The sequence below is a fragment of the Hemicordylus capensis genome, chromosome 11 (genome assembly GCF_027244095.1).
Source record: "Hemicordylus capensis ecotype Gifberg chromosome 11, rHemCap1.1.pri, whole genome shotgun sequence".
NCBI lineage: Eukaryota > Metazoa > Chordata > Lepidosauria > Squamata > Cordylidae > Hemicordylus > Hemicordylus capensis.
The window spans coordinates 28,937,497-29,177,083 of record NC_069667.1 but is presented as its reverse complement, the minus strand read 5'-3'; the positions used below and the strand labels follow the sequence as shown (position 1 = coordinate 29,177,083).

Here is a 239,587-nt window from a genome sequence, read left to right as displayed (position 1 = left end):
AGGTTGGCTCCCTGATCCCAAAAGGCTCACACTCTAAAAAGAAGCACAAGACAGATGCCAGCAACAGCCACTGGAGGGATGCTGTGCTGGGGATGGAGAGGGCCAGTTGCTCTCCCCTACAAAATAAAGAGGACCATTGCTTTAAAAAGGCCCCCCTTTGCTCAGTTAGCAGGGGACCTTGATATGCTATCCAGCAAAGCTGTGCTACAGCTATGGCATTACTGATTTCTTTGCTCTAGCTATAGATTTTATTTTATTTTTCCCAATGTGCAACAATAATTGAAGCAGAACCATTTGGGCAGTATATATTTTGGGCAAGTGCCTGCCCACCCAACCCCCAAATGTTATAATGCTATTAATTATATATATTACATGAAAAGGGCAAACACTGCTCTCTCTCTCTCTCTCTCTCTCTCTCTCTCGTTTAGGCAGAGGATCAAATATTTGTCCGTATCACCAACTCCAATGAACATCACAAGACGGGATTTACTACTCCCACCCACGCTCCGTAATACAGCATATTACAGGGGAGACCTATTTGGTTGTCTGTAGAGGGAGGGTCCAGGGCTGGCCATGCAAGGAAACAAGACCCTCGGCCTGCAGACTGGCTAGTGTGCAAATGGGAGGGGGGCAAAATGGCCCCGTGGCTGCTGCTACGTTTAGGGACAGCAGCCGCCAGACAGCAACCTCGCCTCTTTGTTGCCATGACAACTTCCGTTCCCAGGATCCTGAGACTGCTTGTTGCCATAGGGATGGGCACTGCCCAGCCTCCTCCCTCAGGCCCCAGCCAGGAATTGAGGGGGCTGCTGTGGTTGGTGGGGGGGCGCTTCACACTGCAGAACAGCTGGAGGTGGGGGGAGGGAGGGAGGAACCAACCATGGCTCATTTCCACTTCCAGAGGTTCCCAAATGTGCATGCCCAGATGGACTACAAGTCCCATCACCTTCAACCATTGATGGGAGTTGTAGTCCAGCAGTTGGGGACAGGAGGCTGGGCACCCCGACCTTCATGGACACATATATTGGTTTCCAAACATCACCGATTATATTTTTAAAATGCACGTTTTTAAAATTTACATTTAAAACGTTGGTCTTTAAGCAACATAGATGGAAAAAGTGGGCAACAGCAGAGGCTGCTGGGGATGAGACTTCCCTGCGTGCTTAAGACGTGAGAGACTTTGGAGTGAGAGTGCGTGCGTGTGTGCGCGCGTGTGTGCAGAGGGTGGTCGGCTGTGTCCCAGCGCTCAAGGAATGCCCCCCACCCCCGAGTGGGGAGGGCTCGGCAGCACCCTCACATCTCCCCCACCGACCCACCCACCCGTGCCAGAAAGGGCTGGCTGAGGCCCCCCCCCCGCCCGCCATCCTCTGGGCTCACACACCTTTCCCAGTGAAGGCAGCTGCAAGCAAGGGCTCCTCCTCGCAAAGGGGATGCCAGAACGCCAGGACTCGCCTGGGCAGAAGAGGCCCTTCCAGTCAGTCCCTAGCCAGCCTGCTTCTCCTCGGAGCCCACAAAGCAAGGAGCCCTTCCTCGGGGGCCATGCCTGCCTCTGCCTCCCAGGTCGCAGCAGAGGCTCAGGGGGGAAGGTCGCCCCCCGCCCCGCCCCCTCCTTTCCTGGGGGTCTGGAGGACCAGAGCAAGCAATGGCAGGCAGCGTCTCCCAGCAGAGGCAGACTGAAGGAGGCTTCTCCGCAGAGCTTCTCCTGGCCGCCACGAGGCCTGCCCGGGCCCCAGGAGGTGGTGGTGGTGGTGCTGCTGCTCTCTCCCCAGCTTCACACTCCTAAAGGCATCGACAGGGACTCTGCTGGGGAGGGGAGCCAGACCCCAAGGGGCACTGAAGAGCCCAGGGAGGCAGGGCTGGGCGGCAGAGCGTCTGCTGGGCAGGCCGGAGGAGCTCCCAGGCCCAGGCCCTCCCCGGCAGCTGCAGCGGCATCCCAGGAAGCGGCAGAGCTGCTGCCAGCCAGTGTGGAGCAGGCATCAGCACCCTTTTCCGAGCAGAGGCCACTCGGGCCCCAAGCCTCCCGCGGGAGGGCCCCTTCTGGCTGCACTGGCCTCCGTGCAGCAGTGCAGGGCTCTGGCAGCACAGTGGGAGGCAGGTCCCTTGAGGGGGGGGAGGCTCTGGGAGGAGAACCCTGGGAAGGGCTGCCCCCCCCCAGCACTCGATGCTCGCTTCCCAAGATGGCGCCGCCGGCTCAAGCGGGCTCTTCCTCCGTTGCCCTTCAAGCAGCCACCCTCGCCCCTGGCACTGGGCAAAGCGCAGACCTGCATGCAGTTGTCTCCACCTAGACACAGAGTAGCCCGCTCAGCCTGACGCTCCCTAGAGGCCCCATTCACCATTTGTCAGGGAGGGAGACACACTCAGGGCTGGCGGCTGGGGCTTGCCACTGGCCCCCACCAGTCCTTGCAATGGTGAAGCGCGCTGGTGCGGACCATTCTGAGCTGGACGGACCAATGGTCTGACTCGGTCTCAAGCCGCTTCCTGTGTCCCTCTGTTCCCCTGGCCCCTGGGAATTCTCACCGCTTGAGGCCAATGGCACTTGCCCTCCCGCTTTGCACTTCCGACTGCTAACACCCAGCGCCTCCATCACAGCAGGGCAGTGTGTGTCACCAGCACCCTGCAAAGGGGCCCAGAACCCTCCAGAAAGCTTGGCCAATCCCCAGAGTAAGTCTGGTGCAACTGGAGCCCCACCTAGTGGCAGGAGAAAAGCACTGCACCAGGCTGCTAGGCAGGCATTCAGAGAGACAAAGGGAGGGTTCCTCTTGTTCCGGCCCTCAGGGCGGCTGGATCTATAACGGAGTGGATCTGGGTCCAAAGGGCCTGGGGGCCCCAGCTCCTGAGGGCCCCCAGCTCCACCCCTCCCTTTTTCTTCATCATCTCCCTCATCTGAGAGGGGGAAATGGGCCCCTTCTCCCCTAGCGACACCCCTGCAGGGCCGGTTATGTGGTGTGGCCCCTTCTCGGCATTGACGGGAACACTCCTGGCCTTCGGCATCTTTCCTTTGCTGCCCTTAGAAACCGCTCCTAGCATCAGCAAAGGACAGGCTCTGGAGGCAGGGCCAGCTGCTCAGCGGGAGACCCCTGATTTGCAAGCAGAAGGGCCCAGGGCTATCCCTGGCCGTGGCAGCATCTCCACTTAGGGCTGGGGAAGAAGCTCGTCTGGAAAGCCCCTGCCAGTCAGTGCAGACAGTGGTCAGCTAGTTGGGCCAAAGCTGGACTCAGTGACTGAGGAAGCCTTATATCTGTGGTCCCTGATTGATTGATCCGATAGCACCTTATGGGAAATCTGGAAATCTGCAAAACAGGTGAAGTGGCAGCTTTAATTAGATCAGTCACTTATTGGGTAAAAATGCAAGCCTCCAAGGTTACACAGAACCCTTTGTCAGGCAGCTTTCACACACTATCCAAACAGCTCCAGACGCCTTGCTGCTGCTGCTAGGCATGTTTATTTATATACTGCTTTCCAACCAAAGTTTTCAAAGCAGTTTACGCAGAAAAATAAGCAACATTTGGAAACCAGTCCCCTGTCCCCAAAGGGCTCACAATCTCAAAAGCAAGCAAAATAAAGTAGACACCAGCAGCAGACACGAGGGAGGGGGTGGGGGCGTGCTGGGGCAGGGAGGGCCCCTCCACTCAGAACTCACCCCTTCACCTGCTACCCCTTTTGCTTTTGCATGACAATCGGGCATCCTTCTCTTAGCTCCATGCTTGGCTGCAGTGGGCCATGCCCCCAGCCCAGCCCCCTGCCCTTTCCAGTGGAATAGCAGCCTGGGTGGACCTGGTAGCAGAGTCCTGCCAAAGGAGGCTTGGATATCCAGGCACAGGCAGCCCTCCTCCTCCTCCTCCTCCTCCTCCTGGCCTTTCCAAGTGATCTCTGCAGCCCCTTCCATTTCTGTCCTGGGATGCTCTTTGGTCTCAATTGATTGCTGAACACATTTCCAGGAACAGCAGATGTTTGGCGGTGGCTCAGTCCTGCTGCCCTGCCCACATCTTCTGCCTTCCAAGGAAGACAAACGCACACATGAGGAGGAGGAGGAGGAGGACCCCCGTTCCATCTGCAAGCAAGCTGCTTCTCCCCTCTGGCCAGAGGCAGCAGCCATTGGAGCAGCCTGTTCCCAGGGGGAGGGGGACCTTGTCTTCTTGCAGCAGCAGCAGCAGCAGCAGGGACCTCGGAGGCCATTCCTAAGAGGAGGGTGCCAAGGAGTGCCAACTGCAGCTGGACTTGTCCCTCTCTGTCAGCTTTGGCTCCTCAGCTTGCAAGCAGGTGGTCCAATGTCAGGCCCAAGGAAAGAGCCGGAGGGGGACGCCCTTGAGGGTCCTGGAGGGCGGCAGCCCAACCCCGCTGGGAATCAGACCCTGCTCCAATCAGCTGGGGCTGTGACTCACGGATGGGAGCAGCATTGATGATGCCAGCTTTACATCTAAGCCATACAAAGCGCCTGGGCTCTCTGGGTCAAGCCGCCGCAGGCGCTGCCCCACACGAGGACTGCCAACTTTCCAAAAGCTGCTGTAGCTGCGCATTTAACAGCAGTTTAACTGTGCAGGTTTTATTCCTAATATTTCTGTATTGCTTTTCAACAAAAACGTTCTCAAAGCATGTTGCATAGAATAAGGACCCTGTAGGTCCCCGTCCCCCAGAGGGTCCACCATCTAAAAAGGAACACAAAGTAGCCCCCCGCTGTGGGGGCACTGTGCTGGGGCCGGAGAGGGCCAGTTGCTCTCCCCCTGCTGCTCAATACAAGAGAATCACCACTTTGAAAAATGCCTCTTTGCCCAGTTAGCATTTTAGCCAGTGATGATGTTGGCCTCCATGCTGGGAAAAGCTTTCCCTGAAGGTTTCTGCAGATCATGTGGCTGTTAAAAGCACAGCAGCAACTTGTGCCTGTTTTTCCAGGTCAGTTGGCAATGGAGCCACAGTGGAGGCAAAGGTGGCAAGGAGCCCAGGGCCGGGTCTGAGGGGTGCCTCCAGGGGCATGTCGTGTGACTGTCTTGCTGGCCAGGCTCTGGATGGGTCACCAGAGATGTCACCTGAAGTCCCATCATGTCAGAGGAAATGTGAGCAAGAAATGCCATAAATGAAAGAAGAAGCCTCCCAAGGAGCTGCTGCCCCAAGCCCGCGAGTGCTACAGGCTGGCTGGCTTCTCTGCACTGGCAGCCAAGACGGAGGCTTCCTCGGAAAACCGTAAGGCCAGGGATCAGTTTCCCTTGGAATCCGTCTCTGACTGAGTGGATGTTCTGGAGGATCTGGGAAGGTCAGCCGTGGGGGGTGGGGGGTGGGGAGTCATGGCACAGACAGTGACAGCACACTGGTCATTAGAGACCCTCACACTGGTACTCTCTTGACCACACGATAGCCACATCGAGGTGATTACCTAGGGCAGCATTTCATAAGGCGTGGCAGCAGCAGCCTGCTGATGGAGCTTCAGACATGCTAGACACCTTTATACACAATTCTTCTGTTGCTCAGAAATGGCTGGAGGGAGGCGGGGGGGGGGGCAAGAAATAGGACCTGAAGAGCTAAACGATGAGGCAGGGAGTCAAACCGGATCTGCATTAAAACCGAAAAACCAGTGGCTTCAGAGAGCATGGGATGCATTGAACTTGGTTGGTGGTTATGTTGCCATTGTGGAAAAAGAGTCTCTCTGGAAAAGATGGATGCTTGGGGATGTTCAAGTCAGTGAGATGTGCAGGAAAGCCTCTTTGTAAAAGACGTCTTTTAAGACCAGCACATCCCAATTGTGGTCAGTGTCCATCCTCAGTTTCTGAATATAGGGACATAGGAACATAGGAAGCTGCCATATACTGAGTCAGACCAATGGTCTATCTAGCTCAGCATTGTCTACACAGACTGGCAGCAGCTTCTCCAAGGTTGCAGAGAGGAGTCTCTCTCAGCCCTATCTTGGAGATGCTGCCAGGGAGGGAACTTGGAACCTAGATGCTCAGAGTGGCTCCATCCCTTAAGGGGAATATCTTACAGGGCTTACACATTGAGTCTCCCATTCATATGCAACCAGGGTGGACCCTGCTTAGCTAAGGGGACCAGTCATGCTGGCTACCACCAGACCAGCTCTCCTCTCTAGGAGAGGACTAGGACTATCACTGAGCAATAAGAGAAAACTACCCAATTGTAATCACCATGGACATCTTTCTAAAGCAAGGCTGCTCAACTTTGGCCCTCCTGCAGATGTTGGCCTACAACTCCCATAATCCTTGGCTATTGGCCACTGTGCCCGGGGATTCTGGGAGTTGTACTCCAAAAAAACAGCTGGAGGGCCCAAGCTGAGCAGGCCTGCTCTAAAGCAATCCGCAAACCACCTGGGAGTTATTTACACAGGGCTTTATGCTGCGGGGTATCCGAGGAGCAAATCTACTTCGCAGAAGATCCGAGGCAGTTTAATTCGGGGGATGAGATGGACAGTTCACATAGCCGTGGGCTGCTTCCCTCACTCCCTGAGATCTTTCTCCTGTGTGTGTTCCCACTGCTTTCCCCACATATCAGATCAAACAGAACCACTGCAGGTCCGGTCATGTGATCTACCTGACTGAGAGCAAACGGCCAGAATGCAAGATCCAGTCGGTGGTGGGCCAGAGAATGAAGGGCTCTGCCTGCATGGACAGTCAGGTCTGCAACTGGAATGAAGACATCGGAAGACCCCCGTAGCTAAACATTTTGGCACTGCTGAGCACAAACGAGCCCACTTTCCATCCCTGCCCTAGAGATGCCATCGGATGCAGCAAAATGGGGGGCAAGAGAGAACTTTGGGATCCTTGCCCTCTGGATGAGACCAGCCTGAGCCTCAGGTGGTCTCAGCCTTGGGGACAGCCCCCCCCCCCAGCATCTCGGCAGAAGCTGGCCTTGGACTGCCGCTGGACGCTCCGTCACGGGGATTTCAAGATGCCCCTCTGTCTACTCTTCATGTTTGCGAACTGCGTCCTTCTGGAGATAGTACTAGTGGGGAGTTCTGCTGGCAGCTTTAAGAATCATCTTCTGTCTGTCTCTCTACATACAAGCTGATATGGCGGCGACGCAGTGCACATCACAACTCCTCAGTTCCCAACAAAAAGACCCTTTATTGCACAAAAAGAAAAACTAGACATTGGTGTGAAACGGTGTAACACTCCATCCTCACTTAAGCAAACAAATGAGCAGAGATGAAAACCTCCTCGGTTCCTCAGCCGTTACATTCTTTAGACGGGATAACACTCTGTCCCTTGACTGGCAGAGAGCAAGGCAAAGGGTGGGGCGATCACCTGATCCTTCTCAGAGGCTAATCACCCTTACGGCCTCGGCCAGGGCCTACTGAGCATTCATGTCAGGTCTCAATTTCTCTATAAATAATGCTGCCTTTATTCTCCTCCTTGGTAGGTGAGGAGAAGGGCTGGCTGGCATGACCACTGAAACGAGGCCAGGTAGGAGAGACCACTCTCTTCAGAAGCCCGGGCATCAAGGGAAGCAGGGCAAAGGACGTGCCAACGTTTCACCGGAGAGTTTCCCAACAACGTTGATAACTGAGCTTGGGTTTCTACTCCCTTTCACTTTGGAAGGAATGTCACGGGTACATCAGCAGCAAGGCTAGGCTGCTGGGTGCTACTCACAGTTCCCTAGAAAACCAGTGACCTATGCATGACCCAAAGGCCATATAACCGAAGATCCTGAAATGCCAGTCTTGAAAGTGGCAAGAGCTGAGAGCAGAAACTATCAAGCAGCTGTTCGTTTCCCCCCTGTGGAGCTCTTTCTGCATTGCACAAGCAGTGAAGGCAAAAGGAAAAGGAAAGTGGCAGATGCTCTTTGGGCAGCAAACCCTGGCTCCAAGCAGGGAGTGGCTGGCAGGAGCGCTTCCTCCAGGAATGTGTGCATGCATTACTGCACGTTAGCAAAGTCGCGAGAGGGAGCGGGAGTGTGGGGACCACGCCTCTCTGGCTGGCTAGCTAGCACCCCAAGTGGAGACGGCTGTGCCTGGGAGGCAGGCACCCACCAGCTGCTTGGCCTTGCCCTCGGAAAGGAGAGCAGCTGAGAGACTCCTGCTCACAGCCAGCTCCACAGTAATTGGATGAGGCTTTATGACACTTACATAACCGAGGCGGGCCTTGGAGCTCTCTGTCAGCTGCCTTCTTGAACAGCAGAGTCAGAGCAAAGGGGGCCCTGATGGGCAGTGGAAACTCCTGCGATGGAAAGTCATAGGAGCAGAGGAAGCTGCCATCTGCTGAGTCAGACCCTTGGTTTATTTAGCTCAGCATTGTCTTCACAGACTGGCAGCGGCTTCTCCAAGGTTGCAGGCAGGAATCTCTCTCAGCCCTCTCTTGGAGATGCTGCTGCCAGGGAGGAGGGAACTGGGAACCTTCTGCTCTTCCCAGAGCGGCCTCATTATCTCCTGAGGGGAATCTCTTCCAGGGCTCACACATCAAGTCTCCCATTCAGATGCAACCAGGGCAGACCCTGCTTAGCTAAGGGGACAAGTCATGCTTGCTACCACCAGACCAGCTCTCCTCTCTTAACTGCGTTTGGCTTAACTTAAGTCAAACTGTGAAGGGCTGGCTGACGGGGGGGGGGGGCGGGGGAACGGGACAGAAAAAGCAGCACTCTCTGCTGCCGTTCAAGAGGAGGAGGAGGAGTCATGGTCAGAGCAAGCTGTACCAGCTACAGGAGCCAATAGCAGGCGGCCAGTGCTGTCCCCATGGCAACAGCATCTCTGAGGATGCTCTGAGCGGCAGGAAGGCTGTTCCGAGTTTTCACCCAGGATGGACATGCAAGTTGCTGTCCTGGCACGATGGTCAGTGCTGGGCTCTTTCTGCTGGGCCTGCTGTTTGGGTCGAGTGGCGCCTTGAACACTGCGCAGAGGCCCTGCTTGATGGATTGCAGCACCGCCTTTATCACTACGAAGCCCTCACAAAACTGGCAAGGCCCAGCTAAGAGGAGGGCCTCAGTAGCCCACAGGCTCCTCTGCTAGCGGCACCAGAGAACGCCACGGTTTTCCTGAAAGAAAAGCAGGCCCCCTGGGATCGAGCCCCTCGCTCTTACACTGCGCCTTCCCCATCTCGTAACAGGACCCTGGATCTCTGGCCTTTGGCTGCGTATTCCCTGCTTGCTTTCCTCCTCCTTCCAGCATTATCTATTTATTTATCTATCTGTCTATTTACTACGTTTGTATATCGCCCCATACAAAAAAAAATCCCTGGGCATTCACAGTACTATCCCTCCGAAATCCACTGTTTGTCTTTGCTAGGGCTGCTCATTTACGTTTGGTCCAAGTAACAGAGCGGGCAGGGAAGTCTGGCGGCAGCCCAGGAAAAGGGGAGGAGACCCCACGTGCTGGAGCGGCTGCTGCCGCCACCCGCCACCCCCCGCGCCCCCTTCCCAGTCAAAAGCCTCTGCTCATCCCAACTCAAAGTGCATCTTTCCCTTCAGCCTCCAACTCCCTCCCAAGAGCCTAATCGGGCTCTTCTCTGTCAGTCAAGGGTGGGTCACCTGTTCCATTTTAAAAACCACCTTGACTCTTTGTTTTTTAGCAAACATTTTAATGGAGATACACACACATATATCTCACATGCACACATATACACTGTAAATGATTGTCCATTTGCCACAGCCCTCTTCCAGAGGTGGGCTACCTAGCAACTGCTACTGCTACTACAACCAATATTTAGCTACCACTTTCCAACAAAAGTTCACATCACGCAGTTTACATAGAAAAATAGATAAGTGAAAAAGATGGTTCTCCCATCCCGAAGCTGCGTACGAGCTTTTACCATATTCAGTTACTCCAGCACAGGAAACCTGACACTGAACGATGACAACAACGGCAAATATTTATATACTGCTTTTCAACAAAAATGTTCCCAAAGCTGTTTACATAGAAACAAGTTAAGAAATATGAAATAAATAAAGATGGCTCCCTGCCCCAAAGGGCTCACAATTTAAAAAAACAAAACATAGGGGAGACCCCAGCAAGACCCACTGAGGAGGGGGCTGTGCTGCTGGGCGCTACCCAGGTGGCACCAGCGACCACCATATCATGACAGATCCCTTCCGTGGGCTTCTGCACTGCCTGTGCTGCCAGGACCACTTTATTTTTAGTTTTTGTACAGCACTTCACAAGTTTCTGTGCTTCATAAATGCATGCATGCATACTATGTAGAGCATCATAACACAGAGCCTGGGAGGGAGGCTGTGATCAGGCCGTCCTCTTCCCTGGGAAGTCCATCCGGGTCTTCATATCCTTCTTCATGACAAAGTCTGCACTGGAATTGCCTGTCACAAATTGCAATAATTGCAAATTGTCACAAAAATACAGTGGGATTGCAAGGTCACAAAGCTTTGCGCTCTGTTCATTCACTTCATCTGGAATGACATTGCATGTGTGGTTTTCCTCAGCCATGGTTGTCTACTCCATGGCAAGTCATTGCTTCTTTCCCCCTTTCCCCAATTCAGGCTGATTTCTGGAAAGAAACGCCTCATGGACCCCACCTCCACCACCCCCACCCCGAACTTCCTCTTTCTCATTTGAGCTGCATGCATCAGAGGCCAACTTCCTGTGTTTATTATCTTCAGCTCCTTCCAAGTGACGGAAACTTTGCTCTCCCCAACCTGTCAGCCGAATCTGCAGATCAGTTGAGCCGGAGGTCATTGACTCGGAGAGGACACAACCTTTTGCAGCCCACGTACTTTGACTGCGGGTGGGGCTATCCACTACGATGCGAAGAAGCCCCGAAGTAGGGCCCCAACCAGTGTCTCCTTCTTTGGTCTGGGGGCAACTTGCAAGAGGCATCATCTTGCTACCAAAGAAGCCCCCCCCCCCCGGCACTCTTGTCTTCTGTTTCTCTCTCTCTAGCTGACCTCAGAGGCTGGAAATCAGCCGAGTGAGTGGAGAGGGTGTGAAACAGCGGAGGGCGTGGAGACTGCAAGGGTGACTCTGTCGCCAGGGGAGAAAGGAAGCACCCTCCCTCCTGCCTGGAAACTCCCCTACAAATGTCCCATTCCACATTCACAGTACCACAACACAGGGGTGCAGGTAGCTGTCCATTGGAGAACCCATGTTTTCCTTGGGTTCTCTGAGGGGTTTGGGCCAGCCGATAAACAATAAAGCTGGCATTTACAGACAGAATAACCAACCCCTAAAAGAAATTCCAAAAGACAACCGATTTTCTGCTGCCTTATGGCTGGACTTTGTATCTCCATCACGTGCCCTGTTATCTGTTTGCTGCGTCTGGTGTAGAGAACCTGATCTCTGAAGCACAGAGGGCAACCGGATTGCCAATACTGCTCCACCACCTTTCAAAAGATCCAGACGTAGGCAGGGGCAAAGTCTCTGGCCCTGGCAGATTTTTTAATATCGCCTCAAACACTTAGGACTCCAGCCTGAAGCAGACATGGCCTATTTCCCCTGCATTTTGGGAATCTGGATTTTTCTACATCACGGTGCGTATGCTGGTGATTTATGAGCATGAACCCTGAGTGGGTGGGTTCCAGCTTCTCTTGCATGTGCCTTCCTCGTGTGCTTTGATGGCCCGGCTGGGTGGTCTCTGCAGACAGAGTCATGGCACTGGGTGCAGGGCCTACTTGGTGGTGGTGCCGAATGTGTGGTATGCCCTTCCATTAGAGGGGTGTGTGTGTGAATCCACCCCTTGGGAAGCCTTAACTTACCAAATGCACTTGCCTCTGTGCTGGATCGGGGCTCTCAGGTTTTCCCCAAATCCACTGCCAACAGCAGATCTACACCCATGTTTTACTAAGCACCTCTGAGTTAGGAAAATGTGTTTCCCCCAAAACCAGTGCCGTAGAGATGGGGGGTACCTGCAGAGGCCTGAAGCCCCTCTCTCCATCTAATAGTTCTGAGGTATTAGAGGCTCCTCTGTGGCTTTTCACCTTCCTTCCTTCCTTCCTTTTTTTAACAAGCCTTCCGCTCCTTTAGTAATTTAAATACAGGGGGAAATGTGCAGCCTCTACTGCCCCAAGAGAACCAGTATAGTGTAGTTGTCAGAGTGTTGGACTAGGACCGAGGAGACCCGAGTCGAAATCCCCCTTCATCCATGAAACTCACAGGGTCACTTCTCTCTCGGTCTAACCTACCTCACAGGGCTGTTGTGTGGATAAATGTACCCATGTGCACCACTCTGGGCTGCTTGGAGGGAGAGTGCGATAGAAATGCAAAAACAAACAAATAAAATAAAATAAAAATAAACTGGCAGGAGGAAACCAACCTGCTCCCCTGCATTCAGAGTTTTGGCAAATGAGTGTTACGGAAGAGGAATAGCTAACCAGCGCTTGACTGGCCCCAGCTGGCCTTTCTCCTCTTCTCCATCCCCAGTCCAAGCAAGTTTGCATGCATAAGGAGTCCTTCTCCTTCTCCTTCTCAGGCTGTGTCACAGGTTATCCCAAGCAAACTCCTTCTGGATCAGAAGACACCAGGATCTGCACATCTGTTCCTCCGGTGAGTAACTGAACATCACTGCAAGAAAACGTTGTATAAATGCGTCTGTTGGCTATGCCAGGAATGTGGGAAGGTTTCTGAGCCATGGCAGCCCATCTCCATGGTGGTTGGAGTGGCCGGTGGGGATCAAGGAGACCCGAGTTCAAATCTCCGTTCAGCCATGAAGCTCACTGGGGTGTCTTGGGGACAGCCAGTCACTTCTCTCTCAGCCTAGCCTACCTCACAGGGTTGTGTCTGGAAACTACCGGAACACAGGGAGATAAGCAGCTGCCTTCTTCTGCTGAGCCAGACCTTTGGTCCATCTCGCTCAGGCGTCTCTACTGTGACGGGCAGCAGCTTCTTCCAGGGTCCGGGCAGGAGTCTCGCCCCCTCCCCAGCCCTACCGAGGGAGGGGGGCTGCTGCTGAGCCTCTGCCGCGGAGCTTCCGTCCCCTCCTCAGGGGCGTGTGCCGGGCGGCCCACTGACACGCCCTGCTCCCCCCTGCTCCCCCCCCATGGCCCAAGGGTGAATGCGTGGAGCTTCCGAAGGGCCCCTCCCTTGTCCAGCTTCCCAATCGCGACGCAGAGATCCACGTGAAATCCTGGCCGCTGCCGATCGGCCTGGTTTGCCTCAAGCGCCCACCACAGTTTGTGTTGTGTATAAGAAGGTGCGGTGGGGCCGCTCCTTGGGCGCCTCCCTTGGAGGCCAGGTAGCCACGCGGTCAGGGGCGCCAGGCGGCCGGTGTGCCGTTGCAGCGGCCAGCCCCAGGGCCAGTGGGGCGCTGGCTGAGCCCACCCTGCCTGCCTGCCTGCCGGCCTGCGTCCAGGGGAAGAGGGGGCTCCTCCTCGGCGGCCCCCCTCCCCGCCCCTCCCGCTGCCTCTGAGCATGTGCCGCTGCTGCTGCTGCTTCTCCCCCCCGCCAGCACCTGCCTCCCACGGCGACCAACACCAGCGAGCGGCTGAGCTCCCTGCGGCTCCACATGCGGACCCACAACCTCTCGGCCTACGTCATCCCCAGCACCGATGCACACATGGTAAGGGGGCGGGGGCGGCAGGGAGCCAGGGCAGCCCAGGTGTGTCCCCCCCTCCCAGCTGAGCCGGCCCCCTCCCTCCCTCCCTCCCTCTCGGCAAAAGAAATCTTCTCCTCCCTTTGCGGGAGGTTTTCCAGTCCCGGCATTCCATTGTTGTTGATGTTATGATTTTTAATTGTTTAAAGACATCACTTCCCAACAAAAACATTCTCATCCTAGTTTACTTAGCAAGCTTATAGGAAAACAGTTCCTTGTCACGAAAGGAGGCACAGTTCAAAAAGGAACAGACAAACCGCTACTGGAAGAATGCTGTGCTGGGCTTACTAGGAATTACTGGGATTGTTCTCCTGCTCACGGAGCCAAGAGACACCTGCTCAAGTGGTGGCTCGCTTATACCGAGCAGGGGGAGAGCAACTGGCCCTCTCCGTCCCCTGCACAGCAGTGGCAGTTGTTGCTGGTGTCTCTCTTCTGTTTCCTTTTTGGATTGTGAGCTCTTTGGGGTCAGGGAGCCCTCTTATTTATTTATTGTTATTTCTCTGTGTAAACCACTTTGGGGACTTTGGCTGAAAAGGGCAAAGGGCTCAGGACCAGCAAAGGAACTCGTGAGGTTCCCTTCCCTTCCTTGCCATCTCCGTGGTCTCAGTGCGCTGCTTTCTGGCTTAGTCATCTTCTATTAATTCATGATGAGGCCTGAAATCAAAGCGTGGCTGTAGCCAAAGACAGCTAGTCACCGCTGAGGCCACTGAAATGGCACGACTGGAGCAGGTCACGACGAATTGATCTCACGGCTCTCAGCGGTGCTAGGTGAGCATGCGGATTTAAAAAACCAAAGTCCACACAGGCCTCCTGTCCAGACTGGGAGGCCTCCTGCAGTGTGTGCCGGAAAGCTGCCTCGGAGGATGAGCATGGCTCTCAGAACTCTTTCTGCTTCCAGAGCGAGTACCTTGCGGAGCGGGACAAAAGGCTCTCCTGGATGACGGGCTTCACGGGGTCAGCAGGTGAGGCCACTTCCCGGCTCTGTGGTGTGTTCCTGCCTCGTCTGCCTTGGCCAGCTCATCAAGCCACACGGGGCACTTCCCGGCAAGAGGTCTCGCTCCGTGTTCCCCCGTTCACTCACTCGCCATGCACCTACTGAGGCGGGAAACCGGACACCGAGCACAAAACAGCGGCACAGCAGTATCTTGACTGCATTTGTGCGGACTACTGTTCAGAGCCAGCCTGAGCACTAGGCAGGCCGAGGCAGTCACCCAGGGCGCCTGTTCTTGAGGGGTGCACAAACAGTGCCAGGACAGAGCCCTGCCTATTATCCTCCCTCTCCCTGAAGTACCCCTGAAGCACTGCCCGGTGGTGTAAGAAGGCAAGGTGTCATCCTGCACCCAGCGGGCATCCTGCACATTCTGCCCTGCAGACTGGCTTTCCAAATGAGCAGCTGCATCTTTTCATCTCTGAAGCACTGAGATGATTTTGCCCCATCATAGCCTGGGAACTCTCTCCCACTGGATCGTCCAGTCAGTGCGGGGCGGGGGCGGACTAGCCATTTGCCGGCCATCTGCACGAGCTGCCTGGTCACTCATAAACAGCCTGCACCACTCAGGTTAAAGCTGGGGGCTGGCACTTCTAGGCCAGGGAGGCACCCAGCTCAGACTGCCCCCGGGGCAAAAACCCTAGGGCCAGCCCTACGGCTGCTGCCATCTTGATCTGAGAGGCACAGGGGAAGGGGGCAGCCGATGACGACCCCGGCTCTGCTCTGCTCTGCGCTGCCTGCTTGTGGGAATGCCCCAGAAATGCCCTCCTCACTGGCAGCAGCAGCGTGGCGGCACTCCGGGATGGGCTGCTGGGGGGGGGGCCTTGCTGGTGCTTGTCCCCGACGGGCGCTCTGCCTCGGTGCTGTGGTGGCCACACTTGTAGACTGTGTGGACAGAGCCTCCCTCTTTCCGGTCTCCTGGGGATAGACAAGGTTTTCCATCTCTGGGGGCCCTTCAGAAGGCCTTAAAAACACATTTCGTGTTTGTAATTGTTTTCAATTGTCTTTGTTGGGTTTAAAATTCCTGGAGATGTCACGATTTGGCAGTATACAAATGTAATAAATAAACACGCCATCACAGCAGCAAGGGCTCTTTAATGCGAGCAGCCTGGCAGATATCTCAGCCATAGGAGAATGGGAACAAAAACTTGCTTTAATGTGCTACAACAGCACAATTAATTATGTGCACACAAAGGAAAGGAGATAGAAAACAAATGCATTTGAGACAAATTGGACCCTAGTAACAACAATGGTGGTACAACAGATGCATGGAACGTGTTCAGGATGTTGGAACGTGTCAGACTGAAGCGATTGTGTGGATGCTTCACACAAGTAAGCAAGGAGGCTGGGACCATGTCGGGCAAATGTGGGGCCGGAGGCTGGGCTCCAAGCGAGGGGAACCTGCCCAAGTCTGGTTCCTGTGCCGGATCCCCAAGATCTACCCAACGTTCTCCAGTAATCCTCCGCCTGACTTCAGATGTTGATTGCAAGTGGGTGGAGGATCTCCGGAGAATGCTGCAGGGATCTTGGGAATCCGGCACAGGAACGGAACTTGAGCGGGTTCAGACGGCGAGCCTGCTGGGGACACCTGCTCCCGGCTCTCCGCATTGATTCGGCCTGCTGCTCCCGGCTTGTGCACTTGCTGCTGGTTGTGTGGAGCAGTCCTGTGTGGCCTTTGAAGAAATGGAAAAGTGGCACCAAGCCTGGCCCCCTCTTGCTGGGATTTGGGTATGAAGCCCACGTGGGCTTAAGTGCGTTCTTGGTCTGAACACCACTTCCATCCATGCTGTTCCTTGGTACCAGCCTCCTCCTCAGGCGGCGCATTCCAGACTAAAAAGCATCCGTGGCATCCATTGTGAAGTATATTGAGCCTTCATCTGACTCGGGACTCCCCCAGACTTAGCCCAGCCAGAGCCGCTGCCTCTGGAAACATCCAGTTACAGTCTCTGGGACCAGACATGCTCCAGAGTCAGACTGAAGGGAAGCCAAAGGGAGCCTCCGAGTCCCACCCCAGAAGCCGTTTTAGAGAAGTGCCTCAGATAGTTTCTCCACATCCCGGGCTGCAAAGGCGCAGCTGGGATTAGGCTGCCAGCCTGGACTGCCACTCCCTCTCAAGGCCACCGTGGCTGGGGGAGAGGGAAGCAGGCGGGCCCCCAGCAGCCACCTCAGGGCCCCAAGGCTGGGCGAGGGAACAGGAGCACGCCCCGGTCGGAAGGGCACGATGGCTTTCCCGGGCACGGCCTCTGCCTTGGCCCTCGCCGGCTGGCCCTTCTGGAAAGGAAGCACGGCTGCCTTGCTCTCCCCGCTTCTCCCAGGGACCGGAGTGGTGACTCTGCAGAAGGCAGCCCTCTTCACCGACAGCCGCTATTGGCTCCAAGCGGAGCGCCAGATAGACTGCAACTGGGAGCTTCAGAAATCAGGTCGGTCCTCTGCGCCTCCCTTTGGTCCCAGGGCTACAGGCGGGGGCGGCCCCTTCATGAGATGGCGGAAGCAGGCATCGGACTACTGGAGCCCCCGCCACCCCCCCAGAGCAGTTCTTCGGGGCCCAGCTGGCCCTTGCAGGCCTCCCTCCCTTCTCCTTGCCACGCAGAGCCGGTCTTGCCGGAGCGGCCAGCATGGTCCCCTTTGCTAAGCAGGCCCTGCCCTGGTGTGCACTTGGGTGGGTGACGACCTGTGAGCGCTGCCCGCTGTCAGAGATTCCCCTTCAGGGATGGGGCCGTCGTAGCTGGGTGGCAGAAGGTTCCAGACTCCGCCTCTCCAGGGCTGGGCAACGGGGAAAGCCTCCTGCCTGGAACCTTGGAGAGCTGCTGCCAGGCAGTGTGGACCATCCTAGAGCTCGAGGGCCGAGGGTCTGACTCAGCGCAAGGCAGCTGCCCGTGTGTTCCCGTGTTCCACAAGGAGAGACGAGGCTGTGGCAACCTTCCCTCTTTCTCGTCCTGCACGGCGTCTCCAAAATGGGCAAGGGCCAGTCGTCAAGGGGGCTGGAGGACCCCTGCCACCCTGTGGGGCATTTGGCGCCCTGGGCTGCCTCTGCTGGAGGGCAGATGCCGTGAGCCTTGCAGTGCCCCCCCCCCGCCGCTGTGGCCCAGGTAGCCGCCAGGTGCAAGAGGGGAGGGCTCCTTGCTTCAGCCCAACGGGCGGGCGGTCCAAGGAGGTCTCTCTCTGGCCACCTCGCCAGTCTGCCCTTTCTCTTGTAGTCTGGGTTGATTTCATTTCGGAGTGGATCCTTCACGAGGTCCCTGCAGGGGAGAGAATCGGACTGGACCCTTTCCTCTTCTCAGTCGGTATGTCAGAGGGAGCGGGGCAGTGCTGAGGCCGGGGCCGGGCAGGAGGAGTCCAGCAGCAAAGGGTCGGCGTCCCCCTGAGTGGACAGCTGGCCTTGCCTCTCCAGATGCCTCCTGCAGGGAGACCTGTGGGGCTGTCCGCAGAGCTGCTCGCCATCTTCCTCCAGCCCATCATAACCCCTGGGGGGGGGCGGGGGGCGGCACAGCCCAGCTGCTTGGCTGGACTCGTGGGCAGCCCTGGTCGTGCCCCTCCCCGCCTGAGCCCCTCCGGCCTCCTCTTCCCTCAGTGGAGTGGCGGAGCTACAGCCAGGCCTTGGAAGATGTGGAGAGGATCCTTGTTCCCCTAGAGGACAACCTGGTGGACCGGGTGTGGGGCACCCAGCGGCCTCCGCCCCCTGCCAGCGAGATCTACCACCTCTCAGACAACTTCACCGGTAAGGCCTTGGTGGCTTCATCCCCACCACCCATTTCCTGGACCAGACTCACGACAGGGAGGGACGCCCCCCAGGGAAAGGCACCAGACCCTGGCCTGGCCAGCTGGGCAGGGCTCTCTCTTTTGACCTTTGCTTATGTTACCCTGGGACGTGGAGGGTGTGCTGCTGGCCCCAGGTGAATCAAGATGTGTGACATATTGCAAGGTCCTCAAAGGGCCACTTCCAGTGTGGCAAGATGCCGACACTGAAATCCTTTTGGGTAATGAAGTTGTTTCGTTTTCATGTATTTATTGAGCACATTTTAATACCGCCCCATGTGTCAAGCTCGGGGCGGTTCACAATGATCATGTAGATTCCATTGGACGTATATCGGTATGGCACCGAGGGCACATCCAGCCAAGCTCCCAGGTGGCTTCCCAGGGCATGTTCACAGCACATCGGGCACACAGTCGGCCGGGGGCCACTCTTCATGGGGAGAGACTCTGCCTGCCTGCAGAAGGTCCCTGGTTCCCTCCCTGCCGGGTATCTGAAGAGTGAATCTGCTTCCCTTCGAGGCCTTTGAATTCAAGGGCTTAGATGGACCATTTGCATAGCCATCGGCACCTCCATCCACAAAGCCCGGTCTGTCCTGGTCCCTGAGAGCCTGCAGGGAGATTGGCTTAAATTCAGCCAATATGTCAGGAGTGGATTGTGGGGCGGGGGGAGCCCTGCCTGCCTGCAAAACCTCCAGGTAGGCCTGGGAAAGACTCCTGAGTCTGACACCCCAAAGAGGCCCTGCCAGTCAGAGCAGAGCAGACGGAACTGGCTGGGCCGAGGGTCTGACTCAGGAGGAGGCCGCTTCCCGTGTTCCTAGGAGAGTCCTGGTTTACCTGGTCCTGGGGAGAATGTTGTCACCTTTGAAGGAGTCCTAATCCGCTTGTGGGACGAAGCATCACCATTAAACTGCTGTTTAAATGTGTGGGTTTTTAAAATGGTTATTTTCAGGGATGATGTACATCTTTCTGGCCGTTGTCATGCAGTTTTCCTAATATCCCATTATCATCACTACTTTCAGAACTGTCTATGAGACCAGAATGGTCATCTACAAACACTGCTGATATTTTAAGCTGTTCCAAAAGCAACAAAGAAGCTTGTAGCACCTTAAAGCGTAACTCACTAATTTCAGCATAAGCCTCTGTGGGCTGCAGTCTGCTTCCTCAGATGCATCGTGATGTGACATCCTCTAGAGGTTTTAAGGAACTTGTAACTTTGTTTGCTGTAAACATACATGTGGAACTTTGCTACCTTTCTGTTCAAGAGACCTGTGCAACTCAAAAGCTTGTGGTCTTTTACACCATTATTATCACTGTGCTTGTACAGTATTGTCCTTAGGAGTCGACATGGAAGCCACCAGCCGGGCAATCCACCCACTGGGCAGGAGTCGAGTCCCCGTTCCAGGAGCTGGAGGCGCCGCCATTTTGCAGTCGTGGGGCCAGAGAGGAAGGGCGCGGTTAGGGTTCTCCCCGGCTGGGGCGGCTCCACACGCTCCCTGCCTCTGGCCTTGCTTAAAACGGGGGCAAGCCCAGCTCCCGGACCTGGCGAGGGCTCCTCCTCCTCCTCCTCCTCCTCCTCCTCCTCGCCTGCTCCATTGGTGCCCTCCTGCCTCTGGGGAGGAAGAAACCCGCCCGCCACTTCCCCTGCCTCTCTCCTCCTCCTTTCAGGGCGTCCCTGGCAGGAGAAGGTTTCTGCTCTGCGGAGCCAGATGGAGCATCACAGCCGCAGCCCCACGGCCCTCTTCCTGTCTGGTCTGGAGGAAACCGCCTGTGAGTGCTCCACGGAAGCCGGCCGGCCGGCCCCCCAGACCCAGGGCATCCCTGAGGCGTGCCTCACCCCACCATCACGGCAGCGCCCCTTGCTCTGCCCTCTGGGCTGGGGGTGTGAGTGTGTGTGTGTGTGCGTGTGCCGATGCCAGACTGCACAGGCAGACGTTTGCCGAAAGAGCCCCATTCCGGCTCCTCCTCCGCAGGGCCATCCTGCCTCACTTTGCATGGAGCGCCCGAGAAGAGGAGAGGCATGCCATGATGGCATTAGAGGCATGCCCTGGTGGTCCCACATCCAGCATGTGGCGCACCCCTCACTGGCAGGGGATGAGTTGGGGGCACGGAAGGCCTACCACCCACATGCCGGCGGCTGATGTGCTTGGGAGTCCCCCACTGCCGGAGGGCTGGGCTGGGGGCGTTCTGGATTGGAGCCATGCTGGGTACAAAGGGCGGAAGCTCCCTCTTTCCATGCAGTGGTCCCAGTTCGAATCCCTTCGCTGCAGCCCCCAATTAGGGGCCCAGAGACGTAGGGCAGCCACAGCACAAGGTATGGCGCTTAGCCTGGGGATCGCGGCAGGCTTTTGCCTTCTACTTGCAAGCCTGTCTTTGGGCGCGTTAAGGGCGAGAATAGCATCTGAGCTTCCGGGCATACTCAAGCACTGACTCTGCCACGGGCCTCTCCTTGACCTGGGCCAGCCCACCGGCTGCTGCCCCCGCCCCGGAGGAAGGATCTCTCTGCCCCCCCCCCCCGCTGCCGCCCCTTGTCTCTCCTGGTCTTGCCATCACTCCCTCTTCCATCTAAGGGCAGTTCTAGCCCCACAGGAAAGTCACGCGATGCCCCTGTCTTTCCCTTCCCTAGGGCTCTTCAACCTTCGAGGAGATGACATCCCTTTCACACCAGTCTTCTACGCGTACGCACTCCTCACCAAGACAGATATCAGGTACTTGGCCCCCAAGTCACCTCAAACGAGGGTCTCTTTCACATTGTGAAGCAAGAAAGGAAGATGTTCTCTGCACATGCTCAGGAGCACGCTGGTGCCTCCAGGACTCCACCACTGCACTGCAAACAAGCTGAACCTCGCTCAAATTAAACCTTGTCTCCATAGGATAAAGGTTCCCCCCCCACACACACACAAATACTGCTAATTTTAAAACGCCCCCCGCCGAGCTTGTCAAAAATCGCCCCCCCCCGTCCCGTGAGCCTCCAGGGACCCCTCCTCCAGAGGCAGCGGGGCGGCCCCCCTGGGCACTGCTCCGTGCACGGAGAAGTGAGTTTTGATGGCGCTCTGGAGGCCCCATTCCGGATGCAGGCGCTGCACACTGCCGTGGGGCTGCTGCTCAGATCCCAGTGCCTGCTGCGCCTGGCGGGAGAAGTGGCAGCTCCCGTCCTCCCCTCCTCTGCCCTCAGCCTGTTCGTGCACGAGGGCCGGCTGAGCCCGGAGGCCTCCCAGTCGCTGACGGCTCAGTGCCCAGGGCCCCTCTGCGTGCAGATGCCGGCGTACGGGCAGGCGAGGGCCGGGCTGCGCGGCTACGCCCAGCAGGCTGGGGTCCGGGTCTGGATCGGAGCCGAGCACACGACGCAGGGCTTCTACGGAGCCATCCCCCCGGTAAGGAAGGCGGCCAAGGGGGCGGGGGGCGGCAAGGGAGCCCCGCCTTCTCCTGGCCGCAGGGAAGGGCCGCGGGGGGGACGCCGTGGCTGGCGTGGCCAGAAGCAGCCCGCCCGAGGCCGCCTCGCTCCTTGGCCCGTGGTCTCCTCGGGTAGGCAGTCGCTCTCCAGGCTTCCAGGCAGGGGGGCCCTTGCTCAGACCTGCCCGGAGAGGGGCGGATGTGCGGCGGAGCTGAGCGCAGGGGGCCGCACGAGGAGGGTTGCCTCAAGGCTCCGCACAGCAGGCCACAGCGGAGGCCTGTTCCAGGGCAGCCCCCCCTGCGCCCCCCCCCCAGGCGCATCCCTCTGGAGGCCCGGGGAAGCCTGGCTGACCGCGGCTCTCCCCTTCTCCGGCTTCTTGCTCTCCCGCAGGAAAAACTCCTGGAAGAGGACTACTCCCCTGCCATGCTCACCAAAGCCGTCAAGAACTCCCGGGAGCAGGAGCTGCTCCGGGCTGCCCACGTACGTACCCTGGCCCCACCTGAGTGAGTGCACAAGCAGGTAACCCTTGCAGCCGGCGTGGATCCGGAAGCAGCAACAGGCAGCCTGTGCAGCAGCGAAGCAAGACATAAGCAAGCTTCGGGGTTCATCAGAACGCTTCATCAGCTGGCGGTTAACGCCCCAAAGGGAGGAAGAGGCGGCGGCGAGAGGCGAGGAGAAGAGACGAGGGTGCTGCCAGCCTGGGTGCTGCATTCAGCACCATAGTTACAGAGGAGAAGCCACTGGCCAATGTATGAGGGCTATTAAAATATTGATATGCCACTTTGAAAACAAAAGGGCGCACACAGCATCCACTGGGCAGGGGGGAGGGGGCTGCCCTGCGGAGGAGGGACCGTTGCTCACACACACACACACACACACACAGAGAGAGAGTGTCAAAGCCTCTTTTAAGAGGATGGGGGCTGCAGGCTAGTCTTGCAGGCAATCATAGTCACTGCATTTACTGGCTGCCCCGTCACCTTTGTTCTCTGGGCGGCTCACAGACAAAAGAACAAGGGGATAACGCATCTAATTAAAAGCACGTGCAAAGCCAAAGGCTACGCTGGACGACAAAGACACGGTTCGTGCCACTGCTGGCCACCCCTTGCCTCTCCCGGCTGCTTTGGCCTCTGCCAGATGCTTTGCAGGGCAGTCAGTCGCTCACAGGGGAGGAAGCTCGGCCCTCCGCACTTCACAGGGGCTCTGGGACGAGGCCGTCTTGGCTCCGAGTCCGCCCTGACTCCCAGCCGCCACAACCGGCAGGCCTCACACCAGAGCCTGGACTTTGGGCCCAGCGGAGGGATCCAGCTGGCCTTTCCCCCGCCACCCAGGCCCAGGCACGGCTCCGACCGAGTTCATCTCCACTTTCTCTGCTTTGGGGTCTCCACAGGTGCGAGACGCTGTGGCCGTGATCCGCTACTTAGTCTGGCTGGAAAAGAACGTCCCCTCCGGCTCCGTGGATGAAGTCTCTGGGGCACAGTATGTGGACCAGTTGCGAAGGTCAGTCTCCGCAGGGCGATCTCAAGGGGTCTTCGATGACAGGGAAGACGGGCCCATTGCCAGCAGCAGCCGTGACTGATGAGACTGGCTTACAGTCTTACATGTGAGCAAGTCGGGTGTAATGGCTGAGGGAGGACGTGGACTGGAATGCCTCCCGTCAAATCTGCCACGAACTCTCGAGGTGTGAGTTGGTCTGTCTGTCTGTCTATTATATTTGTGTAGCCTCCGGGCGGTTCACAGCAAAACAAAGCAAATTAAAACAATTTAAAACCACAAGTCTAGTTTAAAAGCTTGGTTGGAAAAAATGTGTCTTGAGAGACTTTTAAAAAGCGGTCCGAGATGGGGAGGCTCTTATCCACACAAACCTTTGCAGGCTAGTTAATAAGACTGTCCTGCCTTGCAGGACTGTTGTAAGCAGAGTGCAGAAGGAACCATTGCAGATTTGTATTCAGTTTTGTTCAGGTTCATAATAAATGCTGATGAACTCTACGGTTCAGACATGACGTTTAAAAAATGGTTCCGTAAACAGCTCAGACACTTTGAACCCATTTAGGAACATTTCATGCAGAATAATATCAAGTTTTTTGGCTTGCAATATAACTGTAAAACAGATCCAATGATAACCATATAACTTGAGAACAATCTTATTTTTAAATTGTTTATTTTGAACTTTAAGGGGTGGGGTGGGGGTGTCACAAATAAAAAAACATACAACCGGGGGAAACAGAAAAAGGAAATGGCCGTAGCATTGAAAGCCGGAGGCCTGATTCCAGGGCGCCTTGCTTTGAACTGGTTGCCACTTTTGTGTTTGGAGTTTAGCTCCAGTTCTGGTGAAAGGCGAGCAAGAGAGGTTCGGTTTCGGATTCAGTTCTGGCTCACTGGGGAAAAGCCTCTTTCTGGACCAGATTCTGGGGCTCTTCAGGTCTGGTCCGACTGCCTGGCTGTCAGGAGCACCCAGCAGATCGACGGGCAGCTTCTCACCGGCCAGGCTCCAAGCCCTCCCCAAGCAAAGGCCTTAGGACTGGGGGGGGGGTGGTAGCAGCTTCTAGCCCTGATCTGTGAAGCCCCCTCCGTGCAGGGGGCGGGGCTGGCTGCCGCCCTCCTTCTGGCTTCCTTATGAACCCCACCGCCTATTGAGATCTTCAGGGGAGCTTCGTCTGAGGGTGCAGCCGGCGTGCCTGCCCTGGAGCTGCAGGCCCTGGGACTCCGGAAGGCATTCCCCGCTGAGATGAGAGCCGCTTAGGGAACCACTGGAGACACATCTTCAGCCAAGCTTTTTCGCTATCTAGTGGGTTTTAGCTATTTTAATTTGAACTGTGATCTGTTTTAAATTGTTTTGAAAGTTTCTTGGTTTGTTTTAAAGTTGTAAATTGCCCACAGTCTGCAGTAGTGGGCAGAATACAACTGTGCTAGATCCATACAATAAATAATACATAAATGGACAAGAGTTGCGCAGGCACTCCACCCCAGAGGGGCTGCCCCATTGTTGATCGGTTGCAGCAGACACTGCGCCATTCTTGGGGCACCTTAACGGCCCGCACCTGGAGGGGTGGCCTCAGTGTTCCTGGTCAAGCCCAGAGGCCGCCTTGCCAGGTGCACAAAGCCATGGCCTGCATGAGCCGCGAGGTTTCCTCTGGTGCAGAGAGGAGCGAAACAGAGAAGCAAACAGATGCTTTGACAGCCTCCATGGGGCCCAGCAAGACATGGCAAGAGTCTTGGGTGCTGCCTGAGGCAAATCGCAGCCAGTTAGGGTTAGGGCTGACCCTGACCCTGACCCTGACCCTGACCCTTCCCTCCACAGGCAAGAGTTGTACTGCCACGGGCCCAGCTTTGAGACCATCTCTGCCAGCGGCCTGAATGCAGCTCTGGCCCACTACAGGTACTAAATTCAAAGGTGAAAAGGAGGAACAGAGGAAGCTGCCATAGACTGAGTCAGACCCTTGGTCCATCTAGCTCAGCATTGTCTACACAGACTGGCAGCGGCTTCTCCAAGGTTGCAGGCAGGAATCTCTCTCCTCTGTCTTGGAGATGCTGCCAGGGAGGAGGGAACTTGGGACCTCCTGCTCTCTGGAAGATGCCTCTGCTTGGTGCCAAGGGAAGAAATGGCGGCACACTGCTGCTGCCTTGGGATATGGAGGCTCCATTTTGCAATGTGAGCTAAATGGAGCTGCCAAGTCTTGGAGGGCCCACATGGGTCATGATGAGAGAAATCCTGTGGATGAAGGAGGCCAAAGGGCCTCGCTGTGGTAGCATCGCTGCTGCTCAGAGTTCAGGAGGGAAGGAGGGTTCATGCACGGCCTCATTGTCCCGAGCTGCCTTGTCCGTTTGGCCATTCACAGGATGAGACTGCCACCCTGGCCTTCACGAAAACCTCGTGACTGGGCCCGTGTGTGTCTTGCGTTCCGGCTCCGTGCATCTTTCTTGACTTTTAGGATGGAAATGGCAATTAGAAGAGAGAGAGCCCAAGGAGGAAGAGTGGGCTTCCCTAGGCTTCCGTGTTGAATTGGGGGGCAGGTGACTCCGGCTATTCTTGGGTTTTTGATTTATTCCCCCCCATGTCCCCCACAGCAGCAAACTCCTGGCAACCCGGCATGACCTGGGAGAGGCGCCTCCTCCCTAAGCCTAAGCCGAACCCCATCCCCAGTGGGTGGCTCAGGGCCCTGAATCTCGTCAGCTGCCTCTTTCTCCCCTGGGGGTGGGTGGGTGGGGTGGGCTCAAAAGGGAGCCCTACTGGGGAGAAAACAGATGCGGGAGCCCCCAGTACAGCCCTTGTCTGTCTCCTTTGGGGAGGAGTCAGTGTGTGTGTGTGGGGGGGGTCGTGACTGAATCTAACTGCCCAAAGGGGAGCTGTGAGGCCAGGCCCTGCCCAGGTCTTTGCCCAGCTCGGCCCCTGCCTGGCCGGGGTGGGGGTGGGGGGGCAGGTTGGCTTTCTTGCATCTGGGTTTCCCTGGATGCCCAGGTAGAATTGTTGGGGGCAGGAGGGGCAGGGATGGGGCACTGGCGCTTCTTGGCTTCTCTGGCAGGCCAGGGGCGTGGCAGGCGGGGGACGTGTTTGCCCCCCTCCCCAGAGTCCCCTGGCTGGGAGTGAGGGCGATACTGAAGAAGATAGGGAGGCGGCGTGGAGCTGGGGGCCGCGTTCTTCTTGGAACCCCTCCGCTCCATTATAGCGAGCGACCCCCGGGCATGGCCATCCTGGGGGGCGCAGGAGGGGGGGAGGCTGCTGCTGCCGCCATGGAGAGCGAGCGCATCAGTGGGGCAGCAGTCCTGGCGCCGCCCCCCCGCGCCCTCCGGCTTCCCGGCCGCTCCTTTTCTCTTGCAGCCCGTCCAATGAGACCAGCCGCAGGCTGTCCGGGGCTGAGATGTACCTGCTGGATTCCGGAGGCCAGTACAAGTGCGTAGGGGCGCAGGGCGGGCGGGGGGGCCGGTTAGGGCTCTCGGCGACCCCCTTCTCCTCTGCTGCCGCCGCCGCCTCCTGCTGCTGCTGCTGCTGCCCTTGAGCTGGCTCGGGTTGGGCCGCGCAGCCGTCGGGGTCTGCAGCTTCTGTCTGTCCCGGCGGCGCCACCCCGGAGGGCGGCCTGGCTTGGGCGGGCCCTGCAGCTCTGTCCTCCCCGCCCCCGAAAGCCCCTCACCACACTCGAGCAGGCAAAGGGCCGCCCCGCGGCATCTCCAGGCAGCCTTGCAGACTCCGAGACGAGGCCGGCCACAAGAGGATCAAACGGGGGCAGCGGCAGCAGGCGAGAAGCCGCCCGCGACCCTCCGCCAGGCAGCAGCTGGCGAGCAGGGGAGGTCTTGGCCAAGCCCTCCGAGGCGGCCCTTGGCCTCCTGGCACTGCCCTTGCGCGGCCTGGCAAATGCTCGCCGCACCCTCGGCCGTGAGGCCGCAGAACCAGAACTCTGTGTGCTCCGGAGGCGCCCTGCGCTCACTCCCGAACTTCTGTCTTCTCTCTGCGCAGAGATGGGACGACGGACATCACGCGGACTCTCCACTGGGGGGAGCCCTCGCCTCTGCAGAAGGTCAGCCTTTCTCGGCCGCGCGCCGCCTCCGCTGCCCCCGGGCCTGCCTGCTGCCTTGGCGGGGGCTCGGACAGGGGACGGCGAGGGAGGCGGCCGACCCCCCCCCCCCGCTCTTGGCCAGCGCCGCCCGCCGCCTCCTCCTCGCCGCCGCGACCCCTTCCTCGCCCGCAACTGGCCCTGCCTGGCTGCCCCCCCCACCCCTAGCACGAGGCGGGCCCCTTTGCCTTGGTTTCGGGGCGGGCTTGGCGCACAGTTCGCGGGAGGGGCCGGCGGAGCCTCTGCGCTCGGGCTGCCGGGGTCCTTCCAGCCGGGCGTCTTCTTAGTCCTGCCGCGCTGCACGTGCGCCGTCACCCCCGAATCGCGGTGTTTTCCCGTCGCGGGTGGGGTCAGGGTTGCCGGTCCCCAAACGATCCTGCCAAGCCGAAGCACTTTCCTGCTGAGCAGCCGGTCCTCTGGGAAACGCGCTGGCCGGAGAAGCCGCTGCCAGTCAGTGTGTAGAGAATACTGAGCGAGGTTGGCCAGTCGCCTGACTCAGTCGGTGGCCGGGCTTGCTAGGCTCCTGCGTGAAAGCCAAGTGCCTCGTCAGTGGCTGCAAGGGCTGAGGAGGCGGGTCACCCCCCAACATCCTGCCAGGTTTGGCAACAGCTAGAACAATATTGACCTTCTGGGAAGAAGGCAGGAGAGAACTCCGCCGGATGAGCTGCTGGCAGAGGAGGAGGAGGTCTTGGGAAAGCCACTGCCTGGCCCTCGCCGCCGCTAAATCGGTCTCCCTTCAACCGCTGGCCTGCGTGTGTGGTTTGGCTGGCTGGCTGGCTGGCTTGCGCGACTTGTCAGAGGCTCTGACTCAGGAAGCCACTTGGGCCAGCCCCAGGCGGAGATTGTGCTCTTGCTTCGCTCGGCTGGTAGCCATGATGGGACTGGCCAAGGAGAGCCCTCCTGGCGGGATGATGGGGCGGGCAGCCTCAGCCGGGGGCGGCTCTCCTCCAGGGCTTCTCGGAGCTCTCACCTGCTGCAGGAGGGAGCCTGCGTGGTCTCCAGCTCAAAAGAGCGCCAGGGTCTGGTTCACACACAGCCCTTCAGATCTAGGCTGAATGTGGGCTGCCGACATCGCTGTGACTGTGTGGACCCAGACCAGGGTGGCTGGCCGGCCGATCGAGGGATCGTTCTGTTTATAGGCCGCGTTTCATCCAAATAATCTCAGAGCGGTTTACGCTGGAAGGGTCCCCTTACTATGACCCCAGGGGAGTCTGAGATCCCCGCCTTGGCGTGGATTCTCACAGCCCTGTTCATGTCGGCAACCCACATTCAGCCTCGATTCCAATGGCTGTGCGGACCAGGCCCACAGGTAGCGGCGCTGGGAAGGACCCCCCCACCCCGAGACCCGCAGTGCTACTGCCTGCCACTGCTGGGCGAAACTCATCAGTTGGCTACCTCTGGGGTTCCAGGCGGTGTTGGACTACAAGGCCTCTCATCCCCAGCCACAATGGCCAAGGGGATGATGGGGGCTGTAGTCCAACAACATCTGGGGACTCACGGCTGGGAACCTCCGGCCTGTGTCAATGCAGGGCGGCTGACTCTGCTGCCGCGGCCGCAGGAGAGGCCAGCTGCTTGCGCGCGTGTCGCACTCCTTGCGCTCCCCCGAGTGCAGCTTCCTCCTTTCTGCTCTTTGCTCCCCGTCTTAGGAAGCCTACACGCGGGTGCTGATGGGCAACATTGACCTGGCCAGACTGGTCTTTCCACCCCAAACTTCAGGTGAGGACCCAGACCCACTGGACTCTCCCGGGAGAGCACAGCTGGGACCCGGAAGGAACACCCCCCCCAACAAAAAAACCCCAACCCCTCAGCTCTAAGTGGCCCCCATTTGAGCGGGGGGGTGTCTACCGGCTGCAGCCCTTTCTGCCCCCCTCCCCCTGGAAAGTAAGCAGCGGTTGCTGCCGGGGCCCTCCTCGCTCACCGCACTGAGCCCAGCGGCCTCCTCCTCCTCCGGGGCTTCTCTTCTGCCCTCCGGGGCACGGGAGAGAGCGCCTCCTCCTCTGCCACGAGCCCTGGCCCTGCTGCCTGTTCGGCTCATCGGGAGAGGAGGCCTGGGGTTGCGGCTGCCAATCAGCCCCTGGCAAAGGGCGGCGCCTTGTTGGTCTCTGGCTGGAGGCTGCCTTTTCCAAACCCCCAACTCGCCCCCCACCCCAAACTGAGTTACGAGCGAGGTCATTCTTCCGGAGCCCCAGAGAGGGTCTGGCGCAGCACCAGTGCTCCAGTGCCGTAGAGTTGGGAAAGCGCCATCTGCCGAGTAACACTGTCCCCCTCTCCTGGCTTTTGTGTTCCAGGTCGAACAGTGGAGGCCTTTGCCCGCCGAGCCTTATGGGAAGTGGGACTCAACTACGGCCATGGCACCGGGCACGGCATCGGCAACTTCTTGTCTGTCCATGAATGTAAGGAGCAGCCGGGGGGGCGGGGGGGGCTGTGCTTCTCTTCCATGGGGGGGAGGGGGACTGACGGACCCATGCAAATCTGTGCCCCGGGGGCCGGCCTCTGTCCCCCCAGGGGGGCCTTCCTGTGCCAGTCTTGAGGACGAGTGCCCGTTGGCTCATTCTGCACGTTCTCTAGGAACCTCTTGCCTTGTCACAGGAGAGGCGGGTGGGGCGAGGAGGCCCGTGAGCTCTGCTCCGGTCACGTGACGTGGGTGCTTGGGGTGGGGCAGACCTTCCGGGCGGTGGTGGTGGCGGCGGCTGCTGCTCTCAGCAGGCCCTTCTCCTCTTGCCTGCAGGGCCGGTGGGCTTCCAGTCCAACAACGTGCCCTTGGGGGACGGCATGTTCACTTCCATTGGTAGGTGCCACTTGGCCGTCTCCTCCGCCGCCACCTCCACGTTGGGACCCCCCTCAGCCCTCTGCAGAGGCTGCCCTGCCGTCTCTGGGGAGGAAGCCAGAGCGCCCTTCGCCCCCTGCGGAGTGGGGAGGGGCCCTGCCCTGGCAGGAGAGAGCATGCACGGCCCCCTGGACGACTGCGTGTGCTGGGAGAGGTTCCCCTCCGGGGCTGGGGGGGGGGCGGCGAGCACCTCTTTGGCAGGCAGAAGGTCTCGGCCCAGTCCTGACTGAGAAGCAGAGGGACAGAAGGAGCTGCCTTATACTGAGTCAGACCCTTGGTCCACCTAACTCAGGGCTGTCTACACTGACTGGCAGCGGGCCCTCTCCAGGGTTTCAGGCCAGCGTCCCTCTCAGCCTTCCCTGGAGATGCTGCTGCTGCCGCCAGGGATGGAATCCTGGACCAGCTGCCGGCAAGCAGGCAGATGCTCTTCCCAGAGCAGCCCCATCCCCTGAGGGGGATATCTTGCAGCACTCTCAGATGTGGTCTCCCACCCAGAGGCAAACCAAGGTGGACCCTGCTGAGCAAAGCGGAGAATTGCGACCAGAAGGCCAGCTCTCCTCCCCCTCCCCAGGCCTGAAATCTTGGAGAGCAGCTGCCAGTCCGTGCCGAGGAGGCCGCTGTGCTCGATGGAGCCGGGAGGGTCTGGCTTGGCAGAGGGGGGCTTCCTCTGTGCCCCCCCTCTTCACCCTTCCTTCATCTCCACCGCCTGTGCGCAGTGCCGTTCGGAGGCGAGCCAGAGACGCGGGTGGTCCCTGCAGCCCCCACAGCCTTCCCACGTGTGAGAGACGGACAAGAGGGGAAAGGGAGCCGGGTGGGAGACGAGCCAGGAAAGCAGGCAGGCAGGCAGCCCCTGAGAGCCACAGGGGGGGCAGCCTGGGCCCATCTTCGGGGGGGGGGCTCGCTTATGCTCCGTGGGCAGACAGTGGCCCTGAGCGCTTTGCTTCCCACTCCTGCGTCTGCCCAGAGCCCGGTTATTACAAGGACGGAGAATTTGGGATCCGCCTGGAGGACGTTGCGCTCGTGATCTACGCAGAGACAAAGGTGATGCTCCCCCCTCCCCCCCACGGTGGATGGGTCCGTCCACGGACCGTGAGCCTTGCAGAGGCCGCTGGGCAGGGCTGGTGGGCTGCAGGCCGTGAGCCGGTCGAGAGGGTGCCCCACACGGTCTTGGGGGACTTGCAGTGTCTCCCTGCGGCAGCACCTCCCTCCCCCCCAAGTGAGCCCCTTCTCCGCCTGCTGCTGCAGCACCCGGTGCCCGGAGAGCCCTACCTGACCTTCGAGGTGGTGTCGCTGGTGCCCTACGAGAGGAACCTCATCGACGCCACGCTCCTGTCGCGGGAGCAGGTGCGTGGCCACGGGGGGGGGGCGGGGAGAGCGGGGGAGCGAGGGGGTTGCTGTGCCTCAAAGACCTCAAAGAGGCAAGGTGACTCAGCTTCGCTTCGTTCCCTTCGTAATTAATATCAAAGAAGAATATGATTATGAATGACTACATTTGCCCGGCGTAAAGTTTGCTTGCCACTTCCAAACTTGTTCGCCATACTGGCCCTTCCCTCTGAGAAAACACGCTCTTGGGGGGGTGGGCCAGACCTCCCCGCCTGACCGGCTGAACTCTGCCCCGGCCCCTGCCCCCCCGCCCCCCGCCTCCGCCCCTCGCCTCCCACTCAGAGCAGCTCCTGGCCAGGAAGGAAGCCAGGCCTGGCTCCTGGGAGGCTGGAGGAGCCGCCCGTTTCACTGCCTGCCCTGGTTTCTGCATCGTGTTCTGGGGTAGAGGAATGAGGCTTCTGGAGGCAATGGAGGCCTTTGGAAACAAGTAATTCAAGCCCAAGGGCCCAATGTTCTTTGACTGGCCTGGCACTTTGCCGTCATGCTGCCTCTGGTGGACGGGGGAGCGATATTGGGGGGGGGAGCGCCCGCGACCCCATGGCGTCCTCCCTGCGGGTGGGGCAAGAGGGCAGGGCAGAGGGAGAAGCCACCACTGCTCACAGCTGCTGCCCTCTCTCGGCAGATCGAATACATCGACAGGTACCACATGGCCGTCCGCAAGCGCATTGGACCCGAACTGCAGGAGCGTCAGCTGGACGAGGAATACCAGTGGCTGCTCCAGAAGACGCAGCCCCTTTCCCACACCTCTCTGCTGGCCACCTCCCTCGGCACGCTGGCCATGGGCACCCTGACCTCCACTCTTCTGCCTGGGGCCTAGGCGGAGGGGCGCCACCCCGCCCCAGAGCTCCCTGCCCTCTTGCCTGCCCCAGTGGCTGATCCAGCTCCAGCCCCAGTCCGTGCCACACCCTCTCTGGCTTGGCTGGCCATCTTGCCGGCCCGTGGCTGGGAGCCCCACTCAGACCTGGCCATGGCCTCCTGCACCTCCCTGGCCCTCCGCCCTCCTGCCCCCTCGGTTTTTGCTAGCACTGGAAGGAGAATCGGGGGCTGCCACAGCTGGGGCGGATGCCCGCCCTGCTGCCAGAGCCCCCTGGGGCTACTGCCCTCTCCGTCCCAACGCCCTGCCTTGGGCCCAGCAGCACAGGCCTGAGCCTGCAGGGAAGGCGCTGCCACAGCTCAGTGGCTGAGCAGGTGCCACACAGGCAGGAGGCCCCCCTCCCGGGGAGGCGGGGAAGACCCTGCGGGAGCCCTGGAGAACCACACAAGACTGAGCGAGAGAGACTCACGGGCGGGCAGGCAGCGTCCTCTGGGGAGACCGGAGCTGTATCTCTCCCCCTCCCACCCTTTTTCATTATGTAGTGCTTAATTAGCTGCTGCAATTACGAGATCATCAAGCTTGCAAGCTCATGTGGAAAAATCCTTAGTCCTGTTTTAGAGGCATTGATGTGTTCCCAGGACACCGTTTCTGCGTTCTTGGTTTTTGCAGTCTGGCTTTGCATGAGGCTGGATTTAAAATGGCGCACACCCACACACCCCCACGAGGTTCCTTCTCTGTATGCTGAGTTTGTGGCCCATCTCCATCCCCGCATGCCTGAATCCTCTCTGGCAACCTCCAGTTGTCTCCAGTTTCCCTTCCGTCTCTGTCCAGCCTTAGACTGTGCTGAGATTCCCCTTCTGCCCCAGCCCCACCGCCCAGCACTTTGGGTTTTATTTGTTATTGTGTTGGGCCATCATGGATCAGCATCAAAGCATCTGCTTGGCATGCAAAAAGGCCCCGGTTTGATCCCTGGCAGCATCTCCAGGAAAGCCTCTGAGCCTGAAACCCTGGAGAGCAGCTGCCGGTCAGAGCAGACCAGGGTGGGAAGTGCTCTGGTCCCCAGCAGTGTTCCCTGTAAGGAGGATTCCCTCCCAGATGTTGCTGACTGCAACTCCCATAATCCCCAGCCAAAGGCCATTGCGGCTTGGGATTATGGGCGTTGTAGTCAACAACATCTGGGAGTCCCTCTTTCAGGGAACCAGATGGCCAACCACACCTGGGGGCCCGAGGTTGAGCACCCGTAGCATAGACAATCCCGCGAGCTGGAGGGACCCATGAGCTGCCTAAGTAGGAGGCCGCTGCTGCTGCTGCTGCTGCTTCCTGGGCGCCAATGTTTGTTCACTCTGCGCTTACTATCGTCAAGGTCATAGTAATCTGTAGGCAGAATTACGTTGCGGTGGCCGCGGCAGAGGACAGGCGCACCCTCAGAACCCAACAGCAGCACCGTTTATGCTCCATGGTGCTGGTTAAGAGAAGCATGCAGGAGTCGGAGTAGCCACACTGGGTAGGGCAGCCCCTGGATTCTGCCGAAAATAGCCCTGCCGTTGGCATCTGGGTCAACACCATAAGGGACTCCCTCCCTTCGATGTGAAGCCACGTCCTGAAATCTGCTGCACATTCCCCCAGACAGAGAGTTTGCTGGTGTGTTCTCTGACCATCAGGCACAAGAATGAGTCAAGTCGCAACCCAGTGCAGGGCTGGGTGGTTTCACGGGGCTCGAGAATGGGAGGTATTGACTGTGTAAGCAGCTTTAAGCCTACTAAGCCCATGATGCAGCATGACTGTAAGGAAAATGCAAAACCCATATTGGAGCAAGATGACTGCAAGCAAAAGCCAGGGCCTAAAACGGAAGCAACTTACAGAAGACACCAGCTCAAACAGGACAAGCTGGAAGGGAAGATGGGTTTGCTTTGGAAATTCAGCACTCTGGGCTGGGGATGGGCTTCTGAGACGGGATGCCTCGTGAGGCTGTCGTCATGATCCTTCTTCCAGATGTGTTAAGGCTGACTTCTGCTTAGGCTTGTCCAAGACCTCCTGGCCACAGGAACCAACGGAGGAGGCAGGCTAGACCGGACTTAGAGCTCATGCTTTGCACAGCCATGCCTAGAAAACCCGGGCTAGTTGACCCCCCTTCAGTAGCTGAGCTGGTTTATCTTCATGGGTCCTGCTGAGCTGCAGAACTTTCTGGGCAATGCACTGACTGCAGCTGAAGCAAATCTGGGGTGCAACTATCAAGCCAGTTCTCATAACTTGCTTGCAAAAGCTAAGTAATGTATAGTGGCCTAGTTGGGTTTGTAGTTTTACCATATTGCTAATTATGGGCCCTGTTAACTTTGGATTTTAAGAGAAAACCCACAAGGTGAAAAATGAACCTATTTGCTTTAAGCAGCTCTATCAAGATTCGGGTTCGTTGAATGAGTTCTTCAGAATTAGATGGCAGAAATAAGATTAGGACGTTTCACATTTTCAGATGCAGATTTCACCAAATGTTCAATTATTGTCAAAATAAAACAAAACAACAACAACAAAATACAAAGATCTACAAACTGAAATTGAAAGGCTGTGGCAGAAAAAGACCCAAACAATCCCAGTGGTCATTGGCGCCCTGGGTGCAGTCCCAAAAGACCTTGAAGAGCACCCCAGCACCATCGGGGCCACAGAAATCACCACCAGCCAATGACAAAAAGCAGCTTTACTGGGAACAGCCTATATTCTGCCTATATATCTATAACAACAGCAACAGCATTGACAATAAAATCCAGTCATCCCAGGTCCTTGGGAAGGACTCGATGTCTGGATAAAACAAACCAGTCCATACCACCTGCCTGACTCTGTAAACAAGGAATAATAAAGGATATTGGGCAACATCCAGAGTAGTTAATCGTGAGTCGTGTTGAGACGAGTTGGTCCTGATTAACTCACACCCCACCCATTGCAAGGGGACTTTATCCCCATGCCTCCTACTTGGCCTGGTGCCCGGTAGGTCTACTTTCTACAGAAGTCTGTTTGCTGGAACGGAGGAACACCCCAGCTCCTCCTCCTCGCCTCTTCTGGAAAGTATTCAAATCTGTGTCTCCAGCGTGATTAGTTCACTGATCAGCACAAGAGATCTGTGCGGGGAGAGACAGCAAGGGGAGATCTGGCCCTGGCAGGGGTCGCTGGTTTATTCTTCATCAGCCCCCTTCACCCCTCCATGCGGCCCCCTGACCCACTGCTTACTGGGCTGGTGTGAAGTTCTGGCGGGAACAGAGCGCTCTCCCCAGACCCCTGGCGCCACGCGGAGGAGGACGGAGACGCTCGCTGTGCTGTGCTGTGCAGTGCCCAGTGGCTGGAGGGGTGGCTCCGTGGAGGGAAACGGAGCCCCCTTGGGCCCCTGCTGCCCCATCTTGGGGGGCTGGGAAGTGCTTGCCTCCGGGCTCCATCCGCTGTGCTCTCTGGAGGTCGGCACACTGGGTGGGGATTGGGAAAGGGCTGTCATCACACAGAGGAGGCGTGGCCCCCGTGGCCCCTACTTGGGAAAGGGGGAAGCAACTCCCAGACTGGTGGCATTTAGGCCGCCCCTTTCTCCCGGGCAACCTCCTCGAGACATGATGGCCAACAAGGTGGCCCCATCCTCTGCCTGCAGACCGTGGCCTCCCGCCCCCAAGGCCCTCCTGCCAGAGTCCCACTCCCTCCCAGGAGGCCCATCTTCCTGTGTGCTTCTCCTGGGAAGGAGACCCCTCCTCCCTGCCGCCTGGCCTGTCAGGCTCAGGCAGGCCTCCCTCCTGGGGCCCTCAGAAGCCACCACCAGCCCCACGTTGCCACTTCCTTCCTGTGCAGGTCAGCTAGCCCAGGGCTGGGCCCCCACTGCTGCTGCTGCTGCTGCGGCTTCTCCTCGCTGAGCCTCACTTGCTGGAAATGCAGCCCCACGTGACGCAGCCGCGGTTTCCTGTGCCTTTCCTGGCCTCTGGGGCCAGCAAGCAGACGTCAGCGGCCCACCTTCAGTCTCGGGCACCGCTCAGCTGCATCGGCGGATTGGGTGGCTCCGTGGCAGAACCATGTTGCGCCGCAAGCCGTCCAACGCTGGCGAGAAGGATCCAGCCCAAAAGAAGAAGGTGAGAGTCAGAGGAGGGGCAGGCGAGGGCCCCGCCTGAAGCGCAGCTGAGCACCACCCTTCCGCCGGGCTCTGGTGCCAGGAGGGCCTCTTCCCTCGGCCACAGCTTGAGCCACGGTTCCAAGAAGGCTGCCGGGCTGGGTGGGTGTGATGGGGCTCAAGTGGGGCGAGTGAGGCTTCTGGGTTTCGTGGAGACCCCACTTCCCCCCCGCCTTGAGTATTGTCTGGCACCCGGAGGCCTCGCTCCTGCCTTCTGCCTCCTTTGGACGGGCCACGGGGGCAGAGCCCGGGCCAGGCAGGGCGGGCACCACAGCACAGGCACCTCTCCAGGCCTCAGCCTTGGTCTGGCCCCCCAGGGAAGCAAGCGCGGTGCGGCCTGAGAGGCTTCTGTCCCAGGCAGGCCTCTTGCCCGGCTGCAGAGGTAGCCAAGCCCTTGGGGGGTCCGCAAAAGCTCTCGGGCAGCTGGAAGACAACCGCTGGCTTGATGGGGTCTGCTCTGGTGGCGACAGGAAAAGCCCCACGGAGGGATGCCCAGGCTCTTGCTTCTTGGGGGTATGCGTGTGTGGGGGGGGGCGTGCATTTCTCCTCCTCCTCCTCCTCCTCCTCCTCCTAGTGGCCTTCTGTAGCAGACATTCAACAGGGACATGTTGCACCGCTGAATTTCTGACCGGCAGGCAGGCGGGCTGGGGAAAAGGAGCGACTTGGATCCCAGAGCCCTGGCGCTGGAAGGAGAAGCCAGCAGCCGAGGTGGCCATGCCACGCTCTGGCCGCAGCCAGTAGAGAGGCCACCACCATCAGGCCCACACCTCCCGTGCTGGGGGATGGGGCCGCTCTGCAGGCAGCGCTGCCCAAGGTCAGTCCCTGGGGGCGGCCGCAGCATCTCCGGGCAGGCTGGGTGGGACGCCTGCCCCAAACCTGGGAGAGCTGCTGCCAGTCACTGGAGACAAGACTGACCTAGAGGGCCCAGCGGCCTGCCTTGGCATAAGGCAGCTCCCCATGTTCCTGACCCAGCCACAATGGCCCAAGGATGATGGGAGTTGTAGTCCCACAACCCAAGCTGGAGAACCCCGCTGGCCGGGCTGCTGTTCCCCCTCCGTTGCCTGGAGTCGCCCTGTCCTCCCTTCTGTGCCCCTCCAGGGGCCACCCAGTACTCCGCAGCCCATCCCAGAGGAGCCACACACCCCACGGAGCCGTCCCTGCTTGCTTGTGGCCCGCCCTTGGCTGGGCAACAGCCGCCTTTTGCTGCTGGCTCTCTGAGCACTTCATGCCTCGGAGGAAGCTGGCTGTTGCTGCACAACCTCGCGCCACGTCCAGCCACTGAAGGGGGCTGAGTGCAAGCAGCCTTCCCAGAGGAGCCTTGCCCTCCTCCTCCTCCTCCTCCTCCTCCGCTGCTGCTGGGCAACTTCTCTGGCGCCTGACCTGCTGAAGGCCTTGGATCCATCCCTCTTGCCGGCTGCCATCAGGGTGGCTTTGAGCGGCGGCGGCCCCCTGAAAAAGCGGACACCGGCTTCCGGCAGTGTGGCCAAGGCTGCCGCGAGAGAGGAGTGTCCCTTGGGGCGGTGGGGTGATGGGCTGGGGGTCTGGGCGCCACCGAGGAGGAGCGAGGAGGGCCAGGCTTTGTGCTCCCTGAGCTGCTGCAATGCTCGGCTTTTGCAGTGGTGCGAACCGAAAGCAGCCTGGTCTCGGGGGGGGCTGCAGATTTCGCGTGGGAAGCCTGCCTAGCTGAACGCACTGAGGTGTGCACTCTGGTTTGCATGTCGCCCTGTGCACAGCGGCTTGCACATGATGTGCCTGGAGGCCTTTGCCGCTCCTTGGCTGGAAAGCGAGTGAAATGGGCGGCAGGGGGGGAGGGAGCAGCCCGGAAGCTTCCCCGCATCTGCCGCTCTCCCAGGTGTTTGAGCTCCAAGGGGTGCCGTTGCGTGGGGCGAACCCACTTCCTCTGCTGCCTGCTGATTACGCCCTGCTTCGGAGCACCGCAGAAAAGGAGGGCCCAGCGGGGCAGGGGAGGCAGGTGGGCTTCATGAGACTCTGAGCCGCCCCTCCTGCATGGAGGCTCTGCCCGGCCTGAGGGTGCCTTCCCAGGCGTCCTTGGAGGCATCTGCTGCCTGGGATGTGCTGATGGCCCCCAACCCGGAGCGCCTTGAAGAGGGACTGGAGCGGGGAGAGGGCTAGCGGAGCCCCCGCCTTGCCCCTTCCCCCTCTCGGCCTCCCGGAGTCTGGTTCAAGGGGGTGCTTCCATCAGGCTGAGCCGGGGCCCTTTCGGAGAATTGTGCCCTTCTGCTGCTGATGGTGGTGGTGGGGTTGGTTTCAAAGGGTTTCACTGCCGCCTCTCTTTATGCTGCGGGGAGCATGTTGGGGGACAACAGTCAAAAGCCAGACTCAGCCAACACAGCCCAGCCTCCTCAGAGTCCTGCCTCTGGCCGTGCTCCCCAGAAGGGACACTCTCTCAAGCAGCCGCTTGCCCGATCCGGAGTGCTCTCTACTGAGCATCCCTTCGCTGGACAACTCCAGAGGCTAGCCTACGATCCCTGTAACACCCCCCAGCCATTGGCCACTGCAGCTGGGGGTGATGGGAGTTGTAGTCCAGCCTCCGCAGGAGGGTCCAAATTGTGCGGCCCTGAGACAGAGGAAGCTGCAAGGCTTTGCGTGGCGCTGCGGGAGGCACTCCAGCCCTTTGGCCCTCTCCCACTGTAGGCAGCATTAGGGTCTGGCGGGAAGAGGCCAGGCGGGGACGAGGCGGAGCCTCCTTCCTCCTCTGTGGCGAGGGAGACCCGTTTCTCCAGGAGTCCAGGCGGTCCGAGGCGGGAGCCCCACCCGGCCCCCGCCCAGGGCACCGTCGGCTGAGCACCTCCTCGCTGCACCCCGCACTGAAGGGCGTCTGTGCGCAGGCGTGCTTTCAAGCGGACCCAGGGGAGTCCCACACCTCTGCGTGCATCAAGGCTGGCTACCGCCCAGGGCAGCCCTGCTTTTCGCCCAGCCTCATTCACCGGTGATGCCTGCAATTTCCACCATTGGCTCCAGCCCCCCCTAGCGTAGTAGACGACGCAGGGCCCGACCGGGTAGGGGGCAGCAGCTCCTCTCTGTGGGCCTCTGGCCTTCCAAGGGGACAGGACTCCTTCCGAGGAGGACGGGGGGCCTCTCCACTGCTGGGCAGGCAACCCCTGGAGGGCGGCCTGAAGCCGGAGCCCAAAGGGCGGGCTGGGAGTCGGAGGCCGCCCCCCCCCCCTCACCACTGGCTCTTCCCTCCAGCTCTCTCTGCAGCGCTCCAGCAGCTTCAAGGACTTCGCCAAGTCCAAGCCCAGCTCCCCACTCCCGACGGAAAAGGAATTCCACCTGGAGGAAGAGGTGGGTGTCCTGCGGGCCTCACGGGCAGCAGCAGCTGCTGCGTGGCCTTCTCTCCCTCTCCTCCTCCAGCAGCCAGAGCTCTTGCCCGCTGGGGTGGTGGGCTTCATCGCCTTCCCAGGCTTGGAGCCCCAGCTGGGGATGGAGCTCCCATGATCCCCAGCCACAAGAGGGATGATGGGCAGCGTAGTTCGGCAAGAGCCAAGGGCTGGGCCTGCGTGATCCTGTCTCAGTCCTTGCAGCAGCCTGCTTAGGGAAGTGCGCAGTGGAGGCATTCCCATCTTGCAGCAGAGGCCTGCCCGAAGGAAGGGACTTGCCCAAGGCCTCTGCGTGAGTCGATGGCAGAGGCCAGCTTCAACCCAGGGAAAGCCCGACTTGCAGCGGGCCGGCTGAGCCACTCCTCTGCTGCTGCTGCTGCTGCTGCTGCTGCTGGGTCATCTGCTGGGGTCTCGCCGGGTGCTCAAAAGAGCTGGGGTGCCGACCAGCCCACAGAGCCACCCAATAGATTTTGATGGCCAGGAGGAGCAGCGGCCCTTTCCATGCTCTCGCCAGGAATCCAGCGGGGGCTGCCCCTCGCCGGGGCGGCAGCTGAGCACCCACGAATGGCGCGGGCAGCCCGGCCCAACCCCGTAATCCTCACCAGGGCAGTTCACGCAACGAGGAATGGGCCGGCAGCAGCAGGAGGTTGGCTGTGTGCCCTTGGCTCGCCTGGCCCTGCCCACGGCCACGTGGCCGGAGGAGCTGGGGCGGCTGCTGGGAACCCCCTTGCCCCGCGCCGGGCCGGCTCCTCCTCCTGCTCCCGACGTCGCCTCCGTCCCCTTCCACCTTCTGTTCTCTCTGCGCAGGGCGCCACCACCGAAGCAGGCCCCGAGGACGCGGCGCGCCACAGCGGCGGCTCCAAGCTGAGCAAGAAGTGGAGGGCCGCCATCTCCCGCACCATGAACCGGAAGACTGGCAAGGCGGCCGCCCGGGCGCTGCTGGCGGCAGCGGAGCAGGTGAGTCCGGGGCGGCGCTTGGCCACCAGGCAGGCAGGGCTTGGGACGGAGGCTCCCGGAGGCGCCTTCCAGGGACGCAGGCGTGTGGCTGGTGGGGAAGGGTCCCAGGAGACTACCCAAGGAGGGTCGGCTGCGGGGGGGGGGAACGGGGGACCAGTCATTTTCAGAGAGTCTCCAGTGCCGCTCCAAACCGTGGCTGGGAGGGGGGCTTCGGCCCTTTGGCCCGCCACACACTGCCCTGCTCTGGACTGGGCCCCCTGCGACTGCTCTTTGGCCTGGAAGGGAGTTCCCATTGGTGCCTGGGGGGCGCCATTTCCAAGCATGGCAATGCAGGGGCCCGAGATCTCAGGCCCCCTTCCCTTCGTGCTAGTCTGAGGCCAGAAGAACGCGGGGCTGGCCGCTCTCGCCTCCCTCCCTCCCTCCCTCCCAGGAAGTGGGTCAGGGTTAGAGTGGACTCACTCCCTGCCCCACCGCCGGCCCACTGCACGGAACCGGTCGCTCGGCCCTGGGTGGTTTCTGGGCCGAGCAGGGTGCGGCCGGCGGAGCTCAGCGCGGGGCTAGACCGAGCCCTGGCCGGCCGACTCTCCTGTGCCCTTGCCTTGCCCGACTGCAGGGGGAGGCGGACGAAGAGGCAGCCGCATCGCCCGTCACCAGCCCCCTCGGCAGTGACGCCGCCGGCCCACTCTTCCCCGAGGCCACCGAGGAGAGCACGCACTCGCCCAGCAGCCCCCCAGAGGGTAAGTGGGGGGCGGGCCGCCTCCTGACCAGCCTCCCTGCTCCCTCTTCGTCCGCGCATGTTCCTCTTCTCCCCCGCCCTCATGCGGCAGAGGGACAGAGCTGGCCGCGGCTGCCACGGTTTCCCACGTGCCGGGCGACACGCAGGTTCGGCGGTGCGCTTCCGCGTGGCACTCCTCTGCCTCTGCGGGGGCCTGGGCCCAGGGCCACCTTTCCCGGCCGTCCACGCAGAAGCACGTCCCGCGAGCCTTCTCGTGGGGAGGGGGGCCATCGCTGCGTGGCCGAGCAGCTGCTTGGCCTGCGGGAGGCGCAACCCCCCCGGGCTCCGCGGCATCTCCAGCGAGGCCTGCTGACCCCAGAGCGCCGCTGCTGGCCAGCCCAGTCCCGAGCTCGAGGCGGGAGCCAGCAGCCGGCTCTGTCTGGCCGTGAGGCCGCCCCGGCTTGCGCTGCGCTCCCCGCTCGGGCCCTAAGCGCGCCTCTTCGGCCTGCAGGATCGGCGTCCCATCCCAGACTGACGGAAAGCGGCAGCCCCGGGAAGGGCGAGGCGGCCGGCCCGGAACCCTACGCGGGGCCCTTCTGCGGGAGAGCCCGCGTGCACACAGACTTCGTCCCCAGCCCCTACGACAAGGACTCGCTCAGGCTGCAGGTGGGTAGCTCGGCCCCGCTTCCGGCGGGGGCTGAGAGGGGGCCAGGAGGCCGGCCAGCTGGCTAGTGGTCCGGCACGCCAAACTCTCCGTCAGCTCCGGGCGCTTAGAGGACTGGCAGGGCTGGCGCTCTCCGGGCTCCCGGAGGCCTCCCCGTCTGGAGGGGGTGGCCCCGCCCGCCCCCGGAGGCACCTTCCCCGCTTGGAAGCAGAGGGGCTGCGACTGTCCTGAGGGAGGACTCCTCCAGCCCAGACACTTCCTGCGCTTTCGGCCCAGGCCTGCCCGCCCTCGGGCTGCCCACTCGCTGCCTCTTAACCGCCTTCCCCAGTCCAGGAACATTCCACTCCGAGTTACATCGGGGTCCTTTCTCCACTTGTCTGGCCCTTTTTCATTTTTCTGCACGGAAGATGTATCTGTGAGCTCCTCCGAATCTGGGGAGACCTCCCTTTTGCCCCCAGCTGCTCTGGCGGGGGGTCCAGAGGGATCGCCGCATCCCCCGCCCCAGCTGCCGCCTCGTCCTGGCAGCCACGCGGCACTTCCCTGACGCACGCTTCTTGCGCAGAAAGGGGATGTCATCCACATCATCGCCAAGCCCCCTGTGGGCACCTGGACGGGCCTTCTGAACAAGCGAGTGGGCTCCTTCAAGTTCATCTACGTCCACGTCATCCCCGAGGAGCCCGCGCCGGCCCTCAGGAGCTGCTCACGCAGCAAGAGCAAGAGGCCCAAGCCCAAGACGCTGCACGAGCTGCTGGAGCGCATCAATCTCCAGGTGAGAGCGGGCCCGGGCCCCCCCGCCCTGCCCTTTACAGAGAAGGAGAAGTGTCTCCTTCTAGTTCTGCCGTGGCAGAGAAACAGAGCCGGAGCGGGGCCCCCCCACCCCCGAGATTCAGCGTGCCTGCGCCTGGAGAGGGGAGGAAAGCGGAAGTGTGCGTTGCCTGCTCAGCCCCGCTTTCTGGGCAAGAGCAGCGCCTGCTCCTGCAGAAGCTGCCTCTGCCGACACGCCACCACTAGGCACAAGAAACTGTCCCATTCTGACGACAGAATACACCACCTGTTTACCTGAATCCAAGACCAGGTCCCCCTGCCCCACCCAGGTTCTTTGATCTTAGAAACTGGGGGGGGGGGTTGCTGTGCATTCAGAGTCTTTTGGGGAAACACAGGTATACTCTGCATATACCCTGCCATTTAAAAAAAAGGGGGGGGGCATCTTAAGCACAGAAACATCTTCTATTTATGTAAATATCTGGTAAGTTTCTCCAGTTGCAGATTTGGGAGATGCTGCAGAGGACCGATAAACGAAACCTGTCATTGCCAGGTGATGTTGGACTACAACTCCCATCATCCCCAGCCAGAAAGGCCTTCTGTGGTTGGGGATGACGGGAGGCGTAGTCCGGCCACCTCTGGGGACCCAAGTGTGAGCAGATCTATGCTGCTCCTGGGAGGCAGGAGGGGGGGGAGGCAGGCCGAGAGAGCTGCAGCCGCAGCCCAGGGGCAGCTGGGATGCCACAGGCCAGCCTGGACCCCTTGCCCGGGAGCCCCTTCTGGGAAAGCCCCCTGCCCACAGGGGGGGAAGGTCTCGGCCTCCATTCCAGCACAAGTCACCCTTCTACATCCTCCTCGTAGTGGCTCTTGGGGAGCTCCAGGTCGGGGTCTGCTGCTTTGGCCCCGGGGCGCCACGCCGGACCTCGAGCTCCACTTCTGCAGCCCAGCCACGCGAAGCCGAGAGGCCTCCTCCAGCCCAGGGCCGGCTCTCTGCCCTCCCGGCAGGGGGTGGGGGTCCCAAGCAGCCCCCTGAGCTCCCTCCCTCCCTCAGGAGCACATCAGCACACTGCTACTGAACGGCTACCAGACGCTGGAGGACTTCAAGGAGCTGCAGGAGACCCACCTGAACGAGCTCCACATCACGGACCCGCAGCACCGGGCCAAGCTGCTCACCGCGGCAGACCTCCTGCTGGACTACGACAGTGAGTCCCTGCGGAGCCGCCCCCTCCCCCCCGTGGCAGGGCCTCTCGGCAGGGGGCGATGATGTGGCCACGGGCAGAGCACCAGCCGGCCTGCTGAAGGGCCCGTCCCCGCTGCGGGGAGGGCGGGGGAAGGCGAGGGCCATGTCAAGGGCCCGACTCTGCAGGTGGCAGCCACTTAGGCTAGCGAGGGGGCCCTGGCCCACGGGTAGCGCAACTCCTCGGATCTGCGCAGGGCAGGAGAGGCCCTGTGGAGCGGGCGGCGGCGTTCTGGCCCACGGCAGCCGCTGCCCTCGTGCAACTCAAGGGGGTCGCTCCCCAGAGCCCTTCTAGCCAAGGCCAGCCCCCCCCCCCACCGGGCTAGCCTTGTGCTTACGGCGGCTTCCCTGTCTCCACAGCAAGCAGTGAAGCTGAAGAGGAAGGGAGCAGCCTGGAGGCTCACCTGAGCCCTGAGGAGCCCAAGGGGGACGTCCCGCGGGATTCGGGGTGCTTTGAAGGGGCAGAGACGCTGGACGACTCCAAGCTCAAGGAAGGGCCGCCCTCTCTCACTGTGGCGGGCTCCTTTTAGAAGCGCCTTCCTAGCTGCAAGGCCCACGGCCCTTCCCCCAGGGAGCCCAAGGATACTGGCTGGGCCACACCGTGGGGCAGGCGGGGAGTGCGCTAGCCTGGAGGCTTCCGCCTGGCGGCTGGGGTCCGGCCCCGCTCACTCCTCCACCCGCCTCCTGGCTCTCAAGAGCCCTTCCTCTGGACAATGAGGGGGAGAACCTGCAGCGGCCCGCTCTGGAGAGGACCGACCCGGGGCCCCTCCTCCTCCTCCCCTCTGCCAGGACACCGAGGAGGAGCGCCCCGCCAACTGTGGGGGGAGCAGGGGCCGAGCCAACACACACACAGCCCCCCGTGGCACTTCCCTGCCTGGGAGTGCAGGGGCCCCGGGGCCAGGGCTCCCAATAAAGGTCTCTCCTCTGACTCCCTGGCTTGTGGCGCAGACCTGACCCCCGCCGCTCCCCAGAGGCCCCCCCGCTGCCTCCTCCACCCCAGGGTGGACTGAGAGAGGCTGGCTGGCACATGGCCAGCCGGCCACCCCGCCACCTCCTCTCCCAAGGGGGCCACAGCTCAGCAAGAGGCAGCAGGGATGCCTGAGCTCTGGCCCCGTCAAATGGGGACAGTGGTCCCAAGCCGGCACCGAAAGACGAGAGCCACAGAGCTCAGACCGCTCACACACCACAGCCGGAAGCCAATTCCAAGGCCTTCACTGAGATCACGGAGGCCTGCAGGCAGCCTGCACTAGCCTGCTTCCCTGGAGCCACTGGACACAGGACAGGAGAAAGGAGACCCCAGACAAGACGGCTGTGGCAACACTGTTGAGATGGGGGGGGGTGACTGGGGGTGGCCTCTGCTCCCGTGGAGTTGGTCTGCCTGCTCTGGGCTCCCACTCACATGCAGCATGGAGGGAGGCGGCCACGTGGGTCACGCCCGCTGGGTTAGAAGAGGCACCAGCAGGCAGGGGCCTGCCCGAACGACACTCTGCAGCAACGCCATGACCCCCCGCCGCCGCCGAGCGAGACTGGCAACTCCCCTAAGATCAGGAGGGGATGGACAGGGAGAGACTGGGGCAGCTCTGAGTCAGGCTGAGGGCTCTTGAGGGCCCGGGCCCTACCCTTGAGAAGGGGTGTGTGGGTGGAGGGGGGCGGAGATTAGCAGCTCTCTGTGCCCCACAGAGAATACGCAGGCCCCTGCATTCAGGACCCAAGCAGCACAACTGGATGGGGCAGCTCTTTGCGGGGCTGTGCCGTTCAGACAGCAGGTGGGAGGCCACGTGCTTCACTAGCTCTTGCATCGAAGACCTGCCTGCATGAAGAAAGCGAGTCCTTCAAGGAGGAGGGTTCCAGCCAGCCCCAACCCTGTCAGGAGCTCTCTTTTTATTTATTCAATTTCTATACCGCCTTTCCAAAAATGGCTCGGGGGGTTAACACAGAGAAATAACAAATACATTAGATGGATGGCTCCCTGTCCCCAAAGGGCTCACAATCTAAAAAGAAACGCAAGATAGACCCCAGCAACAGCCACTGGAGGGATGCTGTGCTGGGGGTGGAGAGGGCCAGTTACTCTCCCCCTGCTAAATTAAAGAGAATCACCCCATTGAAAAGGTGCCTCCTCTTTGCCCAGTTTGCAAGGGACGCCTGCTCTCTGAATGGCACAGAGGCCAACGCCACACAGTTCTGCTGCATGTGGGCTTTTGCTCCCAGGGCAGGGAGGGGACAGGCTAGTGGCAGGGCAGAGAGGCCAGACCATGCTGAGGAATGTTTTTTGGCACACACACCCCACAAGCATAGCAAGGGGGGATTCTGGGCCTGAGCAGTGAGCTCAAGGGACCAACACACTGGGGCAGCTGGTTCCAAAGGCTGCCCACCCCCTTCTCACTGGGCACCCTTCATGGCCTGTGCCCCCTGCAGCCCTAGTCAAGGGGGTGGGGGTGGGGTCAACCCAGGCACGAAGAACACTGCAGAAGGGTGATGGGGCAGGGACTCAGGGCAGGCCACACACACACACACACAAAGGGGAAGGCCTGATGCTGCACCCTCGAGTTCCAGTACTGAGCCGAAAGGACTTGGGAGTTGGCCTGCTGGCTCTCTGGGGACAGAGGCCCACTTGGGGTTGCAGGCAGCCACATGGCACGGTTTGTCGGGGAACGTCTACGAAGGGCGCTGCCTCACGCCCCTGGCTGGCTAGACTCGGCATGAGCAAGCTGGCTTCGGGGGCAGCAGAGTTCAAACACCACAAAAGACTGCCGCCACAGGGAGAAAGATGGCCCCCAACACGGTGCCCAGCTCCTCCGCCTTCTGCCCAGCAGCTCGCTCCACACTTCACGGGGGTTGGGGCTGGGGCCAGAGAAGCCCTCGCTTAACAGAGTCCGTGTGAGGAAGGCGGCTGGCGGGGAAGGGCCCCTCCTCAGCCCCACGGGTGCTCAGCATCCACGAGGGAGGGAGAGCAGGCGTCCTTCAGTCTGGAGACACTGGTCACAACCACTGGTGAACAAACAGCCACACGGGACGGTCCCGCCACGATCCAGCCGGCTTCCCCCATCCTTGGCCCCGCCACAGCTCCACGTGGAACAAGCCAAAACAAAAAGCAGTGCTCCTGTCCAGAGGCTAATGCGGCGTCTGCCCGTGAGCCAGAGGTGCTTCTGCAGCAGGCGGCGACTCAGCCGTTTCCAGTGGTGCCTCGCAAGCTGGCATGGAGAGCTGGGGGGCAGAGGAGGAGGAGGAGGAGGAGGATGCTTCACAGCAGGGGCCAGCACACACACACACACACACGTGCGCCAGGGGAAAGGGGTCGACATGGCTGGACCACAGGAGGTTACCGATGGAGCCGGCCACCACCACCAGCACCAGCACCAGCGGGGTCTATTCCCCCCCGTCCCAGCCCCTTGGCCATCAGGGGCCAAGAGCGCTAGTGGCGAAGCTGCCGGATGGTTTGCTGGCCGCCTCCCAAGCCCCCGCCAGCCACACTCACCACGGTCTCCTCGGGGAGGGCACCGCTGGCATCCTGGGCATTGGGCTCCTCGGCACGCCGCTCTTCCTGGGTCCTGGGCTCAGGCCCAGCACTGCCCCCCTGCAGGGCTGCACTCTCTTGCAGCAAGATGCCCCGTCGGTCCAGCACACTACGAGGAGGAGAGTCCAGGGAGGGGGAGGCAGCGACACTCATGCTCTACCCTGGGGCTGCACCACTTCAGCCCTCCTGCAGACGCTGGACTACCAGCATCCCCGACTACTGGCCACTGCAGCTCGGGGGGCTGTAGTCCCAAAACAGCCGGAAGGCCAAAGTGGTACAGTCCTGCCCTAGCCTGCTAGAGAAAGCAACCAGAAATTGGCCCCGCAGGACCACTGTGGGACAGGCATCTGCTCCACCCCCCGCCCCACCTGCGACACCGGAGGAGCAAGTAAAAGAGGGAGGCAGGGGCGCAGCTAGGGGAGAGGGGGCCCGTGTTCACTCCTTTCCTGGGTGGCCCCTCAGAGGGAGGCAGATAATGAAGAAAACAGGGAGGGGTGGAGCTGGGGCCCCCAGGTTCTTTGAACCCATCCACTCAGTTAGAGCTACACCCCTGGATGGAGCTGCGAGACAGAAAGTGGCCAGCCCAGCTTTGCTCTCCAGGAACCAGAGGTGAGCTGCAGGCTCCCACCACTTTTCTGCACAGGAGAAGACCTCCCATTCAAGCATCCATCCCTCCCTCCCTCCCTTCCTTCTGCCCGACTGTGGCACGTGCGCTCTCCCACTCCAAACTGTTACCTGGGAGGCAGTGGGCCACACAGAACCTCGCAGCAGTTCTTCACCACATTGCCATGGCTATAGGGATTCTGCACCCGGTTCTTCCCAGTCCAGGAGCCCTTGATCTGAAAGAACACCAAGCAGCAGAAGGTGCCCCCCCCATAACTCTTTGAGCCAATGCCAGCACCAGCTTGCTGGGCGACTGCCCACACCCCACCATGAAAAGGGCACCTGTCCCTTTATACTGGTTCCCTCTGGAGTTGGGCACCTGCGGCTGGCCTCATCAACTGGCTCCCACAGAAGTCACTTCCTCCTTCGTAGGTCAGAGTCTCATCCACCAACCTCAGAAGATCTTGCCTGCTACAGGCAGAGCTCCCCTCACCCACCCCTAATGTTACCTTCCCCAACCCTGCATTCTCCAAAGGCCATGCCCCAAATGAGGGGCTCTGAGAAGTGGGAGACCCCTGCCCCGCTCCCCCCCGCCAAACAGTAGCAGGAAGAGGAGAGGCCAGAGAGCACTTCTGCTCCACAGAGCAAGACACCTGGGTCTTTTCTAAGTCTCACTCTGTGCTTGGAAGCGCCCTGCTGTGAGTTCAAACCCACCCGAAGGAAGGACACGGTTTCCTCAGCCATTTCTGCCCAATGGTAAAAGGCCCAGACTTCTAAGAGGAGGTCCTAATCAGCGGGCCCAATGGACAGTGACAGGCTGTGGGGAGTTCTGTCTCGCAGTCCATTAGGACCACAGGGAAAGAAAACTGAAGGAACAGGAAAGAAACTGGCTGCGCGGAAGAAGCTGGAATACAAGCACTCACATCTTCATTTGTTGTCTGGTTCAGTGCTACCAGGAAAGTGTGGAAGCCGGTCAGACCCACCACAGACCAGAGAGTGAAGAAGCAGATGAGAACCTCCAGGACTGTGAGCAGTTGAGTTAAGGAACAGGAAATGCACTAGAGATGGCCAAAGGACTGCACCGCGGTATCATTCACTCTCACCCCCGAGGAGTGCGGGGTCAAGCTGCAGGGGAGTGGCTCCCATGACAGCCAATGCAGCCTAACCATCAGTGCTGGATGAGGACCAGGAGATCCAGGTCCAAATCCCCATTCAGCCAAGAAGTTCACTGGGTGACCTGGAGGCAGTCACTAGCTCGCCCTCATCTCTCTTAGAGCTGCTGTGAGGATAACATGGAGAGGGAGAGAGAACCATGTACATCACTCTCTGAAAAACCCCACCATCATGCCTACATGGCAGGCACCCTCCCCTTGTGCTACAAGCAGGTTAGAGGCAGCAGAAGTAGGAAGGATATGTTCCTGGGGTTTCTTTCAGAGTAGTCAAAAAGCCAATCCTCAGGGATTCTGGGTCAGAGGAGAAAAGGGGTTAATCTCAGACACCACCCAAGCCAGGAAGGGGAGGAGCTGCGCCCTTGTTTCTTCCCAGGTGCCCCTCCAACTTCCAGCCTTTATTCCTTTACCCGTGCCTGCCCCGCTCCCGGCGAACAAACCAGGACTTACTCAGAGTAACGTAGACAATATTGAAGGAGAAGATGTAGATGGTGAGAAGAGACAAAGAGAGGATGAAGAGGTAGAAGTAACGGTAGTTCCTCTTCCCCACGCAGTTCCCCACCCAGGGGCAGTGGTGGTCAAACCGCTCTGCAGGAGCCAGACAGGCAGGTCAGTGTGGTCAAAGCTGGGCCCACCCCCACAACCGCCTGCAAGCAGCCAGCCAACCCCCGCCCCCCCCCCACTGCACGGGGTGCCGGGCCCAGAGCTGCCACCGCCACTCACCCACACAGTTGTCACAGATGCTGCAGTGTGAGGCGCGGGGCGGGCGGAAGATCTTGCACGTGTAGCAGTACTTCAGTTTCACAATCTGGTTGTTAATCTGGAAGTTCTTGATGCGTGGGGGTGGCCGCTGGCCAGGAGGCACCGTTCCGTTGGTGGCCTCTGAAAATGAAGCCTGCCCGTTATGGACTGTACAGGGCTGAAAGTAAGAACGGCATGCCCAGCTTGGCAGGCAGGGCCCTTTCCCCTGGCAAAATATACGTCCCTTCACAGTCCGGAAGCCACAGGCTGAGCGGGCTGTGGCTGTGCGTGTGAGGCCGCCTGACGCAGCAGGCACCCACTTACCAATCTCCATTTCAATGAAAGCTGCCTCCTCGGGAAGAGCTCGAGGAATCACCCCTGGATCACTGAAGCTTGTCCGCAAGAGGGTGGCCATTGCAAAGAGGAAGAGGACGGCTGCAAAGACGGGGATGGTTGGGGAGAGATGGACAGCAAGGTAGCGACACCTACAGCAGGAGAGAAGCCAGGAGGAGATGTAGTCAGACGCAAAGCCTGCGGTGTGCCACCCGAGGCCTTCAGGAGGGCATGGAGGCAGCCCCATTCCTCTCTCGGTGCCACTGGGGCACAACGAGCAAGAGGCGGGACCCAAAGGATCAGGAGTGCACAAGCCAGGCTGCTGGGATTTGGGAAGACGCCTCCCCCCCGCCCCAAAGTAAAAAAGGGTACCGCTATTTGCTGCAGCAGGACACTGCATTTCGAGAAAGCCTCTTTTAAGAAGCAGCATTCCTAGCCCCTGCCTCCCATTAGTGTTTAACCCTGCACTTTTCAGTCTGCTTTTGCCGATGAAAAGCGTTTGCAAACAATCAAGCAGCCTCTAGCAAAGGCTTAAACGGAGCGAAGTTTCCAGAGGGTCTTGTCTCGTGGCAGTTACTGAAAATTCAGCTTGGAAGAGCATGCGTGCCCCAATGACGAAAAGTCCCAGGACGGGCTGTAATCAAAGGGCAACTTTTAAGCACTGCCAAGAGTATTTGTTATGCAGTTTCTTTGGATCCCAGAATCTGTTGGCACAAGTCTGAAGTGTAACCAACGAACAGCCAACACATACAGGGCTGACCTTCTCTCTGTGTGTGTTCCAGCATGGGAGGCTTGTGGACGGAAACATACATGTGATCTGTGGAGCTAATCTTTCTAGAACTGCAAGGACAAGAGCGCTGGGCAGGAGAGGGGAGAGAAGCCCTGCTTGGGAGCAAATGCACTGCTGCCTTTTGCAATCAGCTGTTGAGACACATTTCCGTTCCATCACCTGGCACTGTACAGAAAAAAGGGGAGACCGAGGAGGAGAGAGGTGGGACTGCCATGCTTCTTGCACCCCAAGAGCACTCCTGCCTGCAGACCCAGCCTTCCAAGAGAACTATGAGGCATGGAAACCGGGCACCAAAGCAGCAGGGGGGAGAAACCCAGCAGCAGAGCACAAGAAGCCAGGAGAGGGAGCAACCCATCTTCCGCCTGCAGCTGCCAGCACACACTGCCCCACCCCTGCTGCACAGGGAGGAAGCGGGATGCTGACAGTTGCTCTGTGGACTGGGCGTCCCTGCCAGGGCCAGCAAGAAGCCGCCTCTGCTTGGAGCACAACCCTAGAAGCGGCAGCTACAGACTCCCTGCACTGCTACAGCCTTCTCTCCCTGTGTCCCTCCTGCCCCCACTTTTATACATGCTCCCATGCTGAATATTTAACAGGAAATGCTGCTGCACAATTTCTTCACTTCCACCGCCAGTTGGAGGGCTCCCTCTGTGCCAGAACTCCCAAACTGTGCCTTCAAAATGAACTCTGGAAACACGAACATATTTATTTTCCATAAAGAATTCTGCTTCTAGGAGCGAGGCTGTTCAACCATCACTAGGAGGGAGAGTAAGAAAACACTTGGAGGTGGAATTAAAGAGCTTGCTGCAAAGTCCATTACTGATCTCAGAAAAGATTACAAGGCAAAAAGGTTCATGAGCGCTGGATGTCACACCCAGCCCACTCGCAGCTTCTCAGTGAGGCACTTGGAGTACAATGACATGGCTAAGCCCAAGTGAAAACCGAATGCCATCACTCAACACTCCAGTACCCCCAAAGTTGGAGTTCATAGTGGGAGACCAACACGAGGAATATTCAGTCATCATGTATATAATGTTATTCATAGATAGGGCACTTTACAAACAACAAGAAGGCAAGTCCCTGCCTCAAGGAGCTTACAGTCTGGAAACAGACACAAGGGAGGTGAAAGGAAAGAGAGGGCAATTGAAGTAGCAGTAAAACCTTGCTAAGTGGGCAAAGAGACCCCTTTTAGGGGGACTTTTAGCTCTCATATTCAGCAGGGGGGGAGTGACTGTCCCTGCTCAGATCAGCAAAGCTGCTCTCCAACGGCTGCCTGTGGTGCCTCCCTTAGGTTTCTTTCAGACGGAGAGTCCCTTTTGGACAGGGAATTATCTTCTCATTCCTTTTGTTGTGTTTTTCAACTGCCGGTCTGTGGATCAGTGCTGGTCCGTGAGGCGTTGGGTACTGGTTCGTGAGACATCGCTAATAACCACCCCCTCAACCCCCCCCCCAATTCTGGGCTGGTGGGGGCTGCCTCCAGGAGCTCTCCAGAGCTCATTTCCAAGCAGCCCTCACTGCTGGACAACGTTCACGTTAAGGAAGCGAAATGAACGGGATCCAGCAGCGAGGGCTGCCTGCCTAAAAATGAGCTCTGGAGACATGTGATGTCATGTGCAGAGGGGAGGGGCCCAGGATCCACTGCGCCTGTGCAAGTTATTTGCAGCTCATTTCTAGGCAGGCAGCCCTCACTGCTGGACAGCAGCTTTAATAACTGCTGGTCCAGGAAACTGCGCATGAAGAATGTACCGGTCCATGACTCAAAAAACATCGGGAAACACTGGTGTAAACTGTTTTGTGATTTGTGTTTGTTTGTTGAGAAGCAGTATGTAAATATTTACTGTAATGATGTAAATCATAAACTGGGGGAAGTGTGTGATCATTTCAGTTAGGGTCTTGGCCAGGGAGCGCTGCCAAAGGGCTCATGGGGAAAGAGGAGGGGACAGAAGCAAGCAAGAGAGGCAGAGGCATCCACTAAGGCAGGCAAAAAAGTATGTGGAATCATTTGGGGAAGCAGACCACCCCTGGATGACTGAGGGTGGTGAGCTGGATAACCAAAGCTCACAGGGCAGGAATGCATCAGGACAGAAGAGCAGCAAAGTGAAGTTAATGAGTTTGCACATGATCCAGAATTTGACAAAAAGCTTGTGTGAATACTGATGAAGGAGCATCACATGGTCAGAGCAGAGAGGCAAATCATTTGGGTAGCAGAGCACTGGACAGAGGTGAGGAGATCAAGGCGAGGCAGCAGAAGACGACAAAGACGACTGCCGTAGTCAAGGCAAGAGATGAACAGGGCAGCCAGTAGAGTTTCTGTCCAGGGAACAGCGAGGAAGGGCCATATTTTTCTAATGTTGTAAAAACTGAGGCAACATGATTTGGCAGTGGTCACTGCCAAATGAGGTGAGGGAAGGAGAGAGGCACGTCAATCACAAAGGCAAGGCTGTGGGTCTGTTTAACAGGGTGGGAGATGTCAATGGATAAGGAGGGTGAACAACGAGAGATGGGGAGGGGGGCGGCGCTTGGGAGAAAGGGCAGACATTCACTATTGCTTCAAGCTGATGATGAGCAAGACTGAAACATCCAGCCAGAAATATCAAGAGAGGCACACGGAAATGTGGAGCAGGATGGATGGAGAAAGCTCCAGAGAGGATTCTTTCTCGTTTCAAGGATGAGCCTTTGGCCTTTTCCAGCTCAGTTTATCTAAGCTCAGCTATTTCAGACTTCAGAAACAAGCACACATGGCACTCAAGGTCTGTTCCAGGAACCACATTCTCCCAGCATGCTAATCTCATTACTAAAATGGCGTTGGCATTCCAACCATTCCAAAGACTTGTTTATTCACTCATCTGATATGCTATCATCGGCTGACTAAAAGCAAGCTTTCAAAATAGAAACACCGACCACATTATTAACAAGGGTGGGGTCAGGTGGCTGCACCAGCTAGTTCAATCCATTTCCGAAAGGCAACAACTGGGTAGAACTAACAGATGGAATGACCTTCCTCACCCCAAACACTAAGCAGGAAGAATATAGCAAGAGCCCTAGTAAGGCAAATCCCTAACTCGGGGGGCATCCTGTACCTTTAGCAAATCAGAAGAGCTTCCCTCTTCATAGTTGTTTTGTATCCTGACCAGAAACACACACTGACCACCACGTAACATTTTTCAGTCCAGTTTCTGCACTCCAAGCATTTTCCCAATACCAGCCTGTGGGATCGCCACCCATTCTGCTTTGACAGAAAGTATGTAACAGTTGAGGCAACATCTTTATTTATCCAAGTGCTCAGACTTTCTGATTTAGTAGCACTAGTCACTTCAGCAGAGACTGTCAAAATGCAAGTACTTTAAACATTCATGAAAATGGGATAACAGATGACTAGGACAAGAGTGCAACTATGACGCAAAAGATACATGCTCTGACAGTTTTACATACCACCAGAGGCTATGATTATGAAACCCAATCACCAATACAGTACCTATCATGAATATTTATGTACCACTTTTCAACAAAAGGTGTTCTCAAAATGGTTTACATAGAACAGGCCTGTTCACCTTTGGGCTCACCAGCTGTTTTTGGACTACAACTCCCATAATCGCCAGCCACAGTGGCCAATAGCCAGGGATTATGGGAGTTGTAGACCGACATCTCTACAGGAGGACCATAGTTGAGCAGCCCTGACGTAGAAAAAGAAATAAGATGATCCCTTGTTCTGAAGAGGCTCACAATCTGAAAGGCAACATAAGGTAGACACCAGCAACAGCCACTGGAGGGATGCTGTGCTGGGGCTGGATAGGTCCAGTTGTACTCCCCCTGCTAAACAGAAGAGAAGAACCACATTAAAAGCTGCCTCTTTGCTCAGTTAATAGGGATAGGCAATTTACAAGGGTATACTTGCAGACTCACTATTTTGGGGAAATACCCCAAATGTATCTCTGAACTTGCTGACGAGTAAAAAGAGGTTGCCATTACTGGTTGGAGAGACTCAGACTTTTGTTTTGCCACATGCGTACAAATGTCACTTAACACTAAGCAAATCTCACGGAAACACTTTAGAAGTCAACTGACTCAGCCGCCACCTCTCCCTCTCCCATGCCCCTCTTGCTGCTCCACTGGCTTCCTTGGGTATTTCACCTGCCCTCTCAGGCACTCAGCAAGGGCTTTCTGCCACAACTACCCGGGGCATATCCTGGCTTTCCTACAGAAGCCACACGCACTGCCTAGCCAGGTGACGACAGCAAGGAAGCAAGCACATACGGCCATCAGGGCAAGGGAGGAGACTGAAAGCGTTGTGGGCAAGTTGCAAGCGGAGAAGCCAGCCTGGAAGCAGCTGCCTTTCATCAGACAGAGTGGACAACACGTTGCTGGAAGCAGTCTGGCTGCAGAGCAATCCAGATAGGAGGCCCTCCCTAAGGAGCAGCAAACAGGCAGTCACACCCCCCCCCCCCGCCCACATCGCCTCCCCTGATCTACTTGCTTGTGCTGCACCAGCCCGGTTGTGCATCGCGACCCGGTACTTCAGAACCAGGAACCGCTCTGCCTTTCAGCTTCCCATTTGGTTCAAGTGGCTGGGTCTATCTTTTCAGGTTCCAACAGGAATCCCTGGTTCCAGTCTCAATGATTTTAGTCAGTCAACTCAGCATAGCTAGGAAATCGGTTTTCTCTCCTGTCAATGTGTTGCGATTCATAGCACTTACCCTTCACAGATTTTTCCATTTCACAGCTCAATCTTCTTTGCTGTGAGGCCCCAGGGGTCAGTGGCGGCCCCCATCAGCCTGAAGTGCCGTTCCCTGACCAACTGCTTACTGGGCCGGTGGGAAGCTTTGGCCAGGGTGGAATCGCTGGCACCATACGGAGCTGACTAGTCTCACTGCCATAGCCCGTTGACCCCACCTTTACCATGTTTTAATTTTGCTGTTATGCTGGTCAAAGACGGAAATAAAGACTACGCTACGTTTTAATTCTCGCTGTGTGTGCATGGCGTGCACGTGTCAGTCAAGAACCACACACAGCTGGCACACGTTCTGGGCTGCAACTCCCAACCTCACCCCCCACCCCCGCATGGCACAACCCCAGCTTTAGCCTGCCGGGGCAGAGAACACCACACGGCAGCAGACAGGACAAGGGCGGCAAGGAAGAGACTGTTACTCATGGGTATGTGCCCCAGGGGGAGTTGCTGCAAGTGACAGCAACTCAAACAGGGATGTTCACGCCTTTACTCTTGCAAACATTCCCCAGAAACAATATACAGCCAGTGTCAAAGTTCACCGTCACCCTACCCAAACCAGAAGAGCAACACAACAGAGAACGCAGACAAAGTGAGTGGCATGCAACGTGCCTGCACCCTGCCTGGGGCAAAGCCCCAAGTTGCCAAAGTGACAAGACGAATAGGCAGCAAGGCCAGGAAACCATGCCAAACAGAAACAGAGCAAAAGGAACATTAGTCGCACAAGCCATCCAACAAAGGTCGCCTCAAAGCACCAGTCAGAGGTGGCGGCTGGATGTCGCTAAAGAATGTCCTAGGAGTGAAAGCCCCACCCCTACACAAGAGGCAAAAGGGACACTGCCTGGGATGGAAGAGCATCTGCCAGGCACTGCTCTACCCCAAGGGTGGCTCAAGCAATGGTCCAAATGCACCACCCACAGTAAGACTTCCAGGAGCATGTTGTCATGGTCTGGCCTCTTTGAAAGGCAATAAAACAGCAGATCAGAGTCTAGGACCTAGTGAGGATAATCAACATGAGTGCCAGACTCCACCTTATGACGGATATACTTCTAGGACTATGACACTATACTCAGCTACCACTATTTCTTGTTTGCTTTGCTTAACATCCAGCCTGACAAAGAGTTCTGAAGAACCTGAAAGCTTGTTTAAGAGAGGAGAGCTGGTCTTGGTCTTGTGGTAGCAAGCATGGCGTGTCCCCTTAGCTAAGCAGGGCCCACCCTGGTTGCATATGAATGGGAGACTGGCTGTTTGCTGCTCCTTAGGGAGGGCCTCCTATCTGGATTGCTCTGCAGCCAGACTGCTTCCAGCAACGTGTTCTCCACTCTGTCTGATGAAAGGCAGCTGCTTCCAGGCTGGCTTCTCCGCTTGCAACTTGCCCACAACTATTTGAGCTAGTGTGAGCCCTGGAAGATATTCCCCTCGAGGGATGGAGCCACTCTGGGAAGAGCACCTAGGTTCCAAGTTCCCTCCCTGGCAGCATCTCCAAGATAGGGCTGGGAGAGACTCCTGCCCGCAACCTTAAAGAAGCCGCTGCCAGCCTGTGTAGACAATACTGAGCTAGATGGACCTATGGTCTGACTCAGTATATGGCAGCTTCCTATGTTCCTATTTGGTGCTTGTTTGGTTGATCCTAACAAAGGTATTACTAGAGTTGGGGTGACTAGAAGCAGGTTTCAGAGGCTTGAAGTCCCAGACCTTTCTTCAACTCCACTTGATTTGGAAGGTGCCACATTTGTATTACTTCCACCACGAGAAGTGACACAGTCACCATGAACGAATCAACCTTCCCCCACAGGTTAGACAGCTTTATGAGACGTCACCCTGCAAAATCAACACTGTGCTTAGTCAGTTCTACTGAGTGGTGTACACAGCAGTCCTGCACCGTGTCCTGTTCTCACCTCTGATATTTTGCCTGTGTAAAGAGGTGGCTGCCAGAATTTTATTCACCAGTGCCTAGAAACACAGAGGAGTTGAGGAGCAGCAAGATGCAAACTCCTTTCCCCATTCAGAAACACTCCCCAACGCGACAGGTGACCAGAACACGACTCTCTAGTTTCAGATGCACAAGAGGAACACAGTGGTTGTGGGGAGGGGGAGTTGACAGATCTTGAATCAACAGAACACTCCTCACCCCCAAACGGCAGACAGAGGAGACATAAGAACAGCCCAAGGAAGCCCATCCAGTCCAGCATCCTGTTTCACACAGTGGCTCACCAGATGCCTCTGAGAAGGCCACAGGCAAGAGGTGAGGGCAGGTCTTCTCTCTTGCCACTGCTCTCTTGCAGCTGGTATTTGGAGGTCTCCTGCCTCTGAGCACAGAGGCAGCCTAGAGCCACCAGACTAGTAGCCGTGGATAGACCTGTCCTCCATGAATTTGTCTAAACCCCTTTTAAAGCCATCCAAACTAGTGGCCATCCCCACATCCCATAGCAGAGAATTCCATAGATTAATGACTTGTGGCAGATTCAAAGTTCAGGTTTCTCAATTGCCAGCATCACCTATACACTACTCTTCAGAGGATCACAATCCCTTAATGCAGACTGTAATTCCACAGTCCCTTCGTGCACATTGTGCTAGCTCATAAAACTCTGGGACACTTCCAAGTCAACAGTTCTCACTTGACCTGTGCAAGTGACAAGGAAAAAGCTTCAACCTGGGACTTGCGAGGCAAACAGACAAGCTTCAGACCAGCTTATAACCAAACAGCCCACTTGTTAGCTCAGTGTTCTTCATTCTAAGGCCCAAGGGCCAGTGACACCCATCAGCCCCAATGTGGCTCCAACTAACTGTTTAGTGGGCCTGTGTGCAGCTTTGGCCAAAGCTGAATACTCTGCATGGTCATATTCAATACCCAGCACCATAAGAACAGCCCTGCTGGATCAGGGCCACGGCCCATCTAGTCCAGCATCCTGTTTCACACAGTGGCCTTCCAGATGCTGCTGGAAGCCACAGGCAGGAGTTGAAAGGGGAATGCCTTCTCTCCTGCTGTCACTCCCTTGCAACTGGTACTCAGAGGCAGCCTGCCTTGGAGGCTGGAGGTGGCCTATAATCCTCCAACTAGTAGCTGATGATAGATGTGGAGATGACCATTCTCAGCGTGCAATGCTATGCCCTGCCAAGCACTGGGGGGCTCCTTCAAGGGAAACAGAGGCCTCTTGTGCCCCGGCACCATCTTGCAAGGCATGCACAGAGTTCTAGGAAGCGTGATCCTCACAAGGGTTTTCCTCCAGTACTTATGAGAGGGCTCTACTCTCTTAAAGGGCTTTCCCAGCACTGAGAAAAGCACAGTACTGTGCAGAGGTCAGCACCACTGTTCCCTCTAAGGCATGCACATGTTCACAAGTTTTTGGATGTCCACTCAGTTCATTTTTGATCCCGCTCAGGTTGAATCAGTAAGGCCCCATTCTGAATGTACGTGCGCACACACTGCCTTGATACTGCTGCCCAGAACAAGACTCATTCCTCACAGAGATGAAAAAAAATTAGAGGGGCCACTGGTCAGCACAGTGGAAAATAGCTCACACACTGAAGTTTCTTTATTTTCCTCCACTTGAAAAATGGTGAAAATAACTGTGCTAGCTGAATACCTCATCACTACAGCAAGTCAACAGTTCTCAGAAACAACGCTGTAAGCATAATTAGCATACATCTGCTAATACTGGTGACATCTTTCATTCTGCTATGTCCCAATCTGCAAGTCACCATGTTTATTAGAGTTTCAAATGCAACTTGCACTATATAAGAACTAGCGTTCAGTCAGTACTGTTCATGCCAGGCCCACAATGGCAATTCTGTGCCCTTAAAATGTTTTTAAACTCCTCTTCTCTTCATCAGCTAAATTCATTCAACATACATATCCGGGCACAGTTCTCCATAGTAGCTAAGAACAGGGCCCTGGGAATCCAAGATGACAGACCACTCCCTTGCACAAGACTGAATTACAATGGTGATGCATTAAAGTCACACAATTTCGATGCAGCTGCATCAGACGACAAACTGGACAGGTCTAAAACAAGAATGAGCATGTCATAAATACTTTCTAGGAACAATCCTAGGAACAACAGCTTGCTCTGCCCTTCCAGTAGGAGGCAACAGAACTTAGTCTCTGGAGAGAATCCCATCCAAAAAGGAGAAGAGAGGACAAATTCCACCAGGCCACCCAAAGAAGACAGGACTACAGTTCATGGCAAGCAGCCATGTCTACAAACTTCCTAGAATTTGAAAGGACTCTAGAGAGAAAGTACTCTCCCCGTCCATGTGGATGCAGATTACAGCCCAACAGTCTTAGAACCATCCCAAGAAGCCAAGAAAGTCTCAACCATCATAAACTTACTCAAAAGCAAAGAAGAGGGCACAAGTTCCCACAATGAGGAAGAGGGTTAGGTAGAAGATGCCCTTTTGCCGGGCCATCATGATGCGTCCATCACAACAAAACGTGTTCCTTCCTGGCAGCTTCTCCCATTTCCGGGTCACTTTCTTCCTCGCTATCATCACCGACATGGCTGCACCTTCACGGAAGGCAGAGCAGCTGAGCAATGGCCCGTCTCCACTCCAGCCACTGGGATTCCCACACCATCCTCAGAGATCCAGCCTCAGCCCCTGGAAAGATACCAAGAGAGAAGGAAACCAGTCAGTACAGCTCATCACACAGCACCTCAGCTAGAGAAATTGTCCAAGCGATCATTATCGGAAGCACATCCTTCCTGACACACCCACATTCTATTCCCAGCATTCGTCACTCGCTGTACATTCAAAGGAGCCAGTTTTGCCCAGCAGAAAGCACAGAATATGGCTTGTATCTTAATTCCAAGTATTAGGGAAACTGACTTCTTCCCCTTCCTTCTTGCAGCTGATCAGCAACTACCCTATGGTCTCTGGCAAACAAAGCTGGCTGGAAGAGCCCCAAAACACACTTGTGGGCGGTGGCGTTCCTTAAACTCCTTCCCTTACAAGCCACCAGGATGAATACCAAATGATTGAAGTGGCATTCTACGTATGATTTACCTTCCTCAAATTACATGCCAATAAGGATTTCACCAGAGTAAAGCCTTACCCAACTAAAGCATATTTTATATGCTTGATAGTCTTGTAGTAACCATGTAATATTAAGAGTTTCCAGGCCAGATAAATCATTAAGCTAGCAAAAATCATTAGTTAATACCCTGCATTGCAGAGATCACTGAACTCTCTAGACAGCAACCCTAAATGGCTTGGGAGGCAGGTTATCTGAGAGAATGCCTTGCCCCATATGTCCCAACTCAGACCTTAAGATCTTCTTCGGAGGCCCTGCTCCAAGTAATCCTGCTAAACGAGGTGAGGTGGGTGGCTACTAGGGAGAGGGCCTTTTCGGTGGCAGCACCCCGTTTATGGAACAGCCTTCCCAGTGAGGTTTACCTGATACCATCACTTTGTTCTTTTAGATGCCAGGTGAAAACCTTTCTGTTTACTCAGGCTTTTAAAACTTGATTTTTAAAAAGCAAGTTTTAAAATTGTGTGTGCGTGCGTGATGATTTGATGTGTTTTATTGGATGTTTTGATGTTGTGAGCCACCCAGAGAACAATTTGTTATGGAGCAACTAACAAATAAGGTTTTTTTAAAAATTATTATTATTACCACCACCCTTTCACCAAACCCAGCCCTCCTAGCAGTCTTTAGAGAGACAGCACCAAGTGCTTTATAGTCAGAATAATCCAGCAACAGAATATTCCCAGTTTCCAAAAAGGCTAGGCCAACAGCTGTTAAAAATCTAGCCTTTCCCATCTAGTCCTGCCCACCTTCTTGCTCTTCCCAAACTTCTTTCAACATGTTTCAACAATGGGTGCATGACAGTAGCTTAGAAACTAATCTACCTTTCCTCTTCAGCTTTGAGAAAATACCACCCGCCCAGGACACAAACCTACCTGTTAGGAGTGTATAAGGCAGGATTCCTTTTTATATAACCAAAGTGAAAGGGACTGCCACAGGTCCCGTAGGACTCTGGACCCGGGTTCATAATAACAACTTAAGAACAGATAAGGAGAGCAGAGCTGGTCTTGTGGTTGCAAGCATGACCTGTCCCCTTAGCTAAGCAAGGCCCACCCTGGCTGCATATGAATGGGAGACTTCATGTATGAGCACTGCAAGATATTCCCTTTAGGGGATGGTGCCACTCTGGGAAGAGCATTTAGGTTCCAAGTCCCCTCCCTGGCAACATCTCCAAGATAGGACAAGATTTTTTTATTGAACCAACAAACTACCAAAGCATACAATACGTTGCCAGATCCAAGATCGGGCTGAGAGAGATTCCTGCCTGCAACCTTGGAGAAGCTGCTGCCAGTTTGTGAAGACAATACTGAGTTAGACAGACCAATGGTCTGACAGCTTCCTATGTAACTTATACTCAAAGGCTTAACACAAAACCCTTTGTGGTCACATTAGTAGCTATTGAAGAACATAGGAAGCTGTCGTATACCAATGCAGACCATTCGTCTAGCTCAGTGCTGTCTATACTGACTGGCAGCAGCACAGGGTTTTTCCTGCCTGGAGATGCTGCCAGTGCCAGGGATTGAAGCTAGGACACCCTCCGCAAGCAAGGCAGATGCTCTTCCCCTGAGCTCTGGCCCTATCCTCAAGCTCTGGCCCCACGGCTTCAGAATCGTGCTTCAAACAGGAGCAAGGATTCTATGGGGATGGAGCAGCACTAGTGGATACGGCAGTCTAGTTAATACAAATGGGTGTGGGGAAGTGGGCGTCGATGCAGGTGTGATATTTGCCACTCTCTGTCCTCCATCTTTCAGCACCGGGGAGAGCAGGGGTGCAGAGCTCTGCCAATGCCCAGAACCCTTCCAAACAACAAAACACACCCTACATGGGGCTTCCTTGAGCGCCTCTCTCAGACCCACTACTCCCTGCCTCCATCAGCACAGACCATGCAAGACTCTCACACACACACACACACACACACACACACACACACACTCACTCTCTCTCTCTCTCACCGTTAACAGAAGCACCATGGGGGAGAGGCGTCCCGGCTCCCGCCGTCTTCAGCGGCTCCAGGAGAGGCAGGAGAATCTACCTTCCCAACAAGACCGGAGCAGCGGAGGAAGGCGGAAGCCGGGAGGCCTCGTCCGGCCCATTGTGCTGCTGCTGCTGCTGCTGCTGCCCAAACCAACAGCAGCCGCGTCGCTCTTCGAGTCCCTCCCGCCAGGGAAGGCTCAAGGGGAGCCCCCCCGCGCCCCGCCCCGCCCCGCCCCGCCCGGCAGCCCAGGCCCAGACAGACCGCTCGTTTCCTCGCGTGGCGGCAGCCGCCCATTGTTGTTCCCGAGGCCGGCCGAGGAGGCTGCGTGACCTTGCGCGCTCGCCACGATCCCCACGACCCTGCCAACACGGACCCGGAGCCGCCGCCGCCGCCGCCGCCCTTCCCTCCTCTCTGCCTGGGCCCCGCAGGCTCCCACGTGCGCGTCGGGGGCGCCCCCCCCCAGCAGCAGCAGCAGCAGCAGCAGCAGCAGCTCAAGGCTTGCGCTCGGCCCGCGACACGCGCAGCAGCAGCAGCAGCGCCGCCACGCCCTGGGAGGGGAGGGGAGGGGAGGGAGGAGCGGCAGCCACCGCCCCCCCCGACGAGCGGGAGGGAGGGAGGGAGGGAGAGAGGGAGGGGCGCGGCCTCCCGAGGGAACCGGCCGAGCTCCACCCCTGCCCGCTCCAGGGGCGCGCGAGCGGGGCGCGGCCAGCCGGCCGGGGCCAGAGTCCGCGCCCTCGCCCCCTGCCCGGCGCGCCCCCCCCCCGAGGGCGGCCCTCACCTGCGGCCGCTCAGCGGTGCAGGGCCTCGCTCAGGCCCGTCTGGCTCGGCGGACGCCGTGAGGCGAAAGGAGCTCGGCTCCCCATTGGCTCGGCGCTCCTTCGGCCCCGCCTCCTGGCCCGGCGGGGACTGCCTTATTGGCCGAGCGCAACGCCACTCGCCAATATCTATCGCCAGAGAGAGGCGGGAAGGAGAGAGGCGGGAGGGCGAGGCGGCGCCTCACGCGCGGGCGCTTTGCTCGGTCAGGATTCCGAGGGCGCAGCCTCGGCTGACTGGACGCCGGGCCACAAGGCAGCGCTCGAGGGAGGAAGGGCCGGGCCCGGAGCGCTGTGGGAAGAGAGGAGGCGCTTTCTCCCGGGCTGGTCTGAGGGGAGAGCTTCGCGCACGTTAGTCCCGCCTGTTGGCTGGAGGCTCAGCTTCCCATTGGCTTGTCCTTTCGAGAAAGCACAGGGGGGGCGCCCCGCCTGAGGGGGAGGGTCAAGTCTGAGGGGGAGGGCCGAGACCTCCTGCCGGGGTTGCTGGCGTCGACGGCTGTGGGCGGGGCCTGTCGATCAGTTTGAGGGTGGGGCCAAGCAGCGGGCCCCGCCCTCCTGCAAATGACAGCCTCGACCCGAGCTGGAACGGGCTGGGGAGCATTCCTGCCCCTTCTTCTTACTTGGATGCGTTTGGTCGAAGGAGCAAAAAAGCATGCCTCAAATCCGCACGCATTAAAATAATTAACGTATGCGCATTCAGGGTCACGTAGTTAGGCCCTTAGCCGCCCGGCGTGGCGCAAGGCTGACCCGTATAGCGAAGCGCGGTGTTCTGGGCGGAAGGGCGGCAATGCCGTAAACAGCTAGCTTCAAAAGAGGAGGTACTGTCGCGCTTTACGGCCTTTGCGGCTTTTGCTTGCCGGCAGTCGAACACGTGCTTAGTTTTTTCCTAGTGAAGAAGAAGAAGAGGAAAATTCTTGGCTGGTGCTGCCGGTGTCTTTGATGCTCACATGGCGGTTGTCGAAGAAGAAGATCTCTTGAGGAGCGAGCCGGTTATGAGTGATTCTGAGGATGAGGTGATCTGTTCTTCCTTTCTCCTAGATATCTAAGTTACTAGATCTCATTCCGATAGTTGTGTAAACTGCTCTGAGAATCTTTTTCTTGGTCTTGTGGAAAAGCCTATGTCAATATTTGTAATAACGTTTTTATTCGTTACTGTAATCTATATCTCACCTTGTTATGCTGGAGTTGCATTCTATGCAGCTAACAACTCAAAGCAGTGTAGCAGAATTTACAAATGTGTAAGAGAGAAAACCTTGATCGCAGCCATAAACTTAAAACACCAGCATCCATTTCTAATATTCCAAGCCAAAGCATGTTGAAATAGGTGATCTTCACTGCCCGCTAAAATCGTCTGTGGAAGTTAGTTATACTTACACAGCTGCAAGGCAGAAGCACTCTGTGTCTGCTTGGACTTCGTTCTTGTACCTTCCTAGGGTGTCAGTCTAGGAGAAATGGCTGCAAACTGGTCCCTCCTTGCAAAAGCAGTATTGGAAAGCCTGCATCTATGCCGAGCAGAGCTCAAAGCAGAGCATCCGCTTTGCGTGCAGGAAGTCCTAGCTTCAATGCCTGGCACATCTCCAGGCAGGGCCGGGAGAGACTTTTGCCTGAAACCTTGCAGAAGTGGCTGCCAGTCAGTGTAGACAATACTGAGCTAGATGTATCAAGCGTCTTGACTCAGCATAAGGTAGCTTCCTACGTTCTTAATCTCTGTCTTGCCTTATTTCTGATTCCTTTTACAGCTCTTTCCCTTCCTTTATGATTTGCCTTCTAACATTGTTGATGCATTTTTAAGTCAACCACTTTATAACATCTTGAGATAAGTTATAACATCAAGGTCACACACCAAATTATTATCATTATAATTATTTACTTGCATATCCATTCCGAGTCTGGTGCAATGAGTCCCGTCTCTGGTTTGGGGCTCATGCACTGGAATATCAGCCTGACTTTCTGGTAGCTGCTTCTCCTCACAGGTCAGCCCTGTAGTGTTGCAGGCAAGTGACAGGTCAGCTTAGAGACCTTCTTGACTTTGTGGTTATTCAAACTGTCACAGCAAATGTGATCCCCAGTTGAGTTCTGCTTCAGCCGTTGACATGGGCTTTCCTCACGGGCAGTGTTTTGTCTCCTAGGTGGAAAATGGAGCAGTGGCAAAGAAGCACCGGCAGCTTGTGGATGCACTCAGCATTTTGGCTGGTGGGAAGCGGTAAGGAGCAAGGGAGGAGGAGGAGGAGGACTTGGAGGGAGTCCTTTGGGTGGCTGGCTTCCCTTTCCCCGATCCTAAGCTGCTCCTTCTCTTTCATGCAGGCGGCGAGTAGCAGAGCGTACCGAGGCAAGCGGGCAGGTCTTGGAATTCGACGTGAGCAGTGGAGGTGCGGGATCTTTTGCCTTCAGCTCTCCCTGGGTGGCAGGCAGTTGCTGGCATGAGGGGGTCCTCTCTTCTCCATGGGCTTGGCTGGGAGAAGCCTGGCCTGTGAAGCGCTTCCCAGTCCTCAGTCCCAGAGCAAGGTCTAAGGGCACCCGACACGGCCAGTTTGCTGAAGCTCAGCAGGTCTCGGCTTGGTCTTGTCAGTGTCTGGATGGGAGGCATGCCACTGATGGGGATGGGGCCATCGCTCGGCGGCAGACCCCCTGCCTTGCATGCAGAACGTCCTGTGCATCAGCTCCAGCTAGGGCTGGGAGCGACTCCTGCCTGAAACCCTTGGAAAGCCACTGCCAGCCAGCGCTGACAGTAACTAGGTGGTCCAAAGGTCTGGCTTGGTGTAAGGTTTGTAGCGCTCGGGTCCCTTGTTCCCTGCAGGTGCTGACGAGAAAGTGCTCCTCTCGGAGCTGCTGCAGCCCCTTCCCACTTCGTCCGCTCTGGGCTCTGTTCGGAAGCAGCTGAGCAAAGCCCAGCAGAAAAAGGCTGCCCAGCTCCCACTGAGCAAGGAGGAAAGTGAACAGGTGAGCTCACAGCAGGGCAGTGATGGGCACTCGGCCCTGGGGAGTGGAGGAAGCTTGCATTGGGGGCCAGGAGTGTGTGCGTGTGTGTGTTGGGGGAAGAGAGGCCGAAAAACAGTGAGCCAGTGTGCAGGGAGAAGGCATGAGCAGAATGGAGAGAAGCCATGGAAAGGTGCACTTCTCACAACTTATCAGTATCCTGTTATGAGATCCGTTACTTTAGGGTGTGATGATGGATTCCTAGTTAGGTGGCCGTTGAGGAGAGTAGACATGTTAATGTCCATGAAGAATCATTAGCCGTCGTATCAGCATGTAGAAAGGCTATTTTGATGCTAGACAGTTAGCACCCCAAATTCATGTTTTGGGAAAGTATCCAACTGCTCTCCAGTTACGATGCTGAAAGTCTTGTCATTTTGTGCCCTCCAGCTGCTCTTGGACTACAACTCCCATCATCCCCAGCCTCAGTGGTCAGCCATGTTCAGTGTTCTAGTTTCACAACGGCTGGAGGGCCAAAGAGGTGCATCCCTGATGTGAAGGGGCTTCACACAATCTCTTTGAGCCATAGAGTGTGGCAACTAGAACAGCAAGCTTTAATCAGCTAAAGCTTTTGTTGTTTGCTATGAACACATTTTTAACGGGTAGCCACTTGCCTGGGGCAACCATGTTTCAGCAGCTGTAATACGCCGTCATGTGGCACCTCAAGGACCAACTCACTTATTGCACTGTAAGCTTGTGCAGTGGATCACAGTCCATGAAAGCTGATGCTACCATCCACGTGTTGGTCTTTAAGGTTCCCCACCACTTTGTTTCTAAAACTGGAAGTGCTGGGAGTGAAGATGGCTTTTTGGGGTCTCCTCAAAGACCCCTGTTGACCTTTCTGTAATAGTCATGTTGCTTAAAAACGAACCAGGCAGACGATAACTAAGCTCTTTGGCTGGTGCCGGAACTGGCTGGTGAGTGCTTGGGCCTTTGCCATGCCGCTGCAAGATCTCCGAGGCCTGCCCAGCGGGGAGACTCGTGCACTCTCGGGGGGTCTTGGACTCTCTTCGTGTCTCCTTGACTGGAGTCCGCAGTGCCGTTCTGTTGCCTATGGATTTCTCTCTCTCTCTCTCTCTCTCTCTCTCCCCCTCTGCAGATTGTGAGGGAAGCTGCCTACACACAGACGTCCCAGGCACTAGCCAAGTGGGATCCGGTGGTGAGGCAGAACCGGCGGGCGGAGCAGCTGGTCTTCCCCCTGCAGCAAGAGGGTGTGGCTGTGGCCCCGGTGGAAGAAGTGGTGAGCAGCTGGCAGGTGGGTGCTTGGAAGAGAAGAAACGGCCTTGTGCAGAGTCGGACCCTTGCTCCCTCGCGCTCAGGGTTGGCTACTCTGACTGGCAGCGGCTCTCCCAGGTTTCAGGTGCAGGTCTTCCCCAGCCCTGTCTGGAGAGGCGGCTGCTGCTGCTGCTGCTGCCGCCGCCAGGGATTGAGGCTGGGGCCGCCTGCATGCCGAGCAGAGGCTGTGCCGCTGAGCTACGACCCCCCCCCCCCGCTTGAGGTGGCGGCTGGGCGTCAGGCAGAGGTGGAGCTTTGGCATGGCCTGGACCCAGCTGCAGGCGGAGGGAGAGGGCTGTTCCTCTGGAGTGGGAAAGGGAGGCCCCTCCTGTGAGTAGGCCGTGTGGCTTACTAGGCTCCTCCACTCCAGCCACATGTGCAAACACGCCCCAGCCTGATTGCACAAGCCTCCCTGTCCTCCTAGCACCCCCGGAGGTTGGTCTTTTTACTGCGTCCCTCTTTCTTATCCTCCGCCCCAGGCTCGGACTCCGCTGGAGGAAGAGATCTTCAGCCTTCTCCACAAGACGCAGCAGCCCGTCAAGGATCCCCTTCTGACCCCGCAGGAGAAGGCCTCCCTGCAGGCCATGAGCCTGGAAGAGGTGAGCCCCGGCCCGCCTGCCTGCCCCCCGGCCCGCCTGCCTCCCCCAGAGCCTCCAGCCAGCCAGCCAGCCCTCCTCTCTCTCCTTTCAGGCTCAGCTACGCCGGAGGGAACTTCAGAGGGCTCGGGCCTTGCAGTCCTACTACGAGGCCAAGGCGCGGCGGGAGCGGAAGATCAAGAGCAAAAAGTAACGTATGGCTGGAAGGTCTGGGAGGAGCCACCTGGGGCCCAGCCAGCTCACCGGCCCGGGATGCGGGCAGGGAGGAGGAGGAGGAGGAGGGTCTTTCCCAGCCAGGAGCTGAACCCGGGACCCTCTGTATGCTTTTGCTCTGCCTCTAAGCTACGTTCTGGGCCAGGGCTACACAACTCAGCCCTCCTGCACATGTTGGACTACAGCTCCCATCATCCCTGCCTGTTGGCCACGATGGTTGGGGATGGAGGGGCGAAGTTGTGCAGCCCTGTTCTCTGCCATACTAGGCTGCTGGTTCTTCTAGGGGTGGAGACTGTGTGTCCTGCTTCCCATGTGGAAGGGATTTGGGTGGGAGGAGGTGGTGATGCTTGTTCATCACATTAGCAGGGCGGGGTTTGAGCAGGGACATGTGTTGGAGCTGGGATGGATCTAGCGTGGTGTAGTGGTTAGAGTGCTGGACTAGGACCAGAGAGACCCGAGTTCAAACCCCCATTCAGCCATGAAACTAGCTGGGTGACTCTGGGCCAGTCACGTCTCTCTCAGCCTAGCCTCCTTCACAGGGTTGTTGTGAAAAACAAACTTAAGCATGTAGTACACCGCTCTGGGCTCCTTGGAGGAAGAGCGGGATATCAAATGTGAATCATCATCATAGGAGAGCATCTCAGCCCATGGCACTGGAGACCCTGGCCTCCTGCCCAGGAACATGGGGGCGGAGTCCTGGGGGCGGAAGGCAGAGCTCGGCCATCGGCTGCCAAGTAGCCCGGATTGGGAGGTGGCTGCTGGTGGTCTCCCTTCAGGGATTGGGGACTAGGCTTGGGGGAAGCACCCAAGAACCTCTTCAGCTGCAAAGGAAACTGCCTCTTGCCACTCAAGAGTGTGGGAGAGAGAGAGAGACCGGCGGTAGATCTCGGCAACAGCTTTCAGTTCTCAATTTTTAACAAGAGGCTTCTTCTGCATTGAGCTGGTGAAGCTGCATCCATCCAAGGTTCAGGTTCTGGAAGAACTGGGAGACCCCTTTTTATGTAGATAGGGCTGGGAAAGGCTATGAGCTTGGGGTCAGGAGGACTGTTGAAACACGGACCAGCCAGTGAAGAAGGAAAAGCACGTGGCTGCCTGCGCTGCAGCAGGACACCTGTCTTGCTTGGCTGCTGTATGGGGGAAATGAGGACCGAAAAGCCCATGCAAAGCACCCGAATCTCGTTTTTCCTTTCGTTGAAAATCCCTGTTGTAATTCTCTTCTGGTTTCTGAGACTTCTCTTGCTTCTCAGACGGCTGTAGGCTCGGCTCTTGCTTTTACAGTGTACCGAGAATGCTGAATTGTGGGTCCTGTGCAGACAGAATATACACACAGCCCCCAAGTATATCATCTGTACAGCCCAGCAGATGAAGGTGTGGGCGGATCAAAGATGGTGCTTAATTCCAGAGGACCCCCTTTAAAAATAACTGCAGGTTATGTCTGTATTGACCCCAAAGGGAGGGGACTCTGGACTTAAGATCGGGCCCCAGCCCAATTCCTAGCATCAAGGAACTTGGGGAAAACCTAGCCTTGCCTTCAGGGAAATCTGCCGTTGCCTCCTTGACTCCAGAGGTGGCCATGGCAGTGGCCACCAGGGCTTCCACCCCGCGGTTTCTCTCTCCCTGCAGGTACCACAAAGTGCTGCGGAAGGGAAGGAATCGGAAGGCCCTGCAAGAGTTTGAGGCGCTGCAGAAGAACAACCCCGAGGCCGCTCTGGAGCAGTTGGAGAGGATGGAGAGAGCGCGCATGGAGGTGGGGGGAGGCCCAGAGACCCCCAGCCTGGCGGGGAGGGGGGACGGGGGGGCACTTCTTCCCCAGCTCGGCCAGCCTGACCTCTTCCTTCTTTCTCGGAACAGGAGAGGATGAGCCTGAAACACCAGAACAAGGGCAGGTGGGCCAAATCGACGGTCCTCATGGCCAAGTATGACCTCGAGGTGAGCGGCGCGATGCCCGAAACCCTTTTCAGCCTGTTGTTCAGTGGTTGGTGCTCCAGCTGGGGTTGAATGACCACCCCCCTCAGAAGGGAAGCGAGCTGGTCTTGCAGCAGTGAGTATGCTAAGCCAGCTCTGCCCTGGCTTGCATTTGGATGGGTGAGTGCTCTTGGCCGTCAGCTATTCCCCTGGGGGGGGGGCAGGGCCACCACTCAGTGGCAGAGCCTCTGCTTGGCCTGCCAACGGACCCAGCTTCAATTCCTGGCGGTGGCAGCGGCGGCGGGAGCATCTCCTCCAGTTAGGGCTGGGAAGGGACTCGTCCCTGCTTGAAACCTTGGAGAGCTGCTGCCAGTCAGTGTACTGCGCTAGATGGACCAAGAGTCTGACCCGGTGTAAGGCCGCTTCCTAACAGCCGGGGAGCCAAGGTTGCCTGATGTCACTCCAGCCAAGGCAGATGCTTGAGAGAGAGATGGACTCAAGCTGAAGCTAGAAAAAGGCTTCCCTGAGACTTCAGGCTGTTCACCGTAGAGCAGCTAATAGGCCACCTCCACAAGCATTTTGGAGCAGGGGATGGAGTCTTGTGGTAGCGAGCATGAACTGTCCCCTTTGCTAAGCAGAGTCTGCCCTGGTTTGCTTTTGAATGGGAGACTACAGGTGTGAGCCCTGCAAGATATTCCCTTCAGGGGATGGAGCTGCTCTGGGAAGAGCAGCAGGTTCCATGTTTCCTCCCTGGCAGCGGCATCTCCAAGAGGGGGCTGAGAGAGACTCCTGCCTGCCACCTTGGAGAAGCCGTTGCATGTCTGGGTAGACAGTCCTGGGCCAGATGGACCAAGAGCGGGGGGTGGGGGGTGCCCGTGTTCTCCTCCCTCCCCAGTGGCCCTTGGGAGTGGGGGAGATAATGAAGAAAATAGGGCGGGGTGGAGCTGGGGTGGGGGTCTCAGGGGCTGCGGGGGCTGCTCCATTAGAGAGACACCCCTGACCTGGGTTAGGGTTAGACCACTAGCCTGGTCTTTATGGCCAGATCCAGACCCCTCTGGTCACTTGTCACTCTTGGTACATCTTGCACAGAATTGGCTTTCTGTCAGAGAAGACTGTTAAAATCCTTGCTGAAAAGTTCAACAGAACCTGAAATCTGCAGACATGTTCCAAGGATAAATTTATTTATTTATCAGTCATATATTGCCTGATATGAGTATCTCTAGGTAGTGAACATAATTTAAAACAACAAATACAAAACAGAGTAAAAACAATTTCATGGGATAAAAAAAATTAAACAGTTTAAAATTAATTTCAGTTATAAGCCTGAGGAAATGGGTGTGTCTTGAAAGTCTTCCTTAAAAGCAAAGCAGACTGTAGTTTCTGGACAGCGGCAGCCCCACGTAGACTGCATTACAGTAGTCAAGCCTCTTAAATGCAGTTAATGGTCCCAATACAAAACCTGAATTTGATGTGCTAGTATAGCCTTGTAAGCATGGGATCAAGGGTTCCCAGCCCTTTTCAACAAAGGCATCCCTTCTGTTGCAAACCTTCAGCACAGTTACCCCAGAGAGAGAGAGATTGTCTGTCTGTGTGTGCGCATGTGCACATACACATGCGCGCACACAGACACTCTGAAATGTTAAGAGACAGGCTATTCCAGTGACTGGCTTACATTCAGACCAAGTTGCTCACGAGTACTCCCGCTGAAATGAACTTTTTTGAAATTATTCCTGTTGGAAGTAAACTCCTTGCATTAATTTCAATGGGGAGGCAGGAAGGCCCTGAGGACTCTCCCTAGGAGCCCTTCAAGTACCCCCTGGTGGGAGCCCCTGCCTTGGGGGAGACATGGAGAGACACTGGACCTCCCCCGCCCCCAGATCTGGTTTCTTCCTATCGGTTGCCTTCAGACTGAAGGGGCAGGATGCCGAGTGCTGTAGGAGAGTCCCAGCTCTCCAGGTGGACTCCTGCCCCCCCACCCACCCAGCCCGCTCCTTCCTCCCCAGGCCAGGCAGGCCATGCAAGAGCAGCTGGCCCGGAACAAGGAGCTGACGCAGAGAGCCTGCCCGGCGTCGGAGAGCGAGGAAGGCGGCGAGGCCTCGGATGCCGAGGGAGGGCTCGTCCCAGATGCTGCCAACGAGGGCCCTGCTGGGGGGGCCGCTCCAGACAACCCCTGGATGTTGGGAAAGCCCCGCCAAGAGCCCGCGGAGGACCCACCCGCCACCGAAGATGGGGCAGGGAGCGAGGGGGAAGGGGAGCCCCCCCTGCCGGAGGAGGAGGAGGAGGAGGAGGAGGAGGAGGCCTTATTGCAGGGCCTGCAACGCCCACAAGGCAGTGGTGAGTTGGCTGCGGGGCGGGGGGGGGGTGGTAGCAGGGGTTCCCCGATGTGGTTGACTACAACTCCCAGCATCCACAGCTGCAGTAGCCTTTGGCTGGGGGTTATGGGAGTTGTAGTCAGCCACATCTGAGAATCCCTGTGGCAATCCACTGGTGGCAGTGTGCTTCACTGTGAGGCCCAGGGGCCCCTAGCGGCCCTCCAGCTCGTTGCTTCTTGGGCCTGTGTGAAGCTGTGGCCACAGCTGAATGCTCTGCAGTGCTGTGCCTGGCAGCCGGAGGGAGGGTATGGCGGGGGGGCTCCTTGAAGGGAAACGGAGCCCTGCGGCCTCTTGGAAGTCTCTCTGAAAGGGCCCTGCCGGCATGGAGCAGACCTCTGCCCCGTGGGAAATGGTGGAGATCGCAGCAGGAGGGAGTCTCCCGGGTGCCTTCTTCTCTGGAGCGTGCTCTGTTCAGTCCAGCTGAGCTCAGCACTGCAAGAAGGGACAAGGGAGTGGGGAGGACAGTCTGCCTGAAGAAAGCAGCCCAGGCCGTTTCGAGGAGAGGAGAGGAAAGAGCCCCGTTGGCTTGGCAATCCCCATCCAGCACACCAGGTCCTAAGCAGGAACGAGCCGACAAAAAAGCAAAGGATTCACCAGAAAACCAGTTCTCATGCATTTTAACACCTCCGACGAAAATAATATAAATACACGAGATCTACATTCTTAGGATGGCCCATAAATAGTTTAATTCTTATATAAATCCACTCCACACATCTGCAGTGGTAACCTGATGTATAACTGTTCTCAAATATGAAATCTTTTCCAGGTGGGTGACATTCTTGTAGGTGACAGACCAATTAAAAGGGCCAATGTCCAAGGAGCACCAATAATGATGTTCATTCATCCAGTCATTCGATTTCTCTACTGCCCTTCCAGAAATGGCTCAGGGCGGTTTACACAGAGAAATAATAAATAAATAAGATGGCTCCCTGTCCCCGAAGGGCTCACAATCTAAAAAAACAAGCACAAGATAGACACCAGCAACAGTCACTGGAAGTATTGTGCTGGGGGTGGAGAGGGCCAGTTACTCTCCCCCTGCTGAATAAAAGAGAATCACCACATTAAAAGGTGCCTCTTTGCCCAGTGCGCAGGGGTCTTTTGTTCTGCGATATCCAGGAGCGAGCCATGATCCTGTGTGCTCCCTCCCTTCCAACTTCAATTCAGTTCTTTCTGGTTTATTGAACCACAGTTTCCCAGAATGTCTGGGCCAGGAAATGCTGGCTTAACAAACCAGAATCAACAAATTTAGGCACAGCTGGGGGCGGGCACAGGTTTGCTTTCTGCAGAGTGTTAGATCTGAATTGGTCAGTGGGGGAGCATTGGGGGTAGTCTCTCCAGGGTGGGGCAGAGGAGGCAACAATAGTGCCCCCCCGCCCCCCGGGGAGGCTGGGCCGTTGGTACGGGAGGGTGCCACGTGCAGATGCTGACCGTGGAGGCACCCTTGCACTGCAGGGCTTATGTGGGGGGAGGTGATCTGTCTGCAGGTGACTTGTGTGATTTGTCTGCAGGTGCTGGTGGAGGAGCAGCAGCCACGGCTGTGCTTGCTGAGGTGCTTCTGCCGGCACCCCCAAGCCCTGTGCCGGAGGGGCCCCTCCTCAGTGAGAAGCTGGACCCGCTTCGCACCCTGGAGGAGCTGGAGGGTCTGGCCGTGCAGGAGGAAGTTCCCCCGGCAGGTGCAGTGCTGCCTCCCCAGAGGGCCCCACTCTCGCCGCCGGCAGGCGCAGCCCCCGCGCAGCCCCAGGGCTCCCGGGCTCCGGGTCCCCAGAAGACAGCCAAGCGCCAAGCGCTCATTGACCTGAAGGCGGTGCTAGCGGAGGCTCCCCACGCCCTGCAGGGCCCCAGGCCCAGTGCTGTGCAGGCGGAGGAGGAGGAGGTGAGCCCCGGTGGGGGGCGGTGGGGGGGAGAGGGCGAGGCGGCGGGAGCTCCTCCTTCTGCAAGGGGGAGTCAAAGCGGGTTGGGCTTCTTGGCGCAGGGAAGCCAAGGCCGAGGGAGGGCAGGGCAGAGGGCCCTCCGGCAGATGCTGGGGGGCGTGGAGGAGGAGGAGGAGGAGGAGGGAGGGGAGACAGAGAGGCGTGTGCGTGTGGCGTTGCTAGCTGTACATACCTCAAGGTGGTTCACACCGTATTTAAAAACTGTACAAATATATTAAGCCACTAAGACAGCACCAATATTACATGTGGACATTAGAAACTGTACAAATTATTTTAAAAATTGGAAGCACGTTTGTTTATTTATTTGATTGATTGATTGATTGATTGATTTCTATACCGCCCTTCCAAAATTGGCTCAGGGTGGTTTACACCGAGAAATAATACATAAGTAAGATGGCTCCCTGTCCCCAAAGGGCTCACAGTCTAAAAAGAACCGTAAGACAGACCCCAGCCCAGCCCCCGGGAGTCCTGTGCGGGGCTGGATAGACACAGCAGCAGCAGCAGCGGCGGCAGTGAAGGAGAGCAGCCCTCTTCTGTCCCCACCAGAGTGGAGAGCCCCCGCCAGACCTGCCTTCTCAGAGCTGCGCTGTGACAGGGTTCCTGTCCCTGGCAGCGTCTTCCCGGAGGCCTCTCTCCTCCCATTCCCTTAGAGCTTGGGATGACCCAGTGGAATGGTTGGGCAGCCAGTTCCAGGGCAAGAGGAGAGTCTTCCTTTCTGCAACCCATTATGTGTGTGCAACACATTGGCAGAGGGCCAAGGCTCCGTGGCAGAGCATCTGCTTTGCAGGCAGAAGGTCTCCAGGTAGGGTTGGGAAGGACCCCTGCCCTGGAGCCTTGGAGGGCTGCTGGCAGCCAGAGCAGCCAGCCCATGGACCAGTGCGGGGAGACTCTTCTTTAAAAGGCAGGGACCCTGCCCAGCCGGCTTGGAAGAGAAACTCCCTTCTGGTCCAGGTGCTGGAGGCCGGTCAGACTCTGAGGGGGATCCAAACCAGTGCCCGGAATTGCCTCGAAGGATGCCGTTGCCCGTCTCTCTGCATCTTGTTGCTAGGCTGCAGGAGAGTGGGGTGGGGGGGAGCCTCCCAGACGGCTATAAACTGACGGGAAGCACCAATCTCTGAGTTTTGGCTCCCGCAGGGTCCTCGGGGCAGCTTCCAACCCTTCCCAGGAAAGCACGAGAATCCCCTTGAAACATCAGAGGGCGCATCGAGGGCTTTGCAAGGTCTGCTCGGCCCGGAAGCCCCTGGGTGGCCCTCCGAGGCCCATGGCTGATCGTGTTCCTCCTTGCAGCTGGAGACGGCCACGGACCAGCGGCAGATGATCCGGGAGGCTTTTGCCAGCGACAACGTCATGGCCGACTTTCTGAAAGAGAAACGCCGAGCGGAACAAGCGGGCAAGCCCAAAGCCATCGACCTGGTGCTCCCGGGCTGGGGCGAGTGGGGCGGCTCAGGGCTGCGGCCAAGCGCCCAGAAGAGGAGGCGGTAGGTCCGGGGGGGGGGGCGTGCCTGGTGCTGCTGCCTTTCGTGCAGGAGCCTGCTGGGGGGGCAGACCCTCGCTGGGCTCTCTGACAAGGTCTGCACCCCGAGAGAGGGGAGGAGGGGATGGCAGCTGCCCCCTCTCAGGGCGGGGGGACAAATCTGCAATGGCGCCTTAAAAACAGCAACACTACTTGAAAATGTCATTGATGTTGTCGGAGGAAGGGAAGTGAAAACTGGCAGGAATGTTCTCCAAAGCCGGCTGCATGGAGAGAGGACGAGAGCCACTGGTGATCTTCACTACTTTCCAAGAGGGGGCCACTTGGGCAACCCTCTTTCCATGGAAGAGGCATTCCCCACTGTGTGGGGCTTTTCGCCGTGCGGGGAGGGCTGGATGAGGAGAGCGCTGGGAAGGGCTGCGCTGCCCAGAGATGGTGCCGGGCTCAAGAAGACTCTGCTTCCCTTGGAGGAGGAGCCCCCCCGGCGCTGGGCAGGCACAGCCCTGCATGCTGGGCATGGCCGCCTCTGCAGGGGGCTGCTGGGGGCTGAACATGGCTCTGCGTGGGCCACAGCTGCACCCAGGCCCACCAAACGGCGGCTCTGCGAGGCCCACTTGGGCTGGGCTGGGACGACGACACGACTGATCTTGAGATGCCGCTTCCCGACACTGTCACCAGCCAGGCCTTGCCAGGAAGAGCCCCCCCCCGCCCCCCCCCAGCGCTGCACTTGTCCCCTCGCGGGTGGGGGGTAACATCGCCAGGGCTGCAAGTGCCACTATGCTGCCGCCTCTTTTCCATCCCTGGGGGGCCGAGCTTGCCAAACCCCACTCTGCGTGCTGGTCCCTCCCCGGGATGGCACTGACAGGCCAGGCACTTGGACTCTTACCAGTTTCTCTTCCTCGCTCAGGTTCCTTCTCCAGCCGCCACCTGGGCCCCCCAGGAAGGACCGGCATTTGCCCCATGTGATCCTGAGCGAGCAGCGGAATGTGCTGGCTGCTGGCCATCAGGTGAGGGGTGCCTCTGGCCTGGCCGTGGCTGTCGGCTGCCACCTGGAGGAACCTCCCTCTCTCCTCCCCGCTGTGCTGAGGGGGACCAGCTGTGGCGGCAGCAGCCCCCGGAAACGGGGTCAGGAAGGGGGGCCAGGAGAGCATGGGGGGGCAGCGCAGAGGGCAAAAGGAGGCCGGCGCAGCTGGAGGCACACGTGGCTTGGCTGCTCTGGGGCCTGAGGGGCCCGGGGCCCCTCCAGCAAGGCAGCAGGCGACTTCTTGCCCAGCCTCAGGAGCTGGGGGCGGCGTCCCTGGCTTGCGATCCTGGGTCGGTGAACACCTAGCTGGGCGAGCAGGGCGCCAAGGGGTTGTCTGTGAGCCTGCAGCTGGGGGGCTTCTCCTCCTACCTCACTAAAATGCTGAGGAGGGCGGCACTGCCCTGCCCAGCTTGAGGCTCTCGCGTGGTTCTTTCCCCCTCCTGCCTAGGTCTTCACCACCCCGTGATCGGAAACTGGGAGCGCACACAACCCCCCAGGCTGGGCAGGACTAGCACCTGCCCAACTAACCCCGTGTGTGGGTGTGTGGGTGTGTGTGTGGCCTGGCCGGGCATCTGCTTCCCAGCAGGGGGAGACGTTGTCCAGAAAGGCGTGGGGAGAAGCAGGGCCCCCGCCGTGATCATGGGAGCCCTGCAAGCCTCTGCTGCTGCCGCCTCTTCTTGGGTGGGGAGTCGGTCGGGCTCTGGACATGGAGCGGCCCCGTTTCCATGCAGCCACCACCTGGCCCTTTGCACAGACTGCAGGCCAAGCGAGCAGCTGCAAATCCACTTGGGTCCCGAATTTTCGATTCGGGTTTGCTGGCTGATTCCAAGCCGTGATGACACTTTCTGAGCCACAGCGGGCAAATGCAGCCATTCTTCTGAGCCACGGCTATGCTTCCTGAACCCTGGTTTAGCATGCGGGGTGGGGGGGGGGATGTCGTGCCCTGCCCTGCTTGCCGTCCGTGGACTGACCCTCAGGCTCTCTTCCCTGCAGGTGAACCAGCTGCCCTTCCCCTTCGAAAACGGCCAGCAGTTTGAACGCAGCATCCAAGCGCCCACGGGCCCCACCTGGAACACCCAGCGTGCTTTTCAGAAGCTAACAGCCCCCCGCGTCCTCACCCAGCCTGGCCACATCATCCGCCCCATCAGTGCCGAGGACGCCAACCTGAACCGGCAAGCAGATACGGCCACGGGAAAGAGACCTGAACTGGAGCTAACGTCTCTCCCCAAGCATCGCCGCCGCCACCACCATCCCAAGGAGAAGGAGAAGGCGAAGGCGGCAGCGGCCCGAAACACCTAAGCCTACCCTGGTTCGGATTCCTTTGCTGGCTGTGACACGTGAGTGCAGCCAGAACTCCTCTTCTCCCCCGAAAGCCTTTCCCTGCTCTGGATCTCGGTTGGATTAGCCCGGGCAGAAGGAAGCTGGCTGCCCCGTCCTCCCCATGCCTCCCGCTCAGCATCGCCAGCCACTTCAGGGTCAGCCCCCCCTTGGCGGCTCCTCTGCCTGTCCAGCCAGGCCCTCCTCAGTCACGGCTTCGGGGGAGAAAAGTGGGCCAGGTGCAGATCCAGGCAGGGGAGGAGGCCGCCTCAAGGCCCGCTCTGCACCCCGAAACTCCCTCTCTCCTTCCTGGCTCACTTCCGAGGAAAGAGACCTTCACAAATAAAGCCCAGCTGATGGATCTGCTCCTCCAGTCAAGGGTGATCTTTTGCTCTGCTTTGACAGACAGACCTGGTGGAACCAACTCCACTGCTTTGAAAATATGCCGCTACTTCGGATGAGAGGCAATAGAGGGGCGGGGGGGGCACCTTGGCTCTCCCGGGATGATGGGAGTTGTAGTTCCACAGCAGCTGGAGGGCCAAGCCTGCCTTGCCCGGCCACGGAGTGTTCCGGGTCGGGCCCCAGAGCGGCTGCTGGGGCTTCCAAGGGAGACCTCCAGGTGCCAGTGGGGCTGCCCACCCTCCAGGAGGTCTCCCCCCTTCCGGCCCACACCACTGTGGCCTGCCACCCTGCAGCAAGCCCCCGGAGGGGCCCTGGCAGCATCTCGGGCACTCCAGCGTGGGCACGGCTGCTCCTGCCACCCGCCCTGCCCAAAGCAGGGGCCCAGGCTGCTGAGGGGGAGGCCCGGTTCCCCCAGCTGCCTGGTCCCGTCCCCCCCCCCCCCGCTCCTGGTTGAGCTTTCCAACCCCCACAGTGTATTTCTGCTCTTTCTTGGGCGGTGGGTGTTTCTAGCCACTGCTGGTATAGATTGTCACGGGGTTTGGTGACCATTGCTTGGATTTCCTTTTTCTTTTAAACCTCTTGGCCTTGGATGCTCTGAGGTCTCTGAAAAGGGGCTGCTCTTCAGCTCCCTCATTGGTCTCCCCGGCCAGCTGCGGCTCCTCCTGGTTTCAGCCACTGGACGTCTCGCCTGCGCTCTGCGTCCGGATACGGGGTTGCTGCTTCCGCCTCCGCCGTTCACGGCCGGGAAAGCATTTCCGTGCTGACAGGCTGCTTAATGTGTGAATCGGCACTGTTGAGAAGTATTGTGTTGGCGAGCAGAAAGCTCTCTGTGGAGCTCGGTGTGCCATTCACACATGCAAGCAAAAACGCAAGGACACAAGCTTGGCCCCGTTCACACCAGATTTTGGTTTAAAGGGGTTACGGACATTCGTGTGTTGGTGTGAACCCCTGCCAAAGTGGCTTCTGGGCCTAGGATGACGCTGAGAGCCCCACCTCGCCAGGGGTTCATGTAGTCACACGCAGGTCCATAACCCACATTAAACCTGGGTGCAACGGGTTGTGTGGACCAGGCCCTCCAGTTCCTCTAGTCCATTAGCTTGCTCCCCACAGCCTGAAACAGGAAGCAAAGGTTCCTTCCAGCAACTGGCTTTCAGAGGAAAGGGACCCTCCCTCTGGACCTGGAGGCTGCACAGAGCTAGCCTGGCTGCTGGCTGCCCTGTCCCGATCGAATCCTCTTTTCCATTCCCACGGCCGGCTCCCTTCTGCCACATCTTGTGGCAGTGAATCCCACAGCTTCACCGGGCACAGAGGACAGCAGGGCAGTGCTCTCACGGACTGGGAATGGGCCCCCACCTGGCCTCTGATCACCGCACAGGCCCCAAGTTGCGCCACCCCAGATATTTAAGAGGATTACGAGTAGAAGCGTCCCTGCAGCCGGCAGAGGGGGGGGGCCTGTTTCCATAAGCGGCGCGGGGGGGTGGCTGCCCGCGCCTCGCACGACAGCGATGCGGCTCTTTGCGTCACGTGTGGACCCCCTCCCGCACGCCTGACCCCTTTGGCCGCGCAGACGCGCTTCGCGGGAAGGACGCGGAGGGGGGAGAGGGGCGCGAGCCGCCCCCAGCCCCTCCCTCCTTGGTTCCCCGCACCCCGGGCAGCTGCTGCAAAGGCGAGCGGCCGCGGGGCCCCCTCCAAGTCCGCCCCTTCGCCCGCCCCCTCCCTCCTTGCCCGGGCGGCGGGTCGAGGGCCTGGATCCCCCCCTCCGCACGCCGCATGGCAGGCACGGGGTGCCCCCGGGAGACGCTGCGGCGCCAGGTGAGGGCTGCCTCCCGGGAGCGGCCCGGGCTGGCGGGGTGTGGAGACGCCGCCGCCGCCCGCTGGAGGAGGGAGGAGGGGCCGAGCCGGGCGGCCCCATTCACACGCGACGCGGGTCCCGTCTTCCAAGTCGGGACGACGCCCCGCGGCGGGGGTCCAGCTGGCGGGCCTCTGCTGCTCCGGGGTGGGGCTCACTCACGACGCTTGCAGGGGGGGTTGCGCCCCCCCATCAACATCTGAAATGGGCACGTGCGCCGGGAGATCGCGGCAAGGGCAGGAAGAGGAGACGCGCACGCGGGTGTGGGGCGGTATCGTGGAACTCCTCTACGTCAAAGCCATACATAAGTGCTTTGCGTGGAGCAAAAGCTGCACGTGTGAAACGTCCCGCCTCAGCCATGCCCGCGCAGGGCATGCCCGGAGGAGACTCTGGTGCAAACCCCAAAGGCGGGTGACGGAAGTTGCCCGGGAGGGGCCCTGAGCGGCGCCCAGCACTCAGCGGATGATGACGGGTCGAAGAGCGCGCGCGCCCCCGCCCCTATTTTCTTCACGCTCCTCCTCACTCCGAGGGGCGCCCCCCCAGCACCCCCGACATCTGGCCGCGGCCCTTAGGTGGCCCCACCGGAGAGGTTCTTCGCCGCTGCCTGTAGGGGCCGCAGGGAAAGCCGGGTGAGGGTTGACCTGCTCGCCATCCGCTGCAGGGGAGACACTGCTGGAAGAAACCCACCTCCTCGTGGGGGAGGCCGGTTACCCCTCCAGGAAAGCTCAAGAAATGGAAGAGAGGGCATGGGGATTTTCTGAATGAAAGGCGGGGTGTCAATTTAACAAAACAACAACAACAACTAATAATAATAATAATGTATTTGTTATCCACCTGCTTGCAAAAGGGAAGTAAAAGAAGAGTTTGAAATGTGTAGGATTTCAACTTCAGATATTATACATTTCATTAAAAATCCAGTAAATTTGGATTTACACATCCAGTAAATTTGAATCTGAGAAAGATCTGCTTTTCTTGGGCATGATGTCATTTTGTATAATTATTGATCTGATTGCTGAGTTTAAAAATCTGATGAGAACAACAATTAAAATATGATTAATTCAGAATTTCTGGTTTCAAAATACCCCAGAATAGTTACATGTGTCCCCAAGCACATTCTAGTGTAAAAAAATAAGTGTATTCAGATTATTTTAATTAGTTGGATTGTTCATGCAAAACTTGGTATGTGTAGGTAATCAGGAACTATATTCAGAATTTCTCCCAAAAAACTGCAATTTTTTTTTTTTAATTTTCACTTCACAGATTCCAGTCTGCATTCAGCAAGTTTCAGTGGCAGGATTGTGTATGCAAAATTTGGTATCTGTAGGTCATCGGAAACTATGACTTTATTTCTCTCTCTCACACACAAATTCTTCAAAATGTGAGTAAAAGGTATGCTGCCCATGCCCAGAGGCACTCTTACATCTCCCAAGGGTGGAAAAACTGTGTTCTTCTCCCCCAGGAACCACTGTTCAAAAAGTAAAAGTAAAAAGGGAGTGTGGCGAGTTCTAGCCGTCTCCCAGGGAGGGTCCCCACTCCCCAGCCTCGGTCGCGAGTGAGAGACTGTCCACTAACCTGCCTCTGGTGAAGCAAGGCCACCGGCTGCCCCCCCCCACACACACGGACCTTCAAGGGTCTCCCTGTGCTGACAAGACTGAGCTAGATGGACCAAGGGCCCGACTCAGTATATGGCAGCTTCCTATGTTCCTAATGTGTGCCACTCCCCAGATATTTAGAATTAAAAACATTATTTTAGGATTAAAAATAATATATGTCTTTGGGAAGCCCACAAGCAGGTTATGGAAGCAATTGCCCTCAGTAGTAGTTGTCGCATTCCATTTAGCAGGGGGAGAGCAACTGGCCCTATCCATCCCCAGCACAACATCCTTCAGTGGTGGTTGCTGGTATCTACCTTATGTTTCTGCTTACATTCTAAGCCCTTTTGGGACAGAGAATCATCTCCCCACTCCCTCTGTATTTATCCTTCCAGGTAAACTGCGTTGAGTGCTGTTTTTGAAAAGCAGTCTATAAATATTGATAGTAGTCATAGTATCCAATGTCCCCTTAACTCTGACCACTACAACAAGGATGCTGGGAAAGCCAAATAAAGCCAGAGATTGAGCACCCAAAGGTATTTCCTGCCCACCCGTCTCTCTCTTCACCATTGCCCAGTCAGAGTGTTCCTTCAAAGCCAGGTCACCTGAGAACAACTAGCCCACAGAAGCTCCTAGTTAAATCAAGGCCCCAACCTTTTGCCCTCAGTTGGCCTTGGTCAATCCAGAACGATTGTTCTGCTGCTGGGGTATTGGAAGAAGTTCTTGTTACCCCCCTTGATGCTTCCAGCTCAGTGTCCCTCAAACCCTCTTCCCGCCTCCCTTAGGGTCACCTTGCACTTCTTGGGCCCGGCCCGGGTTTGTGTCCTGTCCTCTTCCTTGGGGGGGGGGGGAGGCCTTCTTCCCCTTTCGGAAGGAAGGCTTCTTCCCTCGGCTCTCCTCCCTGGACTTCACCTGCACGCCAGGCTAACCCCGCAGAGGAGCGCCCGCATTTCGGAATCTGCAACTACATCACGGCCCCTCCTCTAAACACTAGGAGGAGTCATGCGGGAAGCCGCCGCCGCCTTCTACCGAGTCGGAGCCATGATCCATCGGAGTCAGTATGGTCTGCTCTGACTGGCGGCGGCGGCGGCAGCTCCCCGGGATCTCGGAGAGCTCTTTCCAGCCCCACCTGGAGATGCTACCAGGGAGGGCCCCGTTTCTCCGCGCTCCTCTGCTTTGCAGATCGCCACCTTTTCGAGCGAGCCGGCGCTGCGACTGGCATGATAGCCCGCGGAGCCCCCGCTCCGGTGGGCCGACCGGGCTGCCCCCCGCCCCGCCCCTTCACACGTCTGTCTCCTCCGCGGCTTCTCCTCCCACAATCCTCCCTCTCCGAGCGGGGGGGGGGCGCTGCGTGCCTCCATTCGGCCCCAGGCCCCGCCCCGCCGGGGCTGCAGCCCTTCCGACAGGATGCCGAGGGGGCGGATCCTGAGCTGCTGCCGCCCACGCCAGGCGGCTGCCCGAGCCCGAGCGAGCGCCTCACGTGCTGGCCTCCCGCGGCGGCGCGGAACCGGGCGACCCTCCTCGCGTCCGCCTTGGGGAGAGCCGTCGGGCCCCGCCCGGGGCAACTTGGCAGGAAAGTTTCTGCCCAGCGCGGTGGCTGCCGAGCCGAGGGAGGCGCCGCCTGTGCCGGGGGAAGGCTCGGGCGTTGCGCCGTGCCAAGGCGCGCAGCGGCAGCGCAGCGGCAAGGCAGGCCGGCGCCCGAGAAGCGCTCGCGGGGCCGCTCCGTCGAGCCGCCGCCTCTGCTCCTCCGCCGCTTCCTCCTCCTCGCCGCCGCGTGCGTGCCCAGACGTGCAGCCGCGATGCCCGGCCGGCCGGAGACGCGAAGCGCGCTGGCTGGCGGGGAAGAGGAGGAGGAGGAGGAGGAGGAGAGGAAGCCCCGCCCCGCGGCTGCCTGACCGGCCGCTGCGCCCCGCCTGTGTGGAGGGGGGAGCGCCGGGCACCCCCCGGGGCCGCTTCCCCGCGCACGCAAACGCCGCTGCTGGCACCGCGCCTGGAGAGGGGCGCGGCGGGGACGGGCCAGAGCGACCGCCTCGGGCTCGGCGGGGGGATTCCTCCCGCGGGCTCTGCCGCGCGCCTCTGATCTGGAGAGGGCTGCTGGCCGCCGCCGCCGCCGCCGCCGTGTGTGTCCGAGGCGGACCACCGGGGCACGCGCACAGGCCCCTCGGCTCGGAGGCCGCCCGCTGCTGCGCGCACCCACCATCATGGGCCACACCACCCGTCCAGGGCGCCCTGTGCATTGGTTGCAGGCGGGTTGAACAGGTCTTTCGGAACAAGGGGGCGATCCAGGGATGGCTTCAAAGAACCCGGCTCCCTAGGGGCCCCCAAGGCCAACCCTCCCGATTGTCTCCACGATCCCCCTTGCTCCAAGGGGCCTCCGAGGGGAGGGACAAACACGGCCCCCTCTCCCCTCTCTGGCCGGGCAATTGCTGAGTTTAATCGCCACCCACCACCTTGGCACAGAAGCCTGCTGAGGGGAGAGGAGAGCTGGTCTTGTAGTTGCCAAAGGGGCCCGTAGCCTGGCTGGTGGCTACATGTGGACCGGCCTGCTGACAGACCCTCCCTCAGGGCAGGGGCTCCAACCAGGGTTCCTTTAGCCCCAGCATCTCCTTCGCCAATCTGTTGCCCCTGGGCATGGTGGGGGTTGACCTTCAGCAACATCTGGAGTACCATCGGTTGGCAGCCCCCGCTTGGCGGGTGGAGGAGCCATCACTCAGTGGCAGAGCATCTGCTTGCCTTCAGAAGTCCCCTGGTTCAGTCCCTGGCAGTTTTCCCAAGTAGGCCTGGGTGGGACTCCTGCCGGAAACCTTGGAGAGCAGGGCAGCGGCTAGGACCCAGGTCGCCCCTGCAGTTCCATGCGCATCTTTCCCAGTGCAGCAGAGTAGCTCCCTAAAGCAGCATGGCCGCAAGCCGCCTTCGGCACTGAAGCCGGGGTCTGCTGGAGACGACCCTCAAGCCCTGTGGCTTTCTGGAGCGGCTGCGGGGAGATGAGGAGCGCAGCGGGTCCTCAGCAGCCGGAGGCCTCTCTGTGTGCTGGTGGAGGGCACCCTCCTGTTCCTCCCCTTCTGGCCTGCCCCTGGCAGGAGCGCCCCAGGCCGGGAGCTCGGTTGCCTTTGTGCTGCTCATCGTGGCCCACCGGGGAGGGAGGCCTCCAGAGCAGAAGCAGGAAAGGCCACCGTATTTCTTGCCCAGCCCGCAGCCTTTTGGTGCTGCCTTTCCTTAGAGAGACTTGGGGCTGGCTGCCAGCTGCAATCCCAAACACGCTATTGCTCTAGAGCAGGTGACTCTGGGAGGTGGGGAAAGGGGTCCGCTCCCCCTCCTTCCTTCCTTCCCTCCCTCCCTCCGAAAGCTTCCCGTATCGTGGAGGGAGGGGGATATTTCCCTCTTTAACCTCATGGCATGCATTCCTCTCTTCTCTCACACTCACACCCCTGGATTTTTGGAAAGGTTCGTGGGTTTAAATGCAAGTACCTGCACACAAACAAACGGCAGATGTGATCTTTAAAAGAGGGTTTCCTGCTTCTCTCACAGAAGGCAGGGAATGCTTCTTCTTAAGATGGCAGCTGCTGCAATAGGTGCATGTATCATCCGAGCAGCGTGGGGGGAGAAAGACCCCCCCCAATGATTACTTTGTCGGTGTGCAAATTTAATCGATTAAATCAATCCTGCGCAATGAAACTGACTAAGTTTTCTTTAACCAAGAGACAACCCTGCAACTGAGATGACAATTGAGATGTCTAATCCCTTTGTGCGAAACCCCGTTAACACCACCGCGACATTTCAAAGTAGGACTCTGTGGTGAAGTCCAAATTACCCGCCATCAGTTTAGTGGCTCCTGCTAAAAGCCGACCCAAGTGAGATCGTACAGTGCGTCTCACAATTCTTGGGCTCGGACTTCCGCATGTTTCCAAGGGAAGAGAGTTTCAAAGTTGATAGAGATGCCAGTGATGGTCCCAGCTGGCTTGCTCTGCAGAGTGTCCTGGCCATAACTGATATAAGGACCTAAGAAGTGCCCTGCTGGATCAGGCCCAAGGCCTCCTGTTTCCCACAGTGGCCCACCAGATGCTCCTCTGGGAAGCCCACAGGCAAGAGGGGAGGGGGCAGGCCCCTCTCCTGCTGTTGCTCCCCTGCAACTGGGATTCGGAGACAACCTGCCTCTGGGCCTGGCTCAGGTGGCTTATAGCCTATAGCCCTAAGACTAATAGCCATGAATAGCCCTGCTCTCTGTGAATTTGTCAAAGCCCCCTTTAAATCTGTCCAAGCTGGTGGCCATCACCACATCCCCTGGCAGAGAGTTCCATAGGTTAAATATACACTGTGTGAAAAAGTACTTCCTTTCGTCAGCCCTAAATTTCCAGGCAATCAGTTTTGTGGGAATAACCCCGGGTTCTAGTGTTGTGATCAGCTGTGGTGGCGTAGCGGGGAACCTGAGGTTGTGGTTCGAATCCCTGCTGGTATGTTTCCCAGACCTCTGTCGGGCAGCAGCGATATAGGAAGAGGCTGAAAGGCATCATCTCATATTGTGCGGGAGGCGGCCATGGTAAACCGCTCCTGTATTCTACCAAGAAAGCCACAGGGCTCTGTGGGCGCCAGGAGTGGACACCGACTCGGCAGCACAATTGCATTGCTAGTGTTGTGAGAGAGGGAGAAGAATTTCTCTCTATCCTCTCTCCACACCGTGCATATATCTATAGCCTCCTCATCTTAACGCTAGGCACAGATTTTAGCACCCCTGCTAACTGGGCAAAGAGGCAGCTTTTGAAGGGTAGCTCTTTTATAGTTAGCAAGGGGAGAGCAACTGCCCTCTTCATAGGAACATGGGAAGCTGCTGTATACTGAGTCTGACCATCGGTCCATCTAGCTCAGTATTGCCTACACGGACTGGCAGCAGCTCTTCAAGGTTCCAGGCAGGACTCTCTCGGCCCTACCTGGAGATGCTGCTGCCGCCAAGGATTCAGCCTGGGGCCTTTTGCGTACAAAGCAGATGCTCTTCCACTGAGCTGTGGCCCATCCCCGAAGGGGAATATGCTACAGTGCTCACACGTCGTCTCCCATCCAAATGCAAACCAAGGCAGACTCTGCTTAGCAAAGGGGACAATTCATGCTTGCTACCAACTCTCTTCTCTTCCCCCAGCATAGAGATGACACCGCCCAGAGATGTCTATATCAGGGGGTATGGAAGAATGATAAATAAAATAAAATAGTGCTCTTCAGTGGCTATTTCTGATGCCACCTTGGCGTGTGTGTGTGTGTGTGTGTGTTTACACTGTGAGCCTTTTTGGTACAGGAAACGCTTTCTTTTAGCTTTAGCTGCATAAATTGCTTTCAGCACTTTTTTCTGTTGACAAACGGCGCCGGTCTTGTTAATGCAGTGCCATTTGAGATCTGTTTAAGGCTGGCTTTTTGTTCAGCGTTTTGCACGATGCATCGGTCGAGGGCAGCTTCATCGCCCGAGCAAGCCTGCCTGAGCTCTCCTGAGCCACTGGGGGCCACGAGGCTTCTTCCACCCCATGCCCAGACTCTCCTCCTCCTCCAGGGCTGCACAACTTTGGCCCCCCCTGCAGATGTGGGACTACGACTCCCATCATCCCAGTGTGTCTGGGAAGGGGGCCCTGGGGTTCAAAGCCGGCGGGGGGGAGGGCCAAGCCGCGCCGCGTCTTCTACGGTGCTTTGGCGCAACTTCCCGTCGTTTGCAGAGTTCTGCAGGAGGCAACAGCCAGCCGCCGCCGCCGCCGCCTTTGTGGGTTCCACGGAAGGCTTGTGGCTCCCCTTGTGGCGGGCTGTGTGTGGCCCCCAAGGGCGATGCCCCAGCGCAGGAACCCGCCCAGCCTTAGGATCTCTCTTCTGGTCCCTGGGCAGCAGTGAGGCCCCAGGCCGGGCAGTGGGGCAGGCCAGCAGAGAGAGCTCACCCTGCTGACACTGGGCAGGGGGCCGCTCCCCCCTCCCCCCCACACACAACTGGGGGCGTGATCTGGTTTCATGCCGGGAAACAAGCCAGGCAAGGCTAGAGCAAGAGGGCTTGCGCAGGCCGAGCGGGTGGGCGGGCCGGGTGTGGGGGGGTGCCCCACGTTGCTGGGTGTGGGCCTGAGAGCGGCAAGGTCCCCTTCTTGGTGGATCCTCGAGGGAGGGAGGGAGGGAGGGGCTGTGGCTTTGTGGCCGAGCCTGACTTGACCGTCTTGGCAGAAGGAAACTGGGCTCAGCCTCTTGGGTGGAGAGGCCCTCCCCCTCCTCCCCCCCCCAACTGACTTCCTCAAAAAGCTCCCTCTGCTGCTGGCCAAGGGTTAGGAAGCAGAGCCTGGGGGCTGGCGCGGGGGGGGGACGACCCACGGCTGACCTGGTTGCTGGGGGTGGTGTTGGGGGCTGCTGCAGTCCAGCTGCGTTGGGGACCCAGCCCTGAGCCTCCCGCAGCCCAGCTGGGGTGTGTGTGTGTGTGTGGGGGTCCCTTCCCTCCCCTCCTGCAATGAGCTTGCAAGGCGGGTCTGCTTCGAGTCGCCTCTTCCATCCCTTCTGCTGGTCCCGAGGGGCCTGGAGAGGAGAGGCCCTTTAAGAGGGGCGGGGGGGGGCAGCCCTCCCTCAAGCGCTCCTGGGGGCGGGGGGGGGGAGCACTGGCAAGGGCTAAAATTAGATCTGTCGTTCTCCATCCTGTTAATGCTGGGGTTTTACATGTTTTGAGTCTTTTAATTGTTAATTGATTCAATGTTTTAAATGATTTTAACTAAGAGATGCAAGTTTTGGGTGGCATCGAGGTATTTCACATAAACAAATAATCCGGGCTCGTCTGCCCAGCACTGAGCCTGCCTGCCAAGATGCTCCAGGCGCCCAAGAGGGCTCCGTTTCCCTTGAAAGAGCCCCCCCCCGACTCCACACTGGGCAGGGTCCAGCATGGTGGCCTCCACATGGGGCGGGGGGGGGGGCAGCGCAGTGCCCAGCCTTGTCTGAAGCTTTGCACCAGGCCTGATTCCAAGAGACGTGGAGCCCAGGAGCTTCGCGGCCGGTTGAGGGGAGCCTCCACGGGCCCCCGGACCTTGCAGTGAGGACGGCTGCACCACCCCCGTGCTCCGTGGCGTTGCTGTCCTGCTGGGCCTCAGCACCCCCTCCCCTCCCCCCCCCGCGTCATGCTGCCGGCCTACTCTGCAGTGTCGTTGGGAGGATTACGGAACGCCATGCGCCCATCATGCTCTGAATGCTTGCACTGCTAGAGAAATGCAAAGTATTTCGTTTCATTGATGATGATGTTGTATTATTATTATCATCTTCTTCTTCTTCTTCCATTGTGCTAACATTGTCCAGAACAAGACCCAGCCTCTCAATTGCGCCCAGATTCCTGAGGGGAAGGATTCCTGCTGTCCTGCCTGCAAAGGCCTTCTCCTGCAGCTCGGAGTACACGTGCTGCTCCCAGTTGTGAGTCTGCGGAAGCTTCTGGACTACAACGCCCATCATCCCCAGGCACAACGGACAGCGTGGGTTGCGGACCTGCGGTTGGGCACTCACGAAGCAGCTGTTTCTCGCTCAGGCATACGTAGGAAAGAGGCAACCGTGGAGGCCACCAGAGAGGGCTCCGCTTGGACGGGCTCTCTTCTTCACCCCAGTGGCCCCTGCTTGAGAAGAAATGCCGGGCCTTCCTGGGCCCTCCTCTTGGGGACAAACTAGACCGGACATGGGAATCCCTCCAGTAGACCCGCCCCACTCATTCGCCTTTGAAGCAACCAGCAGCAGCCACTAGGAGAGGCAGCAGAGACGCCTCCAGGCCCTCTGGGGTGGAGCTGCCGTGCAGCCCTGCTGGACCTGTGGGACCCCCAGCGCCCCCCCCCCCCGCTTCAGAAGACCTGCTTTTGGAAAAGAAACGGGGTTGGGGGATTCCAGTTGCGGAACGTCCACATCTCGTCTGGTCTTGGGCATTGCCCCAAACTCTTTACGGAAACTTAACTGTGGATTGATGTGATGTCTGAATGGACAAACTATAGTTTGCAACTGGCCAGCAAAATCTGCCCTGGAAAACAGGATCCGAGGAGGGATTGTGGCCACTCTGGTTTGGTCCGATGTCCGTCTGCATTGACAAACGGCGCAGTCCGGTTGCTCCCCCTCCACGCTAGGAGTGCGATCAAAGGGAGAACGGAAGCAGAGAAGTAACGTCAAAGCAGGTAAGCCTGCCTCTTTGGAAGCTCTGACAATGGCTACGTGTTTCAGCCGTGGTTAGTGCCAGTGTGAGGTGGGGGCAGAGTCTGAACTGACCCCCAGCGACAGGAAAGGCAGACCCACCTCCCTCGTGGGTGGGGTGCTTCTTAGCTGGTTACATCTAGAAGGGGAGGAGCTGGCACCAGGGGTCTCTCTAATTGCTGTCATCTGTGTGCAGAATGAGTTTTGTTCTGGGCGGCAGCATCAAGGCAGTGTGTGCGTAAACATGCCGTCAGAATGAGGCTTTCCTGATTCAGCCTGAGCGGGGACAGATGTGCACACCTTCGAGGGGACACTGGCTGGGACCCATCTTGTGCATTATCCATGTGCTAGCAGAACCCGCCGCTATGCAATTATTGCCTGATGACTGAGGAAGTGCCATCCGGTCGGTGTCGACTCCTAGCGACCACCGAGATAGATTCTCTCCAGGACGGTCTGTCTTCCGCTTGGCCCTTCCGGTCTCTCAGGGGTGCATTCGTTGCTGTCATGATCGAGTCCATCCACCTGGCTGCTGGTCCTCCTCCTCTTCTCTTTCTTGCCTTCCACTTTCCCCAGCGTGAAGGACTTCTGAAGGGTCTTGTGAGAGCTTGAGCCTGGTCATTTCTTTCTTCATTGTGAGCTGTCCTTTCAGCAGGGAAAATCAGAACACAAGTCATTAAATTAAAAGCAACAAACATGTTTTCTGATGCTTCCGCCCCCCCCCCCCCCGCCCTGCCAAGTAGCTTCAGCCCCATCTCTCTCTCTCTCTCTTTCTCTGGTTTTGCTTCCACACAGTCTAGCAAAACTGCCTGGGCATCTTTGCCTGCAAAAGGTGGAGGGGCCCTTAACATCCAGCAATGCCCCTGATGGGAGTTGCAGCAGGACTCAAGGGGGTTTCACATGGTTCAGAGTGTTCTTGCCTTGCGCACACTTCTAGTCTCCCTGCCACTTGCAACCAGGGCGGACCCTGCTTAGTGAAGGGGACCCGTCCTGCTTGCTGCCCCCAGACCAGCTCTGACTGCTTTGAATTCAGGGTCCGGGGCAATTTAGTCTGGGGGCGAGAAACGCTCACCTTGGCCAGAAGTCAAACCGGCGCCACTCCTTCCTAACAGAAATGGCCGCCAGCCCAGCCCATTCATGCGCTAGGCCCTGGCCACACCACCACCAACGGGTGTTCAACCCACCACACAGCTTTTGCTGTTTTGAACATCAGGGCTGGCACGTCCTTAAGGAAGGAGCACCCAAAAGCCGAGAGGAGGGCTTGAGGGGGGAAGAGGGCATCCTCTGGGCAGAGAGTGAGCAGGGAAGCAGCTGGACTAGAGGTGGCCCAGCCCCCCCCCCACCGCAGCACCGCTTAAGTTTAGTCCCAAGATCCCCTGGACAGAGCCCGGCTGGGGTGGCCCCTTATGGTCTCCCACCAGGCCCAGTTTTACGGATCTCGCAAACTGCCGCTAGAATCTCCCATATTATGGGGCCCAGCCTGGAATCTGGAGGGAGCTTCCAGCGGTCTGGGAAGCCAGGAGAGCGACCCAGAGGAAGAAGCCCCGGCTTTGGGGAGGCCAAGCAGGGCCACAGAGCTACCGGGCCTGCTTCAGGGTTTTGCCTGTGACGGTGCCCTCCGGGGAAGCCCCTGGCGGAAGGGGCCCCTCTCCACTTTCGGGTCCTCCTTCGGCAAGCGATTGAACTGGCAAGCCTTCCTCCAGGGGCTGCCCACTCCGGCTGGAGGAGCTGCCCCGCGGGGTGAGTGAGTGAGTGGCTGGTTCAGGGCAGCTTCCTCCAGGAAGCGCCCAAGTTGTGCGGGACGCAGGTCGCACAGGCAAGCCTGTCTTCCAGGCAGTGGGGGGCTGGCGGGCAAGCTGCCCGCCCCAGAGCGGAAGACAGTTATAGGGGGCTGGCAGGAGGGCAGATGGTGCTGGAGGCCGCGGGGCCGGCGCGCCTTAAAGCCCGGGGAGCCGGGCGTGCTGGCGGGGGCTCGCTCTCGGACGGCGCTGTCGGAGTGGGAGCGGCGTGTGCGCTCGCTTCTCCGGGGTGAAGGCGTGTCAGGTTGCCAGCAAGGGAAGCGGGGGAGGGCGCTGGGCGGCGGCCCTAGACGGACTCCGGTCCTGGGGCGCGGGGAGAGGGCGCCCGGCTAGGGCAGGGGGCGAGCGGGAGGGCCGGGCAGGGCCCTGGGCAGTGGCGAGGAAGCCGCCGGGCCCAGGGAGCGGGGAGGGCAGCCCGGCTCGCTGCTCAGCGCCGAGACGGCCCACAGGGGGGCTGGCCTGAGCGGGGCGGCGCGGCGGGGGCCCTGCTGCTGCTGCCGCTGCTGCTGCTGTCGCCGCGAGGTGGGACGCGCGGCGGGCCTGGCTGGCGGTCGCGGCCTTCGAGGCTGCGCTGCCAGCGCCTTCCAGGGCAGCCCAAGAACCCGGACGGGCGGAGGAGGAGGAGGAGGAGGAGGAGGAGGAGAGCGTGGCCGCCGCTGCGAGGCAGGCGCTGCCGGCCGGCGGGGCGGGGGAGGAGGAGGAGGAGGAGGAGGAGGCGGCGCGGGGGGGGGGGGCGGGAGAGCTCGAGCCCAGCAGCCGCTCCTCCGGCCGGGCTGGGGCGCCTCCCCTCGGCCGCCGCATCCCCGAGAGCCGAGCGAGCAGGCGACGGAAGCGGTAGGCAGGCCGAGCGCTCCCCGGGCGCGCCGGTGCGGCGCAGGGCTGCTTGCGCCGCCCAGGGAGGGAGCCAGCCAGCCAGCCGAGAGCGAGCGAGCGAGCGAGCGAGGCTCCTCCGCGCTGCGCCACGGCCCCGAGGGGGCGCCCGCCGCCGGCCAGCGCAGGTGCGGAGTGCGGCGGCTCCTGCTGCGCGGCGACCTCCTCCGGGTTGCTCCAGGTGCCCCGTTGCAGCCCAGCCCTGCCCTGCCCTGCGCCTTCCCCTCCGTCGGTGGGGCGCCTGGCCTCGCCTCTCGGCCCCCGCGGGGAAGCGCGCACCTCGAGGCGCCCCCGCCGGATCCCGGCGGCAGCGGGGGTCTCGGTGCGCCCGGCTGCTCCCTCCCGGCGCCTGCCCCCCACGCGGGCTGCCTGCACCCCCCTCCCCCCTCCCCGGGGGAGCCCAGATTCGTCGGCTGCCCCTTCCTCCCGCATCTTCCCGTATCCCCCCCCCGCCCCGCTTTCTGGCTCCAGCCCCATGACCTCATCGATGGGGAGGGCTGGGGTGCATCTTGGGCACGGCGCTGCCCACCCGAGGGCTGCGCTGCTGCGCGTGTGAACGGCAGGGGGAGCGGGGCAGGGGGCACGGCGGGGGGCATGGCGCGCAGCAACCGCCGAGGCAGCGCTGCCCGCCTCCCCGCCTCCCTCTCCCTCCTCGTCCTGCTGCTGCTGCTGATCGCTCCCTCCCCTCGGGTGGAGGCCGGTCCCCGCCCTCGCCCCCCGCCCTCGCCAGCCCCTCCCCCTCCTGGGGCAGGGCGCGAGGCCCCTCCTCCCCCCCCCCCCGCTCTCTCGCTCTCTCTCTCCGGACTCGGCTGGCTCCGAGTTCCCCCTCCCCTCCCAGACGGGCAGGGCTCGGCGCGGTGCCGCCTGGGAGCTGTAGTCCGCGGGGCAGGGCCCGGCCGGGGTGGGCGTGGGGGGCCGCCGGGCGGCCGGACTACACTTCCCGGCAGGCCCCGCGGCGGCCGCGAGCAGCAGCAGTCGGCAGCAGCGGCGGCGGCTCGTCCCTGTCCTCACACTCGGGCTGCCGCTCCTGCCGCCGCCGCCGCCGCCGCCGCTCCTCGGCCAGCCCGAGCCCGCCGCGCTGACCCGCCGGCTCCGCCCGCCTGGGAGGCTCCTCGCGGCCTCGGCTGCTGCCGCTGCCCGGCCGGGGCCGCCCCGCGAGCAGGTGCGTGTGTGGACGCTGCTCCCCCCCCGCCACTTCCCCTCCCCGGGCCCGGCGCCCCCCCCCCGCCGCCGCCGCCGCCGCCGCCATGGGGAGGGGGGTGGCGTGTGAGTGCGGTTTCCATGGAAACAGGGAGCGGGCCTGGGCCGCGGGGGTCCTGCTCGCCCTCCGCCCCCGGCCGCCCCCTCCCCTCTGCTCCCCCCCCATCTCCCTCCCTCCGCGCGGAGGTCCCGTCCAGGCAGGAGGCGAGTGACAGCCGGGCCCGGCCCGCCGCGATCATCCCCGACGGCGCCCCGCGCCCGCGCCCCCCGCCGTCCGGCAGCCGAGCAGGAGGCGCTTCCCGGCCCCCCCCGCTCTCCCCCCGGGCGCCTCCCCTCCCCCCCGCACGGGTCTCCTCGAGGGGGCGGACGGGGAGCTCGGCTCGACGCCGCGGGGGGGGGCGAGGAGGAGGAGGAGGAGGAGGGGGCTCCCCTCGGCGGGGGCGGCGGAGGGGGCTTCTTCGCGTGCCCCCCGGCAGCCGGCCAGCCCCTGCGCCTCGGCCCCCAGTCGGAGGCGCGCCGCGGGGCGGGGGTCCCCCTCCTGCGGCCACCCACCCACCCACCCACCCGCCTCCCACCGCGTGCCTGCGGCGTGGGCGCCGCTCGACGACGGGCCTCCTCGGGCAGCAGCGGCGGCGGCGGCGGCCCCCAGGCGTGGAGCGAGAGGCGCGGAGGGCAGCGCCGCCGGGGACGGCTCCGAAGGGACGGGCAGCCTCGGCGCCGGGGCCCCGCGGTGTGTCCCGTCTGCGCGGAGGCGAGGAGGGCGCGTTAGGGTTAGCCTGCGGCGGCCCCTCCCTCCCTCCCTCCCTCCCTCCCTCGCTCGCTCGCTCGCTCGCTTCCTCGCTGCCTGCCTGCCTGCCGCCGCTCGGGTCCAGCCGCGGAGACCGGGGGCTTGGCCGCCCCTCCCGGCCGCCTCGCCTCGCCTCGCCTCGCCCTGCCTGGGTGGCCCGAGCAGCGCCGCCGCCGCCCGGCCAATGGCAGCTGCCGCTGGGGTGGGGGAGCCCGCCGGGAGGGTCGCCTCTTCCGTGCCGGCCACGGACAACCCGAGCGAGCCTGGCCGGGGGAGGCGGCGGCGGGACCGGCCGGGGGCTGCAGGCATCGCCTCATCCGCCCGGCCTGGGCACCTTGGCTTGGGGCAGCCAGCGGGGCACCCGCCTGCGGGGAAGGGGCCTGGCCGGGGCTCTCCTGCCCGGGAGGGGGCTGCCCCCCCCGTGTGTGTGTGTGTGTGTTTAAGGCGATGCTGATCTGCAGCTGCGACAGGTTTCCACGGTGAGGCTTCCCTGCCAGGCTGCAGTGAGCGGAGGAGCAGCAGCGGCAGCAGCGGAGGCGAGGGGCTCTTGCTGTGCCCATCCCGGGAAGGGGCGCCTTGCCAGGAGGCGGCTGCAAAGTTTGCCGGAGGAGGAGCTGGCGGTGGGTGGTGGGGCCTTGTCTCTCTGGTCCGGCCGTGGCAACCCACCGGGGCGCTCTAGCTGTCGTTGAACCACAACTCCCATCCTTGCCAGCCGTGCATTGTCTCTGGGGATGATGGGGGTTGTCGTTCAGCAGCAGCTGGAGGGTCCAAGGTGGTGCCTCGCCCTGCTGCTCCAGTCAGCGGGGTTCAGGTGGTGACTTCTGCGCGGAGGCCTGGGCTCCTTGGGAAGCAGGCTGGACTTTTGCAGGCTGAATCGGGGCCCTCATGCTCAGGCCTCGGCTGTCCGTGTGCCGGGATCTCGGCCCTCCTGGCCTGCAGACCGTCCTGTCTCGATGGGTCTGGACTGAGTCGTGGTTGTCCGGGGGGGGGGGCTCTCTCTGCACACACTTGGGGGCCCCGACGCCACCGAGTTCCCAGTTGCAGCCCCTGCTGCTCCTGTTCAGCCCGGCATGGGCCGCCTCCCAAATAACTGGGGAAGAGCCTGCCTGGGTGGCGGCGTGCTAAAGTTTTGCAAACTTTTTGGTTGACAGGATTTGTAATCTATATTTTAATCCTTGCATGGCAGGTTGTGTTGTCATTTTTTGACATGTGGTTTAGGGGACCTTGTTGTCATGTGTGGAAAACTACGGTGCAGCCTTTAACTTTTGAGGTTGTCGGAGATAAGCCTCTTCATTCAGACGGCAGGCCTGAAAACCAGGGGGCTGGAGAGGGGTTGGGAACCTGTCTGGCTTTGGTCTCTGGGATGTCGCTTGCTTGCTTGCTTCCTTCGGGCTTTTTCCTGGGCAGGCAGAGCTGTCCGTTGCAGTCGCTGCTGGTGGCCACTCAGGGGGTCTGGCTGCCTGATTCAGAAGTGGGGATTTCTACTGGACTTTTCCTTTTGAAACCTTAAAACATGGTTTGGCTCAGAGCATATATGTTGCAACAGCGTCGGAGGCTGTGTCCAGAACTAGGCTTTTGGACTATAGTATGTCTTTTAAGAGACTAGTCCCTGGGAGAAACTCGTTTCGTGGCTGGTTGGCAACCCCGCTGTTTACAACCCCCCTCTTTCCTGGCTCTGTGTGGTGGGTGTACACCCCCACCACACACACATTTTGAGCATCTGAGGAAATGCACGGTACTCCACGAAAGCTTATGCTACGATAAATTTGTTGGTCTTGAAGGTATTGCAATACTTTTTTTTGGTGTGTTTTTCTGCAAGAGACGAACACAGCAACCCCTCTGGAAGTAATTTAGCCTTGTGGATTGGGAGGCTGAGCTCTGAAACAGGAAGTTCTCCGTTCTCACCTCACCTCTCCTCTGCCATGATCTTAGGCAAGCTGTCGTGTCTGCCGCTGTTCTCTCTGCTTCCCTGAAATATGGGGGCAGTCATCTTGGCCTGCCTTACAGGGCTGTTGTGAGGGTGGGTGAAATGATGCATGTGGAGTGCTTTGAATTCTTGAAGGTGCTGCTGCTGTTCATACTCCCCTTCTGCCTTCATCGTCTGTCTCTCTCCTTTGGACTAGCAGTTTTGTTTATTTATTTGTCACATTTATATACTGCCCAAACTTTTGTCTCTGGGCAGTTAACATAAAACAATTAAAACACATATAAAAAGTTAATTCAACAATTTGAAATCAATCACAAGATTGATTTTACTCTCATGACTTTGCTGATTCTGATTCTTTGCCGGCACTTCAGGGTGGTGAGGATGACCTGGCAGGGAGGGGTCACAGCCCTCCAGGACCACCCCTCCACCCAGCAAGAAGGCTGCAGTTGCAGGTCCCCTTTTCACAGCATCCTCTGCTGGGAGGACATGGTGTGGTCCTCAGGGGCCGTCACTCCCAACCGTGATGTCTTGTGGCTGGTAAAGTTCCTGTGTCTTGCTTTGGAGCAGCGCTTTCCTTCCAACCAGAGGGAACAGGAAGCTGCCTTGGACCAACTCTTGGTCCCTCTGGCGGAGTATGGTCTACCGGCCTGGGTTTCAGGCTCGGGGGCCTCTCCCAGCCCTCCCTGGAGATGCTGCTGCCACCACCAGCAGGGATTGAACCTGGGACTTTCTGCATGCCAAGCAGAGGCTTTGCCACTGAGCTCCGGCCCCATCCTCGCAGCCAGGGGTGCAAGTACCATTGCTGGTACTTCCCAGGAGGCAGTTGTCCCGAAGCTCACGGGTTACTGCTTCCCCCACCCAGTCCTCAGGGAGGCGGGGGCAGTTGGGGTGCCAGTGCATCAGTGGCAAGAAGGGGGCATAGAGGGGGCAGAGGAGAGAGTGAGAAGCAGCAGCAGCTGCAGCCCAAGAAGCGCCTCCCCCCCCCAGCCATTTCTCCTTCTCACTGCAGGGGCAGCTTTGGGGCAAGCCCCCCTCCCTCTTCTGTGCAGAGCAGCCAGCCCTGGGGGTGCTTGTACTCACAAAAGTGGCACCCACAAAGATGGTGCTTGAGAAAGTGGCACCTCCAAAAAGGAAGCAAGAGGTTGGCAACCCCTGCTTTCAAGGAAATGTTGCTGAAAAGTAGGAGGAGCTGCTGTGGAGACAGTAAGATTAACTCCTTGGCTAAATTGCATGAAAGGGCACGTTGTTTGGGAGGCCTTTTGTTTTACTGAAGTGACCTCAGCAGTCACAAAGACACCCAACTAAATAACCCGCTTGGTGGACTCCTCCTGTCCTCCTTGCTGACGTCTTCCTGCAAGGAGATGCTCACACACCGGCCTGTGGGCACCACTTCTTCTCTCTTTCTCGGGGTGATTGATGGGACGGCTGGGGTCCCAGGCCGGGGAACGGCTGGCCTCGACCCACCCACAAGGGACCTGCTTCATGTTCTCCAGGAAGACAGGCGAGTTTCCTCCAGGCGGCAGGCGAGGGGCCTTGGGTGGCCTTGGGGCTGTTGTGTGTCCCTTTCCCTGAGAGCTGGAGGAGGAGGAGGAGGAGGAGGAGGAGGAGGCGGAGGGATGGGCCCCCACTCCCCTGCCCCCCAACCCAGCTCTGGGCATCCTGTCTCAGGTGGCTTCTACACTAGCATCTACCGTTGGGAATTTCCCAGGCTTTGCTGTCGATGTACATGTCAGATGTAGACTAAGCACGGCAAAGAACTCTGCAGAGGAGTTGTACAACAAGAGAGTAAGCGCTTGGGGGCCTTGTGGGGCGCTTTGGAGACGCTCTTTTCCTGAGGGGAGAAGTACTGATTAGTCATTGATCCGTTGTATCTGTTGCCTGCCCTTCCTTCGAGGAGCTCAGGGTGGTACACGTGGGGGTGATCCCAGCTTCTCCTTAAAACAGCCCTGCAGGGTAGGCGAAGCAGGGAGGGAGGGAGGGGCCGGCTCGGAAGCAACCATGGATTCAAGCCCAGCCCACCGGGCACCCCCCCCCTATGCTGGCCTTGCCTTAGAAACCCTAACCCTAAAGCAAACCCATGGCTGGGGGGGGGGAGGCGGAATCAGCTGTCTGGGACCCTGGAGAGTTGCTGCCAGTCAGTGCAGACAAGGATGAGAGAGGCGGACCAAAGGTCTGTCTGTCTAAGGCAGCTTCTGGTGGTCCATCCAGTGTCAGAGTTCTGGGGGCCTCTTCAGATTATTTGCACAGGGTCTGCATTAAACGCCCCCCCCCATCATTGTTGCTGAGAACTTGAAATTTTTTGTCCAGCTGGCAGGGGGTGGGGTGGGGGGGCACCCTGCTGCCTGGAGTGCGTTCTGGAATGTGGTTGTGCAGGTCTTGTGGACACCTCCTGGGTAGCGTTTGTGATGTCACCCATGAGAGACGCCACAGACTCCAAGCCCACAGCGTGTGAGCCGGGCACACGAGTGCCTTGCCCGGGGGGGCGGGGGGGGCCAGGAAAGTGACTCGCTTTCAGGCAGAGCTGCCTTGTGCTTGGACACCCCCCACCCCCCCCGCCACGTACCCAGGGACCCCCAGAGTGTGTGTAAGGTGTGGAAGCTCAAGGCTGTCAGGATCATGGCTGGTTGCCTGTCCGCCAGGCCCCCGTTTACATCGGCTTTCATGAGCAAATAAAGCAGTAACAGAACGCACTCAGTGTTGTTAGAACCAGTTGTTCTCAATCTATTTTCCGTCTAAAAGGAAAGAACTTTAAGAACTAGCAAGTGAGCAAAGTAAAATTTGACGGGACACTTATGGGAGTCAGCTGTAGAATAAATGAAATATTTTAAAAAATGGTAAAGTCAGTCCATATTCTTTCCTTCGGAGAAGGGAGGAATGCAACAAAACTCTGTAGAAAGCTGGAACCTTTTCATGTATTATTGGACAACCGGTGCCATTTAATCGGCTCTGGGCTTTCTTGTGTGAGTCTCGTAAGAGAGTGAGTGAGTTTTAGGCTCGACTGTACTTTTCTCCAGTCTGCAGACAGCACCAGCACTGGCTGAGCTCTGCACAGCTCTCTTTTGCAGGAGCTGATTGTCTCTGCACAATCTTAGGAGAGGCTCCAGCCTTGCCTCCTGCAATGCCCCCCCCCCCGGCCCCCCATTTCCGGGGTCTCTGCTACATCTCTGCCCTTCAGACTTTTCCTTGACACTGCGAGGTAGAGCTGAAAGAGGCAAGGTGTTCCTCCAGGCTCCTTGAGACTCCTCAGTTTCACTTCTGTGTTTCTGTGTAAACCACTCTGAGAACTTGTTGGCGGAAAAGCAGTGTATACGTCTTCTATATTTGTGATAACAACCCCCCCCCCCTCACTGTTATAACTACTACAGGATTCCACTGTACAGGCGGGATCTCCCCTCCGGCGGGCTGCGGTGCCTCTTTCCCCGCCACAGTTGCCCCTCTCTGCTGGCGGGAGCCTTTTTACTCCATCCCTTAAGTGTGGACCAGCACTGATGCTTTCAGCTGGGACCGACCAGGCGACGCTGCAGAGTCCTCACTGCCGTCCAGAGTCTGGCTTTGAGCGGACTCTGCCTGCCTTCCACTTCCCCAACTGCTCTTGGAAGCAAATGGGAACGAGGGAGCTGTCTTGCACCCCGCCAGAGCTTGCGTCCATGCCGTGCTCGGTATTGTCTGCACTGACCGGCAGCCGCTCTCCCAGGTCCCAGGCAGGAGTCTCAGTCGCATTCGCCCTCCCTGGAGATGTCAGGGATGGAGCTACGGCCCCCTCCATCCCCAGATGCAAAACTCCAGTTGCTGAACTCACTGATGGGACGTCTGTGGCAACTCTGAGAGGGGACAGCAGGCCAGGAGGAGGAGGAGGAGGAGGATGTACATTGTACAGCCCGCTCTTCCTCCAAGGAGCCCAGAGCGGTGGGTGTGCTGAGGTTTCTCCTCACAACAACAGCCCTGTGAAGTAGGCTAGGCTGAGAGAGAAGTGACTGGCCCAGAGTCACCCAGCAAGTCTCAGGGTCTCGGGCCTCCCCGCTCCTAGTCCAGCACTCTCGCCACTAGTCCATGCTGGCTGGTGTGTGCCACAGATGCTGACGGGTGTGTGTGTGTGTGTGCCTGTGCGTGGGTTAGGTTCAGCTCAGACCAAGGCCTGAAAGAAGCTTCCGAAGAGGAGGGAAATGGGGAGGGGGCAAGGGGGGCTGTTCCCCCCCCTAATCCTCGCCCCCTTCAGGCCCTGGCTCTCTCAGAGGAGCTGCATCCCGAGGGTGTCCCCTGCCTCTGGGGGCCTTGCAGTGGCAGCATGCTCTGCCGCGGGTGCGATCCTGTGCCAGAGTTGGAAGCGGAGAGGCTGACTTCTGAGCTGCTGCGGGCAAGGCAGGGAAGGAGAGCCCGGCCCCTGCGCTCCGGGCCAGAGGGGGGGCCCTCCCGGGCCTTGGTCCAGCTCCGCGCTTGAGCTTGCCGTGACCTGCCGGAGAGGAGCTGCTCTGCTGCCGCGGCCCGGGATGGGCGGCCCTGCCGGGGGACTCCTGGGCACATTCCTTGGCGGGATGCTCTGGGCCCCTCCCCCTCCCGCAAAGGGGGGTTGGGTCGGCCCCTCCCCGGCTGCCCAGGCACTTCCAGTCCCACCCTGGGCTGGGGCCTCTTCCTGGGGCGGGGGACTCCTGCTCTCCACGCCCGGGAATGCTTCTGTCTGGCTCGCATCCCACATCCTCCGGGGAAGAAAAAGGAGGCACTTCGCCATGTCCGTTTCTGTGGCTGCTGCGTCCTTCCAGAGGCCTCGCTGCTGCTGCCGCTGGCCCGGCTTCCTTGCGCAGCCTTCAGCAGCTGTGCGGCCGCTGGTGGGTGGCAGCCGCGGCCTCCAGCAGGTCAGCGGCGCAGGCATCCTCGCTGGCAGCCAGCGTGGGTCTGCCCCATCTGCGCCTCCTCCTCCTCCTCCGGCGGCAGCAGCAGCCCCTCCATCTCAGCCCCGGGCGGCGTCTCTCCTTGGCCAGCCTCCCCGCTGCTCGCTTCTGGAAGAGTGCAGTGCTCTGTGTGACTCCGCGGCTTCTCCCTCTTTGCTGTGTGCGCACCGCCACCCCCACACTCCCTCTGGGGCCATGTCCCCCTGCACACAGCTTGTGCCGTGGGGTCCTCTCGGCTTGGCCAGCCGCTCCCGGATTCCTCCTCCTCGCGTCGCCTGGGAGGTCTCGACTCCAGCTGGGTCTGCGTGGCCTTAATCCCGGGGTTCTCCGCCTGCCGGGGCCTAGACCTCCCAGTGGCCGCAGCCACAGGGGCCTTTGGGGAGATGGGCGTTGTGGTCCCACAACCCCCGGGAGCCAAGCCGGAGCAGCCCTGCCTGCCACGCTTCCTCCTCGTGCAGCTCCAGCCGGAGTCCTGACAGCCCCACGTGTGACACTTCCCCAGCTAGAAATAGCCCCTTTTCTGGAGTTCGGCCTGGAGGAGGCGAATCCGAGGCCCGTCCTGGCCCGGGGAGTCCTCAGTCCCAGCATTGGGGTGTGTCTTCCGGGTGGCTGTCCCTGCGGAGCCCTCCTGCGCTCCGTCCTGGGTGCACAGGATCTGGAGCGGCTCTTGGGGTAGGAAGGCTGGAGGGCCTCCTTTGCTAAGCAGGGTTTGCCTTGGTTTGCATTTTGGATGGGAAGCGCCCTGTGCGCCCTGCAAGGTACCCCCCTTAGAGCGCCTGCCTGCAGAAGGTTCCGAGCTGAGTTCCGGCAGCAGCTCCAGATGGGGCTGGGAGAAGTGCCTGCCTGAAACCTTGGAGAGCTGCTGCCAGTCAGAGTAGACAGGACTGAGCTAGCTTTGTAATTGGAGATGGGGCCATCGCCCAGTGGCAGAGCATCTGCTTGGCATGCAGAAGATCCCAGGTTCCCTCCCTGCTGACTCGGCAGCTTCCTCTGGGCCGAGATCCCCCAGCTGCTTCTCGCCGTAGCCGGCTGGGTCTGGCTGCCTTCTCTCCCTCCCGGCACGCGCGATCTCTCTGGCCTGCCCTCGGAGGCCCTGCCAGGGCCGAAGCACTGCCCCCCTGATGGCTTTCTTTCCCCCGACAGGACTGGGCCGGCTGGGCGCTGGGCGGCTGTCATGATCTCTGCAGCCCCTCTCTACAGCGGGGTGCACAACTGGAGCGGCGCTGAGCGGATTCGCATGTGCGGCCTCAGTGAGGAGAGGTGAGGGGCAGGTGGGGGGGGGCAGGCCCCTTTGAGAGCGGAAATTAGGGTGCCTGGGGATGAGGTTTGCTGACTGGTGGCCTGTAGATGGCGTTGGACTACAACTTCCATCATCCCCTGCCGAAGACGGTTGTGTACGGTGAGAGCTGCCGTCCAGTACCATCTGGGGCCAAAGACTGGCAGCCCCTGTTTGAACCGCTTGGGAGGGGCTCGGTCAGCTTTAGCAGGTGCTCCCGGATTCATCAGGCAGCAGCATCTCCAGCCTCTTGGTGTGTCACTTCTCACCTGCGCACCACGAAAGCGGCAGGTGGCCCAATCCTGAGCCGCAGAGGGCTCCTCCCTCTCCTCTTCCCAGACACGGGCAAGCAGCGGAGCTGCCGTTGGGGCCCTCAGCATTGCTGCGAACTGGTGTTGAAAGGGTTTTTCCAGGAATGGACTGAAGCTGTGTCCACAGCGCCACATTTCACCACCGGAGGCTGCGATGTCTGGCATGCCAGATCGGGCTCTGGAGATCTTGCCCGCCTGGGCCTGGGGCTGGGCCCGGTCTTAGAAGTGCGTGCCGCCACGTTCAGAATGTGCGGAGGGCTTTGAAGAGCTGCCCCCGCCTTCTCTCGCGGGGGGGGCGCTGATGCAGGGAGAGCTGGTCTGGCGGCAGTGAGCCTGGGTGGCCCCCTTTGCTAAGCAGGGTCCCCCTTGGTTTGCCTTTGGTAGGGCGACTCCCAGAGAGCTCGGCCCGCTGCAAGGTATCCCCCTTGGGGAGCGGGCCGTAGCCCGGTGGAGGAGCGTCTTCCACTCCCTGGCGGCGGCAGCGGCAGCAGCATCTCCAGGCCGGGCTGGGAGCCCCCCCCGCCCCCCGTCAGTGGAGGGTCGGCCCTTCCTGCTCGACATTCCAGGCAGAGGACGGAGGCTGCCGAGGTGGGGGGGTGCTGAGCCTTGCAGGTCCGGGGTGCGACTGGCAAGGGGAAGCACAACTGGGGAGCCGTCTAGAGACCTGGGAAGCGGCTCTCCTTAGGGGAAGGGCCTCCGCTTGGCCCGTGGAAGGTCCCAGGGGCCGGCATCTCCAGGCAGGGCTGGGAAAGCCTCCGGCTGAGGCCTGGGAGAGCTGCTGCCAGTCAGAGTAGACAGGGCTAGCTTCCGAAGCCGATGCCCCCAGCCTGCTTCCCGCATTGGTGAGGGGAGTTGTGTGGCTGGAGGAAGTGGGTGGGGCTGTCCGAGCAGAGACCAGTCTGAAGGCGGCGGCGGAGGCGGAGACCAGAGGAGGGTCTTTCTGCCCGGGGTCCTGGCTTCTTCTGGCCACCCCGTTGGGCTCCGAGTGGCTCAGGCCTTTTGCTGAAATGGGTGGGCCTGGCGTGACCGGGGACACGAGCGGTGTCTGGCCCACAGAGGCTTCTGCCTGGCCCCGGATCCTGGCCGGCCAGACAGCCTGCAGGGCCCTCCACCGGGGCTCCTTCAGCCTGGCTCCCCAGATGTGGTTGGGGCCCCCCCAGCCAGAATGGCCGTTGCGGCTGAGGGTGGGGTGGGGGGTTGTCGTCCGACCACATCTGGGGAGCTGGGTTCGAGACGCCTTGCCCTCACGAGCTGGGAGTGGGGAGGGCCTGCCTTGGTTCGGCGGGGCCTGCTCTGGATCTTGCCGGTGCAGGAGGGGATGGCTGGATCTCACGGAGGTTTCTGCTCTCCTCCTCCTCCTCCTCCCCACAGGAGAGCCCCGCTTTCTGATGAATCGAACACTGGCAGCTCCCAGCATCTGGGGCCCCCCGAGTTCTGTGTTGGCAAAAGCTATTCCAAGGTGAGGAGGCATTTCTGGGGCGGGGGGGGGGAGAGGAGCTTGGCAGCTGGCTCTGGATCATGGGGTGCCGAGTGATCTGGGCAACTTGCCGTTTCACCCAGAGGAGCTTGCATCCGTGGGTCACCTCTTTTCTAGTCCTGCTTTTGCTCTTGCACCCTTTTCGCTTGATCTCGAGGGGTAGCTCTTCAGAGGTAAGCAGCAGGCCCTGAGTGCAGATTTTCCCTTCCCAGGGCTCCTCGTAGGGCTGTTCTCCGGATGGTTGCTGGGGTGGGAGAAGCCTCTGGCCCCCCAGTGGGAGCGGTGTGTGCTCTGGACCGGCTGCCGTGGGGAGAAGGGGGAAACGGAGGCAGGAGGTGTGGGGAGAGTGTTTCCCTCCACCCTCACTCTGGAGCTGGGCCCACGTTCTGGGCAGAGGAGCGTTTCCCGCACCTCCTGCCTTGCTTGTTGGACTCCTGCGCGGGCCAGTCGGGAGCAGGCCTGGGTTCCAAGGGCGCCCCCCCCATGACCCTCCCGATATCAGTTGCAGGGAAGGGGGGGCGGGGGGCCCCCATGCCTTTGCCTCCTGGCTGTGGGCTTCCCAGGGCCCCTGTGGGAAGCAGGAGGCTGGTCTGGAGGGGTCTCCTCCTTGAGGGGCCTGATCCAGCGGGGCTCTTGTTGCGACCTTCTTGTCCGCCAGTGACCCAGCGGCCTCTCCCCCTCTGCTCTTGCAGGTGGAGCTGACGGGAGTCTCGAGTGCGAGTGGCGGCAGCGAGGAGGCCCCCGGCTTGGCTTCGGGGGCCGTCGTGGGGGAGGAGCAGAAGCCCGGACTGCGGCTTGAGGAGCAGACCCACGAGGCCGATGACGGGGCCGGGGATGCCGGCCAAGCGGGGGGAGCCCAGGTGGCGGATCTGGCCAAGCCGGAGAGCGGCAGCCCAGACTGCGCCTGGCCCTCGCCGGAAGACGCGGCTGGCCTTGGCCCTGCTTGCCCAAAGGCCTTTGAGGGCGAGCCTGCCGGGAGGGAGAAGGACCCCCCGCCGGCCGGCACGGCCGTCTCCACCACCCCCAGCGCCGGCTGCAGCAGCTTGGCCTCCACCCCGGCCACCTTCACCCTGAAAAGCGTCTGTTTCTCGGCCCCGCCGGCGATGCAGAAGATGGCCCTCTCCTTCCAGCCCGGAGCGGTCCTGGCTCCCAGCCAGCCCCTGGTTTACCTCCCGCCCCCGAGCTGCGTGGCCGCCCTCCCGAGCGTGGCCGCCCTCCCCTCCCCACTGGGGGTCTCGCCCGCCCTCACCCTGCCCGTCCTGCCCCCCTTCCGGCAGGAGCGCTGCCTGCCCAGCCTCCCCTACCCGTATGCCTTCTCCATGGCCAGGCCTGTGGCCGCAGACCCCAAGGGCTCCGCTGCGGAGGCCAGCCAGCCGAGCGGCCCGCCCTCCTCCTCCTCCTCCTCGGGGGAAGGCAAGCCTCCCGCAGCCGCGGGCCCCGCCGAGCCCCTGCCCAGCACGCCCGGGAGCGCTGCCCCCCTGCCGGGCCCCAGCCTGCTTGCAAGGGCCCCGCCCGAGCAGCTGGCCCCCGGCACCGGCCTCCTGGCGTCCCTCTCCCCGCTGAAGTCCCCCCCGCAGCTGGAGCGGGAGATGGTCTCCCCGCCGGAGTGCAGCGAGATGCCCCTGGACCTCTCCGCCAAGTCCAACCGCCCCAAGCTGCCCCCGCCCAGCCAGCGCAAGACGCCCCCCATGCCCGTGCTGACCCCGGTCCTCTCCAAGGCGCCCCGGGCGGCCCCGGGTGGGGGCGGCAGCCCGGCCGTGGCCCCGCCGCCCTTGGTCATCTTCCCGGAGTTCCTGCGCAACGGCGAGCAGGCCTCCTGGGCCAAGAGCTCCCCCGCCCTCCTCAGCACCCTGCCGGGCACCTACGTCGGGGTGGCCCGCCCGGTGCCGGCTTCCGTGCTGCTGGGCAAGGCCTCGGCCGCCGGCTTCCGCCGGGACGCCCGCCACCTCCCCAAGCAGGAGCCCATTTCCATCGTCGACCAGGGGGAGCCCCGCAGGGCCGGAGTGCCGGCCCGGCCGCCCCCCCACGGCCGGAGTGCCCCCTCGAAAGAGCTCTCCCTCTGGAGCCCGGGCCAGAGCCAGCTGCACCCGCGCGGCTCCCTCAGCGGGAAGCCGGCCAGCACCCCGCTGCTGCCGCTGGGCTGGCCGCCCTACCACCAGGCCCCCCTGCTGTCCATCGGCCTCTCCGCAGCAGCCGGGCCACTCCCCCCGCCCCGAGGGGGTCCCTCCAAGCCGGCCCCCTTCCCCAGCGTGCAGCCTTTGGAGCCCGGCCCGGAGGCCCCCGCCCCGGGCAAGGGCTGCAAGACGGCCTTGCCCAGCGTGGCCAGCCCCTCGTGCGTCTCCCCGGTCCTTCAGCCCAGCCCCGCGGACGCCAGGGGCACCAAGGGCCTTGCCGGCGGGCTGGAGGTGGAGGCTGCGGCCAAGCGCCCCGGGGAGAGCCCGCGCAAGAGCCACGGCCTGGCCCACCCCCCGCCCCGGGCCGGCCAGCCGGGCCCGCAAGCGGCATCCGAGTCGGCGCCCCCCGCGGAGAAGAGCCTCTGCTGCGGGGAGGCCTCTGCCCCCAGCCTCCTCCAGGTGGACCTCAGCCGGGTGAAGCAGGAGCGGGGGGAGCCCCAGGGGCCCTTGGCCCCCGCCGCCTGCCCGCCCAGGGAGCCCGCCCAGGCGAAGCTGAAGGCCCCCGTCAAGGTGGAGGGGGGCCTCCCTTGCAAAGCCAAGCGGCCCCACGGCCGGCCGGAGCTGCCAGCCCACAAGAAGCTGAAGTGCCGGGGCCCCCAGGAGTCGGGGCTGGCGCCCGGCAAGCCCAGCAGCCGGGCCCTGCACCCCCACAAGGTGAGTGGCGCGGCCAGGACTGGCGGGGCTGGGAGGGAAGCGGATGGTGGAGCCAGGCGGGCTGGAGAGGAGCTCGGGAGCCCCTTCTTCCCGGGCAGGCGGCGTCTCTTGCTCCGGTGCCCGACTCTCGAGCGGGTCTCCTGCTTCTTGGGCGCACGCACAAGGCGGCAGCCCTCTTCGCCGTGACCCGTGCAGCGGCCCTTGGACCGCCTGGCCCAGCAACGCCGGCACTGCCTGGCAGCAGCTCCCCCAAGGCCTCTTTCCCGCCCTCCCTGGAGCTGCTGCCAGGCGTGGAGGCCGGGACCTTCTCCGTGCCACGCAGGGGCCCTGCCCTGAGCCGTGAGCATCCCGGTTCTCGGCTTGAGCCACTCTCTTCTCTTCCTCTGAGCAGATGTGGGGAAGGGCTCTGTAAGGCAGGGGGTCTTGGACTACAGTTCCCATCATCCCCTGCCTCCAAGCTCGAAGGCTGTTGTGGCTGGGGCGGAGGAGAGTTGTGATCCGGCCACATCTGGGAGCCCCCGTTTGAGAACTGCTGGGAGAAGGAGCGGCTTCTGGCGCAGGACTTGGCCTCGGGTGGGCCTGGCCGGCTGCAGCCCCCTCCTCGCCAGCCCGTGAGGCTCCGGGGCCGGACTTCTGAGCAAAGGGGCCTCCTCGGGTTGTAGGCGGCTGTGAGGAATCCCGAGGCGGTCTGGACTCCCCGCTGCTCCCTGCAACTTCTTCCTCCCCGGGGGATGCTGGGAGCTGTAGTCCGCAGCCTCCGGGCACCCCCGTTGGTCTGGAGAGCAAGCACCACCTTTGCCAGGAGGGCCCCGGCCCCCTGGGGGAATGCCAGGCTGGCACTCGGGTGCCGGAAGCCCCTTCCAGGGATGATGCACAAACGGAGGCAGCTTCCCAGCAACCCCCCTGCGAGGCGGACCCCCTTGCCTTCCCATTTCACAGGTGGGGAGGGAGCGGCCTCCTGGCAGCCGGGCATGGTGCCCATGGCCGCAAAACGGGGGAGAGAGTGTCCAGAGCGGAGGGCGGGCCCCCTTGGCGCAGCAGGGTCTGCCCTGGTCTGCACCTGGATGGGCGCTGCCAGATGTTCCCCTGAGGGAGTCCGGATCCGGAGAGAGTTGATTGGTGTCACCCCAGGGCACAGCGCAGCTGGGAGTGGATTTGGTTGGATCCCGGCGGCCTCTCCAGGTCGGGCTGGGCGCGACTCCTGCCAGGGACTGGGGAGACGGCCCTGAGCCGGGTGGGAGGCCCTGCTCCCAGGGTGGGCCGGGCCTTGGCTCGGGCACGTCTCCACGGCCGGCCTGTTTCTTCTGTCTCTGCAGTGGCGGAAGCATCACGGGGAGCTCCACGAAGTGGGCAAGCACAAGAGTCGGCTGGGCGCCACGAAGGACCGCGGCGGGAGGGCCCGCCTGAAGCACAAGCGCAGGAAGCCGTCCCCCGGGCACCGCAGGCACCGCTGCGAAGAAGGTAGCCGGGCCGCAAGGCGCCCTTGGGCACTCCTCCCCGCGCAGGGCCCCCTTCCGTGGCCGGGCCGCCCCCTGCGCTGCAGCCGGCATCGTGGCTCGATCTCGGGAGGCGTCCTTCCGCTAGGCACGTGCTCTGAAGGCAGGGGATCGGGGCCCCCCACCCACCCTCCCACCCAGAGAACGGCAGCGGGGGGGGGATGCCCTTGTGGCTCCGGGCAAGGCCCCCACCCCAGAGACAGGAAGGGGTTCTCTGCGCTCTCGCACCTTTCTGGCCCCGACCCTCGGCCACCTTTGCCATGGCGTTTCCAGAGCCTTTGCAAGAGCGTGAGAAGCCCAAGGAGAGCTCTCCCTTCCCTTCCCGTTGACAGAGGAATGGCCACGGATCTGGGCAGGGATGTTCTCCAGAGCTGAGATTCACGGCGATGGAGACCCGGGACCTGAGCCCCCAGCCCTTTCCTCTGCGCTGGGGATAAAGGGATGCGCTTGCCCAGAGAGGGGGCCCAGAAAGCCCCCTGGAGACCCGGGACCCGCTTCCTGGGTGCCTCCCCGGGCCCCTCTGTGACCTGCCAAGGGCCCCCTGGGGGCTCATCGCTCCCTCTCTCGGGCTGCCCCCAAGCCGCGGTTGGTTTTCAGAGCCGCCTCTCTCGTCCTTCTCCCCCCCCCCCGCCCCCCCGCCCCCCCTCCAGCTTTTGTTGAGAAGAAAGCCAAGAACAACTTCCGGGACTTCATCCCTGTGGTGCTGAGCAGCCGGACACGCAGCCAGTCAGGTGGGGGCTGAGCAGAGCCCGGAGGGGGGGGGGCTGCCGTTGTGCGCTCTGTCTGTGTGTGTGTGTGATGCGAGGGGGGGGCCCTCCGGGCTGCACTGCTCCCACAACCCAGGCAAGGCCAGAAGCGATGGTGAGTCCTCCGAAATGGGCCAGATCAGCAGGGCCCAACTCTGGCCCTCCTGCATCATCCCTGGGTCTGCACCTAGGGGTGATGGGAGTTGTAGCCCCACTACAGCTGGAGGGCCAAATTGGTGCCGCTTCCCCTAGATGCTTGAAGGGAAATGGGGGGGCACGTCTGGAGGAGCTGGGACGGGCTCTACCCTTGCAGGTGGGGGCGTCACATTTTTGAATGCTCCCTTCTGTGGTTAAACCCCCACCCCCCCACCCCACAAAACCCCCTCAACCCCTCCCTGAAAGTAGTGAACATGGACAGCAGGGAGCAGGATGGATTCGGTCCTCCGTCTCTGAAGTGTGCGTCTTTTTCCTGCCTTGGGTTTTCTGGTGCTGCGGAGCGTCCGATGACCTTTCCCCCTGACCTCCCCTCTGGGATGCTCTGCTGTCCCCATCAGGGGTCGAGCCCCTCGCTGTGCTGCCTTTTTCCGGAGCCGGGGTCCCCAGCGTTGGGGCTCCAGATGTTGCTAGACTCCGGCGTCCGTCACCCCTAAGGCCCCTGTGGCTGAGGGTGATGGGAGTTGTAGTCCACCATCATCTGGAGACCCACGATTGGGAGCAGATTGAAGGGGCGGGGCGGGGCGGGGGGCGAGCAGAAGGGGGGCAGAGTGGCATCTCTGGGCAAGTGAGGGAGCTGCCGTGGAGCAGTGTGGAGCCACACAGGTCTCCGTGGGACTAGATGGGGTGTGTGTGTGTGTGTGTGTGTGTGTGTGTGTGTGTGTTCATGGATGTCTTCATTCTGGAGGGGGCTCTGGGTCAAGAAGCCACAAAAAAGGAGGCGCTGCTCTCAGTCCGGCCGGATTGGAGCCTTCAGTCCATCCTTTGCTCCTTTCCGTAGGAAGCGTGGGGGACTCCTCGGCTGGCCTGCCGCTGCTGGAAGGTGGGGAGGAGGAGGAGGAGGAGGAGGAGCAGCCCTCCCCGAAGCATCGCCGGCTCCGCAGCAAGTCCCACCGGCTCTCCCCACACTCCTCCGGCTGCCGAGACCAGGAGCGAGGCCGCGCCAGGCCAGAAAGGGGCGCCTTCCACCTGAGCCAGGCGCTGCGGGAGCTGCCCTGGCCGGTGGAAGCCGCCCAGCAGCTCTGGGGCCGCAAGGCGGTGGCGGAGGAGGAGGAGGAGGAGGAGGAGGAGGAGAGCGGCCACCTCAGGAGGAAGCGGCGGCGGCGGCGGCAGAAGAGCTGGAAGTATCCGACGGGGGAGTACCTGATCGAGCGGGAGGAGGAGCACCTGAGCTGCTGCCACAAGCGGCGGAAATCGAAAGCAGGTACCCCCCGAGGGCTGCGCGCGCCTGCCAGGCAGGGTCCTCCGGCCGCCTTCCTCCACGCCTTGGCCAGGAACACCCTTTGGGGTGCCAGCCGGCATGGCAGGGCTCCACCCACTGGGTCCTGCTGCCGCCTCTGCCTCTGCCTGGCAGAACCAGGGGCTCTGCAAAGGCCCACCCACTCCTGGGCCGCGGTGGCCGCTGGGGGACCCTCCCAAGGCCGGAGGGCAGAGCACCGAAGGGCCCCGTCCAGTCCCCGGCCACGGCAGCGGCAGCCTCTCCGGGTCAGACTCCAGCCTGCAGCCCTGGAGAGCTGCTGCCAGCCAGTGCAGAGAGCTAGCTCAGCCCGTGGCCTGACTCAGTAGGAGGCAGCCGCTTCCGCTTGAGTCAAGAGCGAGCATCGGGTTGGCGCTCTCCGCTCTGGCAGGGGCCTGAAAAGCTGTCTGGGTGCCACGGTTGCTGGCAGCAAGCCCTGGAGTCGGGGGCAGGAAAGGGGGGCTCCCGGGGGGGGGGCTGGCTCTGGCCGGCAGTGGCCACCAGGGGGCGGGGCACCCGGAAGAAGCAGCAGCAGCAGCAGCGCTGAGGGTGTGGGGCGGAGAGGGGAGGAGGGCAGCAGGATGTGTGCTGTGGGGAAACGGGCAGGCAGGAGGCGAGGGAGGGAGCTTCCTGCTGGGTGGGGTTGCAGCCCAGCCTCCGCTCTGGGCTCTGGGGCGGGGGGGGGGGGCTCATGGGCACTGCAAGGGATTCCCCGGTGGGGGGGGCCGCGATGGCTCCTGGCAGAGCTCCGGCCTCCAGGGCTGGGGAAGACGCACGGCCAGGCACTTGGGAGGGCGGCTGCTGCTGCTGCTGCTGCCAGTCCGTGTAGGCAGGCCTGAGCGAGAGGCGGCCCGGTGCTCTGGCTGGGTGCCAGGCAGCTCCCTGTGGCCGCGAGGGCCGCCTCTTCCTGGGGAGGCCTGCCTGTCAGCTCTTCCTCTGGCCGGCAGGCAAGGGGTTGGCCCCCCCCCACCCCCCCACCCCCAACGGTTGCCGCCCTCTCGGCCTGGGGCCTTCTGCAGGCCAAGCAGATGCTCTTCCGCCGAGCGACGGCCCCTTTGGGTGGCTTTGGCTGTAAGTTCCTTGGGGCAGAGGCCTGTCTTCTCTTTTGCTAATTTTTCTCGCTAGGGCACCATATGCATGGCTGGCCCTGCAGTAGCTGCAGGTGCTGGAGCTGCCACAGGGAGGTGCTGGCGGCTAAGAGCAGGAAAGAGGGAGAGCAGTCCGTGGGTGCATGGAGCCCCCGGCTGCAACTGGGCCGTGCCTCGGCGGGGCGGGGGGGGGGCAGGAGTGGAGGGCTGCTCCTTGTTCCCTCTGGTGCTCCACTCGACAGGGAGTGCCCCCACACTTGCTGTGTCTGCTCTGGCAGGGGGTGGTGGGAGTTGTAGTCCAGCAACATCTGGGGACTGAAGGGAGACCCCGATGGAGGAGCGCAGTCCCCATCTCCCAGAATCCTTTGCTTCCAGCCTTCATTGGCGCCCCCCGCCTCTCCCCCCCCCCTCTCTCTCGCCTGCCAGACTTCAGGCACCGGAAGCACAAGGCCTGCTCCTCCGCGCCGGGCAGGGCCTCCGAGCTGTGCCTGAGGAGCAGGCTCTCCCCCACGCTCCCGGGGCGCCTGGACTTCCGCAACGGATTCCTCTTGGAGCACCCGGACTCCGCTCCCCTCCAGGAAGGGCTGGAGAAGCCGTCCGGGAAGCGCAAGTGCAAGACCAAGCACCTCTTGGGCATCTGCGAGGAGGGGAAGGTAGGGCAGCGGGGGGGGGGCGGGGGGGGAGAGAAGCCAGCGCTCCTCCGTCGTCTTTGGCCAGGGGAGTCAGCGCGGGGTGACTTCCTCGCCCCCCCCCTTTAAACCAACTCTGTCGCCCGAGAAAAACCCTGGAGAGGGCCAAAGTCAACGGCGGGTGGGAGGCCCCTCCTGTGCTTCCCAGGGCGGCGCAGACCTGGGGGCTCCATCTCCCGGGGGTCACCCTTCGGTCCTCGTGCCTCGGCACGCCCTGCTGCTGCCGGCTTGGCTCTCAGCGCTCGCCTCCCCTCTGCCCACCCCCCTCAGGCCAAGACGCGCTCGCCCAAGAGGTCTCGGGAGTCCTGCCCCCACAGCAAGGCACGGCAGCCCAGCTCGGATCGGGCCTCGGAGCCCCCCGCAGCCCCGCTGGTGCCCCCCGAAGCCCGGCGGCTGATTGTGAACAAGAACGCCGGGGAGACGCTGCTGCAGAGAGCCGCCCGGCTGGGCTACAAGGTGCTGCTTGTTCCGTGGCCAGGCGTCTGTGTCTGTCACCCTCGTAGAGCCTTTGGAGGCCGGCTGTATATGCATCAGATCAATAATCCATACAGAGAGAATGATGATCATGGAAGCCGGTGGCTCCCGCCAGAGGCCCTTGCGCCTGGCATGATGGGAGTTGTAGTCCGACAAAGTGCCGGGGAGGAGGGTGTTGATGTCTGGAGACCTCGGGGTGCCTTGCCTTAGGAAGGGGCGGAGGGAGGAGTTGGGGGGCCAGGGGTGAGTGCTGCTGGCTGGCCCACCCTGGGGACCCACGGGTTGCTCTCTGCCTCTCTGCCTTCAGGACGTGGTGATGTACTGCCTGCAGAAGGAAAACAACGACATCAACCACCGAGACAACGCCGGCTACACAGCCCTGCACGAGGCTTGTGCCCGGGGCTGGGTCGACATCCTGCACATCTTGCTGGAGCATGGCGCGAACGTCAACTGCAGCGCCCAGGACGGCACCAGGCAAGTCTCTTGAGGGGAGGTGGGGGGCTGAGCGCTTTGGCTCTCCGGTGGAGGGAGGGAGGGAGGGAGGGTGCGCGGCCACTCCTCCCCGTGGCCAGCTGGCCGTGTTTGCCAAGCCCAGAAGTGGGGCTTGTGGGCCAGTGTCTCTCGCCTGCTGCTGGCGGGGGGGGGGGGGCGGGGGGGGCATGGCTCCAGAAGCTTGTAAGCCTCCCTCCTCTGGGCTTCTTGGAGTTTAGAACAAAGGCAGGTGAAGCTGGGGGCTGGGGTCGAGGGGTCCCAGGCCAGGCATGGCGGGGTCAAGCGGACAGAGAGCCGTTTTCCTCACCGTCTCGGAAGACCAGCACCCGGGACCGGCTGCTGAAGCTCAGTGCTGGGAGCTTCCTTGGCACCACGTAGGGCCTGCTCTGAAGGCGGGCGGGGGGGGGAGGAGGAGGAGAGGGCGGCCGGTGGCCCCTCGCCCGGACAGCTGCCTCCTCCCTTTGGGGTCCGAGAGGGCCTCTGCCCCGGAGTGCCTCCCAGGAGGGCCGGCCGGCCGCCCTCTTCCCCCCGCTGGCCATGGCCTGGAGCTGCGGGATGCTGGACGAGATCGGCCTTTGGCCTGACCCAGCCGAGCTGCTCTTACACGGGGCCACAGAGACCCCTCCTCTCCCCCCCCCCCCGAGTGTGGATTCTGGGTAGGAAGGTGGGGACGTTGATGCTTGCGGCCCACCCCAAGTGAAAGCCGCTCTGCACGGGCTTGTTCCCTCCCCCTGACTGGCAGCAGTTTGGCAGGCTCTCGGGGGCAGAGGCCTTTCCCGGAGATTCCAGAGACGGCCTCTGTGGTCCCTCCTGGGCTGCTGAGCGGTGGCGCCTCCCCCTGCAGGCTTGAGTATGAATAAGACGGGGGCTGCTCCGGGACCCCGGACGGAGGAGCACTGGCCACTGGGCTGCATGTGGAGGGCTCCCGGCCAGCCCTGCAGGACCAGGCCCTCCACGGAGGCCCTTCTAGGCCAGCATCCCGCTTCCCACAGTGGCCCCCAGGCAAGAGCCGAGGGGGGCAGGCCCCCTCTCCTGCTGTTGCTCCCCTGCCGCTGGGACTCTGAGCAGGAGCTTCTCTGGGGAGAGAAACCGGCACGTTTTGTGTGCGCAGCATGGTGTGAATGGACAGTGGGTTCCCCAGCAGTGTGTCAGGGATTCCCAGAGGTGGACTACAACTCCTAGCACCCCCAGCTGCAATGGCCTTTGGCTGGGGATGATGGGAGTTTGGAATCGCTGTGCCCCAGTCCTCCTCCTAAGCCCTGATGGTTCTGCCTTGGGTGGGGGGGGTGTGTGTGGGGGGGGGTGGTCTGGATGCTCTCTGGTCTGCCCTCCCCCTTGGATTCCGCCCAGTGGGCTGGATGATCTCTCCTCTGGGCAGGCCTGTCCACGATGCCGTGGCCAACGACCACCTGGAGGCCATGTGGCTCCTGCTCTCTTACGGTGCCGACCCCACGCTGGCCACGTATTCGGGTCAGACGGCTTTGAAGCTGGCCAGCAGCGAGGGGATGAAGCGCTTCCTTCGTGGTGAGTTCTTCGGCAAGGACGGCGGCTTTGCTTGATGCGGGGTTGGGACGGAGCTCTGCCTGGCTCTGGCAGGAGAGGGGACGTTTCCGAGGGACACACGTCGGAGAGAGCCGGTCTTGCGGCAGGGAGCGTGAAAGGCCCTTTTTGCTCAGCGGGGTCTGCCCTGGTTTCCACTTGGCTGGGTGGCTCCGTGTGTGTGTCCTTCTGTAGGGGCTGGGGCTGGAGCGCAGGGGCAGAGCAGCTGCTGTGCCTGCAGAAGCCGCTGGCTGGGGGAGATGCTTGCCGGGCAGCGCGGACGGTCCGCTGCCCTGCTGGTCCCGGCTCTCCCAGGGGGCCGCCTGCTTACTGGTTCCTTGGCCTCTCTGCAGATTACCTCTTGGATCTACAGGGGCGAGCTGATGGGGACCCCCAGACTGCCTGGGATTTCTACAGCAGTGCTGTGCTCGGTGAGTGGAGACCCCCCCACCCACAATGCCCCCTTGTGCTGCTTGGCTTCCCTGGGAAGCCCCCGTTTCTCTGGCTTCTGCCCGTTCACGAGGAAGCGTGTCGGCTTTCAGAAAAACACTTCCGCAGTCATAAGGACTAGAAGGTTGGCCCCGAAGCACCTTCCGCGCAGGAGCTGCATCCTGCTTCCGGGCTGTGCTCTCCCGGCCTGGCTTTGCTGGTCGCCATGGCGCGGCCCGGTCCGGCGCTTCCTCCCGCCCTCATTCTCTGCCCGGTGTCCCTGGTTCCAGAGGAGAAGGACGAGCTGGGCTCCGACCTGCTGCTCAGCCCTCCCGGGAGCTCCGACCAGGAGGACGGCGGCGGCGACCAGCAGGACTCGGACTGCTTCCTGTTCGAGTTCTCCGACAAGCAGCTGCTTCCCTGCTACAACCTGCAGGTGTCCGTCTCCCGGGGGTGAGTGGCGTGTCCTTGCGGGCGGAGAGCCGTGGCCTGGGGCACAGGCCCCTCCCAAGCTGCCAGAGGGCGGGGAGGAGGCCAGGCCAGTCCCGGCAGGACATCAGGGCCTGGAATTCGCTGCCCCCAGAGGTGGGTCCCAGCTGCAGGGGAGAGGGCCTGGGGGCATTCAGGCCGCGGGCGGAGCAGTCAACGGCCCCGAGGGAGGTCACCGCGTGGGGTGGCGGGAGTGAGCGAAGGCCCCCTGTGAGTTGGGGGGCGGTGATGGGGACCGTAGTCCAAGCCCGCCTGGGGCTCCGACTTGGAGAGCCCCTGGGTGGGGGGGGAGGGGGGGGCTTCCTTCCAGGTGAGGAGGTGGACCTCGCAGGCCCGCCTCAGCCCCGGCTGACCCCCCCTCTCCCTCTCCCTCTCCCTCTCCCCCTCCCCCTCCCCCTCCCCCTCCAGGCCCTGCAACTGGTTCCTCTTCTCGGAGGTGCTGAAGCGCTTGAAGCTCTCCTCTCGCATCTTCCAGGCCCGCTTCCCGCACTTCGAGGTGGCCACCCTGCCCCAGGGGGAGTTCCAGCGCCAGGTGGCCCTGAGCCAGGTGCTGGCCCCGGAAGAGCTGCGCGAGCACATGGCGGCGGCGCCGCCCCCCCTGGCCCCGCCGGGCGCCGCAGAGACCGTGGAGCTGGTCCGCTACGAGCCGGAGCTGGTCCGGCTGCTGGGCTCGGAGGTGGCCTTCGAGGCCTGGAGCAGCTGACGGGGGGGCCCCCCCTGTCGCCGGACTGCGCGGCGAGGCAATAATTCTGACCCGTGAGAGCGGCCTCCTTGCGGCCACCAGCGGCAGCCTTCGCCAGCGGGCTTTCCGGAGCGCGGCAGGCCCTCCGCAGCCGCCTGCGGGGGGGGGGGGGGCGGGAAGCTGCCGGCTGCCCCCCCTTGGCCCGGGACTCCCCGCCTGTCTCGGTGGCTCTGCAGCCCCCCTACGGAACTGCGTCTCTCCCCCGCCCCACACGCGCCCCCCCCCCCCGCTCTTCCAGACTATTTATTTAATTAGTATTTAATTTGTGGTGTTCCCTTTTTTGTTCCTGCTAAGTCTGTATCACTGTGACGGGCGGTGGGGGGGGTGCCCCTGGGGGTGCGCTGAGGGACCAGGCTGCTCCTGCCTTTCCTCCCCCTCCTCCTCCTCCTCCCCACCACCAGAACCAGGGCTGGAGCGGGGGTGGGGTGTGGGGCAGGCTGCCCCATGGCGTCTCTTCTCCTTGCTTTGCAAGTCACCCAGCTTCTGTGGGAGGACCCCCCCCCCCCGCCCCTACCCCGGCCTTTCTGCCAGATAGTTTTCTCTCCAGGCTGCAGCCGGCCCCTCTGGAGAGGCGGACAGAGACCCAGATCAGCTGGGACCCCAAGGCATTTGGGTGTTCTCGGACCCCCCCCCCGCCCCCACCTTGCCGGCTCCTGATTGACTCCATTTCATGCCTCTTTTAGAGAACCTCCCCTTGGCTGGATCAGTCCCGGTGGCAAGACAGCCGTCCTCAGCGCTGGAGGGGGGGGCCTGGGGCGTAGATGGTACAGTTTTATTGTACAGGTGCTAACCGGGACTGGACAATCCACTTCAGGCTCCCCCCTGCGCTCTGGGAGGGCAGCCTGAGGGGAGGAGTTGGGTGTCAACTTGGATTCTTTTGTGTTGTGTTTTTCATTTTGTTTCCCTTCCCTTGCAGGGAGCTGCATTTCCTGCCCCCCACCCCTTTCCAGGCAGGCAGCCCCCTCCTGGGGGTGGGAATGCAGACCCCTGCCTCCCCCCCCCTCTCTTTTACCCCAAGGCCCTGGGCCTTTGGGGGGTGTGTTCCGGCTGCTGGTTTTTTTGGATTTATTTTATTCTTAACAAGCTGTGGTGTCCAAAACACTTTATGTACAGAAAAACCTGCATCAGGGCCCTTGCCTCCTGCCTCGTCTTTGGGTCTCGTGTCCGCGGGGGGGTGGGAGCTGCATTGGGCTTTCCTCTCACTCCCTGCCCTGCTGGGCCCGAGTGCTTTGGTGTGGCAGCAGCAGGGCCAAAGCAGAGCTCAGCATCTCTCCCCGCCCCGTGTCTGCAGCCAATCCATCCTGCTTCCCTGCGGCTGCTTTTACCTTTGATGGGAGCTTTTTATTGATTTAAGGCAAGGGACCTTATCACTCCTTTTTGGCTGGCGTCGAGAGGGCATCTCCTCTTTGGGCAGAGCCCGAAGGGACCCTCCTGCAGCAGCCAGCGGGAATGCACAGAGAGCCCCCCCACCCCACCCCACGAGGAGAGGGAGAAATGGTGCCTCCTCCCCCTTCTCTTGTGCCCGGCAGGAGGGAAGAAGGAAGAGGTCTCTCTGGGCTGGGCATGTGCCACCCCCAAGCCTAGGAGAGGGATGCTGGACTGGAGAGGGGGAAGCGGCAGTGTCCCACGGGGCAGGCGCCACAGCCAGGGTCTTCTAAAACAGCACGGTTTGGGCACCCCCTGCCTGCCTACACACACAGCTGTTGGTTCTGCAGAGGATGGTCACGGCGGGGGGGGGATATTTAAGAACACACCACCCTCCATTTGTGGCAGGACCCCCCCCCCCCGGGGCAGCAAGCAAGAGCTTGTGCAAAGACCCTTTGCTGGCCCCAGGACAGAAGGGGCCTGACTTCTGCTCCCCCAAGAGATGGTGGGCTGGGACGGCAACCAGGCCCGTGGCCAGGGTGCTGCATGCTAAGAGCCAGCCAGCCAGCTGCTGGGGGACTACAGTGCCCATCATTCCCAGCGCCGGGGTGAGGGGAGCGGAGGCTGCACCGCCCTGCCCTAGACTGGGCCGGGTGAGCTCCGCTTCTGAGACGCCATCGAGCCGTGGGGCGAAGCCAGCGCTGCTCTCCTCCAGCACCCCCTCCACGAGGCCAGGCAGCATGTGGGGCTCTGCAGCAGGAGGGTGTGTGTGTGTGGGGGGGGTCTTCCATTCGGGCAGTGTGCATAGAGCCACCAGCCAGGCTGCCCTTCCAAAGGCAACTGCTCGGTGGGGGGTGGGTGGGGGACACACGCCCTGGGACTTCAGGCTTTGCTTTCTCCAGCAAGGGGGGCAAACGGGGGTGGGGTGGGGTGCAGGCTCCAGTGGCCTTTCCGCAAGGGCCCTGCCGCGGGCTCCGAGCTCCTCCCTTCTCCCTCACCCAAGAGAGGCTGCCAGGCCTCGATTTCATTTAGACATTAATCTGGTTTTATTCACGGTGCAAGGAGAGCTCTGGGCCATCCCAAACATCCACACGGCCCGCAGCCTCCCCTCCATCTGCAAACGCAACCCAGTCAGCGGGCGGGAAAGGGGGGGCCTCAGTCCTCGTGGATGTTGAAGAGTTTTGCAACTTCGTTGAGATCCGCATGTTCTTCCCCATCCTTGATGATCTGCAAGGAGGAAACATCCCGTTAGCCAAAAGAAGCCCACGGCAGGCGCGGAACTGTCTTTGCACTTGCTGGTGCTGAGACCTTAAACACAGCCAGCCTTACAAATAGGAGCAGGAGGAGCGGCAGGCAAAGTGTCCGGTGGGGGAGGAAGCCCGAGGCAGGGGAAAGGCACTGTCCAGCCACCAGAAGCCCAGCAGCTCAAGGCACCCTGGAGTGGCCCCTGGATATGGAGGAGGGTGCCATTCGGCCTCCACTGAGCCGGTCTTGTCTCAACTCTCTTCTAAAACCCACGTATGCCAAGTGCCAACAGATCACGGTGTGGCAATGAGTCCCACGGGCTGGAATACGCGTTGCCTGAACTCGGGGTTGCCCAACGCTCCCTCCCCCAGGCTGGGATCGCCCTGGAGCAAGGCTGAGGCCCCTTCCCCGGCACGGTGTGGCCCAGGCCGGAGACAGGTTTGCTCTGCCAGCAGCCGCTGACCTTTCGCGCAATTGGCATCCGGTTGAAGACGTTCCACAAGACGACCCCCACCACCACTTTATCCCTGAGGTAGAAAACGACGCCTTTCCCATAGTCCTCTCCCTGCTGTGGCGCCTGCGGGCTGGAAGGGGAGGCCGCCGAGACCTTGAGCTCAGAGGCTTCTGTCTCCGTTTCGCTCTCGGAGCGGATCCCAGTTCCTGCAGTAAGCACAGGTGCAGACACACACACACACACACACAGTCAGGGCCTCCTGGGGTCTCCCTCCACGCCGGATCAGACACGGCGGTCCCAGCGTTGCCCGGAGGAAGATGCGGGCTGACGCCCTCCTGCCTTTTCACTTTTGACAAAGCCTGCCTGCCCTCACACAAGGTCACAAAAAGGGTTGCACGCTGGGTGGCCGCTGGAAGCCATGGCCCTCCATTGTGCCACTCTGTTCGCACAAGTGCGTGCATCTGCCCAAGAGCAAATCGGCGCTCGACTGCTTGAAACGCAGGCGGAAGAGGTCAGCTGCAGCGCTGAGAAGGCAAGCCCTGCCTGGAGGGGACGACGACACCTCCTCCCACCTGAGGCTACAGTCGGGGGCCCAAAGCCCACAGGGGGCACAGTCTGGAGCGGAACTGAAGGGGGGCCTCTGGCGCAGCACTGCTCCCCAATTCCATCCATGTTGTCAGAGGAATGGCCGTGCGGCCCGGCCGGAATGTCCTCCAGAGAGGAGACGCTGGCGGAAATGCATCCCTCTCTGCACTGTGACCCAAACCCCGCTCTGTGCCAAGTGAGTCCAGGGACAGAGCAAGAAGGCAAGCGGCAAGGGCAACAGTGCCGTTGCCCGTCTTCCATCTCTGGGAGGGTCGAGGTTGCCCAAGGGCAGCCTGAGCGGGTGGCAGTGGCCGAGACGGGTGGGCCTGGCTTAAGGACGAAAGGAGCCGGCAGCCCTTGCTGGCCAGGAGCACCGCCAAAGGGAGCCCCACCGAATGGCTTCCCAGAGCAGGGCACGAGCCGGGTCAGCTCCGCACAACACTGGCCTCTTCCAGCACCGGATCGGTTGCCTTCTTCGGCCCTGAACTGCTGCCCCAGCCGGGGAGGTGACGCAGAGACTCACCTGACTGCTCCGTTGCAGATCTGGGGGTGTCCTTTGCTGTTGCTTTAGCAAAGACCCCCACAGTGGGCAAGCTGCTGTCCACAAGGCCAATGGCTTCGTAGCCGACGTCAGGGCCCAGGTCGCTCCTAAGAACCAGATGGAGGTGGTTTCAGGGACAGAGGAAGGCGGGCACCTGCGCCCAGAGGCCTCGTCCTACGACTCCAAAGCTCACTCTTGCAGCCCAGAGAGCTGCATTTTCAGGAGCACAACATTACAATAAGTCCTGTTTTGAAGTACCACTCGCTGGTGCCAGGAAAACCGCTCTGAATGAAGCACGGGCCCAGGCTTTCTGCTTCCACTCCTCCCAGAAGCCCTGCCCACTGGAGATCCGACCAGCTTCCGAGACTTCTCCAGAAACGCTCAGGCAGCCCCTCCCTCCCTCCCCCTGAATGGGCAAGAACTTGCTTTCTGTTTTAACTAGGAGATGTTGAGGATGCTGAAGGCGGCAGCATGACTTCTGCAGAATAAGGGCACCTGCCTCTCACAGCAGCCTCTATGGGGGCCAAGGCTCCACGGGGACGTGTACAAGGCCTGCTCTACGCACTGGGGGCGGGGCGGGGGGAGAGCATGCCCCAGAGGGCGGCCAAGCCACAGGCACCGCGTCTAGACTGGACCTCTGGGCCAAGCCAGCTCTGTTGGCGCTTGGAGAGGGGTTGTGCATCCCAGGCCTGGCACCGAAGCTCTGTGCCGCTGAAGAGGCCCGTTCCCCCCAAATCACTGAAGCAGAGATCTCCGTGGTTCCCCACTGAGCGGCGCTCTGCACACGACCGTGCTTCCCTCAGTCCTGGGAGGGCCTCTGCGGACAGAGCCCTCTCCCAAGAGCTTTACAGGGGAAGCCATCTATGGGTATGCACAGCAGTAGGACGTGCCGGGAGGCCTCCACATCCCGGCGCTCTGTCCACGCCTTCCACGAAGGCCTTCACGGGAGACCCCGGGCGCTGGGCAAAGTGCAGAAGCGCATGGAGAGAACGGCCTTCTCCTCCGCGTGGTGCTAGCGGGACCGGGCCGGCGGGGAGGAGGAGCAGGAGAGTCCACACTCACCAGAACATGGACTGGTGCCAATAGGGCTTGGCCGCCCCCGTCATGTTTTCTCCGGCCAGCCTCCCGCTCACCACAGCGTGGTCGTGGTGCTCCACACGTCGCCGGCCGAGCTTGATGTCGTAGAAGCAAGCCGCGTCCCCCGCCTGAGAGAGGAGCAACAGCGAGAATCAGACAGGAAACGCCAGCCCCACGGTGGCCTTCGCTCTTGGCATTTTGAGTCCGTACGTGGAGGAGGCCAGGGAGTGAGGCCAAGGGGGATGGGGCTGTCCCAGCTAACCCACCTTTTGGATTTCTCAGCAGTTAGCCAAGGGTATTTCGGGCGGGGGGGGGGGGGAGACAGGACTTCTTCTATCATGAGGACTAGAAGCTTAAAAAGAAACCTCAGATTCTCCGAATTTCAAGCACACCGCCACATCCCATGACACCAGTCATAACTCTAGGACTGAGCAAGCATACATATAAACACCCCCACACACACCAGCTTTCCATTTCCAGCAGCCAAGCAAATAAAGAACTGCCCCTGTGACAGGGACTTCCAGATGTTTTGACTACAACTCCCAGAATCCCCAGCCAAAGGCCATGGCCATTTTTGTATAGCTCTATGGTGAGGCAACATCTGCAGTATTGTGCACAATTCTGGTCACCGTATGGCAAAAGGGACATTCTAGAACTGGAAAAGGCGCAGAAGAGGGCAACCAAGTTGCTCAGGGGCCAAGTCTATGAGCCAGGCTGCAACGTCTGGGGCTTTTTAGTTTAGAAAAAGACGACCAAGTGGGGGACACAATAGAGGTGTCTAAAATGATGCATGGTATGAAAAGAGTGGACAGAGAGAAATCCCCCCCCCCACTTCTCACACCCCGAGAACCAAGGTTCATTCCATGAAACTGCTTGCAAGGCAGTTTAGGGCAAAAGGAAGTACTTTTTCACGTAATCCATCTATGGAATTCTCTGCCACTGGATGTGGTGGTGGCCACCAGCGTGGATGGCTTCAAGAGGGGCATAGGCCAATTCATGGAGGACAGGGCTAGCCATGGCTACTAGTCTGAGGGTTCTGGGCACAGAGGCAGGAGGCCTCCCAATAATGCCCACAGCAGGAAGGAGGTCAGGCCTTCATCTCTTGCCTGTGGGCTCCCCAGAGGCAGAGGCTGGTCTAGACGGGCCTTCTTGGGCCTGATCCAGCAGGGTCTGGGAACCCCCGACCCCCCTGCCCCCCTGCCACTTACCACCCAGATATTGGAGCGGGCCTGCAGCTCGGCGTTGACCCTGAAGCCCCCGAAATCCGAGTCCACCTCCAGGCCGGCCGACTTGGCCAGCTCCACGTTGGGCTCCAGGCCCACAGCTGCCACAATGTGGTCCGTCTCCACCTGAGCAGGAGCAGGAAAGGCGCCCGCCATGAGCCTCTTGCCCTGAGGGGGCGGGGCGGGGGGGTCCCTCCAGCCACCGGCACGGCACTCACTTTCCTGCCGTCTTTCAGTTTGATGAGCAGCCGGTTCCCAGCAACGGAGACAGATTTCACCACCGCGTTGGACATCACGTTCACCCCCTCTGGAAGTCAAACAGGGGAGACGTCTAAGGGCCGGGGCAAGCAGTAGCCACTTGCAGCCTGCCTGCAGCTTGGACCAACGGGCCCTGCAGGCCGTTTCCCCAGTAGCAGCAGAGGCAGGCAGAGAAGGACAGGCTGTCCTCCAAGAGGCACTGCGGTCCAGATCCCGAAGGGAAAGGGCCGGCACTCAGCGGTGCAGCAGAAGCTCCCAGGTTCAGTCCCTGCCTCGTCCAAATCCTGGAGAGCTGCTGCCAGTCAGAGCAGACGATGCTGAGCTAGACAGACCAATCCCTGACTCAGTAGAAGGCAGCTTCCGATGCTGGGTTTTCAAGCCTCAGGTATGTCTCTCTCACACACACACACACACACACGCCACAAAACAGAGCTGAGGTGACACAGAAGCCACGGCCACACCCCAGTGGGAGCCCTCAGCCGATGTGCAAAGGGCTGCCCTCTGAGCCGCAGTGGGGGCGGAGGAGACCAGGAGGCGGAGAGAGAGGCCCCACGTACCTCGCGTCACTTTGTTGGTCGTCCAGTTGCTCAGGTACTCGGGAAGGACCTTACCCATGTTGCCGTTCTCTGGGAACAGCTGGATCACCTCCAGGCCTCTGGACTGTGCTGCAAAAAGGAAGCAGAGCGCCTCTGAGGCTAGAGGAGAGTGCACGAGGCAAGGCGCTGGGCTGGAATTGTGCATCGCTCAGTGGCCGGGGCCAGCGAAGGACCTTTCCGAGGCCTCCGCTTCAGAGGCAGAGGGCAGGCAGGTGGAGACCTGATGCAGGGCCTTCTCCAAGGCGGCACCCTTCCCCAGACACACCTGCTCGGCCCTTAAAGGTCATCTCAGCCTCCCATATGATGTATTTCTATACTTATTTTTACATTTCTGTCCCGCTCTTCCTGCAAGGAGCCCGGAGTGCTGCGCATGGTTATGCTGATCCTCACAACCACCCTGTGAGGTAGGCTAGGTTGAGAGAGAAGTGACTGGCCCAGAGTCACCCAGCGAGTTTCATGGCTGAGCCGGGAGATCTGAACTCGGGTCTCCTTGTCCCCAGTCCAAGACTCTGATCACGATACTACGCTGGATCTCACCGGGGGGACAATTTCCTTTCTCCGACTTACGAGAAGGCTGTGGGTGTCGGGCTCCTTGGCTATTTTTATACATTTTGCTCATGGAGTTGCTGCTAGCCTGGCTTTTAAAAAAAAAATAATTTATGTTTAAGTCATGCTGCTTGTTTTGCTCTTGCTGTTGACATTGTGGTTTTTTGCTGTTTTCTGTAAATCACATTGGGCGCAAACACGAGGCCTATAGACTTCAAAAAATAAACAGCAGGCCAAGCCTGGGAAGCAGGCCAGGGCACCAGCAGACAGGCACGTCAGAAAGGGCCAGCCAGGCAGGTGCGGGGAAGAGCTCGGCCTCCAACGCAGCAGCGGCACAAGCAAGGCCAGCCGGCTGGGTCAGGGCTGCCGGGGAGGGGCCTCTGCTGGGTAGGCAAAAGGCCCCCGGCGGCAGCAGCAGCAACAGCCGCCTCCTCTCCAGGTAGGGCTGGGAGGAGACGCTGCCAGGCTGGGCAGACAATCCTGGCCGAGGGGGCGTGGGGGGGGGCCGAGGGTCCTGCGTTCCGAAGGTCAAGGCTTTGGTCCAAGGAAGGGCAGAGAGTCAGGCTTGTGGCAGCAAACACGGCTTGTCCCCTTGGCGAAGCAGCAGTCATCCCGGCTTGCATTGGGGCGGCTTAGTGGGCAGGATCGGCCTTCCGGGGGATGGGGCCGCTCAGCTCACTGCCAGAGCATCTGCTCGGCATGCAGAAGGCCCAGGATCCATCCCTGGCAAGGGCTGGGGAAGGCCCCTGCCGGAAGCCCTGGAGAGCTGCTGCCAGCCAGAGCAGAGAACAGGGAGCTAGATGGGCCAGGCGTCTGACTCAGGCAGCAGCTTCCGTGCTCCGACCCCAGGAGTGTGCTTGTGGAAGCAGAACCGCCCGCCTGAGAAACCCTCAAAGGCACGCGAGAGGGAAGGAGTCTGAAAACGGAGACCGTGCAGAGCCACATCTGATGAAGCGGAGAAGCAGGAGGCAAAGGACGGGGCTCCCCTGGCGGCCAGAGAGGCTGCAGGGCTCTGCACGGGGCTCCTGGCCCCTCGGGGCTGGCCAAGAGGCGGGTCCGCGGCCAGAGCGCAGATGGCCCCTCCAGGCCCGGAGCAGCAGCAGGGGGGGGCCTGGGCCCAAGGGCCAGCCGAAGCCCCCAGGAGAAGCTTCCTGGCCCAGCCAGGGAGGCCCCTCGGCTCTGCCAAGGCCCAGCGCAGAGGAAGGGGAAGCCGGCACGGCGCTCCGCCTCCGAGGACGGCCTCCGGTGGCCGCCCTGACGGGGGAGGCTGGCCTGTGCGAGGGGCAGCCGTGGGGCAGGGCTGCTGCTCAGAGGCAGAGCCCCAGCCTGGGCAGAGCCTGCGTGTGCACTCCTTGGAGCCGCGGCCGCAGGGGCTGGGCAGGAGCCGCTCCATGCTCGGCAGAGCTGCACGTTGACAGGCCAGTCGGGCACCCCGAATCCGCGGCCAGCCTCGGCCTCCGCCCCCCTCTGGGCCCTCCACACTCCATCTCCCCACCAAGGCCAAAGGAGGAAGGAGACACAGGAGCAGGCAGCCCGGACGGGGGGGGGTTTCCCGAATAAGGCCCCACCACTGCTGCCCCTCGCCGTCTCCAGGACACTCACCCTTCTGCCCCAAAGCACAGGCCAGCTCGCTGCCCAGGAAGCCGCCGCCAATAATGGTGATGGACTTGACTTCTCGAGCGATTTTCTCCAGCGCGCGGAAGTCCTCGATCTGCAGGGGGAGGGAGGGAGGGAGGGAGGTCCACGTTCCTCGTCGCCGCGACCCCCCTTTCCACCTCACGGACCAGTCCTTGCCCTCAGCTGACAGCATCACCCTGTTCTCGCTCAGTGCAAGGACCGGGGCTCAGCGGTGGCCCCAGCCACCCTCCGTGCCATCCCCGCCCCCGCCTGTGTCTTGGGCCTGTGCGACACTTTGGCCCGAGCACCGTGCGGAGAGAGGGCCGCCCCGGCCTTGCAGTGCTGTGCCCTGCCCAGCGCCCTCCGGGAAGGGAAGGGGAGCCCTCTGGAGCCCCACGGCACCACTCCCCACCCCCCCGAGCCCCGAAGAGTGCTCTGCAAGGCCCCTCCCAGGACTGCACGGAGCTCAGCCCAGCGGGACACGGCCATGCCCACCTGGGAGGCTTCCTTGCCCAAGCGGCCCCCGCCTGGGGACCAGGGGAGACCTCTGAAGGGGGCTGCACAAGCCAGGGCTGCACATCAGCTTCGGAGCCCCGGGCCAGGAACGCCGGCTAGCTGGCATGGCTCTGCCCTCCAAGCAAGCGGGGGAGGCGCCCAGTGCAGCTCTGCTCCCCCACGGAGGGGGGCTGCCCTCTGGCCCAGCATCTGATCGCCCCTTGTGGGGTGAACCCTCCAGAGCAAGGCCCCCCAGGGTCACCTTCCGGAACAGGGTGAGCCTCTGCAGCACCTCTCTGCCTGCCCTCTCAATCGCAGGGAGATTCCTCGGGGAACCACCTGCGGGCACGAGAGAGAGAGAGAGAGAGAGAGAGAGAGAAGCATCACACTCCAGCGCTCTCCGGCAGCTGGGCCTACTGGGCAGCCCCACCACTTAGCCACCAGCAGACGCTTGAGAGCTCGGTCTCACCGGTGGCAATCAAGCATTTGTCATAGGAGATCTCGGTGCCATCACTGAGTTTCACCACGTTGCCTCTGACATCCATATGGACCACCTACAAGACAAACACAAGCTCACATCTCCTGCTGGGTGGCGGCGCTGACCCCCACCCCCACCCCCCGCCGGGTAAGCTCTCTGCAGCCCCGGAATGTATTTCACCTTCCCTTTCTTTTCGTTTTCATTTATACTGGGGAAATGCCTCTTTTTTTGAAAAAAGCACTTTGAAGCGGACAGCCTTTAACCCCTGCTGCGAACTGGGCCCAGCGGCCGCTTTCCTCCTCTGCGGGGCAGGGGGAGAGCATCCATCCCAAGCCTCGCCTCCTTCCCAAAGCCGGGGGTCTCCCTTGCGTTTCCTTCCAGACTGTAAGCCCTTTGGGGCCAGGGAACCAGCTCCACACCGCCTTCCTCCTCTTCCAGTTGCTTTGAGAACATCTTGGCTGAAAATCAGCACCTGAAGATGTTTCAGAGCAGCAGCTTCTCCTCCTCTGCTCGGCAACCAACCCAACGGGCCAACTACTCAGACAACGCAGCCGCCTCTTCCACCCTGCGCCATTCACCGCCGCTATACTGGCCAGGAGGCCCACCAACGCCCCCGCCCCCCTTTCCTGGTTCTCTTCTTTGGCTTTGGTTTTGCGTTTTGCTGAACAACTCCAAGGAGGCCACTTTCACACCCCCTTTTATAGAGGAGCCTGCAGAGCAGAGACGGTCTGGACTGATTTATGACGGAATGATTGATTCAATTTCTATACCGCCCTTCCAAAAATGGCTCAGGGCAGTTTACACAGAGAAATAACAAATAAACGAGATGGATCTTGTTTATAAATAAGCAAACAAGATGGAGACTGTTTTCTGCAGCCACATGAGGAGTCTGGAGCGGAGCAGGCTTGGGAAGCAAGACCAAGAGCAACTTTCTTCCCTCCTGACCTCCTGCCCACCAGCCTCCCTCCTACTCTCATCACCTCTGCCTTGGGCCACTCAGTCTGGCCCAGCTATCAAGGAGCCCCTGGCCCCGTGCTCCTCCATGTCACACCAACCTTCTTTCCAGTGAGGACGGCCACTCCGCCATTCTCTGTGTAAGGCAGATCACAGGCAGGAACGTAGAAGGAAGGGGGCTGGAAGTAGATACTGCCGGGGAAGAAGATCAGAAGCAAGACCCTCCAGGGTCAGCAGCCATTGCCTGAAGGGCTGCTCCCCCCACCGACGCCTCCACACACGTCACTGTCCTCTGCACAAGCTCTGCTCCAAGGCAAAGAGCGGCCAGGAACGGGGCCTTCTGGGTGGCAGCCCCGCTCCCTGGAATTCAACCCCCAAGGAGGCCCACCAAGCCTGTCCTGACCACCGTTACGGAAGCTGGTCAACAGGTAGCTCTTCAGGCAACGCATTTCCCTCTGCTCCTCAAGAAGTCTCAGTGAAGTGCACTTTAGAGGGCAGCCCTTAAGGGCCCATTTTGTGCTTCTTGGTGTTGGTTCACCCAGAGGAAGCAGAAGCAGAGCAAACGGACCCCATCGTATGAAAGAAAGGTCATGCAGAAGGCCCCCAGTTCCCTTCTCCCTGGCAGCAGCATCTCCAAGACTGGAGGGCTGGGAGAGACTCCTGCCTGCACCCTGGGAGAAGCCGCTGCCCGTCTGTGCAGACAATCCTGAGCTAGCTGGACCCAGGGTCTGACTCAGTCTGTGGCAGCTTCCTAGATGTTCCTTAAGTGCCCTGCAGGGCCAGACCTAGGCCAGGCCTGACCAGCCCCCGGCCCCGGCAGACTGTGGTGCCGAGAGCAGCATATCCAGGGGCAGAGTCCTTTCAGAGGCGCTTCCTTGGTCCCAGGCAACAGCCCCGTTTCTCTCGGTGCTCCTTGTAAAGGGGACCCAGCTGAGCCCGTTGGACCCCCCCCCGAGCCTGAGAACTCTGCCCCGTGCCCCTGCTCTGGCCCCCAGATCCAAAGGAAACCCGCCAAGGCCGGACTCCGGTGCACCTCACCTAGCTTCCCTTGCGGGCATCCCAGCTACCAGCAGGCACCGGGAGAGGCCAGCGGAAAAGTGGCCAATGGTTTGCCCTCAAGCCACAAGCCCTCCTGGCTGGGGACGGAGGGCACCCCATAAACAACGAGAGGACCCTGACCGCCGGGGGGTGGGATTCAGCCCAAGCAGAGAGGCCTCTGAATCCCAAGCCCCACGCCGCGCTCTGACGGGACCTTCTGGGATCTCTTCCGCCCCACACCCGACTCAAAGGGGACCGGGGCACCAAGCAGCGGCCAGAGCTCCTCTCCAGGGCGTCTTTCGGAGGGAAACCTGGGAGGGCCCCCAGAAGGCTGAGGAAGAGGAGCCAGCCGGCCGGCCGGCCACCCACCTCCGCTCTTTGCCATTCCACTGCCGGAACCGCAGCGTGTCCGTGACATCCGGGTCTTCCGAAAACCAGAGCTCTTTGGAAAGCGGAGGCCGCATGTACGGAAGCTCAGCATCTTCAGACACGATCAGCACCTTTCAGGCGGGGCAAAGGAGAGAACCGTCTCTGTCTCCGGACTCAGGCAGGCCCCGGGACCGGCAGTCAGGCGGAGTCCAGAGCGGAGCGGGCGCTCCTGCCACTCACCCTGGCCCCGGGATCCCTCGCCCGGATGGACCTGGCGGCAGCGAAAGCAGCAGTGCCGCCCCCAATGAGCAGGAAAGGCGCGTGGGGCGGGCACTCCGGGCGGGGGGCGGCGGCGGCTTCTGTTTCTGGGGCTGCAAGTGGAGAGAGCCAAGGAGACCGTGAGGCCCCCCGACAGAGACGCACTCCCAGGAGACAAAACGGGGCCGGCCGAGGCACAGCATTTCCTGGCGTGAACTGGAGGCCAAGCGATCACAGGACCGCAGGGCAGGTTCCAGCCACCGCCTGTGGGAGAGGAACTGGAACGCACAGGGCAGGCGCCCTCCCCAGGACGACGACCCTAACCCTGGCGGGCAGCTGCTGCCCCCCTCCAGCCAAGCAGAGCCAGGCTGTGCATCCACAGCTCGAGTGAAGCCAACTTAAAACAACCCCCCCCCCCCGCAGGATCCAGGGCATTCCAGGGCCCCAAGCCAGGGGCCTCAAGAGGGCAGGATTTCCCTGGGGGCCCCCAAGCGCCTCTCCTCCCTTCTGACCCCAAACAGAGACCAAATGACTGGGCCCCAGCTGGCAGCCGCGCCCCTGTGTGGTTCCCAGCACGCCTTGTCCAAGGAGCACCAGGGGACCCCGTCTCGCTCCGCCCGTCTCTGGGCACTGCCTCACCTGCTGCGCTCGGGGGGGCGGCGGCCTCTGCTTCTGCAAAGAGAGAAGGTGCAGCTTGGCCCGTGCCCAGCGCGCGGGGGGGGGGGGGGGGGCGTGTCGCACCCCACAGCTCAGGGCCAGGTGCCAGCCACAGGAGAGGATGGCGGGATGCTCCTGCCTCTGGCCCCACCGCCTTCCGGGCAAGAAGTCGCCTCCGGGAGCCTCAGCCCCCCCCTTCCCCTCCAACGCCTTCCTGGGAGGCAGCAGCCGGCAGATCTCTGGGGCTGTGAGAGCCCGCCCGCCCCGCCCCGCCCCACCCGGCCCCCTACCTGGCGGGGGCTGTGCGTCCTGCTGGCAGTGCTGGCTGATCCCCGCCAGGCGTTCGCTGTAGCGCTCCTTGTCTTCTCGCAGCGTCTTGTACACCTAGACAGCCAAACGGGAGGCTTCGTGCTCAGTGGCTGGGCGCAGCCCGCAGGAAGGCGCCTGGACCGGCCTGGATAGTCCAATGCCAGCTGGTGGACCTTCACTGCATTAACTTTTGTCAACTGCCTTGGGGGGAGTTTTAGGAAAGGCAGTCTATAGAACGAACGGCGAAGGTTGCATCCTGCTGCGGCTGAGAACTCTTTTGCTCGGTGTTCTAGGAACCCAAGCAAAAGCGGCTTCCAACAGACTCGGAGGACTGCTAAGGAGTAGAAGCGACCCAGATTGGGAGCACCCATCAAGACTGCCGTAGGCGCCCTGAGCTGGCGAACAGAAAGCCAAATCGCTTGTAGCAGAGGGTGCCAACCTTTCTTAAACAAGTGTATTCACCCCCACCCACCCCACTTCTGTCGGAACCCTGCAGCCCGAGACCGGGAAGCTTTGGGGTCCAGGACTCCCGCCAGCCACATGCCGCAGGGAAGACAAGAGCTCCAGATCAGAGGCGGGGTGGCCGTGGATTTCTGCATGCCGGCCGAGCGAGCGCCCTTCTCTCGAGAGAAGACCCAGAGGAAAGGTCAGCTCTGCGCCAGGCCGAGGCTCGCTCCCGGGGGAAGGAAAGGCAGAGTCCAGAGGAGAAGCCAGAAGAGCACCAGCCGACCAGCCGCCGCCAGGTCGCAGGACAGGACGGGAGGCCCTTTCAGCAGGCACCAGGCCTTGCTACTTACATAGGCCCCGGCTCCGAAGGTGGACAAACCCACAAGGAAGGCCAGGACCGCGTTTTCGCCTCTTCCCCCCGGCACACCAGAGCTCGCCATGGGTCTGCTCAGCGGCACTTCTAAGGGAGCTTTCCATCGCTGGAAGAAGTTGCCTGGAAACACAGTTGGGGAGGGAGGGAGGGAGAGCGGTCAGTGCTGCACCTCCCAGACACTTTGCTGTCGCTGAACAGTCAACTTGCCCAAGAAGCCCTTCAGCCCAGGGCTGAGACACTGGCACTCACCTTCCTGAGCCCCTGACCCTCAGTTTCAACACACCGTGGAACATTCGCATCAGCACAGTTCCCTCTAAGGTGTGCGCACGTGTGGTGTGTGTGTGCTCAGAAGTTTTTGGAGATCCACTCAGTTCATTTTAGATCCTGCTCAGGTTGAATCAGGAAGGCCCCATTCTGAATGCCCACGGTGCACACACACTGCCTTGGTGTTGCCGCCCAGGACAAAACCCGTTCCACAAACAGGGATTCTCAGATGTTCTTGACTACAACTCCCAGAATCTGCAGCTGCAAAGGCTTTTACTTGGGGATTATGGGAATTGTAGACAACAACATCTGGGAATCCCTGTTAGAGGGAACACTGGTCTGACCATGGGCAGAGTTGCAGGTGCGCTGCTGAAATCAGTGGGACGTGGCGGTCTTTCAGTGGCTTGCTTGGCACGCTGATGGTCCCGGGTTCGATCTCTGCATCTCAAGGCAGCACTAGGGAAAGACCTGACGGAAAAGCTGAACAGGCAGGCGCCACTGCGGTGAGACAGTGCCAAGTTAGACGGACCAACAGTTTGGAGCAGAAGTATGTGCCTGACTCTGCCCAGGACCAGCCTGTCAGAGGAGAGAAATGCAGCACTCTCCAGTGGGTTCCTTTCTTGGTCGAATTGCATTTTGCAGCCTTGGGCTGGAAACAGGAAGACAGAGGCTGCCACCAGAGTTCTCTCTAACTGTTTTCATCTGTCTGCACAATGGATTTCGTTCTGGGTGGCAGGATCAAGGCAGTGTGTGTGCACCCCCTGCGTTCAGAGTGGGGCCTTCCTGATTCAACCTGAGCGGGATCTAAAATTAACTCAGTGGACATCAAAAAGCTTGTGAGCCTGGACACGTACACATGCCAGGGAACACTGGTTGCTACTAACACACAAAGAAGCTGTGCTAAAATGATTGGGACCTATTTGCAAGGAAATAAGCTGCGTGTTCTCAAAATAACAGGATACACATAGTACGACGACAAATATTTATATACCGCTCTTCAACCAGAGTTCTCAAAGCGGTTTACATAGATATAGATAAATATATACTTTAAATGCATTAAAATAAACATATTTATAGTGTGCAAAGCATTTTAGGCGTGTTAATTTAACTCCACCTGCAGACTCAGCCTCCTCCTCATCTGTTGCCAAGAAGGCCAACCCTCTTAAATATTAATGTGTGATTCTAGAAAGGAGATCCCTTCAAGCACTCAACTGTCCAGTTTCTACACCATCTAGCCAGTTTAGTGTACAAACATGCAAAGTGCTGGTCACCTCTTGTTGAAATGATTCATTTGGTGGACCAGTACCTCCGGACATGTGGACCTTATCCACTGCACTTTAATATTTGCCAACCCAGTTATGCTGCATGCTCTCCTCACTGGCCTGTTCATCTGACATTAACACTGGGACTGTCATCCTGACTGCAATCCCAATCAGTTTGAAAAATAATAAATGTTGCCCTCAAGACTAGAGTGCTCATGTCTATGCCAAGAGAGACCTTTTAGGGCATAAGCAAAGAGTTGTCAGAATAAGGAAAAATACAGTTCTATGTCTACACCACACAATTTGGGCTATTTTGATTCCGATATTTTAATTATGTAGAAACAAACATTTGAATTTTTAGACTGGGGAAGCAGGACTAGTTTCCTTCACTCAGGAAAGGGGAATCCCAAGAAAACAAGGAATGTGAAGCAGCACAAACAGCTCACTAAAACCCTGTGGTCCTGAGCACACTTGCTGGAAGCGTGAGCTCCACTCAGATTAATAAGATTTGCATCGTAGCGAGTTCATTTGGGAATGTTGTCCTGATCTAGCTCTTTCCTTGCAAAGCTTGAGAACAAGAAACTGGACTCATATTTTAGCCGCTACTCCCTTGCAAGCAAGGACTGCCTTGACCCTGGACAGTTACACAGCGCCCGGCCCATTCCATCCTTTGGAGCCTCAGTCCTAGCGATTGCCCTGGGCCCTGAAACTCAAGGCGAGGAGATCTCCTTCCTTATATGCCCCTTCTGCAATAAGCACACAACTTCCAGGCTCTCAACATGAGACACACATGAGGCGACGACCTACAGAACCCTGCTAAGAGGACCAAGCGGCGCCTTTGACTCGGCTGCACTGAGCATGCGGGGAGCAGCTGGCCCTCTCCAGCCCCAGCTAAGTGTGCAGTCTGGTGCAAAGTGCAGCCTGCCAGCCCTTTGTGGCCGGGGAGGGAGCGGGGGGGTCGGGGGGGGGTCGCCTTCTTCTTGTCCTGGTTGAGGCCACTTTTCCATGCAGCCTGCGGGAAGGACTTTGCTGGGAAGCCGCCTCGGCAGAAGAGCAGCGGCGGCAGCAGCAGCAGCACTTCAGCCTGGGTCTCCCCGCGCCCGCGCCCCACCCCCCGGGGGCACTGCCGGGCTGCTTCCTCCTCCTCCTCCTCCTCGCTTCCCTGCAGGGAGGCCGGTTCTTGCCCCCCACCGCGCACGAGCCCATTTCCCCGACGGGAAGACTGAGGCTGGCTGGCTGGCTGGCAGGCTCACCTGCGCCCGTCCGGCCCCGCGACCTCGGCCCGAGCGCCCGCACCAGCCTGGGCGCCACGCGGCACCGGAGCATGATAGCGGCGGCAGCAGCAGCGGCCACACCGTCCGGGCTCCCCGCTCGCCGCCAGCGCCACCCTCCTCCTCGCGGCCAGGGGGCGTCCCTTCTGCGCACGCGCGCTGCCCGGCCTCCCCGCGCGCGCATGCGGCTTCGAGGGGACGCTCTAGGGCGGCGCGCACGCGCCCTGCGCGGCTTGAGGGCGGCGCTCAGACACTCCTGCGCTGGTCCGCCCGGCCGGAGAGGGAGGAGGGAGGGAGGCAGGCAGGGAGGGAGCGGCCGCCGCCGCCGCCGCCATGCGGGTCCTGGGCGCCGCGCGCCGCCCGCCGCTGCTCCTGTCGGGTCTCCGGGCCCCCCCGCCCCTCCGCCGCGCCTCGCTCCGCCCGGCCGGCCCGCAGCTGCTCTCCACGCCCATCTTCTACGCGAACGGCCCGCCGCACATCGGGCACCTCTACTCGGTGCTGCTGGCGGACGCGCTGCACCGGCACCGGCAGCTGCGGGGCCGAGGAGGGCGCCTGGCCACCGGTCAGTGGGGGGGAGGCGGGGGGGAGCGCGGCCTGTGCGCGGCAGTCCAGGCGCAAGGCCCCTGCCCCGAGGCGCTTGCCGTGCAAAAGCGGAGTGAGGGTGGCGGATGTTGCGCTGGTGGTGGTGGGTGGTGGTGGTGGTGATGCTATCAAGGCAGAGGACAAGAAGGCGGGTCCCCGCTCCCAGGAGCTTCCAGGCAAAAATCGCTTTTCTTTTTAAAATGCCTAACGCCGCGGGCTGCCGACTGCAGGACTCTCCTGGAACCTCCCGGGGACTTCTGGCGTGCTGCTGGGTCGGGAAGGAGGGTGCAGGTTGCTGTTATATTGTTGTTAAATCATGATGGCGCTCCCCGGGCCTGTGGTGTCTTGCAGAGTACAGGAAGGCGGGTCCCTGCCTCAAAGGGCTTGCAGTCCAGAATGGCATTTGCTTTCAAAAGGTGCGTGCCTAGAGATGCCCCCCCTCCAGGGCTGGCCTGGAATCCCCAGGTGACTCTTGAAGGCCATCCTGGAGCTCTTCATGGCTTGAGCTTGTGAAGAAGGTGCAACCTCTGCCTCTTTTGCTGGGGGCCACACCGATTTCATGCTTCCGCCCTCTTTAAGTAAGCCAGCTCCAGAAGCAGGGGGGGGGAGTTCAAACTCTCTTTCTCCCCAGAAGGGATGCATCCTTCCTGGTGCATTATGGGACATGTCGACTCCAAAAGCCAGGGGTTTTTTTTTAGTGTCAGAGTGTCTCGAAAAGGAAGAAGCTGAGAAACACCGTCTTAGTCTGTCCTCACGCTTCCTAGGAACCGACGAGCACGGTCTGAAAATCCAGATGGCGGCGGCGGCGGCGGGCACTTCCCCGGAGCGGTTCTGCGAGCGCATGTCGGCTGAATTCCGGGGGCTCTTCCGGCAGGCCGGCATCTCCTACACCGACTTCATCCGCACCACAGAGCCGCGGCACCGGCGAGCTGTGGGGCACTTCTGGGCCGCCCTGCACGACCGAGGCTGGCTCTACCGGGCACCCTATGAAGGCTGGTACTGCACCGCAGAGGAGAGCTTCGTGGCTGCTTCCCAGGTGGTGGAGCGCCCGGACGCCCAGGGCCGGAGGCAGATGGTCTCGCTGGAAAGCGGCCACCAGGTACCCCAGAGCTCAGCTGCAGGAGTCCCCGCCAGACGCACCTGCCTGGGCAGTGGGCGGGTCCCCACAGCCAGAGGTTTGGGAGGAGGCGCGTCTAGCCAGGATCCCAGAGCCGTGTGTGTGTGTGTGTGTGTGTGTGTGTGTGTGTGTGTGAGCAAGGCGGGAGAACAGGGAGGGGTCTGAGTGCTGGCCGGGACCGCGTGGCCCGCTGACATCCCTGCATCCAGCAGCTGAGCTGAGGCGGAGGGGAGGCACGTCCTGCGCCATCCCGGGCAAGTGGTGGACTAGCAGGTGGTCACACGTCCCGCCTCAAGTCTTGCAGGCAGACGGCCAGCTCTCGGGAGGGTGCAGGGGTGTGGGATCCTGGCGACGGCTGCTCCTGCCCAGCCTTTGCTCTTTCTGTCCCTCTCGTGTGATGCTAGAACCAGCCAGGCTCTCGGTCCATCCAGCTCATAGGCAGCTGTCCAGTTGTGGGTCCGTCTGGCTCAGGATGGTCTACGCAGCTCTCCTGGGCTTCAAGCAGGGGTCTCTTTCCCAGCCCTGCCTGGAGATGCTGCCAGGGAGTGGAGCTGGGACCAGTGTTCTCTCTCCGTTTTTTCCATCTGTGTGTGGAGTGAGTTTGGTTCTGGGCGGCAGTATCAAGGCAGTGTGTGTGTACGTGCAGCCAGAGTGGGGCCTTCCCAATTAAACCTGAGTGGGATATAGAATTAATTGAGTGGACATTAAAAAATGTGTGAGCATGTGCACACGCCTTAGAGGAAACCCTTCCTGGGACCTTTTGCATGCCAGTATGCAGCTGCACTTCCACTGAATTATGGCCCCATCCCCCTAAGGGGAGTCTCTTGCAGGACTCTCATATAGTCTCCCCTCCGTATGCAAACCAAGGGGGGTCCTGCTTAGCAAAGGAGACAATTCATGCTTGCTCCCAGGAGACCAGCTCAGTGCTGTCTGCTCTGACCGGCAGTGGTCCTCCAGGGTTTCCGCTTGCTTTCCCGGCTCCTCTGGGGATGCTGCCAGGGATGGAGCCTGGGGTCTTCTGCAGGGTGCCGGAGCTCCGCAGCTGAGCTCCAGCCCCTCCGTCCTTCATCCCGCTAAGGAAGGAAGATCCTGCCCTATCCCTGTTCCTTCGCTTTGACGCAGGGGCAGCCATGCTGGCTTTGCTCTGAGGCCAGCTCTCCACATAGCAGCTGCACCCGCTGGGGGGTCTGGCAGCGCCCCTTGGAGCTGCTCCAGCCACGCTAACCCTTTCGACAGCAAAAGGCCTTTGTGTGGCTGGCCGGGCTGTTGGGTGAAGAGTCCCTCTTCCTGCGAGAAGCGTCCCAGGCTTTGCAGGCTGCCCTTTGGGGAGCTACAGGCTCAGAGCAGTGTAGGGCAGCTGAATGCGGGGAGAGGGGAGGAAGACGCGGGAGCAAAGCAGAGGGGCGCGAGGTTCAAGCCAGCGGCGTGAACAAGCTCTGAGGACTGCAGCTGGCGGCCCGTTGTGGGGCTGGCTCCGGATGCCAGCACATCCAGCCAGGCTCGGCTGTGGGAGAGAGGGACGTGGGGCAGTGCCGGCTCTATAGGGCAGGGGGTGAGGCCGAGGTGTGCAGGGCTAGCGTTGGCATTTTCCTGTGTAAACCGCTCTGAGAATTTTGTGGACGAGAGGCATATAAATACAAAAGTGAAATAAAAAGATATCACCAAGTCCAGCCTGCTGAGCGCCTGCGCTTCCCGTCTAAAAGAGAGAGCCCGTTCCACAGGGGTGGGGGAGAGGCAGGCGGGGGGCCCGAGGCCCGCCACCACCAAGGCCTTCTCGTCTCCTCTGTGGCAGGTGCACTGGACCCAAGAGGAGAACTACGTCTTCCGGCTGTCCGCCTTCCGGGAGCCGTTGCTGAGGCGCCTGCGGGAAGGTCGCCTGGCGGTCACTCCGGCGCGCCCCTTTGGCCAGCAGGTGCAGCAGTGGCTGCAGCAGGACCTGCCCGACCTCTCGGTGTCTCGCGACCGGAACCGGCTGGGCTGGGGCATCCCGGTCCCCGGAGACGGGACGCAGACCGTCTACGTCTGGGTGGACGCCCTGGTGAACTACCTGACCGTGGCGGGCTACCCCGATGCCCACCAGGAGTGGTGGCCGGGCGCCTGCCACGTGGTCGGCAAAGACATCCTCAAGTTCCACGCCGTCTACTGGCCCGCCCTGCTGATGGCCGCAGGGCTGGAGCCGCCCGAGCAGATCCTGGTGCATTCCCACTGGACCGTGCAGGGCCAGAAGATGTCCAAGAGCCGGGGCAACGTGGTGGGCCCAGCCGCCTGCTTCCAGCGGTACTCGGTGGATGGCTTCCGCTACTTCTTGCTGAGGCAGGGTGTCCCCGAGCGGGACTGCGACTACTACGACGGAAAGGTGGTCAAGCTGCTCAACTCGGAGCTGGCGGACGCCCTGGGCGGGCTTCTCAACCGCTGCACGGCCCCCGGCCTGAACCCGGGCGGGACCTACCCGGGCTTCTCGGAGGAGTGCTTCCCCAGGGACGGGAGGGGGCCCGGCAGGGCTTCGGCAGAGGACTACCAGCTGGTGGCTTCCGTCCAAGCCCTTCCCCTGCAAGTGGAGGGCTTTTTTGAAGGCTTCCAGATCTACAAGGCTTTGGAGGCCATCGCGGACTGCGTGAGGCGGACGAACGGCTTCGTCCAGAGACACGCGCCCTGGAAGCTGCAGCGGGAGGACCCCGCGCAACGGCCGTGGCAAGAGACTGTCCTCCACGTCGCCCTGGAGTGCCTTCGGGTCTACGGGACCCTCCTGCAGCCGGTGGTCCCCGCCACAGCAGCCAAGCTGCTCTCCAGACTCGGGGTGGGGCCCACAGAGAGGTCTCTCAGGAGCCTGGACTTCCTTCCTCGCTACCGGGGGGAAACCTGCCCCTTCGAAGGGAGGCCTCTCGGAGCGGACACCGGGCTTCTGTTTCCCAGGCTGGAGAAACCCACAGAGGGGGGCCACGGGGCTCCTCGAGGGTTAAACAGGGGCTGTTCCAAATAAGAGCTGTGGGGCCAGGAGGGGGGGGGGGCGAGTCTCCTGGCGGTGGGCCTTTAGCTGGGGCCTTGGCAGCTCTTCTGGTGTTGTTTTGGCAGAGGGATGCTGGCCTGTGTGTCTATCCCCTCCCCAGTTTAATTCCCAGGCGTGCCCCAGGCAATACCACTGCATGCTCCCTCTGACCCTGGCGGAGATACACAGCTGTGGGGCTGCGGATGTGCTACCGATGCTCTCGCTAGCACCCACTCTGCCACAAGCTGTGTTCCTTGTAACAGGAATTCACAGACACCACTGTTGATGACAACTCCCGCCCTCCTCGAGCGAAGGCCATGGCAGCAGGGGATAATGGGAGCTGTAGTCAACAAGGAATCCCTCCAGGCATCGCTGTTGCAGGGCTCTCTGGTCCTGCCTGTATCACCACCGGCACTCATCCCGTGAGGAACAGGTCTGTGTGAAGCAGCCCCAAGACACCTGACCCGCCCCGCGCCCACAGGCCAGTGCCCCCCCCCCCCCCCGCATGGGCGTCTTGCTGCTGGAGTCCTCCACTTCTTTGCCGCCTCTCAAAAGTCAGGGAGAACAAATGGCAAAACTGCATCCAAAGTGATTTGTGTCCTAGACTTCCTAATTGCTGAAGGAGATTAGAGGGACTTCTGCAGCAACGGAGAGTAGGAAGAAGTGATTTCTATTGATTTCTTGCTGACAGATGAAATGCCACCTCTGCGAATGTGCATGCAGTTTATGGATGCTGTAATAAAAGTCTCTCTTTATAGCAGCCAATCCTGGAAGCAGCAAGCGATGAAGCCATTTCTTAATTTCGTCAGAAGTGCAGCCCTGGAGGTGATCCCAAGACTGAACCAATCCGTAAGAGTGACTAATGCAATTAGCTAGCAATGTGTGAGATCATGTCAAACAAGCCCGTCCTAATCATGTTTACTCAGAGGTAAATTCCGCTGATTTCCGAGAGAAATGTAAGCATGTTTGGGAGCGGAGCCCAGCCCTTGAGTCCTGTAACATTTCACATCCAAAGGAAGGGACGATGCAACTGAGATGGGGCAGAGCAGGGGCAGAGCAGGGGCAGAGTGCCTCCACAGGAAGGGCAGCCAGGGAAGTCTTTGCTGGGAGATCTGCACTACCGGCAGTTATGTTAAGACTTTGCAGAAATCAGCCTGTTTTCCTTTGTTTTTTTTAATACCAAATAAATTTTGGATATACAACGTGTTTGGCTTGTCAGCATTCTTTAAGAAGCAACAGTTCTAAAAATACGATCGCCACCACTGGATCTTCAGATTGGGCCTGGGTCTCGGAAGCGCCCTGCGAACGAGGGCCTGGAGCAGTTTCCTCCCACTCCTGGCATCATCCACGATCCACCCTTTTGACCCAGGGCTGCCTATGGAGAAGCTGGATGAGAAAGGACAGATCCTGGACCAAGGATGGGGGAGGGTTATAAAACATCAAAATGTGGCGTTGCCACTCAATTGGAAAAACTTTCATAAGTTCTAATTGAGTAAAGCCTGCATAAATTTGCATAGTAATAAAAATAGTTTGGGTGGGGGAGCATCGTTAATTTAAAATGTCTCTATACTGCCCTGCTAGCATACTGCTGCTTGGAGTAGCTTACTGTGAAATAACAATAACACACAATAATAGCAAGATAAAATAGTAGGGCTCAAAGAGATTAAAACTGGAAACCCAATTAAGTCAAATTTTAAAATGCGTGTGTGCGTCTATTCTTTTTCAAGTTAGTGAAGAAGGGAGACAGAGGAAGCCCCTCAGGGAGGGCAGTCCGGGGGTGGGGGCTGCTGCCGAGAAGAGGGTGGCTCCTGGCAGAAGGTGGGCAGCTGAATTCCCAGGCAGGCAGCAGCCTCTCCAGGTAGGGCGGGGAGAGATTCCTGCCTGGAACCGGGGGTGGGGGGAGCCGCTGCCAGGCAGTGCAGGCACTGCTGAGCGGGAGGGCCGGGCGTCGGACTCGGGCTCTCCCTCCCTCCCTCCCCTGCTGTTCGGCAGCGGGGCGTCCCTCCCTGGGTGCCCGCAGCAGGACCCCCGAGGTGGAGTCCTCCTGCTGCTGCTGCTGCTGCACCTCGGGGGTCGGGGGGGGGGGCCCTGCCTTTGCCTGCCCGCTCGGGCTCCCCCGCGCGCCGCCGCGACCAGGCGGGCTCCCTCGCTCGCAACTAGCTCCGCCTCGCCGGGGTCGGCACTCGGCGGCAGCCGGCGGGCGGGCGAGCGGCAGCCAATGGCAGGGCGGCCCGAGGGGCGGCTCCCGGCCGGCGGCGGAGCCAGGCTGCTCCGGCTTGCCGCCGCCACCGCCGCCGCCGCGTAAAGCCGGCGGGGAAGCGGCGACGCCCGGCTGGAGGCAGCAGCAGCAGCAGCAGCGGCGCCTCCCTCCCTCCCTCCCTCCCCGCCCGCCCCGCGATCCCGGCCCCGTCGAGGCGAGCCTGAGCCCGGCCGCCCCCCTCGCGCTCTCCGCGCCCCGCCGCTCCCGCTCCTCCTCCTCCTCCTCCTCCTCCTCGGCGGCGGCGGCAGCGGCAGCAGCAGCGCGGAGGGCGCGTCCCGGGCCGGGATGGAGCCGCCGCTGGAGGCCTCGCTGGAGCAGTCGGTGCAGACGCGCATCTTCAAGATCATCGTCATCGGCGACTCCAACGTGGGCAAGACCTGCCTGACGCTGCGCTTCTGCGGCGGAGCCTTCCCGGCCAGCACCGAGGCCACCATCGGCGTGGACTTCAGGGAGAAGGCGGTGCAGATCGAGGGCGAGCACATCAAGGTGCGGGGGGGGGGGCGCCTCGGGGGGGGGGGGCCCTCGGGAAGAAGCCGCCGCCCCCCCTGCCCTGCCCTGCCCTGCCCTGCCCGCGGCGGGGCTCCCGGCCTGGGCTGCCCTCTCCGGGGATGCTGCTGCCTGCGCTGGGCAGAAGCCAGCGGGTGCTGCCAGAGAAGGGGGCTCGCGCTCGGGCCCCCAAGCAAGCCGCCCGCTCCCCTCTGCCGCCCCCATCTTCCCTGGGGCCCTCTGACCCAGTGGCCCCCACCAGCTGGGGAGGCGGGGGGGGCGCGCGATTAGGAGACCCACAAGCATCTGTTTGGGCCTGGAATAAAGCAGCTGGCTAGGAGGGGGGGGGAGGAAGCCCCCTAGCGGGGAGGCCTTGGGAGGAGCCGCGTCCCAGAGGGCCCAGGCCTGCCCTCCACCCCAGGCGGCAAGTATGTGGGGAGGGGGGGAGCAGAGCCAAGGAAGGAGGCTGCTCCGGGCACAGAGGCAGCGGGAAGTGCGTGTGGCCGCCTCTCCTTCCAAGCTGCTCCTGGGTGTGCTCAGAGTACAACAGCCCTGCAAGGTAGAGCCGCTGGCCCATCCATCCTCACCCCTGGGAGGCTCACGGCTGAGAGGGGTTTTGAGCCTGCCTGGGTCACGTCCTTCCGAGCCCCACATTCTGCCCACTCCGTCACACTGGCCCCAGAGAAGGCCGGCCATTCTGAAGGACAGGGCAGAGGAGCTGAAGCAGCAGCCGTGGCTAGCTCCACGTCCACGGCCCGCCCCGATTCCTGGTGGTGAGGGAGACCTGGATCACGTGGGCACTTTCATCCCTTGATTACGCAGCTGAATGGGAGTACTGCCCCCCCCCCCATGGGGAGACATTGTGCTCGATGCAGTGTGGAAGTTGGGTCTGTGGTGGCTCATTCACATGTGCAGGTCACCACTAGGCAACACAGTCCTCAGATGAACATGCGTGGGTGATGCAGCCCCCAAGCTAATGCTGTGCTCAGGTGCATGCTCTCGTTTATCAGTATTTTGCACATCACATGAAGAAAGGGGCACCTCTCGGTAGAAACAGTTCTGAAAATAAAAATAAGAAAGCAACGTATATTGATAGAAAGGGCAGAGATTGGCAAGACCAAGGTGGGAGATGGAGATGGTCTCATGCCAGCCCAGGAGCAAGAACGTAAGAAGAGCCCAGCGTGGTGTAGTGCTTAGAGTGCTGGACTAGGACCGGGGAGACCCGAGTTCAAATCCCCATTCAGCCATGAGACTTGCTGGGTGACTCTGGGCCAGGCACTTCTCTCTCAGCCTAACCTACCTCACAGGGTTGTTGTGAAAGAGAAACTCAAGCATGTAGTACTCTGGGCTCCTTGGAGGAAGAGCAGGATATCAAATGTAAATGATTTTTTTTTTAAATCAGGCCCAAGGAGGCCTCTCTAGTCCAGCATCCTGTTCCACACAGTGGCCCACCAGATGCCTCTGGGCAGCCCACAGGCACAGGCAAGAGTTATGTGCCTGCCCTCTCCCCTGCAACTGGGATTGAGAGGCATCTTGCCTCTGAGGCTGGAGGTGGCCTATAGCCATCAGACTAGTAGCCATTGATAGACCTGTCCTCCATGGATTTGTCCGAGCCCCTTCTAAAGCCATCGAAGCTGGTGGCCATCACTACATCTAGTACTTCGTTTTGTTGGTCTTAAATTTATTGGCAAGCAGCTTCAGGGGATGTTCTAGTGTTATGAGAGAGGGATAAAACATTTCTCTCTCTCCACCATGCATAATTTTATAGACCTCTATCATTTCTCCCCTCAAGTGTCTTTTTCCTAAACGAAAAAGCCCCAGGTGTTGTAGCCTTTCCTCAGAAGGAAGGTGCTCCAGGCCTCTGATCATCTGGCTTGCACCTTCTCCAGTTCTATAATGTCCTTTTTAAGGTATGGTGACCAGAACTGTACGCAGTACTCCAAATGTGGCCACACCATCGATTGATTTATCATGTCCATAAGGGCATCATAATACGGTAGTAGCAGTTTTATTTCCAAACCCCTTCCTAATGATTCAAAGAATGGACTGGCCTTTTTCACAGCGGCTGCACATTGCTTAGACGCTTTCAACAAGCTCTCCACCACGAGCCCAAGATCCCTCTTCTGGTCAGCCACTGACAGCTCAGACTCCATCAGCGTGTATGTGAGGAGGTTGGGTTTCTTTGCCCCAATAGGCATCACTTCACACTTGCTAACATTGAACCGCATCTGCCATTTTGTCGTCCACTCCCCAGCTTGGAGTTTGGCCACCTCGCTGTTTACCCCAACTTCTAGATCATTTATGAATAAATTAAAAAGGACCCAGTACTGATCCCTGGGGGGGCCCCCCTTCTTACTCTCCTTTATTTAGAGAAGTGTCCATTGATTCCTACCCTCTGTGACCAATCCACCTATGAACCTGTCCCCTTCTCCCGTGACTGCTAAGTTTTCTCAAGGGTTTTTGATGAGGAATTTTGTTGAAATCTTTTTGAAAGTCCCAAGTATACTATGTCACCAGTGTCCTCAACCCTGGGTCCCCAGATGTTGCTGACTACCATCAGCCCCAGCTGCAAAAGGCCATTGTGGCTGGAGATGTGGGAGTTGTGGTCCAACTACATCAGGAGAGCCCCTTTAGTAAACCTCACTGCAAACAGAAACTCCACATAACAGGCACACTAGAACTAGTTCCTTCCTTCCTAGTGAGTTTTAATTTTGTTATACATTTATGTTGCACACCTATATACTGCCCCAAACCTGTGTCTCTGGGTGGATTTCAAAACAAAAAGATAATCTAAACATTAAAACATTAAAAACCATTTACAGGTTTAATCGAAAGCTTGGTTGAAAAGGTTTCTCTTTTAGAGTCTTTTTGGAGGCTGTTGGATATAGGGAAGCTCTTACATTGGTGCAGGGGGAGCAAATCTTTAATGTGGGGAGCATTCAAAAGTGGGACACCCCCCCACACACAAGTGGTTTCTTCATCTCCTGGTGGACTTCTGAGGGTGACACTGGCCGCAGAAGGCTTCTGGGAGGGCAAAGTACAAAGAGCAGCATGTGCAAAAGAGAAGGGAGGGAGGGCCACGTTTACTTCCCCCAAAGGGGACACGACTTTGGCCCTCCAGCTGCTTCTATCAGCTCCCATCAGCTTCGGCCACAGTGGCCAATAATCAATCCCATCAATAATGACGGGAGTTCAACATCTGCAGAAGGGCGGGAGATGTACAACTTTGGTGTCTCCAGCTGTGGTGGGACAATTTCCTGCATCTGTAAAGCAAATCATGTGGCTTGCTCGGCTGCATGCTGGCCCTCATCCGGGATGGATACCAGTCCAAGCTCTTGATCTGATGAGTCGTCTCATCAGGAGTTCTGCTCTGCTTTGTAGGTGCAGGTCTGGGACACGGCTGGCCAGGAGAGGTTCCGGAAGAGCATGGTGGAGCATTACTACCGCAACGTGCACGCCGTGGTCTTTGTCTATGACGTCACCAAGATGGCCTCCTTCCTCAACCTCAAGACCTGGATTGAGGAGTGCAACGGCCACGCAGTCCCTGCTCTTGTCCCAAAGGTGCTCGTGGGGAACAAGTGTGACTTGCGGGACCAAATCCAAGTGCCATCCAGTGTGGCCCTGAAGTTTGCCGATGCCCACAATATGCATTTGTTTGAAACCTCCGCCAAGGACCCCAAAGAGAGCCAGAATGTGGAGTCTATTTTTATGTGCCTGGCTTGCCGGCTGAAGGCCCAGAAGTCTCTGCTTTATCGGGACATGGAGAGGCAGCAAGGGAAGGGGCAGAAAACGGCGCTCGTGCCAGAGGGTAGTAGTAAAAACACCTGCCCTTGCTGAACTCTGGGACCATCCTTGGCCTCTTAATGAGGGTGGGGGGTAGATGGATTTGTGCCTCGATACACTGAATCGAGACCTGCTTGTCTCACTCTTAAGTTAATGTTAAATTAATAAAAAATTTGTATAACTTACCACTGGTGTCGGTGTAGGCCTTCGCTCTGTGAGTCTGTGATGTGAAAAAGGTTTCCCCTAGAAATACAGGCTGCTCACAGGACCATAAACTTGCTAGAAAAAGGATCCTACTCGGGTTTGGGAGCTGTGTGCGCTTGTGACACCCAATTGTGTGAGTAAAAAGCTAAGGAGGAGATGGGGGAAGTGATCATCCATAATTCTCGCATTGGGGAGGATGGCTACTCCTATGACGACCCACCACCGCTGCCGATATTTATATATCACCTTTTAACAAAAGCTCCCAAAGCAGTTTACAAAGAAAAGTAGTAAGAAAGATGGCTCCCTTCCCCAAAGAGTTCATCGTCTAAAAAGAAGCATAAGGTGGACACCAGCATCAGCCACTGGAAGGCTGCTGTGCCTGGATTAGAACGAGAACTGCCACTTCTAAAAGACGCCTCTTTGCTCGGTTGCCAGGGAATGGCTCTTCCGCCCACCTCACTAAACAGCTGGGTACAGGTCTTGGCTGGGATGGTGCCACCCAACCAGGCTTCCATACATCTAGGCTTAGCTGACTAGCCAGCCATGCTTTGTGGTTGCCACCAAAATCCCCTCTCTCCGCTCAGATCCTTTTCTGGAACTCAGGTGGGCGGCTGAGGAGAAAAGGGGGTCTTCTGACATTTGCAGTGAGATATGGAGAGGGTTAGGGATGGGGGGAGTCCCTCCCTCCTGCCGCTCGGGAAGGTTTCCTGCTGTGTCTGGTGCGGGGTGTCCTGCTTGCCAGAGGGCTGGGGCACGGTTGCCGCTGGCAAGGGGGTCTGAGGATGCCTGCGTCCTACCCAGCGAGAAGTTCCCCACAGACCCCCCACCCCACCCACCCCCCACTTGGGCTTTTCCTTGCACACAATCTCCAAATCGGGAGCACGCACCGCTCCCAAACGCAGGAGGCCTTTTGTCCTGTGAACAGCCCCGCTGCGTTTCTCTTCCAAATGTTCGGCTGCCAGTCTTTGGGGGGGCTGAGGAAGTGCCCTCCAGCTGGCGCCGACTCCGAGCGAGCACACAGATCGATGCTCTCCAGCTCAGGAGGGTCTGTGCTCCACTTGGCCTTGGAGGCCGTGACTCTCCCACCAGCATCCCCTCCTGCCACAACGGCAGCAGGGGATGATGGGAGTTGTAGTCCAACAACATCTTGCCGGGACCCACGGCGGGAAACCAGCCGCGCTTTCTATTTCAGGAGGAGCAGCACACGGCAGCCGAGCGGAGCAAGAGAGCAGCGAGGAAAAGGCCAGACCGGCACTTCCGGTCTGACAGGAACGGGCTTTCCGCCCTCGCTTCCACGGCCTGGCGGGACCCCATCATAGACTGCCAAGGCCTAGAACGACGACACTTAGAGTCCGCCAAGGGTGACTTCGTTTCGGCTGTCTAGTCTCTATGGTTCTAGGATAAAGACGTTGGGGGAAAACTGGAGAAGGAAGGATCGAGATTGGCTCTCCGGAAAGCGGAGGCGGGAGCAGATTCGCCCCGCCTGCTGGGAAGTGGGACGCATGCGCACTTCCTGGAGGAGGAGGAGGAGGAGAAATGAAGTAAGTTGGTGGGTGAGACTGAGGGGTGGGCGAGGGGAGGGGAGTGCTCCGTGCCCAGGGTGCTGTGGCCTCCCCCCCCCCGAGGAGTGGGTGCAAGGCTGGGCTAGAATCAAGGCTTAGCCCGGGAACCTGCCTGTATTTGTGCCAGGGCTCAGCCTGGACTATCTGAACAACACTGAAGAGTGTTTCTGGGCATGTGCAGAGTGCCTTGCCACGGGAACATAGGGAGCTGCCTTATACCGAGTCAGGCCCTTGGTCCATCTTGCTCAGTATTGTCTGCACAGACAGGCAGCAGCTTCTCCAAGGTGGCAGGCAGGAGTCCCTCAGCTCCATCTGGAGATGCTGCCAGGGAGGGAACTTGGGACCCTCTGCAGGCAGGCAGGCGCTCTTCCCAGAGTGGCCCCATCCCCTCAGGGTACCATCTTGAAGTAAAGTGTGTCGTCAAGTCGATTTCGACTCCTGGCACCCACAGAGCCCTGTGGTTTTCTGTCTTACAGTACTCAAATGTAGTTTCCCATTCAAATGCAAACCAGGGCAAACCCTACCTTTATATATATTTATATACCGCTCTTTGACAAAGTATTCAAAGTGGTTTACACAGAAAAATAATGAATAAGAAGATGTCTCCTCGTCCCCTTTAGCAATCAGGCAGGGTAGGGGGAATAGATTTTAAGGATTGCTCAGTCCTCGTATTTTCAGTTCTTCTCTCTATTTTCTTCTCTAGTCCATTGACCAAAGTGAAGCTGATCAATGAGCTGAATGAGCGTGAGGCAGAGCTGGGCGTGCAAGAGAAGGTCTCTTGGCATTCAGAGTACAGCGACAGCGCCTGGTTGTTTGTGGGTACGTGTCAAGGCCAGAAGCAGTCTTGGGTGCTCAGTCCCAGGAGCACGGTGGGTGTGGCTAGTCATCTTTGCTGGCAATATGCTTACTAGCCCCCTTTCTTTTCTTCTAGGAGGTCTGCCTTATGAGCTGACAGAAGGTGACATTATTTGTGTCTTTTCACAGTGAGTAGATCTGAATGCTTCATAGGAACAGAGGAAGCTGCCTCATACCAAGTCAGACCCTTGGTCCGTCTAGCTGAGGGCTGTCTACACTGGCTGGCAGTGGCTCTCCAAGGTTTCAGGCAGGAGTCTTCCCAAGCCCTACCTGGAGATGTCAGCCCTGCATGCAAAGCAGATGCTCTGCCACTGAGCTGCAGACCCAGCCCCATGTCTGTAGCTAAGAACTGCACATCCATCTCTATTACTGGCGCAGCAATGCTGACAGAAAACATTTACTTAGATTCTTAAATCTCCCATAGTCCACGGTTGAATAAAATACTTTATAGTGTATTAAACATTAAAGCAATGAATGGAGAACATATTCAAATAAAATGGGCATTGAAGGAACCTCTTGCTTATTCTTGACTTCTCAATGAGAGAAATCTTACTATATATCTGGAAGGTACTCACACTTGGCCTTGCTATAGGGGAAGACAATTCCAAAGCTGAAGAGCGGCCACCAAGGACGTCTCTTTGAGTGCCCTCGTGATCCAACCTGCTGCCCACAGGCTGCTGTTGAGAGGCTACTTTGGCTAAACATCTGAGCTTTATTCCTAGCATGAGGTGATGGCTTCTAAGAAAAGGCTTAGGCAGATTAACAGGGGGTAAGCCTATGAATGGCTTCTAGCTGTGATAGCTAAATGGAACGTCCGTGCACAGAGATGGTATTTATGTGTTATTTTTTATTTATCACATTTCTATACCACCTGATATGGACATCTCTGTGCTTCTGAATGCCAGATATTGGAGACAAATAGCAGGGGAAACCAGTGCTTTCATGCTGGCTTTTGTTCTCTGAGGTATCTGGCTTTCTGCTGTTGGAAAGAGAATACTTGGTCTGATCCTGCAAGACAGTTCTTACATTCATGCTCCCAGTTTATGGCCCAGGATTGTGCTCTTCTCACTTGCCTGCCCTGCATAGTTTGAAACCCTACAGTTTCAAATTATCAAATCCCACTTCAGCTGTTTCCTTCCAGAAGATTAAGCCTTTGTGACCACTATCATTTCCCCCCAGGTATGGGGAAATTGTGAACATCAACCTTGTACGGGATAAGAAGACAGGAAAATCCAAAGGTTTCTGCTTCATTTGCTATGAAGATCAGCGAAGCACCATTCTTGCAGTTGACAATTTTAATGGGATCAAGGTTGGTTTGGCTGCCCCGAAGGCCTGCTGGTGTTGGGCTGTGATCAGTTCTCATTCTGGTGCATCATGAGAGTCACAAGGGCTGGGTTCTTCATTGTAAGGCCCAGAAGCCAGGGGTGGCCTCCATTAGCCCCAGGTGTGGCTCCTGAACTGTTTATTGGGCCTGTGTGAAGCCTCAGCCAAAGTGGAATACTCTGCACAGTCCCGCCAGCACCGGGGTGGGGGGGGGCTCTCTTAAGGGAAGCAGAGCCCTCTTGAGCCCCAGCACCATCTTGGAAGGCATGCACAGAGTGCTGGGATGTGTAGCCCTTCCCAGCACTTTCCTCCTCGAGCTCTGAAGAGGGGGCTCCATCTCTCTTAAAGGGCTCTGCCAAGGTCAGCACAGTGGGAAGTGGCTCCCACATGGAAGGGTTTTTGCCAGAGTGGCCCCCGCCTGAAATATAGTGGCGATCACTGCATTAGGGGTTCCCATGCAGAGTTTGCAGAAGTAGTTAGGGACACTGCCAGAGAGGGAACAGCAAAGATGTGGCCCATGCCCCATTTCATAGCTGCAGAAGCCCAGTGTTTTGAGCTGCTCAGTTGTGTGCTTCCTCGCCAGCTTCTTGAAATCTTGAAGGGGGACCTGCATGTTGGGGCTCCACTTGTGCCTCGCTCCAAGGCAAGGAGGGTAAGGCCTGTTGACTTATAAATGTGGTTGTCTCAAACGAGGGTGGCTCTGTATTCCCAGATCAAAGGAAGGACCATTCGTGTGGACCACGTGGCAAACTATCGCCCTCCAAAAGACTCTGAAGATATTGATGACATCACAAAGGCCCTCCGGGAAAAAGGATGTGGGGTTAAAACGCCTCCTCCCAGTTCCCCAGAATCCTCTGAAGACAATGAGGTGGAAGTGAAGAAACACAAAAAAGGTGACCACTCTGTGTGTGTGTGTGAGAGAGAGAGAGAGAGAGAGAGAGAGAGAGAGAGAGAGAGAGACTTTTAAGGTGGGTTTGAAGCTGTCGGGCTTGGGGGTGCTGGATATGAGCTGGTTTCCAGTATTTAGGAAGAATGTGGGACAAGACTGTGGCAAAGCATGATGTCTGGTCTTCTCACTGATCTGCCTTCTTGTGGGGAGTGGTTTGCTTATGAGCCTTTTTTCTGGCTTGGATAGATGGTAAAATAGGTGGTGTTGGGATGGATGTCTACCAGCTTTCACTTTTTATTAACTGGAGTGCTCTGGGAAGGCAGGGGAGGAGGTGCTGGAGTGAATAGCAGACAGCTCTGCAGACACCTTTGGGATGTCAGTGTGTTGCCCTTGTGTTAAAGAGAAAAGCAAGAAGAAGAAGAAGAAGAAGGAAAAGAGAGAGCACCGGAAGCGTGTGAAAGAGGAACAGTCCGCAGAGGCGCCGCCTGTGAAAGCCAAGATCAAAGTGGAGAAGGAGGACCCGGGCTACGAACGCTTCGCGGGCACAAGTCGGCAGAACTGGAGCACTTCTGGGCCCAGGCATGCCAGCCGGGCACAGCCGGAGCCGGAGCCGAAGCACGAGCGCGCGCGAGAGAGGTCTTGGGAGAGGGGCCGTCAGGAGCAGGGAGCACCCCACCGCGCTCACAGTGAGGAGAAGCACCAGAGGGTGGACGTCCCCAGAGACCGACTCAGAGCAGCCGAAGGCAGAAGATCCCGAGAGCGGTGGGGAGGCCGGGACAAGCCGTCTTCCAGGGAGAAGGAGGCCTCCAGCTGCTCCTGACTGGCTGGCCCCGTTCCGTCCCCGCAGGTAGGAAGAGAGATGCTGTGTTCCCAGTAACAGGGATTCCCAGATATTGACTACCACTCCCAGAACCCCCAGCCAAAGGCCATGGCAGCTGGGGACTCTGGTGGGGGGGGGGGTTGTCGCCAACAACCTCTGGGAATCCCTTACAGGAGACTCTGGTGGTGACCTTGCTGAGGACAGAGGAGCCCCGCTGGCTGGTATGAATCTTTGCAGGGGGAGTGGGCCGTGCGTGTGTCTGGGTCCTTTTGTTGCTGTGTTACCCTCTTTGGAAGAAAGAGGCATAAGGAACAGAAGCTGAACTTGTATTGGTTCCTTTGGCTGCAAGGCAGGATGAGTACATCGACTGCATCTTGGACAGACTGCTGTGACTTGCTTTTAAAAAAAATCTTGGCTTAATAAACCCATTTTGAACAGTTGTGATGGCCCACATTCATGTGTTCTTGAAGACCACGGTGTACACAAAGCTCTCATTTCTGTTTTACATATCCTGTTGATTCACAACCGGATATACAAAACACTAGAGTCGAAATGCTAGAGGATAACAATGACCCTGTGACTTGTACTGCACTGAGAACCTTAACTAGAGAGCAGGGACCCTTCGTGCATTGGGGCAGTGCTTTAAAGCTGAGGGCATACTAACTAGGCACCTGAGAGGCAAACCTTGGCCTTTGTGCAACAGCGATCACCAGCCTTTGACCAGGACTTCTCCAAAATGGAACGGGATCAAGTCTCTCTGTACGGGCATTCCCTGCAACATGCAGCAGGCTTGTAATGAAAAATATTGTTGGGAGGGGGCAGTGCTAAGGGGTTGGAGAATCACTGCAGGATGCCTCGAACATAAATTCTGGAGAGCCAGCATAGTGTAGCAGTTAGTGTGGACCAGGGAGAGCTGGTCAAATTCCCATTCAGCCATGAAACTCACTGGGTAGTTCTGGGCCAGTTACTTCTCTCTCAGCATAACCTACTTCAAAATGTTGTTGTGAGGATAAACATAATAATGTGCACCACTCTGGGCTCCTTGGAGGAAGATTGGGATAGAAATATATACTAAAATTCAAATACACTTGAAATATTCCTCCAGACCCTGGAGAGGAGAGCTGGTCTTGTGGTAGCAAGCCTGACTTGTCCCCTTAGCTAAGTAGGGTCCACCCTGGTTGCATATTAAAGGGAGACTAGAAGTGTGAGCACTGGAAGATATTCCCCTCAGGGGATGGATGGAGCCACTCTGGGAAGAGCAGAAGGTCCCAAGTTCCCTCCTCCCTGGCAGCATCTCCAAGAGAGGGCTGAGAAAGATTCCTGCCTGCAACCTTGGAGAAGCCACTGCCAGTCTGTGAAGACAATACTGAGCTAGATAGACCAATGGTCTGACTCAGTATATGGCCGCTTCCTATGTTTCCTCTTAACAGGTGCTGGACCCCATCTAAGGAAGATCATCTGTGCTGCTTGGTTGGTTATTGTTGGCTATGCTTCTGGAAGGCCTTGCCCTTGGGTGGGGCATCATGGGACGGAGCAGCTTGTAGCCACCCCTGCCTGGAACACAGGGGGCGATTGCTGGGGGCTATCATGTCAGACGCTTCCCTACTCCAGCATGTGATTCTGTCAGCTGCTGTGGGTTCTGCCAGGCCCTGAAAGATGCTACAGTGTTCTGTTCTGTTTCTTTCATTGTAATGGGAGTAACAGAGTGAGCATTTCATTGTAGACTCCAGTGCAACTGGCCCTCTCCACCCCCAGCACAGCATCCCTCCAGTGGCTGTTGCTGGGGTCTACCTTATATTTCCTTTTAGAGCGTGAGCCCTTTGGGGACAGAGAGCCATCTTATTACTTGTTTTTCTGTGCAAACTGCTTTGAACACTGGTCGAAAAGCAGTCTATAGATGGGCATCATAGTCCCATAGCCATAGTGCTGAGCAGCTAAGGAGGAGGAGGAGGAGGGGTTCCTGCAGAGCAGACAGAGGTATCCATGCAGCATACCTAACGGAGGTGCCAAGTGTTGTGGACTACAAGTCCCATCATCCCCAGCTGAAGCGGCCTTTGGCGGGGGTCATGGGAGTTGTAGTCCACCACAGCTGGGCATTTCTGCGGCAGGCCGCCCTAAAACAGCTGCAGGCCAAAGATTTCAACGCCCCGCCCCGCGAGCCCTGCCTACAGGGCCGAGCCCCCGCAGGGCGGGAGCTCGTGACGTCACGGGCGCCCGCCCATTGGCCCAACCGGTCACCCTAGGCCCGCCCTCTTAGCTCGCCCAATCAGAACCTCGGGGCGTTCCCGTCGCCGGCATCGAAAGCCTCGGCGCTTCCTCTGTTTTGGCCTTTACCGGCTGCCGTCCAGAGACTCTAGGCAGGCAGAACCGGCCTTTTCGGAGAAGGGAGTGCGAGGCCGCTGTCGGTGCTGCGCGGAGGGCAGGGGGCGCCGGCTTCCCCCCCCCCGGCCGCCATGTCGGTGCTGAGCTGGAAGCCCTTCGTCTACGGCGGGCTGGCCTCGCTGGTGGCCGAGTTCGGTGAGGAGGTGGGGCGGGAGGAGCCGGGCCGAGCGGCCCCCTGCTGGGCCACGCCTCTCGCCGTTACCGGGCAACGGGCCCCGCCCCCTGGCGCCTAGCAACGGGCCGGTCCTCCTCGGCCAGGCCTCTCGGAAGGCCCCGCCCCCTTGGGTCGTCCGCGGGGGGGGGGGCGGGGGGCGCCTAGGAAGCTGCCCTGGACTGAGTCAGACCCTTGGTCCATCTGGCTCAGGATTGCCTGCCCAGGCTGGCAGCGGCTTCTCCAAGGTTGCAGGCAGGAGTCTCTCTCGCAGTCCTCTCTTGGAGGTGCCTCCCAGGAGGGCTGCAGAAGGAGCTGCCTTTGGCCAAGTCGGGCCCTGAGTGGGTGGTGGCCCCTCCTGCTCCCCCTGCACTGGCTGGCAGCGTCTCTCTTTCCGAGGCTCTGGCAGGGGTCTCGCCAAGTGTTCCCTCCAACAGGGATTCCTGGGTGTTGTTGACTACAACTCCCATGATCCCCAAGCGAAGGCCATTGCAGCTGGGGGTTCTGGGAGTTGTTGCCAGCAACATCTGGGAATCCCTGTTGGAGGGGGCACTGGGCCTCTCGCTCAGCCCTGCCCGCAGGATGATGCTGCCGCCAGGGCTTGGAGCAGGCCCTCCGCCGCTGGGCTGTAATGGACCCCACCCACCCCCATCAGGTAAGCTCACATCATCAGCCCCTCGATTCTGGGCATTGGCCTAATGCCATGCACTGGAAGCCGCCTTGGGCAGAGTCAGACACTCGGTCCACTTAGCTCAGGGTTGTGTGCACTGGCTGGCAGCGGCTTCTCCAAGGCTGCAGGCAAGAGTCTCTCTCAGCCCTCTCTGGAGATGCTGCTGCCAGGGCTTCCTGCATGCCAAGCAAAGAAACAACGTTCTCTGCCTACTTACCCCAAAGCAAGCCTCCTGGAGTTCAGTGAGGCTTCCTTCCAAGGAAGTGTGTGTGTAAGGTTGTGGCTGTAATCTTGTGAGCAAGAAGCTGTTTCTGCTCTTGTCTTGAACAATCCTCCTACAGCTCAGTCCATGAGCATAAGACTGCACAGAGGCGAAGGAGACAAGCCTTCTTGTTGTAGTTCAACTTTGTGTAAACTGTCTGCAGACATGTATCTTGGTGGCATCTGTGTGCAAACAAAAAGCAAAGCCCTTGTGTTGCAAAAGGGCTCACAGTCTAAAACAGGAGCAGATGGGGGTTTATCTTGAACGCACAGGCCCTGCCAATAGGTGCCTGTGGACGCTCCGTCCCTGTGCAGCTCATTGCCTGCTGTTGGATACTCAGCCCGTAGCAGGGTGGATCTTGAGCTGCTGATGACCTTTCGTAGGACTGCTTTCTAAAACATCTCTAAAGGGGGGAGGCATTGCTTGCATGGTTCTTGAGTCATCTGGATAGCGAAGCACTTCCTTCTGCATTGTTGGAAATCTAACTCCTCCAGTGGCAGAACGGCAAGGAAGTGACGAGGCGGCTCAGGCAGCCAAGGAAAGAGTGGCTTGCATGAAGCCAGGCATCACGGAGAGATGCCAAGACCCTTGAAGTGGGTTTCTACGTTTATTTGCAACTTGAATGGTGTGGCTCTTGCCTAAGCCTGGTAGGGTAACCTGCAGTTGAGTCAGCTCAGAGCTCCTTGGAGGAATCTGGGGGTGCAGCTGGAAGGACTCCATCGGGACAGAGCAGTTGGCATGAGCCCGACTTGGGTTGCGTGGGGGAAGAGAAGCAGAGAGGAGCCGCTTTGCATCTGTCCAGCTCGTGAGTCACCACTGAGTGGGGTCAGTTGCCTGCACTGTCGGACCGGGGGCTGCCTTTTCCTTGCAGGGACCTTTCCTGTGGACCTCACCAAAACGCGGCTCCAAGTCCAAGGCCAAAGCATCGATGCCCGTTTCCGAGAGATCAAGTACCGTGGCATGTTCCATGCCTTGTTCCGTATCTACCGAGAGGAAGGCATCCTGGCCCTGTACTCTGGGTAAAGCCCTGCTCCTTCCTGCTGGTCACCCCACAATGCTTTAGCTCCCCCCCCCGCCCCGATCCTCTCAGTTGGGGATGGGAAACATAGGAAGCGGCCATAGACGACTGAGTCAGAGCCTTGGTCCATCTAGTTGGAGCCCCCCACGGGCATTCCTGTGACGGGCAGCGTGGCTCCTCCGCCTCCTCCCCCCGTTCTGCGGAGGGCACATTGGCTTCTAGCTGGCAGCCGCCAGGGCAGGGGGCAACTCAAGTGCGGCTGCAGTGCGGGGAGGCAGGAGGGCTCTGAGGACCCACCCGAGGTCCTTCAAGCACCCCAAGGGGGCGGAGTGGTGTCCCCTGTGGGGAAGCCCTCCTCTCAGTTAAGGTTCCAGGGCCCTCCCCTCCCCCAAGTGGGAATGGGGCTCTTGAAGGGTAGGCAGGGGTGCCTGTGGAGGGGGTCCAAACTGTCTGTCTTCCCCGCCGCAGGATTGCTCCGGCCTTATTAAGACAAGCATCTTACGGCACCATCAAGATCGGCATATACCAGAGTCTGAAGCGGCTTTTTGTGGATCGCTTGGAAGGTCAGTGTGTCGGAGGAGTATCGTGGGCGTCTGTGCAGTGCCATGCTAGCGGATGCGGATGCTGTGCCCGCGAGGATTGGTGTGTGTGTGGCGGGGGGTGGGCCTTATGCTGCGCTGCCTCTCGTGGGCGGCTTGGGGGTCTTGGGCAGAGGAGCCCTTCCTCTCGGACACCGTGAGCCACCAGAATGGTCTCCCGCGGTGTTAGTGAGAGTCATGCTTGCGCTTAAAAGCTCCCCCACGGTTGGAGTTGCCAAGTCGTTCCGTGGGGAAGAACTTTTCTTCCTTCCTTCAGCTCTTTCAAGGGTGGGTGAGATGTGCCGCTCTTTCCACTTGCTTGCTTGATCTGTGACTTGCTACAGCAGGGGTTCTTCACCGCCCCAGCTGGTGTTGGACTAGCACTCCCATCATCCCCATCCTTTGGCCATTCTGGCTGGGGGTGATGGGCGTTGTAGTCCAAAAACGGAGTTGGGTACAAGGGTGGGAGCCTCTGGTCTGCAGCCACTTTGGCTGCCGTCCCTCTTGTTCCGTAGCGATAGAGGCTGCCTTGCACAGCACTGATGGGAGGGTGGGGTGGGGTGGGGGCTAAAACCACGAAAATAAATGGAGATGGGGATTTCCATTCAGTGCTCATGAGGAGCAGCCACCCTCACCGGCCAGGCCCTTTGAGGAATACGGAACTCGGTTTGCGAGGTTGTTTTGGTTGGTTCGTTAAACCTTTCGGCAGTTCGTGTGCTTCCTACCCCACACCATCCACACAAAGTTCCAGACAAACTTGGGAGGTGCGAGGAGCACCTTCCGAGAAGGCAGAGATTGCCACAGCCAGGAAGGCTCTGATTTCCTGCCCCTTCGCTTTCTCGCGCTCCACTGCAAGCAGCCTCCCTCCCTGGCACTCCCCGTGAATCAGGGTCGGGTTCGTGGGCAGAGCAGCTCTTTGGCTTCTGCTGCTGCTGCTCTTAAGCACTCGCGTTCAGTTCTTGGAGCAATTTGCAGAGTGCAAGAAATGGGAAGAAACAGAATATGGTTCGCTGTCCCCCAAGTGCTGAGAGCTGACAGACAAAACCACAAAGGAGAGCTGTTGGGCTGAAGGGGGCCGGTTGCTCTCCAACCTCTAAACCCGAGAGAGCCGTGACTGGTGGGGGCCTCCTTGCCCAGGGAGCAGAGTTCGGGCGGCCAGCACTGGGTGCTGCTCTCGGCGTCAAGCCCTCGCGCCGCCTCCCAGGCTGCCTGCCCTGCTCGGTTGCCCCTGCCCGCCACCTGCTGTGTGCTGCGTCACGCTCTCTCCTCTGCCTCCCAGGACGGTGCCCTAAACCTTTGTTTCCCCGCAGGCCCAGGGCAAGCCGTGGCCCGGTCTCCTTTGGAGAGTGCTGCGGTCAGTACCACTGCCCTTCCCCAGCCTAATTCTGCTCTAACCCTTGGCTTTTCCTCTCTGAACTAACAGTCTAATCTCTTCTGCTGGGGTTTGGGGTCTTGGGGTTGGCGGTTCCAGTTCTCAGTAGAAGCCTCCCCCGAATCCCTCACGAGAGGCCGGTGGGGTGGGGTGGGGTGGGGTGGGGTGGCGTCCCTCTCGCTCTCTCACGCGCAGGGCTGCACAGCGTTGCCTCTCCAGCGGTTCTTTGACTGCAGCTCCCATCACCCCGACAGTTGGCTGCTGAGGCGGGAATGATGGGAGTGGTAGTTCCCCTCACCTTCAGGGCAGCCCCCTTGCGCACCCCTGCTTTCTAGGTAGGCAGCGTCCCTGGAGAAGCGCCTGATGGGCAGTCTGCGACTTTGTCCAGCTGCAGAAGCCCCTTGGTGTTCAGATCCAGCAGCCAGACTGTGCTGTCCTTGATGCTTGAGGCCCAGGAAAACGGAGGCTGGAGAACGGGAGCGGTTGGTCTGGCTGTAGCCTTGCCCCGTGGCTGCCTTCGGCTTTTCCTCCCTGCCAAATCTCTCTTGCTCTCCCTTCTCTGGCCCAGTCCGGGGTCCCAACTCCTCCCCGCCATTCCTTCTTCCTGCTTGCAGATGAGACGTTACTGATCAACGTCATCTGTGGAGTGGTGTCGGGGGTGATCTCCTCTGCGCTGGCCAACCCGACAGATGTGCTGAAGGTAAGAGGGACTCGCGGTGCTGAATCTTCTCTGGCTCCAGCCCCTCGATGCCCCGGCGTTTAGTTCCAGATCCTCAGCACAGCTTAACTGCTCCCCGGATTCCACGCACGCCCAGGGCCGGACTGGGGGCACGGAGAGGGCGGGGGAACGTCTGTGGGGAGGGCGCCGGGCTTTGAGCAGAACGACGGGTGCTGAAGGGTGGGAGCGTTCACTGCTGCCGAGTGCCGTGGGGTGCAGGGACGCCCCGTGGGTGGGGCGCACCGGGAATGGGTCCTGTTGCCCTGTGGGCCAGTCTGCGCCCCAGTCTTCGTCTCCAGGCACCGGAGCATGAGTGGGGAAGAGGCTGGAAACAATACTGCTTCGGAATGTCCAAAGCTCTAATCCCGCTAACGCTTGCTGCGGTCCAGAGGGGTTCAGAGAAGGGCCTGCCTCTAACCACCACCTGCAACATGGGCGCCTGCTGACGTTCTTAACCATAAGTGGCTGCCAAGTTGCTCTTCTCCCTGTAAGAGGGATTCCCAGGTGTGGTTGACTACGGCTCCCAGCATCCCTTGCTGGCGGGGATGCTGGGAGTGGTAGTCAACCGTCTCTGGAATCCCTGGTGCAGGGAGCCCTGGTCACCAGATGCCAAAGGGAGGGCAGCAGGATCTCGAGAGAGGGAGATGTTCTCCGGTGTCCAGGAACGTGGTTGGTTCACTTGGGCGGTCAGAGGAGTCTCTTGCTGATCTCTCCACCCTCTAGATCCGGATGCAGGCCCAGGGCAGTCTGTTCCAGGGGGGCATGATCGGGAGCTTCGTCGACATCTACCAGCAGGAAGGCACGCGGGGCCTCTATCGGGTAAGCGCAGCCGGAGAGCCGCCAGTCTCGGCTAGCCCTGCCTTCCCTTCTTCCGTCTAGAGATTTCCTCCTCCGGGCCCGGCAGGGCCTTCCTGATGCGAAAGGCTGAGCACCGAGGCGGGGGGAGGCGGGGAGGGGTCGTCATCATCGTCCGTCCTCCCCCCCCCCGGCTCCAGAGAGCAAGGCTGGGGTGGCAGCCCTGGGCCCAGCAGGCTGTGACGGGCAGCGGCTCTCCCCGGCAGGGCGTGGTCCCCACTGCTCAGCGAGCGGCCATTGTGGTTGGAGTGGAGCTGCCCGTCTACGACATCACCAAGAAGCACTTAATCCTCTCGGGGCTCGTGGGGGACACCATCCTTGCCCATTTTATGTGAGTATTTGCCTGTGTGCAGTGGGGGCTCCTGGCCCTTGGAGGCTGCGGGGGGGGGGGGTGCGGGGCAGGTAGGCTTCCTTAAGGAGGAGAGGAGCCAGGGGGCTCTTCGGGGGCTGGAGGGAGGCCAGCCGGCTGGGACTGCTCCTCGCCGGGCCTCTCGCCTCTCTGGGCAACGCCGTCCTTCCTGCTGTCTGCTGGTGGGCAGATCAGCCCGTTTGCTGCAGAGAGGCAATGGGATGCGGGTGGGGAGTTCTCAGCAGGGGGGCCCTGGGGGCAGCTGGGGCGTGTCGGGCAGACCAGGGAACTACCCCCAGGCCTCTTCCTGGGGGCCAGCATTCTGCAGCCCAAACCACTGAGTTCCCTAGGAGGGGATGGCAGGAATACGGCGCGTGGCAAGAGCGAGCACGTTTGGGGAGCTCGGAGTCGCCGTGAGTGCCCACTGTGGGCGCTTCTTAACTCGGCGAACCACGATTCAGGGAGAAGGGGCTGCCTGGCCTCTGCTGTGATGAATGGATGCGGATTCTGGTCTCTGTATCCGTCCGTCCGTCTCTCTCTCGGAGAGATCTACAAATACAGTGGCGGCCAGTGGTCTAATCCTGGCAACCACCTTCTCAGTGTGTGTCCCCCCCCCCCGCCCCAGTCCAAAGCGAGAGACCTGAGGTCTTCCCTGCATTGCTGAGACTCCAGAGGGCTCATTTTCGGGCTGGGCCGGGCGTGGGCTGAGGCTGCCCCCTTCTGAGCCCCCCGGCACACACAGAGGACCTCAGGGTGGGGGGTGGGGTGGGGGCAGAGCTCCGCGCCGGAGCCTCTGCTTGGCCTGCTGACAGTCCCAGTTTCCATCCCTGGCGGCAGCCGCAGCATCTCCAAGTCGGGCTGGGAAAGACTCCTGAGCCTGAGACGTTGGAGATTCGCTGCCAGTCGGTGCCGACTGAGCAAGAGAGACGGGGTGGTCTGGCTCAGTCTAAGGCAGCTTCCTGTGGAAGGCGGTCTCCTCTCTCCTAGCTCTGGGGGAAGGCCAGAAGAAGTGGGGGAGACTTCCGTGGCTCTGGGCCGCCTCCCCAACGGGTGCCCGGTGGGCGCTCTCTCTCCCCCCTTCTGGCCCTTCTTGGTGTGAGGGGAAGGGAGCGGTCAGTGGCCACCGTGAGTGACGGACTGCTTCCCGCCAGAAGGCCTGGCTCATGGCCTGCGCCGCCTGCGTCATCCCCACCTTGAGAGGATGGGGTCTGGACGCAGGGTGTCGGGGATGGGGGAAATCCCCGATGGCGCTTTCCAGCTGCCAGTCTCCACGTGTCCTTGCGTTGTCCACCTAGCTCCAGCTTTACGTGTGGGCTGGCTGGTGCCGTTGCTTCAAACCCGGTGGATGTGGTGCGGACGCGCATGATGAACCAGCGGGCCATCGTGGGCAGCGTGGACCTCTACAGGGGCACCCTGGATGGTCTGGTGAAGGTGAGCTCTAGGCTGGAGTCCCCCCTGGGCCGAAATAGCGGGGACAGAACGGGAAAGGAGGCGGGTCCCAAAGGCTCTTGAAGCTGAGCAGGTGGCAAGCTGGCTCGAGGTCGATACAGGCAGGGGGTGGGCGGAGGGGGTCTGCTCCCCACTGCTCCCCACACCCTCGCAAAGAGCCCCCCCCCATAGCCCAGCACTTGTGCCGTTCCCTCACACTTGGGAGGGCCCTCTTGTGGGTCGACTGCTGGAGGATTCCGCTTCAGCAGACCTGTCCTCCTGGGCCGGAGGGACGGTGGCCCCGTCTGCCCTGCCCAAGCCCAGTTCTCAGGCAGGAAACATGTTCAAGCAAGCTCGGAAGAGTGTCCCCCGTCCCCCCCGTTGGGGCTGAAGCCCTCTTCTGAGCCGGTGGTGGGTACCGGAAGCTTGCCTGGAGGCGACCTGGGGCAGCTAGCGGGGCTGTGTGCAGGAGCTCTGCCCTCCGAGGGCCCCGCCCACTCTGGGCCAGAAGGAACCTGGGTGCTTTCTCTTTCCTCCCCAGACGTGGAAAAGCGAGGGCTTCTTTGCACTCTACAAAGGATTCTGGCCGAACTGGCTGCGGCTTGGGCCCTGGAACATCATTGTATCCTTCCGGGCGAGAGGCTTTGGGCGGGGGGGGGCGCCGAGAGAGCCCCCGCGGCGGCTGCTGCTGCATGGCTGCTTTTCTTGGGTGAGGTCCTTGTTTGCAGCCAGGGGTTGTGTTGCAGTCGTACTTGGGACTGGGAAAGAGAGTGCTCTTTGGGGTTCGGGGCGGTGAGGAGCGGGTTGGCCGTCCTCGTGGTGACGGCTGGATTTCCTTTCCCTGGAGGCTCCTCCTTGTGGCCGGCACCAGCCAAGTGGAGTTGTGGAGGAAGCCGGCCTGGGTGGCCTTCCAGGTCCCTCCCACCTCGGCTTCTGTCTGGCTAGAGTCTGCTGCAGAGGCACCTCGATTTGGGCCCCAGCGCAGCGGTCAGGCGGGCCGAGCACACGCTTGGCCTGGAGACGGTTCCAGGCCCCGGCAGTTCTTGCCACGGGGCCCTCCGGGACCAAGTTGGGGCAAGACCTTTGCCCGAGACCCTGCGGCTCAGAGTTGACCCACAGTGAGGCGATCTGCACAACCCCCCCCCCCCCCCGCACGCCAGATCCCCGGCAGCAGAGCTCAGGCTGAAGTTGGGAGTCTGGCTGAGGAGCCGACGGGGCGTGAGTGGGCCCCCCTGGGAAACGGGACTCTGGGGGCCGCGGGCAGCTCCGCACAGCGCAGGTGGGCTGCCTCTTGCTTGCCTTTCGGAGGTGTGCAGCCACCCCCGGGCCGGAGAGTCTTCCTTTCTTCCTCCCGCAGGAGCTCGGCCTTTTCTGTTGCTCCCAAGCTGCAGGAGGGCCTGGGGAAGCCCCCGCGAGTCCTTGCTTGGCTTTGAGAGGGGCTTCCTGCTTTGCCCTCAGAGGTCAGTTGTGCTTCTGAAGCGGGGGATCTGCCCCGGTCCTTCCTGCAAGGGGGGAGCAGCTTCGGGGATGGGGGGGGTTGGCAGCAGAAGTGAATGTTTGTCGGTAGCTGGCCATAGCCGGAGACGGGCTTTTGGTCCCCGCAGTGAACACACCCGTCCTCCTGCTACGTGCTCTGCAGTGGGGGGGGGGGGCGTGGGGGTGACTGGACTGAGTGCCAGATCTGTGGGGTGAGACTTGCAGCCCCCTTGGCATTCCTTAACTCAGAGGGCAGTTCTTTATCACCTACGAGCAACTGAAGAGGCTCCCTTTCTAGGGCCGGCTCCGCCTGGCGCTCCCGCTGCCCTCCTGCCTCGTCTGCCCCTTCCCTGCATCTTCATGCCCGTGGGGACTGAGGCGCCTCCCCCCCCCGCCTGGGGCTTGTGTGGGGCGGGGGCGCGTTGGGGCCAGAGATACCCAGAGCCCACTGCATGTGCTTTCCCGCCAGGGGAGGGCGAGGGGGCACGGCGGGCGGCAGGAGTCGCTCTCTCTTCTGTGAAGAGCTGCGTGAGCTGGTGGCCAGGCTGGCATTGCAGGGGGCTGTGCCTTCCCCTGAGGAGGACCCCACGCCTTCCCCACGCCTCAGGCAGGGGGGGCTCAAGGGGGCTGCTGCTGCTGCCGCCACCCCCCCTTGCCATGTGACCTGATTAAACTATTTATTGGAGCTCTGCTGCGTCTCTGGTGTGTGCATCAATGCCGCTACTACTGGATATGGATATACGGCCCTTCAGCCCCCGTTCTCAAAGCGGTTTACATAGAGAGATAAGTAAGAGAGATGGTGGTCCCCTGTCCCCAAAGGGCTCACAATCTAAAAAGGAACACAACGTTGACCCCAGCAACAGCCACTGGAGGGCTGCTGTGCTGGGGCTGGATAAGGCCAGTTGCTCTCCCTCTGCTCAGTCAAGAGAATCGCCACTTTTTAACAAGCTGCCTCTTGGCCCAGTGAGCAGAGCTGAGGATGAGGTGAAGCCCGTGTGCCGGAGGGGCTTGGCTCTCCTGGGGCTCACGGCTGGGACTGGCTGCTCCCAGGGCCAAGGACTTCTGGCGGCCCTGTCTTTGGACCTCGTAGAGGGACGTGTGCAGGAAAAGCAGGCCTGCGCCACTTGGCCAGCATTGCAGCTTGCAAGAGAAGACTCCGGGGCACAGACCCTGCAGAAGAACCCTGCTTGTGCGGGTGTGGAAGTTTGAGCTGGCAGGCAGGAGACCCCGCTTCCTTCTTTCTTTCTTTCAGAGACTGACCTCCTGCTGACCGCCTCCAGGGCCAGTGAACCAGGCCCTGTGCTTCTAGCCCCCAACCCTTCCCCACCCAGGAACTGAGTCCGTCTTTCCTTCTCTTCTGCCTGCCTGCCTGCCTGCCAGGAGGGGACTCAACAAGGCAGCCTCCTTGGGGCTGCCGGCTGGGCCCTGTGTGCCTCCAGGCCAGAGCCCCGGGGGTGGGGGTGTCACTCACTTGCAGATGCCCTGGGGCCAGCTTGCAGCCGGAAGAAGCACAAATGCCCCTGCCGTTGTTTCCAAACACATGGGAAAGAAGCTATTTCCAAGCAGTGGGGCAGCCACCTGGCGCTTGATGAGGGGAAATGGGGATGCTCATTGGGGCAGAAGATCCTCCGGCGGCAGATTGAAGGGCAGGGCAGCAAGTCGGCCTGCTATGTGCCAGGTCATCCTCACTGGCTTGCCCTGACCCCAAAGCAAAATGGCTACCAAGGCAGGGCTGGAGGTAGCCCTAAGGCAGCAGGGAAGGCCACCTCGGCTCTCCAGCTGTTGCTGAATGACCGTTTCAATGGGGATAATGCTGGGAGTTGTCGTTGCCTCTCCCGACCCTCATGCATTATCCAGTCCTTGACCCTGCAGAGTGTGTGTGAGAGCCGTGCAAACTGGGGTGCTCGTGGGCTCTTCCCTTGCAAGGTGGTTGTAAAGATTGCATCGGGAAACGGGTCAAGTCCTCTTGCAGATTCAAAAAGCAGACCTGTAGCTGGTGCAGGGTGTGTGCTTGGTGGCTCTGCCCCCCCCCCAAACGTTTTCCCTGCACCCCACAATTTTTAAACTAAAATTTTCAAAATAACAATGTGTTTGGCACTTGGGACTGCTGGGGCTGCACAAGCCCCCCGCCTCAGACACAACCTTTTTGGCACCCTACTATACCATACCAGGAATCCTCAGGCTTAGGTCCCAGCGCGTGGAAGCCATCCCTCCTTTTGCCTGGAGATGCTGGGAGTCCTAGCCGAACAACCTCCGCGGGGTGAGGACTTCGCCCAGCCTCCTCCAATCTGCAGAGGCTCATTAGCAGACAAACGGATTCCCTAAAAACCTAGGGTCATCCCGTTTGAGAAGCAGAGAGTCAAAGCATTTACAAATTGGATTCTGCACCAGTTCAGACATTAACTTTTAAAAGTGCTTTAGTAACCAATCTAGACACTTGGAGCCAGTTTAGAAACATTTCATGCAGAATAATATCAAATATTATTTGTTTTGAAGTGTGACTCTCTACAATAAAACACTGACATGTAGGAAAATATCTGAAATTGTTTGTTTTTGAAATTGTGAAGAATTGTTGCAAACATACAACACAACAAAAACCAGGAAAACAAAACACAAATTGTATCATTGCAAGTTCATAAACGCTTGGGTGGGAGGGAGGGAGGGCATAGGAAGCTGGGCGATGGCTCGACTCCATACCTTGCAGCCGCCCTCACCTGTGGCCACCCATCCAAATGCAAACCAGGGCAGATGCTGCTTAGCAACGGGGGCAATGTGTGGTCGCTGCTGCAGGGCCAGCGCTAGGCAGCTGCTCTCCAGGTTGGTGACCTTCTAGCTAGAAGGAAGGAGGTGGGGCCGTCTTGGAGCTGGTAGTCGGGACTTCTGGACCCTCGAACAGTGAACGGACCTGTCGCCCCGTCCTCCTCCTCCTCTTGCGGCTTGGCTCTGGAGGCCAGCCGTGGGCCCCTCTGGGTCAGGATGTGGCAGAGCCCTGCGGAGGGAAGGGAGAGGAGAGCTGCCTCCGGCTGCCTGTTATCATCTCGCCCATCATCCAGCACTTGCGTCAAAGCCGTGTGTGTGTGTTTGCCTGGCTTCCTCCCGCTGCTATGAGCAGGCCTGGCTCTGAAAGGGAACGTCTCACACTTCAGTGCTCGCAAGCAAAGCCGGTTTCCGCTGTCCTGGGCTGCAGCAGGGCCAGTTGTTGAGGGGGGCTGCGTAGCCCAGCCTTACAAGCCCCCCTTGCTTCCCCCGTTGGCAGGTGCATGGATGTCCCTGCCGGGTGTAGAGAGAGCTGCCATGGGAGGAGGAGGAGGAGGAGGAGGGCTCTCCGTGAGCAGCTTTGATCTTCGATCCGCTTCTGAAAGGTCTGGAAACAAGATGATCCTCATGGACCGATGACCAGAGCCCCTGTGGGCAAGTGGGAGGTGCCGGTGGAGCGACCCACAGAAACATCTGTGGTATTCAAAAAATCTGAATTTAAGATGCCCCCCCCCCGCAAACTGTCCCCATGTAAGCCAATGGGACGAAATGTTTGTGGGCACAGAATGCAGTTCATAGACAAGCAGGTGGGTGGAACCAATGGAACTCGGAGGAAAAGAGAGTCTGAAGAAAAAGAACAGGGAATTTCTCAGCTTGAAGAATACGGCCTCAAGATAGACACAAAGTGTAAAACTCTTCGTTTTCTCGCCAGAGCCAGACGTTTCACAGCGTTGTGTTTATGAGAGGAGACGGCTTTGAAAAGGAGCTGGGACTGAGCCCTGGTACCTACCCCACCCCAAAAGAAATCAACAGAAGAAAACATAAAATCTGCATATTAAGTAAGACCCGGGTAACGGAGGACTTTTAGTCCACCTTGGTGGCTAATGTTTGTGTTTGCACCCTGCCGAGCTACAGGCCCCATTGACACCTGGCCTGTGCCTGTACCTGTCTTTCTTCATGACCTTGTAATCGCCCCTTTCTCCCAAGTGGCAGCCACGGTTTCCCCCTGGTTCTCCTTGCAACCCCCCCCCCATAAGGTAGCTTAGGCTGCGAGAGAGGGGCTGGGGCTGGGGCTGGGGCACCCCGTGGCTGGGAGGGCTGAGTGGGGATTTGAAGAGCCAGGGCCTGCCAAGTCCGAGTCTGTCACCCCATCCACTCCACCACGCTGGAGCGTTCGTCTGTATACAGTTACATAGACAGTAGAGCTATACTCGCGGCCGCCAGATTGGTTGCGGGGATATCCAGGAGCGACCACTTGATGCCTGCTCTCAAACAGTTGCGCTGTTGCAAGAAAAGGATCCTCTCCTGCTCTCACACTCACACAGACCTCCCTGTAGCTAGAGATGGTGCCAGTTGTGATGGAAAGGCAGCACAGCACAGCCATCGCCACTCTATACGTACACACCACACACACACACACACACACACACTCTCTCCTCCATTCCAGTCCACAAAGCAAAGAGGGGATTTTTGACTCCGGGCCTCCTTTGACATAAACGAAAGTGTCTGCACTAGCAACGTGCCAGGCAGAGGCAGCCCCACTCTTGTGCCGGCTGCTGTTCCATCTCTAGGCTAGGCCTGGCCTGGCTGGGGGGCCACAGACATTCATGGCGGGGGGGGGGTGTTGCCAGTATTTGGGGATGATTCGGGCGGGGGTGCGGGTGGCGGCAGCAGCCCTGTAGAGCTGGGGAGTCGGGAACCCGTTTTGCCGGGCAGCAGCGTACATTCCAAGTGGGTTGTCAAAGAGCATTTCGGACTGGACGGGGGCAAATGTGGCTGGGGGTTTAGGGGCAGGACGGGGCTCGTCTGGGTTTGGCTGGAGCACCGCCGGCCTGGGCACTGCTTGCTCCCTCAGGGCCCCGACACTCGGTACAGAGGCGCAGCCAAGCTTCGCATGCTCTTCCCCCCAAGAGTGAGATGCTCTTTCGCCACTTGCTGAAAGGGCTTCTCCTCCAGCCAGAAGGTGTGGGGCCGTGCAGGCCCACGAAGAGACCCCCAGCGGCGGCCCCTTCCTCCCCATGCCGTCACTCCTCCGGCCGGGCCAGTGAGACTGCGGGGACGCCCGGCTGCCTGTGGCTGTGGCAGAGCGGGGAGACCCGGCTCTTCAGGCTCCGGCACATCTGGCAGACCTGCAGGCGCACGTCCTTCTGCCAGCAGGCGTAGACCAGGGGGTTTGCCAGGGAGCTGCACAAGCCCAGCACCCAGAGGTACCGCTCGAGGAGGCCCTCCAAGTCGCAGTGTTCACAGGCCAGCTCCACGATGCTCCCAACGAAGAAGGGCGACCAGGAGAGGGTGAAGCAGCCCACCAGAACCGCCACCGTGCGCATGGCTTTGGCGTCGCTGTGGGGATGCAGCGCCGGGAAAATCCCCGCCGAGCGGCTGTGCCCCAGCTCCCGAATCTGCTGGGCGTGCAGGTTGGCCGTCTGCAGCAGCTGCCAGTGGAAGTAGAGGAAAAGCCCGCAGGCGGGGCAGAACGCCACGCAGAAGACGGTGAGGACGTACGTGGGCCGGAAGACGCCATAGAAGGTGCACTCCTCGTGGTACGTTGGCTTCTGGAAAGGGCGGATGATGACGGGGAGGAAACCAATCAAGCCGGCCAGGAGCCAGAGGCCTCCGATACAGGCCCCGACCAAGGGAGCGCGCATGATCCTGAAGTAGCGGAATGGATGCTCGATGGCCAGGTACCGGTCAAAGGCCACCAGGATCACCGTCAGGACAGAGGCCGCCGAGGGGGAGGTGACACAGGCCATGCGGAAGATGCAGTGGTTCTTTGGGGTCTGGTGCTCAGGACCGGACAACTCCTCTGCGACCAGCCCTGTGATGGTGAAGCCGACCAGGGAGTCGGCGATGGCCAGATTCAGCACGAAGCACAGCCCAAGGCCGCGGTTCTTCCAGATCAGCCGCACCAGAGCCACGGCCACCAGAGCATTGACAGCCATGATGAGCCCCGCCAGCAGGGCAAGGGCGACGCCAAAGCCCACCTCTCCCATGGCGGCTGCAGGTCTCTCCGGATGGGCCGCTGGAGCAAGGAGAGGGCGGAGATGCCACCGCCCCTCTTGCTGGCATGTGCCAGGAGAGCCCGGGTCAGCGCCGAGAGCTTTCGCTCCCCTCCTTGCCCCCCGCGCTCATGGTGACAATCGCAGAGCAAGAGGTGATGTGTGGGAAGGGTGCGATGGCTCTCCCAGACCCGACAGGACTCCACCAAGAGATCCTAGCTGGCTCTGGAAGCACTAGCCCGGCAGGACTGCTCACCCACAGCCCTTCCCCGTGCAGGGACCAGTTTCCAGACAACTGGCGAGTGGAGAGAGGACCTGCTTCCTGCCACTCTCCTGAGCACACCCAGGTCTCCCAGGAGGCCGCCTTGCCCTTTGGAGCTGTGCTCACCCATGGCCACCCCACGCTGCCACTGGGCGGGAGGAGAGGGAGGGAAGCCCACTGGCTGTGTGCAGAATGGCTTGTAGGGAGCGTGGCGCATTTTGCTGCCGTGTTCCTGTGTGTGCGTCTCGCTGAGCATTCGGGCATGGAAAGCCAGTTTAAAAAAGAGCTGAAGCCCCATTTTTTAGAGAGGCACTTTAAATGTATCTGTAGCTCACACCTAGCGGGTGCTTAATGTTTCAGCTTGCAACTCTTACATTTGGTTTCAAAGGGTTCTTGTTTTGAGTAGTGTTGTTAATTTTATATTGGTTTATTTCATCTTGTCTTATTGATTTTGTGAGCCGCCTTGAGCAGTGACTGGAGGGGTATACATGTGCTGTAGTGGTTAGAGTGCTGGACTACGACCGGGGAGACCCGAGTTCAAATCCCCCTTCAGCCATGAGACTTGCTGGGTGACTCTGGGCCAGTCTCAGCCTCGCCTACTTCACAGGGTGGTTGTGAGGAGAAACTTAACTATGTACTGGGCTCCCTGGAGGAAGATCGGAATATGAATGTAGAATAAACACTAAAAGAGTGTGCATATACCACCACCACCCTGGAACAAAGGCAGCGGCAAGAGTGGAGTCCCCCTCCCCCATTAAGGCAAGCGGGGCTGCAAAGGCACGTGAGCATAATTTGCACGCAAAGGAAGTGTGCAGGGAGCTACAACACACCCCTGGGCAGCACGTCCCCTGTTTGCAGACACATCCTTTGTCGAGGCACCTTTCCTGACACTTAGGACCCTACGCAGAGCGGAAGACAAGCCTCAGGGCAGACCCACCTGCTGCCAATGATGAGCCCCAGGGCCGCGCACGCGCGCCAGCTTCTGCCTGGTTCCCCTCGCCCTCCTTCCCGGCTTGGCACGCAGGACAAAACTCGCCTCGCGGCAGGACCCAGCGGACTCCCGCAGGCGGGCGCTCAACTACACTTCCCAGCAGCCCCGGTGGGGCACGCTTCCAGAGCAACCAATCAGAGCGGGGAGAAGCCCCGCCCTCCGCGCGGCGGAGGCGACCAGGTTGGGCGTCAGGCCGCAGCAGCCAATGGGAAGCCCCGAAGGCCGGGCGGCCTGGAGACAACGGGGCCGGCCGGAGCGACGAGGCGGATGCTGCTCGCGGCGGCAGGCGGGATGGAGGCGGCGGCGGCGGGGACGGAGGGACCCGCTCGGAAAACGCGGAGGCAGCGGCGGCGTCGGCGCCGGAAGGCCTTCTGGGGAGCAGCCGCCGGTGCGCGTCGCTAGGCAACGGGGTCGCCTGTCTGGGCGGGGGGAGTGGATGATGGGAGTTGTAGTCCAGACGGAGCGGGGTGTGTGGCCAAGTTGAGCAGGCCTGGCCTAGAACAGCTCCTGGGGGATGGGCAGTGTGGCCCAGGTGCGGATGACTACAACTCCCATCATCCCCAGCCCAAGGCCATTGCAGCTGGGGATGCTGGGAGTTGTAGTCGACCACGCCTGGGAACCCCTCCCGCAGGGGACACCCTTGTCTGAGTGTGTGTGTGTGGCGGGGGGGGAGCTAGAGCAGGAGGCCCTGGCGGCAGGACCCCCCTCGGGCCCAGGAGACCGGCAGGGACCCGCCGCGCTTGGCACGGCCACCACAGCGCCGCTCGCCCCAGCCCGTGGCTTCGGGTCCCTCTCGGAGCCTTGTGCTGCTGCTGCTGCTGCTGCAACACCCGGAGCCCGCCTCTGCCTCAGGGACCCAGCGCCCTGCGCCCGACCCTAACCCGCTCGAATCAAACTTGCCTGCAGGCATCTCGATGAAACAGAAGGCGCTGACTGTGTTCAGCGCTGCCCTCCTCCCTACACTGCTCAGTGTCCCGTGCTCCAAGGGTGTGCCTGTAGGGGGGCAGGGGTGTCCTTCGGGGGCGAGGAGACCCTGGCCATCTTCCCAGCGTACTCTTGACTAGCTGTCGACCAGGAGACCCAGATTCCCCCCACACATTCCCTTTGGGAAGAAAACGTTGAGTACAAAACCGGGCAGTTTTCACGCAACCACAAACGGGGTAAGAAACGCATCTGGCCCAGCTTCAGGAGCTGAGTGTGTGCCCCTGTTTTGCAGTCATGTGCTGGATTAAAACCTCAACCCAAGGTGGGGAGTGGTCTCATCTGTCGAGCCCCAGCCAGGTAGGACAAGCACTCCCTGCCCAGATTCTGTAGACAGAAACACTGCCCTCCCCAGACGACCCAGCTCCTCGCCTCGGACTCGGTTCTTCCTCTGGCCTCCGGTCACGAAGTGGGAGCACGCCCAGCTCCTGAAAGGGGTAGGGCTTGTCTCCTGCCCGGTCCAGGCCTACGTGGACGGCCCCCAGGAGTTCTCCAGGGAGTCCTGAAGGTGTGTTTTGCGGAGCAGAGGCCCACGGAGTCCTCAGGCCCTCCCCGGGCAGAGCTCTTTGCAAGGCATGCTGCCGTTCAGACTGGGGCTTGCCCAGTGTGTGCCGCTCCCAGTGGCCAGAGCTCTGGCGTCCTGTGCAGAGGCACAGCTGAGCATGTGGTGAGCGGCTTTGCCACCTGCTCTCCTGGCCGCTCCTCCTTCCTCTTGTCCAGCATCCAGCTCCTCCGTGTCACTCACCAGTAACCGATGGGGACAGATGCAGCCGTGGGCAGCAACTCATGGATTCCTCCTCTTCCCTTTTAAAAAAGCCCCACGCCTTTCCTCTTTCGCAGGCAGCGTTTCCAGTTGCCTGCTGTGGCAGCTTTATTGCTGTCCAGCTCTTCTCTGGTTACTCTAGTTGCAAGCACTTGGCTTCTTTGTGGGTCCAGCCCAGCAGACACGTCACCTCGGAGCTGCACTGTGGTGGGGGTGGGGGTTCTTGGGCAAAAGGTGAGGGCGAGGGGTTGGCCAGGAGACACACGCAGGCTGGGACCGAAGCACGCTCTGGACAGCACCTCGGCATGTTTCTGGTGCAGTTTGCAGGTACTGTGTGGAGTCTGCTCTAATGAGCTTCGCCCCAGTAGGGTCTCCCCTCCCACGGGCTTCTGATGAGGAGGATTCATGGGGAAGGGCAGCGCTAAATCCACAAATGCCCTTTGTCGCCTGAGATCCGGGCTCTAGCCAGAGTGCCCTGAGTTGAGCATAACGCTCCGCTTCCATGTCTTCCGGATCTCTTGGGTTATACAGATTTAGCAAGAGCCCTGTTTAATCACACAGGAGTCGAAGTGAATCCACAGTGTGTCCTGCTGAACTGGCAACCCCGATACCCTCTTAATTCCATTGGCGTTTAATCTGCTCTGGAGTTTCAGAAGGTTCTGTCTTGGAGAGGAGGAACGGCTCAGAAGAGTGCTCAGAGTTTTCTTCATGTTCTTGCCTATTATTTTCAGATCTTCTGCTTCTTTTGTGGTTTGGAATTTGTTTCAAGAAGAGCTTGGAGTATTAACGTAAGAGTGGTTCTTTTATGTGAAATGTTAAAACGGGAGTTGTTTCGACAGATGGATAATATTTCACTCCTTCCCATCTTGCTGCAGATCACTTCGAGGTCCAAGGGGGCTGTAGCAAGAGAGGTCATCTCTTGGTATTGAGTTTCAGTGTAATGGGAGAAAATAAATACTGCCTATATCCAAAACTTTCCACAGATTGTCTCGGATTGGTATTTAAGCTCTGTTCTTTATGCAGATTGTCATTGCTACAAAGAAACGGTTTGCTTTGGGTGAATTTGGAAGATAACATCGTCCTCTGAGGACTGAAAGTGCCGCTTGGCATATGTACTTGATTGGAAAGAGAATCATTTTTATTGCTCTGCAAAAGGCTGCTGGGGGGGGTCTCTCAGGCCTCCGGATGCCTTCATTTTGACTCCTCCACTGAGGAGGCCTTAATTTAATATAATTAGTTACATTTCATTTAATTTAGGAGGCCTTGTCCGAAGGTTGGGGCCGTCACTCAGTGGCAGAGCAGCATCTGCCTTGCCTGCAGGTCACCGGTTCATTCCTGGGCAGCAGCAGCAGCCGCAGCAGCCGCCTCTCCAGGTCGGACTGGGAGAGACTCCTGCCTGTGGGTGGGGGTCCCAGGAGCCAGCGCTTTCGCCCGTCCTTTGCCATTGGCGGCGGGGTTCCAGCCTGTGCTTGTGCCATCGAGTGGGGCCGGAAAGTCCACCGGTCAGCCTCCAGCCCCTTTGCATTCTGGCTGCTCGGGAGCCTCTCCAGCCCTGGCCGTGTCTGGCTGCCCCAGCTCCGTGACATGTCGCCCCAGGAGCCCTTCCAGAGTCTCCAGAGCCAGTTTGTGATGATTAAGGCAGTTCAGCAGATTCCTGGTCAGGTCGTTTGTCCAGAGAGGTGGTCATCTTTGGCCTCACTCGGGTGCTTCAGGTTTGCTTGGTTTTGAGTAGTACAAGTTACTCTGCTTTAACAGCTCAAATTACATCAGTTAAATCAGTGTAACTGATTAGGAACCCCCGTTTACTGCTTTTTATCATTTAATAAACCCCCTCAATCCCCGTCTCCTACTGAAACTAGGCCTGAGTGTTTGCAACTAATACGAATGCATGTTTCCCCCATGTTGAGCCGAGTCAGAGCCTTGGAGTTGGGGTTCGGAAGCTGCCACTGGTCCCTCGAGCTCCGCACTGACCACACGGCCTGGCAGTGGCTCTCCAAGAGCTCAGGCAGGAGTCTTCCTAGCCTGACCTAGAGATGCTGCCGGGGAGGGAGCCGGGGATGTTCTGCACGCAAAGCAGATGCTCCTGCCCTGAGCTCGGGCCCCATCCCCTGAGGGGAATCTCTTACAGCAGAGAGACAGACAGCACTCACATGGGAGCTGCTTTGGCTCCACTCCTGGTCATTGTACCCTGCACAGATCTTGAACAGTTTGGAACCTGAAGTGGGCTGGATTTCTCCCGGTCCTGTTTTCTTTGGGCCTCATAAGCCCACAGGCGGGGCCTGTGCTGTTTTCAGTCTATCTACTGGACAGCACTTAGGAAGTTGTAGGCACGTGGTAAGTCATGCTCATTGGAATAGGCCAAGCCCACAGAGTTGTGCTCCGCGGGGCCAAATGCAGCCCAGCACTTGTCTTCTGTGGCCTACCAGGTGCTGACAACTCCCTATTTTCAGAGTGTTGTGCTGGGGAGACCTGAATGCAAATCCTCATTCAGCCATGAAACTCACTAGGTGGCTTGGGACCCGTCTTTTGTCTCTCAGCCTAACCTGCTTCACAGGGTTGTCGTGAGGATGAGTATAGCCATGTCTGCAGCTCTGGGCTTCTTGAAGGAAGCGTGGAATATAAACCAATGGAATCGGGAGTTTATTGTGCCCATGGTGGTTCTCCGTGGCTGGTGGGCTGTGTGTGGCTTTGGCAAATGGACATTGGCAGAGACCATCTCCTACCATAAGGCCACATTTTTACAAGACCTTTACGCATTATAGAGGATGTCTGAAACATGCAAAATGTACCTGCAACGGAATCAGAATTTTTGCCCCTTTCAGACATTTTCCTGTGAAAAGGTTTTGTCTCTCTTGGCCGTGAGTGTTGGCTTGAGAATTTGGCTGACGACTGTAGTTGTGGGAAATGTGGTAGCCTGCCTGGTTCCGTTACCCTTGGCAGGCCCTCGATGCCAGGAGGTTTTTGCCCTGCCAGGCTCGCTCTCCTTGATGCCTCACCCCTTCCATGGAGCTTCCTCTTGCCGGTCCCCGGTGCGTTGGCAAGAGGGGGCCGCCACTCCCCTGGCCTGGCTTCTAGGTGCAAGACATGCCAAACTTGCGGTGCCGGGAATGCTTTCGTCAGAACTGCTTCTCATCCGGAATCTCCCAAGACTCTCCAACCATCCCAGTGATGGCTGGGATTCATTGCTGCTCCTCTCACTCGGGCTTTGGGATTAGCATAGGACTTAACACCTGCCGCCACCGTCACATAAAACTCTGTCAACTAGAGACAGGGTTGCTTGAGCAGAGACCTGATAAGAGAACTCCACTCCCCCACCCCCCCCAGCTCATTCCGGCCGTTTCCTCCCCAAAGCCCCTGTCAGAAATGCCCAGGGCTCTTTCAGAGTCCTGCTTCTCCTGACTCGGAAAGCTGACCCATCTACAGAAGAAGAGCCCTGCTGGATCAGGCCCAAGGAGGCCCATCCAGCCCACCCTCCTGTTTCACGCAGTGGCCCCCCAGATGCTGCCTCTGGAAGCCACAGGCAGGAGCTGAAAGGGGCAGGCCCTCTCTCCCGCTGTGACTCCCCTGCAACTGGGACTCGGAGGCATCCTGCCTTGGAGGCTGGAGGTGGCCCACAGCCCTCCGACTAGTAGCCGTTGATAGACCTCTCCTCCATGAACTGATCCAAGCCATCCATGTTGTTGGCTGTCACCACATCTCATGGCAGATGTGGACTGAGCTTTAGTGAGGAGGTGCCCCTCCTCTGGCATTTGAGGCTTTGCCATGTGAGGGCAGCCTCTGTGTAGATGCCACGGGATTCTGAAATAACTGGATAGTGCTCAATGCTGATTCCTTTGGTATCTGAGGCTTTGCTACTTGCTGTGATGGCTCAACGGAGAGTCCTCGGCACTCAGGGTAGACCGCCACCAAAGCCTTGAAGCTTCTCTCGAGGGCCTCTTCCTTGGCACCACCAGGCAGAGTGGATGTTCATGACTGGCAAGCACTCTGCCCTCGGGCGAGCAGTTGCCAGCCCAGAAGAGCAGAGTTCCTGTTTATGTCAAAAGTGGCTAAAACGTCTCCTGGGTGTGTCAGTGCGGTGCAGAGATGGGAGTGCTGGGCGAGGACCGGGAGACTAGAGCGCCACTCCTGGTTCAGCCGTGAAACTCACGGGGTGACTCTGGGCCAGTCACTGCTCTCACCTCACCTGCCTCACAGGGCTGTGGCGAGAGAGACAACCTCACTCTGTGCACCTGAGGCTCTCCCTCATGGAGTCTCCCCGCTTCCTGTCTCTCTTAGGGCTCACCCAGCTGCCCTTTGGCCCTGGCAGCAGCACTGCCGCCCCGGCTGGAAATGGAGGCGAGGCCAGCCAGAAGCAAGAAAGGGTGGCTGTTCCTCCAGGTAAGCCGGGTGGAATAGGAAGCGTGTGTCTATGCCCAGGAGAAGGCGGGTGTGTGTGTGTGTGGGGGGGGGCTCCAAGGGTTGCGACGGAGGCCACTGCGCCCAGTGGGGAAGCCTCCGTCCTTTCCAGCTCCTCCTCTGGCAGGAACCCCGAGTTCTGGGATTTCTGCTACTTGTCACCCGATAGCCAGGAGGCAGTGAGTCACCGCGGAGGACGAGCTTCAGCCCGCAGGAGCTGCCTTGGGGGGTTTATTTTTGCTGCTCAGGTTGATGTCCTGTGGCCAAGGCAGGAGGGCTTGGGGAGGCGGCCGCTGCTGTTCTGCCCATTAATAGGGCAGCACTTGCCATGACCGCGCCAACGCTTAGGAGGCACAGAGTAGGGGAAAGGGGGTCGTTGGGGGAGGATGCCTTCAGTTTTGCAGAACTCGCGGTCAGGCTAGGCCGGCCTTGGGGGTTGGATTCACCCCCAAGCGCGGTCTCGTGGCTGTTCCCACACCAGCCTGCGCTCAACCAGTGAAGAGAGATTTCGACCTGCAGTGGGCACACATGGAGATGTACAGATCCCCATGCAGCCCTGGGACGCGCCAGGCCCTTCTCTCTCAGCCTGCCCTGCCCTGCAGGGTTCTCCTGGACACGGTTCTGGGCTCCTTGGAGCTGGAGCAGGGAATCCATACGCTCAGAGGGGCTGTCCTTGTTTGGCGGGTGACTAGGAGGGGAGGCCCGCGGTGGCCTGGGCGGAGTCATTTTGCACAGATCACACTCAAAGGAATTAAGAAGAAATATATATGCATGCCGGAAGAGGTCACCCCTCTTAAATAAAGCTTCCATTACACTCTCTGCAACTGCTTTGAATGAAACGTGAAAAGCTTCTTGGCAGTAAAATGACACTTGAATAGGCAACTTGGTTTTTATTTTGTTTGCGGTTTTAAGAATGTCCTCTAATCGTAATAGTCATGATTGTTTCCTGGTGAAAACCAAAACTAATTAATTTAAACCGCCTACGTAGCATATTCTGGTGTAAAAAGCAGTGCGTTCCGCTGACTTAAGTGGCAGGACTTTGCGTGCACAGCTTGGTACAGTCTCTGTAGGTAATTCCGATGCAGGACTTGATTGTGCACAAGCAAACCCACGGACAAATGCTCTTCCAGAGATATTGTAGGCGTACAATAACCAGAGAATAGCTGCTGTACCTCAGGGCTGACATGCCTGTCCCTGAGGAGGCACAGAGGACCCGTTCAGCCCTGAAAGGACAGACAGACACACAGCCTGATGCCGCTGGCACTGCAGTGATGGTGTGTACAAGGCGGGGGCCACCTTGGAGACAGGAGGCCGGGGAAGCCAGCCCAGCGTGACTCGAGGGGAGCTGCTTCCCCTGCCCGACCTTGAAGCGTCTCGCAGCTTGAGAACCCTGAAAGTGTGAGAGCACGAGACCTGGAGCAAGGGGGCAGGGCAGTCTTCTGGGAAGAGAGGCAGGCCGCTGGGTGCTGCGTGGGGCAGGGCTTCTCCCGCTGGGGTCCCCGGATGTGGCTGGACAGGAAGACAGCCAGTGGCCAGAGGCCGGGGGTTCTGGGAGTAGCAGGCCGGCGACGTCTGGGGGCCCCGCCTGTTGAGACGTCTCTTGCCCCTCCGCTTGAGCAAGGAATGCGGCTTGTAATTCCATCCCCCTCACTTTCTCTGACCAGGTTTTGTTTGGGGGTTTTTGCTTGAGAGGTCTCTAGTACTGGTAACTCGACCATCTTTGGTCGAGAATCCAGAATCCGAGCCTCGAGTCTCCTCCGACGGATCTGGGCGTGTCGGACCCAACAGCCCAGGCCACTGCAATGAATAACTTGGGAATGGCGCCCATGGGAATAACGGGCAACCCTTTCTTGCTTGGTTCGTGGGGCTCCGGGGTTGCTCTTCAAGGGCCCTCCCCACACGGAGGATGAGGAAGGCCACTGCCTTGTCCTCGAACGCTGACTAACATATCTATGCGCTCCTTTTCTACAGCATTCAGCCGGTTAGGGTTGCATCCCCGAACCCTCTCGATGCCCTGTGCAAGTCCCCTCCTTGGAGCAACAGAGTCAGGGCTACAGGGCGGTGGCTGCTGCCGCCTGGGGAAGAGAAAGGCTCTGCTGCCGAGCGCGGCCTCTCCCTCTCCTCGTCCAGGGGCCCTGACGGAGCAGGCTTTCGAGGAGCCCTTGAGGAGTGGGAGAACGGAGTCTGGAGGAGCACAGCCCCTGCCTGGGTCTCCCCCGTGCCAGGAGTGGCTTGTGTGGCATGGTCTGGGCTGCCAGCAGCTCCACTTGCCCAAGCCCGTGGCTCTGGGACTCTCTCAGAGCCTTGTGCTGCTGCTTTTCCTGACCTCTAAGCTTAAGCTGCTTGGGATCCTGGCTGAGCTTCTGGGGGTGGGAAATGGCTGCTGCTGCAACACTCAGAGTCACCCTCTGCCTCCCTGGCCTCTCTCTTTCAGACGCTGATCTTGGGATGATGGCAGGGATCCTACCGATCAGTCCCCTGGTGTCCGGCTTGGGGATGGTGCCACCACCAGCTGTGTTGGATAGGCCAGTGGCGAAGGAGATCATCCATTACAAAAGTTGCACCCTGTTCCCTGACCCACGTAAGATCAGGCATAATACCCTTCTTTGTTTTAGAGTATTCCAAGACTTATGAGTCATCAGGATAAGGAGCGATAGAAAGACAAATAACTTAATTATGCTTACTGGCTGACTTCAGGACTAATGTTGCATGGGTTGAAAACATTCCACTCACACAATGGGGGCGGGAAAGTTCTATTGATCTCCCTTTCCTCTTCTTCCTGGGAATATGTCCCTGAGGGTCCTGCAGCCCTCAGGGGCTTATTTTCAGGAGGCACAGGGGCTGCAGAGGGAAGGGAGAAATGGGGAACATCAGCTCTCCATGTTGCTCAGGAGAAACATGTATTGGCATGTGCAATTTTGAGCTGGCTCTGAACTGCAGGCTTTAAACTGGTATTATTCTTGACATTCTGGGGGGGAAACACGCTGCTTGGCAGTGCTGACACTGCAGGGTGCTTGGCTGCTTATTGTACATTTGAACAAGAGACATTTAGGAGATTTGCATTGTGTCGGCTGTTGTGGCAGGCAATAAAAATAAAGCAGGCCTGCTCAACTTCGGCCCTCCTGCAGATGTTGGCCTACAACTCCCATAATCCCTGGCTATTGGTCCCTGTGGCTGGTGCTTATGGGAGTTGTAGTCCAAAAACAGCTGGGGGGCCTAAATTGAGCAGGCCTGAAATAAAGCCATACATTTGATGACTCTTCCCCCCCACCCACCCTTGATAACTCTGGTGGTGTTGCTTTCAGCAATATTTGGGGCATGCACTTGCATCTGGTTGTGCTCTGTTTGCGTAGCCTATTTTTGGTGGCAATCTTCTTGCAGTGATCTGGTGCCAGATGACAAGACGAATTCTATCTGCTTTGGAAACCACACTGGGCTTGAAAGAGCTCGGCCTGCAGTACTTTGAGGCAGGCATGAGACAGACGTGACTGGCGAGGTGGAGTGGCTAAGCTATGTAACCTCCTAAATACGAATGCACAGCAGTTGACCACTTAAATACAAATACATGGATCAGAGCACTGGTAGACGATTGCCTGAAATCCCTGCTTGTCGCAAGCTACTGTATCATTCTTTGCTGACCTTTAGATCTCCATCCTCCTCCTCCGTGCCAAAGACCTCCCGGGTGCAAGACAGTATATGTTGGGGGACTGCCGGCAAACATGATGAAAGAGATCATTAAAGAGATTTTTGAGACATGTGGGGAGATCGTAGCCCTTCGGAAGAATAGCGACACCTTTTGCCACATCCGTTTTGCTGAGGAATACATGACAGACAAAGCTGTTCAACTGTCTGGTAGGTATTTCTGCTCTGCACACCATACTGGCATTGTACAGATGGCTTGTGGTCTTGTCTCTTATGCCCAGACACACAATCATCATTCCCTGGTTCCAGTTAGCAATAGCAATAGCAATAGCATTTACATTTATATACCGCTCTATAGCTGGAAGCTCTCTAAGCGGTTTACAATGCTTTAGCATATTGCCCCCCAACACTCTGGGTACTCATTTTACCGGCCTCAGAAGGATGGAAGGCTCTAGCCAGGAGATACTGACTCAAGATGATTTCTGTTAACTGCTCCTGTCAGGTTATCACGTCAGGCTGGGCTCCAGCACCGATAAGGACGACAATGGGCATCTCGTGGTGGATTTTGCTATAGCCCAGGATGACCTCTACGAGTGGGAATGCAAGCAGCGGGAAGAGGTCCGAGAGGAGCGTCGGCGCAGGAGGCTGGCAGAAGAACGCCACCGCCCTCCCTCTCCGCCTCCGGTTGTCTACTCAGATCACGAGTGCTTTATTGTTGCTGAGAAGCTGAAAGGTACTTGGGACTGCCGAGAAGGGCACATGAGGCTGGCCGTGGGGGCCTGAATGCTGGGTTGGGACATGGTGAAGGGCTCTGCTGGCCGTGGGATGGCCCCTCCAACACCCAGCTTCTAGAAATGGCCTTGCTTGTGTGAACAGTTCCTCATGTGTGTGAACTGACCCTCGAACGCTCGCGTGTCTGTGTGTTCTAAAATCCAGTTGACTCTTTGCTTCCCATTTGCGAGCAACTTCCTTGTAGACCAGCCCAGCTATTTGCAGGGTTTTCCACTTGGGGAAACCCCTTTAACTGCTGCCTGCTGGATTGGTCTGCTGGGAGCACAGAACTCAACCCCGTTGTCCTTGTTGGTTTTAGCACTCTGATATCATAGTTTTAGCGTTCATAGTACTTCCCTGGAACGTAATCCCTGCAATATTCAAGGGTCTCCTGTTTAGTCCTGCGGAGAGAGAGCATTTTAAAAGCAAGTGTTTTCCACATGTGCTATCCTTGGTGTCTGAATGGCCTTCTCTCTTGGGCCAGATGAGGCCCAGTTTTCAGAAGCAGTGCAAACGTTGCACACCTGGATAGAACGTGGTGCAGTGACAAGGCGAACCGCCAATAACTTCTACTCCATGATCCAGTCGATCAACAGCCACATTCGCCGACTGCTGAATGAGAAAGCAGCCCACGAGAAGGAAATGGAGGAAGCAAAGGATAAATTCAAGTTGGCTGTCTCAGGGATTCTTGCGCAGTGTAAGTGTGCATAGCTTGTCGCCAGGTCTTTGGAGTCCTGTTTAGTGGAGATGTTCCCTTTTTGTTTTTCACATTGAAGGTGATGGGGAGAGACACACACACACACAGAGATCCAGAACAGTCACTCCCACAATCAGTAAAAGTACTTGAGTTTGTTCATTTCTGACCCACTCCACTGTGGTAGTTTAAAATGGGGAGGAGAGCTGGTCTTATGGTAGCGAGCATGAATTGTGCCCTTTGCTATTGGCTGGCTGGCTGCATGAGAGTGCTGTAAGGGACTCTCCTTGGGGGAGGGGGCACTGGCTCAGTGGAAGAGCCGCGTCTTCAGGTCGGGCTCGGAGAGACTCCTGCCTGAAACTGGGAGAGTTCTTGCCGGTCCATGTAGATAGTATTGAGCTAGATGGACCAATGGTCTGACTCGGGGAAAGGTTGCTTCCTGTATCCTCGGTCTCGTTCGGCCGTGGCGACCCTGCTTCCCATAGGCTGCTCACGTGCTGACAGCAGCCTTGTGTGTTTGGAGATTTTAAAAGGCTTCGGAACATGGGAAGCTTGGTCCCTCTAGCTCAGGATCGTCTACACAGACTGGCAGCGGCTGCTTGAAGGTTGCAGGCAGGAGTCTCTCTCTGCCCTGTCTTGAAGATGCTGCCAGGGAGGGAACGGGGAGCCTTCTCTTCCCAGTTCGACAAAGGTAGGTTTCTAACCAAATCCTCCTTCCTTCTGCACATCGGAAGATCTGTAGGTCATCTTACTAAATGGGAGATTTCGGTCTTCAAGGTAATGTAGTAAGTGCTGCATCCCTCAGTAACTGACCAGCCAAGTCCCTGGTAGAGAGCAACAGGACAGTGAATTGCAGTGCCTCACAGCTGGGGGAGCGGGTCCCATGGTCTTGGTACCTGCTCTGAAAGCCCACTTAGTTTTGACTTGCAGTTGTTTTAATTCTATTAGCCTCATAACAAGTATTGGTCGAGGAATCCAGAAAGAGGTGCAGTACAGTTTGTAGAGACAGCAGTAACTGAAAGAAGCAGAAGACTCACAAGAAATAACCCCTTCTCGCAACTTGAGATGTTATCATTAGCCACTGGGAGGTGGGGGCAATTCTTCAGGAGCCACTCCAATATTTAAGCCAGTGACTCACGGTTGGTTTATGGGGTGGATTTTATCTCCTCGCAGGGAGCTAGCCTCTCTCAATTCAGCTTTTGGTTCCCTCTTAGGAGGAAGAGTGATGTTCTTAAGAGGGCTTGTGAAGAGGGCTTGTGCTCTGAGAGGTGTGGGGCAACATCACCAGGACTATCTACTTGGTTTGGGACGGTACTTTAAAAAAGAAAAAAGTTGAATCTTCTTCTTTTTCTTCTTCTCTAAAAGTGCAAATTTGCACATAGGCCAATTTCAAATAATCTGTGAATCACTATAATCTAGTGTGGGATGCTGACGTCCCCTTGGAAATCATACTTGGCTCCCTCTGGCTTCTGAGACTTTGCTTTCGAGTCTGTTTTTGCAACATTAAGAGCTAGAAACTTGCTTCTTAAAAACAAGAGCTTTTATACCCAGTTAAAATAAGGGTACAGTTACAGACTTGTGGAATATACACAGCCATGGTCCACTTGATTGGAAGAATATCTCTCCCCGTGTTAGGGAAACTCTCCTTTTGAGTGATTCTCTGTACTTTAGGGTCACCTTCTACTTTTCAAGACCACTTTCCCTGTTAATCTGGTTTCTGTTGGCCAAAAAGAAAGGAAAAAGTGCTTTTGTGCTGTGCTGCATGCTCCAGGAATTCTCCAACTTGAGCATCTTGCCGGGTATCATGGCAGCCGCAGCCATCACCCCCTCCCGAGTCCCAACACAAAGATTCTCCAGGCCGCCTGCTTGATCCCGCTCTCTTACGCCTTTCTCTTGTCCTCCCTGGTGGCCTGGTTTTGCCTGCCGATTGGAAACTGCAGCCGAGCAGATAGTGGCTGTGCACCATTCTGCCTCCAAACAAAAGGCTTGGGACCTTTTCACGAAAGGGCAGCGCAAGAACCTCCGTGTGTGGCGCAGTCAAGCAGAGGTTGGTACCCTCTTTTGTGTTCTGTTAGCTCGCTTTGGCCCACAGGCTTGCTGCTAGAAGCTGGGATGTTTCTGCTCTCCTCCCAGAAGGTAAGTGGCAGCACGCCTGGGCCATCCCGAAATGTAGAACTGGGAGCTTGAGGCTGGTGAGAAAGCAGTATATAAATAGTAGTCGATTTATATTATATTATATTATTTTTTTAGATTTATATCCCGCTCTTCCTCCAAGGAGCCCAGAGCGGTGTACTACGTACTTGAGTTTCTCCTCACAACAACCCTGTGAAGTAGGTTAGGCTGAGAGAGAGGTGACTGGCCCAGAGTCACCCAGCAAGTCTCATGGCTTACATTTATTACATTTATAGGGACCCCAGTGTAAGAATCCCCGAGTTAACGGCTTTGGAGATGTAGTAACTTCAACGTTAGCCATGTGGTTGGAGGCTGCAGATGCTCCACTCAGTACAGGCGCTGTGGAAGAAAGAGAAGTTGTTGTGCAACACAGGTTGGGAATCGGTGGACGATTTCTCTTCGCTGTAGTCATAGAACAGGAGAAAAGTAGATTCGCTGCTGCAGCCCAAGGGCGTCTCCCGTGTGGGTTATGCTTCTCACGTGGCTCTAGAAGGCTGGACTATGCCAAGTAAGGAAAACCTTTTAGACCGGGAGGTGCCTGACCCCCTCCCAGTTCTTTGAGTCCTGCGCTAGTTCGAAGGCAGTTCTTTCTCTGTCTCTAAAGTTCCTGCTGACCTTTCTCCTCCTTACATCTACTCTCATCAATTCTTCCTTCTTTTGAGATACACACACACACACGTCTCCTTCACCACTTTCTCGCCGAGCCTCCTGCCTCCAGCGTTCTCCTTGGCCGGCTGTGCCCTGCCTTTTCTTTCCCCTCTGATCCCAGCCTTTCTTGCCCTTCACTGCATGGAGCAACGCAGAGGAGTGCTGCATATCCGAGTTCTGAGGGCAAAGGCACAGCAGAGCCTAGCGGAGGCCCCCGGAGCACCCAATAACCCGCCTCTAAGGCTACATGACCGGAGGGAGGAAGCTCCGGAAAACGCTCCGTCCCTGCTCTACAGCCGACAGGCGGCGTTTTGCAGCTCTTGCCCGCTCAGTCAGGCGTTCTCAGAAGCTAGAAGGTGGAGCAGGCCTCGACCTCGCCTCCGCGTCCCGCCAGTCTCTTTGGCTGACCATCGGCAGAGGCCCCGCTAGCCCCACCCGCTCCGAAAAGCCTTGCCAGGCACGCAGCGGCACGGCCCAGGCCCCTGCAGGCCCCGATGGCCTTGGCCAGTGGGCAGGCACCGGCAGTGGCGGAGAAGCACCAAGCCATGCTGCAAAGAGCAGCCGCGGCTCAAGGAAGCCCAGGATCGGGCCAGGGGACCCCGACTGGGGCCACCAGGAGCACGGCTGCTGAAACTGCCACACAGTTGGTGAGCTCGACCCAGGCTGGGTCTCTGGTGACTTCTGCCCCCCCCCACCCGGGCCTCAGGGTGTCTGCAGTTTCCTGGCCCACGCCAGCCTTGCCAACTCCAGATCAGATGCCTACGGAGACGTGAGCACATTCTTCTGAGCGATGTGACCAACTAAAGTCAAAGACTCAGGAAAAGGCAGCGTCTTGCATTCATGAAATGTGCGACCTCAGTGATGATCTGTCGTTATTTTTAACTCCACAAGTGATAGTTTCTAGGGGTGGGGGTGGGGGGTCTGGAATTCCGTGCTCAAGTGTTCCGGAATCGGTGGCTGAATGTGGTTCAGATTTGCCTGTTCGGGGCCCATGGAGAACCTGACTGGGGGTGGGCTTCTGCTTTGGACAGCCACCCCTCCCTTCAGAGCCTCTCCTCTCCTGCTTCCCCCTCGTCCTCCTTGCAGGTGAACAACATACAGACCGAAGAATAGCTGCTCCTTTCATAATGCTCTTTTCAACCCTAGGAAATCCGTAACATCCACAACGATGTGCTGATGGGGATCCGAGAAGAAGAGGAGATGGAGATTTCCGACGAAGACACAGAGCTGGAAGAATCAGGTAGTCCAGGGACCTGTACCGTCTCCTGGTTCCCAGTCTTGATGTCCTGCCTTTAAAAACACCCCCCACCCCCCGTGAGGATATTCTGATCTGCCCTTACTCTGCCTTTGCTTTGGAGTCGATGGGTTTCCTTAATCGGAGCCCTGCAACCTACCAGCGGATTGGGTGCGGGGCTCGTTGTCACTCCTCTCGCCTCATCCTGGCTGCCATCGTGTCCTTCCCGATGCTTGCTAAGCCTAGGAAAAGAGAGGGGCGTCAGTGGAAACGGGTTTCTGTGGAACTCACGGGTGGGGGGAAAGAAGTTCATCTCAAAAGTTGCCCCCTCCCTCGCAGGGAGCCAGATGCAGTGCCAACCTCCTCCTCCTCCTCCAGCTTTAATAGCAAAAGCGGAAGCTCTGAAAGAAGAAAACGACAGCTTGCGTTGTCAGCTGGATGCCTACCGGAACGAGGTGGAGCTCTTGAAGCAAGAGCAGAACCAGGCGGGCCGAGGGGAGGCCTCCCGCCAAGGCCAGAAGCTGAAATTCCTGCAGCAGGCTCTGCAAGGCATGCAGCAGGTCAGAGACGCATTGAGAGCACGCTTGCACGGGGGCTGGGGCCCCTTCCCTTGCGCGCAAAGGAGACCCCAGGAGCAGTTGCTTGGAATGGGCTGCATGCAATCGCCGCCGGCTTGCTTCTGTTGGCTTTGAGCCCCGCTTAGATTAGGGACGGGGTTCTCGAGCTTGGGGCCCCAGATGCTGTTGGCCTGCTGCAACTCCCGTCCCCCCCAGCCACAGTGCCAGTAGCTGGGTTGGATGGGAGCTGCGGTCCAGCTTCTGTAGGAGGGCCAAAGGTGGTGCAGCCCTGGTCAGTTTTGATGTTGTGTGCATTCCATCTCTCTCTGCGCCCAGGGCTAGGCGGGCTGAACACGGAAGGAAACTTATGAAACTCTGAATGCTAAAGAACACTGGTCTTTAATTCCTCCTCTCTAGCACCTCCTGGAACTACAAAATGAATGTGAAAGAAGGGATGCCGAGCTGGACAAAGCAAAGGAGGAGAAAACACAGCTAGCCCAATTGCTCGAAAGCCTGGAAGGAAAGGTAGGATTTGCCTGGTGCTGGTGCTGCAGGCTCCCCTCTTCCACCGCAGACAGTGGGACCCTCCAGGCTGTGACTGTGTGCGATAAGACACGTAGGCGCCATCCGAAGTGGGAGCCTAGCATAAGGCTATAAGAGCAGCCCTGCTGGATCAGGCCCCAGGAAGCCCAGCTAGTCCAGCTCCTGGTTCTCTCAGTGACCCATCCGATGCTGCCTCTGGGAAGTATACAGGCAAGAGCGGAGAGGACGCCCTCTCTCCTGCCGCCGTTGCTTCCCTGCAACTGGCATCTTGCCTCTGAGGCTGGAGGTGGCCCGTAGCAACCAGACAAGGAGCCATGGATAGCCCTGACCTCCATGAATTTGCCTAAGCCCCTTTTACAGCCTTCCAAGCTGGTGGCCATCACCACAGCCCGTGGCAGAGAATACCATAGATTCATTATGCTCGGTGTGAAAAAGCACTTCTTTTTGTCGGTCCTAAATTTCCCAGCCTTCATTTTCATGGGATGACCCCTGATTTTAGTGTTGTGAGAGGGAGAGAAAGATTTCGCTCTGTCCACTCTCTCTACTCCATGCATAATGGTACGCACCTATCATGTCTCCCCATAGTCGCCTCTTTTCCAAACTAAGGAGCCCCAGATGCTGTAACCTTGCCTCAGAAGAAAGGGGCTCCAGGCCCCTGATCATCGGGGTTGCCCTCTTCTGCCTCTTTTCCAGTTCTACAATGTCCTCCTTAAGATATTTAAGAACTTAACCACAACTTCATGCAGTACCACAAATGTGGCCACACCATAAGGGCCTTATAATAGTCGCATTTTTATTTCCAGCCCCCTTCCTAATGATCTCTAGCATGGAATTAGCCTTTCCCACAGCTGCCACGCACTGAGACAACACTACTTCAACGAGCTCTCCACCACGACCCCAAGACCTCTCTCCCGGTCAGTCACTGACAGCTCAGACCCCTTCAGTCTATATGTGAAGTTGGGTGGTTTTGCCACAATATACAACGCTTTACACTTGCTTACACTGAACTGCATTTGCCATTTTGTGGCCCACTCACCCAGTTTGGAGAGATCCTTTTGGAGCTCCTCATCATCTGTTGTCAATTTCACTATCCCAAAGAGTTCAGTGTCATCTCCAAAGTTGGCCACTTGGCTGCTGACCCCCAGCTTCTAGTTGATTCATGAGCACTGGTCCCAACACAAGTCCCTGGGGGACCCCACTTCCTACTTCCCTCCATGGTGAAAACTGTCCATTTATTCCTACCCTCTGTTTCCTGTCCGTGAGCCAGTTACCCATCCACACGTGAACCTGTCCCCTTGCATCTTGGAGCTAAAGCTTTGTGTGAAGTGGCCCCCAATCATATGGGAGCAGAGGTGTCCCTCTCCTTCAGCCCACACGCCCCTCCATCCCTCACTTTTCACTGCTTTTTGTTAGTTACTGTCCATCACAGGAGATTCACGCCACACTGTGCAGGAGGCAGCTGATGGAGCAGTTGACCAGTGGCTGTGCTACCAAGTAATCCTCTGTCATTGTCTTCAGGCCCATGATGTGTCTGCCGTCTGCTCGGTGAGCCCGAAGGAGGAGAGCATGCTTGGAAGGGGACTTGGCAGCAACCTGATCAGATCAGAGAGGGAAGGTTTGCTCGTGGGTAAGAACCTCTGGGCCACAGAAACCTTGATTCCACCCTGGGATGGATCAGCTTGATGTCTTTAGATGGGGAAAAACCTCCTTAATACCTCTGGAATATATGCACCCTAAATCCGTTGGCCTGATTCACACAGTTCAAATCGAGATTTAGTGTGGGTTACTGAAATCAGTGTGAACGTGGTCCAGTCTGGTCTCAGCTTCTCCCAGCAGGATACTCTGTGGTGGAGGAAGTGAGAGGAGGTGGGCAGGCTGTGGTCTCTAACAGTGTCCCCTCTAACAGGGACTCCCAGATGATGTTGACTACAACTCCCAGAATCCCCACTTGCAATAGCTTTTCATTGGGGATTATGGGAGTTGTGGTCAATATCTGGGAATCCCTGTTAGAGGGACACTGTCTCCCTTACCTGGATCCCTGTCAGGGAATTGGCCCATATCAAGTGTCTGTACTTAAGCCTGTAGAGTGGGACTACTGCTGGTGTACAGATCATCCCACTGTTCGATGGAGCCCCTAACTGATCTGACAGGCCTGGTTGCAGGCACTGGAACCGTCCAGATTGTTGGTGGGTGAGGGGGGCTTCAGTGTCCACTATGAGACTGGGTTGTCAGGAGTGGCTCAGGAATTGTTAGCGACCATGACAACTATGGGCCTATCCCAGGTGGTCTCTGGACTGAAGCATGTTGCCGGGCGCATGCTCAATTTGGTCTTTTACTCTGACCAGGGTGGTGTTCCCTGGGTGGGACTCCTGTCATCTCCCCATTGTCATGGACAGACCACTGTCTGGTTAAGGTAGGACTTGCAACCACAGCCCACCTCTGCAGGGATGAAGGACCCATTAGGTTGGTCCACCTGAGGTTATTGGATTAAATGGGATTTCAAGGAGCCTTGGAAGGGTTTTGAATTGGCTCTGCCGATTATTCTGTCGGTGCTCTGGTACAAACACGGAATAACAAATTCACTAGAGCAGTAGACACAATTGCTCCTAAGCGTCCTCTCTGACCCGCTTCAAAATTAGCCCTGTGGTGGTGTTTGAATTACAGGAGCTGAAGCAGCAAGTTAGATGACTGGAGCGCAAATGGAGAAAGACTCAACTCAAATCTGGCCGGTTACAACATAGAGAATAGCTGAAGATCTATGCTCTGGCAATACACGTGGCAAAGAAGCAATTCTTGCCTGTCTGCATTGCATCCTCAAGTTTACATCCAGCAGAGTTGTTTAGAGTTGCGAGAAGTCTAGTATGAGCCACTTTTTATATTGTAACTTTGATTGTGTACACTGCCTGGATGGATGGATAGATAGATCAGGTGTATATAAACATGAAAGAATGAATAATAGGCTGAACTGTGGATTCTTTTGCCAACTCAAACTTCATGGTATCTTCTGAGCTGCAAGAGTCCTGGAAGTGACTCCAGACATGCTGTTTCTCTAGGGATAATCTCCACCTTCCTGCATGTGCACCCCTATGGAGCAAGCATTGAATACATCTGTTCCTACCTCCAGCGCCTTGAGAGTAAGGTATGTGCCGGCAGCCCTCGCCACTGGGCCAGTGACAGGGGGTGTTGCTAGGAAGCATCCTGTGGCACAAGCCAGATCCCCTTACCCTTGGAATGGCCTCTTTGGGGCAATGAGGGTTGTACACGAGGGGGCTCTCCCTCACCTCCCCCCCCCACAAACACTATGGAGGTTTCAGGAACACTCTTGCTTCTCTTCTCTAGATTTGTGCTAGCGAAGTGGAAGCTCTCCTGACACGACTCCAGCACACCTTCAAGCAGGAGAGGAGTGGCATCGGAGCCAGTCTGGAAAAGCGGTGGAAATTCTGTGGCTTTGAGGGCCTGAAGAAGGCAATGTGACCCTGAGGCCCCCAGGCCTTGGGACACAGCTGCTCCTCCTGCATCCACGGGTTGCACAAGCTGGCATTTTCTGCAGAGACAGAGTCTTCACTAGCTGAGTGAGAAAACGGGGGGGCCAATTTCTAAGGGCTGAAATGTTCCTTTGTCTTTTTCCTTCTTGTTTTAGTAAAAAACAAACCAACAACACAGCCCCTTTGCAGAGAACAGCCTGGCATGTTCTTTGAATCCTGGACTGCTCTTTGGATCTTTGATACTTTTAAAAACACCACTGGCAAAAAACATCTAAATAGCTGGTTTTTACATGGTTGTCTCCGTCAGCCCTCAAAATGTGTTTACTTTTAAGAGCAGAACAAGGAGCTGCGTGCATCCTGTGATATTTATTTTATTTAAGTTGTTGTCCTGTTTTCTATATTACATGGTAGAGGCTAACAAATGTTTAATAAAAAACCCCAAATGATTTAGAGCTAGTTAAGCTGTTGTCCTATTACCACGCATATAAAACATCTGCAGTCAGTTGAAAACAAATGGCTTTGACACGGGAAGCAAATGTCTGCTGGAATAAATAGGCTTCCTTGGGGAAAGCAACAGACAGTGGACCCAAGGTCCTCTCCTTCCTTGAATTTTTCTTCATAGGCAGATCTAGACAGACACCCCTTTTCAGGTCTTTTCAGCCGACACAGCGCAAGTCTCCTAAATGTCTCTTGTTCAAATGTGCGATCAGCAGCCAAGCACCCTGCAGTGTCAGCACTGCCAAGCAGCGTGTTTTCCCCCCAGAACCTCAAGAATAATACCAGTTTAAAGCCTGCGGTTCAGAGCCAGTTCAAAATTGCACATGCCAATACATGTTTCTCCTGAGCAACAGGGAGAGCTGATGTCCCCCATTTCTCCCTTCCCTCTGCAGCCCCTGTGCCTCCTGAAAATAAGCCCCTGAGGGCTGCAGGACCCTCGGGGACATATTCCCAGGAGGCAGAGGAATGGGAGGAAATTTCCGACCCCCATTGTGTGAGTGGAATTTTTTCAGCCCCTGCCACCTTAGTCCTGCCGTCATCCTGTAAGCGCCATTAAGTGATCTGTCTTTCTGTCACTCCTCCTCCCGAGGACTCCATGAGCCTTGGAATACTCTCAAGCAAAGAAGGGTCAAGCAAAAGGCAGCTGGTGGCACGGGGCAGGCGCCAGGAAGTCTCCAGGCAAGGCCCCTTCCCCAGCGGCACCCTAGACTGCTGCTTTGAGCATTAACGTCACAGAGGAAGCCGCCTTTGTCCCCCTGAGCTCAGCCTGGCAGCAGCTTCTCTCCCGGCCCTACCTGCAGATGCGACGCGGGGTGGAGCGCGGGCCCTTCTGCAGCCAGCAGAGGCTCTTCCGCCGAGGAGTCACAGCCCCGTCCCCAAGAGGGCGGTCTGGCAGCGAGGGGAGCTCCCAGGCAGCCACCCATCCAGGAGCTCTGCAAGGACCGCCCCGGGTCCTGCTCGGGCCTGCTTCTGGCACGAAGGCTCTTCCCCGCCCCGGCAGGCCACCCCGTTGCCTAGCGACGCGCACCGCCGGCGGCGGCCTGCAGGCGCTGACGGCGCCGCTGCTGCTGTCTCCGCCTCCGGGGGAGGCCGGCGATTTTTGCCATCCCGGTCAGCGCCTTGCGGGGCACCTCCTCCCCCCGCGAGCAGCCGCCTCGTCACTCCTGCGATCCGGCACTCCGGCCGCCTTCTCAAGCAGGCCTCTCCTCCCCCTCTCCTCGCTGGTGCCCGTCGCGCCGGGATGACGTCACAGGGAGCGACGCGACGGCGCGCGGAAGAAGAAGGTGCGGCGGGGAAGAAGAAGAAGAAGATGCCCCCGAAGGGGAAAGGCAAAGCCGGGAAGGGTGAGGCGGGCGGGCGGGGCGGGGCTGGGCTGGACGGGAGGCCAGGCCAGGCGTCCCTCCCCCCCGTGCACCACCTCGCAATGGGGCTGGGGCAGGAGCAGCCCCCTGGGGGCAGTGGGGGGGGGCTCTTCCCTTGACCAGGCGGGGAGCAGCTGCCCCTCTCCAGCCCCAGCAGCACAGCGTCCCTCCAGCCAGGGGCCGAGGCCTGCCCTCGCCTTCTTCTCAGACCGTGGGCCCTTCGGGGACAGCTCGGGGGCCACCTTGCTGGCGTATTGTGGCCCCTCTGGTGCTGAGGTGCGCTTCAAGGTCTTTGGGAACTGCACCCAGGGCGCCAATGACCACTGGGATTACTTAGGTCTTGTTCTGCCACAGCCTTTCAATTTCAATTTGTAGATCTTCGTATTTGGTGGTTTTTTTCTATTTCTTTTTCTTCTATTCTGCTATCCCCTGGTATTGCTATGTCGATTATTTTGACTTGTTTTATTATTTATTTATTTATTTATTCATTCATTCATTCATTCATTCATTCAATTTCTATACCGCCCTTCCAAAAATGGCTCAGGGCGGTTTACACTGATAAATAGTAAATGAATAAGATGGATCCCTGTCCCCAAAGGGCTCACAGTCTAAAAAGAAATATGACTCCAGCAACAGTCACTGGAGGTCCTGTGCTGGGGGTGGATAGGGCCAGTTACTCTCCCCCTGCTAAATAAGGAGAATCACCGTGTGAGGAGGAGGAGGAGACCCACCACCCTTGGTCCCTCTTGCTCCAGATTCAGGCATACGACCTGCCAATGTGGCCCTATTTTCCCACAGGTGAAGGGGGGAATTGGCCATGTTGGCAGGTATGGTGTTGCCTGCACTGGCTGGAGTGGCTCCCCAGGGTTGCAGCCTTTCCCAGCCCCCCCCCCAGATGCTGCCAGGAATTGGCCCTGCCGTCCTTTGCACACAAAGCCGGTGGATCTCAGGATATAATAATATCAATCTGTCCCAAGGCAGAGAGCAGGGACCAGTCTTTCCCATTCAGGGCATCTCACTGTTGCCTCTGATCTTCTGTTTCCCAAGGAGGAGCAGCCTCTGGCAGTGATGGTGCTGATAAGAAAGCCCAGGGCCCCAAAGGGGGTGGAAGTACTGTGAAGGTGGGTCTTTGGCAATGTCATCTTGTGTGTGTGGGTGTGAATTCAGGCAATACAGCCTTCCTCCACCACTGTCAACACTTTGGAGGAGGAGAAATGCTGGAAACAAAGCCGAGCGGAAGAATCTCTTCAGTCCAGTTGATGGAGCTGACCTGGAAGCCTGATGCAAAATCTGCTCTCACCTGCACACGTCTGGGATTGAGGAAGTCTGCCCTGGAAACTGTAGTGTGGCATTACTCTGTGTAGTGGAGGAGGGCATCTGATTTTCCCGATCTGTCACAGTTGTTGGCATTAGAAGCTTGGCCCTGATCCCAACACGTGATGCTTAGCTTGAATGGTTGATGTTAGCACCCTTGGCTGCAATGCAGGGAGAAGATCTACAGCAGGGATCTCAAACCGAGGCCTTTCTGCAGATGTTGAACTGCAACTCCCATCATCCCAGGCTGCTGGCCATTGTGTCAGGTGATGACGGTAGTCCAGCAACAGCTGGCGAGCTCCAGTGTGAGATCCCAGATCTAAGGACTTGGTGGGCTGTGTGCTGAGGGACGTCGCTATAGCGTGTGGTGTTCGGCCAGAGATGCAAGGGGTGTGTGCGTACACACACACACACACACATACACCTCTGCATCTATCTAATTTGTGTCCTGCTTTTCTAGGTGAGGCATATTCTGTGTGAAAAGCACAGCAGAGCCCAGGAAGCGATGGAGAAGCTGAAGGCTGGTGTGCGCTTCAGCGAAGTGGCCTCCCAGTACAGTGAGGACAAAGCCAGGCAAGGGGTACGAGCCTCTTTCTGTTTGGATGGGGCCAGGGCTCGGTGGAAGAGCATCTGCTTTGCATGCAGAAGGTCAATACTGAGCTGGATAGAACAATGGTCGAATAATAACTGATAATGATAATCATTAATGCCGCTTGCTGCATTCCTAATGCCTGGCTCTCGATTTGGGGAGGGGGCCGTAGCTCCATGGAAGAACATCCGCTTTGCACGCAGAAGATCCCAGGTTCAGTCCCTGGCGGCAGCATCCCCAGCTAGGCAGAGAGAGAGAGCCCTGCCTGTAGCCTTGGAGAGCCACTGCCGGTCAGTGTAGATGATACTGAGCTAGATGGACCAAGGGCCTGCATCAGGCATTAGGCGGCATCCTGTGTTCCTATGGATGTTGACTTGGAAGTGGTCCAACGGTTTTCAGTGGGGCATACTTCCAGGGAAATCGGCTTAGGGCTGTAGCCTGACCCTCCTGGCAAGCTGTTCTGCAGAGATAGCAAAGCCAAGTGGGGCATCTGCAAGCAGATTTCAGCACTCTGGGAAAGGGACTGAAGTCAATCAAGGGTGGTGGTTGACAAGTGTCAGTGCAGGTAGCTTGGGGACGCACACAGCTCCTGTTCTGTTCCTTTTCCAGGGAGACCTGGGCTGGATGAGCAGAGGCTCCATGGTGGGACCCTTCCAGGACGCAGCCTTTGCCTTGCCGGTCAGCAGCATGGACAAGCCTGTGTACACAGACCCTCCTGTCAAAACCAAGTTTGGCTATCATATTATAATGGTTGAAGGGCGGAAATAAAAAGGTCCTCCCCGAGGCTGTGATGTCTGCCTGTCTTTGATCCCTTGGTGGGGTAATGGGAACTGGAGGCTGCTTTCTCAAAGGTGTCAAGGCCAGTGAGTGCTTGTAGGCCTTCCTGCTCTAGGTTTCTGACCCTTGATAGGTGGTGGGGTGGGAAGTGGCAGGCCAGACAAGCTCTTTCTGGACACACAGCCGGAAGGTGCCCTGCTCACATATGCTGCTTGACAGATTCTTCCCATGAGCAGAAACAGATGCTTGGATGTATTGCACGTGCCCAGATGGCAAGAGAATACAGGATGAGAATGCAAGCGTGTCGGTGACTTCTGGTCATATCCGGAAGCTGATGGCAACGGGGCCCAGGGAGGTACGCTACCATCCTGATTGGCTTTGCAAAACATGGATGCCGGCAGGGGAAACGTGGCAGGAGGGGTAAGTGCACCCTCCTCCGCTCTTGGAGAGACTCCCGTCTCCCATATGAATGGGAGACTAGAAGTGTGAGCACTGTAAGATCTTCCCCTCTCGGTTAGGGCATCTAGGTTCCAAGTTCCTTCCCTGGCAGCATCTCCAACGAGAGAGGGCTTGGAGAGAGACTCCTGCCTGCAGCCTGGGAGAAGCCGCTGCCAGTCTGTGCAGACAGTACTGAGCTAGATAGACCAAGGGTCTGACTCGGTATGTGGCAGCTTCCTACGGAGGCTCTAACACAGAATTCTCAACTTGGGCGGACAGTGGAGGCTCAAGCCCCTGCTCAGCGCAGGCAGCGGCATTCCGGCTTGGGGCTCTCCAGGACCCCTTTCAGCTCCATCATTCTGTGCCTCCAACACAGGCTGCCTCTGAAGCTGGAAGCTCATTGAGTGATCAGGTGGCTGGACCGCGCTGGGGCAAACAGGAGGCCGCCTTGCTGCGCTTCTTCTCAGAAGCTCCTGGCTGGGAATCCGCCTGCCCGAGCTGAGCCGCCGGGCTGCTTCTCGGCATACCTGGGCGGCGGCGAAGGAGTTAATGATGCCCCTGCCTGTCGCGTGACGTCATCTAGGACCCTTGTCACATGACCCACAAGGAAGGAGATTTCGAAAGGGAAAGCCCGCGTGCGATTGGCTGAGAGTCTGGGGCGGCGAGCCGCGATTGGCTGCAGGCGGCGCCCGCCCGTCCCCTCTCGCCTTCGGAGTGGTTGGTGTGCGGTGCGCCGGGCTGCCCGCAGACAGTCCGGACTCCCCACCGAGCCGGGCATGGCGCAGCAGCAGCCGGAGCGGCGGCGCGGAGGAGGCGGAGGCGGGCTGGCCCTGCTGCTGCTGCTGCTGCTGCTGCTGCTGCTGGCGGCGGCGCTCCGCCCGGCCGAGGCGCTGGAGAACGGGCTGGCCCGGCGGCCGCCCCTGGGCTGGCTGCACTGGGAGCGCTTCCTCTGCCAGACCGACTGCGCCCGCGAGCCCCACCGCTGCGTCAGGTGCTGCGCCAGTCGGCGGCGCCCGGGGGAGGGGCGGGCCGCACTCTGCACATGCTTGGGGGTGGGCTGGCTCCCTCCCTCCCTCCCTCGGGGCTCTTCTTCATCCCCCTGGACCTACCCCGGGCCCAGTTCCACCCCCCGGGGACCCCCAGACGATGCTCTTTAGGGGGCGGGGGGCGAAAGGCCGCTGCTGCTGCTGCTGCTGCTGCGCTTTTGCGTACATCTGACGGCCTCGCAGCCTGACCTCCTCCTGCATTCAGTGCCCTCAAGAACCCACCTGCTGACCACACTCGTGTGTGTGTGCTTAACGGGGGTGGGGGGCGTTTCTGCAAGGGCCTTTAGGCTCCAGAAGTTGGTTTATTTTTGGCAACTGTTGCAGTGCCACAAGATTGCACTTTTATGACCGGAGATTGCTGGCATCTGCCAGTGTGTGTTGACAATCTGATGGATCTGTTTTCTGCAGTTGTCAATGTTTGTTGAATGCCGAAGAAAACGGGCACTTCCTCCATCTCTGCTGTCTCTGTGTGCTGGTGTGGCAGGATTCCACTTGACCTGGCATTCAGCTTCCCATGGGCTAGAATCAGAACTTCAGGAACCAGAAGCAAAGTGTAATAGCAATGGTCCCCCCTCTAAATGGGAACAGAGGAAGCTGCCATAGACTGAGCCAGACCCTTGGTCCATCTGGCTCAGGATTGTCTACCCAGACTGGCAGCGGCTTCTCCCAGGTGGCAGGCAGGAATCTCTCTCAGCCCTGTCTTGGAGATGCTGCCAGGGAAGGAACTCAGAGCCTAGGGAGGAAGAACACTTCACAATTCTTAGGCAACCTGTGTTACATTTCTAAGAGCCTGAGTATGCCGTCTCCTGGGGCTTTTGAGGCTCAAGATTTAGCAGCCTGGGCAACCTTCATTCATCTACACTTGCAGCAGAAAAGCAATCCGTGGGCCCATGTGAAAGAAAAGTAATTAAGCTTTGATTCAGTTGGAGAAGAGCCCTCAAGATGAAAGCTTTGCAGAAAAGCTGGGTTTTCCAGACGAATTCAGACATGTTTGTACAAAGCAAAGCCCTTCCATTTGGAAAATGGTTGGTGCTCGTGATGATTTCTCAATCCGTAGTCATCTGACCAGTTTTAATGATGGCACATTTCCTTCAGAAATGGAAGTCAGCTTCTGGATAGGGGTTTGTCACCACTGAATGCAGTCTGTGGCATTAAAAACCTCCCTCGTTTCTCTTTCCCTCTGTGGTCACAGTTTTTATTTTGCCAGTGAAGTCAGAAAATAGCACTGGTTTCACAGATTGCGCTGTAATAAAGGGGCTCTTTCCTGGTGGAAGGTGGCTGCTTTTATAAGCTTGTGTAAACCGTGGGTGAGACTGAGACCTCAGGACGACGCTGCCAGGCCGAACAGCACGAGGCCAGGTGGGCCACTGAGCTGACTCGGCACAAGGCCTGATTCTCTCAGGGAAGTGGCTCCTCGGGTGGGCTGCTCTCTCCTGACTCAGAAGATGAGGTGGCCGAAGAGGCCCTCCCACCCCACAGGGTAAAACATCTCCAAATGCAGAAAACTAGCCTGTCCGCATGCGTCACCCCTCTGTGAGGACGGAGTCTGGGGTAGTGGTGCTCCACAATGCCTAGTCCTAGGACCCACTGGCTGCTTCGCCACCAAGCAAGCAGCGCCGACATTCAGCCGCCTTTCCGGTTCCCCTTCGTTTCTCGTGACCTCTCGCTTCTCTCTGCCTTCCCCAGCGAGCAGCTGTTCATGCAGATGGCGGATGTGATGGTGTCCGAGGGCTGGAGGGACGCCGGGTACGAGTACCTGTGCATTGACGACTGCTGGATGGCTCCCACCCGCGACAAGCAGGGCAGGCTCCAGCCAGACCCCAAACGCTTCCCCAGTGGGATCAGCAAACTAGCAGCCTATGTAAGTGTGCAAACTGGACATTACAAAGCGATTCCAAGAATTCATGTGTGACAGCAGCCTCAGTCTTAGTGTTACAACAAGACGGGGTGCATTGGGATTGTAGACCAGGAGGAAGCAGGCGCATCGAAACCACCAAGGCATCTCTAGGGCGTTTGCAGTCTGAGCAGTGCAGGCGTCGTGTGCTCTCCCGGGGTTCGCTCGGGGGTCAGCATGCCTCTGAGCAAGGCACCTCTGCGCTGACAATAGCCCTTCCTTCCATGTAGATTCGTGCACGCACAGTTGCCTTGAGTCGAACTCGCTTCTTTCCCTCTCCTGTGGTGCTCATCTTTGTACAGTGGCGTCCTCTTCTCCTCTAGAGAGTGTCCTCACCCACTTCCGCAGCTGCCGCCTTCTTTCTAAACTCAGCAGTTTGTGAGCAAGCTGCCTTGTCCCGAGTCAGACCCTTGGCCCACCTAGCTCAGCACTATCTGCACTGACTGGCAGCGGCTCTCCAAGGTTCCAGGCAGGAGCCTCTCCCAGCTCTGCCTGGAGGTGCTGCCGCCGCCGCCGCCACCAGGGACTGAACCTGCGGCCTTCTGCATGCAAAGCAGATACTCCGCCCCTGAGCTGTATGGCCCCACCGCCAAACGTGGCATCCCTGGGGCATCTCCCATTCAGGCACGGACCACACCAAGACCTGCTTAGCTTCAGCAGGATGGCTGCATCGTGTGCTCTTAGACCAGCGTAGCCAACCTTGGCTCTCTCGCTGCTGTAGAACTACAACTCTCATCTTGGTTGGGGGCGATGGGAGTTGTAGTTCCACCATAGCTGGAGAGCCAAGGTTACCTGCCCCTGCCTTGGACCAGCTCTGGGACACCACCCCCCCCACAAAAATGCCCTCTGAGCTCAGAAGGGAGGAGGCTGAGCGTGGCGTGCTTGAGGGGGCGTTGCTTTTCCGGTCCCTGTGACCCCAGTGGGCGTCCCGGCTGCCCTTCTCTCTGCCTCCCAGGTGCATTCCAAAGGGCTGAAGCTGGGCATTTACGCCGACGTTGGGAGCAAGACCTGCGCAGGCTTCCCTGGCAGCAAGGGCAACTACAAGCTGGACGCAGACACCTTTGCCAGCTGGGGGGTGGACCTGCTGAAATTCGACGGCTGCAACTTTGGCACGCTGGCCCAGCTGGTGAAAGGTAGGGCTGGGCTGGGGGGCCCTCAGGGCGCCCGTTCACTCCTTGATTTGTCTAGAGAGCGGGGGTGGGAGGGGGGCGGGCTCTCGTCAAAGTGCTTCCTGCGTCCTGCCCCTGACCCAGAGATCTCCTTCCACAAGTGGGTCCAGATCTTGGGAGTCGGTCACAGCCCAGCTCCCCGTGGCTTGTGGCAGAGGAGCTGCTGCCGCTGCCGCTGCCGCCACCACCACCTTCTCAAGTTGGGGGCCCAACTGCTGTTGGATTCCAACTCCATTATCATCAGCCACAAGGCCGTTGCGGCTGGGGATAATGGGAGTTGTAGTCCCACAGCATTGGGGGCCCCTGGTGTCAAATGCAGCTGCCTTCCGCTGGCTGAATTGCACACGGCTAGTTCTCCCTTTCCTTCCGGCCGATGTCTGGGCTGCGTGATCTGGGCTGTCCTGGAATCGTGCATGGGGGTGTCTTCTGCGTTCTTGGTTTGAGGAGCCGTGATGTCAGCAGCGTGTGTTTGCCCTCTGTCCCCAGGCTATAAGGACATGTCTCGGGCTTTGAATGAGACCGGCAGAAGCATCGTGTACTCCTGTGAGTGGCCGCTGTATCAGAGACCCCTTCAGAAGGTACGGCAGGGAAGGGGCGGGCGTGCGTACGCACACACACACACACACACACACACACCCCTACGTCCGCGCCCCCCCCCCTGCAGCTTTGCTTCTGTCCCCTGCAGAACCCAGCGCTTCCCAGAGCCCTCAGGAGTTGTATATACTTGAGACATACCTGATCTGAAAGGGCATCTGGGGACCAGACAGAGAGGAAAAGAGGGGGCTCTTAGTCTAGGAGCCAGGCCCAGGCATTTTGGCCACCACTACCCCCTCAGGGGACAAATGCTGGTAGTGATGTTTGGCAACCTGGCCCCCCTCCACCCTGCAGAGATGGGAAAGTGCGTGGTTGCACTTGGAGCTTTCTCGGTGGTATCGCCCCTTCTTCAGTCCTGTCCCCAAATCAGGAAGGTTTTATGCCATTTTTGCACAGATGAAAGGTCAGGGTAACCGTGAAGAAGTGGCAGTGCTCTCTCTTTCTCCCTCCATGGAGTCCCCTTTGGAGGACCTTCCTGCCCACTTTCACGGCCATTCCTCTGACAGCATCGACCCCCTTGTATCGTAGTTCGTGCGTGTGTGGAAAAGGCTTTTCAAACACCACTGCAAGTGTGGCTGCAGCAGGCCTGGAGTTCGGGACAAGCACAGCCTGAGCACACACTGGAAACTGGCAGTCTCGCAGGGCTGTCGCCTGGCTGGCTGGCTGCCACTGTGAGAAAGCACCATGAGCCTCCCCGCCAGCTGCTGGCATCAGGTCTTGGTTCCTTTGGGCACAGGGAGCTCGTCTCCCTGCCCTCTTCTGGGCCCGATGCTGCAGGCACCCTGCTCCCAGTCCACATTCAGTCTTACCTTTGGCCCAAACCAGAGGCCGCCTGGAAGGGCAAGCAGAGCCGGAAAGGCTGCACACCTCTGAGTAGCGGAAAGAACTCCGGGGCCTCCAGTAAAGCGTTGGCCAAGTCTACTGCTGAGGAAACTCCGGTGGGAGCATCCTGGGCTGTGGCTGCTCTGTGCCCGGGGCCTCTCCTCCGCAGCCACTCGGGTGAGCAAAGCACCAGTGAAGAGCGGCAAGAAGCCTTTGGCCCCGGGCTCGGAGCTCCCCCTCCCCTGAGCGGGCTTTGCCTCAGCCTTCCATGGTCCTGGCCGACTCTGCAGGACTGTGGACGGGCTGCGAGGACAGGCCAGCGCAATGGCTGGGAGTGCTCAGAAGAGCCGTACAAGGGCCGAGTCTCCATCTCCTAAAGAGAGGCGGCGTCTCCCGGATCCTCGGCCGCCCCCGGCCTGGGCCATTCTTCCCTTCCCTTTCCCCCTGAATTGGTGGGAGGTTGCAGGCTGGGCTGGAACTAGAAGAATTCGGCAGTGGCCTCCAACGTCTGAGTCACGCCCTTCTTCCCAAGTGCCAGGTCTCTGGGGAGGAGAGCTGCACGGCCACATCGCAGCTGCCTTTGACCAGGTGGGAGTCACGATTTGGGTATCGGGAGGCCATTAAACCTGGAATGTCAGCAACATAGGTAGCTGCCTTCCGAGCCAGCCGCTTGGGCCGTCTAGCTCAGCATTGCCTGCACCGACTGGCAGCGGCTCTCCCAGGTTCCAGGCCGGAGCCTTTCCCAGCCCTACCTGGAGCGGCTGCTGCCTGCCTGGGAATTCAGCTGGGGCGCCTTCTGCATGCAAAGCAGATGCTCTGCCACTGAGCGATGGCCCATCCCCCCAGCTCCACCCAAAGGCTGCCATCTCTGGCCCGGCAGAGGCTGGTGCTGCCCCTAGACGGAACTCAAGAGACAAGTGATGAGATGGGAATAAATCAGCTTCATGGGGTGGATGACTCAAGAGGAATGTGCTGACAGGGTCCCAGGAATAATCCCCGCCCCGAAACTTGCTTAAAAACCAAGCAGGACTGGAAAACCCACTTCTGGGAATCCTCCTGGATTTCAGGAGAAGATCCAGCTGCCCTGACAAGCCTGCTTAATTCTGGGGTGCTGCAGTAGTCCGGAGGACAAGCTAGGGGAGGCCCCTGCCCAAACCTCTGCCTCGGCCCCTCGGCCGGGTGGGTGGCCATCCTAGCCCACCTTCCTGGGGCTGCTGGGAGGATTTCTAGGCAGCCTTCCTCCTCCTGAGATGCAGGCGGCCCAACTTCCTCCAGCTCTGGCCTCTTTGTGGAATCCCGTCTCTGTCTCCCCACCTGGCAGCCGAACTACACGGAGATCAAGCAGTACTGCAACTACTGGAGGAATTACGAGGATGTCTACGATTCCTGGTGTAGCATCAAGGACATCTTGGACTGGTCTGCCCTTCACCAGGACGACATTGCAGAGATAGCCGGGCCGGGGGGCTGGAATGACCCAGACATGGTGAGCGGAGGTGTTCTGGCTGGCCTGCCAGCCAGGGGTCTGTGCAGAAGGGCAACTTGAAGCGGGGGGGCGGGGAGAGGAGTCATGGCGGACGGCCGTTAAGACTAGTTGCACCCCTGCAACGGACGGCCAGAGCCACTCGGTAGCAGCTGGAGATCAAAGGCTCAGTTTACATAGGAAGCTGCCATTTATTGAGTCAGACCCTTGATCCATCTAGCTCAGGACTGTCAACCCTGGCTGGCAGCAACTCTCGAGGGTATCGGATGGGTATCTTTAGGAACATAGGAAGCTGCCATATACTGAATCAGACTCTTGGTCCATCTAGCTCAGTATTGTCTACCCAGACTGGCAGCGGCTTCTCCAAGGTTGCAGGCAGGAGTCTCTCTCAGCCAGATCTTGGAGATGCTGCCAGGGAGGAGGGAACTGGGAACCTAGAGGCTCTTCCCAGAGCAGCTCCATCCCTTAAGGGGAATCTCTTCCAGGGCTCACACATCAAGTCTCCCATTCAAATGCAACCAGGGCAGACCCTGCTTAGCTAAGGGGCAAGTCCTGCTTGCTCCCACCAGACCAGCTCTCCCTGGAGATGCTGCCAGGGATTGAACCTGGAGCCTCCTGCAGTCCAAGCAGATGCTCCACCACGGAGGTACCGCCCCATCCCTGAAAACAGGAACAACTGCATCGGCACACGGTGGGCAGCCTGGCACGGAGTCAGACCACTGGTCCGTCTAGTCCAGTAGTCCCTGCAATGGCTCTCGAAGGCTGCAGGCCGGTGTCTGACCCGGCCCTCCCTGGGGGTGGCGCTTGCCCCCTTCTGCAGACAAAGCAGATGCTGCAGCCCTGAACCCTACCCTGGTCTCCAGTTCAGAAGTTCCCTTCTCGCTCAGGACTGTCTGCCCGGACTGGCAGCAGCTTCTCCCAGGGGATCTGCCTGGGGATGCTGCCACCAGGGACTGAAGCTGGGCCCTTCTGCATGCCGAGCCGAGGCTCTGCCACTGAGCCGCGGCCCCGGCCCCATCGATGTGGGGGGTCCTCCTCGACGACTGATCTCCAGCCGTTACGCCAAGGCAACTGTGACCCCTCCTGCCTCTCCTTCTCTCCTCTGATAGCTGGTGATTGGCAACTTTGGATTGAGCCGGGACCAGCAAGTCACGCAGATGGCACTCTGGGCGATCATGGCGGCCCCGCTGCTCATGTCCAACGACCTGCGCTCCATCTGCCCCCAGGCCAAGGCCCTGCTCCAAAACAAGGAGGTGATCGCCATCAACCAGGATCCGCTGGGCAAGCAAGGATACCGGATTCTCGCGGTAGGATGGGCTGCTTCGGGGTGGGAGGAGGAGAGAGAGAGAGAGAGACGCCTCTCGAGTGTTTGGAAATCTGTGGAAAGGGATTTGGGTCCTGCCCGTTCCCGGCCTTCCTGCTGGAGTCCTCTCTCAGCCTGGGCCGAGAATGGGGAGCTTGACTGAAACCAAGTGTGCCCTTCCGAAACGCCCCCCTTGGTGAACCAGCAGCAGGCCTGCCGCCTGCTCGCCACCCCGGTCAGAAGAGAGCAGGGGGCGGATGCCTTGGCGCCTTCGAGGGGGCCGAGGAGCATCGCCGGACGCCTTGGGCACTGCAGGATGAGGCATATGATTGAGCACTGCGGACTCGAGTGGCTTCCTGGGAGCCGCTTGAGAGAGACGCACGGCAGCGAGGGGACCCAGCAGTGGGAGAGCTGCCTCTGCTTGGCAAGCGGCAGGCCCCACTTCAGTCCCTGGCGGCGGCAGCAGCCTCTCCAGGAAGGGCTGGGCAAGACCCCCCAGCTGAAACCCGGCAGAGCTGCTGCCGGGCAGCGTCGACCTGGCCTGCGCTGCTCCGGTACATTTTAGCAGGGGGTGATGGGAGTTGTCGTGCAGGCAGTCCGGAGCTGGATGGGCCGTGGGGCGGGGCGGGGCCAGGCAGCTTCCTGGGCTTCTGAGAGGGTTGGGGTCACTAGGCGGCAGCAGCAGCAGCAGCAGCAGCTCTCGGCTGGTCAGCAGGAAGGACCCCCGTGGGAGAGTCTTCGCTTGGCGGTGGCGCGGTGGGCTCCCCTTCCGAGAGAGGCTGGGCCACCAGAGGCCCGTCCACGCTCCAAGGCAACTGGCTGGCGGGTCCTGATGGCTCTGTTGTGGCCTCCCTCTAGGATCACAAGTTCGAGTTGTGGGAGCGGCCACTCTCCGGCGGAGGCTACGCCATTGCGGTGCTGAACCGACAGGAGATGGGCGGGCCGCAGACCATCACCTTCTCTACCGCCATCCTCGGGAACGGCTTGGCTTGCAACCCCACCTGTTGGATTCAGCAGATCCTCCCCACCAAGAGAGAGCTGGGGCTGCACAACTGGGCTTCCGCCTTCAAGGTGCTGGTGAACCCCACAGGCACCGCGCTGCTGAAGACCAAGGTGCCGGAGGAGAAGCCGGCCGCTGGCACACGCCGCCCTCCGGAGCACTGACACCGCCGCGGAAAGCTTGCGGCAGGGCCTCTGGCTGGCTGCTCAGTTAGCTGTCCAGAAACACGGAACGGAAACCTCTCCAAAGTGGGACAGGCCTGTGTCTGTGAGGCTTAGAGGGCGGGAATAGGCCTTGTGACTTCCTGTGTGCTGGCCCCTCCTCTCTCCATGTTGTGCACACAGGGGCCTCGTTCCCGCCACTTACGTATTATCAGTGTGGGCCAGATCAGGGCGGGGGGGGGGGGTTCCACCCCAGAGACAGGGTGCAAGCTCTTGCAAGCTGTAGCTTGGGGGGGAAATCAGTGCACGCACCCCAGAGGCTGTGCCTGATGCGGCTTCACACGAGGCCTTGTTCGTTCTGCCTGAGGCCTTGTTCGTTCTGCCCGGCGGTGGGCAACCTTGGCTCCCCAGCCACAATGCCTTGTTGCTGGGGATTGCTGGAGAGCCCAGGCTGCCGGCTTCCCCTGGCCTGGAAGGAGCCAGGCTTGTTGGCTCATCTGAGCAGGGGACATGCACCGCCCCGTCCGTGTCTGTGCAAGGGTTGCCGCCTTCATGCTACCTCTCTTCTGCCTCCCTCCCTCCTAGAATTGCTTTCCACAAGGAGGCCAGATGACCTCACGGCCCAGTCACTGCATTCTTGTGTTTGTGTGGTGGTGTCTTGATGTGTAGTTCTGAGCATTTCTGCACTGCTAGTCTGTCCCGTTCTGTCCAGGGTTTTAAGGGATACTGTGCCTTGAATCAAAAGCTTCCTGGGGCCCGTTCAGCTGCAAGAGTCATGATGAATTGGGAGTGGCCTTGGTTTGCATTTGGATGGATCCTACATGTGAGCAGTGGGAGATATTCCTTAACGGGTGGGGTCATAGCTCAGTGGCCGAGGAGCTGCTTTCTATGCAGAAGGTCCCCGGTTCAATCCCTAGAAACATCTCCATTAGGGCTGGGAGAGACTCCTGTCCAAAACCGTGGGGAGCTGCTGCCAGTCAGTGTAGACAATACTGAGCTGGATGGACCAAGGGCCTGACTCAGTAGAAAGCAGCTTCTTATCTTATGAAGCAACAGACTGGTTTGAATCCCCGCTGGGATGGGAAACACCTATCAGGCAGCAGCGATCTAGGAAGATGCTGAAAGGCGGCATCTCGTACTGCGTGGAGGCAGCAATGGTCAACCCCTCCTGTATTCTACCAAAGACAACCACAGGCTCAAAATTGACTCGATGGCACACTTTAGCAGAATTAAAACGGGCAAAACCTACAGCAAGGCGTCTCAAATCAAAGCTGCAGGGGACACTGCTGGATGAGATTTACTTCTGGGTAAACATCACAGAAAAATCTTGGCCATGTAGGAAAAAAACATGGCACATGAATATAGGACTGTCAAGTGCTCTGTGGCCTCTCGGCCAAACTCCTGCCCCCTTAACACTTCACTAGAAGGCTTCCGTTTGTACATCTCAATTGTGAAACTGAGGGACACCTCCCCCCCCCGCCATGGGTCGCAAACCCTTTAATCTCCATTGCTGGCCATGGTCCCAAGTGAGAGGAGAAGCTCACAGGGCCAAGACGTGTGGCTGCTTCACAGGTGCTGCTGTGGACTGATTAGAGGGAATCCAGGCAGTTGAAAAACCAAAGCTTAATTGGGATGTCTTGAAATAAAATTCTTCTCTTTCTAGTTGCTGCTACCTTATTTGTATTTATAGTGGATACAAGTGTGTAGAAGTCCTCAAGTGGAGGAGAACCAGGGTGCTGTACTACTTGGGGTTCTGTGCTACTGGCTGGAGGGGAGTTTCAACGAGAGCAAGTCTAGGGAAGAGGAATGAGTCTGTGGGGCTGAAGGGCAAGGGAGAGGTGCGTGGGGAAAGGCAGCCGGGGGTCGTGCATGCAGCGGGGGAGAGAGAGAACAAGGCTCCAGCTGTCGGTGGACTACAACTCTCATCATCTGCAGCCAGTGGCCAATAGTCAGGGATGATGGGAGTTGTGAAGCGCAGCCTCACCCACAGGCCCCCTTTAAAGTCTCCACCGGCGACCAGATCCCTGTGCTCTTTCCACCCCGCTGAAGCCTCGCTTTAGGGTCAGGCCGTCTTGTGGAGAGGAAGGGGAAACAGATGGGCCCAGGAAGCTCACTAGGTTCTATTAGCAGAAGAATGAATCTGCAACCAGTGGGGGATTTCCAACAGGACTTTAATGGGTTCCATATCAAAGGACAAGATGCATGTCTAGAACTGGATGACCTGGCCCTGTAAAAGAAGGAGGCTCGGAATGTAACACACCAACTGAAAAAGCAGCTTTTGACTTGAGACTTCCCATGGCTGAAGAGAGCTCAATCACCTGCCACAAGAACGGGGCCACCTCAAGAACGAATGCACAACTAGGGGCAGATTTCAGACCTATGCCAGCTGTCTTTTTTTTTTTTTAACCAAAGGTTCTTGAGAAATCTAGTTCTAGACCGAGTCTGGACAGCTCTCTTATTGCCACCCCTACAAAATAAGTCGTGCAAAGCTGGACAGTTCACCTGGTCTCAAACCTGGTACGTGCCTGACGCAGGGCTGCCGAAAACAATACACACCCCTTCCTTATTCTCCCAGCCCTCTGCCACCCCTTTCTGCATCCCACCCACTCCTGCAATTATCTGGATGGTCCAAAGGAGAGTGAGAAGTTCCCAGGCACACACACACACCCACCCCCCCACGTGTGCAGATAGGCAGGGTCTTGACATGCCACTAGGGGGCAGCCTCCCGCCGCCCAATGGCTGAGCCCGGCCGTACCTTCCGCTTCTTGTCTCCTCCCAGCTCGAAGTGCTTGCACCGCTTGATGGCCAGCATCCTCTTCGAGCGGCAGTTGGGCTCCACACACTCCAGCCTCAGCACAATCTTCTTGGTGGTCTTTGCCTGGAACAGGGAGCAGGATCTGAGTCAATTGACAAGCCGCCTGATACAAGACATCTTCAGGTGGCCTACATAAAACCCAAAAAATTAAAGCCGCCAGAAGCAATAAACACAATATACAATTTAACAAAAAGCCACCTTGGGATGAGTTTTATGAAAGGTGGTAAATACACTGAATAATGAAACAAAGCCTGAAAGAAGAGGAGTGCCTGAAGGAACTGGTAGTGGTAGCAAGCATGAATTGTCCCCTCTGCTAAGTAAGGTCTGCCCTGGTCTGAATTTGAATGGGAGGCTACGTGTGAGCCAAATAATATTCCCCTCAGAGGATGGGGCCGCTCTGGGAAGAGCACCTGAGGTTCCAAGTTCCCTCCCTGGCAGGATCTCCAGATAGGGCTGAGAGAGACTCCTGACTGTAACCTTGGAGAAGCCGCTGCCAGTCTGGGGAGACAATCCTGAGCTAGGTGGACCAAGGGTCGGACTCTGCAGAAGCAGCTTCTTGCGCTCCTACGGCAGCCAGAGATGGGGAAGCTCTTCCTCGGACCCAGAGCACTTTCCAAAGACCCGGGGCAACGACTGAGAAGGCCGGGTTCTGAACGAGGAATGCTGCAGCACCTGACCCAGAAGAACTTTGCCCCCTGCGTTATGCGGAGACAGAAGAGCACTAGAGAGAGCTGAGGAACGAGAGCTGCCATCAGCAGCCAGAGGAGATCTGGGGACCCCCTCAAAGCCCTCCTCTTTCAACTGTGTCCCCACATTGTTCTGCCTGAGCCCCCAGGAAGGGCGAGGACGGAGTTCCACAGGCCCGGATGCTCATTCCTCAGGGGAGCCTGAATTGCTCTTCCACAGCTCCAGCTCCAGCTGGCATTGCTGGGCTTCCCCAGCCCCCGGAGCCTGCTCACCTTTTTGCGGAAAATGGGCTTTGTCTGCCCACCGTAGCCGCTCCGCTTGCGATCATAGCGCCGCTTCCCTAAAGGGCACAAAGAAACCACATCCTTCAGGACAGCAGCACAGGCCAAAGTGGAGTCTATCTGGAACTCACCCGCTACGACCACCCTGGGTGAATCCAAGGAACCAACGGGGCTCTCTATAGCGGGTCTGTTCGTCTAGATGTGGGAGGACTTTCCTGCCGTGCATATTCTTACACGCGGCCAAAGACCAAGCCAGCCTCTGTAGGAGTGACCTGGGGCTGCGGACAGGGCTGGGCAAGTGCCAGGGAGCCGGAGCGCCTGGAGAGCTAACTGTGGCGGTGCCTAGACCAGGCTGTTCAGAGGCCGCGTCCTTTACTCAAGCCCCGATTTGTGCCAGACGGCCCCGTTTCTGTTGCAACCTGTAAGGGGGAGAGCGAGAAGCCCTTTCACCGCCCCCCCCCCCGCCCCCGGTATCAGCACAAACAAACTTTTAAGACAAAGCACCAGGCTCCAGGCGGCACCAGTGGGCGGAGGGAGGGAGCGGCAGAGCGAATGCCTTCATCGCAAGCCAGGAACTGGGCTGGACAGAGAGCCAGCAAGCCCAGCAACGCTGCACCGCCAGGCGCTCTCGGACAGACGGAAGACACAGGCAGACCTGCCCCTTTGCCCCGCAGACTGGCCTCGTGACCCCCAAAGAGGCTCAAGTTAAGGGCAGGCGTGCCTAGCAGGTGTTCCGCCCCACAGGGAGTCAGGGGCGAGCCCGCTTACCCTGCGCGTAGAGAGACTCTTTGCCCTTCTTGTACTGGGTCACTTTGTGGGGCTGGTGCTTCCCACACTTCTTGCAGTAGGTCCTGCGGGTTTTGGGAACGTTCACCTGGCAAAGGAGAGAAGGGAAGGGGGGGGGCAGTGATGTCTCCTTGGCCCTGCAGGCAGAAAGGCTGCCCAGGTCGGGGGGGGGGGGTGGCAGCACCAGCGCCCTCACAGGTCTCCGCTCCTCCTTGGCAAGTTGGCCTCTTTCTTCCCAGAAGCAGGCAGTCGCCCACCCAAACCCAAACCCAGGCACCCCCTGCTTGGCAGAGGGAACCACCCGCCACGCTGGCTTCAGGGCAGCCGAGGGGCGTCCTCCCCCCCCCCCCCCCGCCGCCAGCTCGGCTCGGCCTGGGCGCCTCGACCCGGAGTCTGGGGGGGGGGGGGGCAGAGACTCTGAGCGGGCCCAGTCCAGTGCCGCCCGGACACACGCCTCGACCAGGGCGCGCCCGGGGGCAGAGGCGAGCAGGAAAGCGCCCGGCCGGCCTCCCTGCTAGGCCTCGGCCCGGCCCACCTCGGGCCTCGCCCGCCTCTCCGGCTCCCAGCGGGACAGCCGCCCGGCCAGAGCCCCGGGGCCGCGCCGGCCTGCCCTGGCCGTTTCCCGCGGAGCCAGCGTCGTCCCCCGGCCCTCAGCCCCCGAGGCGGATGACGCCGGATTCGGCCCACTCACCATCTTGCCAGCGCCGGCAGCACCCAGGGAAAGGAGGAGGGCCTCTGCCTGGAAGCGGAAGTGGATGAGGCGCAGGAGCAGAAGAGAAACGGAAGGCGGAGAGACAGAGCGTCGTTCTTCTCGCGCGCGCCAGAGTTCAGCGGTGCGCATAAGCGAGCCGCCTGCGCCACCTGCTGGAAAGAAGTGGAAGGTCGGCGGACTTAAGGTCCCGGACTTCTAGGGTTGCCCAAGAAGTGTATATAGTGAGTGTATATAGTAACTGAATTCTGTCTCTTGGGAGATTAGGACATTGGAGCATGTTGACCAATGTTGTTTGACAAGAGCAACTTCCACTTGACAGAGAGGCATCATGAAACAGAGGTCACCGTAGTGGACTCTTTCTTTCTTATTTCTACTTGATGGCTCCTCCTCCTTGATATATACAATGTGTGGGCTCATTCATTCATGTGGTGGCCTCATTTCCATGTCATGGACTCTGTTGCTCTGCTGAACATGCAATTGTTCTATCAATATTCTCAATTTTACTGACACTGAATATATTTTCTGCCATAGAATCATTTGTCTGTTGTCTTCATTCCTCCCCACCCACCCCCCCATTGGTCAGTCTGGTGGGGGATTCTCTTGGTTTCTTGAGGCTTTTGAAATGTTGGCTCCACAGGGGTTGCATGAGGAGCTTCATTTGGGGGGCTATGCTGAAGGGAAGGGCTGCTGGGTTTATTGGCCATGGCATAAATTTGTTTCTCCAGCTGGCAAGCTTATAAGTTTGGGAAAAAGCAACTTGTTAGAGTTCTCCGTGGAATACTATAAATGTAAGTTGTTATTTTATTATTATTATTATTATTATTATTATTATTATTATTATTATTATTATTAATTTGATTTCTATACCGCCCTTCCAAAAATGGCTCAGGGCAGTTTATTTACACAGAGAAGTAATAAATAACAAAGATGTCTCCCTGTCCCCAAAGGGCTCACAGTCTAAAAAGGAACACAAGATCGACACCAGCAACAGTCCCTGGAGGGATGATGCTGTGCTGGGGGTGGAGAGGGCCAGTTGCTCTCCCCCTGCTCAAGAAAGAGAGTCATCACGTTAAAAGGTGAGTATGATATATGTTATTGGTGGTTTCATTTTACTCTTGCTCCAAATGTATTTGTTAACAAAGTGACTCTTCTGCATTCTAAAATGTCCTTTTCGCACTGCCCCTGAAGAGAGCCTCTTGTGGCTGAAACGCTTTGGGCTCCAATCAATGCTTCACAGCACCTTGAGATTTTGTCTCTTGTTTTGCTTCCTGTTTGTGTTCATCTGCTGCAGCTGTAAAATGGCCAGGGGGCAACAAACTGTCACTGTCTATTCATAGTAGGATATGGTTGCATAGATGTGGCACTGTGTGCTTTTCCTCATGTCAAAGACTGTAATAAAGTTTATCTAACCAATGGCTGTCTTTGAAATGGTCCTTCAACCTGGACAGCTCCACCCCACCCCCCCCCGAAGCCCAGCGTCTTCTCTTCATCTCCCTGTTGACCCTGCTGGGAAACCTGCTGGTCATCCGGCTCATCATCGGCCTGGACAGCCTTCTCCTGTGCTTCTTCCTTAGCTGCCTCCCACTGGCTGGTGTCACATTAGCTTCCTCCACCATTCCCAAGAGATGTACCCGGCAGCAGCCTGAAGCCGCCGCGTGGGAAGAGCTCCCTGGTGCCCGCCCACCCACTCCCAGCAGGAGTCTCCAGCCACCACTGGCCTCAAATTATGGCCGGTCAGCAGCGGCTATCAGGATGACTACAGCTACATATCTTGTCACCCTGGACCTTGGCGCCAGGGCTTTTTCTCATTGCAACCAGACACAAAACATGCCTGTCCAAAAGAAGAAGAAGAAACATGTGCCATTCTGAAAGAAAATTCATGCAGTTCACAAATCCAAGGATGCAAAAGTTGTATTAGGTTGCGGTCAAAGTGACAATAATGGGGGGAGTCAGGTGAATAGTCCTGGCTCTTCTAGGACCTGATCAAGTGGACCAATTTCTCCTCCCGCGCCTCAGCCCCACCAAAGACGCTTCCCTCAGACTCCCCACAGAATCGCCACCCATGACTCTAACCCCTTTCTGGGGGTTTTCTCCCACCAGCGCAGGCTTCCTAAATGTCATGGAATATGACTCAACCAAGTGCGTGTGCATAGATGAGAGATATTGTGGTGCATCCTGTTCTGTGCACACACATCACCCTCTCATGCTATGGTGCAGCTCTGCACATCTTTTGGAAAAAAGCCCTGCTTAGCTCTGAAGGCTAACTCCGGGGCTGATCCCTCCCCCGCCCTTGAACTGCACCCTGCCCCACCTCCATTGCCCCACACTGGCAGGACGACTCACGCGGAGTCTCGGCTCCTCTTGTGGAGGTCCAGCTGCTGGGGGTCAGAGGTCAGGAGCGGACTTCCTTCGTTGCTGCCCCCCTCCAATCCCCTCTCTCAAGATGCTCGAGTTAGGCAGGGGTTGAAAACATGGTTTTGCCCCTGAATTGCACACGCAGGGTGTGTGTGTGTGCGCGCGCGTGTGGTGCTCGCTCCCTCCTTGGTTTCAGTCTTTGCTGTCAATCTGTCGTGTGACATTGCTTTGACTATATTTGTTTAATTGTTGTATTTCTTTGTTGGTAACTGTTGTTTTTAGATTGCCTACATTGTTTTCAGATTTCTGTGCATGTTTTAACTTGTTGTATGTTATTGTTAACCACCCCGATGAAAGTTTGGGCTGGTGTACAAATTTGATGAATAAACTGCCTTGGGAGGAGGGTTTCCTAACATTCAGTAAGCCCTTGTCAGAATACAACAAAGCTGTGTGCCCCACACCCCTCATTTGCCCTTTGCTGTGCCATTCCTCCCTCTGTTATTGGGCCAGGAGCAGCAATACTTCTTGTACAGGATGCCGAGACACGCGGGGTGGGGAATTCTGTGAAACCCTTAACACCAGCCCCATCTGGCCCAAAACAAGAGAGCTGGCTGACTCTGCCCCTCTGCCCACTGTCTGCCTGCCTGTCTTCTTGCTTCTCTGTCTGCCCACAGCTGCTCTGTGAGCCCCTGAGGTGTGCGCTCCTTTTCTGCAGACCTTGCAGGCAGGAGCTGGGCTCCGTTCTGAACCCAGCGGGAGGAGCCCCAGCAGGGCTGAGGGTTGAGGGTGGCTGGAAGGAAGCAAGAACGTTTGGTCAGAAACTCCAAAAAGGGGAACTGAAAGGGTGGGGTTGGCCGCTCCAGACGAGAGCCTTCTCTGCTCAGCGCTGCAGGCCTTGGAAGGAGCTTCCCTGCCGCCGCCATTCTGATCCAGTACTAGACAGCCACCAGCCTCCGAGCCAGAAGGCACCTGGGGAGTCACTGCCCGTGGGTGCAGCCAGAGGAGCAGCCGCCAGCTAACCTGTGAGTCTTTTGCTTTGGACGAACTCCCCGTGAACTGGGCCACCGAAAGGGAGACCTGCTGGGGGTCGGGAGGAGGCAGAGGCCCTGGAAACGTGGAGGTGGTGGGGCTCCACTCTGGAGCGCTGCCTGGCACTCTGGTTCTGTGGCTGCGGGCGTGGTCGCCGTGGCTGACAAGTACATAGGGGCCAGGCTGGCCCTCTGAACTGCTGCTCCCGGGAAGCTCCCTAGACTGCCCAGGTAACTGCGGCTTGCAGTCTCTGTCCTACAGGCCACGCTTTTGTCCGATCCCCTCACCATGGCTGTGTTCGCACAATCGCAAGTGTCCCGATTGAAAAGTGAAAGAGGATTAGGGAACCCAACAGAACGGAGAGTGTGAATGCAGAACCAGTTAACTAGCATTTAACCAGGATGGATAACCAGGTTAAATACAGGAGCAGTTTGACCAGGATTGCCCTGAAATTCTGCATTCACACCATCGGCTCTGCTGGGCTCACTAATCCTGATTAACTTTTTTACCAGGATTTTGTTCCTGGGTAAAAGAAGCCTTATTTTACTTTTTCTTTCATAATTTTGTTCCTTATTGTTCTTTGTTACCAAAAAAAGCAAATGTCAACTTTTAGATAAACAGTACGGAAACGAAACATGTGAGCACATGTGCAATATTCCAAGGGCATACAATGCAAGGAGCAGGCGGACCATGCATGGAGGCCCCCTGCTTTTATGCTTGAGATCACCACATTCTCTTCATTCACACTGAATATGGTTATGGAGTCAAACACCAGTGTGGCTGCTGTGACAAATAGGAAACCTGTTCAGATGTCATCGTTTACACACAAACGGATGTCTGTGCACACGTACCTGTGTTTGTGTCAATGGCTGCACCTACACTCATTTCAAAAGTGACGCAGGGACAAAATCCAACTTGGATTGAGTCAGGCTTATTTTTATATGTATGTCCAGCTTTTCCTCCAAGGAGCCCAGAGCGGTGTACATGGTTATGTTTATCTTCCGAACCCCCCTGTGAGGTAGCCCAGTGGTAGAGCACATGCAGAAGGTTCCACATTAGCCTCTCCAGGAAGGGCTGGGGAAGACCCCTGTCTGGAACCCCGAAGAACTGCTGCCAGTCAGTGCTGAAATGACAGAGTTAGAGGGGCCGATGGCTAGACTCAGCAGAAGAGAGTTCCATACATCCATCTTTCCCACAACCGCTTGCAATGTCACAGAGTGTTGGATCCTAGCATCTTCTGCAAAATTTTGTGAGAGGTGCCAGGGTGCTTCTCTTGGAACACACCCCTAAACACATTACAAGCCCAAACCAGCCCTTGGGTTGCTGTGCAATCAGGCAAGATCTGGTTTCGTGCAAGGCAGCATCTCCGAGGAAGCAACGTGTATCTGTCCATCTCTGGGTCTGATATGACTGCTTACCCACATAGAATGTGAGGCTTTCAGATAAGATGAGGCCCTTCAACAAGAAGATTTGCAGTTAGGTTGCCCACTAGAACAAAATGTGCAGAGCAAGGAGAAGAGACGACCTGTGTTACACACTAATGTTCACAAAGCAACATGCAAGCCTTTGAGTTGCACAGAACTCTTTCTCAGACTGAATGCTCATGAAATAGGTGTTTAAAGTTAAAAATTGACTTTTTTTAAAGGAAATGGCATTGCAGTTATTATTTTTTTGTAGATTCCTGGGCAGTCATGAAATGGAAGAACTTCTACGACTTAATTATCTTTGTCATGAAGTGGTGCATTTTTATTTATTTAACATTTTATTTATCTATATATCACCAAAAAATTACATGTCTGAGCAGTTAATAAAACAGTACAAACTGAAACAAAATTAAATCGTTAACGCTTTAAAATCTAACACAAAGTTAAAAGCTGTAAGTCTAATTAAAAGCCTGGGTGAACAAATGTGTCTTAACTGCCTTGTTAAAAGTTATCAGAGATGGGGAGGCTCTTATTGCAGCAGGGATCGCATTCCAAAGCCCAGGGGCAGCAACAGAGAAGACCCATCCCTGCGTAGCCCCCAACCAGACAAACCGGTGGGTGGATGAACGTCTCCACTGTCTCCAGATTATCTCAATGGATGGTGGGGCTCATGGCAAAGAAGATGTTCTCTTAAATACACTGGGCCTGATCTTGAGGACCAGATACTTCCAAGTTGGTGCACAGGTAGCAACTAGGGAAATGAGCCCTGGAAGGAAAAAAATAACACAGGCCATGGGGAAATTCTCCAGTACAATATGTAGGGCTGGCCTGAAGTTTGACGAGGTACTGGGAAGCTGCCCAGTGGGGCAGGGAGAAGGGCCCCCTCCTGACATGGGCCCTGAGGGCCACTCATTTCATCCGTGAGCCAGGCCCCAAAGCTGTGGCCGTGGGTACCGTCTCAGGGGACGGACACTCCGAGTTAATGTTGGCAATGTATTGTCAACCCCCACCCAGAGATGGAAAAGAGGGGACGGCGTTGTTGCACTGAAAGCTCTCTATCTCTGTTCTCACCCCTTCTCCATCTCGACCCCCAAACAACGAAGGTAAAATTGCACAGAGAGGCCCTGACCTGATTGTCTTGATCCTCAGGCATGCACAGCCAGATTTGCAATGGTGTGTTTAAAAGCTTTTCAAAACACAAACACTCTGATAACATTTGATCAGTCTTGTCTGAGAAATGGAAGTGGAAATGGGCAGGAATGTCCTCCAAAGATGACTCCATGAAGAGAGTAAATCTGCTTGTTCACTGTTACCTTCATGGTTAGGATAACGTGTTGTGCTGTTTCTGCGGAGTCATCTTTGGAGGACAGTCCGGCCCATTGTCATTTCTATTGCTTCAACCATTTTATAACAGCTTTTGTGTCTTTAAAACACGTACAAGCTTTTAAAACACTGTTGCAGATTTGGCTGCAGCAGGCCTGATGTCCAGGAGAGTCAAAGCGTGATCACGCATGCAGAGCAACGGTCTCCTCTTTTCCATCTCGAGAGGGGCAGACCTTTTCAAAAACCACACTGAGCATTTGTCCCCGCAGATGGGACCGAGCACCCCAGTTGACTCATGGACTAATCTTCATCAGGCCCAAACACATCCAGAATCTTGATCCTTTCTGGAATAAGGAATACAGACCAAAATCTAGAAAACAGAGGAAACTGTATTGCATTATTCCATGCACATGCAAAATGTAGATGCTAACCATAGGATAATATCCTGAACATTTTCGCATGCATTTAAGCAATAAAACAAGCCAACAAGTTTCTAGTCCTTAAGTTTCATGTTGTTTGCAGCAGCAGTCCAGCAAATATACCGGGGAAGAAGAGGAGGAGGAGAAGGAAGCCATGTCGAAGGTGTTCTTGGAAAGCATCTTCCTAAAGCGCTCTCAGCAGAAGAAAAAGACGTCCCCTCTCAATTTCAAGAAGCGCCTCTTCGTGCTGACCGAGGGCAAACTCTCCTACTACGAGTACGACTTTGAGCGCGGGGTGAGTCCCAGAGGGGAGCGGACCAAATCTGGGGGTGGGCCCTTCCTGCTCCAGAAAAAGTCCGGGGGTAACTGGATGTGGAAGTGATTGGGGGCGAGAGGGAAAGACACAGGAGGATGGCATGGACGCTGGCCAGAGCCGTTTGCAGGGGTCAGCAGGTTCCTGGCTGCTGACCTCTCCAATGGCCAGTGCGGATGTGGGGCCAGCTGAGGGGTGAGGCAGCTGTGCGGGATGCCCTGCTGGCTCTCTGCCCTCCCTGCGCCAGCAAGGAACGGAGAGTGAGCGGCAGGCAGTGGGTGGGCAGCACGTGAGGGGCTGTGCTCCAAATCTGGCCCCCAGCCTGGCTACGCTACTACTGGGTGGCAGAATAGCGCCCTTCCAGGATCCTGACCTTCCTGAGATCCACAGCCCCCCGCCCCACCCCCATGCACACTGCTACACCAGGCCAGTTTGAGGCTGGCGAGACCCGTGGCTGACACGACCCACAAGCTCCATGGGGATGCCGGTAGGGCTAGCGCCTGGCAGGGCCGTGGCAGAGATCGGGCGGTAGCATAAGATGTATGACTGCATATCCCCCCCCCGGCCACGCCTTCACTGAAATGGGAAGAAAAAGGGTCCTGCTGCTGCTGCTGCTTAAGATAACTTTTCTGGAAGCCTGAAAAACCACGAGAGCGGGATAAAAACCGGGCACTCAAATGGAAACAAGGAATCTCCTGGTCAGTTTAGCCTCGGCTCTAAAATCCCCCAAGCAAGCCTTGCATTCGAGTGCAATTACAGGGCAAGCGTGCTTCTCTTGCGTTTGAACTCAGCCGGTCAATTTCACCTCCGCAAACAGCTTCCCGCAAGCCAGCAACCCAAAGCAGCAAATGTTTGATGTTTATCTCCGTTTCCCTGGACATCACGACCCCTTAATTAATCACTTCCTCAAATTGTTTCCTTTCACGATTTCCTTTTAAATGATTTCCATGCAATCTTATACATGCTTTCCAGGGAGTAAGCCTCACTGAACTTAGTGGGGCTTACTTCAGAGTAAACATGCATTTATTCTCCTGTTGAGAGCATAATTTCCTCCTGGTTTTGAGACTTGACTTTTGGCCATTTAAATCTCCCTGATTATCTTTTTGATCTCCCAGGTATATGAGAGAGAGGGAGAGATGCTTGTGTCTTGGAGAAAAACAATGTCAGTATGGGGGGGGGGGAATTGGGAGGGGTGGAGCTGCATTATAACAGTAGAAAGGTTAGGGGTGTGTGTGTGTGTATTACAAAAAATGACTGACAACAGAGATAATTAGAGGAAACAAAATTGTAGGACGAAACCACCTTCATCAGCATCAGGTGGACTTTTAAAAAGTTGTGTGAGTACATATGGCTCTCAAGGTGCTGAGTTAAGGTGCTGAGTTAAGGTGAGTCAAGGTGCTAAGAAGGCTGAGTTAGCAGAGCCCCAAGGTAGGTGATGAGAAGAGAATGATTGACAGATGCTGCAGGTGGGTGTAAGGTGTAAGAGAGTATCCTCCAAGTTCAATCAATGACTTGTGAGGATCTTGAGTCTTAGATCCTTCCCCCCCTCATTTGTCCAGCATCTCATGATGTATATATTGCTTTCCATTATTTATTTATTTAATTTATTTTCACATTTACATCCCGCTTTTCCTCCGATGCGCTCAGAACAGTGTACATGGTTATGTTTATCCTCACAACAACCCTGTGAGGTAGGTTAGGCTGAGAGAGAAGTGACTGGCCCAGTGTCACCCAGTGAGTTTCATGGCTGAATGGGGATTTGAACTCGGGGTCTTCCCGGTCCTAGTCCAGCACTCCAACCATTATGCTATGCTGGCTCCATGTTGGTGATACTGCAGTTGCATGGACTGAAATATCTGCCAGCAGGTTGTTCCAATTTCTTCTCGAAGATGGTGGAAATGCAGACACTCGCACACAGGCAACCGATAATGAATCATGTGCTCAAGGGCAGAAGTGCCGATAACTGTGGCTGCCTCTGACGATTCCAGAGCTGCTGCTGACCCCCAGGGCCTGACGACGGACTCTTATTCTGTGGCGACAGTGTGCAAAGGCTGGGCTTCTACCTTTTGCCATGGGGGATCACTGCTTCCTGCTTCTCTGTTTAGGGGAGTCAATGTTAATCCAGTCTTCTTTCTGGCTTTTTCAAAAGATCATTTCTGTGGTGTTTTTCAGTCTCTGAAATCCTCCATTAAGGTGTAAAGTGGAAATGTTAGGGTTGTTTAAATCAATTTTCTTGGTTGCAATTTGTGATGTGCACTTAGAATGAAAGCATTTAAGGTGAAAATACCGAAGATAACATTCATTTCCAGTCATTCCATACAAAACCAACAATATGTGGCACATGATGGTTACATAATGTTATGGATGTTGTTGAAATTTTGCAGAGACATTGTATATGCTAAAATGCTACTTAATCATTTTTTTACCATTATTTTTTGAGGAAAAATTCCATCTCCAGGTGCTGGGCTGCACCCCACCCCCCAAATGTGACCAAGATCAATTTTTTCCATAAAACATGTGCACATTCTTCTTGTGAGAACATGAGATGTTCACAATCTGCAACAGTCGTGAAGATCTCTTTTCAAAGTCCATGAATCATGTAGAATGCTGTGCACCAGAATTTTCAGAAAGACAGCATGTCAAACATTGAGGGGGAAATACGAATGTCCTTAGCCATATCTCCTGTTTGCAAGTAGATCTGGGAATGGCTTTGGTGTTGCTGGTCACTGACTGTAATAATAAATGCATTCATTCATGGCTTTGGTGATGTTGGTTCATCCTCTACTAATGAGCAGTTAATCCATGATGACATTTAGTTATGATACCCATTAGGATGCGTGTGTGGAGTCTGGAATTGCCAAATTTCTGTAGAATGCAAAAATCCTCCGCTTTTGTGCTCCCTAACCAGCATGGGTTGTCAAACTTGGGTCCCCAGATATTGCTGGGCTACTACAACTCCCATCATCCTTTCAACCTCCAGCCATTGTGGCTCGGGATGATGGAACTTGTAGTCCCAACAGCATCAGGGACTCAAGTCTGACAACCCCTGATGTTGAAAGTGCACTTGTTGGGTAGTTTGGGATACCAAACGTTCAGGTGCGTCCAAGTCAGACCCTTGGCCCTTCTCTACACGAAGAGCAAAATCTGGATCTGCAATACTCTGTAGAGACGCTGATACAGATCAAGCCAGTTTAAAAATATAATGAATTGGATTGGCCCTTTAACAGCAGTTCCTCTTCCTGTGGTGGAGAGGAGGCGGCTTTCAGTACTGCTTTCCTCTCTTTCGTTGTTGTTGTTGTCTCCATTTGTAAGGAGTGCAATGGCACCACTTCACTATCACTGGGGTCCCCTCTCCGGGGAATGGGCCTGAAGCCGCCATTGGGGAGGAGGGCTCATGGTCAGCAACCCTTCTGTGCTTCTCGACAGGAAGAGGCCGGAGAACTGAGGCAGAGGCTGCAAGAGCGAAGCTCTCTGGGTGAGAAGGGCCTCATCTGTTCTGAGGAGCCTCCGCCAGGGCTTACCCAGGTCTCACTGGGCAGGCCGCTGCAGGCCTGGTGGATGGCGAATGGCCGGCCCATCGGAAGGGAAGGGCAACCCTGGCATTGCCTCTCTGGTTCTTCGGATTTCAAAGGAAGCGCCGGGACTGGCTGGCAACATCCTGTGCAGTGTCGCGCTGATGTTGCTGCCCAGGATCGAGGCAGGGCTTGTGCAAACCTGGCTTATTTCCACAAGAAAATGGATCCCACCTTGATGGCGGAAGGGAGGGGGCGCTGCTTGGCAGGCCAGCCCTAGACAGACTGCAGGGGCCGGAGAGGATGCACACTGCTGTGGGTGTGGAAGGCAGGCAGGGCCGCTGTGGGGGTGTGCTTGCGCAGGCTGCCTCCCTGCAGTTTCCCCCACTGGGGGGAACAACAGGAGGGACAGTGGGGTGCTGCATGCCCAGCCATGTGTCGGCAGCAGCATCCTGCCTGCCAAGCCACCACCATGCAGGCTGTCCCTGTCACAGTGCACGACGTGTCAGCCCTGGCTTTCTCAATGACTGGGTCGCCAGTAAACAAAAAAGGAGTGGCCAAGGGGCTGTCCACGTGGAAGCCACCAAGAGTGGGGACATCTCCCCTTGCCAGAAGGGTGATGAGCGGACGTGGCCGAGACTTCTTCAGTTAGGGTCTTTTTGGGAGTGTGTTCTCTAGACTTGTAGTATGTGCCTCTGCTCCTCCGAAAGAGGTGAAGGGAATGCCTCTTCTTGTCACCCCCACAATGGCAGCCACGCACCTCCCACAGCACGTGCAGCAGGCTCCTTGCTTGCATCTGGGGGAGGATCTGCCATGGAGGAGGCCCTCCGTCAGCTGCTTGGCCCAGCAAAGAAGAGGTGCAAGTGGAGACGGAGGCTTCCCCGTCTGCTTCCCGCCCCAATGCAGACTTGCATCTGGGGACTCTCCGAAGCCCCCTTGCCTCCGTGCAGTGGATCTCTTGAAACCAAGGGGGCAGGGGGTGTCGATGGGCAGCCCAGGCCTCACACTGCCTGAGGGGAGCTACCAAAGGCTGCGTTGCCACACACCCCTGATGTGGCCCAGCCCTGCAAGTGGTGCCGGGCCGAGAGAGGGGGAAGCTTGCGGGCAGCTTCTTCTGCGGAGAGGAGGTCCCCCTTCTCGCTGCCCCCGTGTTGCTCCTTGCAGAGCCTGCAAGGGTCTAGTTGATCCTCAGGAGCTGCTCCACGGCGGGGGTGGGTGGGGGTCTTGCCACCTTGCTGATGCCCCCGTCATCTGAGACGGCCAGCTCACCTTGCCCTCACGAGTTGCACGCAGCAGCTGCTGCTGGATCAAGCATCCTTGCTTCTCCCTCTCTCAGCGCCGAGGAAGCAGGAAGGGCACCGTGGACACTGACAAGATCACGTGCGTGGAGACCGTGACGCCGGAGACCAATCCTCCTCCAGAACGGCAAGTCCCGGTGAGTCCTTCATGCCTCTTTGTTCCAGACGGAATGTTCCTTAAGCCACACCATATTCCTGCTAAGCAGATGTGTCCCAGGGCATGGCTTTTTTCGTTCCTTTTTCCCCAGTGTGCTACCAGAGACACAGAATGTAGAGTTCCAAACCAAAACATAGTCTCCCATTCAAATGCAAACCTAGGCAGACCCTGCTTAGCAAAGGGACAATTTGTGCTTGCTCCCACAAGGCCAGCTTGAGACGAGAATACCAAAGTTTGCCGAGTTTTCTAGACAGCAGCTTCACGGTCCTGGGAACGGAATGCTGAGGCCCTCAACCGCTTCACTGCACTAGGAACCGGACGCAGACGTCCTAACCTCCCGTCTCTTTCTCACACAGCGAAGAAGAGAGGATTTAAACGAGACAGAGCCACAGATCACCATCATAGAGCGGTTCCCCTATCCTTTCCAGGTGAGCTACTACCTTTGCTGCCTGTTAGAGAGAACGGGCCTGAGATCAGGAGAAGCCGCGGTTCTGTATCTGGGGGTGTCCGTTGCACTCTGTGAGCCCTCCAAGCGCTCTGGGTCCACAGCTTGACGGTCTCACCTGGTCCTGCCTCGCGGTGAAGCCAGCCCTTCTGGGTACAGGCAAGTGTGAGACAGTCTCCAGTAGAGACACAGTGTGCTGAGGAGGGATTTGTGGATGGGGAGCATGAGGGAGCGGTGTGGCCTCCCGGAGGCTTTCCACACAGGGCTTTTATTGCAACTCCACTCCTGGCTGGAGTGCGCCAGTCCACATATTTGCTGGATTTACCCCGACCTCCCTGCAGGCTATCAGGGACCAGGACAGACAGGACTTTGTTTCCCCCCGAATGGAGGCTGCAAATTCTGGCTTAGCCCAAAGTATGTCTGTTCTTTAAAAATCCTCTTGTTTCAGAGGCTTTCGAAAAATAACCCGGGGCTTGTGTTATGCCCCGCAGATTTCTCTGTCTTGTTCGGGGTGGTCCAGCCAGTAAATCGTTGTGTGTTTTTTTTTTTACAAAACTCAATGAAGGGGAATGTGACAGCTCTTTTGGTATGGTCTGCTCTACGTGATTTGCAATTGCAAGCGCTGGTGTGTGTGTGTGGTGTTGTAGATTGGTGATACTCTGCTGAGGGAGGGGGAGGGAGGAAATCCTGAGGTAAACACAAGCACAGACTGCAAAATGTGTGTCTTGCTATGTTTTACATAGGCTTTAGATATGCAGAATGGATGTAACTGGAGCCCTTTGTTGTCTAGGCTGATTCCATTAAGTGTGTGTGTGGGTTCCTCTGTGTTGGAGGGGAAACCCGGAACAGGTAGATGCGAACGCACAGAGAAAAGATCTGCCAGGGAGTCTGTGGAGGGGCCAAAAGCTATGTGAACTGTCAAACGAATCTCCCGAAATAAATATCTTGCAAATCTGCTGCAAACCCTAACCCAATTTGGGCCTCTTGGTTGGCCTTGGGCTGATGCCCAACTTGGGCTGTTACCCCGCCTATTAAAGAGCCTTTCCGTTTTTGGATGTAAAGATTTTAAAAAGATCAAAGAACAAAATCCCCTTGAAAATGTGTAGACAGCCATCTTCTTGAGCATATTTATATCCTGAGAACGTTTACATCTTGAGAATATTTGTCTCCTAGTTCCATCTTGAACACATCATGCTTATCCTGAGTAAGCCCACTGGGCCACTGAACTCAGGGCTGTCTACTCTGACTGGCGGTAGTGTAGGGTTTTTGGCAGGGGTCTTCCCCTGTCCTGTGTGGAGGCACCAGGGATTGAACCTGCGACCTTCTGCATGCAAGCCTGTGCTCTTCCACGGAGCTATGCAGCCCCTCTCTTATTGAACCATGGAAGGTGGCTGAGATCACCTTTAAAAACACATTCACAGAAAGATAGTCACAAAACACAAAGCACGCCGCCGGGGGAGGGGGATATGACAACCCAAAACTGCAACAGCAGGCAGAGAATCTGCAGGTCCGGCTCAATTGTGCCACGAATTGTCACCCCTAGGCGACTGAGGTGGTGTAGCTACCGCCATCCCCTTCCGGGGCTGCAGGGGAAGTTCAGTGTAGAACGTATCAGTGGGGCCACCCATCTCTGGTCTGTGTGTGCCTTAGGTGGTGTATGACGAAGGACACCTCTACGTCTTCTCTCCAACAGAGGAGTTACGGGCCCGCTGGATTCACCATTTGAAGGGAGGTGAGTCTGTGTGTGTTCAGAAGGACTTGGTTGAAATCAGCGTCTTTAGCAGGAGAGGAGCCAGCTAAACTGCCTGTGCAGACTAGAAGGGTTACCGCTCTGATAAGCAAAAAGCGATTGCTGGTTCCCTCAACTTGTTCCTTTCCAACGCTCACACAGGTCTCTTCACTGGGAGCTCCAGGTTCCTGTTATAACTCAATAAAGAGTCATTTAAACGAAGGGCAGGCCACCTTAGCTCTCCAGCTGTGACTTGAACTCCAACTTCCATCATCTCCAGACACAGGGGGTGATGGGTGTTATAGTTCAAACAGCAGCTGGGTGCCAAAGTTGTCTGCCCTTGGTTTAGATTATGTTAAGAATATCAGTTAATATATTGACTGATAATATATTGATCAGTTGGTATACTGATTAGGATCAAAGAACCTTCGGAGCTGAATCTGCTCATCCTTTTGAGTGTCATTAGAAGTGCTCTTACCCTCAGAGGTTGGGCAGTTGGTGATCGGAGACCAGATCTTCTTGGTGGGTGGCCCTCTGGTTGAGAAATGCTTTTCCTGGAGACACTCACCTGGTGCTTCCTGCATTAGCTTCTGGGTGCCAAATGAACACTGTGTTGTTTCCCCAAGCTTTTAGTGAATAATGGCTTACTCCTGTTTTTTACCCTTTTACTGCTGGTGTGATATTGATGGTTTTATAGCTGGCCTTCTCTTACTGCTATTTTTTCCTAGTTGTTTTGTTACTTTTAAACTGATTGTTTAATTTTGCTGGCCACTATGGTTTACTGAGATTCAGGATATGGATGTTTCAAACCAACCAACAAATAAACAAATTGAAGGTTAGCAAGGCACCTTCAACACCAAGATTGCTTCTGCAATAGTCTTTGGTTTATCCCAAGGCTGAGCAGCTTAGTCCCTCCTGCAGATGTTGGACTACAATTCCCATAATCCTGGCTGTTGGCCACTGAGGCCGGGCATGATGGGAGTTGTAGTCCAAAAGCAGCTGGAGAGCTGAAGCTGTGCAGCCCTGGTTTAGTCTAACTAAACCAGTTTATTATTGAAATAAACCGAGATCATTCTGAACCCAAGGTTTTAAGTGGGTTCAAATAAACCCAGATCTTGGTTTATTTCGAGCAGTTTTGTTAGAATGACTCTTGCTTTGCTTCTGACCGTAGCTGGGAGGAGAATGCTTTTGACCCATTTGCAGGCAGGAGTGGAGGGCGCTCTCGAGGGTCAGCACTGTCACACCGGACCAGTCTTTAAGAGTGGCTCTCATGAGGTCTGGACTGGCCCCAGGCAAGAGCTCTGCAAAGGCAGCCCATGATGCTGGGCAGGTACGGGAGACATGCAGGAAGCCAAACTCCCAGAGCTCAGCAGCAAGCCCAGCGTGTGTCTGGGGGACGGGCCGAGACTGACTGTGTATTCCAAATCCACCAATGCTGGTGTTTTCCGCCTTGCTTGTAGTTCTGAACCCGATATCTGTAATACACTCCAAATCTTGGCTACAGATGCTCGGTTCAGGAGCACCAGTTGGGTAGAATATGCCCCACATTGGCATACGTACATTCAGACGAGACACAGCCAAGGTTGGCTTATCTGGCCGCCCACCCAACAGAAATCGGGCTCGCTGCTGAGCTCCATGAACCAACCATTCAGCTTTTGGTGTTGTCCAAACTTTTCCTAAATTATGTTTGCATACTTGTTGCAGGGAATGCTGGGGGCAGTTGTTCTTCTTATATCAGGTGTGTACAAAATCACAACTTCTCACTCCATCCTGCTGCAGTGATCCGCTTCAACAGCAACCTGGTGCAGAAATATCACCCCTGCTTCTGGACTGACGGACAGTACCTTTGCTGCTCCCAGACAGCCAAAATGGCGATGGGTTGCCAGCTCGTGGCGGGCAGGCACGGAAGTAAGAAACCCCCCGGCTTCTCTTTACCCCTCAGAGTCATCCGCTGCCCCCCCCCCCAGGTTTCCATATCCAAGAGTGCTTGTTTGTTTTAGTATAGGGGCGTTCAAGCATGCAACCCACGCTCCGAAGTAGGCAATGGGGCCATCCAGCAGGAGCTGTGTTACGTGAGCCTGCTGACTGTGTCAACTGACTCAATGCTCTTTCAGAGGGGACCAAGAAAGTCCACGAAGCATGCGTGTTAATGTGAATCCACCGCCCAGCAGAGGAACATAGGGAACTGCTTTAGATGACGTCAGTCCTCCGGCTGGCTCAGTGTGGTCTGCTCTGACAGGCAGCAGCACTCTGGGGTTTCAGGCAGGAGTCTTTCCCAGCCTGAGCTGGAGATGCTGCTGCCGCTGCTGCCAGGGAGAGTACCTGGGAGCTTCTGCAGGCAAAGCAGGGGCTCTGCCTCTGAGCTACAGCCCCATCCCCAGAGGGGAATAGCTTACAGCGCTCACATGTGGCCACACATCCAAATGCAAGCCAGGGCAGGCCCTGCTTAGCAGAGGGGAGCATTCATGCTTGGGGTAGCCAGACCAGCTCTCCTCCCTGAACGGGCTCATCCCCTGACCTGTCCACCTCATGGGGTCATAGCAATGGGGCCAGCAACTGTGAGCCTGGTGGCTGTGGCCCCACTTGGTGGCCTGTGTGCAGAGCACCCCTTTGGCCAGTTCTGGATCTGCCCCTGGCTGCCAGGGCCGTGTCCTCGGGTGGTGCAGGGCTGCTCGGGGGCTGAGTCAGGGGGCCTTCCCGCCCTGAGCTGTCCGCCCAAATCCCTCAGTTTGAGGAGTCCCAGATTTGGGGTCATAACAACGCTACACTGGTCCACAAGTGCCACCATGAGAAAGGCTAACAAGGGTGTGCTAATAAGAGGGTGGGGCTAGGGCTGGGGGGACCAGAAGCTGAATCTCCATGAAACTCCCCGGGAGACTCTGGGTCACTTCCCTGGGCCAGTCACTTCTCTTTCAGCCTGACCTACCTCACAGGGTTGTTGTGAAGATAAACATAACCATGAACACTGCTCTGGGCTCCTTGAAGGAAGAGCAGGATGGAAATATAAAAATGAATCAATAAACAAATGCATCTATAAGATCGCTTGTGGGTGCACCTTTAACACGCTCTGCTTTCCTGTTCCCAAAGGCGGCCGCCATAACAAGGTAGAGAAGCCGCTCCCGCCAACTCCAGAGGAGGACCAGGTATGAAGAGCAGGGGTCCGCGGCCTTTGCTGCGGGTGTGGCTTGGAAGGGGGTCCTGAGAAAGGCAGCCCCCAAGCCTCACTTGGTTTCCCTGGTTCCTCTAAACCCCCTCAAAGATGATGAAGAAGCCCCTGCCCCCCCAGCCGACACCCAGCGCCCCCTCCCGGATGCGGAAGGTGGTGGCTCTCTATGACTACGCCCCGATGAACGAGCGGGACTTGCAGCTGCGGAAGGGCGAGGAGTACGTTGTCCTGGAGGAGAGCTGCGATTCCTGGTGGAAAGCCCAAGACCAGGCCGGGTAAGGGGCTCCGAGGCACACAGACCACGGCAGGGGCGGTGCGGGTGCCGGGAACCGGAGGGCCGGCCTGCCTCGCTGCCAGCAGAAATGCAGCCGCCGTGCCAGGCAGGGGGTCCTCCTCAGGCCCTGGACGGATCCTGCCCATCCGGGCTGTTTGCTGCATCCTTCTGGGACAAGAGGGGCATACAGCGGGCCTCTTCCTTCTGAGGCCCAGGGGGCAGCTCCCAGACTAAAGGTTGACCAGGCCTGTGTGGGGCGCTTTGGTCAAGAGGGAGACACTGCACAGATCATCCCCAGCGACACGTGGAGGGGACCATCCTCACCGTGCCGGAGATGCTCCTTGCAGGGAAACAGAGCCCTCTGGAGGCCCTGCATCCAGGGGCGTCTGGAATGGGGGCAAGGGGGCAGTTCTCCCATCCCTGATTGAGAAATCCCCATTTAATTCAGTGGGGTTTATTCCCAGGTAAGCGGGTATAGGACTGGAGCTTTTGCCCTGCCCCCCCCAGTCCCTGCAGCTGGCAGCCATGCCTGCACCATCTTGGAAGGGTGCACAGTGTGCTGAGAAGTGTCACCCTTCCCAGGGCTTCCCTCTCAGAGCTCTTAGGAGAGGGCGGCTGCTGCGGCTGCGTCTCTCTTCAAGGGCGCTGCCAGCACTGAGAAAAGCACAGCTCTGGTGTGGGGGTCAGCACAGTGGGAAGGGCTTTTGCCCAAGTGGCCCCCGCTTGCAAAATAGCGACCATCACCACTGATCTCAAGGCTTTCTGCCTGGGCTCAGGCCGCGCCGTAGGGTGGTGGGTTCAGATGGCGAATCGGCGGCTCAGCCAAACCGCCCGTTCCTGGAAGGCAGCGCACGCGTGAGCCCGACTTCCCGTATCGGGTGAGCCGTCCAAACCTGCCAGCATCGGAATATTCGGCTGGGCGTGCAGTCCAGAAGGCAGCAGCATCTGCAATCCAGACCGGAAGTGAGGGAAACACGACAGGCTTCAAGTGGGGCAGGCAGAATACCTGAGATCGCCGTTCTGGACAGGGGGCCCGGACAGTCTGTGGGCTCTGGGTCGGAATCCTGACTTCATTGCTGAAGATTGACAAATGGTTTCTTTTGCCCTACAGGAAAGAAGGGTATATTCCCAGCAACTACGTCACAGAAACCAAAGACTCCTTGGAGATGTTTGAGTGAGTGGCTGCAAAACTGAGGGCAATGCTACGCATGATGAGGAAAGCCTGAGGCTATCACCGGCCCTTTGTTTACCTCAGAGGGTAAAGGTGGAGGTGGGAGGGCCAAGGGCCATCTAGGGACTCCCCAAATGCAGTTGGACAACAGATCCCCTCCTCCCGTGCCACAATGGCAACGATTGTGGCAGGGGGCGATGGGAGTTGTAGTCCAACAATATCGGGGGACCCAAGGTTGAGGAACCCTAGGCTGACCAAAGGCTGAAGGAAGTGCTTAACCCTTCCTTTAAAAGTCCTTTTAAAAGACAAAACACACATACATTAAAAGAGGCAGCCCATCAGAGGGGAGGGGAATGGCCTGGTGTGAGTGTGTGTCGTCCGCAGGGAGAATGAGTGGGCAGGGGAGGGGTCAAGTCTCTTCTTCTGACGACGACGATGATGGATATTTATATACCGCTCTTCAACCCAAGTTCTCAAAACGGTTTACACAGAAAAAGGAATAATAAATAAATAGGATGGTCCCCTGTCCCCAAAGGGCTCACCGTCTAAAAAGAAACACAAGGCAGATCCCAGCAGCAGCCACTGGAAGGATGCTGTGCTGGGTTGGATAGGGCCAGTTGCTCCCCCACTGCGAAACAGAAGAGAGTCACCACTTTAAAAGGTGTCTCTTTGCTCAGACTCCTCTCTGCATTTGAATTACTGCAGCAAACATAGATTTGGGAGCAGCACACGTCTGCCAGATCATGTCTGGCTCTGCCCTGACTGGGGAACACGGGAACTTCGGTTTAGCTTTTCATCTTAAACTCCTGACCCTCACTGGGAGGGCCTGTCTTAGACCTCACCACCCCATCGCCTCCTTTCTGGGAGTGCCTCCCTGACAAGCACCGTCTCATATTTCAGGTGGTATTTGAAAAACATAACGAGAAGGCAAGCTGAGCAGATGTTGAAGAAAGAGGTGAGTTCACGGCTCCTACCTTCCAGTTCATTTTTTCTGGATTGCAAGTTTTCAAAGCAGGTCCTTGACCAAACTTCTCCAAACAAGGCTGACGGTTTAAAACTATGTAACAGCAGGGCCTTGACAGTGGTGGCCCCAGATGTGAAAAATATTCTACCTTAGGAAGGCCCTTTGGGGTCTTAGGGCCAACCGGTGATGACAGACTTATTGCTGAGGTGACCAACCCAAGTGTCTCCAGTTGCCGGATCACAGCTCCCACCACCCCCAAGTACAATTTATTGTAGCTGGGGATGATGGTAGTTGTAGTCCAGCAAGAGCCGGAAAGCCTCCGGTTGGCCACTCTTGGCCTCTTGCATGACTGGGAGCTGCATGTTTGATTTTTCTAATAAACAGGTAACAGGAACTATCCAGGTGGAGTATGTGTTAGCGCTGTCCTCTCCTCCTAAATTTCAGGGGAAAGATGGAGGCTTCATTGTCCGAGATTCAATCAGCAAGACGGGAAAATACACAGTCTCCGTGTTTGCCAAATCCTCTGGGTAAGTGTGACCGGCCAGCAGGAGGAAGACGGGGGGGGGGGGGATGAGCACACAGACGCCATGCTTGCCCTCCGTCCCAGCCTCCGTCCTGCAGAGCAGCAGAAGGAAATTGTGGGCTCCGGAGCACAAGGGTCCCTCCCAGTTTTGCAAGGGGCCGTTTTCTATCCTGCCTTCTTACCTGCAAAGCTGACAAGGCGACTGACAACCCAGATCGGAACACAGGAAGCGGCTTTCCACTGAGCCAGACCCTCCGTCCGTCTAGCTCTGGACTGTCTGCAGCAGGAGTTCCCAACCAGGGGTACTCCAGGGGTTGCTAAACCGCAACTCCCGCAGCTCAGCAACATCTGGAGTGCCCCTGGTTGGGAACCTCTGGTCTACACGGACTGGCAGCAGCTCAGGCAGGAGTCTTTCCCAGGCTTACCTAGAGATGCTGGACCTGCGTACTCCTGCAGGCAAAGCAGGCACTCCCCCACTGAGCTGTGGCCCCCTCCCCACAGGGAAATGCCTTACAGCAGGCAGCGCTCACATGGAGCCACCCATCCAAATGCAAACCAAGGCAAACCCTGCTTAGCAAAGGGGCAATTCATGTTTGCTGCCACAAGACTGGCTCTCTGCCCCTGAAGCAGATGCTCCACCACTGAGCTATATGGCCCCACCCCCAAAGGTGGCATCCCTGAGGGATCTCCCATCCTGGTACTGACCACACAAAGGCCTGCTTAGCTTCAGCAAGCGGGCTGCATCGTGCGCCCTTAGACCATGCTCTGGGACCCACAGTTCTTCTGTGGGTCTTTCATGGAGAGCCACCCCCTTCTGCAAATGCAACCCTCCCCTTCAGTCCTTTGGGTAACCCCCCGCCCCACATGGCCTTGCTTCATCAGTCTGATGCGGTTAACCCTACAGGGACCCCCAGGGGACCATCCGCCATTATGTCGTCTGCTCCACACCCCAGAACCAGTATTTCCTGGCGGAGAAGCACCTCTTCAACTCCATCCCGGAGCTCATCAACTACCATCAGCATAACTCAGCCGGTGAGGACTAATAGGTTCAGGGGCAAAAATCGGGGCATGGCAAAGAGTCAGGATGGGTTGTGTGCTTTGATGTGAAGAAGAAGGCGGCTTACTGTTGTAAACCACCCTGAGCCATTTTGGAAGGGCGGTATATAAATAAAATAAATCTAATAAATAAATAAAGACCAGTTCTTTAAAGTGGTCCATCAAGACCCTAATAAATTTTCAAGTGATCTACGAAGAAAGGTTTGAGAACCTCTGGTCTCTACTGACCGTCTCCCCCAGGGTGCTTTCCAGATTAAACCTTACCACAGTGTCACTCTACGGATCGGCTTAGTGTGCTTCCATCCTCCCTGTGTTGTGACATCACAGTCCCTGTGCTGACCACAAGGGGCCGTTCACATTTCCAGCGCCTTCTTCCGGGTTTGATCTTTGCGTTATAGCACTACAGCGTTGCAAGTCTGTTGCAGGAAAATAGCTCTATTTTCCCGTTGTGGGAGTTTGAGATTCTGGGGGCCGTTTTCAATACGATCCTGCCAAACCGAAGCATCTTATCCCTGTTGTAGGGTTTAATCTGGAAAGTGCCGAACTTGGAATTCCAGGGATGGCACCGGGACCTTCTGCATGCAAAGCAGATGCTCAGCCGCTGAGCCACAACCCCAACTGAAATATTATGCTCAGATGAAGCTGGCTTATATAGTTAATCCAGCTCAGTACAGTGCAGTCTAAGCGGTAGCACCTTCCAGGATTTCATGCAGGGATTTCCCCCTAGCCCTGCCACAGTTGAATAGGCCTGTGATTCCGCACAAACATTACATCCAAATGCGGGGAACCGGACTCTGATGCAGTGACAAAACTGAGGGTTCAGAATTGGAGCTCCAGTTGGAACCCTTGGGTTGTAGTGAGTTTCGTTGCCACAGCGCAAGGTTCCAGGCAGCACCTCCCTAAACTCTGGTGCGATTGGCTGTGCGAGCTGTCCTTCAGTCCAGAAGGAAGCCCGCACAACCAGCTCCCCTGCCTCTCTGCAGGCTCGCTGACTGCAGAACGAATGCTCTCCTGAACGGAAGAGCGGGGAGAGGGAGCATGGAACCGTGGGTCCATTGGAACCACAGTTCTGCGTCACGTGCGAATGAGTCCTGTAGCAATCGCCGAATGGACAGTATGCAATCGGAGAAACCATCCGCACAGGGACAGGTGCTCAGTGTGCATCATTTGTAGAGACTGCAGGTGCAGAAGCAGTGCCTTGGAATGGAATTCCCTGCCACGGGATGTGGTGAGGGCCACCAGCTTAGATGGCTTTCAAAGGGGCCTAGAACAATCCACGGAGAACAGGTCTGTCATTGGTGACTAGTCCTGATGGCTACAGGCCACCTCTAGCCTCAGAGGCCAGGTGCCTTGGAGTACCCGTTGCAGGGGAGCAGGAGAGAAGGGATCTCCTCTCCTCTTGCCAGTGGGCTCCCCCGAGGCATCTGGTGGGCCACTCTGGGAAACAGGATGCTGGACTAGATGGGCCTTCTTCTTGGGCCTGATCCAGCAGGGCTGGTCTCATGTTCTGATGATAACACAGATCACAGACAACTCCAAATATCCACTGAAGGCTCCACATTAATCTGATGAATGTTCCTCAGTCATGTTGTGCTTCTGGTGTTGTACCCCAGGACTTATTTCCCGACTGAAGTACCCTGTGTCATCACAGCAAAAAACAGCTCCGTCCACAGCTGGACTTGGATACGGTAAAAGCAGCATATTCTTAATCGGGGATGGGTTACATTGTCCTGCTGACACCCTGGAGGTCCCTCTGCTCCGAGTATGAGTTACTGAGATGCCTTTCCCCTCTAGGTTATGAGGGGAAAGTGTGTGGGGTGGGGTGGGGTGTGGAGGAGGAGGTCTAATTAAATTCACAAGATCCATTCCCAGAGAGACCCCCCCCCCAGTTTTAGCCACATCATGCCCCTTCCCCACGTAGCCTTCTAAAAATAGGAGCTAAGATGGCCATCCTAAAAGGAGGGGGAGGAGGCCCCCACATGTACATTACGTTGTGCCCTCGGGTTGGTGTCGACTCCCGGAGCCCACAGAGCCCTGTGGTTGTCTTTGGTGGAATACAGGAGGGGTTTCCCATGGCCTCCTCCCATGCAGTGTGAGATGATGCCTTTCTGCACCTTCCTAGCTCGCTGCTGCCCAATATAGGTGCTTCTGGGAAACATACCAGCGGGGATTTGAACCAGCTTTCAGCCACTGTGGAAGGGGTGATGGGAATTGTAGTCCACCAATATTTGCAGATCAAAGACAGAGAGCCCCTGCCCTCTGTCTTTCCATTGCAGAACAATGCCCTCCCTGTGGCCAAGGCGGGAGAAGCTGTGAAACCCTGCTGCCTCTGTCCAGCGTTCCCCTGTAAGAGCGAATCCCAGATGTGGTTGACTACAGCTCCCAGCATCCCTAGCTGCAGCAGGCTTTGGCTGAGGATGCTGGGAGTTGTAGTCAACCACATCTGGGATTTTCTGTTAGAGGGAATGCTGCCTCTGTCCCTCCTCTAAATGGGCTCCCTGCCAAGGACTTACTCTTACACTGTGCTTGTGTGGGTTCTAGGGGCTTGGGAGATTGACCCCATGGACCTGACATTCCTGAAGGAGCTGGGCGTGGGGCAGTTTGGGGTGGTGAAGCATGGAAAATGGAGAGGGCAGTTCGACGTGGCGGTCAAGATGATCAAGGAAGGCTCCATGTCGGAGGACGCGTTTATTGACGAGGCCAAAGTCATGATGTAAGTGGCAGCAAATCCTCTCATCCCCCCCCCCAAATTGGGTCTTGCTCTTAGATAAGAGGTTCTAAGCCTTCTGGGTCCCCATATCTTGTTGGACTACAACTCCCATCATCCCAGCCACAATGGCCAAAAGCCATAGAAGCTGTAGCCCAACAGCATCTAAGGGCCCAAGGCTGAGAAGCACTGCTCTAAGACCATGTCTCATGACCTGGTTGTCTCCTGGAAAGAGCAACCAGAAGCATGCTCTCTTCAGATACAAGATACTTGGACCCTTGCAGCTGGTGATGGTGGGAGTTGTAGTCCTATACTACCTGGGGAGGGGAGGGACCCATGTTCTGAGAACTCTCTTGCCTTCGATGTATCCTCCTCCTGGAAGGGAAGCAAGAGGGCCGTGAGAGTTCAGCTGCTTTGGCCAAAGGACAGGATCTCTCACCTGTTTGGGCTTCCAACTCTGCTTCTACATGCAATGCAAGAGCTCCATAGGAATTGGAGCTAGGTGGCCCCCGGTCTGACCTGAGCCGACTGCAAAATCACCTTCTGGCTATCGGAGATCTCTAAGCACTGCCCAGACTGGGCCAGAAGAAGCTCCTCCTCTTGAGAAGCTAACAGGGTGATGCAGAAGCCCTACTTTGGGACTCCCGGGTCCTCCCCCCTGCCACATGGTGGGGCATGCAGTGAAACAGCCCCACGCAGAGGAGAGGCAGAGCTTCCCTTGTTCTCTTCCACCCTCCAGGAACCTCTCCCATGATAAGCTTGTGCAACTCTTTGGGGTTTGCACCAAGCAGCGGCCCATCTTGATCGTCACGGAGTACCTGGCCAAAGGGTGCCTTCTGAGCTTCCTGCGGGACAGCCGCGGCTCGTTCCAGGCCAGTGAGCTCCTGGAGATGTGCAAGGATGTCTGCGAGGCCATGGAGTACCTGGAGTCCAAGAAGTTCCTGCACCGAGACCTGGTAGGGGGGCCGTTTCCCAGCCCTTTCCCACTCGGGGGCAGGGTGTGTGTGGGCAGTACCAGTTCAGGGGGAGGGGGGAGGGACACACCTGTGAACACACCTTTATCCCTCCACACAGACACCTGGAGGTTAGGGAGAGGGGCTCTTCTAGCCTAGCCTCCCCTTCCCAAAAAATTAAAAAAAAATGCAAACTGATTTTTTAAATAATGTGAACAAACGTTGGGGGGCGGGGGGAGTTATATCATGTGCACCCAGTTCTTCAGATGTGAGTCATTGAGTGTATTCAGATAACGGGCATTAAGTAGGTACGACTTAATTTGATAAATAAATAATATAGTACAGCCAGATATAGGTTTAGTGAGAACAAGACTTATGCCTTGCCCAGCAGTTTCGGAGGGAGGGAAGGATTTCTGTGAAGCACAGATTGGACAGTTGCCAACATTAGTGTGATTGAGTGAACCCACACCAAGGTGGGTCATGGCCTGAGATGAATCGGAGATTCCCACCTTGGTGTGGGATCACACAATCACGCTAATGTCAGTGACTTATTGATTGATTAAGTGCCATCAAGGTGGTGTCGACTCAGCGACCACATAGAGAGATTCTCTCCAGGTTGACCTGTCTACAACTTGGCCTTGAAGGTCTCTTAGTGGTGCATTCATTGCTGTCGTAATCGAGTCCATCCACCTTGCTGCTGGTCGTCCTCTTCTCTTTCCTTCAACATTTCCCAGCATTATGGACTTCTCCAGGGAGCTGGGTCTTCGCATAATGAGTCCGAAGTATGATAGTTTGAGCCTGGTCATTTGTGCCTGGAGTGAGAATTCTGGATTGGTTTGTTCTGGGATCCAGTTGTTTGTTTGTTTCCTGACTGTCCATGGTATCCTCAAAAGGCTTCTCCAGCACCAAAGCTCAAAAGTGTCAATCCATTTTCTCTCTTGCTTCTTTAAAGTCCTGCTTTCACATCCAAATTTGTCATAATGTCAGTAGCCCTCATTCAACCTGGATTCAACCAATTGTGTGAACCAGCCCAGTGTATGGATGGGGCTAAAGAATGCTCTAAATGTACACTTGCATATGTTTTCTCAAGGCGTATCATTTTAATGTGGCTGTGAACACCATAGGATTTCTACAGGATTAAGAACTTCGGGGCAACAGGCCAGGGTGGAGCTGAGAGACGGAGGAGATGCAGGGGTGTTTCAATATGTTGATCGGGGATAGAGGGCAGAAGCAAAGGCAATTCTGTGTTTTTAGGATGCTCCTTTCTCAAGACCACTTTCTCATCGTTCTGACATAGGCTGCTCGCAATTGTCTGGTCAGCGAACAAGGTGCCGTCAAAGTCTCCGATTTTGGCCTCTCCAGGTCAGTATGTGTGAGAGAGAGGGAGGTGGGATGCAGGATTTGTTCCACATATCCCGCTTTTCATATTCTCTTCCCTATGTGCCTCTATTCCCCCACCCTTCCTTCGCTGCTGATATTCTAATAAGACTAAAGTTCTCAGCCTTGGGTCCCCAGATGGCCAAAGGCCACTTTGGCAGTGGATAATGGGAGTTGTAGTCCAACATCTTCTGTGGGCCCATGGTTGAGAGCCCCTGCCTTACAGGCAAAGGGATCCCACACATCCACAATTGGTTTACAGATATGTCTTGGATGATGACTACATTAGCTCCTTGGGATCCAAATTCCCAGTCCGGTGGTCTCCCCCCGAGGTTCTTCTGTACAGCAAATTCAGCAGCAAATCGGATGTCTGGGCTTTTGGTGAGTGACTGGAGCCAGTGTGGGTCAGAACTGTGGCTATGCAGAAGACTGTCTAGTAATCCCCCCCATGATGAACCAAGCTGCACCAGTGTGCCGTGATGTGATGACCGGAGAGAATTATGCATGGGCTACGGTGAAAGAAATGATAGAATGGAAAGGATCCCATGAGCATGCTTAAAAACGCCACACCTGTGTGCATGATGACATTGCAATGGAGGGGACCTCCCCTTAACCGTTCAGGGAAGGCACCAGTGCAGAAGGTCCCCGGTTCAATTCCAGGAGAGGGCCGAAAAGGACTCCTGCCTGAAACCTTGGAGAGTTGCTGCCAGTCAGTGTAGGCAATACTGAGCCAGGTGGACCAAAGGTCTGACGCAGTAGAAGGCAGCTCCTTCTGCTAATGAGCCTTGCCTCAGCCTTGAGGAGGAGCCATAGCTTAGGGGCAGAGCAGCTGCTTGGCCTGCAGAAGGTCCCAGGTTCAATCCCTGGTGGCAGCGGCGGCAGCAGCATCTCCAGGTAGGGCTGGGAGAGGCTCCTGAGCCTGAAACCCCCAAGAGGCACTGCCGGTCAGTGTAGGGACTCCCGCGCTAGCTGGACCAAGGGTCTGACTCGGGATAAGACACAGTTCCCTGGGCATGTCTTTCTGAGCAGTGGGGTCACCAACAGCACGTGCCTCGGTTTCTGCCCTTGCTGTGGGCCACTCAGTTCTGCAGCCCTGGGGTTGCCAACCCTGTTCTTGCAGGATGTGGCTGCCAGCGCTCATGACGGCACTTTCCCCACTGACAGGCGTCCTGATGTGGGAGGTTTATTCTTTGGGGAAGCTGCCCTACGAGAGGTTTTCCAACAGCGAGACCACTGAACACGTGACCAAAGGGCTGCGCCTCTACCGCCCCCACCAGGCCTCCGAGAGAGTCTACGCCATCATGTACAGCTGCTGGCATGAGGTAAGGCTGTCCTTGGGAGGAAGGAGCCCAGAAAGAAACCCCATGGTGTTGACGACAAGGGTGGGGTCTGCTGGTGTCTCTGTAGACTGAGCTTGGTGGGGGTCCTCATCCAAATCTGAGGGCAATGCGGGGGCACAGCTAGAACCGTTGGGACTGACTGGGGTGAGGCTGTTGCAGTGTTGCTCACGGGTAGAGCTTCTTATGCAGAACAAGGTCCCAGATTCAGTCCCTGCCTGGCAGCATCTCCAGGTAGGAATTTCTCTGGCCCGAAACCTGGGCACTTTCCAGATTAGACCCTGCAATGGGGTCAGGACGTATCTCGGAAGTGTGCTTACGCACTTCCTGTGTTGTGATACCGCAGTCCCTACGCGGCCGCAAGAGTGCCGTTCATATTTCCAATGCCTTGTTTCAAATTTAATTGCTACGATATAGAGCTAGGACATCGTATATCTGGTGGAAGAAAGTTGCTGTTTTTTCGGGTTGTTAGTTTTCGCGAGATGGCTCCCCCTGCTGTTCACGTTTTGAATGCGACTTGCCTGAACAGAAGCATTTTGCTGCTGTTGAGCAGCTAATCTGGAAAGCGCCCTTTGAAAAAGCTGCTGCCAGTCAGTGTAGACAATCGTGCGCTAGATGGAGCACATGGCCACGGAATCAGTGTTCCTTCAGTTAATTTTAGATCCTGCTCAGGTTGAATCAGGGATGCCCCATTCTGAATGCATGTGTGTACCCGCTGCCTTGATTCTGCCACCCAGAAAATTCATTCTGCACATGGATTAAAAAAAATAGAGAGAACACTGCATGGAATGCATGGCATTTTGGTGCAAGAGGCGCTTTCTTGACTGATTTATTTCAAGGTTTCTTTCTGTTCACTGATCTGTGCGTACTTTCCCTTCTCTCATGTTCCTTTGCTCCAGAAGGCAGAGGAGCGCCCGACCTTCCATGTCCTTCTGGGAAACATTTTGGATTTATCAAATGAAGACCCCTGAACAGCCCCCAGCATCCCCTTGTGCATTTACTAGTGTGTGATGGTTTTGCCATGTGTATTATGTTTGCTGAAGAATCTCTGGATGGATGTATCTGCAAGGAACCCCATCAGGATTCCCAGAGGAAGAAGTTAAGTGACTTCCTTCAGACAACACTGGATTTTGTTCCCTGCCTTCTTGTAACTACTGGCTTGTATCTGAAGTCACCAAAATGCTGAGAATAGCTAACTTATGGTAACAGGTGCTGGTCAAGTCTCTTCAGCAAAGCAAAACCCTTTCAATGCAATATCAAAATGCACGGATGACAGATCTGTCTAGAAGTTTAAATGGCATGAAGGGACTTTTGCCTAAGGATGCAAATATTCTAAAACTCATTGTGCAATGCTGAAATATTGATCACCAGAAAAGCTATGGAAATGAAAGATATCCCATAAAAAGGAAATGTACCGGGTTGCCTCACATTCTCTTCTGGGTCACCTCCATACAGCTCAAAAGATAGTGATTTGTCATTTTACTTCTGGTCCTTGATGTCTCGCTTCTTATTCCCTGTTCACAGGGGTGTCATCCTGCCCACAAGTTTTGGTTTTGAATTACTATTTTTCAGTGTTGAATATGCACAATCACACAAATGCACCCACACATCCTCCCCTGACCCCACCGCCATACATTAGATTCCGAGTGCTGAAAAGTGTGATTCCTTCCCAGTCCCTGCACAAA

The 239,587-nt window shown here is 58.1% G+C and overlaps 16 protein-coding genes and 1 long non-coding RNA gene across 43 annotated transcripts; 12 read left to right on the top strand and 5 right to left on the bottom strand.

Moving 5' to 3' along the window:
• The first annotated feature begins 11,205 nt into the window (after positions 1 to 11,205).
• Positions 11,206 to 35,037, top strand: XPNPEP2 (X-prolyl aminopeptidase 2). 3 transcript variants are annotated; one of them, XM_053273395.1, is made up of 21 exons: positions 11,210 to 11,409; positions 12,348 to 12,421; positions 13,323 to 13,433; positions 14,365 to 14,428; positions 16,770 to 16,874; positions 17,652 to 17,738; positions 18,026 to 18,172; positions 19,873 to 19,974; positions 20,831 to 20,912; positions 21,380 to 21,578; positions 21,989 to 22,078; positions 22,986 to 23,095; positions 24,897 to 24,974; positions 26,415 to 26,486; positions 27,048 to 27,108; positions 28,791 to 28,860; positions 29,433 to 29,537; positions 29,873 to 29,932; positions 30,936 to 31,012; positions 31,217 to 31,315; positions 31,977 to 35,037. In XM_053273395.1, the coding sequence occupies exons 1-21, from the start codon at positions 11,361 to 11,363 to the stop codon at positions 32,169 to 32,171; spliced, it is 2,037 nt and encodes a 678-aa protein (XP_053129370.1). In that variant the 5' UTR covers positions 11,210 to 11,360; the 3' UTR covers positions 32,172 to 35,037. The 3 variants fall into 3 exon arrangements, with proteins under 3 accessions (XP_053129371.1, XP_053129370.1, XP_053129372.1); XM_053273396.1 differs by lacking the exon at positions 31,217 to 31,315 and having other exon boundaries at positions 11,206 to 11,409; XM_053273397.1 differs by lacking the exon at positions 13,323 to 13,433.
• A 135-nt stretch (positions 35,038 to 35,172) lies between these two features.
• SASH3 (SAM and SH3 domain containing 3) lies at positions 35,173 to 44,904 on the top strand. Of its 2 annotated transcripts, XM_053273400.1 has the most exons (9): positions 36,774 to 36,813; positions 36,936 to 37,114; positions 39,511 to 39,606; positions 40,449 to 40,598; positions 41,212 to 41,335; positions 41,825 to 41,979; positions 42,540 to 42,746; positions 43,791 to 43,941; positions 44,337 to 44,904. In XM_053273400.1, the coding sequence occupies exons 1-9, from the start codon at positions 36,789 to 36,791 to the stop codon at positions 44,504 to 44,506; spliced, it is 1,257 nt and encodes a 418-aa protein (XP_053129375.1). In that variant the 5' UTR covers positions 36,774 to 36,788; the 3' UTR covers positions 44,507 to 44,904. The 2 variants fall into 2 exon arrangements, with proteins under 2 accessions (XP_053129376.1, XP_053129375.1); XM_053273401.1 differs by lacking the exons at positions 36,774 to 36,813; positions 36,936 to 37,114 and adding an exon at positions 35,173 to 36,262.
• A 912-nt stretch (positions 44,905 to 45,816) lies between these two features.
• Positions 45,817 to 63,835, bottom strand: ZDHHC9 (zinc finger DHHC-type palmitoyltransferase 9). Of its 3 annotated transcripts, none has more exons than XM_053273404.1 (10): positions 63,626 to 63,835; positions 60,180 to 60,445; positions 50,328 to 50,488; positions 49,986 to 50,144; positions 49,713 to 49,850; positions 49,510 to 49,556; positions 49,017 to 49,121; positions 48,226 to 48,329; positions 47,452 to 47,599; positions 45,817 to 47,180 (listed from the first exon to the last, which is right to left on the bottom strand). In XM_053273404.1, the coding sequence occupies exons 2-10, from the start codon at positions 60,344 to 60,346 to the stop codon at positions 47,088 to 47,090; spliced, it is 1,122 nt and encodes a 373-aa protein (XP_053129379.1). In that variant the 5' UTR covers positions 60,347 to 60,445; positions 63,626 to 63,835; the 3' UTR covers positions 45,817 to 47,087. The 3 variants fall into 3 exon arrangements, with proteins under 3 accessions (XP_053129379.1, XP_053129378.1, XP_053129380.1); XM_053273403.1 differs by lacking the exon at positions 63,626 to 63,835 and adding an exon at positions 63,109 to 63,398; XM_053273405.1 differs by lacking the exon at positions 63,626 to 63,835 and adding an exon at positions 62,825 to 63,008.
• UTP14A (UTP14A small subunit processome component) lies at positions 63,466 to 79,097 on the top strand. 2 transcript variants are annotated; one of them, XM_053273392.1, is made up of 15 exons: positions 63,466 to 64,010; positions 64,550 to 64,672; positions 65,789 to 65,862; positions 65,964 to 66,028; positions 66,457 to 66,599; positions 67,732 to 67,887; positions 68,387 to 68,506; positions 68,598 to 68,692; positions 70,340 to 70,463; positions 70,568 to 70,645; positions 72,625 to 72,955; positions 74,502 to 74,866; positions 76,212 to 76,402; positions 77,303 to 77,402; positions 78,413 to 79,097. In XM_053273392.1, exons 2-15 carry the CDS (start codon positions 64,607 to 64,609, stop codon positions 78,716 to 78,718), a joined length of 2,214 nt encoding a protein of 737 aa, XP_053129367.1. In that variant the 5' UTR covers positions 63,466 to 64,010; positions 64,550 to 64,606; the 3' UTR covers positions 78,719 to 79,097. The 2 variants fall into 2 exon arrangements, with proteins under 2 accessions (XP_053129367.1, XP_053129366.1); XM_053273391.1 differs by lacking the exon at positions 63,466 to 64,010 and having other exon boundaries at positions 64,151 to 64,672.
• A 3,150-nt stretch (positions 79,098 to 82,247) lies between these two features.
• On the top strand, positions 82,248 to 118,854 carry BCORL1 (BCL6 corepressor like 1). Of its 5 annotated transcripts, none has more exons than XM_053273386.1 (15): positions 82,248 to 82,365; positions 89,867 to 90,717; positions 103,343 to 103,459; positions 105,158 to 105,245; positions 105,956 to 108,091; positions 109,408 to 109,552; positions 110,238 to 110,318; positions 111,328 to 111,750; positions 113,298 to 113,524; positions 113,831 to 114,016; positions 114,342 to 114,508; positions 115,905 to 116,050; positions 116,419 to 116,496; positions 116,785 to 116,947; positions 117,392 to 118,854. In XM_053273386.1, exons 3-15 carry the CDS (start codon positions 103,374 to 103,376, stop codon positions 117,684 to 117,686), a joined length of 4,221 nt encoding a protein of 1,406 aa, XP_053129361.1. In that variant the 5' UTR covers positions 82,248 to 82,365; positions 89,867 to 90,717; positions 103,343 to 103,373; the 3' UTR covers positions 117,687 to 118,854. The 5 variants fall into 5 exon arrangements, with proteins under 5 accessions (XP_053129361.1, XP_053129363.1, XP_053129364.1 ...); XM_053273388.1 differs by having other exon boundaries at positions 82,248 to 82,376; XM_053273389.1 differs by lacking the exons at positions 82,248 to 82,365; positions 89,867 to 90,717 and adding an exon at positions 93,252 to 93,363.
• Positions 118,855 to 120,112: 1,258 nt separating this feature from the next.
• On the bottom strand, positions 120,113 to 135,606 carry AIFM1 (apoptosis inducing factor mitochondria associated 1). The gene is made up of 17 exons (XM_053273394.1): positions 135,390 to 135,606; positions 132,588 to 132,730; positions 131,772 to 131,865; positions 131,464 to 131,496; positions 130,807 to 130,937; positions 130,567 to 130,697; positions 129,261 to 129,351; positions 128,197 to 128,281; positions 127,990 to 128,066; positions 127,218 to 127,326; positions 125,031 to 125,138; positions 124,434 to 124,522; positions 124,201 to 124,341; positions 122,978 to 123,120; positions 121,898 to 122,022; positions 120,799 to 120,995; positions 120,113 to 120,317 (listed from the first exon to the last, which is right to left on the bottom strand). Exons 1-17 carry the CDS (start codon positions 135,589 to 135,591, stop codon positions 120,246 to 120,248), a joined length of 1,971 nt encoding a protein of 656 aa, XP_053129369.1. The 5' UTR covers positions 135,592 to 135,606; the 3' UTR covers positions 120,113 to 120,245.
• Positions 135,607 to 135,641: 35 nt separating this feature from the next.
• On the top strand, positions 135,642 to 141,298 carry MARS2 (methionyl-tRNA synthetase 2, mitochondrial). 2 transcript variants are annotated; one of them, XM_053273398.1, is made up of 3 exons: positions 135,642 to 135,969; positions 136,754 to 137,088; positions 138,899 to 141,298. In XM_053273398.1, the coding sequence occupies exons 1-3, from the start codon at positions 135,741 to 135,743 to the stop codon at positions 140,084 to 140,086; spliced, it is 1,752 nt and encodes a 583-aa protein (XP_053129373.1). In that variant the 5' UTR covers positions 135,642 to 135,740; the 3' UTR covers positions 140,087 to 141,298. The 2 variants fall into 2 exon arrangements, with proteins under 2 accessions (XP_053129373.1, XP_053129374.1); XM_053273399.1 differs by having other exon boundaries at positions 135,827 to 136,405.
• A 1,189-nt stretch (positions 141,299 to 142,487) lies between these two features.
• Positions 142,488 to 146,806, top strand: RAB33A (RAB33A, member RAS oncogene family). Its single transcript, XM_053273408.1, has 2 exons — positions 142,488 to 142,838; positions 146,220 to 146,806. Exons 1-2 carry the CDS (start codon positions 142,638 to 142,640, stop codon positions 146,673 to 146,675), a joined length of 657 nt encoding a protein of 218 aa, XP_053129383.1. The 5' UTR covers positions 142,488 to 142,637; the 3' UTR covers positions 146,676 to 146,806.
• A 1,403-nt stretch (positions 146,807 to 148,209) lies between these two features.
• On the top strand, positions 148,210 to 152,714 carry RBMX2 (RNA binding motif protein X-linked 2). Of its 2 annotated transcripts, XM_053273407.1 has the most exons (7): positions 148,210 to 148,366; positions 149,091 to 149,206; positions 149,319 to 149,370; positions 150,422 to 150,551; positions 151,278 to 151,458; positions 151,856 to 152,301; positions 152,448 to 152,714. In XM_053273407.1, the coding sequence occupies exons 1-6, from the start codon at positions 148,362 to 148,364 to the stop codon at positions 152,272 to 152,274; spliced, it is 903 nt and encodes a 300-aa protein (XP_053129382.1). In that variant the 5' UTR covers positions 148,210 to 148,361; the 3' UTR covers positions 152,275 to 152,301; positions 152,448 to 152,714. The 2 variants fall into 2 exon arrangements, with proteins under 2 accessions (XP_053129382.1, XP_053129381.1); XM_053273406.1 differs by having other exon boundaries at positions 151,856 to 152,714.
• A 1,888-nt stretch (positions 152,715 to 154,602) lies between these two features.
• Positions 154,603 to 164,223, top strand: SLC25A14 (solute carrier family 25 member 14). Of its 2 annotated transcripts, XM_053273488.1 has the most exons (10): positions 154,603 to 154,791; positions 156,611 to 156,758; positions 157,226 to 157,399; positions 158,646 to 158,689; positions 159,322 to 159,407; positions 160,149 to 160,244; positions 160,487 to 160,611; positions 161,925 to 162,060; positions 162,599 to 162,679; positions 163,790 to 164,223. In XM_053273488.1, the coding sequence occupies exons 1-10, from the start codon at positions 154,728 to 154,730 to the stop codon at positions 163,829 to 163,831; spliced, it is 996 nt and encodes a 331-aa protein (XP_053129463.1). In that variant the 5' UTR covers positions 154,603 to 154,727; the 3' UTR covers positions 163,832 to 164,223. The 2 variants fall into 2 exon arrangements, with proteins under 2 accessions (XP_053129463.1, XP_053129465.1); XM_053273490.1 differs by lacking the exon at positions 158,646 to 158,689 and having other exon boundaries at positions 157,226 to 157,320.
• Positions 164,224 to 167,611: 3,388 nt separating this feature from the next.
• On the bottom strand, positions 167,612 to 171,058 carry GPR119 (G protein-coupled receptor 119). Its single transcript, XM_053273491.1, has one exon. It carries the CDS (start codon positions 169,497 to 169,499, stop codon positions 168,534 to 168,536), a length of 966 nt encoding a protein of 321 aa, XP_053129466.1. The 5' UTR covers positions 169,500 to 171,058; the 3' UTR covers positions 167,612 to 168,533.
• ENOX2 (ecto-NOX disulfide-thiol exchanger 2) lies at positions 170,910 to 191,099 on the top strand. Of its 5 annotated transcripts, XM_053273486.1 has the most exons (14): positions 171,059 to 171,146; positions 173,234 to 173,290; positions 176,778 to 176,879; positions 179,332 to 179,478; positions 180,543 to 180,749; positions 181,042 to 181,272; positions 181,795 to 182,007; positions 183,945 to 184,051; positions 185,971 to 186,064; positions 186,398 to 186,618; positions 187,033 to 187,140; positions 188,677 to 188,785; positions 190,212 to 190,297; positions 190,498 to 191,099. In XM_053273486.1, the coding sequence occupies exons 4-14, from the start codon at positions 179,346 to 179,348 to the stop codon at positions 190,630 to 190,632; spliced, it is 1,644 nt and encodes a 547-aa protein (XP_053129461.1). In that variant the 5' UTR covers positions 171,059 to 171,146; positions 173,234 to 173,290; positions 176,778 to 176,879; positions 179,332 to 179,345; the 3' UTR covers positions 190,633 to 191,099. The 5 variants fall into 5 exon arrangements, with proteins under 5 accessions (XP_053129458.1, XP_053129460.1, XP_053129459.1 ...); XM_053273483.1 differs by lacking the exon at positions 173,234 to 173,290 and having other exon boundaries at positions 170,910 to 171,146; XM_053273484.1 differs by lacking the exon at positions 173,234 to 173,290 and having other exon boundaries at positions 170,911 to 171,146; positions 186,437 to 186,618.
• LOC128335383 (uncharacterized) lies at positions 183,527 to 192,072 on the bottom strand. Of its 3 annotated transcripts, XR_008311586.1 has the most exons (3): positions 191,936 to 192,072; positions 186,219 to 186,300; positions 183,527 to 184,515 (listed from the first exon to the last, which is right to left on the bottom strand). It is a non-coding gene; the product is annotated as an uncharacterized LOC128335383 (long non-coding RNA). The 3 variants fall into 3 exon arrangements; XR_008311585.1 differs by having other exon boundaries at positions 183,527 to 186,300; XR_008311587.1 differs by having other exon boundaries at positions 183,527 to 186,300; positions 191,664 to 191,941.
• A 163-nt stretch (positions 192,073 to 192,235) lies between these two features.
• Positions 192,236 to 195,189, top strand: PIN4 (peptidylprolyl cis/trans isomerase, NIMA-interacting 4). 2 transcript variants are annotated; one of them, XM_053273493.1, is made up of 4 exons: positions 192,236 to 192,484; positions 193,550 to 193,623; positions 194,277 to 194,396; positions 195,015 to 195,189. In XM_053273493.1, the coding sequence occupies exons 1-4, from the start codon at positions 192,382 to 192,384 to the stop codon at positions 195,171 to 195,173; spliced, it is 456 nt and encodes a 151-aa protein (XP_053129468.1). In that variant the 5' UTR covers positions 192,236 to 192,381; the 3' UTR covers positions 195,174 to 195,189. The 2 variants fall into 2 exon arrangements, with proteins under 2 accessions (XP_053129468.1, XP_053129467.1); XM_053273492.1 differs by having other exon boundaries at positions 192,269 to 192,469.
• A 1,075-nt stretch (positions 195,190 to 196,264) lies between these two features.
• On the top strand, positions 196,265 to 206,751 carry GLA (galactosidase alpha). Of its 2 annotated transcripts, none has more exons than XM_053274041.1 (7): positions 196,265 to 196,611; positions 198,353 to 198,527; positions 199,516 to 199,693; positions 200,216 to 200,307; positions 202,467 to 202,628; positions 203,735 to 203,932; positions 204,787 to 206,751. In XM_053274041.1, the coding sequence occupies exons 1-7, from the start codon at positions 196,397 to 196,399 to the stop codon at positions 205,090 to 205,092; spliced, it is 1,326 nt and encodes a 441-aa protein (XP_053130016.1). In that variant the 5' UTR covers positions 196,265 to 196,396; the 3' UTR covers positions 205,093 to 206,751. The 2 variants fall into 2 exon arrangements, with proteins under 2 accessions (XP_053130016.1, XP_053130014.1); XM_053274039.1 differs by lacking the exon at positions 196,265 to 196,611 and adding an exon at positions 196,799 to 197,569.
• Positions 206,752 to 207,243: 492 nt separating this feature from the next.
• Positions 207,244 to 210,514, bottom strand: RPL36A (ribosomal protein L36a). Its single transcript, XM_053274042.1, has 5 exons — positions 210,350 to 210,514; positions 209,641 to 209,746; positions 208,864 to 208,931; positions 207,845 to 207,967; positions 207,244 to 207,316 (listed from the first exon to the last, which is right to left on the bottom strand). The coding sequence occupies exons 1-5, from the start codon at positions 210,497 to 210,499 to the stop codon at positions 207,296 to 207,298; spliced, it is 468 nt and encodes a 155-aa protein (XP_053130017.1). The 5' UTR covers positions 210,500 to 210,514; the 3' UTR covers positions 207,244 to 207,295.
• Positions 210,515 to 211,369: 855 nt separating this feature from the next.
• Positions 211,370 to 239,384, top strand: BTK (Bruton tyrosine kinase). Of its 6 annotated transcripts, none has more exons than XM_053274024.1 (19): positions 211,370 to 211,446; positions 217,027 to 217,215; positions 222,082 to 222,180; positions 222,557 to 222,628; positions 224,296 to 224,377; positions 226,154 to 226,282; positions 227,462 to 227,517; positions 227,634 to 227,815; positions 228,926 to 228,988; positions 229,886 to 229,940; positions 230,334 to 230,476; positions 231,377 to 231,504; positions 233,142 to 233,216; positions 234,070 to 234,241; positions 234,975 to 235,191; positions 236,486 to 236,550; positions 236,828 to 236,946; positions 237,730 to 237,887; positions 238,802 to 239,384. In XM_053274024.1, the coding sequence occupies exons 2-19, from the start codon at positions 217,075 to 217,077 to the stop codon at positions 238,871 to 238,873; spliced, it is 2,028 nt and encodes a 675-aa protein (XP_053129999.1). In that variant the 5' UTR covers positions 211,370 to 211,446; positions 217,027 to 217,074; the 3' UTR covers positions 238,874 to 239,384. The 6 variants fall into 6 exon arrangements, with proteins under 6 accessions (XP_053129999.1, XP_053129997.1, XP_053129998.1 ...); XM_053274022.1 differs by lacking the exon at positions 211,370 to 211,446 and adding an exon at positions 213,385 to 213,747; XM_053274023.1 differs by lacking the exon at positions 211,370 to 211,446 and adding an exon at positions 213,385 to 213,747 and having other exon boundaries at positions 217,024 to 217,215.
• Positions 239,385 to 239,587: the final 203 nt, after the last annotated feature.

Bases quoted from the DNA above. Each gene is read 5' to 3' on its own strand.
- XPNPEP2 (XM_053273395.1), top strand. From the start codon at position 11,361: ATGGCCTATTTCCCCTGCATTTTGGGAATCTGGATTTTTCTACATCAC. The intron at 12,422-13,322 runs GTGAGTAACTGA...CCCCCCCGCCAG, and splicing joins TCTGCACATCTGTTCCTCCG to CACCTGCCTCCCACGGCGAC. The intron at 27,109-28,790 runs GTCAGCCTTTCT...TCCCCGTCTTAG, and splicing joins AGCCCTCGCCTCTGCAGAAG to GAAGCCTACACGCGGGTGCT.
- SASH3 (XM_053273400.1), top strand. From the start codon at position 36,789: ATGCCCAGGCTCTTGCTTCTTGGGG. The intron at 37,115-39,510 runs GTCAGTCCCTGG...TCTTCCCTCCAG, and splicing joins TGCAGGCAGCGCTGCCCAAG to CTCTCTCTGCAGCGCTCCAG. The intron at 42,747-43,790 runs GTGAGAGCGGGC...TCCCTCCCTCAG, and splicing joins TGGAGCGCATCAATCTCCAG to GAGCACATCAGCACACTGCT.
- ZDHHC9 (XM_053273404.1), bottom strand. From the start codon at position 60,346: ATGTCGGTGATGATAGCGAGGAAGAAAGTGACCCGGAAATGGGAGAAG. The intron at 50,489-60,179 runs GTAAGTTTATGA...CTCCTGCTGTAG, and splicing joins GCCCTCTTCTTTGCTTTTGA to GTGTCGCTACCTTGCTGTCC. The intron at 47,181-47,451 runs GTGAGTGTGGCT...TCTGCCCCCCAG, and splicing joins CCCTCCCCGAGGAGACCGTG to CTCTCCATGCCAGCTTGCGA.
- UTP14A (XM_053273392.1), top strand. From the start codon at position 64,607: ATGGCGGTTGTCGAAGAAGAAGATCTCTTGAGGAGCGAGCCGGTTATG. The intron at 65,863-65,963 runs GTAAGGAGCAAG...TCTTTCATGCAG, and splicing joins ATTTTGGCTGGTGGGAAGCG to GCGGCGAGTAGCAGAGCGTA. The intron at 70,646-72,624 runs GTGAGCGGCGCG...CTTCCTCCCCAG, and splicing joins TGGCCAAGTATGACCTCGAG to GCCAGGCAGGCCATGCAAGA.
- BCORL1 (XM_053273386.1), top strand. From the start codon at position 103,374: ATGATCTCTGCAGCCCCTCTCTACAGCGGGGTGCACAACTGGAGCGGC. The intron at 111,751-113,297 runs GTACCCCCCGAG...CTCGCCTGCCAG, and splicing joins GCGGCGGAAATCGAAAGCAG to ACTTCAGGCACCGGAAGCAC. The intron at 113,525-113,830 runs GTAGGGCAGCGG...CACCCCCCTCAG, and splicing joins GCATCTGCGAGGAGGGGAAG to GCCAAGACGCGCTCGCCCAA.
- AIFM1 (XM_053273394.1), bottom strand. From the start codon at position 135,591: ATGCGCGCGCGGGGAGGCCGGGCAGCGCGCGTGCGCAGAAGGGACGCC. The intron at 131,497-131,771 runs GTAGGGGGCCGG...CTCTCTTTGCAG, and splicing joins GGACGCACAGCCCCCGCCAG to AAGCAGAGGCCGCCGCCCCC. The intron at 130,698-130,806 runs GTGAGTGGCAGG...CCCGCCTGAAAG, and splicing joins CGAGGGATCCCGGGGCCAGG to GTGCTGATCGTGTCTGAAGA.
- MARS2 (XM_053273398.1), top strand. From the start codon at position 135,741: ATGCGGGTCCTGGGCGCCGCGCGCCGCCCGCCGCTGCTCCTGTCGGGT. The intron at 135,970-136,753 runs GTCAGTGGGGGG...CACGCTTCCTAG, and splicing joins AGGAGGGCGCCTGGCCACCG to GAACCGACGAGCACGGTCTG. The intron at 137,089-138,898 runs GTACCCCAGAGC...CCTCTGTGGCAG, and splicing joins CGCTGGAAAGCGGCCACCAG to GTGCACTGGACCCAAGAGGA.
- RAB33A (XM_053273408.1), top strand. From the start codon at position 142,638: ATGGAGCCGCCGCTGGAGGCCTCGCTGGAGCAGTCGGTGCAGACGCGC. The intron at 142,839-146,219 runs GTGCGGGGGGGG...TCTGCTTTGTAG, and splicing joins TCGAGGGCGAGCACATCAAG to GTGCAGGTCTGGGACACGGC.
- RBMX2 (XM_053273407.1), top strand. The intron at 149,371-150,421 runs GTGAGTAGATCT...ATTTCCCCCCAG, and splicing joins ATTATTTGTGTCTTTTCACA to GTATGGGGAAATTGTGAACA. The intron at 151,459-151,855 runs GTGACCACTCTG...CTTGTGTTAAAG, and splicing joins AGTGAAGAAACACAAAAAAG to AGAAAAGCAAGAAGAAGAAG.
- SLC25A14 (XM_053273488.1), top strand. From the start codon at position 154,728: ATGTCGGTGCTGAGCTGGAAGCCCTTCGTCTACGGCGGGCTGGCCTCG. The intron at 154,792-156,610 runs GTGAGGAGGTGG...TTTTCCTTGCAG, and splicing joins CTCGCTGGTGGCCGAGTTCG to GGACCTTTCCTGTGGACCTC. The intron at 157,400-158,645 runs GTGTGTGTGTGG...GTTTCCCCGCAG, and splicing joins TGCTGTGCCCGCGAGGATTG to GCCCAGGGCAAGCCGTGGCC.
- GPR119 (XM_053273491.1), bottom strand. From the start codon at position 169,499: ATGGGAGAGGTGGGCTTTGGCGTCGCCCTTGCCCTGCTGGCGGGGCTC.
- ENOX2 (XM_053273483.1), top strand. From the start codon at position 171,026: ATGCTGCTCGCGGCGGCAGGCGGGATGGAGGCGGCGGCGGCGGGGACG. The intron at 179,479-180,542 runs GTAAGATCAGGC...GCTGACCTTTAG, and splicing joins CACCCTGTTCCCTGACCCAC to ATCTCCATCCTCCTCCTCCG. The intron at 182,008-183,944 runs GTAAGTGTGCAT...TGGAAACTGCAG, and splicing joins CTCAGGGATTCTTGCGCAGT to CCGAGCAGATAGTGGCTGTG.
- PIN4 (XM_053273493.1), top strand. From the start codon at position 192,382: ATGACGTCACAGGGAGCGACGCGACGGCGCGCGGAAGAAGAAGGTGCG. The intron at 192,485-193,549 runs GTGAGGCGGGCG...CTGTTTCCCAAG, and splicing joins GAAAGGCAAAGCCGGGAAGG to GAGGAGCAGCCTCTGGCAGT. The intron at 193,624-194,276 runs GTGGGTCTTTGG...CTGCTTTTCTAG, and splicing joins GGGGTGGAAGTACTGTGAAG to GTGAGGCATATTCTGTGTGA.
- GLA (XM_053274039.1), top strand. From the start codon at position 197,229: ATGGTCCCCCCTCTAAATGGGAACAGAGGAAGCTGCCATAGACTGAGC. The intron at 197,570-198,352 runs GTAATTAAGCTT...TGCCTTCCCCAG, and splicing joins TGGGCCCATGTGAAAGAAAA to CGAGCAGCTGTTCATGCAGA. The intron at 203,933-204,786 runs GTAGGATGGGCT...GCCTCCCTCTAG, and splicing joins AAGGATACCGGATTCTCGCG to GATCACAAGTTCGAGTTGTG.
- RPL36A (XM_053274042.1), bottom strand. From the start codon at position 210,499: ATGCGCACCGCTGAACTCTGGCGCGCGCGAGAAGAACGACGCTCTGTC. The intron at 209,747-210,349 runs GTGAGTGGGCCG...CTCCTTTGCCAG, and splicing joins CTGCCGGCGCTGGCAAGATG to GTGAACGTTCCCAAAACCCG. The intron at 208,932-209,640 runs GTAAGCGGGCTC...TGTGCCCTTTAG, and splicing joins AGAGTCTCTCTACGCGCAGG to GGAAGCGGCGCTATGATCGC.
- BTK (XM_053274020.1), top strand. From the start codon at position 216,195: ATGGAAAAGAGGGGACGGCGTTGTTGCACTGAAAGCTCTCTATCTCTG. The intron at 222,181-222,556 runs GTGAGTCCTTCA...TTTCTCACACAG, and splicing joins CTCCAGAACGGCAAGTCCCG to CGAAGAAGAGAGGATTTAAA. The intron at 234,242-234,974 runs GTAAGTGGCAGC...TCCACCCTCCAG, and splicing joins GACGAGGCCAAAGTCATGAT to GAACCTCTCCCATGATAAGC.